This window comes from Sturnus vulgaris, chromosome 3, assembly GCF_052056855.1.
Source record: "Sturnus vulgaris isolate bStuVul1 chromosome 3, bStuVul1.hap1, whole genome shotgun sequence".
NCBI classification, from domain to species: Eukaryota; Metazoa; Chordata; class Aves; order Passeriformes; family Sturnidae; genus Sturnus; species Sturnus vulgaris.
In genome coordinates, this window is record NC_142245.1 from 99,136,191 (window position 1) to 99,414,109 (window position 277,919).

Below are 277,919 nucleotides of genomic sequence, written 5' to 3' on the forward strand. Positions count from 1 at the left end.
TAAATGAACTTCATTTAGGCCTATTGCAAGAATCCTAAAACTGTTTATCTGAGTTGAAGTTTTGCAGACAATTCTTTGACATGCTGTGATGTTATTGTAATCAACATAGAAATGTTCCTAACAAACCAAGAATTTTCACCACAGGTAATAAATACAGCATTTTGTGAAGAAAATATCCTCATCGTTCATTTCAAAGATCTGGTGACCCTGCTCTGAAGTTCTCATTTACACTCAGTAATTTAATTTTTTCTTCACATTCCTGCACATTGCTTCGACTGTGCTTTACATAAGAATAACAATGTAGTGGAAGTCAAAATCCCGCTCCTGAAAAGTCTCTAATCCAGCTTGACAATGCATGAGTTTTGAGAATGGCAGATGAGCTTCTAATAGAGACCAGAAATTAGATATGTTTAATGTATAGCTGCATTTTTTTAAGGATTAATCTACAACAAAAGAATTCCCATCCCTGGAAATCTTGGGATAGAGCTATTTTATTTTTTAATTCTCTGCTACTAAAACTGAGCAGAAGATGTTATGTCATTACAGAAAGGAGAATGTAGCATCTGAATCGTTTAATTTGTGCTGGAGTTGCACAGTTCAGAGGCTGGATTTGACACATCTTGTGTATTGTGGACTGTACCATTTTGGTGCATTGCCAGTGTGAATAAATCTTTGTGCTGGTTCAGAGGAGAAATTTGGCCAATGCACAAAAAGAAGGACAATGGGGGAAGGATTTGGCAGTGTCTGCAAATACTCCAGAATCTGTAGTGGCTGCTGCAGACAGAGCAACCTGTCAAATGAGGGTATCAGAGAGCAAGACTCTGGCTTTTGGTGTCCATGTTTTGTGTGCACTTTCCTGACAGAACGTCCCTCTTGCTGGGGCTGATTTTCTAGGATTAAGCTTTCTCTTCAATTAAGACAGTAATAGTATTTCAACAGTGCACTTTAAAAGGTTTCAACCAATCTTCTTGAATTATTGTAGAGTCAGATAAAAAGCCTGGAGTAGCTGCAACAAAAACATTGTTTTCTATAGTGCACCTCAGTCACCTCCTAAGCCAATATTCTATAAAATAAAATTTAGCTAATAGAGTTCTTGACCTTGCAGCTACAATTTCTAATTGAGTAAAGTTAGTCAGTGAGCTCTTATTTTTCTAACATATCATTTCCCGTATGGTTGATGCTCATCTCACCATCCAGCCGTGTTGGTTATTTTAAACTTGTTTTAATATACTCTGCAGCACCTAGAACAAGAAACACACACACTGTATATCCGTCATTTCCATCTCGATGAGAAGAAAACAAAGGGATAATTATAAACTGCATCTCATATTGTTACTCTTACACTCGACATGTGCATCTTTTTTTTTTTCTTTTTTTTTTTTTCTTTTTTTTTCCCCCACAATAAAGTGATTCTGCTGTGGAGATAGCACCAGGTGCATGGGGGTGACCTCACACACACACCAAATCGGGAGCTGACATCCATCACACTTTGAAATTTTGGATTTCATCATTTCCTGATCTTTCTAAAGGGATCACAGCACCTGGCCCTCACAGCTGTAGTTCATTTAGAAAGCAATTTAAAAACCGAGAAAAAAGCAAATGACATCTTGCTGCCTCAGCCTTGTCATTAAGTATAGCAGAATGGCCTTCATTTATGAGACACATGGCTAAGAATTAATATCTTTCAGTGCTTTCTCAAGTTGAGATTACAAAGGTTTGAAAGACCACTAAATAATTAGTACTATGACTGAGGCAAGCAAAAAAAAAAAAAAAAACCAAAAACCAAACAAAAAACAACAAACCCAAAAACCTCCTCTCTTATGGATATTGAGAATCACACTGACTTCAACATGTTCCAAATGCAGTGGCCTTTGAGCATTTTGTCCTCACTATACAGTAAACCTTCAGCTTCTATTTCCTCCCCTTTTCATCCTCTTTAGTACTGGAAGCTTTTTACATATATGGATACCTTCTCTGTTCAGTTAAATGCCTTTTTGCACACAAATTGTTTCTCTGCATCTGCAGGGGCTGGACTTCAGTACCGAAGCTAAAGTATTTTAAAGTTTTGCACAATACCATCCCTTTTCCTTCATTGTTGTTACATTGTGATTTGCCTCTTACTTTTTTTTTTTTTTTTATTTATCATTTTCTGGCTGACTTTAATGCTTGTGGAATGAGCGGCTAATGGCACTGGAGCCAGCCAGCATGCGGGCAGGTGCTGAGCGAGCTCTCCCCACTCAGCTCTGCCAGTGCATGGCAGAGCCGCAGCATCCTGCCACGCCGCCTGCATCCCTGCTGCTGCTCCGGCACTGCCCTGCCCTCGCCACCCTGCCAGACCGCAGGCAGCCTCTGGGAACCAGCGTCCACAAGGGTTTGTTCTTCTTCAGAACAATTCAGCCTTCGGAGTTTCAAGAAAAGTCTTGGATGTGTGCCCGTCCTGTCTGTGCAGTGCGAACCTGGGGAAATCATACCTGTTTGTGCTTCTGCCGTGAGTCTCCATGTGCAGCTCAAATCTGTACTGCCCAAAGTTTCCTCCCATTCCTTCTTTTGGGTTAAACTCACTATTTTCTGAAAGTTTTGAGAAAAATAGAGCTTGTATACTGCGTAAGTAGAGTATTTAACCCTTTCAGGTAGTGTAGCTGGAGTTACAAGTGTCAAGTGGTAAGACACCCAGTTGTTAATATTTATATCATAGAAATAATGAGGTAACAAAATTCTCATTTGTCCTGTTGATTCAAGCATCCTTGGGTAAATTTAAAAGGATTTCACATGCAAAGGCAGTTTAAATAATTAATAATGACCTTTTTTTCTATTGTATTAACTCAGTGCACTAGTAGCTGCTGTATTGACCTGGCTCCTATTTCAATTCAGGGAAGTGCAAATTGGCAATTTGGTCTTCCAAAGTTTCCTCTGAATCTCTCCCTCGAATAATGCTTTCAAGCTTTGCACTAAAGAGGATGTCAGGACCCAAAGGTTTTGGGTCCATCTCACTGGACACTCAGACACCATGTTTGCTGGCAGGGGCTGGATGCTGGGACTGTGTGTGAACATGTGTTTGAGCATGAATAGCTCAGTGCTGAATCTCAGCCTCGTAGTAATGATACCTAAATGGCTTCTTAGTTCTTTGCTGAAATCTTCTGGGATTAAATCCACTTACTCTCAATTAATATCAAACTAAACAATTATAGCTGTAGACTTTAAATAATTTTCACTGCAAGGTAAACATTTCAGACCTAGGAGAAAGCCCAATGAAATCAATTAACCCTTCTGTGGATTTAAAAAGGATTTGAACCATTCCCTTCCCACTACCACTGTTTTCTCCATTCCTCCACCTCTAAGAAAATCCTCTTCCCAAAATGTTATACTGTGTTTTAGTTAAACTACTCATTGTCTTAGGACTCTGCTGATCAGATATTCATGTTCCTCTGAGTCTTTTTGGGCTACCCTGCCTTTGCATGTGGCTTCAGACAACAACAGGACACATCTTCTCTCTTGCCAAACAGTATTTTTGTCTTCTGTACTAGCTCATTCCCCAAAATGCCACACCCAGCTCTTCCCTCTGAGAGTCATATCCAACTGACTCTGTACATGCAGAGCTTTCACTAGTAAATAATCTCAGGGAGCCAAATTATGTGTTCTGGAGGGGGTAGTGCTCTCAGAGGCTATTGGCAGTCGTTCAGATGACAACCAGCTGCAAAGAGCTTTAAGAACAGTGTTATACACATACACACACACACACACACACACACACACACACACACAAAGAAAATAGAAAAGGGGAATGGTTGACTAAAGACATATTGCCCTTGATTGAATAGTGAGGAACCTGCAGTCAAGAAAATAGAAATTTGGGAAAACTAAATTTAAAAAAAAAAAAAAATGAAACAACACCTCAAAAAAAAATTTACAACTTGGCTTGTAGGTCAGACTTCAATTCAGCCTTCAGTTGCTGAGGATAGATAATGGTGATTTCTGCTTGATTAGCCTTAGTTCACTTTTGTTTTTTCTATTACCTGTTGATTTTACTACAAGGGCATTGTTGCCTGTAGTTTTGTGAGTAGGAAGCTCTGTAGGAGCAGAGTAACTCATGAGCACTCTAATTGGCACGGCTCCCTGAAAAAGGTATTGACAGAAATAGTAGCAGAAAGCCTGCATGTTCTGTCTGCATCCACTACCTAGACCATGTCCTTCCAGCCTTCCACAGAACACACTTTGACAGAGCTGTATTGGGTGCTAATAATTTTTGTGTAAGTTGCATTACACATAACTGATTCCTGAGTCCCTAGGAGAGTAGACCCTAAAGTGTTTCTGTTTCCCATTGAAAGGGATGGAGTTGAAATATAAATACAGCTGTACAATCTCTGGGGGGAAAAGTTGGTTCCCATTATAAGGAAAAGTCAAATATTCATCAATGTTTCCAGAACACAATACACAATTATTCAATTATTTTTGCAAAGAGAAGAGTTTAAAATCTATGTAGAGAAACAGATTAAAAGAAAGAAAGGAAAAAACCCTAAACAACTAAATACTGAATGTGTGTAAATACTAAATGATGTATCTGTTTTGCCAGATACATCTCTACAATTATGAAAACACCTCTGCCATTTTCTGAGACATACCATCTTTCTTTTCCATGTTCTAATCTCCCATAATAAGAAATAGTTTGTCTCTACTGGATATTCAGCTTATTTTCCTGGGTTCTTGATGTGAACTCATTTTCTCAGCAATTATTTGTGCATCCTAAGAGCTCTGTAGGGGAGTGGCACTTAATTTGGGAATTTAAAAGGCAGACAACAGGCTTAATTTCAACATGAGGTCACATCAGACCTGTGAAAGACCAGAATAGTCTATTGGAATGCTACCTCTGTGCCCTGACTGTAGACAAAGACGGGAAAGCTCACGCAGATGACTCCAGTCACCCTCCCGACTCTGACATTCAACCAAGTTACCGCAGTCCAAGCAAACAAAAGCCAAGCTGCAGCACTTGTACAGGCTTTCAGAGTCTGCAAGTGCAGTGGAGTTGCAGTTTCTTTATCCTGCAGTCAGTGAGAGTTGCTTTAAAACATGGTGTTGCACTTGCCATGGACAGCAGATAAAGAACACAGTGGCACCTGTGACTGTTCAGCTTCATGGGTGCACAAACACAGCCCCAAGCTGATTTGTGTCCACAGGCACTGATGTGATGCAGCCACTGATGATGTCAACAGCGTGCTGCTGCACACAGGGGCACACTTGCTCTCAGTACTGTGGGCGAAGGAGGAAAAAGGTGGAAAGATCATTCATCAAAAGAATGCTGAGAATGTCAGCGGATGAAAACCCACATTTTTATGAATCTGCATATTATCAGAAGTCTGGGAAATATCAAACTGTCATTTCTAAAAAAACTATAGTCAGTTATGCTTTAGAGGCCTTTAGTAATATTATCTACACTCAGAATATTTTAAATTCATAAGTGGGTACATAGGTCAGTCTCCCAGCACAAAGAACTAACCCATTTCAGTGCCCTGAATTACAAAACTCAATCGTGAATGTCTTTTTCTGCAAACCAGAAACTTCTTAAATTCCTACCAGAGAAAAGAGTTTTTATGAAACTCATATATATATATATATATTTCTAAATGTATGTATATTTCTAAATGTATATATACACACTGAGAACACAGATTGATGTTCTTTATGACTGGTGTTTGTGCAGTCCTGCTTTTAAAACATGGCAAGGTTTTATGCTTTTATCTCTGTACGTTTTGCATTCGAGTATCCCAGATTTACTGTGTTCCGAGAGTTAAACTGTACAATAGTTAGAAGTGAATTTGCTTTCCTGCCCGCAAAAAAAACAAACAAGAGAAGAAGGAATTTAACCTCATATCCTCATTCTGAAATTAGCTCTATTGTCAAAAGATGACAGCTGTATCCTGATTTCAAGAATTTCATGTTGGAATTAAGCAGCATTTTTGAAACCATTGTGTTACTTCAAACAGATCCATAATGGTCCCTCAGCAAACCATTTTCAGAAGACTTGTGTAAGTAAGATAAAAAGACACCATTTCTGTAGAGATGCTTTTATGGGCTAGGTCAGAGTGCTCTTTCCATGTTGTTCATTCCCAGTCGAATTTCCTAATAGCCTATCTCCTCAGCTAACAGATGCCCAGCCTCATGTCGGAACCAGATCGAGCCACCACTGAGATGATATCCAGCTCCTTTCTTATTGAGCCGTTTCCCTAGCAGATGGTGCAATGCTGCAGGCACACTCCTTCCTGTTAATTACCAGCCTTTGCTACAGATGGAAATGTCAGTCAGCCTCACAGGTCCTGGTTCCTGCCATTGCCTCAGTCCATAGCCCTCTACCTAGGCAAGATGCTGCCAACACACACCATGTGTTTTGTGACTGCTGACTAGGCAGGCAACAAAAAACAACTTAGTTCATGAATATTCATGGAGGAATGTTTAGAGTTCTGTTCATCTGCAATGCTTATAGATCTGCTTAAAGGAGATTGCACTTTCCGAGGAGCCCTGTGCCCCTTGTTTTACTATGGTGTGGGCAGATGAGTTATCAAAGTGTGTTGCTATAGTAACATATAAAGGGCTATTAAATGCCTGTCGTTTGGAGGCTCCTATAGGCACATCAGATTCTGGCTGCCATTTTTTTTCCATACCTTAAGTGCCCCTTAATTATTCTTGTCCTGCAATAACAGACCAATAGTCACCAGGCTGAACTGATTATCTAATAACTGTTGCTTTTCATTAAAGCCTGATTACCTCATTATACCTAACCAATAGGAATTCCTTGATCTTTCCTGGTATCCAAGCTCTCTAAATTCAGACAAATGAAATTCTGTGTAACCTTTATAAATTCATTATACACATTTATTTTAATGGCCGTAGAAAGACTACTAGTAATCAAAAATATATTTTCAGAAAGATTTTTTATAAAGTTTGAGTTAAAAGATTAGGAAAACATCTACCATGGGTTTTTTTTTTTCCTTTTTTCTCTCTGTCCTCTTTTTATTTTCCTTTTTCTTTTTTTGTCTGAAGGTAATTCATTTTCTTGTGAGAATCTGTGCAAGTGTAATGTGTAGCTATTAAAATAGCAATATGACTCAGAATGTGCCAATAATATTCTTCAGTTTTTGACTCATGACTGTTCATGAAGTGAGAGTTTAGATGTTCCAAATTAGAAAAGCAGGCATCTAGTTTATGTTAAGAACACCCTTTTCAAGAAAAGGAGAGTTGTATTCCATTTCCAGCATCCAGAATGAGCAATATGTACAGGAGTAGGGGATGTTTAAACAACAGCATTTTGAATCCACTCTGGGTTTATTGTTGTCAGTCTGTTAATGCTTCAGCAACAGAGCAGAACACCCAAAAATACCTGAGAAAGATTCGTGCTGTTTCATTGAAAGAACTGCAAGCCCCGACCAAAAAAGGTTTTAACAAGTCCATCAAGTATACTTTTCAAGAATTGCTACTTTCCTGTACATTTATCTCCATACAAGGGGTGACAGTGACTGCTGAATTTTCTTTCTTCCTTTGTTTATATTTTTCTAATGACATGGACTGCACTCGCATAATTGTTCACTGCTGAGGGATCATGGTTTTCAAGAATCTGAGGTCCTTTCTACAACACCAGAGAGCACAAAAGCTGTCATTTTTATTGGTCCATTATATTTGGGGTGTTTTGTCACAGAAATATATTCTGATTTTATCTTCATTACGGTGAATCTGAAAAAGCAATGTAAAGTATTTCCAAGGTTTATTTCAATTTCTAGGTCCTACAACATTGTATTATTTCAAGAGTAAATAATTAAATGTAATGTTATAACCTATTAAATTTTTCAAGTATATTTAAGTTTATCCTTCCAAGATGAAACCACAAAAATCTATATTATTACCAGATTTCTGTAAGGTGCACAGGAAAGTTGAAATTGCAAAACTTCTAGCATTCAAAACAGGTACAAAAAGGCTGCAAAAGTTTGGTAATTTTCTTATGTGCTTGTAAACCTGAATCTTGACATTGGAAAGCACTATTTGAATCAATATGTAAGCTACACACACATTTGACTCTCTACAATGTAAAGCAATTATTGTTTTTCAAAAACAACCACAATGTGAGAGGACATGATGTTCCAGCTGCCAAAGCTCAGGTCTTCTGAGAAGCAGCTATATATTTATTAAAGCTTATGCACTCATTCAAAATATATAATCATTATAGATAGTCTTATATTCTACAAAAAAACTTGATAAATATTGTATAATAAGTTACAAAGAGTAGCTTACAGTTCCATGCCCAGCACCTGGCTGGTTCTTCATACAGGTGCTGTGCAGCCAAATTTATTCTCGGTGGAAAGTGATTTCATCACAAATTACTTTTCTCAGCCTTCCTCATCTTGCAGTCTAGAAGTATTTATTTCTGATTACAGTTAAATCTTTTTGTTTTCCTAAAAGTGCCAGGTATGACTTGCTGAGAGTTAAACAGCTGAAACATTGAGTTAAGTGAAGCAACTGTACCCCAAACCTGCTCTGGCTGCAGGTAGTGCAAGGCAAGTGCTCTCCAGTATGACTGTCTGGGAGCACCCCAGCTCCCTTCTAGAGCCTGTGCTCTTCTCACAGGGATCAAGGCACAGGGAGTAGGGTGGACATTTTACTAAAGTCTGCTCACGGGTAATATATTTGCAATGAGTTTTGAAGCAGTATGCTAAGATAATTGAGGTTACAGTCTCAGAGAGCTGTGAAGCCGGGGCAGCTCTGCTGCTGTTTCGTGGGTGGCATCTCCTCAGGCAAGCACAGTGACCTCCTGATCTTTCTGCCAGCACATGCACTGCTCAGCAAGGAGAAAAAGCTTTTCCCAATGGTGATAAAGCTCTGTGGAGAACAGACTCCAAGTCACCAAGAAAAGCATTGTCCCTGCCATGAGCCCTGGAAGACCTATGCCAGTTTAATTGATCACATCAGCAACTTTCACAGCAATCCAGGGAACCCATTGCTGACTGTTCGGTCAAATTAACACAAAAGAGGTCTAAAAGCCAAATTATCGCATTAATTCTAACACAATGTTGGTCTTGTTTTTATTCTTTAAATCACTGCCATAATCTGATTAATATAAACGGGCTATTGAGAGAAATGAATGTTCAGATATTGATCTACATTATACTTTGTTATTTCCTTTTTGCCGCAGAACCTGGGTTATATTGTTAATAGTGTCTTTGGACCTGTATGTTCTGTTGTTCCTTTCATCATTAAATGAAGATGACAGCTGAGGAGGATGACAAAGTTCCTCGAGGGTAAAAAAGAAAGATTAAAAAAGGTAGATGGACAAAGTTAGACATGTGTGGGTAGGAATAACATCAAAACTTTTTCTTTTTTTTTATTAACAATGACATATTTCAAATATCATCTCATTTTTTAAGCCTTAAATAATTTACATTGTAACCACTGTTCAGTCACCTGCAACAGTGATATGCACTTTAACTAAGGGGGAACACACATGGAAGTACTTAGGGACTGTATGAATTAACCTCTCTCTCTTAACATGACCTAAAGAAAAATAAATCTTAATTATTTAATTTCTGATTATGTGAAAGAACACACAAGTGATGTGTTGCAACACACATATAGCCATTTCCATTCCATGAGTACGTCACTTACCCATCCTATATATATATCACATTAAACTTATAACATACTGAAGAAGATACTGCAGTGTCCTTAGAAAAGAATGGAAGATGAAACAACTAATTATAACAACTCATACAGATAAATGATTATACTTCCTTACAGAATCTTCCTTACCAACCACACTTTGGATCCTTCACTGGTCATATGTCAAATAGCTGGGCTATATCAAATTGTCACAAACATTTTCTTAAATTCTTTACACTTTTTACAGCCCTCGGTGATTCTACTGTCACACAACCCATTTGGCAGTCTTTGTGCTGCATGGTTTGTTTGGCTGCATGTATTCATTGCAAGCCTGTAGACCTTTTTATTTTTTGTTTAAATGTGCTACATTTCATCGTTTAAACAAAGTTGCTTGAGAGCAAATACATGCAACAGGAAGTGCAGAATTAAAAATGGAAACTATGAATATTCTGTGTGCTGCCAGGATTTTGCCTGCAAGGACTCTGCTCTTTTCATCAAAGCAGAGACCTGGAAGAATTTTGTGATGAACTCGCAGGGAAACCAAAGGGAAAAATATTAAGTCTCTAAACTTTCATTGTATATAATACTTCTTACTCCAGGATGCCCACTCTGTAGGAATTGAGTGAGCTTATATTGCTCAAGGAGGATCACAGAGGAAACACAGCTTTTATTACATTCCAAGTAATACTTGGAGAATTGGTATGTGAACTGAAACAGAGCGTCCTCTGTGGACTGGACAAATGACATCTTGTCAAATGCTCGTGATCTCCTAAGTTACCAACCCATCACCACAGATCCCATGCTGACACTTGGGTTTAAAATACTTTCATAGCCAGGGCTCCTAAGCATCAGGGCTTAGGTGTAGGGCTTAACCCCCTCCACCTAACTGCAGATAAACAGAATCCCACTTCTTTATAACTTGTTGTTTTTGGCTGCCTTTGCCACCTTTTTTACTTATCCTATTCTCAGTGTAACTGCTGCCATGGCAGCATATCATCTTGCTTGTTCCCAGCTGGAATGGCTAAAATGTAGATTTTTCTGAAGTCAGAAAGGACTAGTTCATTAGGTGTCAGCTGGTGGGAGGTGGTGGGCTAAGAAAAAAGTGAACAGATTTAGCATGTACCCAAGAGTGCTTATGTCAAGATAGTTTCCTTTTATTCTTCTGCAGTGTGGGTAAGAACCCTTAAGTACTGTAATTACAGGTGTAGCATAGAGTTCATGAGGTCTTTAGCCTTTTTATTTTACTTATCTTCTTCAAGAATCATTACAGGGAAGTAAGTCAAGCAAGACATTTCATACTGAATGGAAAACACAACTTCCTTTTCCTAGTATTATAAATTTTTATGAGCATAAACATGTGTATGTACATGTCTGTAATTACAATTAAAAAACTAAAATCACACAACAAAAACAACAACATTAAAGGAAAGTTACTTTCATTGGATTGGGTTGTTAAATTAATTAAATGTTAGGAAATGCCAAATATGAGTATCTATCCCTAATTCTGTTTCTGACATGTCCTTAAAATATTGGGTAAGATCATATTTTCATGGGAACTTTCAATACATTTATAAATTGAGGCAAATTAATGTTATCTTGAGATCCCTTAATTCACAGAACTTGGACTTTGCAATGTAAACAATGTCTTTAAGAATACTTTTGCATATGTTTTGGTAGAGAAAAAGTAGAACTCAACACTGTTACATGCCAGAAAATCCTGATCAGCCACTGTGTCACTGAATAGGCTATCAATGTCTTACATCTGTCCAGGAGATCAGTTCTCTGTCCCTCAGCAACAGGGCTTCACAGAAAGTCGACCAAGGAAGAAGTGGTCATCTTGCTGCTAGATGGTGGTTGCAAGACATGAATATAAGTTTGGGTCACTCTTTGTCATGAATGATAGCCAGCCATCCCATTCAGTGCTCCTAGGACGGCACTGTTGGCTTCAGTTCCCAGGCTGCTCTGTTGGTCCTGTCCTGCATGAGGTTCCCTGGAGTGTTCTAGGATTGCAGCAATTGATAACATTCTCCTGGGAAAGCTAAGGACGTAGCCATGCTTAACATTATTCAGCTCAGCCAATCTGTGTGAAACTTCACCATGGAAAGGAAATGTACTGCTCTCACCTGCAGAGGTTTCACATGCCCAATTACAAAGCCTCAGAGTAGGGATATCAGAATTTCTCAAAGCAAATACCACAAGGAGTCCTTTACATGATCTGAAGAGTGAGATTTCCTGCCACCTCCTTTCTTAATGATTAGGGAAAACTTCCTGTCTCCTGTCATCTCAAGCAAGCACAGCATGTAAATTCTTCCAGAAGCTGAGCAAAGTATATAATAATTTTATGGCAATAGCTGTAGCTACGGTTTAGAAAATTAAAATTTTTGGATAAAGACTGTACTAATTTTGCTCAAAGATTCTTGAAAGATATCCAGACACCTAGAAAAATAATGATGGAGATATCTGGAGGGGACAGTGGGGTCAAAGGATGAAAGGTCCAACACTGGAATTGCCAGACATGCTCCAAGTAACTGTGATGGGAAAAAGACTGTGTAGCTCTTCAGTCTGTTCCGCATCTCTTTGTAGTAGTGCCTACCTGGTTCTTACTCATAAAATGGAAATATCAAACCTGCTCACTTCTCTTGGCATATGTCTGAAAGGCTGTGACTTTTTTCTTTGTTCTTGGAGTCCCTTTTTATTTTGTGAATAACATTCACAATCTCAGTTTCTTAAATGGATTTCCATAATTTCTTTTGCTGTTTTAGCACTTTTCCCCAGGGATCATTTTTTTCTCCAAACTACTGTAGAACTGGAACTGCAATATCTGTTTTTTGTGATTTTATATTTAGTTTTCCAACTCTCAATTACTGTGAAACCATTTTCTTATGTCTTCCACTTTTAGCTTAAGGGTTTTTTCCTAGTATGTCCCAGAAAGTAAATCCTTCCCACACAACATAGGTATTGAGTGAATGAAAGAACAAGAAGGTTTTGCTGTTTTAAGCTTTTCTATCAGTTCTGGAGAGTATTGGCACAGTTTTGATTAATGCAGTAGCCCACCAGGACATGTAAAGTATTTTCTAAATTGCTGCAAATGAATTGAGAAATCAGGATTTATAGGAACTCTTAAAAACACAATTGAAGCAGTTCTTCAGGATCTTAGATTGTGAAAGGGGGAAAAGGCATAATTAGGACTATAGTGTTCCTGAAGCAGGACACCAGCAGTTTGGTATTTACTTCTCAGTCCACCACAGACTTTCAGTGAAACCATATGTAGGAGATTCATTTTTCATACTTGATCTTCTCACTGCAAAATAGAAACAATATTTCCTGTTGCAAATACTTTCTCTTGTGCATGTTGAATGTAAATTATTTGGGGATAGGATTGTCAGGTTGTGATTCACACCACTTGACTTCAGTCATCTGCAGCACTGATGTGTACACCAAAGGCAAGGTTTGCCAGTGGAGAGGGAGAGAGCTTTGGGAAGTTGCTGGTTCATTACTATAGAAAACTCTGTTAGGAATGAGTCTTTCAATAAATACATATTGACTATCCTATTAACCACTTTAAATATCTCTTTTTAGGTGGAGCTAAGTCCCAAACAGGTGTCTGTGTAAAATACAAAGGAGCATATATGTGACTTAATTCCTATTCTGAGCAGATATGTGACTTATGAATCTTCTTTGAATCTTCTTCTAGCAGTAAGGTTTCCTCAAGAGGATGATTCATGGAAACATCTTGTCACAAAGGTTTTGATCTTTTCTACTTTTTTTTTTAATCTTTTTTAAACTGCAGGAGAAAATGACTGATTATGGCTGTTAAAGTGCTTTGTCTGCTTGTGGTTAATTAGCAGGTGTCATTTCCCTGAAGTAGTGTGAATTATTCTAATGTAGGGGCAAAGCTTGAAAATAATGAAGTTATTCAACTTGTTTACACACAGCAGCAGACAAACTAACTTTGCCTAATTATGATTCTACTTTTACAGATTTGGGTTGAGAGTTCAGTCCTAATGTTTACTAGATTGTTTTCTGCTTTGAAGAAAATGTGAGAATGAACACATACCTTTTTTAAACTAAAAGAAAAAATCCAAAATAGATAAACAGACAAAGATTATAATAATTAACCAAGCAGAAGAGGAAAATTATAATTCTATTAATACAACTCTACTAATAAAATTGTACATACAGAATAATTTGCCACATTCTGAATGTAGTTCTTTTAAATGAATAAAACTTTTATCTTCTAAATGTATTTGCAATTATCTTTTTGAACACTGCATAATATAAAAACATTTATCTGTACCATAATCATGCATTTCTTCTAGCTGAAATATCTTCTAAAATATATTAAAAATAGTTTTTATTTAAATTACAAGAAGGTAGTTCAGAAACTTTCCAATCTCCTTCCTCAAAGCCAGAAACTCTTAAGGTCATCTATTTATCTATCTATTTATCTATCTATCTGGTTTTCTTTTGTATTAATACAAAGAATTCAGTCACTGTCTGTTTCTCAGATCCTGCTTCTCAGGGCTGTATCTTCTTGAACTGACAATCCAAATCCCAATCCCCTCTTCCTTTTAAACATTCATTTCTTCCTTTTCCATTTCATATGCTCCTTTCTCACTGAATAAAATGATCTCCTGCAACAAATGAAGAGCTATTTAGCTCCTGGCATATTTTGCCCAGCGTATTGCTTTTTTGTACTAACGTTCACCTCAGAGGGGAACAGGCTGTAATACACGTGTTGCAGTGATCTCTATTACTCTAGAAGCTGGTCTGGTTTTAAATGGGCCATGAGGAATTAGGTATTCATTGACAAATGCAGGCAGATATGCATTTTTTCCAGAGCTTGAAGAAGGCCTGATATAAACAAAGTTTGATTCTTTTTAGCTTTTTCCTTTTTGTATATGTAAAATAAATGTTGCTTAGAGAGCACACATTCTGTGTTAGCATGTTTTCTGCTCTGTCCCCTTGCTGATTTTAGTGACAGATGGAGAGCTCTCCATGAAGCTTTTACCCCTTCTCTAACACGTCCATCGAAGATACAGCTCTTGTGCCTGTGATCACAAGTTAATGTCTGTTGATTGCTGCTTCCTTAGGGCACATTAACTCTTCGAGAATTATAAGGTCTCCTATTTCTCCTGTGAGGACTGAGCTCTGTACCAGCACACAGGACAAGATTGCCTTGTGTCACAAGAGGTCTCTGTCCAAACAGTCAGGACATTGAAAGGGTGTGACTCTGGGAGGTAACATAACAGGTTAGTGTTAGAGGAAAACAAGCACCAAAGGAATTAATCTCAGTTGACTTTAGATAAATACATCTGAACAAGTTGCCTAAAGTTCATTTTCAGTTAATAGACAGAAATAACCAGAGACTAGCTGACCTATATTAGATTTCTACTTTTATATTGCGTGCAACGGACCTGGATAAATTTTGGGGGTCTTTTCTTAACAAATGCACCTTTCCTTCCTTTTCTAAGATTTATTTTGCCAAGTACGTGATTCTTTTAAGCTTACGAATGATATATCTATGAATAATCTCTCAAAAAAGCTACCTACTGAAGTTAGAGTAGCCAAACTGATCTGGCCAATGTCTTACTGAATCTACACTGATCATTCACTTTTCCATCTCCTGCTCCATTTCTAGCAAGCAGGAATTTGAAAGCATGCTGGCCACATAAATGAAAAATGGGTTCAGCACAATTTTTGTAAACGTTTTTTAAACAACCAAATCTTTGCCTTCAAAATATCGGCAGAAATAGAAAGAGTTTTCTTTACAAGAAACTAAAAAATGCACATTTGGAATCAGCTTCTTAATAAACTAAACACCAAATTAATTTCACAAGAGGGCCTTTCTGTGTAAAGCTGCCTCTTTCGCTGTGGTGCTGGTGATAAGTATTCTTTTAACATGGAAATTACCACTGTGGAACTGCCAGTATGCGATCTCAGATCACTCTTTTGGCTTTGAAATTCAAACCTAATAGAAATCCTGCCAAGTTATTCAATGCTAGAATCCAAGAAAACTTAGCCCCATGTTAAGCAATTGCTAATCAAGAGCTATCCCTCGACACCTGAATGGGTGGATTCTACAAAGAGAAGAAAGGAGAGGTGCCTTTGCAACTTTGCTCAGTTTTCTGCCCAGCTGCAGCAATTTTGTTCTATAAGCAGTCAAAAAAGAATAAAGTGAAGAAAGCAGCTGTATGGGATTATAGACACATTTGCAAGATGCTCCATGTGTGGATTTTTCCCCCCTTTAAATGCAGTGTGAGTGCAGTGTGACTAATTATACCAGAGAGGAAAGCAGAAGCTCTCTAGTTAAAGTATTTGGGTAATCATGTTTACTGCAGGGAAAGTACGCCTGCATTAAATAAGTCAAAACACGGTGCGTAAAATGTGGAATGACTTTGTAGGCACTGCAATAGAGAGGAAGATGCAGAAATAAGTCTCATTTGTCCAACTAGAAGCACTACCAAAAAAGATAAACCATCTGCTTCAACTAACTCAGCTCCACTTGAAAAATGCTAATTGAACAAAAGGAGGTTTAAACTTATTAAAGAAAAAAAAAAAAAGGAAAAAAAAAACCAAAACACAAAACCAAGCAAACCAAAAAACTCTAAAAAACTTGTCAGCCAGCATGTTTCTAAGCGATTCAACAAAATGATGCTATCCACAATTTGGTGAAGAGGTGAAAAGGACCGATTCGTCCCCTTCCATGTCCAAATTTGGATTTCTTTGATGTATCACAAACCAAGTACTTAGTCAGGAGCCCAGACTCCTTCAGTTACTTTCTGTCCTTCAAATCCATCTTAAAATTCTCCTTTGCTGCCTGCCAGAGACTGGCAGTGGTTCAGGAGTCCGATGTGCCGAGATCACCCTCTCTCCTGGTGACCAAATGTGTTTCCTGTGCTCTGCCTCTGTCTGCTTGTCTCAGTCCACCTGCTTCTTTTTCTCAGTTAAATCGGTAGCTGTTCCAAAATGTTTTCTACTAGCTGTTAGTTAGGCAGAAAAAACAAAAGGGCAATAACCACATTTGGAGTTTGTTTGGAGCAAAGCTGGAAGCACATATAGAGCAGGTCACTGAAGAAACACTTGGCTGCAGGATTAAATCTAAGTCTGTCCATTTAGTCCTGCAATCAAGAATCCTGAAAGAGGCAGAAAAACAACTCCTAGCCCTGTTAGTTTTTGACACATCTTTGAATAGCAGAGGAATCATATGTGAAAAGGTTGGGGCAATATTTAAAAGGGCAAATGAAGTGACCTGGATAAGCATAAGCTAGCTGGCCTGAATCTAATTCTGGGCTAAATAATGAAAACATATGTGGATAGAATTGAGCAAGAATTAATTCATAGTTATGCAATATTTATTATTTTACTTCATATATTTATATTTTTACTTCATATCATTATATTTATATAATAATATTATATTATTATATTTTTATGGAAGGCAATATATGAGAACAAAAGGGATTTCATTATTTGATGGAGATTATAGTTTCATTGATACAGACAACTGGATAAATGCAATATAATTCTCAGATATATTCAATATATTTGGGATTTCTGACTTAAATTTCTGGTAAAAAAGGGTATGTGTTAGGCATATTGGAAACCAGCACATCAGGAGACACTGAGATGATTTGAAGTATGAAAGTGGTGTCATGGACAAATTAGAGGATTTATTTTACCATGGAAAACAAAATAAAGCTTATGAACAAATATTTATCTATTCCTGGGCTTCATCTTATCTATAGGAATATAAGGTAATGGTAGGAGGTTTCAGAAAAGTCTGCAGAGGATTCATTCAAGAATTTAGTCTCTTTCATTTCTCAGAAGGCATGAAAGATAATCTACTCTACTCTGGGCTGGTACAGCCTCACTGCCAGTCCAGTGTGCAGTTTGGGGCACTATAGGATAAGAAAAACATTAAGCTGTGAGAGAGCATCCAAAGGAGGGCAACAAAGATGGGGAAGGGCCCTGAGGGGAAGCCGTGTGAGGAGTGGCTGAGGACACTTGGTCTGTTCAGCCTGGAGGAGACTGAGGGGAGACCTCACTGCAGGTACAACTTCCTTGGGAGGGGAAGAGAGGGACAGACACTGATCTCTGCTCTGTGGGGACAGGGACAGGACCTGAGGGAATGGCCTGCAGTCGTGTCAGGGCAGGTTGAGGTTGGATACCAGGAAGATGTTCACCCAGAGAGTGGCTGGGCACTGGAACTCTGGATCTGGCTCTTCTCAGGGCAGTGGTCACAGCAGCAAAGCCTAACAGAGCCCAGGAAGCGTTTGGACAATGCTCTCAGGCACAGGGTGTGATCCCCATCTTAGTCCTGTGCAAGGCCAGAAGTCGGACTTTGATGATCCAACTGGGTCCTTTCCAGCTCGGAATATTCTGTGATTCTGTGACAGTCTCTATTATTTTTCATTGTTCTTTAAATATCAGGTATTCTTTAAATTTATTTAGAGAAGAAAGATGGAACAAAACCCAGTAGCTGGGATTTCCCATCAGAAAATTTCCAGATTCAAATCATATACAAATCAATAAGGGGGAAAAAAAACCCATGAAAATAAAAAAACAAAGGAAGATTTGACCATATGTCAACACCCTGAAGTCTAAACTACCTGGAAGTTATATTTTAATAATTTGTTTTTCTATGAGGATAAACAGGTGAAATTTTACAGTTTGATTAAGGCATAATGCAAGACATAATACAAATCTGAGCTTTAAACCACCAAAAATATAAATAAGTTCACTGTCACTTTCACTAAAGATGAGGATTTAGATAGTAGATTTGTATGTCCTACAACTCCACTTTTAGATATAAGTTTGCAAGAAATTTCTTTTCTTGTTTGATAGGAAGGTGTTTCAAGTCATGTATATTTTGGTAAAAATGTGCTTAAACATCTCTCATTAGTAAGGGTTAGAATGTCAAAACCAGAAAAAGAAAAAATTCAGAATAATATTTCACATTATTCATATAAGAATTAAAAAAAAAACAGAGAAAATATTAGTTTCTTGTATTAGCAGAATAAATCTTTTTTGAACATAACAATGTTCAAGCTTTTAAGGTTATTTTGACATATTTACAAAGTGATAAAAATAAAAATCTTTATTTTTCATTCATTTAGCTCCTGCACTTCTCACTCCTCACACAAATATATCAGATAGATTTTAATGGACAGCTAGGCCTTACAAAAAAGAAAATCTTGCTGTAATGGTTTTCACAGGCTGAAAATCACAACCCTGACCAGCTGTAGAGGAGACAATAAATAACCTATGTGTGATACTAGGAGAAAAAATCAGTGACTAATTTTCAGCCACGGTCATTGTTTTACATCTGGTTATGTTCCCAAGTATACCTTTCTGATTTAAAAGAAATCCTTTATCCATAATACTATCTTATTTTCTTTTTTTCTCCTACAGAAGAAAGCTTAGCTTCCAAAAATATGCATGTTAAAATACAATATTAGCATGCTAGATATATGCTAAAATTCACCAGATTGCACATTAATATCTCCTGTGGCTTATTTGGACAATGCATTTGGACAATGGACTGTTGCAAAATATTAAGAAAAATATTAGCATTTATGTCCAGACCTCAGCAAAAGCAGTTGGGCTCCAGCCCTGCTTCATGCTCACAACAAAAACCATTAAGTTTCACATATTTATAGCCTGGAATATATTCTCAAAGAACCCGTTTGTTAAACCTTTCTCATATGTTTTTGCTGACCTTACTCTTTGTGGTGTGATTATAAGGAACAGTGGCCAGTTGAGGATGGAGAGAGGTAATACAAAGTTCTTTCAAATCCGTACTGAAAAATGTCATGATGGGCTTCTGGAGCCATAATGCCCAAACTGCACTACCCCACATTCTGAGCACATTGTTATAATGGTCTATCAGTACATGAGAAAGATTCACAGCTGGAAAAAAACTCTCTGATGACATTTGGCACATGGATATGCATGGAAAGTCAAGGCAAAGAGCAATGCCAAGATTGTTAACAATACTCGCTATGTCCGAAACGAGAAAGCAGGAACATACACACATAAAAGGATTAGCTTCCTTGCAATCTAGTTCTCAGCTAGGAATACAGTTTTTCTCAGGCATTCAACCAGGAACACAATGCAAAATGACTCCTCCAGCATGGAGACAGAATTTGGAGGCTTCAGAGAGCAAAAATATACACTGTTTCATATTGAAAACACACTGTGCAGAAAAACCATGTAATTCTGTAGTGCAGAGAATTGAAATCTGAAGCCCAATAGGAATTGTGACTTGGTTCCAAGAAAGCACGGGTGGGAAGAGGAAGGCATTACTGAACTGCATATCTGCCTAAACAATGCAGTAAGAATAACATTCTTCTGATATCTCCAGTGCTGTTAACATAAATTTCTTGGGGTTTTTTTTCTATTCATTCAGTAAGATTGTGTTAGAGGTTGTGTTTAAAATGCATGTTGCTGCACTAGTAAAGCATAATCAGATTAGTTGGGTGAATTACCAAGAAGATTGGACAGAAATTTACACAAAGTTTAACTGGTACAATTTTTCTTAAAACCTATGCTATCTATATATATGGTGTTGATTAGACACTGCACTTCATGAAAAATTACTTTCTCATCTAGCTACCAATCAAGAATGTCTTCTTACTGTAAATTATTTTAACAACTGTTTCCAAGTTGCATCTGATGAAAATAGACTCAGGTCTCGTGGAAGAAATCCAAACAAGAGAAGACACACCTCTGCACTTGGCTATTCTAGATTCAGGTTTCTGCTCCAACAGACTCAAAGCAGAAATATGAGCCTAAACCTTGCATATACTGAGTCCTGTAATCACCTAATTTACTGGGTCCTTCCTTCTCCTTTGTTTCTAATTTCCCTCTTCTATTTAATCAGTTAGGAAATCTACTCCCTAAAAGACAGAAAAAAGCCTAAATTTTACCACACTTACCAGTGAGACTTACCACAAAGTAAGAAAAATTGGACCCTGGGACGTTATTTATGAGATAAGAGCCATGTGAGGAAAAAAAATGAAATACATTAAAGAGATGCCTGTATAAATAGCTTTGAATCATAAACAAAGCAATTCACCTTGTACAGTATGTAGACACGTTGCTAACAGATTATTTTTGCAACACTGAGAGGATTAAAAAGGAAAAACCCATGACTAATTTTGTCCAGATAATTTTATATTTACTTTTACAAGTTTATTTATATAGTCAAAACCCAAAGAGGATTACAGTTGCAAAAGTCAACTTCACAGCACACGGAATGGACAGGAGTCATTTGACGTACAGCTGTTAGATAAAAAATTTACACTTCTTGTGTACTTACTTCCTTACCCTTGTTATTTTTACTTCCTATTTCAATCTCTTTGTTCATCTTTTTTTTTCTGAGGGAAAAAGCAACAATTCAATTTTTTTTTCACAGAATAGTCTCAAGCAAGGTGAGCAAGGTGGCATTCACATGCCCTGAGTCTCACATGCCCTGTTACAATCACTAGAGAGAAACAAGCATCCCTAAATTAGTTTCATCCCAAAGTTAGAGATAGAGATGCACTGTGTTCATCAACCAAAGCAGGTGCCAATAATGACTAACTTATGATTAGACACTCAGATGCTCAGAGCTCTAAAGTAAGGTGAGATTAATCTAATTTATGGTGTCCACCCTTAAAGTGCTACCTTAAATTACTTCCCTAGGCCTGCAGGTCTCTGGGGTAGTGAAATAGTCCACTTACTGAGGAAAATTCCACTTTCACCCCAAGACTTTCTTTCTCTATTCCAAAGCTCTAACTCTAGCGATGGCCAGAGCAGATGACAGGCCCTCCTGTTACATCAGTTCATCTCAGGTGTCAGATCTGCTTTCAGCACCGACTGGGGCAGAGTCCTCCCAGAAAATAAGTGTGTCATCATGTAGCCACAGGTGGGAAGAAACCCAGGGAAAAGTAGCAAGGAAAGATTTCTCTCACCTGTGCTTCAGCACACACTATCAGCACATCTACTTATGTGTGTGCTTCCCTAATGCTCTCCTACAAAGCCAGCTGAAAAGACAGGAAGGCCACTGTAGGATGCTATTTTGACTTTTCTGTGAGTCAGCAGCTACTGGAGAACTTCATGTCTACTGCAGAGATTTCTTCTAAGTGAAAAAACTGTGGTAGTTAAGAATGCATCAACTTACATTTTGTGGGTCTGTTCTTGTACTCTCCCCCATGCAATTACTGCTGAGGAGAGAGGATATTGGTTTAGGTGGTCTGACCCAGCACAGTCAGCCTGATGGACTTACCATTAATAGCAGCAGATTTGTATGGCAATTGCTGGCAGCAGGGAAATGACAAGGCTCAAGATTCTCTGGCTTTCTGCAGGCTTGAAGGGAGCAAACACTGATGCACACAGAGCTGCCACTCACTGCTCCCCCTCTCAGTTGCCACCTGCTGCAGTCAGTCGCTGCTTCCACCACAAATTTTCCATCTGAGCTGCAGCACCAGCATGGTAATGCCAGTAATGAGTTCCCGGGCCCAAAATCAGTCTTCACTCTACCATTCTCATTCTCTCAGTTGCAGCTCCAGCAGCCAGAGGCCATGGCTGTTTCCTTACTGCTTTCACCAGGCTGCTCCCACACCAGCAGGAGAGCAGCATTTACACACACACACACACACACACCAAAAAAAAAAAAAAAAACACCAAAAAAAAAAAAAAAAAAAAACCAAAAAAAAAAAAAAAAAAAAAAACCAAAACAAAAAAAAAAAAAAAAAAAAAAAAAAAAAAAAAAAACAACAACCCACCAGTCCTTTGCTCTTTTCCTGATGAGCAGGAAAGTATCTTACTTTCCTGCTAAGTCCTGCCACAAATGTTTCTTATGTATGGGGCTGTGAAGATGTGTGGGTGACTGAAGCATAGACAATGCCAATGGAGTCCTACAGTCCAAGATTTCTCCAGTGAGAGCCTATGAACTTACTGTGTATAACGGGATTTGTACACCACCCTCTTTCTTTTCTTTATTCAGAAGAGCTAATTGTTAAAATGTTTGTTCAAATAAAGTCTACCATCAAAATTTAACCTTTTTAAATTTTTTAAAAAATTTAATATACTTCAGGAAAAATGACTACCCAGACCTCAAAGCTGTGATGACACTAGGGTTCCATTACAGGGATATTTTTCAAATATACAGCTATTTAAAACACAGAAATTGTCACAGATTCTTTTTTCCCAATCCTGCCTTCAGTGCACCTAGTTCGAGTTTATGTGAATTTGACTGACAAGCCTTTAGCACTACTTTTTTTTCATGGTAAAAACTATTTATTTTTATCAAGTTAGAAAAATAGGTACATACTATGATTAGAAGTTGTCAAAATTTTTTGGTCTTAAAGAGACCCTCCATATTAGAAATTTCAGCCCAAATAATTCAATCTTTGCAAATCATTAAGCAACCCAAGTCAGGGTCAGGAAATTATACGTTTCAGGCTCTCTTAACAGGCAATATTACCAGCCACTATTATAATTTTATGAAATAGGATTTGAAGCTGAGCTTTCCCTAAAACCACTGTGATGAATAATCATGTCTGAGAAGAGGAAACGGAAATCACAATGATTTCCTTGCTGGAACTGATCCATTCACAATAATTTATGCTTTACCCTTGATTTCATCCAGTGATATCAGCCCTCCATCAGTTCTATCCACCACAGCTTGAAAAACCCTGTTTCAAGTGAATCCCATTCAAACCCAAATGGCGAGGCCAGGTGCTCCCCTTAAGAGCAGTAGCTTTAGAATTCCCAACTTCTCCTTTCAGAAAGCCCTACATAAAACAGACCAATTATTATTGTTGTTATTATTATTCAAAAACCAGTTCTGAGAAATACTTTAAATAACAGAGGAAAGCAAAAATGCTAATCCTCTTACATAACACAAACCCCAGATGGCCTTGTGTGGAGGGGAAGATGCCATAATAGCAGTCACCATTATCAACTGAGCTTGGTGACAGATGTTAAAATGATGCAAGTGTTTGTGCTCACTCACAGAACTTCAGTTAGGTTTTTCTTGTCATATCTCTCACAGAAATAATCACAAATAAATAAAAAATCATGTGCAAACACTAATCCTCACTGCAAGTCTACAATTCATTCTGAATAATACCTCAAGTAAAGCTGTTACAATCTCCTCATTTACAGTTCTCCTTAGCTAAAGAGAACTGCCACAGTAACACTAGCATCCTGTAGTTCTCAATTCCTAATCTAGAAAATATTCAAATAATAGCACCAATTGCTAGTGATACCTATACTAGTTCCGTCACCTAATGCATCACAGACCATTTTTACATTGTAAAAACAGCTTTCTTTCTCTGGCCCTAAATTGTTTCAAATTTACAGCTGGTCTCTGTGACATAAAGAGTGCACAGCTGCCCATTTCCCCAAGCATTTTGTCACAGAGATAACCTTATAGTTAAGGATGACAGGGCTGCAGTAGCAGGTTGAGGAGGTATTCATCGGCCAGGAGGCAACATTTACTTTAATAAAACATCCTGAGATCCTGCACAGAAATGCTCACTTAACAAATCTACAGTGCAGGAACAGAAACATTTCTATGAAATAGTTTCATTCTCCCATTTCACTAGTCAGTGTTCAGAGTGTGTGAGGAGCCAGTTTTGTTCAGATCTTGTCAGTTCTCAGAGCAAGCACAACATGCTATATAGGATGTTACAAACAGATTCAGGGACAATCTAAGGTCAACATGAGAAGCCTCCTTATCTACCTCTCTTGGACCCTCTCCCATTCTCATAATTGTGAAACCACTGTTTCCTGTCCTTTTCCCAGGGATTCATGAGAATGACAGAAATTTAACCTGTTGCACTTCCTCAGACACAGGTGCTGCTGTAAAACAGCACTTGTTGCAGGTGTCAGTCTGTCCCAGAGCGCCAGAGCAGCTATTGCCCCACAAGGCAGTGAGGGTCAGCAGCTGCCCCAGGAAAGCAAGGAACTGTTACACAGCTATCCTGCCTCTTGGAAATATCTATTCATTGTGTTACTCCATACTCACTTCATCTCTGCCAATGCAGAGTGAAATGTGGAGTTGCTAAACCATCTGCACTAGGGACAAAAAACCCCTAATCATCAGTGGAGGCTGAACCCTCTTAATCCTTGCTCTTTCCTACAGCAACCAAGAATATCAAGAGACAGCAGCCTTCCAGTTATGGTATTGGTCTGCATCCACCCACATGCAGAGAATGATTTATTAAAATGTGTCTGAGAATCATATCTGTACCAGTGGATAAAAAATCCGAGAAAGCAGTCTCACTAATGCATCATTCTTGACTTGGAGAAATGAGCTGCTCTTTAACTCACAGTTTCTCACCTTTCCATCCTTTGTCTGCCCATTGCAATAATCATGAACTGAAAGCTCCCAAGCACCAAGGCAGAAGGATGACTCAGGGACAGAGCAACAAACTTATTCAGTTAAGCTATGCAGACTACAGCATTTTTGCAGCTCTTCTCTCATCTCCTACTCTACATCTCTTCTGTTTCTACAAATAAACTCAGTGCAGTACACCTGGTTGGGAAAGGATTCCTTCAAGGCCTCAGCAGCGTGATGGCAGCAGGCTCCTTCATGTAACCCCACTGAGGTGTTATTCAGCCAGGGGGGCAAGTTTAATAAGAAAGATTGTAATCAGAAAGGAAACAATGAGGTCATTTTTCTGAAAAGCCCAGAAAAGGCTTATATTCAGCTTTGCTTCATCTTCCCTTGCAGTGCAATAATTTATTCAAACTACAGTTTAAATGTCTCCTCGAAGAGTAAAATTATTAAAACGATCATGAAAGAAAATGCCCGTTTATACAGAAATTATAGAGAAGTCTCTTGTCTTTATCAAGTCTCAAGTGTATTTGCACTTAAAAGCTTCCCCCCACCCCCCTTTGCCAACTAGAAACAATAGTGCAGGTGCATTGCCCTTCAGTGAACAATGTATTTATCCTGGGAGGCAGGAAGTTGGTTTCACACCTGTTTCTTCTTTTTATTTGTTCTTGGCCTGGCTAATTTGCCGAATGTCATGATTGGTACAGCTGAGGCTGTCAGAAAGAATTACCACTTTGTAACATGACGGCCTAATTCTGGCAGTTCAGATTTTACAATGATTTGCCTTTTGTTCTTTCTTTCAGTAGTGGTCTGTTTTCCCTACTGCACACAAGCTGAATCTGATCGGTAGCAGCAGAAAATGTAAGAATAAAATAGGTTGCTTTATTAGATGACTCTCCCTTTTGAATATTATATTATATTATATTATATTATATTATATTATATTATATTATATTATATTATATTATATTATATTATATTATATTATATTATATTATATTATATTATATTATATTAATTATATTGACAATGAGGGTTAAATCTCTGATATGATTAAAAATGTCATGCCATGGGCTAAAATAAATATGATTTTGCAGAAATTCGTGATTTAGGCTTGGAATTTTTTTGGTCAGAATTCAAGAATAACTGAAAATTGAGAGGTACTCTCTTGTCTCATTAATATTAACGAAGTAGCAAGATGGGGCAGAAATTTTGTACCCATATATTCATTTAGGTTTTGACTTTATGATCAGTGCTTTATTTTTTTAATCTAAATCTAAGTGGGAACTTTCAGGAAGAGAATTATCCTGTTGATGATATTTGAACTGTAGCTGAGAGCTAGGTAGTTTTTTCCATGGGTAAATCAGCTCAACATAAGAAAGAACAATTTATGTAGTTAATGCATATATCTGTGTAATTAATTTTGCTTTGGTTTAAACATTTTAAGAGTGATACAACTCTCTTAACATCCTATCCCAACAAGGAAACCACTTCCCAGGCTTCTCTGTTTAACTATGTACTGTGGAGTTTTGAGAACTTCCACTGTGTCCCAACATGCACATGGTTCACAGAGCATGGGCCACCTGCAGGCACAGCACCCACTATGACACAACTCTTCCAGAATTCACCACCCTGGACTCATCCACAACACCTGCACGAATGTACCACCTGCACAAATAAGCATTCATTCTAATCCTGTGGTAGCAAAAACTGATTAGCTAAATCTTGGTAGGATGGAGATGAAAAAAGAGGGAGCAAGACTGGGTCATGGCAGGACCACCAAGACACAGCCCTTTCTCATAGGTCACAATGCTGTGACCAGAATGAATGTAAGAGACTTCCCAGCACCTATGTGGTACAGGAGCACATTTTAAACACTGCAGGATATTGGTACAAAGATCAAGCCATCTTTCTTAAACTTGTATGGGACATATGAGCACTCACACATGAAACCATGTCTTCTCATAGACAGATATGCACAGAGGGCTGCTGATTTCAGGCCAAAAAGGCTGTCTAGACAGCCCTTTGTGAGGAAAGGGTGACAGATCTAGAGAAGCAGCAGACTATTTTCTGGACCTTTCCCTCAGAGGATCATTAGCTTCACTAATGCAGCTATATTAGACATTTAAAGACATGGGGCTTTACAATTCCAAGTTAGCAAATCTTTTATTGCTTTCATTATCAAGGAGCTTCTGCAAGGCTGTTCTCCATCTGCTCAACAAGATTTATGAAAACTCAGACACCATTGCCATGTTCCATAAGAATACCATATCCAGCCACTCCAAGACTATCAAAAGAACAAACTTACCCTGCCATCTTCACTGAATCTCTCTGGGTTTCTAATATTCATACAGTGATGCTTCCTCATTGTAGGCCGGTTGTATACATTGTCTTCACCAGTCATGCTCATATTGCCAATCTATTTCAAATATTCTAATATCTGGCACTGTCCTCCTTTTGTGGCTAACAAGGATGAACATAACTTCTTATGGAGAATACCAATATCTGCATCTCAAAAAAACCCCCACAACCTAACTACCAAAACCAATTATTTTTGCTTGCTGCTTATTCCCTTTTGACCATTTCACTCCTAGACAGCATGCACCAATATTTTCAGGTCTGCCAGACATTTGTCACGGTGCATTTGGTTGTCTTAGGACCTTGTCAGTGAGAATAGTTCCTTGCTTGTGTGGAAAACATCATCCAGATGTTTGCAACACAATTGACATGAGGAAAATGGAGCCATTATAAGTTATACAGCCTCCAAAAAGACCATACAAGCCAGAGGATTCCTGCCCAATCCAGTGGCAGGTTTGTGCATAGTCTATACAAAAGGGTTTCTAGACTGCCAAGGGTGTGTATATATATACATATATAAATAGGATTCTCCACACATTCGAACCTATCCTTCAACAACATGGCTTATGAGCAAGTAGCAGATTCTGGATTACCCTTTTTCCTGTTCTGTCCACATCCTTCTTACTTTAAAAAGTTTTTGTATAGGCTTTCCCTCCATCATTTTTCCCTCTGCAAACAATAGATTCTTTTCTATCATTAATGTAAATTGACATAATTTCTGGGTTGCCCTATCATGCGGCAATTAAAATACCTAATACGAATTTGTACTTAGTGTCTCCCTGTTTCTTCACAAAGAGCAGCAAAGAAGTAGAAGTCCTGTTTCCTTTCCTTCCCCTCTCTTTCCTTCACTTTCATAGAACCCAGTACATCATACATCAACCAAAGAAACATATACCAATACTCACAAATTGAGAATGCTAGAGAAATGAGAGATAATACCTTTTTTTTTCATGTTACATTTTTCTATCCCTGGCCAAGCATTCTCCACTCACTGAGCTACAACTCTTCTCCTGGAAGAAGGCAGTGAAAAACAGGATCAGTAGTGGGTGAAAAGCTTTCCTACACAAAGGAATAGTGAGTGGTCCCCTGACAGTTATGCCTAGTGAAGAGTAAACTATTTTTTTTTACCTCACTCATTCAAGAGAGCTTCAAAGTGCCAACAAATGCAAAACTTTCTTGTCATCATCCAAAGAAAAACGTGTTAAAGTTGTCAAGTAATTACACTGTTTGCTGTTTGTGCAGTTGAGATGGCTTGGCCCCATAGAGAGACACTGCTGGGCACAGGGATATTTTAGGTCAGCAGCTTGCACTGGAGATTACCCAGCTGACAGACAAGAGGACAGACCAGTCTGTCCTACTGAAGGGAGTTCATGGGAGGAGAATTCCAGTCACAGTCTTTAGCTAACCTCTTTTACTGGGGTCTTGTTAGCCACAGTCATAATTTATTTGGGTCATTTAGAACAGATTAAGTGCACACAGAAGCTCTTTTAAGGGTTCTGAGACAGATTACTGAAAGGAAGATAGACATCTGACAAACAGGCTAGTAATAACACATCTCCATAAAAGAAAAGCAAGCAAATGAATCTCCAAATTATTGGCTGCCTTTCCATGTGCTTGATAAATATCTTCTTCATAGTCTGAAGAGACAAAAAGGAAGAGAAAAACACACAATAAAAAACCCCAAGAAACCTAGGAATCCAAGTTTGTCCCAGATTTTAAAAAAATCCCTTATTGTTTCTAACCTTTCTTAGAAAAATACCTCGAATGAAGAAAATGCTATAATTTTTCAGTCCCACCTACAAGAATAACTTTCAGAAACTATTTTACATGTCTGCTCTGGTGGAAGACCAGCTGCATATGGGTACCTACTGACAGCATTGAGGGCACTGGGTTAATACTTCTGCTCTATCTTCAGCAGGTCCAACCTACTTTGCTTTGGACATAGCACAAATCCCCTGGTGAACTGGCACCCTCGATGGCCACCAGTGAAGGAATGCCTGCCACCAAGGCAGGGGAGCTGTGGCACAAGTACAGTCATGAATACCTGGCAAAGTCTTACTCAAAGAGCTGTTCCCATCAAAGATGGGTTTTACCACTGGTGTACCTCTCTCCATACCTAATTAGAATCCTAAAACAAGACTGAGTATTCCTTATGGAATTGGTGATCATTCTTCCCAGCTTTGTCTTTCATTATTTGGATTATGTTATCCCAGGATTTCCCAATGCCAGACAGGCTTTGACAATGCAAAAATGTTTATCTGCTGTCTGATCCATTGTTGGAGCATAGCAACAATATGCTGCACCACTGCCAGAACTGAAGATATTCACTGCTGAAGTGTTTACTTTCTCTCAGAAATAATATTTTGGAAAATTGCAACGATAAAGCTTTTTTAGGTAATGATAAAAATGGAGAACCTCATAGAATTTCAGTACAAAACTTAGACCATGAAAAAAATTGAATAAACTGAACATGAAACCCCACTAATACTTTCATTATGTTCATATTATATGGAAAAATGGAAGAGAAGTGAATGGAAAAGACCATTCCAGAGATTTACAGGATGTTGAGAATTAAAGTTATAAAAAAGATGGTATTCTATGTTCTATATCTCAAATTCTTGTTTACAAAGAACTGTCATCTGAACAATCTAGCAGAAGGCTGGATAACAAAAAAGCTGATTAATAGAAAAAGGAGTACTGACCTGTTGAGGTCACTTTTACACATGGCTTGTCACAAAGAAATCTATAGAAATAAAAATACTTTAAATAATTTTATCTCAGAATTCTATTTTAAATAATAAACTGAGATAGTTGAAGCAGATTATTTTGAAAAAACAAGGTTGAGAATCTAATTGAGTGAATACAAGAAGGGAGGATTCAAATTCTTCTGAAAGAGTCATTAATACTAATCTGAACTGGTGAAATTAAATCCTGTGATTCAGTCCCAAGGAAACAATTAACTGATTGCAAATTATTAAAATAAAAAAAAAATATTAAATTCTAGGGATTAGTTTAAGATAATTCTTGTATTCCATATGTATTAATGCCATAAAAACCACAATGGGTAAACACTTGTTTATTTAATGGAAAATGGTATCTAAAATAAGCAGAAATACAGTGAATTTAGGGCCAGAGGGACAGCTTTGATCCTGCAGTTTAACTTCTATATAGCAGGACAAAAAATATAAAATTTCTGTTGTGAGAGAACTGCTCTTTGACTATACATATTTTATTTAGAGACCTATATAGTATTTAAATGTCAAACATTTTATTAATGTCAATAATCAGTTTTAATTATCTCACATTTATTTCTTAAAGAATTAATAAGTTCTGCAAGGATCTTGTTACTTTGAACTGTTAAATAGTAAAAGACACTACATCTTCTAGGGAACTGGGTTAAAACCAAAAAGGTTTGGATAAAAAGTTCATGTTTTGAAGTTTTTCATACTAGATTCAAGTTTTTTCAGGCGCAAGTTTCTGCACAGGAGCTCAGTGGGGTTTATCCATTTGCTTTTATCCTATAGGACAGGCTGTAGCACTATGCAGACTCACACTCTAAATGTGAAATTTGCTTTCCACAGTTCTCCATCCTGAAATTATGAAGAGGTTCTGTCACTTGCCATGAAGCAGTACAAAGAAACCCTTCTCTTATCTTGTGACTCTGTTATTGCCACTAATTGTAGAGCATTACCATTGTAATTTCATTGTTTCAGTTCAGTTTGCTACCTCTGATTCTGGAAACTATTGAGCCATACCAAACAGGGATGAGAGAGCTTATCCTCTGGTTTACCTTCATCTGTGTTTTTGCTCCTTTTCAGATACGATGAGTCCTAAGATCAGACTGACCATCCCTTTTAGACAGGGAGAGGTGTCTTCTCAAAGCCCTGTCTGACACCTTTTCCAGATAAAATATTTCCTTGCATTGTCTTCTTAAGTATCTTTAAAATTCTGCTGGGAATCTGTAGGAAAGATACTCTTTAGAAATAATTAAGACATCTGCAGAGGGGAGGATTTAGATAGTTTTCTGATTTGCTTGGTAAAAAAGGAGTTTTTATTCAGTGTTTTCTCTCTCTTCAGGAGAATTGAGATTGAATTGATTTACTCTAATTGTGCAGTTTCTCTCAGGTGGGTTAGAGTCTAACTGCTGCAGACTGCATCTACACCCCTTTGATGTCCATGCATGGCATTTCTCTTCTTACTAAAGATTTGCAGGTTTGATATGATTCTGGCCAAATGAAAGGCTCAGCTCTGTGGTAGATCTGTATATATCAAGGCCAGGTTGAGATGTTTTGAAGGGGAGAGGTGTAAACAGTGATGTTCATATACAGAAGAATGGAGGATCAGATAAACAGCACATGTTCCACTGCTCACATGGCTGTCATACAAAGCTGAAGATGACACATTACTTGTTTTAAATTCTCGGAGTCAGGAGCTCTCTTTCTGACTAAACCCTACCTAAGCTTCCTGTTCCTCACGCTTACTCCCTTTGTGAAATCTAGTCATAACACCTAAGAGGACAAAAGCTTTAGAGCTCAGTATTTTTTTTTCCCTTTAACAAAATGTGTAAAACCAGAATATGTTTTCTCACTTGTTGTCTGTCAAGCATTGTCATTTAAATTCATTCAGCTTACATGTAAAGAAACATTACTTCCAACTATTATGTCTACAAACTCCTGCTGGACTTGGAAGATCATTGCCATTTGTACCCTATCAACATTTGTGAGTGATTCAGAGCTCCAATGAGCCCCTTGGATACAATAAAGTTGGTTTTGATTAAGAGATGAGATTTTCCACTGCTTTCCATAGACTTCTGCAGTTATAATTGAATAGAACTTAGCAAACAGTTCAGTTAAGCTATTGTACAAGAATCCATCTCCATCTTTCTTAGGTATATTGTCTTGCCAACGTTAAGGTAATGGTACATTGTTTGAAATGTATGTCTCTTCCTATGAATTAATTCAGAAGACAAAAGCAGTTAAACTGAAGCTGATAAAAATACACTGTTCCACACTACCTGCAAATGTGGATCAGAATTTTCTCTGACTAAATACAAGTGAACAAAATAACTAATGTGTTATAACTGATGCAAAATATTATTTATTGAAGTTAAAAAGACACCTGGCTTCTTCTTCATGTTGGAGTCTTTTTTGCATGTAATGGATTTCCTTGCATTCATTATTATTCTAATTTTGTGAAAAAACAGAAACATTTTATAATTTTAAATTAAAATAAAAGTCAGATATAAGGGAGCATCACAATGGTTCAAAAAACACTTTTACAGAATTCATTTGCAGTATATGAAGCCAGAGAGGTAACTCAATCTATCATGCTGAGATAACCATCTAAATAATCCAGCGTGGTGCTGAAAGAGGTAAACAAATCTTGATAGCAGACAGGTGGTACAAAACCATAGCAACAGAAGGTCCGGACAATGTGGTACAAATGCAAACAGAACTCTCCATATGTATTGTTTTGTCCTCTGCTTAATGTAAAATTTTACTTTAGCTCCAGAGTATTTCAAATTTAAATTAATTTGTTCACACTTGCCATGTCATCTCTTCTTTGCATTCTTTGCACCTGTCTCCTTCTTGCCTTCTGGTTTTGGTCAACATTTGTTGATGAAGTGTTTTTCAGTTTTCAGCCATCACCAAAATTCAGACTGTGTATATATTTCCCTACAGGAAGTCCTATCCCTGTTTTTTCTCCCATCAGCCCTGCCTGTGTACTGCCAAGGTGGGTGGAAGGTTCCTAGATTTCTATTCACATGCCCCATATAATCAACATAGAGTGAGAAGTGCCAGCGAAGACTTCTAGAAGAAAATCTTGTCCTTCTCAGTCCATCTAGTGAATTGATGATCTGGCAGCTTTCAAAGTTATGTATTTTACACCAATTCTATCAGGACTAAGGCAGTGATGTCTAAAGGACTGTTTCATTAGAATTTTAAATTTTATATGCAAACTGTCTGTCTTAGGCTGCATTTACATTAGCATATTGGTTCAGAGCAGTTGTGCATTCTCGAAATAACTCTCTCAGTCATCCCCACTTATTGCACAAAGGTTGAATTCACAGAAAGGTTTTAGTGTTTACAAACCAAATCTCTTCTAGGGCTGTGCTGTAGTGCACAGCAAATGGGCTGCTGCCCTTCAGAGGGATATGGCAGTCTCAATCAACAATCTGTTCTTTAGTGAGCTCAGAAACATATTCATTGTAGGAGTGTTCAGTCCATAGCACCATATTAAATCTAGACTGAAGTAAGATACCCAAACTATGTACAAAACAAATATAAAGATATCATAATGATTGCTTGAATCTATGTATTCCAAATTAAATTATTTTATGCAGATATAGTCATACTTGTATGCCAATTGAACTTAAACTCAGACTTTCCTGGCCCCAGGTACCATTTCACTACTGCTTTCCTTCCATTGTTTCAACTTGGCATGCATCTCCCTTGACACTACTTCTGTAATAGCATTCTTCTGTATTTTTCCCATGCAGAACCTTTCTGTCTTAGTAATTCAATACATTGGCAATTACTCAGCATATCTTTGACTAGCAACAAGAGTGAGAGTAGCTGTCTACAACTGAGCAATTGTCGATGCTCTTCTTATAGTCAATAGAAAGAAATAGGCGCTTTTAGGGTATTATTCATCTTAATCTTAGGTAGGCATGGAATATGGGTCAGATGAATCATGTCTCTAAAGTGCCTACTCCTTATTGACAATATAGAATGCCTCATGTGACTAGATCAGATTTGGATCTCCACACTGCAGCCATCTATGATCTGTTTTCCAGGCTGTCTTCTATCTTTTCTGACTTGATTTTCATTTAATAGAGTAACACAAAGGCCTGGTGATGAAAGTAGAAACAAAGACAACGAGGTACATGTTTTTCTGGGGAGAAACAGGAGACTTGGACCCTGAGGAATGTGTTTCCAAACATGTTTTCTTCAGTAGGAGAATTGGTGGGTTAGTTTACAAGTGATATATATGCTAGATGACATCTGTGTTAACTTCAGTCTGATTCACATCAAAGGAGGAACAACTCGTGCTTGCTTTGTATCAGTCTCAGATGCAGCAACAAGCAGCAGCATATCCCATCTAGATTCAGTCCTGACACTTTCCAAGATGAGCTGACTGTTCAACTGTGTGAATAGATAGATAGAAGAAATCAGTTAAAGTAATCAGCAAACATTGCAGTAATCACTGAAAGTAAGAGTATTCACCTCTTGAGGAAAAGGAATTACTTCAGATTTACCCAAAGGTGATCCCGAGCACTATTTGGATGCAACTATGTGTCTGTCAGTGAAAATGAGAATTGGGTAGAGTATGGGGATTTGGTTTCACATGCAGATTGCATTTACAGGGCATGTTGAGTATTTAAGTATTTAATAACAAAGCAATTAGTTATTTACACAGAGGACAATAAGACTCCTTTGGAAATATCCATCTCATTGCCATTAAAAGCAAATGAAGTGATTATGAACAGTGTAACCACACAATTAACTGATTAAATCCACAATATTCTCTATACCAGACCTGCTTTTCAATATGACTTTTATGATTAAAAACATAGGCTTGTACATGGTGATGCATACCTAAGCCTTCTGAGCATAAATGAAAATTTTAATTAAAAATGTATGTTTCAAGATAAACAGCTTTCTCAAATATAGGATAATGAAAGAATATGAATGCTGACAGAGGTGTAGAGCTTACAAAAATGGTTTTAGGGAGAGGGGGAGGTAATAAGATGCCAGACAATGATTAAGTATTTGAATATTATAAAAATAATTTATTATAAAGATGCTTCCTTTCTACAGATATGATTACAATTTTGCTGCCAAATAAAAGACAGTCAACAAATTACAAATTATAGAAAGTAGAAGGGAGAAAGCTGCTATGTAGATTTTTCTTGGAGAATTCAAAATATTGTGTTATATTTGCCCAAAATTCTTCAGAATGAAATAAATTAGGAGACCTATAATCACATGATGAGTAACCTGGACTGTTGGGAATTTTTACTAAAATGGAGGCCATGTAAGGAAATATGATGACTGGATTATGTAAAGGCCTCTCCTCCAGACACTAATTATGGTTTTGGCCAAACAGTGGGGTATTTAGGTTCTCAAGTTCCCTAGTGTAGTTTCCATGTTATGCATTAAAAGTTATTTTTGTGTTCAAATGTATTTTGGTGTGAGTAACTGCAATTCATTTTCCTGAAAAAGGCATCTAAGGAGAAATATATTTTATGATTTTTGCAGAAAGGCAAGGGATTCAAATTTCAATATTTAAATACTCCCCCTCCCCCAGTTTTTCAAATATTGTATTTCCCTACAAAATAGATGTTAGCACATTAGTTATACAGAACACTGGCTGGATATTGAAGGAGTCTCATTCATGCAATGAAATATTTATTGTTTTCATATCTTATTATATATTTTAATATACTTCCCAATTTAAATAAGGACACAGGGTTTTAAAGGTACTAAAAACTAACAAGACACCAAACTTGTCAAGAAGAGGAATGAGAAACATATTCTAACTCATCTGCAGAGAAAATAAAGTTTCAAAGGTAAGATTTTTTCAATATGTATACTGTATATAATATATACATATATAAAAATAAAATAGAAAATATTTTCTCACTCAGTACAACAAAAAGGAGGGTTTTGTGATAGATTTGCATAAGAGCTTCAAGACTAAATAAATACATTTCACAGAAAAGAATCATCAAATCTATGAAAGATGCAAGATATGAGAAAAGTCTACTTTCTGACAATGCAGGATGTGTTTTGCTAGTATAATTTTCATGCATCCATCACTCTGTTTTAAATTTTACAAGCAGTGGTACTAGAGATTGCATGAAACTCACAAGTTTAAAAAAAAAAATAGCCAACAGTTCAGGCTCCCTCTGTACGGAAAGCAGGCCTGAATTCCCCAAAAAAGTGAAATACTTAAGTGGATTTTCAAAATGTGTGTCATGAGAATTGATATTGGTTGAGGAATGAGAGGTTTAGAAATATTCAGCTGAAGAGCAGTTAGTCTTGTTTTCTGATAAGCTGTCAGAAAACAGCTTTATATTTTGAGCTTGGATGGGCCTAATAGTTTAGTCACCATGTCAAGCATCAGTAAAACTTCATTCTGTCAGCAGTAGACTTGCAGTGTGCCACTACATTTTAAAATGAAGAGTTGGCGTGAACTCTGTAAACCATAACCTCAGGCTCTTCCTGGAACTGTGATACACCCACGCCATGCAGCCTTCACTGAATATCGTGTTAACACTCCTCCCCCATGCACGGCTGTTGTACTGTATGTGAACAGCAACAGTCAAATATAAGACTAGGAGCCAGCTGCACCCTATTATTCTGTTCACTTTCTGATTTGCATACTTACCAAATATTCCCTCAGTGGGATATTTGTTATTTCTAGTATTTTACTTAGCACCAGTACAGAATTTCTCACTAAAATAGTTTTTTATCAGAAAGGACATTTATTTCTTGAAAAGGCATTGGATCACAGATATATATTACTTCCAATGAATTTCCACTGAAGTACAAGGGAATTTGGCTTAGAATTTCAGAGACTGAAGTTTTAAGGCAGCTCCATCCTGTGCACTGGTTTAAGTTCAGGAATGTCAAAACTTCCAAGGAACATTCATATAAAATTGAGAACCAGAATCTTAGAAACCCCATGCTAAATTTTGGGAAAAAAAATCTTGTTTGAATATCTGTGAATTTTTTTTTTTATTTTATTTTTTTATTTAGTTAGTTTTTCCTTTTCTCCAAGTGTAGTAGGCTTGGGACCTCATTTTCTGCTTCATCTTAAGGAAACAAAATCCTCTGTTTGCAAGACTTCTGCTTCTAGACCAGGAAAAGATACATTTTCTGACTGGTAGGGCATAGACTGAAACCAAAAACGTTGCTAAAATCCCTCAGACTGTACCCTGGGAGTGATGGAGTTTTCTGGATTACATAGTTCACAACATTACAGCAGTATGATAAGTTACATTGTAAAGTCAAGGCACTTCCTGTAGCAAAACATTTTTTTATTTCTTTCATATATCAGAACAAAAAGAATCTGCACATTCCTGGGATTTATCAGTTTCAAGGCAGTGACAAGTCTTTCAGCACTGAGACCAGTGGTAGCCAGGGTTACTTTTACTTATTTCCTTTCTTTTGGGGGACTGCTAAAGATACACATACAGTGACAGACTTGGAGGTCTCCTTAGCCATCAGCCTGGACATGACACCAGCTCTTAGAGCAACCATTGCAGCTGGTAGGATTCACAACAGAACTAATCACTGACAGTTTATACCTGGCCATGGGACTTAATTTGACCACTAATATAAAGATTTTTTTTCTGAGAAAAACATTAGAAAATAAAAGAGCTGGGGATAAGTGAAATTTAAAGGAAGGCAACAAGAAAAAAGTGAATCTATGAAGAAGAAAAAGGGAGGGAAAAAGAGTAGGGGTAAGAGAAAACAGGTCCCAGGGGGAAAACAAAATAGCACTGTTGTAAGGTAAATCAGCTATCTGTGACTACCTAATTGACAGAACAGTCACATCTATCCCTACAGATTATGCTTTACTTTTAAAAGATGGAGTAGGGCTTGATTAAGTTAATTGTTCTAGGGGCTGAAATGCATGAAGGATAGAGATGACTTGAGAGAAGTAAAAATAAGGATTATTTTTTGATTGTAGTATACTACAGGATATATATAGAAGAGGGAAAGGGCAAGAGGAGACTGCAGTAGCATCTGTAAGGGATCTGTACTTCTCCAAGTACTGTTAATATGAAAGCTGCAGTCTCCCTTGACTCTCTGCTAAATCCAAACCAAACCTGGCAGGAATATGGTAAAGGTAAAAGCACCCAGCTGTGTTGCATAGTCATTAGAATCATATCATAGTAATACCATTGTATCAATACATCAGTGCTGCAAGACAGTGCTAGGAAATAGGAAGTGAAGGGACTAGTGAAATGGACTCCCCTTGTGCCACAAATACACTAAGGAAGCATTTCTCATCCTGGAGCAATGTTGAAGGGCTGCAGTTTTGGTGTAATCAGATTAATGTGAGTATGGCTCCAGATGTGTAGAACTCTTTAGACACACATGCATGCATACCACACCAACGATACACTGCTGGGAATGTCAGGGCCACTGGAGGCCAACTGCCTGCTTGGGGAGTGGGAAACAAATGTCACCCTCCTATCTGTGGGAGTGCCAGCTCACCAAACACAGCCTCCAGAGGAAGACCCGGGGAAGATGCCCAGCCTGTGTGAGCTACAGTGCCTCGGGGCCAAGAAGCTGGACCAGCCTTTCCAGAGCAAGTGCCACTTCCATGGGGTGTCTTACCTTCTGAAGCTGTCTGTCCCTCCTCACTGACTGCAGAGGGACCCCACCATCTGACATATCATTTTTGACTTATTTTTAGCAATCAGTGAAAGATTATAGAAGAGCTAATCACAGAAGAAACCTTGCACTGGGTAATGATAGGTTGACTGAGTTTTAATGAATCCAATCTACAGATCCAGTTTCCAATTCAAGAAGAAGACTGGAAAATTAAGATAATTAGTGAGTGATGCCCACTAGATTGAAGAACTCAAAGCCTCATATGTGAGGCCTGGAATTTCTTTCTTCATCAAATTTATGAACTTTCCTGTCATTCATTATTCAAACAAGGATAAATCCCTCTTACATATAATATAACTGAGAAGGGATATTAGAGGTTAGCATAGATTCTACAGGCAACTGAATAAAAGATTGAATATACATATCATGAGAGATAGATACATATAGAAGGTGAGAAATTGAAGAGGCAAAATACTGCCATAGTGTGAGTTACATAAAACAGCAACAGTTAAGACAAATAACATGTAAGCAAGAAAAGATAAAGGAAAGAAATAGAGAGAGCCTCATCACTGAGACTGGGGGATAAATTAAACAATCTAGATAAAGTCCAGGCAGCAATTGAATATTTTGTCCCAGTTTTCAATAAAATCAATGCTGAATGGGAAGAAGTGAAGAAAATAAGGCAAAGATAAATGAAAGCATTGCAATTAAAATTATATCCCAGACAGACACAGAACTCGGAATTCAACCTGAAGAAGGTGTGGGAAGGAGGGAAAAGAATCCAAAATATCCAAAAAACTGACACAAATTCTCAGTCTAATGTCTGGAATTTTTAGGGAATTGATCAAGTCAGGTAATACATGAGGAAAGACGAGCAAACAAAGCAGTAATATTTAAGAAAGAAAAATTGAATTCCATTGGTGGAGTCTCAGGAATGTGCGTTGTTTATAATGCAGTTAGAAGGAAATAATAAATTTCCACAGAAATATATTGAAAATTGCATAAATGTAGTAACAATACCAATAAATATTTTTTTAAAATCAACAGAATATTTCTTCCTTGACCTTTTATTTAAAAGAAAATTCAGTTTTAATCTATGATACAGCTGATGTAGCCCATCTACCTAAACTTTGCTAAACCATTTAATCTTCTTTTACACTGGCCATTACTTGACAGAGAAGCTGAGTTTTATCTAAAATTATACAGTAAAGAAAATAATGGAGCCATCTAGGAGACAGCAGCAGTTTGTACCAAGGGTGATACTAGTATTTTAGGGGCAATATTCTTAAAGATTCTTCAAAACCTGTGTGAGATCAAATGGTTGAAAGCTTTCACAAACAACAGCACAAGACGTAGAACTCACAAGTTCAGTTTGAGTGCTGAGATAAAACTGGGAGACACAATCATTACAGAAGAGAACTGGAGTACCACACAGTAGAAATGTTATATTGACCCTGAGGACTGAGCTAATAGAAATCCAGGAATTACCTAATTAATACAACCTATGGAAGCTCCTACAATTGCAGGTTCATAATAGGAATAATTCCTATAATTTAAGAGCTCTTAGATGTTAGTGACAGCAAAGAGGAAATACAGTATGATCATCTCAGTATCCATCAATCAGGGATTTATCTGACCTAACTAGAGATATCTACAGTATAGACATTTCCCCTCACTTCTCAACCGAGACTGCTTTTGCAGTCAGAGGAGACAAACAGGCACTTCCAGACATTATTGATCTGACCTTTTTCAGACCTTTACTTCAGAATGAGATTAATCACTTATGTCTCTCTATTGATTATGAAGAAGGTCTAGACAAGTGCATGAGTTTGAGATGCCTACACTGTGAATACACTTGTCATGAACTAGGTAAGTAAGGCCAATATGCAAAAGATAAATGCAATATTCAGTTATGTAAATCTAGATCATCCTCTGAAGCAAATATTTTTTTTCCTTTGCTAAACACTATAAAAAACTTTATCTTGAATACTTCGTAAAATCTTAGTAATTCACATTCCATAAAGATACATTAAAGCTGTTCATAAAGAAGGGATAATGGAATGATCTGGGAAAAGGGAAGATTATTTGATTAGCAAGACACAGCCTAGGATGAAATATGATTGCTCTCTCCAAAGAAATGGTGATGGTGATAACCAGCATGGGAGTTTATGCTGCTGAAGCTAAAGCCTATGGGAACCAATACAATTGGATAGCTCAGTTCACTCCTTTCTTCCTTTATGTTCATTGCCTCCTTATCTGTTTATATACTTCCAGGACCTCCTTGGGAAGAAATGAATCAGATCCCACCAAAACACAATGTGGGAACTCTAAAGCATTCCCAGCACATTTATGCCACAACCCAGAGCATGTAACATCTACTATTTCATGCTATGGATATGCCAATCTGTGGGCTGCAACACAGTCCTCACACTTTTAAATATGATGAACCAAGCCACCCCCACAGATAAAAACAGTCATGTTTTAGACATAACCATATGGGCTATGTGGTGTGGATTGGGTTCATCTGCTCCTCTGCTCTACAGAGGACTAGCCTTGAATATCAGCCACTCTGTGTAACTTGGGCCAGGGGACTGGAGAGCATTCTGTGAGGTGAGTGTGCTGAAAAGCATAGCTGGAGCTGGTGCTGTAAGTAGGTGGCTAAACCAGGAATAGCAAGGCTATGAAGAGGTTAATGAAGGAAATTATATAGTTTCTAACCATCACAAGGATAAAGCTAAGGAACAGCTTTCCTCCCATTGCTGCAAGGACAAGGAACAAAGAAGCTTCAAAAAGAAGGTGATGTGTTTTGTGATGCCTCCCACAGCAGAGGATGATTTTTAGGCTAGGCCCGAGCTGTCAGATCCTTGCTCACGGAACACCTCTACTCTAGAAGATACTACTTGTATCTTACAAGCTGGTATTTGCCAAAGGTTTCAGTGGAATTAATCAAGTACAAAATGGAGTCTGATTCACCTTTGCAATGATGTGTGGCTTTGAATCCTGTTTTCCTGTATACTATGTTCCCATTTGCTAGGAAGTTTTACAAAGAGTAGTCTTTTTTCATTTTTTTTTTTTATGTGACTAGCAGTCTGAGAGTTTCAAAGAGTCTCAAACGCCAAGAAATCAGTCCTCACCTAATTAAGAGCTCGTTTACTCCAACCAGAATTGCTACAGTGAGCTACAGACTGTTTCTGATCTGCTTGGAAAACACCTTTTCTGATGATGCCAGATGAAATACCATACACAAGACTTTTTCAAGCACATATACTTGGTCCTCTTTTAACTATAATGAAGATAAAAGCTCTGCCTGCACGCAGATTTTCTGAATATCTAACCATATGCACTTGTCTACATCTATATATACACAGAGACACACATATATATGCTGTATTAGCAGTCCATGAAGTAAATGAGTGAAAAAAACCCGTGGTTTTCTTCCATTTTTCTTTTGGTCCCCTTTTTTATTTCCTTTTCACTATTCCTTTTTTCCTGTTCTCTTAGCCATGTTTCTTGCAGCCCCAGGGTAAGGAGGTACTTAAGAACACACTTAACACTGTAGAACTATTTAGCATGTAGGGAGAGCAAATACTTGTGCCTGAATGCACGTCCCTAAACACACACAGAAATTAACATTTTCCAGTTCCTTAACAGCAGCCCTCCTTTCTTCCTCTCTTACCACCACTGCCGTGGCTCTTCACAACATATTCCCATCAAAGCTGTGTGATGGGTTTGCTGTGACATGGAAGTATGGCCTTCCCCACTCACCCTGCGGCTCATGGAGCACCCAGCTTGACAATTGCAAGAATCATCCAAGGCTTTGGGCTAAAAGTGGTGCCAGAGCATCCCAGTGCCTGGCATTTGCTGTTTGTCATGAGTACTGACTGGGATTTACCTGCAATTGTCACGGACATTCTACTACTAATGAAATCTGAGCTAGTGTTAAAAAGGAGAGGACTCCCTTATTAGTTAGTTTATCACCTCATTAGCAAAATTGATTAGCAAAAACACCTCACCATGACAATCACAAATGGATCCCCAGGCTACCTACCTGTAGATTTGGGATGAAACCATTTTTGGAAGGACTATTTTCTCCAGAATCTGAAGTTTACTCAGGTTTTAGTTGTCTATCTGCTCACAAGGATATAAAGAGGCTTTGAAAATAAATGCAAGTGCTTGATGTATTCACTGCCTGCAATACTTTGCAGAGCTTCTTCAGAATTGTGTATTTCAAACACAAGGATAACATTCAGCAGGATAAAGTCTTCAGGAATTATTAACTTCTAAATTTTGTACTCAGAAAAATATTTACAATCCTCTATATAATAAACAATAATAAACAATAGCATGATGCTAAACCCACACAGCCAGAGCAGAAATATATAGATTATGGACTCTCTGGGCACCCTTAAAAGCAAAGCATAATTGCATTAATAAAATGAAAAGGAAATTTGAAAGTAGAGTCAAGACTCACCCAGTAATACCAAACAAAAATGTGTTAATTAAATGCCAAATCAAATTGGTGCATTTTTTAACAAGATTTTAGGTCTTGCAAAGATTTGCTTATTCTGCTTAACAAAAGGAAAGGAGTTTCACAGCATGGGAGCTGAGGAGAGAAACACCCTAAAACCAACATCATCTATTTAACAAACAGAGCTGAGAAAAGAGTTTTTATTTGGCTAATAAATAGGTATTGTTTCCTTTATGTACTGGTGAAAGTGCATCGGAAAGAAAGAGAAAATATTTCAGTTTTACTATCTTATTTCCAGCCCCTTGCCATTCTGTTCTGTTCCAAAAATTTTGGCAGCTGCTAAGCAGCCAGCAAATACAAGTGAGTGACGTTCCAGAGAACGGGATGACCTTGCCACCAGTAAATCCATGTGGACAGGTTGGAAGAAAGCTCATGTCTACAGGGCAAGACAGACAGATGACAGTTTTTTCCCAGGGTAAGACAACTCACTTGGTGGACACAACAGACAATCTGGCTACTGCATCTGTAATCCAGATGGTCATTAGTATTTGAGAATGGCTCACTATTACTGAGCCCAGTCTAGTTCATTTAATGTAGATGACCTTCTTTGCTTCACCTCCAAACCAGACAGTCACTTTTTGCCTAGAGGACCCCCAGTTTTAAATATGATGAGTATTAAAGAACACTACTGCATGCAGACCCAAACATTTAATATGTGCTGGTATTTAGGCAGTTTATAAAATATACATCAGGAAAAATACACTGTATTTTCAGACATACTAACACACTCCATGGCAAGTTTCCTATGTGCATAATTTGGGTTATTATGCATAATAGCAAGGGGTTTTTGTTTTGCTTTGTTTTTTGTGAAACCTTTTGAAGTTCAGATTTTCAACAGATAAAAATGGGCAGAGTTTCTCTAAGATTATCAGCTGAAAAACTGAATCCTAAAGTTCTACTTTAAAAAGCAAGCAGAGAACAAGCTTTCAGAGGACTGCAAAAACAAATATGAAAAGACTGGATGGAAAACAGAACCCAGTCTTTTCTCGATGTTTTGATCATTATTATTGGAAATTAAAATATGTATTATGTTTTGGGCAAATAAAGCATTTTTAGAAGATTTGGGAAGGGATCAAACAAAATTTACCTCAACCTGCCTTCTTAATAATTTTCTTTGTATGTAGGTAAAGTAGGAATACAATTTGGAGACTAAAAATCTGAAATACATATTTTTTGTTTTCCACTGATCTTATAGTTCACCTGAACACTACAAGTATTTCAGCAGATTTGAGAGTGTACCCTAGAAATATTTTTCTTTATTTCTGTAAGCATTTATGCATGCTTTTCTCCATCATTGAGATGGGAAATTTTAAAAAGAAAAATAGTTGTAACTGGGTCAGTGTTTACAATTTACAGTGCAGACTTACCAGAGAGATGTTGCAGATGAAGAATCAGGTGACACTTACAGTGCCCTACAATGGATATCCAAAAATTGAAATCCTTGTGTTTGCCACTTTTTTAAAAAAGTGCTGCTTACTGAATTTAAGTGGAACACCATATTGTGGTTAGAAGTCTTGGGAAGAATATGAGTAATTTTTTTTCAGTTCTTATAGATTTCCAGGATGCTTTGGGACAGGTGTCATAAGATATTGAAAGATATTTTTGTGATTACTATTTACAGTGGATTTACATAGAATTCAAGAGACCTAAACAACTAAGATATATCTCCAAGGATGTATTTAGGCTGATTAGAAAAGTTTAACTCTGACTTTAACAACTATAAAACTTCAACCATTTATATGATATGAAAAACAGGTAAATGCCACATTATTTGCATGAGAAGGGTATAAACTCTCAGTTGCATGCCTAGCTGTGATGGCTGCTCCACTTTGATTCACTGAATGGCAGCAGTGGCACACAGGCAGCAGGAACACCAAAACAACTCTGCGAACTGATCCTACCACACCTTTGAAAATGACACAAGGCATCATATTCAGCCCAAAATCCAGCTAGTGGTAGTCTTCTCAATCTTAAACAATTGGTTTTTATCCTGAAAATTGGTCATGCTCTCTTCAGTCTACAGATTAAAAATTACTTCTCTCCCCACCCAGAATAAATCTCAGCTGATTATAGACTGGTCTTACTCTGTTCTTCCTGTTGAAAGTGGGCCACTGTCCAAAGGCATGAAAGATTCATGGTACTGGAGAGGGGAAGAAGAAACAAAAAGGGTCTGGATTTATAGCCAACCGGCAGGAAAAACCTAGAAATGGGGTGTCCTAAGTTCTAATGTTCATTTTTTCAGGGATGGCAGGGATGGTAAATGCTTCTTCATCCAAGTCTTTGGATGCTTGAATAGTGCAGTATGAAGGCTGAGTGCAGCTCCATATCTCAGTTACCCCTCTCTACAAAGCAAGAACACTTCTCCTGCCCTTTATCCATCCTGACATTATATTCATTTTTTCCGAATGGGAATTTTCAGGCAAAGACAGCTCTCTGTAAAACCCATGTGGAAAGAGTTCCCTGCAATGAGGCCTGTTCTATACTGAAGACACCTTTTTCTCAGCTGCAGACTCACATATGTCTCGATTTGATGCCCTAGAACAAAATCTCTCCATATACCTAATATCTGTTCTAGGGGAAAAAAAAAAAATATATATATATAATAAATAAATAAAGAAGAAAAGCAAACAGAGAATCCGGCTGTAGTTACCTACTGTGTTGATAGCGCAGCAGCACAGCTGCCACCTCCCCGCGTCAGCTGGGCTCATTGTCAGGCAGGAGTGCCCCGGGAGGCACAGCTGATGTTTGTGTCCTGCACAGATGGGCGCTTCCCTTCCTGCCCGGGTGTTTGCTGCAGTCCCGAGCAGGGGCTGCTGCTGAACCATCCTGTCCCCCAGCCATCCTTGTCCTCCACCATCCTTCTCCAGTGCCCTTCGCCTGGGGAACCCTGCTGCCTTTCTCCACTGGACACTGGTGCTAGGGTGACCTCTGCAGCCTTGAGTTCCTTTGCAGCAGACACCAAAACCCCTTTCGTGTTCTTACAAGGTCAGTTCAGAAACCAGCAGCAGCAAGATAAGGACATTCCCCAGCTGTCAGTTACATATGAGAGAAAAAACCCACAACGGTTATAAAAATGAGAGAACTCCAACACGATGAATTTCATCTCACTTCCCCCCACATCCCTGACTCCTGTCAGCATTTCTGGAGTTTCAAGAGGGGGAGCTAGTTAGCTAACAGAGTCCAGGCTGTTAGAGAAACTTCCCTTGGCAGCAGCCCACAGCTTTCAGATTTTAAGCAAAACAGAATGAAAACGGAGTTCACAGCTTCAGCTCATCCCCAAGAAGCACTTTGTACAGCATTGCTGCTCCTGCTTTCCCCATAAACCTAACTGATTATTGAAGATATCACATAGACACAGCATGAAAGCTGATTATGTCTTGACAAGCGAAAAAACATAAACAGAATTTTTAATCATGAGACACACAAATGAGCTTGTAAAAAGCTTACGAACGTATAATATACAGATCTAAATAATCAAGGGAATATAACCTTATATACAGAATGACCTGTGACTGAAATTTTTGCATCAAAGGCACAGTAAAGAATTTTTACATTTTACCACAGTACAGAATTTCACATAGGAAATGTCAGGGAAGGAAAGTCACTCATATCTATTCAGACAAGAACTTTTCTTCTAGCAAAATGAAAGACATCAATTTGTCCTTAAGAAACATGGAGGAGTCCTGGGCCTTTGCAGAATCTTGTACCAGTTAGCTCATTATGTGGAACAGCGAGTAACTTTTACAGCTCTTGCTGTCTCTGAGTTTTCATTAACAAAGCTCAAACATAGTCCCTTTGTGTGGTTTATCTCTCCATTTGCTGTTCTTCTGCCTTAGTTACACACTCCCCACCCACGCACACACCTGTGTGCTCCTCTGCCTTTGGAGGGGCTGCGGGTGCTGACTGCTGCTCCCTGGGCAGACTGACACAAGTGCAGCAGGGGCCAGGGGCTGCTGCAGCCCCTCTGAGAGCTGGCTGCCAAATAGCATGCCAGCTCTTGTGCAAGATCCCTCTTTTACTGTGCCTTTTTTTTTTTTTTTCCTTAGATATACTCTTTTAATTGAAAACAATGTGGCAAAATTGCCGGTTGTTACTTCGATAGCTGGAAGCCTCCAGCAGGCTGCAAGTGTTATGCCCCATCCAACTCTATCAAGCCAGGCAGTTCAAATGGCAAATGACTTCTATAAACCCTTTTTCCCACCAAGGTCTTGTTCTAAACATTTAGGCCTGGCAACAGTGGAGATGTAAAAGGCTCATGCTATGCTCTGAAAGTCACACATGACAACTCTTGTTCTAAATTCATGTTTATTTCTTGCTCTTGCTACAAAGTGATATCATGACAGGTCAGGTCCCACTACATGTAACTGTTGCCATACATTGATCCCATTCCCCTCCATTCTGTTTCTGACTCTGGCTTTTCTAAATACTGTTTCATGGCCAAAATCTTTTGCTGTGCTGAAGCACGTAGCAAATCACATTGCCGTTGTCAATATTCCTTCACAATTCTCCAAGGAAAGTATCACATAATTGATACATTAACTCTCGTCTTTTTTAATGCTATTTTCCATGAGAAGACAAATGTTTTGTTCAATGGCAAAACTGATGGTATTTATATGGGTCTCTTGGTAAGAAGGAAATGTTCAAACAAGTAGAATTATTGTCATTGACTTCTTTCAAGTCTTGACTTGGAATTATAAAACTACTAGGGATCATAAGGAAAGTCACAGAAATCTGTGATATTCTCTGGAAAAACAAACTCATTTTTCTTTTGCGTTTGCATTATTTAATTTTTCCTTTCCTGTTTCTATATTTTGAACCTTATGATATAACTTTCTGCTTTGCATGTCAACTGCTTTACATACGAACCTTCATCACTTAGACACACGTCAAAAGAGAGTAAGAGCTGACTGTTACTCAAAAAATAATGTTTTTATATGTATCCCAACAAATTCCACTTCTGAGATACAAAGGTATGAGCAAAGTAGATCAGTTCAGAACAATCTGGCCATGGCTGGCCACCACAGTCATTGAATCCTAAATACCTTTGGGGTCCTCAACTGAAAGCATGAAAGGTGAAGAAGCTTCCATTACTTTGTAGTTGATTTGCAAGTATTAATCACTAGTGAAACATTCTAATAATAGGAAATACCTGGTAGTATATGACATCTGTGAAAGCAACAGCAAAGCAAGAGTAATTTAAATAAATAACATAGTAAACTAAAATCAATATTACTCATTATTAAAGTATTTTACCTTCTGCATTTTATTCTTGGAGACATAGTACTAATTTTTGTGTTTGCTTGGGGTATTCAGTGGTCAATGTCTATTAGGGTTCATCAGTTCATCGGGTTTTTTTGCAAAACCATTGATACAATTTTATTTGGTCATAATGCTTAAGCATGAGAGTGCTTGGCTTTCCTAGTGGACTGAACACACTCCTACTCTTCTGTCTGTGAATGCAATGCACAGTTTCATAGCTGTCCACGGGCACTTGTGACGTGCTGGGGAAGAGGCAGAGCTCTGCCTTCACCAGACAGCCAAGTGGATTATATGGCAACCTTTTCAAGGGCACTGCAGAGGCAGAACCAGAGGGTCACAAGGACTAGACTGGAGCCAAAAGGGAAGCATGCATCAACTAAATCTTTGCAAATTACATTGCTAGCAGATATAATGTATTTAATCCTTTTTCTATAGCAAATTGCCTCACTATGGCTGCACACCATGGCTCACAGCTAAGAAGCAAACTCTCCTTGAGCTCTTTATAAGTTTAAAATACAAAAGCAATCTGAATTACTATTGTCTAAAATTTTTCTGAACTAGAATTTAATATTGCTCTTACAAACATCCAGTTACAGGATTGAAACCAGCATGTTATTTCCTCTGTTGTTAAGAGTTTTCTACTTTGGGAAAATAAGGCTCTCAATTTCAGCTGAATGGTTTCTTTCAAAATTTAAGGTAAGGTCTTGCTAGCTGAAGCCTATGAGCTTTGTGGGACTTGTTTATCAGGCTGGTGAATTCTGGCAAAGAGGCAGCTGTAGAGTTTCAATTAAATTAACAGATTTGCACAGAGCCCTAATATCTGACCCGAATTGCTCAATAGTAGGAAAATTACTGCATTCCTTTTTTTAATTCCTTAGTTTTCTCAGCTCTTAATAGAAGTAGGTAAGAACAACTCATGGGCTACATTCCACCATCCCACACCAATCCATTGAGCAGTTTAAAGTTGTTCTACAGAGCAGTTTACTTGATAATAGAGGAGACATCTACAAATCAAGTCTAGAAAATTTAACTGATTTGTGGTTGAACTTTCCAATATCACGGAATTAGGTATCATATGTCTAGATATCTAAACTCCTGTTCACTGGCTTCTGAAGCCAGATTCCAGCCTCTGGGAGTTGTGAATTTGTCAGGTCATCATGCCACTTAACTCTTCCACCCAGGGACTGTCTTTGCACACCAAATGCCTCCATGCAGAGCAGGGCTTCTCTCTTTAACTTCGGGATTTCTGCTACTCTGGATGAGTCATGATCCAGTACAATCTTAATTATCTCATTAACATATTTCCTTTATACTTGCCTAGCCTCTACTTATTAAAGACATGGCTGAATACCCCGAATAAGTCAAAAGACCACTGACATTTTGCAGAGTGCTTCACACTGCATAGATCCTAACAAAAGCACTTTTTAGGCTCAAATCATTGTTTGTGTTTCAAGCTGAGCAATCGTAAAGAAGATGTGGGGAATCAGACTGACAAAATTATCAAGTTTGAAAGAGACCTTCAAGATCATCCAGTCCAACCATCAACCCAGCACCACCATAATCACCCTTAGATCATATTCCCAAGTGCCACATCCAGACACCTTTTTAAAACTTTCAGAGAGGGTGATTTCACTACCTCCCTGGAAAACTTATTTTAATTCCTGACCAGTCTTTCAGTGATTTTTTTTTTTGTATCTAATATAAACATCCTCTGGTGCAATGTGAGGCCATTTCATCTCATCCTGTCACTTGAGACATGACAGACAACTACCCTCCACCTGGCTATAACCTCCTTTCAGGCAATTGTAGAGAGCAATGAGGTCTCCCCTGCACCTTCTCTTCTCCAGACAAAACACCCCCAGTTTTTTCAGCTGTAAGACATGTTTTCTAGACCATTTACCAGCTTCATTGGCCATCCTTGGACACTTCAGTACCTCAATGTCCTTTTTAATGTGACAGGGGAAAGCCAACCCTTCAGAGGACACTGCCATGGTTACTACAAGACTAATAGTCAGTCCCAAGGCACCTTCTGTGTATGGTGTATGAAAGGCAGCTGGCTGCTAGGGGAACACCTCCTGGAGGTGTTTTAGGTACAGCACCACATACCCAGCTGCCTGGGTGGCATTGTGCTCATTGCCAGCTGGCTGTTGCACTGTGCACACAAAAGGGGTCTTGTGACTGTCCGTCAGTGATGTCACAACTACGTCAATAATCTCCAGTAAATACACAAAGTTTGACTTTTATCCTTTCCCTTACAATTTCCATTACATAATACCTAAGAGACTCTCCAGGCATTGCATTTCTAAGGCGATTAGTGCATTTCTTGAGCAGCTAATGTCACTTGGCCTCTGGCTCTGTGCCTCAAAGCTCCAAAGCTGGTGCAAGTGTTAACCCTCCAAATAGCACTGCTTGTTGTGCCTGCTGCCTAGCCAAACTGCTTGATAAATTCCTTCCATGTAAATTGCTTTAGTGTCACTCTAAACACTGGAAAATACTGAGAATAATTACCAAAAGTATTTTCCCACTTATCTCCTGGTAAAGAACATGGGAAGCCTTCAAGTCAAAGTTAGCTTTGCTGAGAATTCACAATTAAAATCTTAAGTCTTCTCTGTGTGAAAAAAATACTTATTTTCTTTCTCATAGAGTGGGATTAAACTGAGCGTGTTTACTATGTCTCCTTACAGATCAGAATCTGGAGCAGTAATAGTAAAACCTCAGAATGAAATAATGTGTTCACTATCTGAAGCGCTGGATGGCTCTCTGTGGTAGCAGAAAACAAGATATTCCGATTCACTTACTGCCAAGAATATGTACATAAAAACAAAGGGACCAGCACGCTGCTTCAGCTCAGTTATAGGGAAAAGATCTGCAGTTTCCTCACCATCACAGCCACCTTTCTGCCCTGTCTTACTGCCCCAGCAAGCCTTGGGTCTGCTGTGAGTTGTCTTGTAACAGGTGATAGGGCAAGAGATGTGAGATGAGATCCATGCTGCCTGACTTCCTGGGATTCAGAGGTCTTACTGTCACTGGTAGGAGAGGTGAAGGAAAACACAATGCCTCATAACACCTCAGGTCTTTGAAAAGTGGGTTTGAATGTATTATAGTACAAGAAGGCATCTGGGGAATTTATTAACCATGATTTTATAAAATTGAAACTCTGCTTTATAAAGTGGAGAATTTTTTGTTTTTGAAGAACAAGTCAGATGTGAGTTCAGTGTTCACTGACTGTATCTCCATTTTGAGCTAACAGCACAATCCCTATTCATAAAAGAAATATTTTTCTCATTCTCCTATTGAATCTCTGCTTGCTCCTGTACCTGCAGTTTGAGCCTAGAGAATACAAAGAATTTAGATGCAGAGGAATATAAATGAGCATAAATGACCTCGAAAGATAAGATATGTTCTGAAACACTGTTGCTCTTTTTCCAATTTTTAAATTTTATTCCTTCTGTTTTTGGAGTGGCAGTCAATTTTGCATAGCATGTCTTTCACAATGAGATGTACATTTCAATATTTAAACAATATCAATATTTTAGAACTACAATCAGCCAAGCCAACTGCCATTTTGTGAGATAAGACTGTCTTCTTTTAACAAAAAAAAAGAGGAGATGAATAGTTTTACCTGAATTTACCTGAATTCTCAGTGGTAACTTCCCAGGGTTCTGTATTTCTTCAAACTCCTACAAAGCAGCACTGTGCTGTGAAGGAGGGGCAGGAGGTGCTCCACGGGCAGGAGCAGAGATTCCCCTGCAGCCCTGGTGCAGCCCATGGGGAGGCAGCTGTGCCCCTGCAGCCCAGGGAGGACCATGGGGGAGCAGAGATCCACCTGCAGCCTGTGCAGGACCCCACACCAGAGCAGGGGGGTACCCAAAGGAATCTGTGACCCTGTAGGAAGGCCACACTGGAGCAGTCTGCTCCTGACTCACCTGTGGCCCCAAGGAGAGAGGAGCCCTCTCTGGGACACATTTGCTGACAGGACCTCTGACCTCACAGGCAACCAGAGCAGCCTGCTACTGAAGGACTGTGCCCCATGGAAAGGATCCACTTTGGAGCAGTTCATCAACTGCAGCCTATGGAAGGGACTCACACTGGAGAAGTTCATGGAGAACTGACTCCTCTGGAAGGGACTTCAGGCTAGAGCAGGGAAAGTGTGTGCAATGCTGTCACTTTGGCAGAAATGTGTGATGAACTGACTGTAGACCCCATTCCCCATCCCCATGTGCCACTGGAGGGAAGAAGAGAGAAAACATGGGAGTGAAGTTGAGCCCAGGAATAAAGGTGGTGTCGGGGGAACATGTTTTAAGATTTGGGTTTATTTCTCATTACTTTTCTCTAATTTGATTGGCAAGAAATTGAACTAATTTCTCCAAGAGGATCCTGTCTTCCATGATGGTCCATGGTGAGTAATCTCTCCCTGCCCTTATCTCGACCCCTGAGCCTCTCATTATACTTTCTCTCCTCTGCCCAGCTGAGAAAGGTAGTGATAGAGAAGCTCTGGTTGCCACCTGGCATCCAAGCAAGGTCAACCAACAGCAGTTTCTTGGTCAATCATGTTAAAATAATTGTTCTTTTTAATTTTATTTCCTTAATGCACTATTTAAAAATTCTATTATGTTCCAAGATAGTTCTAAGATAAACCAATTTAAGATAATGAACCTAATTCTTCCTTTTCTTCAATGCTGCTTAATGCTCCTCTGCTAGAGATAATAACATTTTGTAGGTGACAGCTACTAACTTCAGAGGCACAGGGAAACAAAAAGAGCTTTCCCATTGCTAGCTGCTGGTATTGTTCCTCTTCTGCCCTTCCTTCAAAATTTTGCCTTGCAGATCTCCTTTGCAATGTACTTCAGGAGCACTATACTTCGCTGGCATGTTTATCAATCTCTGTTCTGTATTGGATGTTTTTTTGGTTCTGTGCAAGTATTAGATGCAGAGGCCACGCTGATGCCCTGGCAGGCATGTAATATGCCATGTTAGAGACAATTATGATATTTGGATAGCTAGAATGCACTCACTTTAAGACAGTAAAGTCTCACCTCGTCAAAAGGTTACTTCTGCCCAAGGAATGATGGAAGGTTCAGCTGGCAGAAAAATTCTGATCAAACATTTTTTCATTCTTTTAAACTTTCAACATCTCTTGGAAATAGTCACCTTCAATAAAATTCTGCTTACTCTGCATCACCTAGACACTTGTATCACTGTTACCTTCTGTGCAGACTTATTTATAAACAGAAAACCCAAACCTTCCCTGACCCAGAATATCAGGACAAACATGCAGACAAGCTGCCTGTAACACAGATTGTTGCAGGCTTCCCAAAGTTTCCCAGGCCTGTGACTCACATGAGCTTCAGAGTCCTGAAGGTCAGATAGTAAAGGTGTTCTCGGTGTCAATTATGTCAATTATACCAATTTCCTATCTGCTCACTAGGCAGACTCCCTCTTCAAGGGTTTCTAAATCTGTGTCAGTCAGCCAGGAGAACGGAAATGTTTCATTCTTTTTCTTTCTCCTTTTTTATTTGTCAGCTCTATTACAGACAAAAGGCAAGGAAGATTCATTCTTGGTGGAAAATCTGATGATCACAACGTGCTGTTAAGATAAAGAAATTAGTCTTGCTGGCCTAGTTTAGTTCATTTACTTTATGCTCTCTTCCAATTTGCTACTTTACTGCAAATTAATATATAATCTGGATATCCAAACAGCCTTCAATCTCTGTAATAGTCTGTACTGATAAACTGAGACATAAGAAGATGATTTCTGCATAACAGCTAAAATAAAGCAACCTCAAGTACATTGGTAAAAGTTATTTTCAGATCTGGTGCAACTCATTGCAGGAACTGCCAGAATAATTTGCATAGAAATAGAAAGCATTATGTGTCCCTCATAATCCCAGTAATACACACCTCAGTAGCAGGTTTTTAGGGATCCTGGAGGAGTTTTTCCTTATACATCACACTCTTATATTTACATAGACTGGTTTCCTTATCAAACAACAGGCTTGATCAATGTATGAAATCACAGTGATTACTCATGGTTTAGCTAAGGCAGTGCTAGCATATTTTATTACTTGACTTTGTTTTTTTCTCACCTGACAGGAGTACTGTATAGGATGAAAAAAGCAGGGGACAAACGTTAACTTCATGTGACATGTAACAAACAAAAAAGAAAAAAGCAAGGCAGAAGCAGGGATATAGAACGTATTTCTGCCGTGTCCATAAGAGCAGCTGGCAGCTACATATCACCAAAACATTCTACTACATTCATTTCAAGATTTTACAGCAGTTTCTAAACTATACTAAGCTGATCCTATATTTTTTTTACAGCTAAGCTTTCAGAATTCATTTTCAAAATCAGATACAGGCATGGTAATGTACTGCCTTGAAAGCATTTACATAACTGCTTCAGTAATTTAGTAGGTAACTAAAGTGATATTCACAGTGACTCAAAGCAGCTAACAAGGAATCCATTTAGAATACCATCTTTCCAGTTTCACAGGCATCTACGGAGCTATAAAAAAATCTGTACTGTAATATGCTTGTCAGGTGACTAATGACCAGAATTAATTTGTTTTCACATCCCAAGATTCCTTTTCTGTTTTATCAACATTTAATTAAAACCATTCAAACCCCTTTGTAGAGTGCAAGTAACTCCACAAATTCAACTACTATAAAGACTGTGAAAACAAGTAATAATGAATCTGGATGTACAGTGGCATTTGCCACAACAATGAGATCTGCTCTTGATCTGAGCTTCCAGCTTTAGGCTTATCTCTGAAAACAGAGACACTTTTCAGGATAGACTTGAAGCATAGGTGAATTATCTTGTTCAGGGATATGGTCAAATGAAAAATGATTGCTAGCATGTCCGGTCTTATTTTCTGTTATCAATTTCAAAAGTTCTATATTTGTTATTATTATTATTATTTCTTTGGAGGAAACTATTTCATTTTAAAAAGAATAATAAACTGGTTAGGTAGTGACGGTCTCCTGGTTCCGTTCAGTAACCATCCACACTATGAGGGATAAAGTGTGATGCAAACATTGCAGCAAAAGTTTACTGTGCAACTTTGTTTCATTGGTAGCACTTGGGAAGGTAAATTTGCCCTGCCTCCAGAAAACAGTTTAGTATAACAGTTTTCATTTTCACACTGCTATTGTACTTACACCTGTATTACCATCCATACTCCAGCAACATGCTCTGATCCCAATGAGGATCCTACTGTCTCAATAATGAAGACATGGCCTTTGTTCCACTGATTTTGTGGTGGTGATGCCTTGGGTTTTAGCTTTTATATTTTTCAGAATCTCTGCTGCTTAGTGTGTAACTCTGAAACTTCATATTAGGTGCTAGTAAGTTCTCATCACAGGATGGTTAGACAAAACAATCTCTAGCTAGACAGTCAAGGACAACCAGTAGCCAAAAAGCATAAACAATGGCTAAGGGAAGGGGGCAAGCCTGGGGGTTGAGACTTCATCACCTGGGGCTGTGGTTGGACATTTGACCCCAATATGTAGATGAACCAAAACTTATAAAAGCGTAAAAACTCGTGACTGGGATCCATCTTGGATTCTCCTTGGGTGTAGCCCCATCCAGGCTCTTGCACTGCCCAAGGTGCATCCTTTCAGTAAATACCCATTTTATTCCTTTTGCTCTGCCTAGTCTCTGTCCCTGGTCAGCCTTTCCAGGCATCAATGGAGTCATCTAAACAGAAATCATTTTCAAGAGCACCTGCATTAGAATTAAGATCCTTTTCCAGAATGTCAGCTGTAATGAATAGATTCAAATGACAACCTAATACTTAGAGAATACAGTTCAAAAGACTGTATTTGCTGGCATGCCATTAACATACAATAGCAGCTTTGTACAACAGCATTAAAATTACCAATTTGTCGGGTATTTATCCAGTCAGATATTCACTTTTTAAGTTCCTTTCTGTACTTTCAGTAATACAGGAAATGAGGGAGGTAAGCTCCAAATCACATATGCATTTCTTAGGATATTGCCTAAGGAGGACAAATTGGGTATCATCACCTTAAATTCATAAAGAGGGATTCAAGGCAAATACAGATTAAATCAGTTCTCAAAGTTCAAGCAGAATATTTACAGCACAGATGGGATTTCACCCAAATTTCTTGAGTTCTCATCCAAAATATCATCTCTCCATTTTATTTTAGTGATTTTATGTCTGGATTAAAAGCACTATTAAACAAAAAGTTTGTTTTTTTAATCACATGATAACACACTGGAACCTTCTGCTAATAGCTTTAGGAAAAAAAATCTTATAAATTGGATGCCTTTTTTTTATATAATACAGAAGTTATATGATTTTTTATGTAGCTGACAGCTCCAGCCAACGTTTTTCTCATGAGATATTTACATCGGGTTTGTCTTGCACACATTGTTATAGCTCTGTACAAATATGCTTCCTACCAGCAATGATGTAAAGTGTTAAAAGATGCCAAGTTATTGCTAAAAATGTTGCACCAATTCCCAACATTTGTTCCCTGGAGATAGGGAAAAGTCTGGCATTACATATCACTGTCTTCTAAATATGAACTTCTTGAACAAACAATCCCAGGGAAGTGCTGTGACTGTTGTCATGTCTGTAAACTATTATTTCAGCAGAGCAGCAATAGGAGCTCCAAGTCCACAGATTAGGGTTTTATCAACCCTGGAAAGGTGAATACAAAGAAACAGAACAAGCAGGGGCTTGTTTTGGAGTACTCATATCTCTGCAAGTCACTGAAAGTCAAGTAATGATGTTCCAAAACTGACTGAAAAAAAGTTCAGTAATTTACAGTTTCTTGTCAAATTGGCAATTTTGTATCTTCTCTAAGGAAGAAAGCAGTAATTTCTTCTGAATTCTAGGAAAAAAAATACTACTTAACAATGTAATACATTTTACATTGCTGAAACTAAGTATCATAAAAGTAGAAGAGTGCAATCTGATTTATAATTTTTAGCTAATTAGCTATTTTTTAGCCATCTAATGAAATGACACAGAGAAAAATTGTGGTGAAAAATCTGGCCATTTACACAAAATGTGCGATTTAATGTTGATCTGAATTTTATTTATGTTGCTTAATTTCTACTTTTGCCTGAGGAAACAAACCAAACAAACAGCACACCCCCCATCTCAAAAATAAACAAAGTCATTTAAAACAACAAGAAGAAAAAGTCTTCCTCGTCACAGGCAATTTGGCCTCGAAAGAAATTGTAACAATTAACATAAAGGGTATTGTCTTCAAATAGAATAGACATATCAGTTTTCCAAAAGGCTTGGCCTAGACAGAAAATTGTTAACAGCTAAAACTAATAATATTTTAAACAAGTAAACATTTTTTTTTTAAAAGTTCAACTACCTCACTGGACTTAATGGAAATTATCTTTTTTATTTTTTCCACTATTTCCCATTAAACTTTTAGTGCTCACTAACCTAGGAACTATTTGGTGAATTGTTTTCAAACGCCCCAGAAACATTTACCTTTAGATTTTACCAAGAGAAAATCCGTCCATTTCCAAACAAAACATATTTTTCCACCCTAAATTAAAGGATGGCTAAAACAATTTTTTTCAAATGTTGCTTTGATGCAGACCTTAAAATTGAACAAACTTTTCCTCCTCCATGACCTACAGGAAAACCTGTCACAGTTCTCTTGGCAAATATGGCATTCTCTGTGATTCAGCTATGTGACAGTGATGGCATTTCTGCATTTCCTTTGCCCTTTTTTATTCATTTATTTTGTTGCTAAGACAGACCATATAGGGACTATTTTTGACTGCTAATAAATTATTAATCATAACCTAACAAACAATTTGAAGAAAAGTTCTATGTGTCACAGTAAGATCTACTTCTTTCAACTGCAGACACTACTTAAACAGAAATATTTTCTCCCCCAAATATCACATCTAATATTCCCACAATTTCTTTCAAAAACTCATGCACTAGTCCACTCCTGAAACATAAACACAAAGCAATGGGAATGTAAAACTGATTAAGAAATGCCTTGAACTGTTCCCTGCAGAGTTCTGTAGAGCTGTGGGCATGTAGGCTCTGTCATTTTACTTCTCTGTTTGTGTCCCCAGGACTGGGCACTGTCCTCAGGTACAGTGTACAGGGCTGCTGAAAGGGGAGGTTTCCCTTGGGTGCCACACACCAGCACCTCCTGCTCCCTCCAAGCCCTCCTAATATCCATGCAATTAGTCCATACAGACCAATAGAGAACAACATCCTTATGCCAGAATAACTAGAGTTTGTTTTCACTCTAGAAGATGCTGAATTTAGCCTGTTAGGGCTTCTGGAAATTGGGATAGTCTTGATCCACGGGCTATGATATAAATACAGGAGCTTAATCATTGACCTGGACATGGAGCTGTTGTTTTAAGACAGCAGCAATGCTATTATTACAAGAATGAAAAAAGAAATGAGTAATAAAACCATGGAGACGTCATGATTTTCCCACAGTGAATTTTGTGACTTCTCATTATGGGATTATGCCGAGGAGTAAAAGATGAAATCGTAACATTTTAACATCTTGTGTTCTTAATGTTCCAACATTAAGTACAGGGACACAGATACAGCAGAAACACCATTGAGATTGGCACAGTTCACAGGTCAGTTTGTGCTTCAGTTAAGCATCAAGATATTTTTAGAATGAATAAAAATGTGCCATAAATATATTTTAATTGATTAAAGCTTCATACCTAGAAGCTTTTCTAGTTACAAAGACTTCTTCTTTTCAAAAATGAAATTTTAAACAGAAATTGTTAGCATCAATTTTACTTCACTTCTTCAATATCCCTGGGCAGAAAGTTTTTACTTCTGGGGCTACTGAGTGGCGATTTCTTTATAGGTTCATACACTTGAAAAGAACTTTTTATAGCATAGCAGAAAATATGAAAATACATGACATGGAAAGCAACCAGGAGCAATAGCAACACCTTTGACGTCTTTTTCCAGACAGGTGTTTCTTCTCTGGGATAGACTTGCAAGTTTCGATGGTGTTTAATATGAAGATCAATCAGCTTTCCCTGATCAGTTTAGAGCTAACAAGCAAGCAGCTACCAAGGGGAAACTGAGATGCTGTTTGTCTGCATGCGTGCTGCCTGGGGGCCTCTGCAGCACAAAGAGTCGTGCAGGGCATGTGGCTTTCAGAGGGTTGGACTGAGGTAGCCCCAGAGCAGCTTCCTGATGATCCTGGCTAGGGAAGGGGTGGGGTATCAAGACAAAATACCCTATTCTCAGCACAGCAATAGCTTACAGCCTCATCCCTTATTATAGAGCACTGCTGAATTGTTGAAAACTAAGCATTTTGCTTGCTCTGGCAAAAAGTCAATGAGTGAAAGTAAAACTGCACACACACCCCCTTCTATTGTTCTGTTTGGAAACCTTCCATTGCTTAAAAATCCTTTTCAATGAAAGGTAAGAAATGATGAAAATAGTATCCTTATCTGAGAATTTGATAACACTCCTTTATACCTCACTTCGAAATATCTGCTGCAAAAATCCGGGTGAAAATTTCTTTTGTGAGATCTTTAGTTCTGCAATCATTATCACAATAGCTATCAGCCCACCCACCTGGAATTCCTGAAAGAACTACCGGTATTTTAAGCTGAAAGTCCTTTTTACAGAGATCATTATAACTTACATATTAATGAACTAATTTAATAGAATTATTCTACACAGTAAGTCATACCACAGCTAACAGTCATATCAAAAGGTCTAACTTCTGTGTCTCTGATTATTTTGCAAAATCCTTAATCTGTGCCTGACAGATTCACTGTAATTTTGCTTCTCCGGGGAAACCTTTATCTCCTGTACAAGTTCAGACTCCCCATTTTCATTATCTGTACAATGTGTTGACATATGATATAACCAGCAACCGCACAGAATAGCAGCCCTGAATGGAGGGAGAACGTCTCCCTGTTTATATTACATGAAGGTTGATTTGATGGGCTGCAGCAATTGCCTCTGAGAGCAGACATAAGAGCAGCCTGACTCTTTCAAGTTGACACTTTGCAAATACCATGCAGGGCTTGCCACGGCTGCATGCTTTGTATCAGTTGCACCAGGAGATATACAGTAAATGTCACTCCCTAAAACTGCGCATTACTAAATTAGTCCTGGTGTCAATTGTTATCTGGCAGCGGTCAGTTGCCAAGCCAGCATTGTATTTTCAAGGGCTTGCTGTTTTACAGTGAAAAAGCACAGGCCTGAGCGGTGTGAGCAGCTACAGGCGCGGGCGGCTGGAGCACTGAGGGTTGCCAAGCGCCACGATTTCCTTTTGTGCTGCCTAAAAAGGCAACCCGTGTCATTGCCTGGGTGCCTGCTTACAAACAGAGAACCAAATTTGTCCCTCTGTTGTACTCTTCTGTAAGCACCACTGAGTGTAACCAGCGGCAGAGCCTGGTCCAAAGGGCACAACTGCAGAAGCAAATAGAGTGTGACACAGCCCAGACAGGAGACATTCTTTTCCCGATGAGGAGATTACTGTGAAGTGCTAACGCCCCACCTCTGTTCCCTAAAGAACAAAGTTATGACTTAGGGGGTCTCTTATACTTCTGCACTTCATCTGTTGCAGAAAATAAACTTGTCTAGGAGACATGCACAGAAGGCCAGCTTATTTTATATTTAATACATGCAATATTTTTTAAGAAGGTCATAAAAAAAAATATCACTGCCCATCTTTGAAAGTTGTTTTCATAACATTTCCTTTCTGATCCTAAAACAGACAATAGAACCAGAAAAACAAAAAAATACTGCTTCAAATTATTAGTATCACTAGAGAAATATTTTGTTAATTTAAATTAAATTAAAATTAGTTCACAGTTACATATCTTTTTTTTTTGTCTGCATGTTGAATCTTAATTTCTTCGTTACATTTTCTTTCTCCCACATTATGGTTAACTATGGCCTCAACGACCAAAGTTAGCTGATTTACAAGACAACTTCAGAAGTGTTGCCCTCCTGCCTTGTCTTCATTTACAAGAATGTAGAAATAGTCATAGACACAGATTCAGGCCCCCTGCCTTCAGCATGGTGTAAAATACCTCTTGTAGGTCAACATTGTATAATAATTTTCCTGAATTAGGTCTCAGTCTTTATACTTGCAATTAAGTCCTCAAACTATGAAGTTTAGAGACTCGTAAAGATATATTCAAACCCTGTCTTAGTGCTGGGAGTGAGGATCTGTGTTTTCTGCAAAAGCCCTAGCCTTGGCAAAGAATCTTAGAGATGTCTTAGCAGCCAAATAGGAAATCACAGATTTCACCCTCTCTGATTCAGAAGATACTGGGTCTTAGAAATTCATAGCCTCTCTTTAGCCATAGACCCTGTTCTGATTTCCTCTCCCAGTTTCCCCACTCCCATATATCCTTAACATCTGTTTCACACAGTAGAGCTGTTGTTAGCACTGTGCACAGATCCTTACATCCAGATCTGGCTTGTGAGTCTGGACCTCATATAATTGCAAAATATACCTCCACTATAATTCATATTCATTTTCCTGCCATAGCGAAGAGGCTGAACAAAGAACAAATGTTCTGGACTGGAGAGTGGACCATGAGGCTATGATACCTGACACAGGTGGGGGCAATCTCAGAGCAGCACATTCCCACTTTCCACCTGGATGTTGCAGGCAGCTGGCCCTAGAGTCCTGAAACATTTGCCTTCTGGAGGGGTTTATTGTTTGTTTGGTGTCCAACAAAGACAACAAAGACATATAAATCCTATTTCTCTCTTATCTGGTGTAACTGAGTTTCCTGATGCCAAATGAAATGTTCTGAATACACATCAGTGAAAATGCAACAATGCAATGAAGGGAAAATGTCCCACAGGTAGGTAACTTTTTTTCAAGAGTGTTAGAAGAGAACTAATTAAATATCTGACATAAATAATAATATCTTGTGAGACATTTATGAAAAATAGATAACTTTTTGCAGAATAAAACATCAGAGTGTTACAAGTTTTCAGAGACACCCACTACTTTCTTCCTGGAACTGTTCTTGCTGCTTCATCTCAGTACTAGGATTTGTGACTGATACTTGCTATGGTACCAAATCTGTTTTGGGGATACCCCTGTCAGGGAGAAGAGATGGAATTAATGGTGTTATGAGAACTTTTCCCAAGATACAAATGTCCTAAACAAAGGGAGACTTCAAGGGTATAGACAGGTTTTGTCCAACTATACTACCATTCACTTTCCCTCCAAACATGTTCTCTTATATGTATTTTCTCTTATATGTATTTGTAATTTGAAAAATTACAAAGACTTATTTTCTTTTGGAACTTTATTTAATTTTAAAAAGGTTGAAGGAAATAATTTAATTGCAAATAGGCTGAAGGACATGTCTGCCACAAGCACCTACTGACTTAATTTCCTGAAGTTGTCAGAGTTTTGTGAGTTCTTATTGTACATAAATAAGGGAGGGGGAGAAAGTCTTTTCTTATTATTATTGTACATAAGGAAGTTTTTGTAATAGCCATTAGTGAGTAATGGGACATTATTCCTTCTTACTTATTCCTAAAAGAGAATAGCATGGGCCTGGTATTATGGCACAGAGCTGGGATGGAGACACTACTCCTTCACCAAACTTCTGTACTTTTTTAGCAAGTTGCACATACATTTTTCCTCATGATCTTCCAAGCAGTACAAGGAATAAATGTGGAGGAAAAAATCCCTCTCACAGATACAGCTTTTAAGAAAGTTGCAACATATCTGTATTGAAACACAAACTGAATTTCCAGTGTAGCGTTTTGAATCTCAGCACAAAGGGACAGGGGAGAAGGAGGGTTCCCCAGTTCCCATCTGGGAAAGGTCAGTCCTGATCCAATTAATTTCACCACAAAAATGTAAAACTATATTACAAGATTTTAGGACCTCACAAAAATTCAGAGATCTGTAAAGAATATAAATTGTATTTCAGCAAGTTTGTCCAGCTCTTATCCTAAGCCTCAAGAAAACTTGATTCATAATTAATATATTAAAGGATTTAATAGCATAACTTGCAGTTATTAAAATATATGGTTTTCTATCATGCCTGTGAGGTGATGCCCATCTAATTTTGTAACGAGGAAAAAGGTGTGAACACAGGGGTTAAAATACTCATGCCAAGTCAGAAACTAGCACTTAGTGGTAGATCTTGGAATATAAACCAGACCTCTCAACAGCCAGCACTTTACTTTTGCCATATATTCACTCTTACATGTATTAGGTGGCCAAAATAGAAGGTGATGTTTCTCACTGGTTAATTCAATAGTCACTGGAGGGAGTGGCAGGGAGTAAAGCAGAACTGGCTTTAGTGGACCAGACGCCCTGTCAAGCCAGTTTAAGGCCATTTACTTGTAGAAGTTAAAAGTTATTTTTAGTTCATCCTGATGCAACTATTAGAAGAATCAGACACAGTCAGAATAAGGATATTTCAAATAAACTTTTAAATTAACTATAAACCAACTTTATACCTCATATATAGGGATTCAATGACTTTGAGGGATAGATATTTTTGGCAAAATTTCAGATACTTTGGTTTGTTTCTTCAGCTACCAACTTAAATCACACCCAGTTTGGCTTTGCAGTTCTCAGCCAATAGTGATACATTTTTTTTTTTACGTTTTCCCAATTTCCCTACTGATATCTGATATCATTAAACTAAAAAAGCCATATCCCATTTCAGCTTTGAATTATTCTTGTCTCGCCTAGTGCTATGAAAGAATAGAACATGCAAACTCAGGCTCAACATTACAAATCTACATTCTATTTAGGAATGTGCACAAAACCAGCATGCCAAAACACACATGCCATAGGAACAGGGAGCAAAACCACTCCCGAATTGCCAAAATTCACATAGGAGCATGCCGTTTGTGATTCATTCATCATTACCAATACACATATACAAACATGCAGGGCACTAGGGCTCTTCATTTTATATTATGTTTTGCTACCAAATTCTTGCACAGATCTGTGCTGCAAATCTACTGAAACAGGCATATTTCTACTGTAAGAAGCTTGTGTACATATTACGAGTGTATAACAAGAATATTTGCTTGTTTTTTTTTAATTACCTTTCAAGGTGCAGACACTGATTCAATGGTCAGTAACAGAAAGACCCAGTGACGATTGAAAACATGAAATGGACCAATTCAGACATCTCCATACACCAGGAAAAAGAGTCACCGCTCCCACCACTTATTCCCACTCACCTTTGGAAGATACAATGAAGTAAATCCTTCTTTTTTCTTCAGTACTTCTCATTTTTATTTATTTTCATGATGGATCCCAGAGTAAGTCATCTCTTACTCTGTAATCCTCTGAAGTAATTCCCCGAGATACTGGTAATCTAATCCACTATTTTCATGATTTTTCATCTATGCCAAATCAACACAGACAACTCCAATGAATATTATCTAAAGCCACAAGATAAACAAATTCAATAAATTCTATTTTAGGTCATGCTACATAAAACCTGCCATAATTTCAATTATATTCAGTCACTGGTAATGTAGAGCTTAAAATACCTTTTGGAAAGTAACAAGTGTTACTTCTATGTTTCTTCTGCAAGCCTCACAGAAGTTCATTCCTCGAAGTTGAACAATGGCTGTATCTCTGACAGGACATAAATTATATGTCTCATAAGTACACATGTGAGAAGATTTAGGTTTCTTTCCTCTATTGCAATTGCATTTAGCCTATGGGTTGTTTTGCCATATTTGGAAAAAAATCAGGAAAATGCCAGAATGCTTCTAGGAATTTCCCGTCTTCTCCATCTTTTCGCCTTCTTTTTTCACTTGAAGGGTGGCTTTCAAACTGCCAAAGTTGCAGAACCTTACTCAAAGGATGAATATTCATGAGAAAGAAGACAGAGGAATGGCAGCAGTCTCTCTGGCCTAATCCTGCTTCACTTCTGAATCTTTACTTTTATGATGTTGTCATGGTTTAGGAAAGGTGTTCCCCCATTTAGTACTCCCATTGAAACACCCCAGATCATGTTCTGCTCTTTCACTTCCCCCCCCACAGCTCCTGTGGCAGGCTGGAGAGAAGAACTGGCATAAAAAGTGAAAGATCATGGGTTGGAAATAAGAAAAATTTACTGGAAACAACAATGAGATAAGAAAATGAACAGTAGCAATAACAATACTAATTATGGAGTGCACTCCATACATGTTATGCATGAAAGTAATCTAATGTACTGGAAGCAATTTAGCAGTAATGTTAAAACCAACACTCACGGAGATTTTTTTGCAACATAGGCTTTCATGCAATATAATTTTGGAAGATAGTCCTTTTAGGAGGTTCAAAACTATGAAAAGTGTGACATTGACTTATAAGACTGATTTTATATCCAAAAGATACCATTCAAAAAGCTCTCATATGCTCCACTTTATTGTTTAAACTTGTAAAAAGGGTGGAATTGAATCTAAGGAATTATAACTGTTCTGAAAAAAGAAGTCTGTTTGGAGACTATTTCCTTTATGTACTAAACTGCTTGAGACACTTCAAAGAACTTTAAGTTGTATATCAAGAACTGCCCAAAGATAAATTAAGATTATTTAAATTTTACTTTATCTCAGGCCAGAATAGTTCCTTCAGATCCTCAAGTCATTTACAGTGATTTCTGGAGTCTGTTTCTGCCATGCAGGTAATATTTTTCCATTTTTACATGGAAGAGTTTGAAAAAAAAGAGTAATCAAGCCTCAACCACTCTTTCTCTCTGGTAATTGTCTCATTGCTTTCAGGTTTGTTTGGGGTTGGTGGATTATTTAAATTGCTGTTGTTGTTACTATTTTTTTAATCTCCTCAATTTCTGAGATTAAAGACCAATTAGTAATGCTTTTCTATAAGTTAGAGAAAAATTTTGAATATGTATCAATTAATGCTTCGCAAGTTAACAGTCTCATTTCACAGTACATCCAAGTGAAAAATTGTAGACTAAAATTAGACAAGTATTACAGATGTGCAAAGGGCACAGCACTAAAAACCACACCCAGCCTGGTGGGTTAACTTTGGCTGAGAGCGAAACTCCCCATCAGCCACTTGTCCACTTCCCACCTCACCTCTCACAACAGGACCAGGGAAAAAATTGAAAGAGGATGAAGCATCTGGGTTGAGACAAAAACAGGGACATTGCTTACTGGTTACTGTTGTGGTAAAACAGATATGACTTGAGGAAAATTAGTGGTGAACTTGGCAGAGCTGTGTTAATGGCTGGACAGGATGATCTTAGATGTCTTTTCCAAACTAAAATATTCTATGATTCGGTTTTGCCAGCCAGGGCTGGTGGGATCAGCTGCATCCTCTGGTGGGGCCATTGGAGCTGTGTGGAACCAGCTGGAACCAGCTGTCTCTGGCATGTGTCACTCCTGACCTCTCCTCATAGACACCCCTGTGGTCTCAACCACACAGGAATTCAGCCTTTTTTACGAGAAGAATCTGCTCTTCTATGATTTAAGGACTCAACATAGATGGTTCAATGACACTGCTTTTGGCTACCCATAGATCAGTCATCACCATTTTCCCTTTTTGCTGGTAGATATGTGTGTCTGCATTTTTAAAGTATTAAAGTTGGTATTGTTTGCATTTATTCCTACAGCAGTTGTTTTGATTGCACTGCTAATATTGGGACCTTATTCAGGAAAATATAACTACTTCAGAATGGCAGATAAGTATATGTGTTTAAGCACACTCAAAAATCTGACTGAAATCATAAGGTACAGCCCTGTGTTCAGAAGCTGATATGGGTCATTGGTTAAGGGAAGGTTGTCCTACTTGTCTAGTAGTCTAGCTAATAATCCTATTGCTGATTGAAACTGAAAATAAAGAGGTCTTTTGTCCAGGTGGCTTATGCATCTAAGTTTTCTTCTTTCAACAGAGTTTTAGAATGTCTCAAGAGGCAAAATCTTCCTCATTTCTCTCATAAGTGAAATTCTTCTAGCATATAAAGGTATAATAACCACACTTTTAGCTTTATGCAATGCAGAGTTAGGGCCATATAAAAAAAAAGATTGCTGTGAAGAGCTATAATTTTATTCTTATCACTATCATTAAGACATGAAAACTGTGTCTCAGTGTACTCATCAAGGGGCCATTCTAATTATTAGACCTATAACCTTTGAGAAGGAAAGAAAGAAGGTAACAAAGCAGCATTGATTTGTGAAGATCCAAACCACACAATGGCATTTAGCATGGTCATTACCACAGGCAGACCTGCAGTGCTTGAAATGATTTTCTACAAGACCAACAGTGAAGGGAAACTGTGAAGCCATCTAAGCCTGAAGGAAATTGAGAAAATCAAGGAGAAATAAGATTAGAGAGGGTGTATTATTACTCTTTGGTTACTCCTGTTGACATTCATAGGAGATGCATGAATATGTGCCTCCATGAATTAAGGTGCAAAAAAATTTTGGGCCTAATTACACAGAATCACAGAATCGTTAGGGTTGAAAGGTACCTTTGGAGAACTTTAGAGCAGACTGCACAGGATAATACCCCGATGTGTTTTGACTATCCAGAGAAAGACACTCCACAGCCCCTGTGGGCAGACTTTCACTGCTATCAGCCTCACAGTAAAGCTTTTCCTCATGTTCAGATGGATCTTCCTGTGCAGCAGTTTTTGTCCATTGCCCTTTGTTCTAAGCATCATTGAAATGAGTTTCACCTATCCTCTGGATATCCACCCTTGAATATTTGTATGCATTGATAAAATAAAATCCCCTCTCAGTCATGTCTTCTCCAGGCTAAACAGGCAGTTTCAGCCTTGCCTCATAAGACAGATGCTCCAATCTCCTCCTCGTTTTCACAGCCCTTCTCTGGACCCTCCCCAGGAGTATTTTGTCTTTCTTGAATGAGGAATCCCAGAACTGTACACAGTACTTCAAATGTGGCCTCACCAGGGTGGAGAAGAGGGGCAGGATCATCTGCTGTGACCTGCTGGCAATGCTTGTCCCTGTGCACCCAGGATACCTTTGGTCTTCTCAGCCACAAGGACACACTGCTGGCTCAGGGACAAATTGCTGTCCGGCATGACGCCCAGGAGCTTCTCTGCAATGCTGCTTCCCAGCAGTTTAGCCCCATGCTGTAGTGGAGGTTGGAATTTTTTCCTCTCCAGGTGCAGGACCTTTAATTTGCTGAACTTCACCAGGTCCTCTCTGCCCAACTCTGCATCCTGTCCAGGTCATGCTGAAAGGTGTCACAGCCTTCTTGCGTATCAGCCACTCCTCCCAGTTTTGTATCATCAGAAAATTTGCTGGGGGTGTACTCCGTCCCCCCTTCCAACTTGCTCTGACCTAGCACTGACACCTGGGGAACACTGTTAGCTACAGGCATCCAGCTATGCTCTGCACCTTGTGCCACAACCCTCTGAGCTCTGCCACTCACTTCACCTCACTGTCCATTCATATAATGTGCATTTCCTGAGCTTATCTATGAGGATGTTATGGGAGACAATGTCAAAAGCCTTGCTGTAGTCAAGGTGAACAACTTTCTTTGTGCTTTCCTCATCTAGCCAGCCAGTCATACCATCACAGAAGGCTTTCAGATTGGTTAAGCATGATTTCCCTTTCTGAATCCGTGTTCACTACTGATGAGCTTCTTTTCCTCCATGTGCTTAAAGATGACACCCACAGGCTTAGACAATGACATCCAGGGTGAAGGTGAGGCTGACTGGCCTGTAGTTTCCTGGATCGTCTTTTTTGTCCTTTTTGAAGATTGGAGTGACATTGGCTTTCCTCCACTCCTCAGGCACTGTTGTTCTTCTCCATGACCTTTTAAAGGTGATGGAGAGTGGCTTATCAATAACATCTCCCAGCCCTTTCAACATTCATAACTGCAACTCATTATGGCCCATGGGTTTGTGGGTGTCATTTTTGTCTAAATGACTTCTAAATTGGTACTCCTAGACCAGGAAAAGTCTTTTTCTCCAGACTTTCTCTCTTACCACTAAGGTCTAGGACTCCTGAGGGCTGTGCTTACCAGTAAAGCCTGAAGGAAAGAAGACATTTGGTAACATCACCTTTTCTGTATCCTTTGTCACCAGGGTATCCACCTCATTAGCACTAGGCCCACACTTTCCCTAGTCCTCCCTTTGCTTCTGATGTACTTGATGAAGCCTTTCTTTTTGTCCTTGACTCCCCCTGACCAATTTAATTCTTAATGGACCTTAGCCTTCCTTGTTGCATCATTTCATACTCTGACAGCATTCCTATATGCTTCCCAAGTGGTCTGCCCTTTCCCCACGTTCTGTATAACCTTCATTCTTCTGTCTCTGTTTTGCCAGAAACTTCTCATGCATCTGTGCAATTCATCTGTTCCCTTTCCTTGATTTCTTACTCATAAGAGGTGTGTCTTGCACTTGGAGGAAGTGATGCTTGAATACTGCCAGCTTTCTTGGGTCCTTATTCTCTCTGGGACTTACTCCCATGATCCTTTATCAAGTAGTTTCCTGAAGATGCCAAAGTCTACTCTCCTGAGGTCCAGGGCAAGTGAGCTTGCTGCATGCCCTCTTTGCTGCCATAAGGATCTCAAACTCCACCAAGGCTTCCCTCGAGCCCACCAGCCCCTTCTTGTTGGTCAGAATAGAGTCCAGCATACACCTCCTTTTCAGTTTTTCTATGACTTGGAGAAGTACATTTTCATCAACACATTCCAGAGACCTCCTGGCTTGTTTATTCCCTGCTGAGCTGCCCCTCCAACAGATATCAGGGGGGTTGAAATTCACCATAAGAACTGTTGTTTGTGAATGTGAGGCTACTTCTATCTGTCTACACAGGGCTGCCACCAATTCTTGAGAAGCTTTTTAATTCTGCATAGGTGAACATTCACCATAGGGATACAGAAGTGACCACAGGCCTCCCCTGTATATACAATAGCACAGCTCACTAGGGCACACATTCCCTGAGACTCCCCCTGCAGCTTGAGTCATCATTGCATTACCTCTTAATTGTGAAACATCCCTTTCACATTGCATTGATGTGGCAGTCTGTGAACTGAGGAGAATGGGGGATAAAAATCAGATATATCTGATCAAAGTAGTTGTAGATATTTCAAGTTTTTAGATGTATACCACTTCTTTTAAATGTATACAACTTAAATATATATCAGTTTTTCTCCCATCCTAAAGGGACAATCCAAAAAAACTTGAGAACTTGTACTGTAAAGAATTTCTCACTGTTATGATTAAAGAGGGAACAAAAAGAGACTGCCTCTGTTGTAGATCCATATGTTTTGTCAGATTAATATCAGAATTTAAAACAATCAAATATGTCTTATATGAGACTTCAGATACTTACCCTGAGCTCTAATCACTTATATTTTACTGCCACAAGAAATGTTACAGCTATGCTACTTTTATAATGGGAAACAATTATTTATTCTTCTGTCGTGTTCATACTTTAAAATAACTATAGGGTTTTAGTAACTTTCAAATCTCCAAAGAAAGTAATGATCTAGGAGAGGCCAAGCATGATAAAGAATCCCATTTAAAGATGATTATTTGGGAATATTGTATTACTCAAGACAGAAATTATTAGCTACTAGAAAAGAATTAGCTAGTGAACAGGAATGAAATTTGCTAAGCAAGAGCAGTTATATGGACAGGGAAATAGATACAAAATTAATAATATCTTAAAGACTACAAAGTAGAGAGGACAATAAAAAAAGGATAGATTAATAGCAGTCTTGTAGTACATATCTCTCCAATCATTTCTGTCTATAGTTTTTTATACATTCCCTATTTAAGCTTCAGTCCCACAGATAGATGCAAGAATAAAAGTTGACTCAACATGAGTGCATTTATGTTTATACTTCATTTCAGCTTCAAGATCTGAAGAAGTGGGAGTGACCTACTTCCAACTGTTTGTAAATAGTTGAGGTTTGTGAGTGGTAAGACTCAAAGGAAAAATATATATTTACATGGATTGGAAGAATCTAGAGCTAAGATAATGAATGCAATTATTGAAATCATAGCTAATTACTTCTTCCAAGACTTATATAATTTTTAAAATTTAATAGAAGGCCTTAATATAGCAGGTACTATATTCTGCCTGTAGTTGTCTTGTAGTGTACTTAGAAGAAATAGCTTTCAAAGACAGAAGTTCTGGTCAAATGACTCAATGCCTGATCTAGTATAATAATTTTAGTGATCTAATCACTTACAGTGCTTTTACTAATGTTTTAAAAGGTGCTAAGACCTTGCAATTTCCACTGAAGTCAGAAGATTCAGTATTTGGAGATATCACACCATTTCAAATTGAACAAATGTTAAGAAATTATACATTCAAAACCCAGGAATATACTTCATTGTGTAGGCAACAAAAGTCATGCTCAGCTGGGGAATATCTTAGTGGCTTATCTATATTCCAATATGTTGTAAACCTTCCTTGTGCTTGGGAGAGAAGTTGGCAGTATAGTGTATCTGCATAACTTGTTCCTGAACATTGCAAATCAAATGCAGAAGCTATGTCCTAAGCTGAAATCCTAACACCCCTTGTATCAGCTGCCCCATTTCCACTTTTTCTGTTTTCTCCCAGAGCTGGGAAAACAGTCCTTCCTTGTCATGTTGTCTCACCACCTCCAAGATGTTCAACTTTGCAGGCAGGTGATGTAAAGGAGAGAATGAGGGGAGTGGGAGTCCAAGCATGTGTTAACACTCTGTGTAGCTATAAATCTGACACATTCCCTCCCAGAATTTCTCCACTTACCCACACTCCTCTCTAGGTATGTTAAAATCCACACTGCTTTAACATAGGGAAGTACAGATGAGAAATACAATTATACTCCCAGCTTCACAGCCTCCAGTGAAAATACTGTCTTTTGGAAGGGTGTTTGCTAGGCAGAATCCTCCTTTGAACTCTCATGCATACACTTACTTGCTTGCAGTCAGGCTCTTTGCCTTCAGGACTGAACAAAACCATACTTTTTTAGTATAAAAGGTAAGAAATGCGCTTGGAAACAGGTAGCACAGTTTGTACTTTTGTCATCAAATTTGCTCTAGAAATCATCCCTCTTGAAGTGCTGTGTCACTACTCAGCATATTGGTGTTTTGTAGATAGGTTTAACTTTGAGACATCAGCATGCCCCTGAGATTTTACACATCACTTCCTTAATATTAATTAAATTCACTTAATATTAATTCTAAGTAATCCTGACAATGAAAATTAAGAATAGAAGATCATTCTGCTCATGTTTCAAAATAATCAGATTTACAGAGGTGATGTACAGACTTTATTTCATGGCCATATTTTTAGATTCAAAGCTAAAAAAAGTCTTTCCTAGATGGGATGTTAAGTTTTAATCCCCTTACAGAAGTCAAATTCTTCCCATGTCCTCCCACACATAGTCTTCACACCCACGTGTGTATGTGACATGTACCCACACTCACTCATCTTAGCAGTGCCACCATGTACCCTATTACCTCCTTCAATTTATACATTTTTAACATTTTTTGCACCTTCACAGAAGGACTTGACTGTTTTTCAAACACCAAAATAGCTTTAATGTAGTGGTTTAGTGTGCATTCTCATTAGGATTTGTCTGCAATGCAGGGCATTTACCCTTGACCCAGATACAAAGGAAACATTGTAAAAATAAATAAAATGGAATAATTTTTATTTATGAAGCAGAATTGTAAACTTGGCTAGATGTTATCTAATGAATATATTTCTTAATTAATGCTTATTTTTTTGTTGGCCCTTCTATCTGTATCCTTGGTACTTCTACATGGGACAGATTCATTTATATTTATCTGAAGGTCTAAATGCTGCCCTGAAGTTCAGACTGGTGTATTACATGAGATACTGTGTGACTTTTTTCCATAATTTTTTTTGTTTAGAGCAGACTCCTTACAAAACCTGATGCCCTCCATGATTCTTGACTGATAAATATTTCTACCCTAATATTTTACTTCACCAACTGCATGTTCTATCATTTATATTTTATACCAGTAGTGAGAAAGGTGCAAATGCTCAAAGGTGCATGAGGTTTTTCCTCTCACTCCGTTTAATGAATCTGGAAGTTCTTATGCATCTCACTTCACCCAGCTGAAGTGACCAAGTACAAGCCACACTGACTTCAAGGATATGGAAATTACCTCATCTGAATGTATGTCAGCTGTGCAGCCTGATCTCTGAGGAAATACTGAAGAAAATATAAATATGCCTGCAGTGTCTGATGTCAGCCATGATCTGCTCTCCCTGATTTAGACTTCTATATTTCATTTGAATTCACACTGCATTAACCATATGTGAGGAGTGCATTATGCGAGGATTTAGGGGTTGCTTATCCTTCTTTTTTTAGCAGTACAGAATTACAATATTTTATAGCACTAACTTCTCTCCTTCATTGTGATTGTTCCAAATTCATGCAGATGTGGAAAGGTGAGTAACTGGTCAGTGCCTGTATTGACGCTTGTTACTCAGAACACAGACTCAACATATTTCTTAATAAAATGGGGGCAGTAATAGGAGACACCAGGGTCTCCCCATTGAGAGAAGAAAATCAGAATGAATTAGGACATTATACAATTAGACAAGTTACAAAAAGTAATTTCAAGATTCTTTTATCAATTATTTTTCCTTCTTTGCAGGGAAAATAATTGTTTTATACAAGCTACTTTCATTGTGTTTCTTGCTAGATTGAGCGCACTTATAGATTTGCAGTAAGGCAGCCGTGGACAACAAAGTTCTGAAGAAGAGCTGGCTCTAACATTATTGGGAGAATATACTCTGTGTACATCTGGGTCTACTCAAGTACTTTTTGAAATTAACCAGTATTTTATTTTCACTAAGAAAAAGGAGTTGGCAAAAATTATTACTATTTAAACAATTCCATTTCTGTGTACCTCTATTAGGGTTTCATATTTGTCTACTTTAAATATTTCTTTTATGCTGCACAGTACATAAAGAAAAGTTAAAATAAAATAGAAGCATTTTAATGTTGCTTAAACAGAAGGCTTTTAAAGAAATAACAGCTTGTACTATTTATTTTAAAGAGAAATTCTAAATCATAAGGTTTCTCACTGATTCTACACAGAGAAAAATTTTGAAATCATTGGATATGGCATTCCTGGTACTGGAATTGTAACGAACTTCAGCTTAATTCTGCTTTTGTTGCTGCTAACAACAGAGGGCTATGTTGACCTCAATCTAATCCCCTTTAGCAAATTATTCCACTGCAATATTTCTCCCTTTAGTTTGTTAAATTCAAGTTCTTGTTCATTACTGTTCAGTTATTCTTTTGGCTGAGCATTACACAGAAATTTAGAGCACAAGAATCTTTTACTTCTTTTTTTCCCTCTTTCCAGTGACATGGCTGCCTTAAAGCAATCTGTTTTGATGAAAAACAGGGGTTCTTTCAAGATATGAGCTTTTCTTTTTTTCCACTCCCATAATTTTTGATGGCACCTGGGGTAGGGAGGCCTGTTGCCTGCACGAAGGAATGTTATATATGTGATGCCTGGGAGAGAGGCAGCACACAGGAATGGAATGTGGAAAATTGTCTTGTCTTACTTTTCCTTTTCCCCTTTACTTTTGCTTGCTTGTGTCTACAGTCCTTTTCCTTGCTCAGTTGTTTAGCGGGTCTGGGTTTTTTCTTGCTTTTTTTTCCTTCCTTATGACTTTTCAGAGGAACTTTGACAAAAGTTAGCTCAATTTATGCTAGTAATTATCCCAGAGGGGTAAGGACTAATTGCTGTAATTATTACTTGAGGTCATATGGAGAGATTTAAAGCCTGAGGCTGGCTATGAAGGACTAGGTTAAAAATTAGCTTTCTTGAACTTGAGAGGAAGTTGCTAAATCCTGGTGTTACAATGTTCTTATCTGCTAGGGGAGAATCTGATGGAGGAGATGGAGCAAATGCAGGGAAATCAGGAAATTTACCTGACTGAAAAATCAGGTAAATGGAAATTCATATTAACTTGATTTTTCAATTGGAAAATAGTTTAACAAGACATGGTTGCAATGAGATTCTACTTGTTTAGAGAAATCATTTTTAAGAGTTAGTAAGACTGCCTCATGACAACACCAGCATATAGAAGTAAGGAAAGTTACTAGCATCACAATAACAAGGTGATTTGGTTCAGTTAAACAGAACAAATTTTAAGATCAGGATCAAATCCAGAAACGGGTAATAAAAGTAATCTCAGTGTCCAAAATAGGAATCAGTAGTTACTGAAGTGACAATTCAGTCATTCGTGTAAGATATTTTCTATGTCCAGCACTTTGGTAGATTTGGAAGATTTGCTTTAGTGCAGTTTTAATACCTTTATGTTCTTAAACCTTTTGAAAGTCTTTGTAGAAGAAAAGACTTTCAAGTTGTTGGTATAATATCCAGTACAAATGAAAACCTGCTTGGACATTCTTTTGGCCATTTTATTAATACAAATGCTCATAATCAATAGCAACTTAAAATAACTCCTTTGAGGGGTCCCCATTCATCTTTCAGGAGTAAAACTTCAACTAGCTCTCAAACATTAAGAAAAAAATTTAAAAAAAAGAAAAAGAAAAAGAAAAAGAAAAAAAATAAAAAAGGAAAAGGATAAAAGGAGGGGAGAAAGATCCATGGAAATAAAGCAGGTAAGAATTGTTTTAGTTATTTCTGTTTGGACATGATTTTTCTTTCTTGTCTGGACAAGGTCTAAAGATAGGTTTACACCAGTCTTGATTAATAGGTTAAAACACATCCTGGTTTCTATGCCAGAGCTTTCCTTTGTGTTAAGTGATGGAATGCATCTTGACCTGGCAACAGGTTGTGTATGTGAAATGGGAAGGAAAATATCATCCAATTTCTAATCCCTACTGTAAATCTTGTGAGCACATGTACTCACTAAGGTGTTTTGGTTTGTTTTTTTTTTTTTTTTAATATATATTAAGAGATAAAGAAGACTTAGCTGGTACTAGCAGGTACCAGTAAATGTAGCTTAGTTTGCTGTCACCCCATTCATTAATAGCTGGCTGTAATGGTGGGCAGTGGGCATGAGATTCCAATGGGAAGGCAGATTGCCTGTCTTGTCAAGGTTTAGGAAGTGAGAACTTAGTCAAAATTGTAACAGAAAAGCTGTTATGTAGGTTATGTATAATCACCAGGCTCTGCGAGGTGTTGATGTAGATTGTACTCAAGCCTTCACCTCACATAAAATGGTGCTCACACATTTAATAAGGAGACTTGATTAAAATGCCATAAACACACACTTCTGTAAGAAAACAGAGGTTAAAGCAGCAGGAGGCATTAGAAACAGCCAATAGAAGACTATGGGGGTGTTTTCTAAAGATTAGAAGAAATCACCCCTGAGTAATTCTATCTTCCCCATACACATATAAAGGATATTTTGACATTTCAGTTGAAACAGGCAAAAAACCCAAAACAACAACCAAACAAGATAACGTCTGTCAGAAATTCAAGTGACAATTTCCTGTCAACAAAACACTCCCTGAATTTTTGTGCTTGGGGTCATGGAGACTGGTGATGTTTGAAAATAGTCTCTCTCAGCATTGGGTTGTGGATTTTCAAGGACTTATAGAAAACTAGGCAGAAAGGGACCCAGTAGAGACTCATCTTCTCAATTCTCCTCCCTCTGTCTAAAACTAAGAGTTATTGTAGCTCCATCAGCCCTGAGAGGGACTTGCAAGAGCAGCTGCCACATTGAACTTTCCCACTCTCAGTAAAACCACCTGAGCCTCACCTGCTGTGGTAGAGCACAAGCAGAGCACAGGCTCACTCCAGCCCTGGCACAAGAGGGCACAGAGCAGGAAGCATCCTGTGCCTTTGGAACGGCCCTTGGGGCAGATTTTAATGGCTGCCCACGGCTTGTAAAGACAAAATATCACCTTGATGTCTGAGTAAGAAGCTGCGCACAGGACAAGTTTATATCATCCTTTACAAAGTAATTGTTTGATTTTAATGTTTTCTACAATGTAACCACTAAATATTCCCATAAATAGTATTGTCTTGGTAATGGATAATCTAGGATGTTCTTGCTTTATAAGTATTTGTTCTCTTAAACCTCCATCCTGTGCATGCATATACTGAACACACACAAACACAAAAGTTATTATAAAAATTTCAGCTGAAATCTCCAGCAGCTGAAAAGTATTAAAGAGACCACTGGCTGTATGTGTAATCCTTACTTAAAAACCAAGATTATATAGCCCTGCTAGTCAATGGAGTTTTTATTTCTCTTTATTTTAATTTGCCTGTTTTTCTTCCTGTTTTCTTATTCTGGGATCAGAGTCCTGTTACCTGCTTATTACAGATTACATTGTGCCATTTGGACATTGGAAATTCCATTAGTGAAAACTTGGGCCTATCCAGGGAAAGCATTAACTGGGGTACTGTGCAGCTCTCTCTATAATTACTGCATAATGTGGTAAAGGGATGTCTGATACCCTGTCCTACCAATACAAATGCATTTTTGGAGTGGATAATTCCCTCCTTCTCTCGCAGATGTCTCTGGTAGTTTTTCAAGTGCCAGAACATCAGCAGTGAACAGGCTGCACTATCTTGGGGGTGGAGACTTCCCTTAAAACAGTCTGTGTGTGGAGAAGAGAGGAGCATACCTCTCCTTTGGTCACATAAAACACAGTTTTGTGTGCTCATATTCACAGGGAAGCTGATGACCTGTTAGTGAAAGGTAGAGAAATAAGACATCTGAAGTTTCATGGATCCAGTATGTTGTACTTCTCTGAAATGGCAAGGAAACACATAAGAACAACAGATTCAGACAACTCTGGGCTGTATGATGTTTCTCCAGAAAGTATTTTGCTTTGTAGTCAGTTTTTGGTAGGAGGAATCCCTAACTGAGCCAAACTCATCTTGGTGCATCTGATCTTTAATCTCATTAGCTCCAATCTTTCTCCAGCTGTGTCAAAGAAGACTGAATTCAAAACCAAAAATATTAAGCCCTCAGATCTTATTGTGCTTTATTACACAGAAGAGACTTAGATGTGCATCCTCCACCATTACACTTATACCAATGGAAATACTCCCAATAATCTGTTATAAATGTTGAAATGTTAATTGTCAAATTAAAAATCAAAATATTAAACATGAAATAAATAATCAGGTTCTAGTGCTTTTAACAGGACGACCCCTTATATTCTAACAGCATACCAAAATACAAAATATTCAGACACAGGTGGTCTCCCTTCCAGATTTTGGTTAGATTTTACTGTTAATGTAGGTAGAACAGCCTTGTGGAATGATCTGTGCAATTCTTCCTTTGAACTCCTATATGGCCTTGGAAACAATTTTACCTGTTTCCAATCTTCAGCTGGTGTTTGTTGCATTTGTATACTCAATAAGCTCTTTAAAGCACAAGAACATTTAGAGTGACTTAAAAAAGTATTGTCTGCCTTCCATAGGTATCTACTGATCCAGAAAAATGGGGGGGATGGGCGGCCAAAACCATGATTTAATGATTTAATGATTTAAGGATTCAATGATTTAATGATTTAATGTTAGATGATCTTTGCTTTTATGATTTCTTATCACATGACAGTTGGATAACAGAAAAGTGTATGACCTGCCAAACCTATTGGAGAAGTGCTCTCAGCAACAAAACTTTTCTCATATGGGTTACAGAGATACCAACAGGAATTTATAAACACATAATTCTACCCATCAGAAAAATATGTTGTGATTACCAGCATAGTGTGACCTGCCACACAAAAAATGCTGGTTGGACTGAAAAACAGGGTGCACAGTAGCCTCAAAGTTAGTAAATTTCCAGAGAAAATTAAATTGTGTAAGGTTTAGATGAAAAGCCCATAAACACAAAACAGTACTAATACATTCCAGCTGGTGCGAGAATGCAGGCTGAATGCACACAGTAACGGGATAATTTTATTTTGAGATATATTTTACCCCAGCTTTTACCACAGATTTATGTGGGCTTGGCATATATGCTCCAAACTGTACTTTTAACTTCAAAAGTGGATAATGATCAATTATAGGATCCCATACTGCTGTGAGGAGATGGGACAAAAGGTTGGGGGCAATGTACTGAGCAGCTCTGGCTTCAGCAGCCAGCACCAGTGGCAGTCACGAGCACTCTGCTCTGCCTCTGTGAGCTGAACCCATGGCATGGAAAAGAGTGGAGAAAAAGTCCACAAGCTCATGGATCTTTATTAACATGGAGCTTATGTAAATTGCACATTAAATAGGTTACAATGCTTCCACTTGGCAAGAAGAGAACCAACCATCTGGACTGATGTGATTAGCGATGTTCATTCTAATATTCTTTGACTAAAAAACACATAGTTTTCTGGAAACAGATATACATGAAAAAAAATAGAGGATTTCTTTAAGCTATATTAATAGTGGAAGTTGTGCTATGTAATTCCAATTCATTTGGGTAATGAGGTATACTAATTTTTAGACTTGGTCCAGTTTAGACACGCAGCATGCATATGCCCTGTAATAGGAGTGTTTATTAATTATATTTAATTGTTATCGTTTTTCCTAATGATAACTGTGTTCACCCCTGTTCATTTTGTTTCTGAAATGACAATTATTGAGAATGGGGAGTGTGAATGAATAGGCAGCTGAAACTAAGGAACCATGGGTGTTTGCCTTAGAAAAATTGGACTTCAACAAACCACACATCAGCAACATCCAGGGCCATCATGCTCCACTAGCTGGGAAAGGAAAGCTTGTCTAAACCCATTGCTGCTCTCCAGTGGCAAGCAGGCTGCTCTTAAGATAAGTGCCTTTCATATATGGATGTCTGTGCCATGAGCACAGGCTTAATTAGAATTGTCCAATTAGCTTATTGAACATTTTTATGGGGTTAAGTATTGGTAACCTCCACAGCACGTATAGGAGGGGCATTAGTGCTTCTAGGGCTTAGAAACGCCACTGGTAGGTGGAGAACACACAACATGAATCATGCACACGAGCACACGAACTCAATCTTGGGACATTGCTGTGATATGCAGAACTTCATTTTGTCACTAGGATACCAGTTCCCAAGTCTTTTCCAGCTACAACTTTACATGTAGTTGCAAATGGAGCTTCTGGCTTAGCTCTAGAAACAAGAACCATCATCACGACTCCTTGAAGTTGTAGCTTGTATGTTTGGAAAAGCTGCATTAGAACCACGATGGTAGCCTCCCCACATCCTAATGCCCATCTGCAGTGGTTGTATATTTAAATGCTCTGCAGCTTCTCTGACGGTGCATCATGTCTGTTCTGCTCAAGGCAGTATTTCCAGGTTCAAGAAAACAGAAAGTATTGGCAGCATTCATGATATTCCAGCAAGCACAAGGAACTTGAATTCTCTGAATGTCAGAGGAGAGCTGATTAATGCTCCACGCATCTAATACATCTCTTCCCTACACATTCACTTGCATTTTCTTTTATAATGTGATATACTGAGAAATACTTCCCAATTTAATGGAATAAAAGTGGGGTAGAGGGCAGATGCGAAGGTTCTTTGTTGCAGTCCTCTCTTTCTTAGTGCTGGACTTCAAAAATTTGATTCATATATGAATACAAACATGAACAATTTAATTGCACATCAACCTATGGGAGAAAACTTTTGTGAAATCCAGCTGGTTCTGTAGCTAACATTTTCCTGTCAGAATAACTGACACAGACCACATCAAGGCCTCTCAATTTCTGAGCCCACACAAAGTCCCTACATACTGGTTTCTTTCTTTTTTCAACCATGTGTTTCTGGGAGATTAAGCTCATTAAAAAGGAGAAGTTCTATAGACTACTTTCATTTCGTATGAGGCTGGGTATTCTTTTCCTCCATCCTGTGCCAAAATGCAGTATCTATGACTATTATGGACTTCGTATTTCTATGTTGCAACTCGTTCCTGTTTTTCTTTCTGAGTGTCTTCTATGACAGTAGAAAAGGCCCTGCATCTTATGCTGCTGAAGCTTTTTCTTTGTAGGGTCTTCCTGAGAAAAATTCTTGGGGATTCCAGGAATGTATGTATATATAAAATATGTCATATCTTAAGACTAAGAGCTAGGACATGTCAGGTAGATAGATAAATAGCTTTTAGTGAAAAGACATCTCTTGCTGCAAGGATTTCAGAAGGGTTTTTAAAGACATGCTCCCTTCTGACAAGGTGTGGCACAATACCTGTCCCTCAGCATATTGAGCCAGACCCACCAGCCAGGACAAAGGACCACTTGTGCCAAATCATATAATTCTATCTTCTTCTCTAAATCAATGCTTGCACATCTCTTGCCAACCTTAACTAGACACACAGCATTTTTCAACTGTTCCACAAACACTTCAAATCAGAAGTATGATGGGCTGGAGGGGAACAAGCAATTTCATTTTGGCAATTGAAATATATACCCATCTTTGTTCTTCAGTCAGCAGCATCCTGTTAACTGTAGTCATGATGACTTGTTTCACATTCCAGTTGGGATGTCTAGTCCTTTTGTTCCAGCCTTTTGCTGGAGTCTGAGGCGACATGCCTTATCATATGCAATTGGGAAGCTGTCACATATATCACCCAACAAAAGCGTGGTGCCCTGGGAGAGCTCCAGAAACACTGCACACCCATGCTACCAAAAGCCTGCAGCAGACTCCTAAAAGAGCAGCTCCACATTTCAGGAAGTAACACATTACAGAATGATTCTTCCATTAAGATTTATGCTTAAAATAGAGGAGCCACAACCTCATGCATCAGCAGAGTTTTCATCAGCTGATTAAGCATGACAGATGAAGCAGGCTCCTGACCTTTCTAAGGCTGAGGGGGAAAAGGGAAAAAAAAAATAAGAAAAGAGAAATGGCCTCTCTTTCACCTCCATATTCAATTGGTCATTTCCTCAAACAAATAAAAAGACACTCTTGCAGCTGAACAAGAGGCCATGCAGTTAACCATGGGCCCCTGAAGTTGTTCAATCAAGAAGGAACATGATACTTTGTGATTTGTCTGTTCATTGCTCCTGGGGTGGGCCGTTCCTCCTAAATGCAGAATAATAGCTGCCAATTACCTTCAAATCACAGTAAGGCCCTGGCATTCTTAGGCAACCTGTTATTAAATAGTTAACTTTCTGATGTCTACCTTATTACTTTAAACACACATACCAGGCTGACTTTAAATATACACACTGAAGCCAGTAATAAATCTTTCCAAGCACTAAACTTAGGATGTATGCACGGCCTTTTAATTATTTTTTTAACTTTTTTGAAGAGTTCTGCATGTGTTAAGTTTCTTCCAGTGAAGTCATACCATGCACCTTACAAAATTATTTTGTTGTGGAAATCTCGGCAGGGCTCTTTTAGAGAACAGGAACTAATATTTGGGGACAAATAGTTGTTCACCAGCTTGTTCTTAGGCAGGAACAGCTTCTCTAGTGGAAAGTACCTACCAAATTCTCCGATTACCATAGAGGAGATATAAACCTTCAGAAAGAGAGAGAAAAACAGCTCACAGAAAATTTTAACAGAAGGCAGAAACTTTGATTCAAACTTTAAAGTCCTAGGGAGCTGGCAGAGAATGAAGCAGGAAAGCAACATGTTCACGCTGGCTCATGAATTACCTTTCACTAATTCCCAAATCAATGTTTTTTCAGTCACAATGTGCTTTTCAGAGCAGGGATTTGAACAAAAATCCCTTACCTCATGCCTCATTGTTTTCCCTTCTGTTCTCCACCAAAAAACTTTATAAGCTCCCTGATCATCCCAAAGGAGAGTGAAAATACAGAAATATGTCTGCAGAGTTTTACTAGAACAGAATAGCAGCTCTATATTCAATTTTAGGCAGATGGCAATCTGGAATTGTTCATCTATGTGAAGGCTCTGAGACAGCTGGTTTAGGAGTGTGGTTACTTTGAGCTTTTCTGGAGGCACTGAATAAGTCACCAGCAGAATAGAATACTTGCAAGTGCCAATATCTGTTCCATGCTTATACTGATTGAACATAGGGAGAAGAGAATGCAATTAGGTTTGTAATTTCATTAAGGGATCCTGTGGTCCCCCTCTCAGGACAACTCAGCCCTCACTCTAGTTCACCATTTGCTCTAGAGAACCAGCATCATCTACTATTTATCTAGTGGGAAAGTAGGCACTTGGCTAACCAAACAAGCACAATACATCTATTCTTTGTCAGCCAATGTCAAGGCCTATTAAAAAATACAATAATTCAGATAAATATTTTCAAATGTTTTCTATGCATGCTGGTTCATTCTATTAACTAGAGTTTAATCAGGCTGTTTCATTTTAAAATGCAATAAATTAATCCTGAAAAGTTAAAAAGTACACAGAATTGTTGCCAGGTCTGCAACTGACAAATAGAAATGGATTTTTTCTTCTGTGAAACATTTATCTCCCTGTGATGGATGCAAATTATGAAAACTGCTCTTTAAGGGAATGGAAAATGCATAATTTTAAAAATTTAAAATGCACCACAAAAATATTACTTTACTGCCATTTTTAACTTCAGTTTGTTGAACTGAATCATCATGTTACATTTTCACTCCATTTAAGAATTGGTATTACCTGGACTACTTACTGCAGTATCCTGTATTCCTCATAATCTATTTTCTACCATGAATCTCTAGATTCCAAGATATGCAAAACAAAACTTTGAGCAGGTGACTTTGCAGGTCAATTGAACATAAACAAAAGTAAAACCTGTCCAGAATCAAATGTTGCAGTTCCAGTTCAGACTGCTTAATCCCAAAATGTTATGTTTGCTTTTTGATAGGAATCCCAAAATTTTTGCAAAGTCTGAATTTCCCCAAAATATTTTCTATCTGTGCTGTATGTAAATTTGAAGCCAGGGAGAGATCCAAGAGAGTGCAGTGACTGAGACAGCATTTTACCAACCTCTCAGTCACCTTACTCACAGAAGAAATAAAGTGGTTATTTCTAAGACTCATATTGTACAGCAATTCACCCAGGGATGCCTTCTGCTTTTTTTCCCCAGTGACCAGATTTTTGAAGTGATATAGGCTCTCACCAAAGCCTATTGTTTGCAGGGGTCTCAAGTATTGACTGATGATTTTACTGTCCAGGAAGGACAGAGGTCAGAGTCACAGTTGGAGGTTTAGCCTGTGACAATGCTTTTGTGACAGTGTGGGAGCAGCCTGACTAGCAAAAAGAGAACATTCTGTCTGTGTCTATTCTCAACTTAGAAGTTCTTTTGAGGGTGTTTCAGTTATTGGTTAAACAAGACATTGAATGATTGTATTGCAAAAAATGAGCATCATCAGACGCAAATTGGATTGAAAATACACTTCTGGTACAGAAATATTCTCCACAGTGTAGCTTTGCTCTTCCTCATTGCTGTGGCCCAAAGTAAAGATCACCTTTCTCCAATCTTTCTTCAGGGAGACACAAAAGGATAACTGCTCATGTCTAGGCTGTGTAGGCCCTCATGTTAAATGTTTTTACTTCTTACAGCAAGAAACAGTCCACCATCACTAAGCAGTCTCATAAAAACTGATGTTAAAACAGGAGCTTCCCACTCTGAAAGAAACGTGTCCTCCCGTCATAGAGAGAGCCCATCCCTTCCTTCTGGGACACCCAGTGAACTTTCCTTGCCTGATCTTCAGTGTCAGAAATGAGAGGAATAAAGAACTTCTCATAAAAGGACACAGGTGATTCCTCCTTGCTTACACCTGTTCACATCTTGCACCATCATAAAAAATCACATCCATGCACAATCTATTCTGAGCTACATTTCAATAGGAATGAAACAGCCTTTCCTTCTCCTCTTCCTCCCCTATCAAGGACCAAAAAGTGCTGAGAATATATTCTATTTTGTTCTCTGTTCAACTGCAGTCTTCCTATGTGACATTAGACAAGATATGGAGCCTTTCTTAGCTCTAGTTTACTGTCTGTGAAAGGAGATAATTTACTTGCTCCTCTCAGACAATTTAAAGTTTGTGAGGCACCCAAGTATTACAACAGTGTGCACAGCAACAGCAACCCATGCATTTAGGAGTGCCCCATTTTGGCTAGGTAGAGCAGGGAATCTGGCCGTCCATAAACACAGTCAGAACAGGAGAAAGGAAAGCTGGGTGGTGTATGTTGGGGTTCTGCAGTGGTTCTGGAAATCCCATACAGCTACTTCACATGTGCCCATTCCAAACAAAATTCAGGAACGTATTTTAATGTTAGTCAACACAAGTTTTCTGGTCAGTAAATGTTTGTATTCATTATTATTTCTGCTAGGAAGCCACAGATGTTATTCAGAATTAATCTGAAAGAAGCAGCATTTGTCCCAGCAGAATTCTCTGTTTAACATATACTCAATACCAGGGGTGAAAAAAGCAATCTTGATATTGCCTACCAGGTACAAAAGCAGGAAAGTTTGAATGCAAGCAAGAACAATTGTAAAGGCTGTAACTATTTGCTGTTCTATTTTCACTCTTCTGCCTCTTATAAAAGTTTCAGGCATATGATGAGAGAGTCAAAACGGCTCCAGAAACTTTAGCGATCTGTCACATACTGCAAGTGTGAACAGCCGAAATGATCAACGTTTGAACATGTCGTGTGATGATAATTGACAAAACAAGGAAAGCTTTTACCCATACTGAATAATTAAGAATAATCAATATATTGGCAAGACTGATTCACTGCTGATCCACAAACAAGGAAAAAGCCATATTCCTCCAATCATTTATTTACCATGACTGGTTCTGTCATATCAAACTGCAGTGCTGCAATAGCACTTTATAAATGAGCGTTGATTTCCATCAAGCATTTAGTGAAAATTTACAGCACAGTTAGGCTATTGACATGTGCTACTTCAGAAACAAAGCCAAATGCCTATTTTTCAGACTGGAGTCACAAATCCCATCTTCCAGCTGGATCAATGGAAGTAGGTATAAAAGCAACATGCCAAAGAGCAGCAATTCTTAAGGCCTTAGGAGAGACTGGTGTGACCAGACAGCCTGCATGGCTACAAAGTTTGATTTTCTTGATGTATCACAAGTTCAGAGAAGATGAATAGCACATTTCACTAAATTGCGTGTTAAAATATGTAGTTGCCCATACATAATATAGCTATTTGACAGAATATATTAATTATAAAACACAAGCCTGTCTATGGCTTCCTTACTTTCAGGTGTTCTGTTTTTCCTTCCTCCTGACCATTTTAACACTTCTCTTAACTTTCTCCAGATTAAACATCACATGAAATCTCACAAGCAGTGTTTGGTGTCATCTAGGTAAACTCTTTTTGAATGTTTTTCATGGATAACTCACTGATTAAAAAAATTGTTTTAAAAGTAGTCCCTTTCCCCTCTTCCTTAGCACTGATGTATTCAGCACAATCCGTTTCCTAATCACTGTTGTCATTTATCTCTTCGTTTTACCTTGTCACCTACTTAATTCCACTGGAGGCATTTCTAACATCTCTGTCTAATAATCTCTGCTAACAATGCAGAACACTATTAGCATAATAAGCATTTCCCATCTGCACAAATGAGACTCCTTCTCATCAGTCTGAAAACTAACTACTGTACATAAAAATAGCCAGGAATCATTAGAATTAAAGAGAAAACACATTCCCTTGCGAACAAGCTTCTTCTCTTTCTACTCCTGGTCGTACTCCACTTCAACTGTCTGTAATAGTGAAGTTTGCAAGTCCAGGATTGAGCACAAGGTCCCTGGTGCCTGTCCTGTTTAATGTTAATATGATCCCTAACACTGTCCTGAGCAACGAAAAACTGGCAACAATGCACAAAAGCATTTTAGGGGTTTAGCATAAACCGTGGGCTCATCTCAGTGAGCAGTGTGAAGATCCACACTGTTCCACTGGTGAGGAGAGTTTTCCTGTCTAGAGCATTGTCATGGTTTAGGAATTCAGTCCCTAATTCAGTGCCCCCACTGCTCCCCATGTCCCCTCCAACTGCAGGCACAAAATATCAGGCAAATATCATGGGTTGAGATAAGAATAGTTTACTTGGAACAGCAATGAGATACAAAAATAAACAGCAACAATATTAATAATAAAAGGTGTAAGAAAATAAATTGTCACATGGACAAACACCCCTGATAATGGAAAATACTGGATGCTTCCCTCCACCATGTTTTCTCATCTAGAAGGAGCTCCTTCTCCCTGGAGGAGAGTTCCTGCCTCCAGTCCAGCAATGGTATAGAACAACCTTGGGTCCTGTCCATGCCCCCTCCCAGCTGCTGCAAAAAATTAACCCTGTCCTGGCTGGAACCAGGACAACAATATCTATCTCTACTCCACACCCGTGAGCATGACCCAAACCTTAAGGAGTTGACAGGAGACTTGCCAAGGAATGTAGCTGGACTGTGGACCTCGCCTCCCTTCTGCCTGGATATCTGCAAAGATGCCTGAATGTACATTGTAAAGGAGGTGACATATTTATGTTCTTATTGTCTTTGGAAGCATTTCCATCGAAAGCAGAGGCATAGGTGCTGCCAGACCCTTTCATCTGTGTCCTATAAGGCAAATTAATTACTTTCTCAAAGCAACAGAGTCAGGTGGCACCCAATCTTGTTCCATATTTACCTGGAATTCTAGTGTGACGATGTCCTTGATCTCTATGGAAATCTCAGGAAAAAAATCATTTTAAAAAGGCTTTGCTTATACTGGTAAATTAGATCAGAATAATGTAGATAAACCCTGATGTGTTCAGCATATCTGAATGTGTGGCTGAGGCATATTCCTGGTGCTTCTGGTGCCCAGGGTGCAGGAAACAGAGACAAACTTTGCTCTGCCAGCCCTTTGGCCTGCTCTTCCCCCAGAGCATGATGTCATTCTGCTCTGGAGGCATTGGAATTCATCTCATCATGAAAAGTGTCACTACACAATATTTTCAGATTATTAAGGCACTAGGAAGCATGATTGTTGATAAACTAAGCTTTGTGTCATATGCCACATATTTTCAGACCAAAAGAACGAATTTTAACTAGAGAGACTCTTCAAACAGTAGGTGGAAAACACAAGGATTTAAATCAGGAATTGGATAATGCTAAGCAGCTTTCATCTACTTTAATTAAAGGTAATGTTTTTTCTTAATAATAAAATTATATTTATGGAAATCAATTTAAAATTGTGATTTTTTTTAACAATTAGAGAACAAATATTTTATTTTATTTTATTTTATTTTATTTTATTTTATTTTATTTTATTTTATTTTATTCTATTCTATTCTATTCTATTCTATTCTATTCTATTCTATTTTATATATTGAGAACATTTCCAGGCTATAAGAGCTAAAAGAAAGTTTCATCATTACTATGTTCTGACCCACATCTCAGGCTGGAAATACCTGAATAATCTTGTTCCTAACAAGAAAAGCCCAAACCCATAATTTAACAAGGATCCATCTACTAGTTGTTAGTATCAGTAATTGCCAGTTCATAGGTCTTTTGTTACCAAATTTAAATATAGGGACAAAAACCTGAAATTTTTCCACACCTATCTTCAATATATGATGGAAAATATTATTTCATTAAAATATAAAATAAAGACTACCAGACAGGTTGTTGAAATTGTACTTCAAATCCCATCAGTTTTCTTAACGAGCTTCTTAATTTAAATAGACATGATTTCTAAGACACTCATGAAAATGATTTGATTTCTACAGGAACAGCATGTAGAAATATTTCCAGCTTTTAGACACATTGTCCTTACAGTGTGTCTGTTGTGCTGCACTCATACACAAACACACTAATAATATATCTGTTAATCTTATATGTGGCACTAGTGAGAATACCTGCTGTGATAAATAAGTGTATTGTGTGTTTGTGTTTATGCATATTTGTGCTGAATTCAGACATTATTTTCTTTTTTGCTTATTTTGCTTTTCAAGTGATGAGTTATTTGGAAGCTGGGTCAAAGCCCTTCTTGACTGGTTTCGAGAGACAACTGCTTGGGTAAATGAAGTCAACATGATATTTTCAAATACTTAAAAGTATTTATAAAAAAACATTCAAAATGTTTTTCTTTAGTGTGAACCCTGATAGAGATATATGATTAAATTGAAAAAATATTCTAAGAACTCAATGATATAATTCTTCTAGAGTTATTCCTGCTAAGTAGCTACCAATACTGAACACTGTTCCCACCTTTCCTCCTTTTCATTTTCTTACATACATGTACCTGTATATTACCACTATACACAATATTTGCATTTATGTATGGATGTATAATTTTCGTCCATCTATTACCACATCATATGACATGGATTTAACTTTTCATGGGATTTTACTTTGGAAAATAACCAATCCCAGGATTCTTAATAGCTGGATACACACAACAAATAGATGTCTAAGGACTTCTGAAAAAGATCTTAAACTAGGTGATGTGACAAATTATCTGGATAAATGCAGGATTTAGCATGTTGAATAGTGTTATATATTGCAACATTATCTTCTTCTGTTAATGTTTGTTTATATGTCAGAGATTTATTTTTTTTTTAGTTACATGTGCCTTAAAGAGGAGAATACTTTTATGGCTTTGCACAGGAGACCTCCACCCCCTCATTTACAATCTGAGATGGAATGTGGAGATAGTGACTTCAGTGATATTTGGATCAAGCTCTCAGACTGTAATTGGACACGCTGAAATCTCTGCTAGAAAAGTTCCTTTAGGCTAATGATGCACTTCAGGGGACACAACCTAAATATGGCTTTATAGGGCTTTTAGGAAGGCAGAAGCTTGGATAAGAGAGCTTCTAAGACACATGCCTTTCTTGTTGCTGAACAATGTGAACATTTAATTTTTCCTACACATCTCCTCCTCTTCTACTGCCTGTCAGATAAAAAAAGGCTCACAGATGGTTTTGTGGGGGAGATAAAAGACCCTCTTTTAACCTCTACCCCACCCCCCAAATAACTGCATATCCAATGTGAATTTATCAGAAGCCTTATGTGAGTTTCAAAACTTTTGCCAAGTCCACATTTTCTGTTTTACCAAAAATCTAATTTGATATTTCATTCTTTTAATTAACAGATCACAGATACTACTTTAATTAATTATGCTCTAAAAAAATTAAATCAGCTAGATGTGGGTGCTTCCTTTTCTGCTGAGCTCATTTGGAATTACAACATCAGCACAAATGTTCACTGATGGAGAAGACCTGTCCACTCTTATGATCAATGGGGTCATTCTTAGAGCACTGTGTTGGGTTTAGTCGACCATATCTCTTCTAGGCTTACACAAGGGCAAGAAAATTTCCCGATGGAGTTCCACAGCACAGTTCCTAATCCAGCTCTACTAAATTAAAACAATTTTAAATTCTAAATTTTATCACTCATTTCAACCAAAAGTTGAAACTGATTTCAGGGTGACCCACAGGCACATTTCCCATCTAACGTGTGTATATTTTCCTTCAAGCAAACAGTACAGATGTAAAGTTCAAAATTCTGAAGGTGTTTGCCCAAATTTCAGCAATGTACAATGTTACAGTGTTGTACTACAAAAGGTACAGAGAAGTCATTCTACCTTCAGGATTTTCATCCATGCATTTTCCTTGTATTACAACAGAACCAGGCTCATGTGTTTCATTTAATATGTGGCGAGTCATAAGTTCCTCTTCTCATGACCTGATGAAAACTCTAACATTTAGTCTTGGTCTGTGCTCATTTATCTCACTCCCAACTGTGTGTCTTAGAGTAAGGCTAAAAAATCAGAGACAAAGGGTATCCCAAACTAAGGAAAGATATCAATAGCTGAAATAATTCTTGGCCCACAGCAAATTAATGGAAAATTATGTGAGCACTTCAATTCACACAGAAATTCTGGAGCTGAATTTTAATAAAATAATGATAAAAGAATTTTATCATTATAAAAGCAATTTAGGTTGGAAGAGATCCTGAGGTCATTTAGTTCAGCTATGGCTCACAACAGGGCCAGCCATACAAACCAGGGTCTTGTCTAGTACAGTTTTGAAACTCCAAGAAAAGAAATCTGAAAGCCTTTCCATGGAAAGTGGGCTCTCTAGCACCATATGAATATTCACTACAGTGAAGAATCAGTGAACTACCATGGAAGAATCTAGGGCACTGGTAATATCCTTGATCTCACCTTCTCCTTCTCACGTGGCCCATTGCAGTCTTTTATGTCATTTGATATTTAACCTAGAGGTTACCAGTTCTGCAGCATGCTGAGTGCACCAAGAGGCGTTTTATGAAGTCATTTGGGCTCTGTATGTAATGACTGCACTTATGACAAATGGACTTGATGACTTAGATGGTCTCCTGCAGGTGTCTCTTCCTAGCTGAATCTCCAGTATTAACTGCACAAGTAAACTACTGCTGGTGTGAATGACAGCTTGTTTTTCATAATCTATAACAGCATATTTTTGCATGTGAAATTACCTGCTTGTGACAGCATAGGCATGTTTTGCATACATATCTTATGAGAGTTCCCTTTGAAAGATGGTCTTTGGATAACCTTTACAGTCCTCCTGGAAATTCATATAAATGACTTCTGTTCCAAGGGTAAATATATGCAAATGAAATAAAGAGGTCCCACCTCAGCTTCACACACGTCAATCCAAAAATGCACTTTGTAAATCTGCTTTTTAGAGAAACCACACCAAAAAAATGAAAGCAAAGGTACACACCTCCTGTTCCTGACAGCCCATTCTCTATGCAGGCATGCAAGAGACAGACCTTCACCAGCTATTAAGAGCTATTGAGAGGATTAGGCCTAATTTGAAGATTTGTTTCCATCCGCAGTTCCATTTTCTACTATAAATTATTTAGACTGCCAAGGAATTGAGAAACAGTGTAAAAGAGGAATGTGCAAGAATTCAGGGAAGATAAATTAAGGGGATGTTACAGGGTGAGCAGAGCATTTACCAAGGCCTGGGCTGCTTTATCTGGTCTCCGGGCCCCCATTTCAACATGACATTGCAAGCATAGCTGAAAGTTTTGATTTAGTGTGGATAACGTAGATAGCAAATAGGAATGTATGGGAAACACTACCAGGTGATGGAGCAACTCAGTAGGAAGAGGAAAGCAGTAAAAGAAAATATATTCTTATGTTCCTCTGCCCCACACTGAGTTACTTCATGGTTTCTGAATTTTGTTTAAAATATTAAGTCAGGTTTTTCAAATAAATCTTTCAGAACCTATCTGCCAAGTGAATCAGGGAAATATGGCATGGCCATGAATATCCATAAAGGCTACTGCATTGCAGCCATTCTCTGTCTGACAAGGGGCATAGCCCTGCAGCAATACACAAAAATGTGGATTTGAGTCCTTCCTGAACAAGTAGGTGGCCAGGAACAAGTCACCCAGGCCCTCCACTCCCCAGTTCTGCACCTGCAGCATATTAATGCCTCACTGAGAGCTGTAAAGAAAAAAAAGGAAAGGTTGATTACAATGAAAGTTCTCTTTTACTTTTTCGGCAGGGAAAAAATCAAGGTATGCTAGACAATGTCCTTGACCCCAGGTAAAAGTTGAAAGAGCAGGAAAAACTCTTTTTAATGAAAGACTAAAACTGTGAGTAACATTTCTCCATATCTCTTACCATCGCACTGAACATACTTTTCATACTCTTAACAACTTTGTGGTGACAGGCAGGCCTTACCTTTGTCTGTCCAGTGAATTCTCAGCATCATTTCCTCAGTGGCCTCCACAGTAGGCCCTGTTATTTGTCACCCCTTTCAGTAGAAGAGAAAGAGAAAATGAAATGCAAGGGTAAGATTTCAATAAACCTTTGCTTTGATGTGCAAAGAAATTCCCTAGCATGTCTCAGCTGCAGGAAAGAGATTTCTACAACCTGGGATACAAGACAGGAAAGAAAGAGGAGGTACTCTCTGTGCACATATAGCAACCTGCATTTGAACAAGGAGATGAAATGTGTGTAGTCCCCCTGACTCTAGGACACAGTGCAGATGACTGAGTTTTCCAGAAACCTCCTAATCTTTTTCCATGGTGTAGGATCCAACAATATTATGCAGACTGAACTGTTTATGAGCATCCTGCTAACAGTTGTGATCTAGAAGTTTTGACTACCTCCTTCATGGCCCAATCCAACACTCACTAAAGTAAATGAAATAAATCTCTTTGGACAGGAATGCTAACAGCACTGGAGGTACCAAGGATACAGAGTGAAACTGACTCCCACCACTCTATAACACTTCCATTTCTATATTAAACTGAGCATGCTATGCCTTGTCGATAATTCCAAGTACTAAGGGTAGTTCCATTCCTATAATTCAAGCTATGATCATGATATACCTCCCCAGGAAAAATGATATCAGACTTAAGTTCATATTCCACATAGGAAATATTTCATATAGCACATAAATGTTCAAGACATGATTGTACTCTGCCTCAACTCCTTTCACTGCAGTTTTAATTTCAGATGAATGCACAGCAAAGCAACAGGGTAATCCTGCACTAATATTTTGATTCAGAAGATTTATAAGGAAAGCTATGGGGGAAAACTGAATCTGGAAGGAAAGTGCTTCTTAATAGGAAAATATATCAGCAGAATCAAGACCTATATATCTGCAACAGTTTTCCTAACTATATGAATGTTCAGAAAGATATTTAACTTTCCCTTCTTGTTATTACAGGTTGGGCTAGTCTTTTGATTCATTATCTCCAAAATATCTGTTCCTTCTTGCTTTCTGATCCCCAGTATTAATAAAGTATAAAATTAAGGTGAATTATGAAGATATCTAGAGACATAAAGTTAATCAGTATTCTTTAATGAGGGCTGAAATATTTTTCTTCAATTGTTTTTAAAATTAACAAGAAGCCTCTAAAGCTATTTGATCTCTATCTTTAAAAAGTAAGAAAAAGAAGGGATGTAAAAAAAGGGCTTTATTAACTCCATGCAGTATATTTTATTGATACATCTGCAGCCTTAAACTATTATCTGCTGTTTAAAAGATCCAGGATTTATTGTGTAACAACAAGATATTGTCTGAGTAATTATGTAATGTGAATTGTCTTATTCTGAACCCCCAGTGAAATGAAGACATGGCACATGCAAATCCAGTGGCGTGAAATGATGAAGGGACTGGATCATCTGACTGAGTTTGTTCAGCTGGAGAAGAAAAGACTCATGGGAGACTTATCAACATGTATAAATGCTTTATGTGTGGGGATTAAAGAAGAAAGAGACAAAGAATTCTCATTGGTAGAGACTGAAAAGTCAAAAGGGAATCAGCACACTTTCAAAAGCAATAAATTCCATTCAAACTTAAGAAAAAAAAAATCTCTATCTACAGTGATGCTTTCCAAACACTGGAACAAGTTGACAGTGGGACTGTGTTGTCTCCATCCTCAGAGATGCTCAAAACTCAGCTGAGCACAGCCCAAAGCAACCTGCCCTAGCTGACCTCACACTGAGCAGAGGCATTATACTCATTCTTCAGAGATCACTTCCAAACTCCAGTGATTTTGTGAAAACCTAGAGACCAGGGATTGAAGGGTCCAAAGATATTTCAGTCACATTAATTCTTTATATCAATAAGTTGATGAGACAGAAATATGACTGCTATGAAAATCACAAAACAGTTGAAGTTGACATGGACCTCTGGAGATATCTGATCTGCTCAAGCAGGGACATCTAGAGCTGGCTGACCAGCAGTTTACCTAGTCAGCTTCTGAAATCTCTAGGGAAGGAGACTCCATAACCACTCTAGCCAGCCATCATTAGGATCGGTCACCCTCACATCCTCACAGTGATAAAGTGTTTACTGATCTTCAGATGGCCCATCCTGTGTTTCAGTTTGTGCCCTCTGCCTCTGGTCCTGTCACTGGGTAACACTGACGAGCCTGGCTCCTTCCTCTTTGCACCTTCATTCAAATATCCCAAACAATAATGAGAACCCCCAAGCCTTCTCTTTTCCAGGAAGACCAGTCTCATCTATCTCAGCTTTTCCCTGTAGAAGAGATGAACCTGTCTCTTCATTGTCTTTGTCACCCTTAATCAGGCTCTCTCCAGATCTTACACATTTCCTCCCTTGCAGTGCAGAGCCCAGACCCCAGCACAGTCCGGCCTCCCCATCATTGAATAATGGGGAAGAACCACTCACATCCTCAGCCTGCTGACAGCACTTCTAACTCTGGCAGGAAATGGCAAAAAGCACTTCTATCTTGTGTTCAGCTTGGCATCCATCTGCACCCACAGATCCTTTTCTGCTGTGCTTTTTTGATCCTTTTCAAGACAGTTGACCCAACACCAGTACTTCACACTTGTTGAATTTCATGAGGTTCCTGTCAGCCAGATGTTTTCAGCAGGAGATATCCCCAAAAAGTATGCATGATTGTGATTCTTCACTACTATTATTATTATTATTATTATTATTATTATTAATAATAATAATAATAATATTAATATTAATATTAATATTAATATTAATATTAATATTAATATTAATATTAATATTAATATTAATATTAATATTAATATTAATATTAACATTTAGATAGAAATGTTTTATGTTTGGGAAATATATGCTCTCCGATAAAAAAATGTATACGAAAGCAGTTAAATAGAGGAAATAAAATATTTTTTTCTTTTTCAGACATAGCCAGAGTTAAGAAACATTTACTGAATCTAAAATGCATTGGCTCCTTAATTATATTCCAGATGTCATTACATGAACCTACATTCATACAAAGCAGATATTGTAAATAAATATTAAAAGACACATCAGATAAGAACTCACATCCAGCCTCCAACCAAGCCATAGACAAGATAGCCCCAAAAGCACATGTCCACAGTTTATGAAGTCTGACTTCTAGTGTTCTTTTCCTATGTACATTATCTAGTTGTATTAGATAAGAATTTTTAATTAATCTTTCTTTTCCTCTTTCAAATTGCCTAGTTTCATGAACCTTGCAAGAATATAATGTCCTTGAAACCTCTGTTTCTCAGTCAAATATGATTTAAAAGTAGCAATAAGTTCAAATGTTAATATATGCTACATAGTCAGAACACATTAATAAGTAGAGGGTAATGAACCAAAGGCACCCTGAATGCCATCTTCTTAAATCTACCCTCCAGAGCAATGGAGTGTATTAGATTTTCCCAGAAATTACTACAAAGGCAAAAAAACACTCTTGCTTGCTAATTCAAGCTGACACAACAAAAGAGTTGTCTCTGTAACCTATAACAGCAATTGTGTAAAACAAGCAACAATAAACATGCTTAAGCTGTAAGTAGTTGTGTTTCATGGCACTACAGATAACTTGAGGAAATCCTCCACACTGATTTAATCTTGCTAATAAAGAATCTGGGCAATGTTGACATAAATATAAGCCTTGTTCCAGGCTACGGTTTACTTAGAGTCATTGAAGACAGAGATTTCCCTGATTACTGATTTTTAGGAAAAGCAAAAATATCTGTGTCAATGACTAATATTCATTCCTCTTCTCCTCAGTAATAATACAAATTACCTGACCTACAAGGCAGGAAAGATATGCATGCTGATTCAGACTTATGCCTGTAAAGGTATTTGATGAAAGATATTAAAACAATCACAGGATGCAGATCTTCCAACTTACTCTATTAGTACTCTGTTAGTGGCAATTAATACTGGGGTCATCTGCTTCCTGACAGTCTCTGACAGCTTGTTAGGAATTTTTGGTATTAAAACATATTCTAAAGGTTGAAAAATATGTGATAGATGAACATTTGATAGATGCGTGGATAAAGGTTTAGAAGAGGGAGTGAAAAATCCTAACAAAGTGAGAGCACACAAAAAATACAGGACAAAGAAAATGGCACATTTTGCTGCATTCTTTATTTTTTCCCTCTTCATTCATTTCTACTTGTTTTTGGTTTGTTTCATTCATGACCTTGCCAGAAAGAGATCGTGTCATAATCTGTGTGCTTATAAAGACTTAGAAAACATAGATTTTGGCTCTGGAGAGACAAATCACAGGCAACTATTCAGAAGGAACTATTACATAGGTATAAATATATGTCTGAAACATAACCAGCTAGTACATATAGGTGTCATATTTAATTAAAAAAGCATTTCTGTTCTTAAATATCATACACAATTTATGTAGATTAGTTGATTATTCTTCTTACATTGCATTTTTATCTGTTTCTTTAAACCTGGACAGCAATGGAAAACAGATTTTTCCCTTTACGTTCATATGCTTTATTGATAAGCCTTTGGTAGGGAAAAAATCAGACTAAGTACAAAGAAGTAAGACAGCAAACTGGCCTAAGATTTCTCTTCATGCCTGTGTGATTGAGGGAACTCACAAGGCAGGTAAGACTGCTTCAGTTTTATAGCTATGGGATTTGAAAGTTGCAAGGCTGCTTAATAGAGAAAGCTAAAAGCACCCCTGTAAGGATTTAAATGGAAGTCTCATCTGTTCTACAGAAACACACCTTTCTTACTACTGTGATTTTGATCACCTGCTGTTCTCCAATTAAACTATGAACAAGTAAAAAAGGAATGCAATATATTTGCATGTGAAATGCAGCATAGTAGCAATCAGAGGTTTTTTAAGAGAAGATCAATTTGGGAAGAACAATGTGTGTCTGTAATGTGCAAAGATTTCTTTATTCTTCTGAACTGAGAAAACAAGATGCTGGGAGCTTTATTTTCTTAATGAAAGAATTTTAGGATGATTTGCCACCCACCTGGGACTCTGTGTGGCAGAGCAAGTGGAAGGTAGAGAAATATGGCATGTATTAGAAGCAGCTTAAAGAACTGTTGATGAAAAGGACTAGTCCAGAAGTTAGAAAATACAGGTTATATTCTTGGCTTTATTGTCTATTTAGTGTGGAATGAGAAATGGTATTTTGCATCTGTGACTCAATTCTATCTCTATTATAAGGGGGTTCTTTGTTTTGCAAGATACTTCGGTCTAAATGTGTAAGGTCATAGTTACTATCTATTTCAGTGTTTTATAGAGAAGCTGCACTGTTCTCAATACACACTTGCTTTATTTCACAAGTTTAACATATTACATCCACAGAACTCAGAAAGGCAGAAAGAGGGGCATGGAAATAATATCCTTCTTGTTACAGGAGATGGGACTAAGCTGCAAGGAAGTGAGGTGAGTGCCAGCAGCCATCTCACATGGCAGCAGGGTGGTCAAAAATGGCAGCTGGATCTGCTGGTATCCAGTGAAGACCTCACTACATAGAGCTAGATCATATCTCTGTCGTGTAATAATAGCACAGCTCTAACACAAGCTGCTGCACAAGAAGGACTCCTCTCATATTGGGCCATATTTTCTTTTGGATAACATGATTATCTGAGCTTTCAGGGCAGCAGTTCACAAAAAATAAACCTTCAAAAACAGGGATATTTGCAAAAGGAGTTTATAGCAGCACAGGAAATAAACATATCATTTAAGGTTCCCTTAATCTGTTCATCACCCAGCCTGGATTGACCCAAGTGCAACACCTTGTACTTGGTCATTATTCCCATGGGCCCAATTCTTGAGCTTGTCCAGGTCCCTCTGGATGGCATCCCATCCTTCAGGTGTGTCACTGCACCACTCAGCTTGGCATCATCCCTTTCTCTCTGTCATTAATGAAGATTCTAAGTAATATTTGTTATTCAATGATATTACAGTGATAAATGCCTATTCTGAGAAATACAATTCTGAAAGTAAAATTGGCATCTTTTACAGGAAAATTCAATTTTTACTTCCAAATTACTTTTTAAAAGTGATCCAGCCAACCATGAATTACATATCCATCATTTCATTTACAGAGAATTCTGAGAGATTTATTTTTTTCTTTGTCTTCGTTTTCAGAGAAAAAAATACTACGGAGCCAAAGAACTTTGTAGCCTTATATAAGAAAGACTTTTTTTAGCCACTCCAAACCACACCACCTTCTGCTTCTGTTGACATAGTACCTATGCAGTATTTTTTCTTGGTTCTTATTTACTACCTTCATAACATTGCTGGATTCCCAGGGCAGCCAAGATAGTGACATTTTACAGAGAAACACAATTTAATCTGCATACCATAGTTGCAAAAATGACACCCACTATAAAATACTACAAGCCATCCTTGTCTGAATCTGCATTTCTGGTTTTGTTCTGTCGAAAACCACATGGTGTCTGCAGCACTTACTGGAAAACTGCATTTATTTTGCTCAGGTAAAGTTGGTTGTATTTCAAGATTCTAAACCTAGTTAAATATTTTTCTATGCATTATTATATTTGGAAAATTCAATCTTCAGTTAGTTAATAGGATCATATTGCAGAGAAACATAAAATAAAAAGGATTTATTTTGTTATGTTTTCAGGCAGAGAGGTGTTTCTTCTTTTTCAAGGTTAAAATTAATTGTTTAAGAAAAACATTTATGTCTTCCTTGAAAGACAAAAAAAGTAGTTCATAGAACATTGTCATAGGAAACATGCAGGACAGTTACTATTGCTTCTCTGTAAATATACAGAGCATATAGATGAGAAAGTAAGTGGTGAATGAAGATACTTACAAGAATTGTAGATATCCTTTTCAAAGCTTTAAGAAAATTGAGTTAATAAATAAGTAAATATTCAATATTAGCCTAAATCCTAACTTCCTGTAGGAGATCTGCCACATATAAAACTTTCTGTTGCCCTTGCAGGGTCCAGCTATTACATTCCTTATCCTGCAGTCTGTCTTAAAATAAGATGATTATTTTGGGGGGTTTTGTCCTTGTCATCACTCTGCTTGCTACTGACCTGGTTCTTGCAGTGCCAAAAGACTGTTCTAGTACCAGACTAAGGGCCACTCTGTGCAGGAAGTATTTTCATCTCTCCTCTGCATTGTTCTCACTCCTGATCCACAGTCCCAGAGATGTAGTGTTTCAAGCCCTTTCAGCCTGAGCTGTGGGTTTCAATTCCCAGAGGCTAAACCAGTCTTAGACCTGTGCTCTCCCACCTGTGCTTATGATGAAAATGGGGCAGTACCCCAACACATTGCTGAGTGAAGTGGTTTGTGCAATGCAGGGGATTGTTTCCCCAAGCCCTTCTTTGTCTATATACTTTGATAGTTTTGTTAACTTTAAGCTTTCCTTAGCATAGAAACTGTTTTGTTTTTTAAAAACAAATGGAGAGAGTACAGTTTTAAATACAAGACTGTTTGGATGAGATGCATTTCAGTCTTCCTTAGAAATAAATAGAGAGACAACAGCATAATAGCTCATCTGTTAAAACAGTTCTTTGGCTGGAGTTTTTGGGAAGTCTATCTGTAGATGTCCACATCAAGAAAACTTCAAACAGCAGCATTTTCTCTTTGCTCTTTATTCAGCAATCCATCCACACTCTATAACCTATCTCTTTCCATACATACAAGCATTTGGCATAATTAATACTTTTACTAAAATGAATTAACCATGTTCTACCTGACACTTGCACATTGACAAGACTTTGGGGTTTTTTTAACTTTTTCTTTAAATTCTGGGGGAAGATGAGGGTATGTTTTCCAGGTATCTTTTGTACTAAAATAAAATCATTTAGTGAAGATTTTAAGGAAGAATAATTTTAGGTTTCAATCTGTTAATTGTTGCCCATAACATCATTATTACTTACTGCTTCAACTACAGAAAGTAATACCAAATACAAAGATACAGTAATGCAAGACCATACAAATGGCCATGTCAGTTCAGACTGCTGGCCCATCAGGAATAATGTTGTCACCATCAGCAGCCAATAAAGCTTGAGAAAGAACTGAAGAGAGTAAGTGTGGGCTCATGCTTAATTTTACACCTTGCAGTACCAAGATGTTCAAAGACTGAAGGTAGGAGTTGCTGTCCTTGTGTTTAATTGTTCTGATGAATTTATCTAATCATTATTTTAACCCAGGCACTTCACTTCCATTTATTATATATTATATGTTAGAAAAGTGTTCAGAGTAACAGAATCAGAGTAACTTCTTAGGAAGTCTAGGAACTTTTAAGCAAATACACACTAAAATCTTAAGCACATGCACACTGAAAGAAGAGAGCTTGTCAGAATTCAGTTCCTTGCTCTGGATCACATGCCTACATTGTGGCTTAACTCCTGTTTCTGCATCCTTCCTTAACCACAACACTGTTTTGTAGGCAGTCATAAAGAAACAGGTCTCCCAAATTCCAGTCAAGCTCCCTCCTCCCCATCCCTGACTTTACCATGCCTACTTCGATAGCTTCTTGTAATGTCCTGCTGGATTAGATCCTTGTGAAATATGAGCTAAGTTTGGATAGAAGTTTTTCAGCACCAAAACACGTATGGCTTTTGCCACTGGATGAAATACAACAGTGAAAAATCAAGGCAGCAGAAGCAATATGCATACACATAGGCATGTGTCTGCATTCCCCATGGAGAGTATTAATAGATGGGCTCAGTGCTTGGATGTGCCAGACTGGAAAAATTAACTACAGGTCACCTAAGCAGTGTTTATATTGACTTTCATGATTAGAGTTTGCCTTTGTCAGAAAAAAATAGCTTTCCTCTGAGCATCACAAGCAAGCAAACATGCTGCATTCTCCCGATTTTCTTTTCCTTGAAAGTCAAAACTTTCAAACTCTGAAATATTTTGACTATAAAGGAAGATCCCATGTTGGTATTAACACTTATAAAATGTTTGTCTCCTTTTTCTAGCTAAAAAAGCTTTATTTGTATTTTTTTGTCATTTTAATGACTTTTTGCTTACTACTGACACAACCCTGTCAGACCTTCCAGAAAATTATGCAGCTGAAGAGCATACACAGGCAGCCATTGCATTTATTCATGGCTGGTGGGGAGGGCTTAAGGACATGGAAGACAGGAGAAAATTGCAATTTACAAAATATATTACAAAGAAAAAAAAATCTTAAATTTTTATTGAAAATTTGATGTGTTTTTTAGAACAACTAATAATTTTACATCACTTGGCCCTATGAGCAATGACCCCACCAGTTCTATTGGCTGTTGTCATGGCATAATACAGTGCTTTTAAGGAAGATAATGGACACAGGATAATTACCAACACAATTACACTCACAGCAAGGCCAATGTTCTCCCTCTTCTTTAACAAGCAGCTCCTCATCCTCCTTTCAAAGGTACAACTCTTTACTGTAGGCTTTTAGACATGAGGGGCCACACATAAAGGATTCATCAGGAAGGTTGCCAAAGTATTGTAATGGGAGGTAGAAGCTTAATTGCCTCACAGGTGAATGCCTCCAGTATGGATCTAAGCTGCAATGTCTTTAAAAGAACTCAATCAGTTGTTTTAATGCCATTATGTTTCAAATTTTAAGTGCAGACACTTTAGGAAAAGAATTCCCCAGTTCAGGTCTATCTAGTAGCTCTTTATATTTGAATGAGTGACACCTGTTAACATAATTAGGTAATTAGTTTACTTTGAATTATTAAGGGAAAGATCTGAAATGATAAAAGCTGTAACAGAGCTGGAGGGCTTTATTATTTTTTCTCTTTCTTTTCTGGTTTAGCTGAAAACATAAAGAGCGAATACACAGAAACATATGGTTCTAACCTTCTTGAAGATAGGCCTGTGGGGGATTTTTCCAGGTTTGTGAAGTTAGCTCCAGGGTGATGTTATCCATTTTCAAACATTTTCTTTCCCTGTTTAGCATTTTGAGTTTTCACAGGCTTCTTACTCTCCCTGGTTTTGATAAGAATCAGTCATTGATTTATTGAACTATTTTAAGAAGAGATCATTCTACTGGTATTTTCACTTTGACCAAAACTGGGACAATACTGCAGTTCTCATAAGGAGAAGACCTATTCTCATGAGATTTCCTCCCTGATTTTCATAACAAAGAAGTTACTGAAAAACTTTTTTTTTTGTGTTGCCTGAACCAAGCCTTTTGAGGTTCATTCCCTAGTAGAAGCATTTTGCTTTTAACGATTTCCCACTGATATGTATAGTGAAGACAGTCTCTGTGCATTAAGAGCAGCTAGCAATACAATGGGGTTTGAGAGCCAGTAGCTTCCCAAGCTTTGAAGCACCTGGCATAATAATGGATGTGCTGATGGATGACCTGATGTGTCACACAGACAGAATATAGCCTATCAGCATTATACTGATGGATTCTTTCCAGTACCTAAAGGAGAAGATTTTGAAAGAAAGACCTATTTCAGCTTCAAAGGAAAAACAATAGGGTTGCAAAACTGTGGGAGAATGATGTATTGCTATTCTATAGTTTCTGCTTCTAGGTACAGCTGTCAGAGTTTGAATGTTTCCTCTTCTCAAGTAAGCATTTTTAAAGATTAATGAGATGGAAGACAAGAGGACATGAGCTTACAATGTGGACTTCCAAACCAGAAAGCCAGAAACATTCTGGTCTGCATCAAAGGTCAGGCAAGGTAGATGTGTCCCTCTACTCTGTTCTCCTCTGACCACACCTGGAGTGGTGATTCCAGCTCTGGCAACCCCAGCATAGAAAGGACATTGACCTGTTGGAGTGAGTCCAGAGGAGGTCACTAATTTGGTCATAGGGATGGAGCATGGGGAAAGGCTGAAGGAACTGGGTTTGTTCAGCCCTGGGGTGACCTAATTGCTGTGACCCAACTGCAGCTCCTGGTGGGAACTTATAGGAAAGATGAGTCAAGAATATTTACAAGAGCATCTAGTGACAGGATAAAAAGAATAGGTTTAGATTAGATACTTGGAAGATATTCTTTACTGTGATGATGATGAGGCTCAGGAACAGGTTTCCCAGGGAAGCTGTGGATGCCCCCATCCCAGAGGTTTTTAAAGCCATGTTGGATAGGGCTCTGAGCAACCCAGTCTAGTGGAAAATGTCCCTGCCCATGGCAGGATGGTTGGAACTAGATGATCTTCAAGGTCCCTTTCTACCCAAGCCATTCTATGATTCTTTGATTGTGTGATTCTGAGACTGATATTATACTAGGTAGTCTTAGAAGCATGATTATATTGTGCAGAAAAATAACATGTAACAGTTGCTCTCTTGCAACTTATCACTGTTAAATAAGGATGAAGCCAACCCCTTATAGGAGATATATCAACATCACTTTCAATTTGGAGATTTAAGATTACAAACCACAGAATCCCTTGTGAAACATGACCAGCCCTAGCATAGCAGAAATGGAAGAGCATTGATGTTATTTCAGTTGTGTTTCTCAGTAAGCTATATATATGATGTAAATTGCAGAACTTCAGACAACATTTCCAGGGACCTTGATACAAATTTCTACTGAGTACCTTGAGAAAAAGCAAGAAGAGGAACCCTTGCAGGAGGAGCATATGGTAACTACTAGCTGCACTTTAGACTCCAGGTGTCACAGGGCACTTTTCTCTACTGGCAGGTTCAGACAAGCTCACTCTGACTACAGTCCAGCTGATCTTATATTTCTAATCTGATAATTACAAAAAAATCTTATGCCCAGGTGGTAAACATTGTTAAAGACAAATTATGCAAGTGTGGACATTAACTACACTTAGAAATCATAGGCAAGGCTGAAAGTGACACCAGAGTGTGTCTATCTGCCTCCATCAATATGAACACATAAGCCTCCCTACATCACATTCTTTAACAATTTTCTAAGTTAACTGAACTGTAAAGTACCATTATTTCTCTAACTGTAAAAAGGGAAATAATTGTAATTCTCTATCTCACAGACATGCTAAGAATCTTGATCAATGGAAATTCCATGTAAGAGGAAATTCAAAAGGTGCAATGTGTTTTTTGTTCTCAAAATAACACAGCACTGAAACTGCTCCATATCAGCTTTTACATAAAGCTTAAAAGATCATGAAAATTCTGATTCTGTAAATACTAGTGAGGGAGAAGACATAAAGACAAGATAAGCTCTTGTGGAAGGGAGGAAGGAAGGTTTGGGAGATCTCTAGCCACAGGAGTTCTCAGAGGATCATGCAGTAGGGAGAGAATTGCATTCCTGGGAAGCCCCTCACTCCTCTTTCTTAAGAATGTCACTGTTCTAATTAGAACTAACCACAGGGCAGTTATAACAAAGGGGAGCCTATATGACTTATGACAGTTATTTAACTTGTCTTGGAATCAGATTCTCGATTTAGGTGACTTAAACAAGTTAACCATGATTAGAGACAGCTATGTAAGAAGTGTTGCAAGGGAAAGATACTGCATTGCTATTGTCACAGACACAGATGACACCAAGTGTATCAAGTCTTAAAAATTCAACGTCAGTTATATACACATCCCTCTAGTTTGCACTTCGGAGAATTATCAAGGACAAAAGAAGCTCTGAGCATGACTCATTGTATAAACAGTTATACTTTTGTGTGGCAAGTCTGAAGGAGAAAGATGATCTTTCCTACTTAGGCTCAAAATAGTGACCAAATACTTAACCTAGAAAACTAATAAAACAAAAGGAAGAGTGATCCACCTCAATAAAGACCAATATAGAGAGCACTTAATTTGCCAGTCTTGTTCTATAGAGATTCATGGGATCATATACAAGCAGCTTTCAGAGTGGTGTTTTCCTACTGCACAGATTACTGGGATTGCAGGTAGCCTGCCTGCCCCTCTGCCCTTTTACATGACAGAGACTCTCTGGTACTGTGTGAGTGAAGGTCAGTGGCCAGTAAAGAAGTACACATAGTGTTAAAGCCTGGTGTACTAACAAAGGTACAGGCTTGCTCTCTTTTATGCCAGATGCATAATGGCAAGAGAAATGAAAATGCACCCAGAGGCTGACATGACAGAAGGACAACATGAACTGGACATACCAGCCATAACCTTGGAGGCAAGAGGTAGCACACAGCCATTATTCTGGCTCTAGAATTTCTCACAAGGGATGCTCCATTAGATAGTATACTGACTTGAAACTCAGATTGCATTGCCAGTGTTCAATACTACACTGACAGCTGATGAGCCTGAAACCTTTGTTGAGGGAGAAAAACTATGGAAAAGATTTACCACATAAAATGGGATGATGGGATGTTTTTGCACAGCAAGTTTGAGGTCTGTATTAATAATTTGCACCACCATGTTTCAAACAGAGAGTGTGAGAGCATGGCACACAGTCTTGTTCAAGAGATAAATGTTTATCAGTCACGGTTAACTGCAACATGTGAATCAGCACAAGGCTTTGTTTTTCATGCTCAGAGTACATTAGCTCTCCCATAGCTTCACTGAAAAGGAGAATTTTTTACAGTTATCACCCAGGATGGGTGAGCAAATCAGAATCTAGATTTTAATTGTCTAAATACAAAGATTTTATGTTCTTTAGCCAATCATAAGATTTCTAAATTGGTTTCCTGCCCCATGCGCTCTCAGTGAAAAATTTCCCCAACTATTTTTTTTCTCTTTTATTTGGTAGCTTCTAAAACTGCAGCTGTCAAACCAGTTCATCAGGACTAGGCATGAAACAATGAAAAACAGCCTAGGGAACTTGGTCACAAATAGTGCTTTGGTGAAAGAATTCCTCTTTTTCACAGTCTTCATAGTCAGAAAGACTTTTGACCTCTGAAGCACTCTTAAAAGGAACATTCATCCAGTGAATGAATGCTGGGGAAAGTTGCTCCGAGCCAGTCAGCAAGTGATCCATCACCTGGGATCATTTCTCTCACACTTGCCTGGAATTCACAGTGGAGTTTCAGGAGGACATTTCAGTAGAAACCTTATGCCCCATTGATCAGAATCAATCATGTCATTAATGAACATTTGGATTTTAAGGGATGGTTTTGTTTTACCTGCACCCAAGTATTTAATCCTTTTGCTTTAAGCTTCCTTTTAGAAAATTAAAGGATAGTCCTGAAGAGCTGATCAACACTGGTAAAATCAGGACCTACTGGTAAAATCTCTACTTACATTCAAACATCAAAGCACTTTCCAGAAAATCTCCAGCACAGTTGTGAGTTGTTTGCTGCCTGTTCTTGTTGGATATATCTGTACTGGCCCCACAGAATAAATGTGAGCCAAGAACTGTTATCCTTAGGCCAAAGGGCATGCACAGGTGTCATCTACATCACATCACACTTAGTCCAAAGACCTTGGCTATTCAGGAGGTTTTAAGACATGGTTATGGTGTGCTGTACATTTCTCAGTTCAAGGGCCTGAAAAAAAGCAAGGACCATGTCACAGGACATCAAAGTGAGATATTTTTTATGGCACAAAACAAAGAAATATTACATGCCAAGAAGACATGGAGTTTGAGTACACACACAAACATCTGCAGACACACACAGCCTTCATAGATATTGATGGAGGGGTGTAGAGAGGGAAAAAAACAGTACTATTCATTGTAGCTTTGGCACATATTCTACAGTATATGTTATCTACCAAACTGTGCCCAGACAATGTCTAGATCACTAAACTGTTGTTCTGCATGTAAACATGACAGGAAACACCCAGTATGGACAAGCAGTTGTTTAGTGCTTAAGTTTATGCTCTGCTCCTGCTTTATTTGGCAGCAGAGAAATGTCTCTCATATGATGCTTGTTGCATGTGGTACAGTGTTTTCAATCTTCATGCTTCCAATCACAGTAGTGCAGTTTGTGCTATTTCCACAAGAATTCCAGCTATGTTGTTCACACCATGAGGTGTCCATGTTATTTGAACAGCCTTGGAGTTTTCAGCTGTGAGGAATACCTGGGCAATTTTAGGTCTCTTACAGACTTGAAATATCATTTAAAGGACTATGACATGAAGGGAATTGACCAATACTTACACAGCAGCTTGGGATCCCCATCTCTTATCTTGCATTATATACATAGAGAAGAATAAATACTAGTTTTTGCTGTCAGAATAGTCCTGCCTTTTAGCTATTCATCTTAATGAATTCAAATAGCACAAACTTAATATTTAGTTATTAGGAATATACATGTATACCTGTGGACCAAAAAAGAAATATATGTATAGAAATAGAAATTACAGATTACATTTCTAATGCCTGTGAAACCAGTTTTATGAACAAAGCTAGTATATGTTTTATTGATACTAAAGGTTAAATTTTTTTTAGCCAGCTATTATTACTTAAAATATTCGCTTGGAAAGTTCATTTTCTGGGTTTTTTTAGCCAAGAGAATATCAAGCCCCATTGGAGAAACATATTACCTGACACTAATAGGGTTTTAAAAAGAAGCAGACAGTGTTACTAATAGCCCTATTCTGGTTCCATAGATAAGGAACCTTTTAATGCTTTACTTTGTAGGAAGTGAAATTTCTCATCCTTATTTAAGATAAAATGTCAGTGGTTACTGAAAGTACATGTGAGGTTTCAGTTTAACAATTTATTAATGGAGTGGGGTGCACTACAGAGTTTCTAGGATCCAATTTATTTTTAGTAAATTTTAGCCAACAGCTATGATTCCTATTGTATTTCTTGCTGCCTTTATAGTCTCTATACCAAATATGTTGCTTCAACGCATAGCTGGAAACAGGTACTGAAGTACTACAGAACTTATTTCTTTCTAACATCAGTAGCTGCTTCAGCTAATTAAAGACATCGTTCTCAGATCTGCAAGGCTGAATCTAACTTGATGAGTACATTCAGTGTGCCACACGGCGACGTGGTCCTGTGTGATGTATCTGACATACCAGCTTTTGTCTGAAATAGCAGAGAAGAAAGAGCATGTAGCACATTGGAGATCTGAGAGATCTAACAAACTTTCTTCTGTGGTTAAATACCAGTACTGATCACCAGAGGCTTTTTTGACATTATTCTATCCTCCAGACTTCCATTAATGTATTGATGAATTATACTCATTTCCTTTGTAAATCAAGAGTAGCCTCAACAGGACTGCCATTGAGAAGTCTCTATCTGTGTGGCATGGATTTTTGAACAAGCTAAGACAATATTGAACAAGTCCCAGTTTTTCTAATACTTTAATTGTCAAAGATTATTCCCCAGAAGACACCCTAAATTCTCTTTAGGGCCTTTATTCTATGCACTTACTATAACCCTGAAATGATTACAAGCTACAATAAACAGCCCCTTCCTGGACTCTATACAATATTCTTAAACTGTTCTTCTCAAACATGGTCATGTTAGACAACACCCAGAACAGCATTCAACTAGTTTGACTGTCACTGCTGGCAAAGCTGGAGTGAGTCTTCTGAAGAAAAGAAACCTAAAAACTTACAGAGCCAGGACCAGATAACTGAAAAATCTGAAAGCTAGTCAAAGAAACTCCTACTTGTCCAGTAAAGACATCGGACTAGATAAGAAGCTGTGTCAAATATTCCTCATTGCAAAAAGGTCTCATCCATTGGAGAATTCTTTCCTATCATCCAACATTCCTATCTTGGAAAAGAGAGAACAGATTAATGCCTTTTTGATTGCAACGAAAGGGCTTTTTTGTCAACAAACATAGAAAAAAATTTTTTACAGATGATTCAGATGTAATTCTGAGATAATCCCATGTGCACTGTCACCCTAGGAGCCTGCAGTACTGAATCTATGACCATGGTCAACAAATAATATTCCAATATCTCATCCTTACATTAGTTTTTGCTTTACCTCTTCAAAAGTTCTTGGAATATTTTTCACTCCATGGCTGCAGATGATTAAATGTAAATTTTGAGCAGTCTTCAAATATTAACAGGCATAAAGAAATGCATTCATTCACCAAAGGACGGAGGTTTATTACTTCAGGTTATTTTTTGGAGGAAAAGTGCTGAAAAGTCATGGTTTCAGTTTAAACACTGAAAATAATTTAGTTTCAATCACTGAAACTGCTTTTTGCTTATTGTTTAGGCACTTTAAAAAAAAAATAAAAAAAAATGAAAACAACCTGAAATTCAACAGGATTTTTAAGCACTGAACATTTTATTATGTTCCATATCACTTCTGTAATACATATTTCTTCCTTTACTTTCTATCAGATTTTAGGAAGATCTCTTCTCCAGCCTAGTCAATATATGAAAACTCTTCACTAAAGAAATATTTCTTCGTACATACAAATCTCTACTTAGATAGGGGTGATATATCAACAAGATGCAATACAACTTTGTATTGAAAGACATGAATTTTGCTACAGTCACATGTGCAGTCTCTTCTATACCTGCACAAGAATTTGCTGCTTGTAAATGCCATGTATATTATAATGGCATAAAAATAACAAAGTCTGAGAAAAATGACATGATAATCAAAATAGTAGAAAAAGATTTTTTTTTTAATTGTGCAGTATTTTACTGGTTAACATTTCCCACAATTAATCTGACACTAAGTTTATATTGTGTTTCAAATCTAGCTATTCCTAAATATATATATCAATCCATATTGCTGACACTTTGCTTCTTTTGTCCTGCCAGAAGATTACATCCTCACCATGGTTTCACCACTGGCAAGAAGCCTAGGAGAGAAGTTTGCAGATGGAAAGGGATGGAGAAATTCCCAAATAATCTGTTCCATTCTGGCCATGCCCACCAACCACTGCATTAGGGACCTTGCTTGAGCTGATACACAGTGGCCCTGCTTGCAGAGCACAAAGTTTTGAGTCTGAAAAATGATGGATGAACATTAGGTTTTGGTTCAGTTACAGGTCTGGGAAAAATTAAGAGCAGTTCTCATTTTATCAGAATGAATTCACCCATCCCTAATATAGAGCTGGCAAGGTATTTTTTGCAACTTTAGAATACTGTTGCATAAGCATAGTGACTAAATGATAAATGTCTCTAATGGGGATGGAGTAATGGGCTTGAACTACTGTAGACAACTCTGCTGGAGCTGCTGTTCATCTCTCACAGTACTGCTCAGCTTTGTAGGGTACCAGAAAAACAGATATTCTTCTCCCACCCCCACCATGCTCCTGAAATGCTGTTACAGGGAGTGTTGTCATTACAACAGGAAGTACACAGACTGGAGATATATATTAAAGTGCTGCATTTGAATTTACCCCATCACCCTGAAATACTCATGCTAACCTGAACATTTTTTGTCCACAGTTTATTGATGTTCTATGCTAAAATTACTTGTTAAAAAAAAAGCCTTGATTATTGATGATGCAAATATATTTCTTCATTATTAAGTGAATTACAATTAGCTTGGATTTTAACATCTATTCAAAATGATAGCAGAGGGCAACTTGCAGCAGAAAAAGGGTTGTAAGCTTTCCACTTACCAATTAATTCTATTATCAAATGCTAAGAAAAAATGTGCCTGCCAGCTGTGGCTTTATTGTGTTTTCCCAGAACTAATAATGGGAAAGCTGTGAAAAATTTTCTTTTATTACTTTTTTTGTGTCTGTGTGTATGTGTTAGCCAACAATAACAACAAAAAACACACTCTTTTATTCCCCACAGAAATACTATTTTTCAGAAGGTGATCTGAACAGAACACTAGGGTTAGAAAAACTGAAATTAGGAACTTCAATTTTAAGATGAAATCTCGTTCCTGCTAAGCATTTCTGAGATATCCTGAGCAGTAATTTCCCAGTCATGTAGATGCAAAGATAATGTGAACTGGTTTGGATGAGTTACAGTGCAGTCCAAAGCAAACTCATTCAGCCATCTAGAGCTGGTGTTTTCCTACCTTTGCATCAAGGATTACATCAGTGAGTCTCACTGTAATCCTGCTACTTTTTTTTAATTGACCACAGACAATTTTATGTGGAAGAAAAGCTTCTGCTTGCTTCTTTAATGCCCTCTGTGGTCTTCTTTATGATTTTCCAGCTGTGTACTGTAAGAAGCATGTCAATTACAACAATTTGTTTCTAATTGAGAAGGCAACATCAAAATCATTTATTTGAAATACTTCAAATACTAATCAAACTTTATAAAGCTCTAATAGTTTTTCCCTTCTTGTGTCACTATTAAATGGATCAAAATTCTGGAGTCTCAGTTAGTGCTCTTATTTTAGCATCTTACCACTGAACACAGGATTAATTTTATTTCTGCCTCCTAATCTGTGGATTTTATTTCACCAAACCCCTTAATTTAATTTCGCTGGGCTCCTGGTTCAGAAAACTGGTAAGAACTAGTTGCTTCTCTAGGTAAGGCCTTAGGCAAAGAAATAATGAAAATACTTTTTCAGCTCCTTTCCCACTTGGTGAAATTTCTTCACTGAAAGCATAATTAGACTGTGGAGCTCACAGAGGTGGGATGCCAGCTAGGCAAATTTAACTAAGGTTTTATAGAATAACAATGTCCAACATTGACTACTGCTAAGAGAAAAAAGAAGTGTAACAACCAGATAACTTAATGCTTTATAGCTTGAGGTGACTTTACCTGAGAGGATTAGAATGTTAGAATTAGAACCCAAACTTCCTCAAGAAAATTATTAGCATTTCATGGGATTTCTAGCATATTGTTCTGAATTACCTGGTATTGGCTATCTCAGCACAAGGATAATGAAACAGAATTTTTTTAACCAGCAAAAGGAAATCTGACCCAATATAGCAATTCTATGGAAGCAAGATTTATGAAATGCTGTAGATATTTTAGTGACTTATAGTAATAGTGCAGGTTGGCAGTGGTATTCCATAGCCCACAATATTTTAATTTATTTTATTATATTTAAGTGTTGATTTTAATATCAAAGTATATATTTTATAATAATATATAAAGATATATTATTAAAGTTTTATTATTCAAAGCTGTTAAGGTTTTATTTTTGATCAATATAGAAGAATATTGAGATTGCCTTCCTTAGGCACATCTTTGGCTTCCTTGTTAGTATCCCCTGATACTTGAGAGACCCTTGAAGATTACATATTGATTACCTGCACCCTGCTTTTGTCCTGTAAATAAAGGTCATTTCAATTGATTTTTTTCCTGGTATTCCTTGAGAACTCATTAGGCACAGATCTAACGGGTCTGAGTATACTAAACACAAGAGTCAAAGTCTGATCTTCATTTCACAAAATATACATTTGTTTTACAGCCCAGTATTGAATAATGTGGGGCTCTCCCTAGAGAAACTAGTCACAAAATCCAGCTTGAGTCTGTCTTCTCTAAATTTAAATTGTAATGTACATATACTGTAAAAATATATTCTTAGGTCAAAAGATAGTATTTCTTCTATAACTTTGGACATCAAGAAGAAGCACCTTGGAGGAATAATGTCTAATTATTCTAAACCACGTGTATTGAGTTTGCATGGCCAGATTTGGTAGCAGGGGGGCCGCAGGGGTTGCTTCTGTGATAACCTGCCAGAAGCTTCTCCCATGTCTGACAGAACCAATGCCAGATGGTTTCAAGTCTGACCCACCAGGGGCCAAGGCCAAGTCCATCACAAGTGGTAATAACACCTCTGTGATACCATATTTAAAAAGGAAAAAAGTTTTATTGTGCAGTTGTAATTGAGCTCAAAGAAGAGGCCAGTGTGAATATGTAAAAGAAGCAGCCCTGCAGATCCCAGATAGTGCAGAAGGAGGGGCAGGAGGTGCTCCAGGCACCCGAGCTGAGATTCCCCTGCAACCCAGGTGAGACCATGGTGAGGCAGCTGTGCCCTGCAGCCTGTGGAGGACCATGGGGGATGCAGAGATCCACCCACAGCCCATGGAGGTCCCCACAATGGAGAAGGGTGACACCCAAAAGAGAGTTGTGACCCCATGGGAAGCCCAAGATAGAGCAGGCTCCTGGCAGGGCTTGTGACGCTCTGGGGACCCAGGCTGGAGCAGGCTGTTCTTGAAGGACTGCACCCCATGGAAGAGTGACCCACATTGCAGCAGTTCCTTAAGAACTGTAAGCCATGAGAAGGACTCACACTGGGGAAATTGGTGCAGGACTGTCTCCCACGGGAGGGACCCCATGCTGGAGCAGGGAAAGGACTCCTCTCCCTGAGCAGCAGCAGAAACCCTGTCAGATGAACTGACCATAAGCCCCATTCTCCATCTCCCAGTGCAACTGAGGGAGGAGATAGAGCCCAGGAAGGAGGGAGGGGTAGGGAGAAAGTGGTCCTAAGATTTGGTTGACTTCTCATTATTTTGCTCTGATTTTGATTGGTAATAAATTCAGTTAATTTCCTGAAGTCTTGATCTTTTGAAGTCAGTGATTTTTCCTGTCCTTATCTCAACAATAAGCCTTCCATCATAGTTTTATTTTCCTCTATTCAGTTGCAGGGGTGAGTGATAGTGGGGCTTTGGTGAGTCCCTGGGACCAGCCAGGGTCAAACCCCCAGACAATGTAATAATTACCTTGGTTCCATGACAATACAATTTCTTCGGCTGCTTCCTTGAAACTCTGTTACATAGCTTGCAGATAAAGTGTTTCTGGCCTGGTCTGATGAGGTAAGCTCTAGGACTCATGAGGCTTTATGTTCATTTGGAATAATTTTGCTTTACAACGGGGATTTTTTTTTTACCATTGTTTTCCAAACATATCTGTCCCAGAAAGGGGACAAGACTTTTGAAATAGAAACTTCTGTAAATCCAGGCAATAACACACACTCACACCTTATACACCCAAAGGATTAAATTTTTATAAAGCTCTTATTTCACAATATCTGATATAGAAAACACCACGGTATCACCGCTGCAGGGATGTAGCGATGTTTTCAAAAGAAAATGTGCTCCTTATTCCCACCCTGTGATAGCCTTGCAGCCAGGGAGCTGGCACAGCTCTCGAGCCCACAGGGCTGGAGGCAGGTCTGCAGCTGGGACAGGCTGCATTGCCAAATCACCTGCCCAGCAGAAAGGATCTCATGGGGGCTCCCAGCAATGTCTGCCTTTCCCCTTGAGGCAGCTCTGTGAGTAACACACGACATTCTCTGTCCAAACCTGTAATAAGACTTGAGCTAGAGTTAAGCTCTTAGGAAGTCGCAGAGAAAATTCCTGTCAGATATATAGAACTGCTCATTTCAGTCAGGCTCTACTGGTTTTTTCACATGTTCATTATAGATATAATGTAGGAGAATAATTTAAATTGTAAACAAAGCTATTATTCCTTCATATAGCCAATAGCAAATTGCTATTAACATATTTTGATTATTCAGTTGGTTGGATGTTTATAAAACATATTCTAGCATCTAAGTGGAAAAAAACTTGCAGATTTTTCTGTAGCAGATTTTCTTTCCTGTCCAGACAAGAGGAAATGGAGGGATATTTGTAAAGAGAACCTTCAACAGACATTGTTCCTCAAAAAAGTCTTTAACAAAGTTTTACAGAGTTTTGCATGTTCTAGGCTTTTGATTTCTCAGAGAGCAATCAGTGGGGAATAAGAAGTAATAAGAGCAAAAACACAATGAAAGGAAAAATTTAAGGAAAAAATATTAGAGACTCTGGATTGATTAACTGCAACCACAGAGAAATGAAGGGTGTGAATGCAGTGATTTGATAGTAATACTTACTTCCCCAAAGTTTAAGAGTGCCTAGTGTTTCCTTTCTGGCCAAAAATCTTCCAAATTAGTATTTTACTTAGATTTTAAATAGAAGCAAGATCTAATAGTGTAACTAATTAATTGAGCATATTCGTTTCCCAGTTCCTCTACTGCATAGCCTTCTGCAAGGACAACCCACTAAATGGTATTGCTGTAAAGCCATGAAATTCCTTAAAACAAGACTATGAAGATAATAAACAGTTGAACACTCAAAAAATAATGTATTCAAATTTATTCACATATTCTTAGTCATTAAAATTTTGTTAGAACTGAACATTTTGAAAAAAAATTCTCTTAAGCAGCACATTTTCACATATCTGATAACACAGTTGCTGTCTATCTATATCTGCAGTTTGTGCATGAATTGTTGAAGGAAAGCAGAAATGGATCTCCTTATCTTTTAATGTGGACTGCCTTTTGTCCATCCTAGATTGCTCTGCTGATTTAAGGGTGTGATTTCCATGTGCTTTGCTCTCAAAGTACTTGTCTGCAACTCAGCAGAACATGTGCTTTCTACAGACTAGATTCCAGTGACCACAGAAATTGTATGGTCCATTTCAGACAGGGAACGACCCTGCTCCAGCAATCACCTGCATCATATTTCTTGATCAGTATTCCATGAAAGACTTGCTGCAAAGAGAGGAAAAAGAGAAATTGTGCTTCATTAATTAAAAAAAAAAATTATCCCATCTTTAACCTGAAATAGGCAGAGGTTGCAGAAGTAGGAAAAATGCATTTTTTTGCTTTAGATAAATTTGTTTTCCCCTCCCAGCCAGACACTTACCAAAAAAAAAAAAAAAAAAAAAAAAAAGCGCTCTTTCTTTCACGAACAGGATTAAGCTTGGAATAGTTTTTGTTTATTTACAGACCAGATGTTCTTTCACACCATCCCTGTAGCACCTCTGGAGCATGCTTATCTGTGTTAAATTGGCATGTCCTCAAAATTAGTGTTCTAGTGTCATCACACCTCACAGTACTATTTTAAATAGATAATATCACTTCTGGAAGCTGATGAACACTGAAATAAAACAGTCCTGTATCTTATCACCTTTTGTCATTGTCTAGAAACTTTGCCATGGTATCACAGATAAAGTGAATGCATTAAAGAACACACTAGAGGTTCAATAAAAATTAAGGACATAAATATAAATAAAAATTCCTTTATTGAACTTACTATTTATTTTTAAACTGAATGAAAAAGGTTATCTGCCATCAACCCATGACTACTCTAGGTGGTTTGTACAAGGTTTGATATTTTTCACCTATTTTGTTCCTAGTTATTCCTCCAGCTTCACTGTAAATTGCTAAAGAACCTGCAAATGCTCCCATGCCTTTCTCCTGTGAGGTCTTCCTTTGTAACAATAAAGGAACCAAAGCTTTATGTAGCCACACTAATATCTTTTACTAAACGTTAACTTTAGCACTTAATCAATTCTACATCATGAGAGCTTATCTCTAAAAGTAATTTTCTCTTCTGACAGTCACCAAGGTACTGAAAAATGTCTTCATCATTGGTTTTGGGTTTGGTTCTTTAATGGGCAGGTCTTTTGGTTGAAGCTCTTGCATCTACCAGAGCAGCAAAGGGAGGAAAGTTATGGCTTGTCATGTGGGAAGGCTGATGACAAAAGTATGAAAATTTGTTCATACACTGGTCTTAAATTCTAAAAACCAAGCATCTGTCATGGACCAGCACTGGAGACCAGACCTTGGGTCCAACCCAGGTGAACTGACCCAGTTTAAAGTGGTCAAACTTATAATGTAATTTTTGGTATAGATAAGGAAGCATTATCATACACTAGTCAATCTACATCTAATTTATTTTAGCCTAAAGGAAATCTAGAGGAAGAACACCTATATTTATATAAAGACAGCACTTTTCCTCTAGTCTTCAATGCAGCAAATGTTAGAATTTATTAATATGCTGAGAAATGTATTTGCATTATAGTCCATAAAATGATCATAATCTCTGCTAGGGTGAAAGTAATTTAAAAGCTACTGTTTTATAACATAGTTTTACAGACTTATTAAAGTAACTAGGTATCTCTATAAGATAGAATTGCTCTTGCATTGCAGTCTGAAGCACTTTATTGCTGTATTCTTTAACCAGACTAGTGCTTTAAATCAATTATATCCTGTTATAATGGTCTTTTTACTAAAATACATTATTTGCAACATTTCTGTGGGGTAATTAATTGTATAATTTTAACATAGACTCCATATATTCCACATGCTGTATATGTGTGTGTGTGAAACAAACCACACCTTTATGAAGCATTTTTAAATCATTTAATTTCTGCCATAAATCATTTAAATGGCTCTTAGTCTGAGTAATTACTGTTGATTGGTTCAGTGTGCTGTTTTACTTAATAGATTGTGTTTTTCTAATTGGCCAAGATTTTAATAACAAATTACAAAAGGATATGGGGGAGCATGGGTAGTACAACTAGCAGGTTTAATATATCTGGTGTCCTGAACTCAGTTAATTAATCCAAACAGTAGCATTTGAAATGACATCTGGTTGATACAATGGAAAGTGCTTTTATAATCCTAAAATGCTCTTTAACTAATCTGCTCGTGCTTCTAAGACATGTATTTTTAATTACTGTTATTATTTTAAATAAAACACAGTTGGTTAAAAAAAAATCCATGATGACTTGTATTTTTGGGATATAGTGCCCTTACAAGGTTTTTATCATTTAATTTGAAATTCTTGCTCATTAAATTATTTTGGGACATACTGTGATTCAACTTTCTTGAATCTTGTCTTGAGGGGAAAAGCACTGTAGCTTGTGGCTAGTGGTCTTGGAGTTGATCAATGCCAAATCTCGTCCTTTTTCAGATATTCTGTTCTCAGATAATAATTTCTTCCATAAAAATTACTCTTTCAAGAAAGCAACGTGTCAACTGGTATGTGCAGAAAATAAAACAACTGAGATTGTGATCCTGGAAATTGATATACTTAAACCATCGGGTTTAGCTGTTCTAGGTGGACACTCTCATGGAATAACTTCCATTCACTTTGTGGAAAATGGATTTATCTCAGCATGAAAGATGGTACTTCCAGAATGGGGGAAGCTGACTAGGCAATAACATTTCCACTCAGGATCCTGAGCTGAGGCCACTCTGCAAGAAAGGGATATAAATTCCATTAATTTTGGCTCATTGTTCACATTAAGCCCTTGCACAATGGAGAACTGAGAATAGGTCTTTGACCTCCGCATAAGAACAGCTGATAGGTAACCCAGGAGTTTATGTTCCCTGTAAGTTTCATTTGCATCTCTTTTAGATATGGTCAGATTTGTTTCCCCTGGCAAGAGGAAAACAATAATTTTTTAATATTCCTCCCAGATATCAAATGTCACTGCCTCATGGAGCAGGCTTTCTTACCACTTCTAGAGACTGTATTTGCTTCAGCAATTAGGATGGTAGAAAAATCCTGACTTTTATTTCCTCCTAAGTATTGAACAGGAGCATCTGAAGTAGTATACTGCATGGCTCTAAAACTTATTTTTTTATTCTAAGTTGTGTTAAGCATATGTAAAACAGTGTCTGTAATTGAAACAAACTCAAGAAAGTTTTAAGTTACATGTCTCAGGTCCTGATGGCTGTTGAGATGGAGTAGGACCAGTCTAAACTCATTGACAAAGCTATCCCTAATCAAGGTCATATTCAGGATACAAGCAGCAGCTCCAGCACATCTATGTCATGTAGCAACACAAAATTGCTGGAAAATTTATTTATATACTTTGTTTCCTAAATCCGTATACTTATTTTTAAGAAGGAATTAAAATTAAGAACAATGTTCAAACTGTAGAAAATTAATGGAAAATAAAATTTAAGGGGTGAAATTTAAATTTGAACCTTGCAGAATTCTTCCCTGCTACAAGTTTTAAAAGGAGTGTATACTGCTATTTCTGTTTCAAATTAATTTATCAAAAAATTAGCAAAACTCTATAGAGTATATCTATCCCTCAATACAGCAAAAATCTCTCATTTCAAGAAAAATAATGTCCTTTTTCAACAGGGAGAAGTGCTGGCCAAAAATCAAGGCATCAGTCTTTGTGTTACACCTTTAACCTTGTTTTCTGTTTGCTCTTTTCTTCCCAAGACCAGAATTTAGATAAATCACTTAGGACTTTCGTGATCTATTGGATGCTGAGTGGGACCTCAAAAAGCAGGGAAGTATGAATAGGTAGGGACTAAAATAGTTATAAAATTAGTCCTATGTTCCCACTGTCTTCAATTATACTTCAGAATATTGTGCTAAGAGTAGATGAGATCAAATTGTCATATGCTGATCCTCCAGCCAGTGGGTATCATCCATCACCTTAAATGTCATATGGTAGTGGGTACCACAAACAGCACATCTGCTGTGGGACCTTGTTCCTAGGCAGGTTTCTTCACTTGTGGGATTTCAGGGTGCCCTTTAAAGAGAGAAGAAAGGGCTGTCTTTTCAAATGTAGCACTGCTGCCCCTACCTCTGCGTCGCCCTAAGGCAAAGAGGAGCTTCCCTGAGCAGCCCTGGGTGGAGCTGTGACCTTTCAGTCCCTGCCACGGTGGGTGTTTTAGATACTAACGCCAGAGAGTTTCAGACCAAGGACATCTCACTCCATCCGCCAGTCTCCCAGAGCCTGCTCATTTGTAAGGTTCTCAGAAAAGTCTGATCTCATATAACAGGACTATCCAGAACAGGGACTTCTGTCCAAATGGGAATTTTGGCTCAGGGTTTCTGATTACTTCTTAGCATGCAGTTAACTGCTTAGTGTTACACAACAAAGTTGGTGTGTGAGTTGTTCAACTCTTGTTCCTATTTTATTGCTTTGTACTGTATTGTAGTTTTTAGAAATAATTACATGCTAATATTGTAATTATAGCCTTTTCAATTTTAATTTATTTTCATGGCAACAGCTCTGGTGAGGTTTTCTTTTTTAAAAAACAGATACAAATTATAATGAAAATAATATGCAATTTAGAGGAATCTGTGCAAATGGATCAGTAAAACAAGTTAATAGCACAAATAAAAAAAAACCAACCCAGTATTGAATAAACCCACCACACTCAAAAACAGGTAAAAAAAAAGAAAATTCCCACCAAAGGTTTCAGCATTTGTACATAAGTGGATCTTTGCAAACAAGCAACTCAGCACAGTCAGTTTTCACAAAACTAAAATATTCGGCAGCATCAGGTGGTATCAGGCCCACAATCCCTTTTTCTCATTCTTCCAGGATCCCTTTCTTTGAGGAATTGCATCTCAGTGATGACAATGGAATACCAAACAAACAAAACTGCTTCCCTGAACAAAAGATAGCTAGCATGGGAAATCCCCCAAAAGCTTAACAGCTCCTGCACATATATTGCAACCTCCATTCAGAAAAGATGTTCGTGCTTGGGTTTGCCTCCTTTGTCACAAGACTGTTCTCAGAGACCCACATTGCATTTGCAGTAATCTGTCTGACACCTTCTGCTTCCACTGAGTGTACAGGGAGCCAAAACTGACCAGTCCTGAGCAGTGGCACAAACCACACACACCTGAACTGGACTGGACTGGACTGGATAGGATGAGAGTCACTGCATGAGCCAGCCACACGTGCAACTCCTCCATGTGCCAGCCACCAGCCTTTGGGACTGTGTCATCTCAAGATGGATCACTGAGCACATTTAACATGTAACAGTGAGTGACTTCTGCCCATGAAAGGCCATACCAGAACAACTGCCCCTCCAAATCCTGTGAAATGTGTTTGTGCATGTACTTGAAGGTATACACTTTATTCAATAGTCTACTTTGGGTTTATCTCTAGTATCTTAAAAGGCTGGAACCTTTAAGTTTGGTTAATGCTAATTCTTTTGTTCTCTGGGGGTTCTTGTTCCATTACCACTCCTGAAATTTTCCTTTAAGATTGTAAGTGATGGGACTAACATCTTCTGCATTTGCTGGGCTCATGCCCTTTCTCTAGAATGGTTTTCTGCAAATAGGTCGTCCAAAGGACACTATGTCAGTACCATTCTCTCCACACCTATTTTTCATGTTCTGTCTCTTCATGCTCATAAAAAAATGAATAGACAAATGGTTTCTAAGCTGAACATGTCTTCCAGTATTCTGTGGGTGTTGATATTCAATGCACACTACAACATTTGATTTTAAATGTATCAACTAAAATAATGTATAAGGTACCTTCAAACTATCCGTCTGAAAAGGTATTTTCTTAGTGGAAATAATTGTGTGAAACTGATCATTGCAAGACATGAAAGACTTAGATTACATTCTAAAAATGATTTTACATTAAGTGATAAGACCTTTAGTTCTTTGTAGACTTAACAAATTATTTATATTATATAAAAATTTCAATTTTACCTCAAAAATGCAAGCAAATCTAGGGTGCCAGAGGAAATTGTCTCCCAACACATGATAATACTATATACAGTTTTAGGGAAGAAATTAAAAATAACATTGAATTGAAACAGTCAAGGGAATTTAGGTAGGAAGAACATAATTACCCAAGCTGGAATTTGTCCAAGACACTGGGGCTAACACTTTTTCCCTTTTGAAAAGTGCCAGGAGATCTTTAATGAGAACAAGTACCCAGGGATCTCTAATGAGAACAAGGTCGGGACCTTTATTTGATATCTCAGCTGAAACACAGCAATCTCAGCAGCACTATACTACCTAACACAAGGCTGGGGCATAAGTTCAAATCTGACTCAGAAGAAGAGTGACACCAACAGCATCACTACCACTTTGTTCTTTTGTGCTTTTCTCTCCATAGTTTACTCCCACTCTACAGCTTAGCAAAGTGCTGTTTGTTAGGTAGTACAGAACATAGGAAAATTGTTATTTCTTTTTAAATATATTTGGCTCAGCTGTTATTGTTCCCATTTGGTATTTTCTGCTGGGTAAATCTGTCAATGGGTACTGGCTGACTATGAATGGTGAACTAACCAAGGACAGTAAAGAGGAGTCTACTCTTGACATGAGAGAACATAATTATGACCAGAAACACAAAAGCAGAAAGTATATCATTCTAGTAATTTTAATCATTCTCATTTGTTAGTAGAGACCTTAAAATAGTTTTGCAATTACAGTTTTAGATAGTCAAAAGAGTCTTTTCTATTTAGTGCAACATTTAAACATCTGTTTTGTCAGTCTAAATGCTATCTTTCTGACCTCTCCAGCTCTTTGGGGTATAAAAGTGAGAATTTGGCTATTACTCATACCCTTTCTATCGTTCAGGTATATTATGGTCTGTTTGCATATTGTAATGTAACAATTTCCAAAACAGTTCCAAAAACACCAAAAGAAATAAAAAAGTGAGCATAATTTTCAAATGCTACTGAACGAGAACCCCACACATTAATAAATAGTCCAGTTTTCAGAGACACTGAGCACACTCAGATTCTGTTTATTTTGGTTTATTCCCACTGATGGCACATGATCACATGCTAAAAATGTGCTTGGCAGGATTAGGCCTCAAGCCGAAACAACCTAATTTAAAGATACTTCAACAGTGTTCACAAGGGCAGCAAATATAAGCATAGGCACTTGCACTCTTATTGGCCTTACATTTATTCTAGGTCAACAACAAGCACAGCTGTTTCCAAATGATCCATGGCTTTCACAGCCAGAGAACACAGTCCTAGTTTGACTGATCAAGAAACAAAAAATCCAATGTTGCAGGTAGCAAAGTGTGTTCTTGAGCTCCAAATACTACATGTACCACACTAAGAAAGGCGTAACTGAGCTTATTAAAATATAATTTTTTATATCCTTTTCTGTTCACCAGCTACAAGACTGCGAGTTGATCCTCAAAATTGCACCAAAGAGTATCCCTGATTTTTCTGCACCAACCAAAAAGACAGATTTCCCCAGCTGGACAAGCCACACTTTCATACACTCTGTGGAGATCACAATTGAATCAGTATGTTGATGGACTTAATTCACTGTAGTATAAGAGCATAATGGCTTGCTTCATCTTTGACATCTCTCCATGCCTGGCAGATCCTGAGGATCCTATCTCTGCATTATTTAAATTGCACACTCTCTTCCTTCAGATTAGATTCTTTGACTGCAGGATCTTCCCTTGAGAAAAAAACTGCACAGGAATGACAAGTCAGAAAATTCAAGTCAGCCACAGCTTTCTTGGCTACCAGAAAGCCATACCATATGATTCCAAGTAATGCTCATCAGGAACACAAAATAATTTGTGCAGCATGTGTGATACTCTTGCTAAACTCTTGGTTTGACATAGGAACCTGAGAGAGAGAATAATTTGTCTAAGAGGTCTCATTTGCTATGATATTTTCAATTATTGTCTTTCATTTGATATCTTGATAAAAATTACGTATCTTACCCTACCTGGTTAAGAGCAATTGCAAATTATTTTGAAATCTCAGCATTTCAAAGGCTTTAAAATCAAAGGATTCAAGTGAGATTCACAAGACAGAAAAAGTGCTTTGTTTGGCAAGGAGATGGCACTTGACTTGGGGAAGATTGGACATGGGAAAAGACCACACAGCCACACTGCTACCTTCTCTTCACCTGACTACAAAAGATGTCAACCACATGGATAGGTGGTGTGGGATGGAGTCCAACTTCCCTCAACCACCTTCTCCCCTTCATCAACATCTGCCCCTGCACAAACAAGGTCCTTTGTCCAAAGTCCAGGAGGCAGTTCACTGAACTCAGACAACTGCCTGAAATCTATGTGACTTCATTTGTCTTGTGAATTTTGAGCCATTAAAGTTTTGTATTTGCTCTTTTTATCCATACTATATACACGAGTGCATATCTCCAGTTTAACTGGATTATGTAAATGACAGTCTAAGTATCTAGACGTCTCAGTGTCTTTATGTTAATATTATTCAACCATTTTTCAGGCTGCATTGTATACTTGGATAGACACAATGTGCATTATAATCAGCTCATAAAAGCATGATGCTCTTGGCTGGAATAGCATCCAAATTTAACTGAGAAAGAACCCGTCCAATGACTGGACAAGTATTTGCACACCTGAACTATTATGGCTGACTTCATTAACAATGTCAGACATTCTCACTTGCAAGATGACATCTCCCAGATAAACATTTATATTCTCCTGAATATATTGTCCCTGAGTAGGTTTAGATAGATAATAGATTATACACATACACATACACATACACATACACATACACATACACATAAGTGTATACTTGTATTTTCTAAACACATGTGAAAGTTAAACCCGAAAATGTGAAGTGTCCTAATTTGAATAAGAAATGAAAAGCCCAAGGGAGTTCAGGGTAATTAAGGAGCCAAAAGGTCCATTCAAGTAAGGAGATGAAGAAATCTTAAGATTTTCCTATCTATATGTAAAAACATGAAGAAAAATTATAATGTTACGTGCACAAGACCAGCCCTTTGCCCAGGCTGAATTAGAGCAGTTACAGATAACTGCCAAGTCAAGGGCGTTCAGAACACAGGAGGGTCCTGCCAGACCCATGTCCCACTCAGCAGGACAACATTTCATCACTGCTGCTCTTTCAGCAGGGTGATGGGGGTGAGTCCTGCCTTGCAGCTCACCAACCTGTTCTGGTACAGTGTTTTCTGTGATTCCTTGGCTTGTGCCTGACATCTTTCTCAGGTAGGTTTTGGATAGGTCCAAGACAACTTGGTTTCCAAGAGGCAGTAACCCAGCATTGCAAATATCTCAGAAGATACCAAAGATGTTTGAAATATCCAGCAATCACTTACCTAGTACTAAAAAAATTTAACTTCAATCTCACTTGCTTCTCCTGGACACTAACCAGAAAAGCAACAGGGAAATTTTAATCTGTGGCAAACCAGGAGTCTATACAGACAGCAGTACATAGTGTATCCAGCCCTGTCTTGATTCAGAGAATGGATTTACTCAAGTTCACATTCACCATATTATCAACTTCACCCCTTGGCAAGGTCTTTTACAACTTTTATACAAGTTGTCTGACCAGAGACAAGAACAAAACATGCATGGTTTTACCTGCCCTTTAAAACACAAGATCAGTGACCAACAAACCCCAGAAGAGCTGAGTCCCAACATATCAGCATGAACATCCAAAGTTTCCTAAGAATTTCTTCCTATAATTTCTTGGATTTGCAATATCAGGCTAGAAGTCCTGTAAGAATAATGTGCAACAGCCTATTGCAGAGAAGAGATGAGAACATTTCAGAGGCTTAAAAAATATTTAGTTATTGCAATTTACAAGGGTTAAAGAAAAAGAGAGATTGTATTTTATGGGCATTGTCTCACCCATTCTTTGTTAAGATACTGACTAACCCTCAATATGATAGAAAAGAAATTGAAGAGGTCTTTGCTTGGCAGTGGGTCGAGAACAGCTGTGAAAATAAATGATGACTAGAGAGAGAGAAAATATATGAGGTACCAGTATGCCTTACTGTACTTTTAAATTTATGCTGCAGATGGTGGAGTGTTTTTGAATCTCAGCACTTGAAAATAACTAACCTGGCAGGTGCACACCTGGTGAACTTCTAAGGGGAGAGATCCAGCCATTATTATCATAGATGATCTAGTAGTTGAAGCTGAAGATATGCATGGCCATGCAATTTTTTGTTGGAGTTTTTTTTTTTTCTTACTTGGATGCCAAAATGACATATCAAGCCACAGGCAGAGAATAAAGTCTTGTGTGAAGATTCTTACACACATATACACATACTTGTCCATTTTCATGCACATTTCATGTGAGTATTTGGAGTTAATGGGAGAGTAGAACAGTTCAAATATTTTAAATTTTTAAAAAACTTTTAATTCATTAATTTTGGCATCTCATTATCAGAAGTAGTGATAACAGGAAGGAGACTCTACCTCCAGTTACAAAAAAAATTTAAAATATCCCTCAACTGCTGATTCTTTTCAACATCTGCCTCTTTTCTTTCCTTTCATAGAAAGCATGCATGAATAATCAGACCATAGTGCTGCTGTTAATTGAAAAAATCATTAGTAAACTTCCAGGTGCTGTTTACTATATAACTATTGTAATTTTCTATCCTAAAACCAGCATCTCACCAACATCATTGTCTGCCCTGGGGCACAGGGATTGTGCAGCTTTTACATTGTCAAAGGCAGTTGCAACCCCATTTGCTAGCAATGAAAGAAATGGATCCACACCTGCAGCGTTTGAGGCAATAATTCCTAATATTAGCTAGACCTCATGAGGAGAGGGCTTTTTTGCCAATCCTTTATGATTCAACACTTTACAATCCATTTGAAATCATTTAAATATTCTTTTATTGTGTTGCTCCTACCCCATGTTTATTCTTCCTTTCATTTCTCCCTTCTCCTGAAGCAGACCTACAAATAAAAGACAAGCATAGATCATACCATACCTATGCAGCTAAAGAAATAGAAGAATTAAAAACCACCTCTTATTTTAAAGTATTAAGTATTAGACCTATCCAAGAAAAGGGCAGAGAGATATTCTAAAAAACAGTATGACTAAGTACAGATGAAATCCAAAGCTCTTTTGGAAATAACACCTGGTTTCTACTCCAAAAAAAAAAAAGTTATTTAAAAGTCAGAATTGAATCTCTGGGCCAGAACAAATTGTGTCTCCTTAGCCAAAGTGCAGACAGTAAGATCTCAGCTGGTTCAAATCAGAATATTTTTCCTGACTTCAAGAAGGTTGCACCTGTTTGTGCCTGCCTGGGCTGTGCCCTTCCATACTTTCAGCTATAACATACCAGCCTTCCACAGATCTCCGGCCCTCTCAAAAACTAGTTTGGAATTCACAGATTTATCCATGTCTAAGGTGTCCCAAAAATTGTGAACTTCAACTGTCTCCCCAAGAGACTTTGCTCAGAAGAATTCATTTAAAGATAATTAAAGCCATCTCAACCATAATGTGTTGAGAAACTTTAAATAATGCTGCCAATATGGAATTTGCTAGAGATTTGAAAGAGTGAATTCAATCTTCACTATCATATTTATGGTATTACTATTCATGGTATTACTATGCTAAAATTAATACTAAAACAATTGTCACAATTACTTTTTACCTAATATATTCCTGGGAGGTTCAGCTCTGAGTAGCTTCTCCTAAACTCAAATTTACAACCTGCAGCATAGATGAAAGCACTTGTATACACTTAATTAGATATAGCATAAAAACAACGTGTGATTTAGTTACTCGTGTGAACTGGCTCATGAGCCAGTGAAAATTCTGGGAAGGAATAAAGGCCACAGCACTGTAGCCCAAGGAAGACAGAGGAGGTCCTGACTCTTTTAGTGCAGAGTCCCTCAAAACCTTTTGGGGTCTCTGAGAACTGGTGAATACAGCCAATCTATAAAGAGGAGAGACTGAGAAAAGAAAATCAGAGGATTTTTTCATCAAGAGGGAAGAAGACCAATAAGAAAATGATGTATTCTTGGGGCTTCTTTCAGTGTAATGTGCTTTAAAAACAGCTCTGTTCAGCTGAGCGTTTAAGCATTTATTTAATGGCTAATGATTAAGATCAAGTAACTGGCACATAAACCCTGCCAAACTTAAAGGTTGATACACCCTGAAGTGCTTTGTTGAACTGGGGCCCAAGCAATACTGACTCAATTAGAAAGCTATTTTAAAAACTCTGAAATATATCTGTCTGTAACAGATTGTATTGTCTTTCATAATAAAGAAGTTTTTGCATTCTCATCAAAGGAACAATCAATAGTCTGGTAACATTTTCATCAGGAACAGACATTTTCTATGCTTGGTCTTGCCTTTCGAGAATTCATCCATATAAACTTTCTTCTGATAACAAGAAAGTTGATCATATAAATATGTTCTTTGAAAGGACATTTTAATTTCTTAATTTTCCTTATATACTATCTTAAAGATATGACTAAAATGCACAAAAGCTAGTGCTGGGGAGCAGTTATTCAGTCACGGAGGACAGTATTTCCACACTTAGAGCTAATTTATTTCTACTTAAGGAATTTTATTTGTGACCCCAAAGCCTTCACAAGACATATTAAAAAAAAAAAAAAAAAAAAAAAAAAAAGTCAGAGTTGATTTGGTGTTTTTAAACAGATTTACATCCTGAATCATCTTAAGGCAAACATAAAGTATTTTCAAGTATTTGTTTTTACTTTTACCTTTTATTCGATGGCAAAACACCTTTCAATATAGGCTGAACTCATCTGGGAAGCCATAGACTCCTGTACATCTGTGAAGGCTTTAATCTGACTTCTTAAGATGTTAGTCAGATTCCAAGCACTTTGAAGTAAATGGAAAAAACTTTTACAGACATCAATATCTTTGATTCAGACGCTTTGGGTCTTCAGAGATCATTTTTTGGAAGACTGTCTATTGTGCTCTTTACCTGTAACGCTGTCTTTTGCATCACTAAAAATTTATTTAAAATCTGCTCCATAAATAATCTGCTATTTACAATTAATAATACAAAGTATCATTTTCCTCCTTGGCCTCCACATAGCATTGTTCCAGATACTCAACTGGAAGTTTTTAGTGGGTTTAATTTTCATAACTCTGTGAAGTTTGTTCCAAGATTTCCAGGTGTGTCGGATCACTGAGTTATTTGTCTTTAAATCTTTCAGGGTGAATTTTTGGTAGGTGCCAACCTTGCATGTGTCTGTTAATTGATGCTCTGCTTTCACCCGTGGCAATTGCACTTCATCAGCCTGCCAGACTCTGAAAGCATGAGCCAAATTAAAAGCCCAATGCTAAAGCTTTCATTTGGTGATTTTAAACTTCCATATTTAAGGCTGGCAAAATGTTTTGCGCTTCCCATCTTCAGCCTATCCTTTGGAGGAAGAAAATAGATATGGTCTTAGTCACTGGCATATAAACTGTGCAAAAAACAATCTTAGAAATGCACAATTAATTTGTGATGCTGAGATAATTCAAAAAGTGGATTTGAACAGATCCTGGTGTCAGATATCTTATTTTATATTTTGAGTTATGTTTAAAGTCTTATGACTTAAAGAGTTTCCTTCTCAAAGTATTTTCCTATCTTCCATGCATTAAAAGGAGTTGAAGGGATCACATACTACACTTGAAAGACTTTTTATTTCAGATACTTTATGTGGTAGCTTGATACCTGAGTGAAATCAAATACCACTTTCAGATAGCCCAAATGTATGCAAGTATTTGGCCACATCTGCACAATGCACCAAAGCTAGGTGCTTTCATGATATTCTCTTTTGATTTAGACTTCCTTTGCTATATCATAGTCCGTGGATTTCCGTATATTTGTGAAGTCACCATATCTAAAGGCAATAATCAATATATTAAAAAAGTCCTTGACCCAAGCCTACATAAATTTTATTCTTGTGTGAATAAAGTCTTGGGGAAAATGCATATATTTGGTTGTCTTCTACCCTTCATCGTTAAGATATCGCTTCTCCTACTACGCTTGGGAAAGGTTGTTGTCTGTTAGTCTGTGTAGGTGGTACAGGGATATAAATATTACTGCTAATAATAAATTTATGGCACTTCTTTATCTCACATAAATTAAGCAATCATCCAATATATAACTGTCAGGGCCCTGAGGGCACAAACAGCCGTGTCCCATCCCAGCCTCTCTGGGACCTCACTCCACCCTGCTCAGGACCTCATTGCAGCTTCCCAGGGCCTCCAGTCCCATCCAAGTGATGGTGCAGCAGTACTGATCTCCAGCCCCATCTCTGCTTCCATCTCCTTTTAGTCCTGGCTGGAGTCCCATCCTGTGCTCTGGCCCTGATTCATCACTTGCTGTGTTGGAGTGTGCCAGTGGACCCTGTCACCAGCACCTTGGGACTGTGCCCTGTGGGTGAGGGCACAGCCAGTGCTGGGTCATCCTCAGGTCTGGTTCCACAGCTCCAGCCCATGCTGCTCCCTCACATAACTATAAAATATACAATGGGGATTTAATTTATGCATTTTCTGAACTGATCCTAAGTATAAGAAAACAAAAAACTTACCAACCCACTCCACTAGGAATTACACCCTCTATAGAGATGAGCTTTATGGGAAATTAGGCATTTATTTCCACTATAATTTTTTTTAATTTATTTTTTATTCACTGAAAAACTGGTAATGACATACCCTGCAGGATGAATATGTTTGCAAAAGCTTTCTTGTCAGTTTTATGACTAAATTGTGTAAGGGATAGAAGAATGTTCTCTTTTGCACCTTAGGAAAACAACATTGACCCGATTCAGTCCGTCTCATGAGACCTGAAGAATATAGTTAAGAATGTGGCAGCATTAGACTCCCCTACAGTCATTTAAAAAAGCTCCAAAAAGAGTTCTTAAGGCGACTCAACTAATTTTCCAAAGGGATGGTGTTTTGCAGGAGGAAGCCATGTCCATCTGTACCACGGCCACTGCTGTAACTGCAGTTTGCTGCAGAAAGCAGGACGGTGGCTCTCAGAGGGCTCTGTTTGCTGGTGATCCTTCCACACTTCAATAACTTTCTCAGAGCACTGCTTGCATGAACTTTCATGAGAGGCACATAGAGAGGAGGTAGGTGCCAATTTTGACTATCCCTTCTGAGACATGAACCTGAGGCTGTCAAATAAGGTGGGAGGAGAGCAACTCAGGAAAAACAGCAGCCAGCAGTGTGTGCCTGACCTGTTCAACTCCCCTGGGCATGAAATCGTTCTGTTGCAGGCTGTGGATTGCAGCCGTGTACTGTTAGAGGTAACCAAATGCAGCTTTGGCCCTCATGGGGATGCCCCAGGGTCACTCCTGTCCCCATGGATGCAAGGCTGCCACAGAAGTGAGTCTCCAGGTCCAGCCAGTGGCAAGGCAGCTGGGTACATATTCCCAGAAGGCATACAAGCACACAGACATATGGCTGGCCCCACGGATCAGCACAGAAAACAGTGCCTTTAACAACACCCACACAAGCACAGACTCCACTCAACACACCTGAACAGCACAGAGACTCAGTCCTGTTCATCTTCTCCAGCTGTCTGGATTGAAATCTACTGGTGGAGTATGTAACCCCAATTCCAGGTTTCCCCAGCAGCTGCTCTGGAATGGAGACCAGTGAGACTCTTAGGTTGACAGCCTCTCATTCCAGTGCTTGGCATTGAGACCTCTCCTACCCATAGCCAGTACAACCTCAAGTAAGTTTTAAACAATCCAAAAATTCCCTTCCCTCTGCAACCCATAATAACACTATGTTCCTTTGGGCAATGGCACTCTAGTTTGCACAGCATTGCAGGGGTGTCTTGAAATGACTCCACTCAGCATTTGCTGATGAGTTTGTTGTTGGTCTCACCACTCTCCTTGGATGGTCTCAGGAATAGCTAATGCTTACATACACTCAAAGAAGGAATGGGAAGACTGATGAAGAATAAATTCATTGGAGATTAGCGTATATATTCTTTCCATGTCAGGAAGCCCACTAGCTGTAAGTGTTTGAAGGCTAGGAGAATACTAAAAGTGTCATATATACTTGCTTCATTCTTAAACTCTTCTCTTGATAGTTGCTTTTTTTCTGCTGTCTTAAACAGGGCATAGGGGAGATGAATCTTCATTTTTCTCCAGGATGACTGTTTTTGGAAGGCAACACAGATCTGTCCCCTTCTAATACAAATGTAATGAGCATTCATCTCTGTCATGTCTTTCTCCACTTCAGTCCTGTTTCATGAGAAGATATTTCAAATGTCTACTACAAATGAAATTATAGAATGGCAGGAAAGAGGATGGTCACATTTATCACATAAAGATACTGGCAGAAGCAAAGAGGATCAGTGAGTCAAAGGGCAGGTTAGAAGCATAAACTGATTTGGGAAACATTTCCCATGTTGCAGATTTAAGACCAGACATTAAAGCTGTCATTTTTATGAGCTAAAATTGGTCCTCCAGCACATTATTTGCCATATTTTTTACAAATCTTATTTTAGCCTTCTTTTACCTGAGGATAGACCAAGACAATATACAAACCAAGGTAAAGCAGAACAGAGAAGGTGAGTTATTATGCAGCCTCTAGATCTTTTATCACAAGCTGCTTCTTCGTTTAACATCTCCTCTGTGCTTTTCTCCATAAAGTATTATGTTTTTGCTCTAAATTAAAACTGAAGTATTTGCTGTTTCATGTGTGAGGTTTTTCTACAGATTATTTAAGGCACAATTTCTGTTTATAGTCCCAGGGTATACTCTAATCACCTTTGTTTACCTCATATTCCTTTCCTAATTAACTGACAACCTATTAGCATACATTTTTTTATCCCAAGAGTATTAATTATACGTAATTTATATCATAAGCATTTATTCCTTATCAGTCAGCTGAATAAAACATTTACCTGTTTATAGCTATTTGAGGTTAACGCTTTTATACAAAAAACTCACCTGAGACTTCCAATCAAATTATCAGATTTTTAATTTTCTGTTACATAATGATACTGTATTAGTCATTGTAGTATTTTATTCCACTCTAGGCTAAACAATCATTTAGTGGAGCAGAGTGTTGGCAGCATTAATTAACCAATGATACATGCTCAGTTGAACAATAAGCTGCAAATAATAAAAATGCAAGATGAGATAATGTATAGACCTTCTGTGTTAATTGTATGCTGGAAAACAGTACTAAACCCTACCCTCAGCTGTACACGTGTAGCTCAGTGACAGCTGAGCATCTTAGGGCAGGCTCTAGCTGACATGGCAGGACAAAACATTGTCACTCTCAGGCTGCAAAATTCATCACCTACTAACACTCAGTCATTTCTGAATATGAACTGCAGAACAACCAGGTGGAAAAAGGGGATATTCTATTGCCTTAGGAAAATAAGCTGATAAAGATACTGTTGCAAGAAGTTTTGAATTAAAAAAAAAACAAACCAGAACAAAACAAAACAAAAAAACACCTAGAACATTGTGTTCTTAAGGGACTGGATTCAATTAGTTTATCGCAAGGCATATCACGCCTTTTTTATCCTGTTTTTTTGACTCCTGACCCTCTTACTTTCATTTTCTCCTGAGTACTTAAGGATTTTTTTAATCCTTCTGGGGATTTCTGTACTACTCTCATGTTATTCACTTTTCATAATTATTTTCTTGTAGTATCCTTTTTCACATTTTATTTTTATTTTCCATTTCACTTCCAGTCCTGTGACACCAGACTCTTAACCCCCAATCTCCAATGCTTCTCACTGTATCTTCTGGTTCTTTCTCCCCTGCTCTTTGTTTCTGGCCTTCTCTCATATCACTGCCCCTGCACCCCTCTCTACCTCAGCATAGTTCTCTATTTACTTAGCTCTTACTTCATTCACTATTCATTATTCCCCTGTTCTTTGTACAACCATTGTGCCTTAGAGCTCTGGCCATGGAACAGGCTCCATTGTACCAGGCACTATAGAAACACAATGCAAATCATGTGCCTCTGACCCATGCAGCCAGATACAAGAGAAGAAACTAGAGGAGGCGACTGCTGGATCAAAAGAAAACCTTCTCCTTTCACCCCTGCATATAGATCATTCAATTTACTTTAGAAGGGGGAGAATAAAGACAGTGTTGTTAAACAAAAGTAGTCAAGGGTGGAAGCACGTGAGCATTTTGGGGGGGAGAAAGTATGAGAACAACACAGAAGAAAAGATGAAAAATGTGAGCCAGAAATGCTCCTGATTTTTAAGGGCAAGAAATACATAAAAGGACATTAAAAAGACCATACAACATGCACGATACACATTTCAAATGACAAATACATCTACTCATAATAGCAAGTTCTGTCTTGGAGTCAGGATTCATCTGACCAACTTAAACATCTAAAATCTGAGTTAGCTTCTTGTCTAAGAAGCTAGATTAAGGGAGATCCTGGGCTGCAATTCATCACTAAAATAAATGTCTAAAATAGCCAAGGTCGGCTGCATCCTACCTTTCCTTTTTGACCGAAAATGATCCTGACTACTTCAAATATGGACTCTCTGAAAGCTTAAAGCTAGGCAATAGGGACTCTACAGGCATGTCCTTCCTTGATGATAAACTGGCCTGAGCCCTAACTTTGTCCCTTCTCCTTCTGCAAGCCCAGCAGCTGAAAGCCAAGGCCACCCAGGTGCTGGAGGCCCGTGGGAGCCCCCAGCAATGCACACACTCAGGTGTGAGAGCATCTAGGGGCTCTTCCGCCTCCATCAGGAAGGACTGTGACACTGTACTCTCAGAAAAAAGGACAGGTCAAGGCCCATTAATCTTCTTTACCCTGACTCAAATCTTATTTCTTTTTCACAACATTCATTTCCAAATTTGGGGTTCTCTACCCTACTGTGCCTGGCCTCTTGATTAGGAATATTATTTTTAATTTGATTGAGATTTTACACAATGCTCCAGACACAACCTCCATAAACCTCTAGGTTTTCAGGAGCAGAGCTGTCCTGGTATTACAAGACACTGTCTTGTATTTGTTAACACCATTAGTATATGATATTTCTGTGTGATTCCCATAGCTGTTAGGAGAAGGTGAATACCTTGTAAAGTCCTTCTCCTGACCACTTCTTTGCTTCTTTTTTGCCAATATAATTTTCGCTTCTTAACACTAGTTTGCTTTTTCTATCAGTTTTCTAAACTTAAAATCAAGCAGATAAGTTACTCCTGGTCACTAGTGACTTCAGTGTTTGAAAAGAGTTTATTTGCTTTCACAGATTGGTTGAAGAATGGTCTTCACAATGACAGATCTCTGGAACTGACTGAAGTGCAAACACCTTTGTGGAGGTGTTTGGCTGGTTGTAGCAGAAGTAGGCACCAAAAAAAATCTCTTTCAACTTCCACTTCCTCGTAGAATAGAAAGTAATTACTTTGGATATAGATACTGCCCCTCCTTTGGGATGGTCTTCCTGTTTCCCTTGATGTCTTTCCTCTTTTTTTGACGCTTGAAAAGGAGCCTTACATTTTACAGAGATTCAAATATTTTTATGAATCAAATTCTCCCATATTCAGCACCAAGATAACAAGAAAACTTGTGAATGAGATGAGAGGAGAGGGAAATGTGATTAACAAAGGGATGCAAACAATATTGTAGTTACCTGCTTTGTGACTTGCTGTATGCTGCTGTGTGCTGCTGAAGTGGACTGCTGAGGCCACCAGAAGATGAGAAAAGCATCTCTCACCTCTCAAAGCCTGTTAGAACAACAACCTGGATACAAATGCCTGCTCCACACACTCCTTGGGACATTGGGTTCCACAGCTGCCAAGCTGTGCTCTGTGTACCATCAGCAGGCCATGAGGTCGTGTTAATGATCAGCAGAAGTCTAGTGAAGTGTAATAATCAGTCATTATGTCGCCTTTGTGTTCAGTAAAAACATGGACCAATAGGATATGTGGTGGCCAACAGGAATGTTCAATGGTTGACCAAAATACTTCTTGATTCACCAGAAATGTTGAAGGTTGAATAGTAGCTTTATGGTTCAAAAAGTGAAAAATTCTGTTTCAAGCTGTACAACTGTTTTATATTGTACTAGATATGATGTCAAATCCCAAATGACTTATCAAGTTTTCTGCCTGCATCTTTTTAGAACCCTCTCTGCTTAGTTTCTTGGCAAAATTAAGGTTTCCAGGGTTTTCACTCCTCTAAGTCCTTCTGATCCAGCAAAAGTTTTATTTCTTCTGCTGCAGCAACAATGTCTTGGCCCTGCCCCAGGAAACCTACCAAAAACACTGAGGCTGTAGCAATACCACTGATGACACAATGTGGCTTCTGAATACCTTTGATCGAGCTGAAGAAGACGCCAGTGTCCTTGATCCCATAGACACTTCATAGTACTATAGTTATAAACATATATTCTACTTGTGAACCTAGTATATTTAATGATGATAAATATTTCAATACCATCAGTATTCAATATTGGTAATTTATGACTATATGTTTAGTGATTATTGCAGTCACTCTTACGAAAGCTTTTGAATCATACCCTTACAAGTCTGGCACAACTGTCTCTCAGGACCAGTGAATGAAAACAGTGCTGAAACACACAGAGCTGAACAACAACCCCCTTTCACAGAATCACAGAATCACAGAATGAGTTGGAAGGGACCCACAAGGATCATCAAGCCCAAGTCCTGGCCCTGCACAGCACAGGACAGCCCCAAGAGTCACACCATATGCCCAAGAGCATTGCCCAAATCTTTCTTCAGCTCTGTCAGGCTGATGCTGTGACCACTTCCCTGAGGAGCTGTTCCAGTGCCCAAACACCCTCTGGCTGAAGAGCCTTTTTCTAAAATCCAACATAATCCCCCAACCCATGACTCAGTTTCAGGCCATTCCCTCAGGTCCTGTCCCTGTCCCCACAGAGCAGAGATCAGTGTCTGTCCCTCTCTTCCCCTCCCAAGGAAGTTGTACCTGCAGTGAGGTCTCCCCTCAGTCTCCTCCAGGCTGAACAGACCAAGTGTCCTCAGCCACTCCTCACACGGCTTCCCCTCAGGGCCCTTCCCCATCTTTGTTGCCCTCCCTTGGACACTCTGCAATCGTTTAAAGCCTTTCTTACATTGTGGCACCTAAAACTGCCCCAGCACTGGAGGTGAGGCTGCCCCAGAGCAGAGCAGAGCAGGACAATCCCTCCCTTGCCTGGCTGGTGATGCTGTGCCTGATGTCCCCTGGACAGGGTTGGCACACTAGAGGAAGGCACAAGGTCAACTTTTCCAATTTCAGTTGCTTAAATTTAAGCATCTTGCTCTATAGCAAGGCCTTTAGGTGACTTGATTTTCACTGCGGTGAATCACATAAAGCAGCCAAGATTAAAACAAAAAAATAATCCTGTCTCAGGTCCTGAGGATTGAAAATGTCTTGAGCAAGTTTACGTGGAATGTTTAGTGTCCAGCTAAACATCAGCTGTCAATGCTGACTCAGTTCTCTGTCCTACAGGGAACACCTAGCCCAGCTGAAAACAGAGATGATTTGTGTAGGATCTCCACTTTACCATCAGCAGTCCAAATTCTCCCTCAAATATCTAAGTATATCTTGATACCCATAGTGAGTGACTGTCCTTCCTCATAAATACCTCTTAAAAAAAAAACCCTAAAATAACACAAAACTTACACTTTCAACCTTTGGAGCCCTGAAATAGAGGACCCTCAAACTGTTGGACATTTTTATCCTTGCAACAAGTTCTACATCTGTTACAGTATTTCTATTGGTCTCTGAGCTTAAATATCACATTGTGTCTTTTGCTATAAGAGCCAAAAGTTCAAATTATTTCAGAAAAATCAAAGGTCATATAAGGATATGGAAGTGTTACATTAACAGCTGGACACAATGATTTTAGAAGTCTTTTCCAACTTAAATAATTCTGATTGTATAAGGATCACCTGAACGAAGAATATTCACATATTAAACGATAGGGCTTGGCTTGGCTTGCTCCTTGAGCAGGTAATGCTTCTTACCCAGTACAGTATATCAGAAATCTCTGTTGGAGCAAATTGACTTAATCCCAGTCAGTGAACACAGTCATAAAATGAAGCAATGAATTCTTCCCATTTGACTATTGTTTTGTGAAATAAACCAAATATATATGCTCCAGAATCAAAGACCAATTTCCAAAAAAATCCTGTAAATTAAATAGACTTCCAAAATTAAGGCACAATATTAATTATCTCAAGCTATATCTAATGTTGAGATGTGCCTTTATATGGAGTATGAGATGTTGAGATGTCTTATGACATTCTGTATGCTTTGATTGTATTTTATGATGAAAGTAACTTCATTGGTTTTGATATTAATATCAGCTTCACTTAAGTTGTCTGAAAAAATAATTTCAGTCCTTTTGCTTTAAGAAAATAAGCTGCCAAATCAGTATTTAGGTTACAAAGTTTAGAGGGAAATCTCTCCAAGAAATAAAAACTGCAGTTGTCACAGCAAATGATCAGTTAATAAGGGGCTGTCCACAAAATATATGCAGCAATTTGAGTTGTCTTTAAAAGTCAAGGGAATGCTGTGCAAATCATTAATTTAGTATGAATGCTGAAATATTTGTAATTTCTCTTGAAAAAGCAATTCCTGAAGTGACACTACTTAAGTGGAAATCTCAATGTCTCATAAAAAAGGAGCAGCTTCCTAGCCCTCACATTTGTGGCAAAAGTTGAATCACACCACAAAAATGCAAATCAGAAAATAATTTCCAAAAAATCTCAAAGTTTTTAAGTTTCATGATTACCGAGTGCTTGAGGTTGATAATATTTCATGATCCCAGACTCTGATAAACATTTTTTACCTGGAATACTTTGGAAGTCTATTATGAAAATGTAGCAAAATGCACCATTTCATTATAAATAGTCTGTTGGTCAAGTTTATGAAAGAAGGATCACAATACCCAATAGGCACCACAAAGAGGAAGGTGATGCTGGCCCATAGCCCCCTGGATTTTCGGAAGAAAACTTCCACTATGCTATATAAGCAACAGAGAAGATGAAAGCACTTAAATACTTTGCCTCCATCTCTCAGTTTATTATTTAGCTATTCAGTGGATTATGAAGCCTGTGTGTTTCAGGAGTAACTGGAAAAGGTAATGCATGCAAGGTAAAACATCCAGTTCTGGCAAAATGTTTTCAATGGAAAGTAGTAGCAGGAAATATGGAAACTTCCTTTATATCTGCCTTAGGACCTGGAGATCCTGATCACCCACTTTTTATGACTCATCTGTTTATTTTTTAGTTCATTCTTCCTTCCTTGTTCAGATTTTGTCCTCTTCTTCCTCATTTATCTTTGTTTTCCATTCTTTTTTTTCTTAGGGAGCGATTCTCAAGTCTTTTGGTGAATTGTTTTAACATCTCCCACCCCAACAGCAGCTCTTCTCTTCCTGCTAGCTGCCTCCAGGAGCTGGCAGAAGAGCAATCTAGATGAAACAATTGCTTTCAGATTTGCCCTTTTGGAGTCTTTGATGCAGGAAGGGAATTCCAATAGCCACTGTGGAGATTCCTTGGACCTTTCCAATTCCCAGTGAAGAGACTTCTAAGCCTAATCCACCAGAAATCCTTAGCAGCTGCTGGACCACAAATGTCTGGCTGCTCTACAGACCACATATGGTAGTGGATGTTTTAATAATGAGTGAGAGATCTCTTGTCCACATCAACTGCACAAAATTATTATTATTTCACCTTGCCTCTTTCCCAGAAATAGGTCAGCTACATGGAAGATAAAATCATATCCCTGGAAGAAGGATGATGGAAAAGTATTTGGTCATTGCATACACTACTGGAAGCAAGGATAAAAAATTCAGTTTCTAATCAACTTTTTTTTTTCTAATATCTCCCTTTCCATTTAATAATGATAGGCAAAGGTGTATCTTTCTATCACTGTGTTTTTTTGTGCAGCATTCTCTGGTAATACACATCTTTATGTTGTTCAAACAGAAAACACATTTTGCTGTTTCTTGAAAAGTCACACAATTTACACTGGGAATTTCTGCCTATCCTGCTTTCTGTTCCAGAATCACTCAAATTGAGAGAGCTGAGTACTTTCCTTTGTATGAATGTATATGAAGCTAAACTGGGGTATTGTGAAAAACAGTTCACAAAGCCAGTAGAAAGCTATATATAAAATGATATTCTCATTTCAGATGAAGCCTGAGACAAAAAGGATATAGGTAAACACAGCTGCAACATTTTTAGGCATATAATCAAAGGCACAAAAAAATATTGGAAAACTATGTAATTATTGTAATTAAAATGTGAACAGTATTGATGGAAAATATCTTTAAAGCATATAAAATCAAAACAAATCTTTTAACACATGGGAATTTATTCTACAGGAAAGATATGTCAGAACAAAAGTACCAGTTACCTACTTGCTTCTTACTGCTAGTAAAAGTTGAAACTTAAGAGAGAGGCAAGAAATAGAAGAAATGTTCCTCAGTTCTGGTTCACTGAATCCTCTACTTTATGAAGAAATGGGAAACTAGCATCAAAACATGAACAGAAAGGTATTTTTTTAATGTTCTGTGTTAAGACATTTGCCTCTCCATCTTCATCTCCAATGTCATGCCCTTCTTATGTCATGTTTCTGTATCATTTTCTTCCCTTCATTCTTTTTAAGTCTTTTGATTCTGATCCTTTCCTTATTCCCTGTAGATATTTTCCTTTTGTCTTTCTGTGAATGTCACAGCAAGTGAGTACATGCTCAGCTTTCAGCTGGAGTTGCTTCCACTGGGTTTAAGCACAAGGGTAAAACAAAATTGATCTGTGGAAGACCCTTAAGCTCCCTATGCAGTCTGGGGAGACTGGCAAGCTCTCAGCAGATGGAGTCACATTCCAAGTAGAAGCCAGGCTAGACAGTTTGGCATTCCAAAAGATGCCATGACTGTGCAGGCAGCCTGAGACAGCCAGGCACCTGAAGGGTGGCTCTATCAAGGCTTTATCATTCCATGGAAGACAATCAAGGCCCCACAGAACTTCCCACTGCTTTGTCCTTCTTAGGTTCATGCTGACTTTTTTAATAGATGTCACCAACAGTTTGCTCTCCAGGGCTCTTATATTCAGCAGGACCCCAACAACAGTCAGAAGATTGATTCAACAGTCAAATCAAGAGATGAGGAATAGTGTCTAAATCTAAAGTATTATGTGGCATATACCCACCCAAAGACTAGGATAGTCTAAGGACTAAAATGACTATATACTACTCTACTGTCTACCCCTTGCCATTCATACTGGAATAAATCCAGCTACACACCTCTGAAATCCCATTTCAAAGTGGGAAATGCAGTGGCCTTAACACCACTATTGTCAGTGGCCTGCAAGTAGAGCTGGATGCAGTCCATGTTCTGCACTTCAGCACAGCCCTGGTCCTGCTCTTCACGCTCAGAGGGAATCTTGGTCCCTCTTGTGGACCACCCTCCAGTCTGTACAGGCTGTGAGGCATCAGTGGTCCTGAGTGTGACTTGTGGGAGGGGTGGAGTTACCTGCTCTAGAAAGTCAATGAAGTCCTAAAGCAGGATATGAAGAGGTACTAACAGCTCCATAAATCAAAATAGCTACCCAGTAATTGTTTGGAGAGATGGGCTTTTTCTCGTTTTACATTCAGAAACTATTTTTCTCAATTTATCATTTGGAGGGAGAGCTGACATCTTCCTTCCACAGAGAAACATTTAATTTTAAGATAATTTGCACATAATACTTTGCTTTTGCATTGCTTCAAACAGAATGATTTCCCATTAAGATAAAGCAAGGATGAGCAGACTGTGGCCACTGAACAGAGTGTTCTGGCAGAGCAGAGCAGCAGTATAATGACATTAAGAGTTTGATTTTTAAAACATTCAAAAAATAAATTAAATTACAAAATGAAATTTAAAAAAAGTGTTCAAAATTGTTTGAGCAATACAGAGTCACTTGGAGGTCCTTCATAAATGAAGAATAATTGGCTTTACCCACAGGCCTTAACTGCTCCAGCTGGACATTACCTGACCACTAAAGCCCTTTGGATGAGTCAGTAATGTTTAAATAATCCACATCCAGACATTGTCTTACACCTTCCTTGGTGGACTGCACTGCATATGCCTGGTACAATTAATTAACATTGGGACCAAAACCAGAGTCTCCAGCTTCCAAAACAAATGCTCAGTCATGTAGCCAAAAGCACAGCTCCAATGGCATAAGCCAATTTACTCCCTGTTTTATTAAACTTCCACAGCGTTTAGAATCACTAAGTCACAGTAGGTCTGGCACTTCATGTTATGAACCTTGGTGAGCATTTCCTTACCCACCCAAACAGAAATGTAGCATCTATTGCTAATTCTGCTGTCTGAGGCGTTTCTGTTTAACTGCAAATCATATGCAATGATGTGAAATTTGGCAATGTATGTAACATACATGCCTGAGCCCAATTAAGACATGAATCTGCCTGTATGTGTGAATGTGTCTGCTTCCATTCTAAATGTTTTAGCATTATTTTGTGGTCTGTGTGTTTGTCATGTCACTGCCTGTGACCACTCTTAATAAACAGGTGGCTACAGCAAACTTTCCCTTGTAGCCACAATTCACCCTCATTTACTTGCAGTCATCTGAAAGTTAAGTTTCAACTATGAGTGGATTTTCTGGTTTTCCTGTATATTCAGCAGACTGATGTAGACACCTCTAGGAGGCAATGTGTCCTGCCAAAACTTAATTGTCAAGGATGGCCATATGCCCTGAGGTGGCTCATCTCTCTCTGCTGAACATTGATGTAATCTAAGTATTACCTTACAAATAAAAAGACTTTGCAGATGGCATCATAGAAGGTATCCCATCTCTGCATGCTATTGGCTTGCAAATAATAGCTCAGCTTTGTAATTTCAGATTAGTTTTCCTTCTATAAATAGCAAGAGATTGAAGAAACTATGAAAAGTACATTCCATGATGTAATTTCAAAAATATTCAGACACTGTATACAATTTGAGGAGAACAACTATCCTGGTTTGGGGCAAATTTGGGAGGGAACTTCAAAGAGGTATCTCTAGAAAGCAGATTCAAGTGGCCTCTCCCAAATGATGTGGGAAAATATTTCTTTGGAGAAAAGTGGGAAAAAACTGTTTATTTAACAAGCAATATATTCACAAGCATTAAAAATTAATCATATTAAACAATAAAACCTTTCACTGTTCTGAAGAGATGGCAAATTCAGAAAGTCCTTCTCGTGGGCTGTAGCTCAGCTCACTCAGTCTCTTACCAGTCCTTCCTGTGCTGGAAAATGCCGTCTCCTGGGCCCCGGTTGGCCACAGGCGTGAGCTCCTGGTGTTTTCTGAGTTTCCATTCCAGAGCAGGGCTGAACAGTTCCAAGGAAAAAAAAAGCCTAACTATGGGTAAATGCTGGAGATCTGCAAAAATTTACTGTTTTTTACTTTTCTGTCGATGTTCTTTACAGAAATAACTTTTATTGAAATACCTGTTGGACTCCACACAGCCAGAGGTAAGACCTGCTTGTTGGCCTCTCTTAGCTCTACTCATTCCCTCAGTGGGAAGAATTAATTATTCCCTAGTCTCCACTGAGACTTTTGTCTTTATTCCTCTACCTTCACGCAAGATGCAAGGGTATTGAGCATTTTTTAATGAATGTACAAGTATAAATTCCTTATAACTTTAAGGATCTTACAAATATAAATTGATCAAACTTGGAACCTTAGAACCTGCTCCCCAGGGAAGTAGTGGAGTCACTATCCTTGGAAGGGTTCAAAAAATGAGTAGATATGGTACTTCATTATATGGTTTAGTGGCCACGATGGTCAAAGTTAGGAATTTATTATCTGGAGGCCTTTTCCAACCTTAATGATTCCATGATTCCATGAGAAGGGTGTATGTAGCAAGACAAGAACTGAACATTAGACTGGCATTAATTAGATTTCAACGCCAAGTGACCTAAGTTCCCTTTGCATCCCCTTAGTAGAGAAAAATGGGTGCTTTCATAATGTAATTAATCTGATATCCTTTAGACTGAGACGAAACCTTGGCCTTTGAAGTGGCCGGTTTTTCTCTTTTGATGACAAGGAAGATTATGGTAGCTAAATCAGCTGTAGAGATCTTAAACAGAGATAGAAACATTTCATCCAATCATCTGGTGGTCATGGGAAAAAATCAACATGTTTCTTATTTAATCCTTCCTAAACAGATTAAGGCAAATGAAAATCATAGCCATTTGAGAAAAAGGATTTTCTCAAATAGTGTGATTTAAGTTGCTACTATTCCTAACCAGATACTCATCTCACCAGACCAAACTATCTACTTTAGGGTGAGCTGAATGGTATATTGCACTTCATTGACTAAATTGCTATTTAGGCTGCATAGCCCATTGACCAAATTCAACCTGTTATCCGGGATTGCCTAACATAATTTTATGCCAGTTTATTTGTATCAAGAACATTGCAAGATGCAGCTTTCTGTTTTTAAAACAAGATTAACATAAGAGCAATTTTTTTTCACCAAAAATGAGCTGGTTCTCTGAATGTTTTAAGTTATTAAAAAATCATTCCACCCTGCTAAGGCACTAGCCCTTTAAAGAATTCTTTCTAGACTTGCAGACTAAAAATATGAATCTAAGTTCCATATATTTGGAATTTTACAGGTTATTGAAACAGCATAAGCTGTAAATAATTGCGGTCAGCTGGTTTGGTGCAATAATTTAATTTTAGTTCATTTCTAGCCTGTACTTGTTTTTAAAGCATCTTGTTGTTTTAACATCTGTCGCTTTTGAGATATAATTATCACTTCAGATTTCTTTTTTGTTTCAAAATAATCTTGAGCAGCAGAGGTTATTTGTTTGTCCTCCTCCTCCATTCATAGATGTAGGTGATTTACAGTAAACCAAATTCTTCTTCATTATCTATCCTCACATAAACCAGATCCTCTGGTTGCCCCATTCTGACAGAACAGCAAGGTCTGAATCTTTGTTTCTGCTGTATAACTTGCCAGCTGCACTGTCCTGGCTTATTCATAAGACTTGGCTTTCTCCTTTAAGTATCTCTACCACACTGTCTTTGACAGCATATGGTATTGAATGTTTCTTTATACTGGTAACACTCATTAAAAAAAAAAAATCCTACTAAAATCTTCCCAGTAGAAGACATCTTTACTAATAGAAGCTGCCTGTTGTTCTACTGACAAACCTGTTTTATAACAATAAAATCACTTTCTAAGAGGGTATGTTTCAAAGATTTCACTGGAGCTTCCAACACATATTTAATGTAAATTCTCCCATCATTAAAACTGCTTTGATGGTATTCCTGAAAGTTGAGTACCTGCAGAAAGTAAGGGAGAGAGTAGGAGAAGAGGAGAGAGTTGTGGGGATTTCTAGCTAGCATCTACTGTAGAATCCTAAAAACATCCACCAGTGTCCAGATTTCTTGAAAACATGAGACAGTCTTGTAGCGAGCAGAGGCGGTTTGGCTCATCATGCCTCATTCCCTTTTCCATCTACACCATGATGTCTTCTAATTGATTCTTTAATGACCTCCGTGTTTTTGCCTTAACTATCTTGCCTAGTAAGCCATTCCACACATTTATGATTCGCTGCTTGAAAAAAATGCTTCCTGACATCTGTTCTGAATTTGTTTTTCTTTAATTTTCATTTATGCCCTCTCGTTCTATCATCTGTGTTGGGCTGAAAATAGGAACCCATGTTGACATTTTCTGAACCATTTAAATTTTATGTTCTTTAATTAAAAAACTCCTTCTCAACTAGACAGAAGTATAACCTGATGGTGGAGAATATAGTACTGTATTTAAAATAAAATAATACTTTCCTAAATATAAAAATTCATTGATACGTATATTTAGTATTCCATAGTTCAACTCATCAATGTCTCCTAAAGAGAAAATTCCAGCATTTGCTAAGGCTCACAAATATAAAGAGAGAATAGAATGTACTGAAAACACTAAAAGGGGTCAGGACTTAAGGAGATTTTTTCTGGTTTTGTCTAAGACATCCTCTATTTTAGGGTTTTATTCTTCTTTAGATATCCTAATCATATACACATCAATGAACCTGAAGATTTCTCTTAGTCAGATATTAACATTAGGTAACAAATTTTCAAAAATACTAAACATTTTACCTTTTTTAAATTAGATTTTTTTCAAAGATATCTAAAATTGGACTGCCACAGATTGGAATATCCCCCAGTTCCTCTTAAAAGATGGAAATAACTGAAAGCTGAGAGTAACTTTAATCACCACGGCTTTGCAGTGCTCATTCTCCAATCCAAGCTCAAATTTTGACACTATATGCTTCTCCAATTGGTCGATGTTGTGAATTTATTTAAAAATCATGCTTTTCAGTGTGTTTTTACTTCCTTCTGTTAGTCCCTTCTCTAATTTTTCATTCATTATTTTTCTCTTCTCCTTTTGCAAAACAATGACTAGAGTGTCAAGATGACCCTAATGCTCTAAAGTTTAATTTACCATAGTCATAAACAGTAGTAGCACTAAAAGTGATTTCAGTTTCAACCATTTTATGTGACTAATGAACAAATTTCTTTTTAGTCCTGCTTGGCATGCTCAGGCAAACCTTTCCTGCCTGAGGTTCTGAGGACCATTGCCTATTCTAGCCTGGTATGCAAGCAGCCTCCTTGGGAAGAACCAAAAAAATAACTCAAAATACAGCTATGAAAAATATATAGATGGTCATAGTCCTTCCCTGGGACCGAGTGGAATTTTGATGCCACAGAATGCTTTTAAGAGGCAATACACTACTAGGTAAATCTTATAGCAATAATCTCACTTGCTAAAAACATGGCTATTCTTATTAGCATATTGAATACAGAAAGAGAGGAAAAATAAGTGAAGATTGTAAAGTTTCAAAAAACTTGTACGAGAATTTTTACCATTCTGAGTAATTTTAAATGCAGTTTTAGATCCATGCCAATTTTAGATAGCATGCATTTAAGTAATAATTCTGAGAATGTAACTGATTACAAGATCAAGTCCTGTCACTTCCCTGAGCCTGTATGTAGTATGCAAAAAAGGCCCCTTGTCTTTCTATGCACATCAGAAGTAGCCCGAAAGGCAAAAGACAAAGCATGTGCCATTTGCCTTAATCTGAGGGCTGCAGGGAAGAAAAAGGGCAAGCACTAACCCCTCCCAATCAACTTAAGCAATAACTTTGCTTCACTTTTAGCACCTTTAGGCTTAGATCTTAACTTCCTTCTATCAAATTCTTATTGCCCTTCTTTTTTATCTTCTTAGAAATATTCTCTGATTTTTTCTGCTGGAGCTCTCAACATGTGGTCATATATTACTATCCAAGCATATAGTAGGACCAGGAGCTTTCAGTATGCCATGTTTGAGTGCCATATATCCTCCAGAACTTTGCAGTTTGCACTGCTTTTTGGGCCAAGCACCTCAGCTGAGCTTGTATCAATGGAATTTCAGAAACATACACAGAAACAAAGGAATGCAGAATCGGCTTAACAGAATAAGATAGACATCTCAACAATTTTCCAGGGTAATTTGGCTTGATGCTTATGCCTAAAATTCATTTTGTTAGAGTGACTGATCTTCAGGAGAACTGTGTAATGAATGGACAGCTAGGTTAATGTCAACGTGCTGTTACAGGCAGAAGCCAAAAATTCTCTTTAATGTTGTCTCATTAGGAAGCCCCTGTGTAAGCATCTTTCCCAGAATACTGTGAGAATCTCTGCGCCAGAGCTGGTGGGAGGGATCCTCCACCAGCTGCCAAACATGACATTTCTGGACAGGCTGCTGAACCCTCAGCAGGTGACATCTGTGAAGCAGCCTTTCATCTTCCTGTCTCTCAATGGCTGGGTACCTGCATGGGGCAGGGATCCCAGAGAGGCTCTATGAATGCAGCCTGTCTCTTTCTCCCAGCTGGGCTTCCACAGCCACAGGCTGAGGATCCCTGAATTTGAGCTTCCAGTGTCAACATCTGCTCTCAGAGCCTCTTTTGTCCATTTCTCTCTTTATGTGCTGACAGCTAAAGCCCAGTCCAGCCAATATAAACTGTCTGTAATCATCAGAACACAATCTACTGACTGTTTACAGCTTACAAGCAATAGGTATATCTTTTCGCTTCTGTGGTGTATTTAACTGAGTAGGAGAGTGATTAACCAGAAGAAAGGGTTGAGCAGTTAGAAATTTTTCAATTGCTGTAAAAAAGGGAAGATTAAAAGCATGATCTGAGTGAAAATCTACTTAGAGATCATATTAGTATCAGAAGCATTTAAAATTCTGAAACACTGGTATACAGCTTGTAGTTTTCTTGAAGATATTGCAAAAAGCCAATTTTCTGAGAAGAGAAAAATAAAACAAAACGGAAAAATAAAAAGCCCTTTTCACAAAGTCCCCAAAAGGCAAATGTCCTTTTCACAAAATACCAAGTGCTGCTAAATGTAATTTATTCATAACAATTAATGTTATCGCAATGAATACCAAATTACTTGCTAATCATTGGCCAGTCTGTTTTAAAGTGTTACCTATCCATCTGTCTGTTTTGCTAAAGGTACTTTTCACAACATATGTTTCTTTTGGCTCTTTGAGTGCCACTAGCAAAGACATAGTCACCTATAAGAAGGACATTCAATTACTTAATAAACAGGAAGTTGTTCAGAACATTTCCATGTCTTGCATAGATATTTCTGGTTTACTTTTCTCTATGAAGAAAGAAAGGTTTTACCTCTGTGCTGGATAAATGTAGGTGAGAGGATTATGTCTTGTGGCCAAATGATAAGCATGTAATGATAGGAAATGGTAGAATGGTCTTAAGCTGAAGGAGAGTAAGCAAAAATTCTTGAGGTGCTGAGGCACTGGAACAGTTTGTCCAGAGAGGCTGTGGAATCTTCCTCCATGGAGGTGTTTATGACTAGACTGGATGCAGCTCTGAGTAACCTGGTCTGGTGGAATGTTCCCTGCCCATGGCACGGGGTTGGAACTAGATGATCTTTAACGTCCCTTCCAACCCAAACCATTCTGTGGTTCTATGGATTGGAAACATAAGGTCTGGATACCTCTCTTACTTCTGCCACAGGCAACCTGGCCTTCATGATCTTGAGCCTTTCAGAATAGAACAAGAACCTAAGCAGATGTTTACTAATTGAATCGTCATTCAATTTCAAATTGAATTTGGGTCCTAAATCATGTATAAATAAATCAACCACTACCTCTGAGTATTTCTTGTTTGCTTTTTGTTAAATGAGCATCCTAGCAAGCCTGTAATTGTGATAACTGACTTATAGATATTCATAATGAATATTGGGAGCCTTACACTAAAGGAGAGCAGAAACTCTGTGGTGTTACCACCTTCATGATGTTCATCTTCTGACACTGGTGAAACAGTACAATCACATTTTTGCTACCACTTCTTTTCATTTGACCAGTGCCCAAATTTGATAGAACACGTATAATAGTTTGTATGGACATGGCAGTGTTTGATAGGGAGCATTGCCCTATGCACCAAATGTGAGATGTGCATGGCTGAACACCTGGTCTGGCTCTTCAGCAGGGGCACTACACTTAAATCTTTGTACCTACAGCCCATCTCAACAGCCACTGAGAGCAATACAAATCTGACTTGCAGCCTAAGGGGAGATAGAAGCCTTAAATGTATGCCTTAGAAGCCAGCTGTGAGCAGGCAGTACCAGGAGATATCTTCACTACAGGAAAAGAGTGAGTTTCTACCACAATATAGTTCAGAAAACAAGACTAAACCACTGGATGATGTATTCAATATGAAGAGGTGGTGACACGTGACAAGGCTTGTAATCCTAATAAATAATTTAGATTTATGTCCTTATATATATGTGTGTGTGTTTTTGTGTGTGTTTATATAAGTATTTAAAAATTAATTAAAATTTGAAGGAGCTCTGAGTACCTGGTTGTGGATGAAGATCATGAGCACTTCTGAGTCTCTACCCACTGAGACTTTCTCTGTGGATACAAGGAATGGGTGAATGTTGGAAAGTGTGTTGTGAATACTACAGCATACAAACACAAATACTAACAAATAGCTCTAGACTTAGCTACTTAGCTGTAATTCCAGACCATTATAATTATGAAGGAATCTGCCAACTAGAATTTTAATGGAAGGTCAATATTACTAGATCCTGAGAATATTTCCAAAGAGCAATGAACGAAGAGCCAAAATAGACCTGATTGTCATCACTCTAAAAATAATAATTATTGTTCACAGTAAAGCAAGGTCTCTTAACTCAGAAGGAAACACAAGCACTCTCTGGGTCATCATCCTGCACTTTGCCAGGAGTGTTTGCAAAAAAGACCAAAACAGCAAAACACAAAAAGCAGTGCTATCTCTAATTCCAATACTGTGGAGAGCACAAACATTAAAGAATAAAGGTATAATTCTGTCCTCTTTAGCAATTATGTCATGTAGGTAGCCAAGAAAAGTGTCATAAACCTTTCTAAATTATATTGGGGAATCAGTTATTCAATGCTAATAAATTAATATGATCCTCCAAAAATGTGTACAACTCAGTCCTCTTTTGTATCTGTATTTACATTCAACCACATATATTTAATCTCAGATCTCTCTTAAATCTCCAGTTCACAAAATCAATATCCTAGTTCAGCACCTTCTCAGTGAACAGATTCTCTGGAGAGCACTGACAGTATTTTGCATAGTGTTCACCAGCAGGAAGGCAGGGGAACCACCTGCTTGTGTTTGAAACTTTGCTTTTCAAAAACTGTCATTTTAAAACTATATCATCTCAAATTCTTAGAGATTCTTGGAATGAAAATACCCTAATTTGCTGCAGATTAATTTTCCTAATGCCAGTTACGCAATGATTTTGTCATTTCAAAGTGCAGAAAATCAATGCAGTACTTTAAAAAAACCAACCAAACAAAACAAACAAAAAAACAAACAAAAAACAAACAACGACAACAAAAAACCTGAAAAAAACCAAACAAAAAAAACCAAAACAAAACAAAGCAAAAAAACCAAACAAAAATAAATTAAAAAAAAAAAAAAAAAAAAAAAAAAAAAAAAAAAAAAAAAAAAAAAAAAAAAAGAAAAAACCTCCAGGCAGCTAACCAACCTGGAAAGGAGGAAAAACACCTGAAGAACAAAATTATCAGTTGTGCACGATAATAAAAATACTGCTTGTTAAAAGTGTTGGTTAGTAAAGAACATCCTCTGGCCAAGTACAGGAATACAAATTGAGACACATGAGCCTTGAACAAAATTTCTCTATGAATTTATTGGCCAAATGTATACACATTTTTTAAAAGGTTTGGGTTTAGGTTGTTTGGGCTTTTTTCTAAGTTATTGTAAAGAATTTGTTTGCATTATAATCTTTATAATTATAATGAAAATAATGATACCTTCCATCTGATTCTAATTTACTGTCAGAAAAATGTCAAGGAAGGAAGGGCAGAATCTTTTAATGTTTATTTCTTCTGTTTGAAAACACTCTGAAAAAGGCACTGTGACTGGTGGGGGCTCTTTGATGGAAGTTTTTATGAAGTTAATGTTGCAGAGAGATGGTCGGAAGCCCCCAACAAGAGGACTGCGGCGTGTCGAATGGTCAAACGATTCCATCTGTAGTTAAATCTGCTACTGGAAGCATTTATCAACCTCCCAGTTGTTTAATTTGGGATCCTGCTGCTCCCACACTCTATCTGGATTTTGTCATTTACTAGAGCTGCACTCTTGTTAGGTTTGGAAAGAAAAGCAAAACCATACAAATGTTTCAGCTGCTTCAGATACTCTGTTCAGAAACCAGAAATATTGAAAAACCCAACACTCTTAAAACTTTCCTCACATAATCTATTTTTTAGATAAGTAAGCAGGTTTTGAGTGAGGGATTCTTTGAAAAATTTACTTACAGCATTAACTAAACTTCACTAACTTCAGTCTAAGCCCAACTTTTTTTACTAAAGAGACCTCAAAGGTGAACGGCAAATGTGAGCCTTCATCTCTTGAACTTGTAAAAATATAAATCTTGGTTTTATAGCTTCATCCTTCTTCTTCAAACAGCTCAATCTAGCAGATTGAGCCTATTTATTGAGCGTAAATATGCCTATTTAACACCTCATCTTTCTGTCCCTCACCTTCATCGGCACCATTCTTTCAGTTCCACTGCTGGCCTGTGATAGTCTCAATACAAGGACTACTTAGAGCTTGTAGTCTCAGACCATTTCCTCCCTGCCTGTCACCTTATTATAAGACTACAGCTGAAGTGCAAAACTTGTTGGCCTGAATTATTCTTATTCATAAGGGAGTCTGGAGCTCCAAAGAGCACTCTAGGATCTCTGCATTGCAATATTCTCTCTCCTTTAAGATATTGTGAACCTTAAGTAGCTTAGCTGGAAAATATCTCTTTGTTATGATCTACCAGTGCAGCCATGCTGCAGGATGCCTTCCAAGAGGAGAAAGAGTTTCATTACAATTTGCATTTCATTCTTTTTCAAGCAGAAAGGGGGCATCACACAGAGCTCTAAACTGTGAGGAGGGTCAGAACACATCAGGGGGATCTAGAGGTGGAAGGATCCAAATCCTGCAAGTAGTCATGTTAGCCAAAAACTCTAGTTAAGCATTACTGCTACTAGAACCAGTACTCCTTCTAGTGATGTTGGATTGGCAATGTTTTAGCAGAGCTGCAGGGACCAGAAAGAAAAGAAGGATCAGTCAATGGACACTTAATAAAATTGAACATGTCACCCCAAAATCAGCAAATGAAAGAGAATGATGGAAACACAAGGAGATAGGATGTGGGAAAAGGAATAAAATACAAACCCAGGAACATGACCATACCAAGTATGGTTTAAAACTATTACATTTTTCGTTTTAGTGCTGGCATTATAGTTAGAATATCCCTTTGAACAATGTGCTCTGGATGCCAATATCATACTGTTAGAAGCATCTACAATAGGAGCAGTTTCATACTATTTTTTTATTGTGGAACCGATAGTAGCAAGAATTAATTGCAAGAACAATAACCTGCCTTAGTGTCAACTATGTTTGATGCACTTCTCTCATTCAAACTGTTATAAAGGGAAAGAAAATAAGACCAAAGAGTAAAAGCTGAAAAGGAAAAAAGAAATGGAGTGAAGAGAGGAAGGAAGGGGAGAGAAAAATTACAATAAAATGCTATGGTGAATCCACCTCAACTACCACTCAAGGCCAGGCACTTGCTCAACCCCCCTTTCTCTCCCCTACAGCTGGATGAGGAGAAGAGAGAGGAACAAGATGGAGAGATTCCATGGGTCAAGGTGAAGGCGGGAAAATCACTTGCTAAGTATTCTCACGGGCAAAACAAACTCAACTTGAGGTATTTTATTTATTGCAAATTGCTTAACTATGTAATTACTGATTAGAGCATTGCAACATAAAATGAGACAAGTATTAAGCTCTTAGGGAAAAATCATCTTTTCTTCCACTGTCCCAGGAAAGGAGAACTCCAGTCCTTCCTCCTTCCTTGCTTCCACTTCACTCATTCACTTCAGACTACTCTCCACACTCATTATTGACACAGGTTACACTCAGTCCCTGTGACAAGGTAACAAGCAGCGCCAGAGCTGGAGGTCAATTACACAGTAGTTTCTCTGTTTATCACCCTTTACCTACACTTCACTGTGGGTTTTCCTCAGGCCACAGTTCCCTCAGTCATATACCTGAGGGACTTTGTTGTTCCCTCTTATTTCTCATTCTGGTTTTGCCTCTGGTGTTATCTACCCTTTCTTATATTGGTGCCACCAATTTAGCTGCTAGGATCAGCTGCACCCTGTGGTAGGTCTGCTTTGGAGATGCTAGTTGTATCTGACAAAGGTCAGTCAGTCCCATATTTCTTCTCCCAAAGACCACCCTCATAGCCCTCTCCACTGCCAAAACTTCGCCATTCATACCAAATATATTTATGAGACATTTTTATCTATGCTTTCACTGATACTTTTGATGGGAGTGTCAGTCAGTGTCACAAGTGAGAGAAGACCCAAGCTAGTCTATCTATGTGTGAAAGGATGCAAAAAAGGTGCAGGACCTCCCAGAAATCTCAAAGGATAATTCTCTTTGCTCCAAATTAGTCTCTACCCCTAAAGTGCAAGAATTACTTTAGATTAATACAAGACATGATGGCAATTAGAGCTATTTGCAGTCCATAAAATCACTGAATATGCTAAGAAAGAATCCACAAGGATCATCAAAGTTCAAGTCCTGCCTCTGCACAGGAGGGCTCCAAGAGTCACACCATGTACTTGAGTGCATTGTCCAAATGCTTCTTGAGCTCTGTCAGGCTTGGAGCTATAACCACTTCCCTGGGGAGCCTGTCCCAGTGTCCAAACACTTTCTGGGTGAAGAGCCTTTTTTCAACACCCAATCTAAGTCTCCCCTGACTCAGCTTTAGGACATTCCCTCAGGTCCTGTCACTGGTTATCATGCAGAAGAGATCAGTGCCTCCCCTTGCTTCCCCTTTTAAGGAATCTGTAGTTGCCCTCAGTCTCCTCCAGGCTGAACAGACCAAGCTACCCCTCATACAGCTTCACCTCAAGGCCTTTCACCATCCTCTTTCTTGCATTGTGGTACCCAAAACTGCCCCCAGCACTCGAGGTGAGGCTGCTCCAGAGCAGAGCAGAGCAGAGCAGAGCTGGACAATCTCTCCCTTTTCCAGCTGCCTGATGTCTCCAGGACAGGGTTGGCCCTCCTGGCTGCCGGGGCACTGACATCAGCCAGGACCTCCAGCTCTCTTTCCTAAGCATCTCTCTCCAGCATCTCATTCCACAATCTGTAGGTACATCCAGGATTGCCCCATCAAGAGAGCAGAATCCAGCACTTGCTCAGATCTGACCATGTGTAAAAAAAACTGCCTGCCTTTTACAGAATCTGGTATTTCAGTCTCGTAAGTCCAGTGATGCTACACATGAAATAAAATTGTCATCAGTGCTAGAAAAATATTTGTATTTACTTCAGCTTCCTGTTGTTTTCCCAAATCAACTTCCATGAAGAAAACCCTATATTAGAAATGGTTCTCTCCTTCCCCTTTTTCTTCCATATCTCTACTATCTCTTTTAACTGCTAGTCCAGATATCTCATGTGTGATCTATTGGAACTGATTTGACTCCCTATGAATTCAGCAGGTCTGCCAATCTCAATCTATTTCAGAGTAGGCTGTGAATTTGCTTGCTTAATTTTCAAATATGAGCATGGCTAGGAGGTCAGTTACCAATGAAAACTGAAGCAATTTGAATTTTCTATTATATTCATAATACCCTTTCTAGCTAATGCACAGCCTAATACTATGAGCCTGGTTTACAGTGCAATATCAGCCTTAGTTCAAACTCTGGCTAAGTAAAGGAGTGAAAATGAAGACCCATTCCCAGCTCCTTTTCAAAATTAAAGCATTAACACTGTTGCAAACAGAGCTTATAGCTGCTTTGTAGCTGTGGAAACAGCAATATAGAGTAAAAGCCAGAGAGCCCATATATTAGGTGCCCCAAGACAGAACCAATAACTGGTATAAATGCATTCTATATGGCCTTTTGTAATTAGTAATGAAATGCCTGAAATAAATCCAAAGCCTTGCAAGAAGTCAGCTTTCCTTAGAAAACCTGTTTTCAAATGGCATCATACTTCAGCATTCTTCAACTTTGTGAGTTCACAGCATCTGCTGCTTAAATATAACAGCACATATGGCAGCATCATTTTAGAAAGCAATGTAAAAAAAGACTGAAGAAACTATTATGAGGACTGCTGTCATGCTCTTGGGGCACAATTGCAATCTTGTGTTCCCATACGGCACCACTGGAGAAAGAATGAAGAAGTTTTAATAGAGTAGATAGGGTCAAATACTGTATAATAAACTGACTCAAACGTTCCCTTTTTGTACTTACATTTTTATTAACTCCAAATTAAATACACAATATAATTTCGGTTCTGACTTCTTTTTTCTTGGACTAAAGGATGTGCTTGAAGTTTAGCCTGAGACTAAGTGCTGTTTTGAAGCCTAAATCAGCATTCATGCAAAGCCTAGCAAATGTTGACACTCTATCTCTGGCAATCCAAGTGTGTAATTAATTTGTAGATCATCATATACCACTTTTGTGAACTGATATCAACATCTAACTATTCTTCCACTGGGAAAACATGTGACTTTTATCAAAGACTTTTTTCTGTCTGACTCATAGCAGAGAGGACTTGTGTCTCTCAGGGACTAACATATGCATCTGAAATTCCACTGATGTTTCATTATTATCAGACTTTTATAACATGAAAACAACCAGGGTGCAATTATGTCAATTAGGACACAGACTCAACCCAAAAGGAGAAGTATGCCCAATAGGTTTATGAAGATATAATTCTTTCATTAATTCCTGGAAATACTATTTCCATTTAATGATATTAAGGAGCGGCATTATCCCCATTTGAGGGAGTTGAGTATCTTTGGGAGAAGGTGAAGGAAGCTGATCCATGTCTTCTGTAAATAAAAATACGAATGGTCACTATACAGAGATGATGCTTCCTTTCTGTCACTAACCACATAAAGTAAATTTCAAGGGTGTGGGGAAGTTTTGAAAGAGAACAATTGGAAGTTCAAGGTCCTAAATGAGATGAGCACTGGGAATCTTCACTAGCACCAAGCAGAAACAAACTATCCCTTCTCTTGGTCCATGGAATCCCATTTGATTTGTGCTGTGATGGCTGATATCACTTGTGTTCTCCCACAGCAAATGAGTCCATAAAAAATATAATTACTAGCAAGTAAATATCACAAGGAAAGTCACTAGGAGATTGATATAGTCATGTACCTTCTCTTATGTTACTCACTTCTTGGATGTAAATTCAGTAGTGGCCAGAGGAACTTCTTGTCAAAAAGCATTAGTGAGCTGAGCAAGAATTTCAAAAAGAAAAATGAAATTTAGAGGCAACTACATCTCTTTGTTTCTTTTTCTCTCATAAGCAACTTAAAACTGTATTTTTTCACTCATTATTAGGTTATTTTTAGGTTATTCTCAAGTAATTTTATAATAGAAAATAAAATCCCAGAGCAGCAGAACAGCACTTCATGTAATTATTGGCATGTTCCTCTTCAAACAATACTTATATTTCCTTGTCTTTCTGTGACAGAATTACATTAGAAAAATTGATCTCCCTGCAGCTGTCTAAAAAAAACCCCAATTTTTACCGCTACAAATGCCATGCTAGAAGTATGATTTCTTTAAGAACCATTTCTCATTTACTGGCCCTCCTCAGAAGTGTCAAACTGACAGTTTTAGCTCAATGTATCACATGTAGGTTCATTTAGAAAGCAAGGGTTTATCCCATAGTCTGCTAAGTTCAAGAAACATTTGGACAATGTTTCCAGAAACACGGTGTGGTTCCTGGGCCAGAAGTTGGACTTGATGGTTCCTATGACGCCCAGCTCAGCAAATTCTAGGAGTCTATAGTGTGATCTTGAACCTGGTAGTCATCATTAACTTGTAAACTAAATTCATTCCAACAGTCCACTCTGGAGATTCAGCTTGCAATGTAATTGGTCCACAATTTGGTCTGTAATGCCAAAGGAGATTAAAGGAGATTATCAGTTTGTTTAACAGGAGTGTGTAGCTAATGATTTCTTACCTAAGGCGTGTACATGAGACACTGTACACCTCAAGGATTTATTCTCAGGATAATATTATGATTCCAAAAAAGGATTTGTTTGCATACCATCATCCCTGCAATTCTTGACCACATATGGGTAGAGAAGGAGATATCCAGTGTCTGTGTCCTGCTTTTCTATATAAATTGGTACTCACCGGAGCATTTCTCAAGACCACAGAGCCTAGTGCCATATTTTGATAGAAAAAATACTGGAAAACTGAAAATGTTTCATTATTGTCCAGAAGAGAAATTTAGAGTATATATTAGCAGAGAAAGCAACATTTTTGTTTCAATAATGGTCCGAGGAAATCATAAAATGTCTTAAAAGAACTCAGTATGTTTTTGAGAACTATCAAAAGCTGAGAATATTTTAGACTGCTTTTCTCCTTTTCTTTTTTACTACTTCACACCTCCTTCCTTTGATATATAGAGTTTGTTTTTTATGAATACAAAAACAGGAATTTCATGCTGTGACCCAGATTTCTATCCCTTCACATACGTTCCCCTGTGCATCAAGTTTAAAAGCTAAAAAGACCCAGAGTTTTGCATGAAATTTGCAACTTTGATTTTTTCTTTTAAACTTTCAGATTTTTTTGAAAATGAGTCATTTTATAGCAAAGGAAAAAGTCACATTTTACAAATAAGGGCTCTATGGAAAAATGTTAGGAGAAAATCTGCTTTATAGGCAAGGAAAAACAGCTACCTACATACCTAATGTGAGAGAGATCATTCCTTTAGTGTCAAGATCCTTAGTTTCTCTATGTTTAATTATGATGAACTTAAAAACCTATTACACTCTAGTTACATTGTTCCAGAATAGACAGAGACTTTGAGATTGGGTTCAGCAAGGCAAAAGGATTTAAAGAAAATTCAAGCTACAATAGCAGATGAGGCAATAACAGCACAAAAAAGCAATATTTATAAAGTGATTGTACAGAATGCCTTTTTAAACAGTCCTAGACCTATGATTTTCCACTAGCAATCATTTCTCTAGGCTTCTGTTGTGATTTCTTTCCTTCGACTTCACGTGTGACTGTACTTGTCATCTACCTTCTGAAAGATGTCTTCCAGAAGATGCTCACCCACCTTGTTGGCAATCAGTTCTTCATGACAGTTAAACAACTTTCACCCTAAAGGATGAGCTCTGATTCTTAACAGATTTTTCAGAAACAGGTAAATCAATCTTAACCTCATACATGAAGTTCCATGTGGTCTTTACTTAAAAGGCACCAAACGCCTAAACATGGAGTCAAAGTTTACTTGAGGAGTCTCACAGCAGCAGTCTTATGTCTGTCTCCATGTTTGTCTCAGAATGGGAATGGTGATTATTGAATTAAAAGTCCCAGGCATTCCTTCAAGAATTAGAGCCGGTATCTTCAACCAAGAAACAGAACAAATGAGATTTTGTTTTGATCAAACCATAACAACACATTATCTCCTTGTTTATAAGAATGGGGATTCTACCATGTTTAAACAAAAATAGTTTCCTTCTCTCAACACTTCACTTGTGTGAAGTGTTTGTTTTCTTTTAGAAAACAAAATCTTGTAGCTTTCTTTACAAAGTACATTTATAGAGAATAAATGGTTAGAGTCTCATTATATGCCAGTTCTTCTAATTTCCCTTGGACTATTTATTATTTTTTGAATTTACAGAAAAGAAATCAGGGTTTGAATTCGAGTCAAATGAGTCACATTGCCTCCAAGACAACTAATAAAAATGCTCTGCTGTTTATGAAGAACATTAGAATTGATATAAAAACTGGTCCTGATCTATAACTTTCTAATTACCAGATTTTAGGTCACTGTACAAATCAGATTCTCACAGTCATACTATTCTGGCTTCAAGCTTAATCTCTGTTTGCCACAAATGTCCAGTGTCAATAACCTTGTTTTTTGTACTACACCCATATACTAAAGTGATGAGCACATTGTAAGAATTTATACAAATAAATTTGCTTCTAAACTAGTTAAAATACTTTTTTTTCCCTTGGACAAAAGAATAAGTATAAAATAATTGTTTTTCAGAACTGGAAACCATACATTGCCAGAGTCCTGAATGTTGCAGAGCCATTAGTGGGAGAATGCCATAGCATCATTCTGCTAGGAAAGAAATCCACATCCTGCTTGTTTGGGTAATAGTTCTTCCATTAGAGGCAATATTAGAATTTCAGCTTCTGATCTCTCCTTGTGGACCCCTTAAAATCCAAGCTGTGAAACAGCAGCTGATGCTTTACATACTATCACAACAGCCAGCAATATATGAAACCTGGAAACGGCATGCAAGGGAAATTAATGATGGGCTGTTAAGGGATATACAGTAACTCACGTTTGCATTACACGACATACAGCAAATTAAAGCTGCCTTTCCTTTGTTGTGCTGGTGATAGAACAAATAAACATCAAGCAGCAATGCAGAATGGCAATATCTGAGATTACCTTTCATTTCAAGAGAGCCCAGAAAAAAAGGATATTTTTATCAGCAGTGCAGAACAAGCTCAGAAAGTTACACTGATCAGTAGACAGAAAATGAGCTCTGTCACCATCACTGACCTGAATAATAGCATATCCATAGCAGCAAAAGCCAGAGATAGATCCTGAAACACTTATTTGTCAAATTAACAATTGCTACAAGCACAACAATAAACATAAGTGCAGTTTGTGTGTGTACAGGGTTTTTTTATATTTTTTACATATGATTACAAATAAGAAGCAATAAATTACTTTTTTTAACTTCACAAGGACTACCTTGCCTGTATTTTTGTCTCAATGCAAAGACATCCATGTTGCTAAAGAACCAGGACATTGTAAGTACAATGCAAAATGGGTAAATTTGAGGGCTGAGTATTTTCTTAATATACCCTGGATTACACAGTGTTTGTGATAAGGGTGGTATTTCAAGTTGTCTTTGAGAGTAAACATGTAGTGATTTATGCTTAATATTTTGTTCTTATGTGCTTTCAGGCTAAAAAAAGGAAGGAAAATTTCTATGGATTCTTTAAAAAATGTCAGCACATTTAAATAGTGTACTGTCAATTTCTAGTGCATGATCATATCTTTAATTAAATCAAGTTTGACTTAATCATAAGTTTAATTAACAAAAATTAAAAACAAAAAAATCAGATACGTCTTTACCTAAATCCTGAATACAATTTGTAGCTCTTCTTCAAAGTAAATTAGTGTTTCCTGTTGAAGCCTTTCAAAGTCTTCCACACTGACTTCCCTTAGCTAGCATTCCCCTTAATGGATGCATAGTTAAACACAGGTGAATGTTCTCCCAAAGCAAACTCAGCCTCATTGAGGGAGTGATATAAATCAAGGAGCCTCAAACAGAAGGGCTGGTTATTAGTGCTCTTCTTAACACTACTATCACTACTATTTTTACAAGTGTTCAGTAAAAAGCGATGACAAGCTATAACTCTTTATAAAGGTTGTGCTGCAGCAGCCATGAGACAGAAAATGCTATTTTTTTTTTCTGAACAATGGCACAGCATGACCATGAATGAAAAGTGCTCAAAATCTGCCAAATGAGGTTTAGAAAATGTTACTATAACTCACCAGGACTTCTCTAAATCATTTTGAAGCCTAAATTGATAGTAGGAAGAAGAGGATGGTGTGAGAGACTGAAATGTTAATGATTAATGGCTCAGCCAATCAGCCATTTGCAAAAGCAGTGGTGTTTGCTGATGATGTGAATGGTAACAGCACAGGCACAGGGGATGACCACAACAAACCAACATTTATTTAGCAAGAACCTGGGTTTTGGGCCAGGTAAGGGAAGAGGCCGATAAGAAGCAGGTCCTGAGAGATGGAATACACAGTGCTTTTTATCATGACATAGTGCTTTTTATCATGTCAATGTCCTCTGGTGCACAACTGGCTCAGGTGTGAAAACTCTGCTCCAGGGGAGGTATTGAGACATTCAAACACAGGCCTGAAGGTGTTCAACCCTTCTGATGGGGCAAGACTGGCTCAGCTATGCTGACAGGAGAAGCAGTTGTCATACCTTGGAAGGGCTCATAAACCACCACAGACCCCTGAAGAGCCCTCGGCTCACTTCTGAAGGCTTCCACTAAAGGACTGCACCTGATCCACAGTATTACATCATATAATGGAACACTCTCCTCACCAGGGTAGGTACATGGGCCTTCCTACATAAACCTAAGCATATATTAAACCATTGAACTGTGTGTTTCATGGGCTTCCCCTCATCCCCAAGGAATCAAGACTACGACCATCACTTTAATCACTGGACACTGAAATTGCAGCAATCAAGTCTTGTTTCTGGATTAGCAGGTGGTAATACTACAGAATCAGAGAATATGCTGAATTAGAAGGGACCCACAAGGATCATCATGTCCAGCTCCTGGCCCTGCACAGGACCATCCCCAAGTGTCACACCATGCACCCAAGAGCATTGTCCAAATGCTTATTGGGCTCTGTCAGGCTGGTGCTGTGACCACTGCCCTGGGGAGCTGTTCCAGTGCCCAACCACCCTCAGGGTGAAGAACCTTTTTTAATGTCCAACCTAAACCTCCCCCAACACAAATATCTTTCTACCCTTATTCTTGCTTTCTCTTCCTTTGTCTCTTTCTTTTCCCAATTTCTCAACATATATTGTAACCCAGACTAAAGAATTCCAGTCAATGCCTTACAAAGTGCCTTGTTTTGTCTGGATAAGTTAAAGTTGGCCAAGTTTAAGTTTGAAGTACCTTACTTTGCTTGGATGTTGTTTTAAAATTTGCCAAGTACTTTATTCCACCTTCATGTTCTAAAGTTTGCAAGTAAATGTTTGTTACAGAACCTCCTGAGAATTTTGTTTTTTCTCCCATGCACCACCTAGAGTGAATCAACCTTCCCCTGAAGCTGCCAAGTGGACAGGGACATAACAGATGGGACACAGTCTTATATCCATGTCCATAAGCAGAAGTCGTCTCCTGTCTGAATTCCTATCTCATCACTTCACCTGGCTGGATAACACTGTTGATGATAACACCTCACCCTCCAGCCATGTAAGCAGGTCATTAAGGTTTGTCCCACCATGAAAGAATGCTACATACCAGCCGGTCCATAGCTGGCACTCTAAGGTGCAGAGCATTCGGAGAGGAGCCTGACTAGCCACGTGCTGTCCCCTGCACTCACCTCCTAATTCCTCTAGTTTGTGTCTCACCTGCTTGCTGGACACTAAGAGCATCCATATACCTCTTCCTGGTGGAGCTCCAAGGCAGTTGTAACTAAGCCAGAAAACTAAGCTGTAACTAAGCTGAAAATAACCCAGAACAGAAACAACAAGGTCAGGTGAGGTGCCCTACTTAAAGTTGATGACCCTGTTTAAGAGGTGGCTTTTATTATCTCGGATTGTCACATTAATAAAATTACACTACTTTCAAGTTCAAGAACATACTTCACTGTCTATCTCCTGTCCCATTTGTCCACAGACACATGTCCAGGTTAGGGTTATTTAGAGCAGTAAGAACTGACAAAGTTTTATTCTCTCTGCAGCAGAAATTAATGCACTGAAGAAATTTTACTGACGGAAACACTATGTCTCAAAAGATGGGCAATAGCTGCAACAGAGGGAAGACGAAAGGCAGGGTCTGAGAATGTGAGATTTGCCTTCTATGACAAAATTGGCAAATAGATACCATATTTCTGTGGATATATTCCTTCATATGTGATCTGCCCTGTCCTTTTTCATAACCTCAGTCATAACTGTGCTGGAAAGACCACCCTGAGAAACTTTGGTTATCATTTATTTTATGTTGCATTTATAATCTACCTATCATAGGGTATTTTCATAACTTAAATTTCATAGAAAGATCGAATATATATTTCAACTGTGTCTAAAGCTGTATGTTTAACATGCAAGCATCAATTCAATAAATCTGTCAGAATCCACACTTGACACCCCTGCTGTATCAAAAAAATAAAGCTATCCTACTCTAAATGATATTCAAACAGACTAAATGATCCTTTTCCTGTTTCAAAGCAGGAATTCAAACCTTATTTGTTCAGGATGTCAAATTGCTGGCAAAGAGTACTTGGCTTGGCACAGTGTAAATCCTGTACTTAAATTGAATGTGATACCTTTTGACTGAAAACATTCTGCCAATTTTTAAGGCATACACAACTAGGATTAAGAGACGCTAATGGTGCATTACTTAAAGGTGTTGCTAGTCAAAAAAGAAAAGCTAAATTTGACAAACCATTTTAAAGCACTACAGATTGGTCTGAGACATTAAGACATTGCAACTGGTTTGTAGCTGAGGATCCCAGAGCATGACCACTGTGCCTTATCTAGACATTTATCATGTAATATAAATGGCTCCAAGCCATACCTTCATCTCTCTCTTCATGCAGTTTAGTCTTGTTCAATGCAGTCTTCTCCAGGAGCAGCACTAAACTCCCTACTCTTGCATTTAGACATTAATAGAAGCAAGAAATATCCAAACACCCTGTGCATGTGCACATACACATATACATATATTGCTGCACCAAGAGCATGTACAGCTGCTCAAAAGGTGTCAGATAAGATTATTCTCAAGCAAAAGTGAAAAAATTCTTAACTTTGGACTTCTACACTGCCAATAGTCTACATAAAAATGAATCCTCTTAAAATCCATCAATTTGAGTTTCCTGCATAGCCAATGAAAATAAGAAGGCATTTTCATGGTGCAGTTTATCCAATCTGTTCTAAATATCTCTGTGAGGATGAGATGAACTGCATTTCATAAGTATCTAATAATTTTCACTGCTTACTAAAGAACTAGCACACGTGTAGATGGTGGATAAGGTGCATCTCACTTTAAATTTCCTGGGGTTTAGATATTTATAACTAATACAATGAATCCCACTTCTAATATCTTAGTCCTACATGCAAAACTTCCATGTGATGCTCCTACCTCCATCTCTAAAAATGCCTCCTACTCCACAAATGCTTGTCCTAAGATTGGATTCCTATCTTTAATTATACTAAATGTTATAAAACTGATATACTTCCATCCCCAGTTCCCCCCCTGCTTCAAGGGCCTCCTCCATCCTCTTTCACGAGAGATTTTAGTTCTGTACCCTGCTGTGTTGAACTTTGCCTCTAAATCCTTGATAATAGGCAGTTTTAGAAAGAATTTCTTTTTTTTTGCTTTTGAACATTAAACTATCTCAGCTACAATAACTTCTGCAGCTTCTTTTAATGTAGCATGAAGTAAATTTAAGCAAAGAGAGACACAGCCAGGTCTATGCATCACTTCAGATGCTGAATAGGCCTTGTGCTGGCTCTGAGAAGTGAAGTTCACCCTTTGGGAGGAATTTCTCTCAAGTCAGAAGAGAACAGAAGGAAACTCTGTTCTCTCTCTCCATATAACTATATTCCCCTTATAAACAAACTTTGAATGTGAGACGCTCTGTAATGCCAAGACTTCCAATTTTATCACAAGCCCAAACACAGTGGATTTCCCCCACACACCCCCATTAAATCCCAGCTCCTGGAGTCATGTGAATACCCAAAGAATTTTAGTTGTCTTATAAAAAGGTTGCATTTCTGGCCCACACAGAGGCAGAGGAAACCCTGCAAATGTGACCCCATTGTACCCTAAACACTCAAAACCAGAAGGCAAATAAAAGAAGCCAAGTACATTTAGTTGTATGATTTTCAGGCCAATCTCATGATTATTTCAAGCCTGATTCAAGATTTTTGGATGGTTTGGGTTGGCAGCACCGAAGACTTCATTATAGTTTCAAAGACTATAAAAAGAAAAAAGTTTCCAAGCTGTATAATTATCAAAATGATGGAGAGTCTGAAATACAGCAGGAATGACAGGCACACTTGGGCCAGCATTTTCAAATGGGGCCTGATAGAGCATGCTTCAGCTATTTCATTGCCACATCCAGACACAGTGGACCTGATTAGCCTAAATATAGCTCTCACTGGAAATCAATTGGCTTAGGCAGGAGTTCAGTGACACAGGTCGTTTTCTTGACAATTGCCAAGGGTGAATTTCACCCTGAGAAAGTCACACAAGAGGAGGGAAGAATTGCTGACCTTACTCAGGCTGTGTCTTGAGAAAGCAATTTGTACAATGCAGGACAGAGGTTTATTCAAAAACATGTGGAAGTGATTTATGGATTCTGCTGAAGCTTTCTGGTATTAAAGCATTGAAATAAGTGCTACTCCCATATTTTGGTTGTAATAAGGGATATATTATGATATTTCATCTTTAAACAGGATAGGCTTTAAATTAGCTTCCTAAATTTCATTGTCCTTTTATTCTCCTTTTCTGTTCTGTTGTCTTGATTTTTTTTTTTCCTTGATCGTCTAAGCTTTGGCTATAAGGCAGGCTTCAGAGAGTAAGGAAGTACATGCTCTGTATGTTCTAATTTGGCAAAAACTTTCTGTCCCTCTTCATGTTGAGTTTATTGCTCCCCAAGGAGTCCAGCTGACATTAACAGGTATCTCCTAATGCCAAGTGTGGCTATAATATGGAAGAAGAAAAGGAGGGTGAAACAGGCAAAGAGAGCCAGGAGGTAATTTAAAGGATGTAATGAGACAAACAAAAGCTTGTAATCTTTCCATGGCTTTTTCCATGGTGACTTATTCCTGCTTCCATTTAAGTCAGTGGGAAAATTCCTACTGATTTCAGCAGCAATAGACAATGTTTCTTTCAGCCTATAACCATTATTATGATATTGCATTGCCATATTGAAATTTCCTATGTATAACAGAAATTTTTGCCTTTAAATTTAACCCTTAATTCAGTAGGAAAAATTCCACACTAATGGCTAAATTCACCATGGTGTTCATACCTCAACTTTAGTCACACAAGCCGGTCCACCGATTTATTTTAAGGAAACTCACCCTGGTTATCACCAAACTCTTTTAGTTTATTCTAAATAAATATATGTGCAGAAACTATTCCCTCATCCCTACCTGCTGCCCAACAACACCAGAAAGCACAACCCACAGCAAAATCATTCTTGGTGGCAACATCAAGTGAGCAGTTTGCATATCACCAGTGAGAGAAAAAAATGGAAAGATGCAGGAGCTCACGACTTTCCAGGGCCAGAGATTTAACAAGAGTTACTTAATACCATGTACAGAGGAAAGTCTCTTCACTTATTTATTTATTTTGGGGGAAGGAGGAGAGGGCGAAGGGCTCCTTCAGAAAACCTGCAGGCAGGAGGCCCCACATGGTGGGGGGAGAGGGGGTGATTTCACTTACAGGCGTCCTGGTAGCTATTCTACCTTCTTGAAACATTTTCCTGACAATCTTCAAAAGCCAAGTCCCAATTTGCATTTTTAATACTGTAATGTAATACGCTGTTACCGGGAGACACCCCTGAGTGTTATTACTTATCACTGGGCCATTATAAACAATCATGAAAGATTACAGTTGATCTGCCTGGCCAGATGCATTCTTGAAAACCCAGAAAGAGGGTTAAATGAGAAACAACATATGTAAAAGATTCACAATGCTATATTTCAAATAAGAAACATGTCGGGAGTGGAAAAAAAAAAGAAGCCAAAGAGCATAGTGGTTAAAGAAAAACTGAAAGAAAAACACATAATTGCTTTTAGTCTGTCATTTCCCCCCACAGAGTAGTAAATAAGCGCTTTGATACATAAAAGCCGTTATCAAACAGTAACAAATTAGTTCTTCACCATCTGTGATCCACGCAAGGGGGGTGACAGTTATAGGCAAGATTTTAAAATATGAAATCAACTATTTATGAACTGGTTTCAGAGTCTTGCTGTCTACTTTGCCTCTTAAAACTTGGCCACAAGAAAGAGATGGGTTTTCGAAGCTAACAAAAAACAGCCGTTGTGGTTCCACTCTTTAAATGATGCTAATTGCTGGCTGACATTTGTAAACAAGATGTTTCCTTTCCTACCATTGCCCACTACAGCTCAGCGTCACTTTCAAGAACAATATCTCACACGAGAAAAAAATAATTATTTCTCTGACTTTACCAAACCCTATTACTTTGAGCTTCTTTATGTTACACATGATCAGCCCCTTATTTTGTGCTAGATCTACTGCTTCAGAAATATTGCAGCTTAGATCTAATTTCTTCCTTGGTTCTTTGCCTTTCTGCTTTCCTTATTGCCCTCCTTCTCACTTTCACACAGGCACAGTTTCTCACTTTCTTGCTTTCTGCCTGGCTTCTTTTCTCTCTTTCTCTCTCTCTCTCCTCTCTTCTCTCTCCGTTTTTCTTTTTTCTGCTTCTTTTTCTATCTTTTCTTTTTTTTTCCCTGCAGAAACAGCTTCCTTTGGAGCTGTATAGATGAACAGATATTTCAGCTTCTAATTTTAATAAGGGAAGTGCCAAATTTTTCATTATGTGCAAATTACTATATATTAATGGACAAATAGCCCTAACTTAATTTAAAAGAAGAAAAAAATATTAAACCCACTCATTCTTTACTGGTGCATCTAGCATTTCTCATTTTCTTCATTCCTCTGTGCAGACGGGGTGTTTTTCTGGAGCGAAAGCAATTAAATTTCAGAGAGATGGTGGTAATTTGTTTCTGCTTGGGAAGTGAGTGCTTTTGAAAAATGAGTTTGAATTGATCTAGGGTTTTTTCCATCTATTCAATGGAAGAAACAAAACAGAATTAAAAGCCTGAAATGTAAGGAGACTCCATTACTTAGAAACTGCTGAGAATGGTTAGTATCATTTTTTTGAAAACAATGGTTTTTTCTTGCCGTTTGGGGCAATATAAAAAGGGGAAAAAATGTGTTAACATGCTGTGGATTGCTGTATTTCATGGGACAATCCAATGCATTTACAGTGTGTCATTTTTACTTTCAGTGAAATACAATGGACATTTCAGCAGGCATACAAAAGTGAAAAAGGATTGACCTTATTCCCACAATCCCATGTCCATTGACTCCAGTGCCAAGAGCTCTTTCATTTAGATTAGGAGGCTTTGACTGACAACAATATATTTCTCTGCTGTCATCATTTTCTTCAAATACAATAAAATATGTACATGTGGTAAATAGAAAAGACTATACAAAGAGACAAATGTAGATGCATCTGCTTAGGTCCTTGAACAGAGGAAGAAATACTCATTGCTTTGGGTGCCCTAGAGTAACTGATAATTGAATTATGTGAATTATATGAAATAAGTTGAATTTCTCACTAAGATTTTGGCATCTGTAGTGGCACCTATCTCACTAAATGAAAGTATTTATAATTTACAGTAAGCACAAGAGCCACCTGTCTAAACCAAGTGGAAGCAGATTTATCACATGGTAACCCATCAATATCACTGAATCTGGGACTGAGATAAGCAAACAAGCAACAAGTTAGTAGGAAAAAATATGCTTCTACTAGTATTCAACCCAAATAAAAATAGGTACTAAACACATCAAATAAACTGTCATATGTTTTTCTTTCATTAGGAGAGGAGTGTGGGGTCAGTCCTCAAATGCAAGTGTGGATGTCCAGCATTCAGTGAAATGAATTCTCTCCCTGCAGTATTAAAGTGGTGTTAGGCAGAGTCTGACTGACCTCAATCTATAGCAGTAGTGGCCAACAATTTTCAATTCCAGCATTTTTAAAAGTAAAAATGGAAGAATTCCTTTCATTAAATGCACAATCACTTTGCTGGGTTATGAAAAGTTCTCAGTCTAAATTGCTATGATCAAAGTCTTGGTAGCACCAGTAATATGGTAACAACAGCATTAAAATATAACCCTTTCAATTCCATTCTGATAACTTAAATGATTTTAGATTTTAGGAACATTTTGCTATTATGACATAATTCATCTAAGGGATCAATATATTTCTGAGATGACAACATTTTGCCACCAAGGTGCAATTTAAATTCACTGCATACCTTGTTAGCATAGTCACGACTCAGAAATGAAAGAGCTGGTAGGCTGCAATCTCAGCTGGAAGCAATTTGTACTAGTAATTTCAGTGCTGTTGGCATTTATAATGATGCTTCTGAAAAGGATATAGCATGCTTTATACTTGCACAATTAAAAAAAAAAAAATCACATTTTCAACTTTTTCTCCATTTTCAAGAGTTATCTGAGATTTCTCCAGTAATTCAAGTATATCTCACTGATTCCTCCAGTACTATTCATTCTCCATTTCTGCAATACGTGAGTGTGACTCTACTGAGGCTGTAATGATTTTTGCTGGCTTCCAGCTGTTCCTGTTTGGTCTCAGGTGGCCTGGCTACCAGCCTGGACAGCAGTTTCTATGTCTGTCATAACATTTCTGTTTCTTTTGCTTTTCAGCTGGATTTGTAAAATTTGGTATTTGCTCAAGTTTAACTCTTGTGAAAAGAACAGCCAATTAACATCTGTTCAGGAGTAGGCACTCTTAGTTTTTTTCTTATATTTAGCAAAGTAAAGGACAATTTTTCATCTCTGCTTTCAGTTTCTTTGAATTATAACTGAATATCTGTGTTCAGTAGGATAAAGTCAGTAAAACACTTTAATAAGTGCCTAATTTCAGCACGAGAATACCTACAGTAGCTTCAACACTTTCAGGTATTTTCCTGCTTTAAGCACCCTTTGTTTTTTAAAAAAGCTAATATCTGTGGTATCCTATGCAGAGCAGTTTTCATTGTTTCATTTTGCTAATAACTACAGCTTCCTTACAGAAAGGTATAGCCATAGTTAGGTACTTTTCTCAATATTACTGTTCTTAATGCCTCAATAGCTTTGAAAGAATTTGAGGAATAAAACCAGATCAGAGTTACTCTATTAGGTAATGTAGTCCATTTTCTACACATTGATCTTAAGCCACAGACTGTTTCTTTGGGCAGATAATGTATAGCCAATATATAGGAGCAGTTCTAGAAGCCCTTCCACTTGCACAGGCTGTCCCATACAGAGTGACAGAACAGAAAACCACTTTTCAGGAGGAAAAATGGATGCTTCATCAAGTGCTTTAAGATTTAATCAGGGTGCCAAGCTGAAGCAGGATCACCACTGATGAAAACATATTGAAACTTCTTAATTAATCTGCTTTCTGAACCACATGCAGATTGTTATCTGTGAATACGTGATCTGATCCAATAACTAAATGTATCTTCAGGGAAGCAAGTGATGTCCTAAAAGTTTTGAAGTAAGCAATCACAATAAGTAATAAATAATGACAATGTATTTATGTCAGCGCTAGAGATGGATCACCAAATTATTGCTGATATACACCAGGCTGGACTTAGGTTTTGCCATTGCAGGATTATAGAATTGAACTGGTTTAATCTGGATCCACAGGGATTCTCAGGTACTGTTTTTGTAGTGCTGATGAACAGTCTCCAGTTTGTACTGGTGCACAGCACTGGGCTTTTTCCCAAGTGCAGGACTTAATGCTTGTTTCTGCTGAACTTCATGAGGCTCCTGTTCTTGGAGGTCTGAGGTCTGTCTCAGTGCTGCTCTCCAGTCATGTCTCAGTCCCCTGGCCTGGTGTCTGTATGAAGACTTTACCAGCCCTTCTATCAAACACAAAGTGACATTGGCCTTTAGGTTCCCTCAATACATTCATAGGTGTCCTGCCAGGTCCTGTCAGCTTGTATATGTGTGTGATCAGCTCACCTGAGTATCCCTAAGGTGACCCTCTCCCAGGCTTCAATGTGTTTCTATCCTCCACAAATTTTACTTGGCATGTACATTCAAGGGGCCTGAGGGAAGACCTTTTCTGTGAAGGCTCTGAGCACCTCATCCATTTCCCTGCCCTCATGAGATTGCCTGCACTGTTCTCTAGCAGCTGCCCAGGTATTTCCTTCACTAATAGGAAGCCCTGCAGAGGCCACTCATATTGACCCCTGCATCCTTCAACAGTTTCCACTTTGCCGAGGTCTGACTTTCCTAACTCTCCCAAAGTATTTGAGTATATTCCTTCTTGGTTACTCTTCTCCACTTTCCACCTCTTCAGGTCTGCTTTTGAATTCAGTTTAAGTTCCCCATTCAGTCAAACTGGTTTATTTTACAGCAGGGCTGACTGTTCTTGTGTTTCAAGGAAATTATATATAGGTCATCAAGCTTTTAATGGTTCCTTTGCACTTCAAGGCATCCTCATAGGATCTCACTCATCTTCAAAGATCAGTTATTTCATTTTATAACTTAATCTCTTCAAAATGTGAGGTTTAGCAGTTCAGTAGCCAAAATTTCTTGAGCTGGTTAACTTACAGCCTATTCTGAGATATCTGGCATGTTTTCAGGGTAAATAAATGAGCTGCCTAGACATCCCAGTGGGGACCTGTCTTTTTCCTCAGTCTTCTCCATCATCTAGAGTAACTTCTTAGTGTCTCATAATTGCTTTAAAATTCTGACAATTTTGAAGCTCTGCTAAGTGAATTTTGTATTTTACATTCTCACACCAAAAAAGCAGAAGATTGTGTTCTACACTGCTAATAGAATCTACATGTGTTTATTAATTCCTTTCCATTTACCATTTCATGTGGCAGTTGCAGATTTTCTGCTTCAGCATTAGAAGTTGAATTCCACATGAAGATAAAGGCAAAATACTATAAACAAACTTCAGCTGCCTTATGATCTGTTTGGACACAAGAATTTTTCTTCTTCCATACGTATAGATAGAAACGAATCACTTACAAATATCAAAATATTCTTTCCAGCCTTTCTTAACAGGCTTTCCAGGTAGTTAAGTGCTGTTCTTGTCTAAATGTCTCTAAAATCTCTTCTAAAGTTTTGACCCAGTGAGTTGGTGAATTCTGGATTCAGGCCACATTATACAATCACCAATTACTCCCTTTCTCCTCCAGAAACGCTTTTTTTGTCAAGGGAACTATCTTGGTTCAAAAAACAATATTATTGTATGTGTTTTCCAAAACACCTGTTTAGCCCAGATATGCCTTATTTCAGGTACTCCCTGAAACACAAACTCTAACTATTTAAAATCAAAATACTAAAACTACAGTAAGAGTTTAATTGATTTGATTTGAGTGGCGCCTAAAAATGCATAGAAAATGCTAAGACATGCAGGTCATATTCAGATAAGTATTTAAACAAGGTACTTATGTTTATTTCATTGTACTTCTTGCAATACTTGCCATTCTTTGCTTAGGAAATGATGCAAATGCCAGAAGGAAAACAAATACCATAGTGTGATAAACAGACAATGTTTATGATAGTTTTCTTTCTTTGAAAAAGGTATTTGTTTTTTTCTTAGAAAAAAAATGCAGTAATGATCCAAAACAGTGTAATCTTCTTCTCCCACAAATGTTGAATGCTGAAGTAGGTTTTAAGGGCCCAATATAATCATAGATGTTTCTGTGTACATATGACAAGTTTTTTTCCAATATTCTCAAAAATATATTTCTTAAATTGCTTCAGTATGCAGTCTGTATTTTCTGTAAGCAAATATAAAGTGTGCTACACACAAGCAGTGCTTAAAAATTATGCAATCCAGCAATCCATTACATGATACCAAAACAGAATTGTCCCATAAACAGAGCTCCTTACTGGCTGTAAGGGGGTAAATTCTAAAGTTTTCATATCCAATCAGTTCAGATGAGCACCACTCAACTTGAGTGCATATCTGAATACTGTTGTATTTGAAAATTTAACTGGAAATCTAAAAAGAATCTAAATACTTTCTGCTCTAAATCAAGCCTGAAATATCTTGAGCACTGTCTTTGTTGTGGTACATGGGTACTTGCTTTTCTAGTCTCAGACAGAAACCAGAAGTGCAAAAGCTTGTAAAAACTAGAATGGGAAAATTTGTTAACACTTAAAAGTGTATGACTGCTTGGAGGTCTGAGGTACATAGTTTAGGATATTTGCCATTTATCTATAAAAGAAATATTCGATATTCTATTTCAGAGACTTATGATCCTCTGTGAAGTGTATTACATAATATATTTTAATGTAAATATATTTGTATATAGTTATTTGTGAGAGCAGGGGTCCACTACACCTGCATTATACTTATTTTTATTATATTTTCAGTTGTAAAACTATGTGAGTCAAAAAAAGATTACTTCACTGATAACAATGACAATTACTTTTAGAAAGGAGGAAGATAGAAGAAGGTTTTTAGCACTCAGATTTGAACTTGTTGAACTATGGCAAGTTGCTGCACATCTTGAAGGGTAATCCTAGTCTGTATGTGGTGGACAAGTCTGAGTGCCTGGCTCTTCCAGATTATCCAACCAGCACTTGTCATGGATGGGAGAAAGTGTTAACCACATAGCTGAAGGAAAAGGCAAGTGTAAGACTTACTGAAGCACTGCTGTTTGTTCATAATGAGTTTACAGGGAAGCTTACCCAGAAGCACACACACTGAAAAATGCCATGGCTCCAGACAAAATATTTCCCTGGTTTCCCAATACCATATACCCATACGTAGATAAACAGATGCTTAAGACATTAACCTTTCTATTATTAGTGGGGGGAGAAAAAGGCCAAATCAAAATTTTCGAAGTGAAAAGTTATACTAATGAACAGCTTTTCCTGAAGAATATAAGAAGAAAGAAATAAACTGTAGTTAAAATGTGTATTAACCAACACAGCAAGCTCAGTGTTTGTGTCCTGTGATGTTTCATAAAGATTAAGACTGCTCTTTCTACAGAGTCATGTTGTCATTTACTACTTTATCATTGGGAAACAGGACTTTTGACATATTAGTGGATCAAATAATTTCTTTTAAGACTACTGGCTTAATTAACAGAAATATTCATAATATTTATATTGTAATGAAATAAATGATGAAAAATTATTATTCATACTGTCAAATGACCCTGGCTAGAAGTTCAATGATAAAAGTCCTAAATTATCAATTTTTAGAGCTATCCAATTCTCATTTTAAGAAATATTTATATGTCTAATAGTCATCAGCTATTTGTAAATTCAATACTTAAGTCCTTGCAAAGACTTTCGGAGTCTTTGCCACATCAAGACCCTCTTGAATAATTTTTTTTTAAATATTTAATCATTATTTTGTCTTTCAAATCGGTGATCCAAATGCTCAATTCTTCATCTATGCTGTCTGTACTGTGGTCTATCACAGGCCCACTGCTACCCTCTGCTTGTGAACAAATCCCATTCCTGGACCCCAACTGGAGAAGTATTTATGGAGGGTTAGTAGGAGCTAAAAAATCCCATGGATTTTTAACGTGTCTGTAGGGGGGACATCAAGAAGAACAGTGATGTATTTTAACAATTCAAAACTAAATTTTGGAAGCAAAGGAAGGGATGTGATCCTATAGATAACATAGAGAAATGAGGAATGGGATGAGAAAGAGAGAGAGAAAAAGAGAAAGAGAGAAAGTGAGAAAGCAAGAAAAGCAAGAAAACAAGTAAGAAAGAATAGAATGAACATTTTTCCTAGGAAATTCTTTTTTCTGAAAAGCTACTGACCAGTCAGTAATATAGATTCTCACTGTTGCAAGAATACTTTCCAAACCAGGAAATTTTCTCAGTATTCAGCATTTCCACCTCTTTCTCTTCTATATTTTAAAGGCCTTCTGTGAGGTATGACATTTCCCTGGTTTTAAAGATGAAACAAAAGATTTCATCCCTTGCTCATTTTGAGTTCCTCTCCTTCCTGTAAATCTGCTGTTTTTTAAAAGTGACACAGAAATTTTAAGTGTCAGTATTATCTTTTTCTGTGAGAGTCTAACAGATATTAATAGTTAATTCATTTCTGGACAAATTCTAGAAACCATGAGGAGCTCATTGTGTTCCATAAGTAAAAATTTAATAGATGTGGTAAAATTTCAAATTTAAAATTCCACTAAAGGTTCAGCTGTCAATATTGGTGTTATATGTCCTGTACAATTTGCTTGTGTTTTACATCTGTTGCAGGGTTTAGATATCTGCTATTACAATTTTGTACAAACATAGCAAAACCTGTGGATTATGTAAATTGAAATGCTTTGTATTTAGTTACTGAGGAAAGTTAAAATTGAACTGGGTAATTATGTCTAGATCTTTCTTTCTTTATTTTCATGATCATTCTTCCTGCAGCATATTTACTACCTTTTTCAACTCAGAGCCTTGAGTGAACATATGTTAGACAGTAAATAATTTCTAAAGCATTTATAACTTTGTAATAATTGACATGTTATTTCAACAAAGAATTTCTAGCACATATATTTTTCTGCTGTCAGAATATACACAGTTAAAGGACTCACATATTAATAAAGAAATGCAAGGTAAATGTCTCTCTTATCAGTTAAACTAAAAATGCTGTGGGTTCATTTTGGCCTTCAAGTTACAAAAGTACATTTTCAGTCTCTACAGCAGCATCAACATGCATGTAAATATTAAAATAAAGCCTCCCTCATGATTTGAAACATCATTGAATTTAATGGTTTTTTTTTTAAATTGTTGTGGTAGAAACACTTTATCACCTTTTAATTAATAATAAACTAATATTTTTCTCATCCAAATTAAACAACAGTAGGTGATTATTTAGTTAGTGAGCAAGAGGTCTGGACCAGGATCCTTTGCCATGTAAAGGAAAGAAAATCCTAAGGGAAAACTGTACACAGTAAAGTGCTGGCCTGGTTGAAAAATACTGAATTTTAAGTGTTTTTGATGGATGGTAAGACTTCTCAGTCGATTTGATGACCAAAAAAAATCCTTTTTACACAGAACTATCAGCTGGTCTGCAGGCTAGAGCTAATCCAGCAGTATGTGCATCATATTGTAGATACTAAATCTTGGCGGCAGAAATCTTTGTGATAGGATTTATTGTTCTTGAGCAATACATCCCATGATACTCTTTGACACTGGAGTTTATTTAATAGGATCAGTCCCAGATTCTTTCTTCCAGACTCTCCTATTTCATTGCTCACAGTGGGTTCTTAGAAGTTCATTTTCTTACATGTGACTTCTTCATAAATATGAGACAGAAAGGTCTTATTTTATTTGCCATCTGTTTATACTCCTTCAATGTTCTTTTTCTACATTAACTGCCACATCTGGTTCCACACTTTCCATAGCAGGCCAAAATTATGGCCACATCCACTATCTTCACAACCCCCTCTCAAATTCATGAATTTATCCCCAGTAAAATCGCCAGAGTAATAGTGTAATTTGAAGTCTTTGGGGAAGTTCATTCCTTTTGGGTGCTTTGACTTCAAGCTTCTTTCCATTTTTGCCAGACTGAAGAAAAATTGGGAATATATGATTACTTCTAGGAGTTATCATACCAATATTGTCCTTGTATCCCACTTGGAGTGTGGAGTGTGTGCCAAGCGCCATGTGCTGTCAGCTGTGAGAGTATGTTTAAATGCAGAGGAATTTGCCCACAGAAATGTTACTGAGATCTGTAACTCACTTCATGTAATTTCTGAGAATAAACAGTTTTTACATGGCTGTGATTTCTCACCCTCGTTAGCTGAGCCAGATTTGCAACGGTGGCCTAGAAATAAGCACGCCTACTGTGCCGAGACCATCAAGGTACAAAGTCACTGTTTCCTTCTCCCACCATTCATTGCAATTGTTTTGGATTCTTCTGACTTTGATCAAACGAGACCATGAAAAGTTTTGCAATTTGATTGCTCATGGCCATTCATGTCAAAGCTCTCAGTTTTGTCAAATTTTTACTCTAATCCTCTTTTCCTGAAAGCTAAACAATGACAGGTCCCTCCCACTGACCTCTGCCCTTGTGTGCCTCACCCCGATGCTGTTCATACACCCTGCTCATCTGAAAAAAATACACAGAGATTTGAAGTGGAGGTTAGGATGTCAGGAAAAAGTGTTTGATGGAATAACTTGACTGAAGGTGGTCAGCTGCATCAGCAAAACACCTGGGACTCTGAGCATATTCTTTGTCCACTCACTTTGTGTCCACTCCCTTGAATGCTTTCCAAGCATTTCTGAGCTGCAGATATCTTACCTGAGCTCACTTTTCAAAGACACACCACAGAGGTTCCAATGCTGTAACTGAGCAGTTCCACCATGAAGGGGTTATCCTGAGGAAATGTTACTATTTTCTGGTTTAGGCTTTTAGTTTTAGTAGTTTCATACCATCTTTATTTCTTTAGGATAATTTTAACTCCATAGCCAGCCTTTTTCTGGAAAGTAGCAAGGCAATCAAGGTAACTTTTCATTGCTACTCAAAATAAACAGTCTATACTTTCTAGCAGTTTCTCAGTGTTTCTTTCAGTCCTTAGTGATTTCCAAACTTCTCAGTTTTCTTTTTAATGCCAAAACAGATTGCCAGACTCTAGGGCATTAATTGCACCCTAGGTGCCAATCATTTTTAAAAAACCTGCCCACAGATGTTGCAATGAGTATTGCAAAGTTCCACGAGCACTTCAGAAATGTTGGCCTTTTTTCAGAATCAAGGAAAAAAATCTGACCATGGGATCTTTCAAAAAATTTACCTTCACACATTGCAAAGTATATTTTCACCTCCTTAGGAAGACTTTGAGATATGCTGCAAATATATGTATATGTGTGTATATATATATATATATGATCTTCTAACGCCTCCATTCAATGTGTGTTCAAAAAGTACAGCATGTTTCTTACTTCCCTGAGTTTATCAAGGGGGAGGAAAATAAAAAGTCAAAATTTGATGCATTCAAGAAAAAAGAATATTTACGACATTGTGGAAACAGGAAGGAAGTTTTCCTTCATTCACTCAAAGGTAAAAGAGCTGTTTTGGATCCTGATAGCTTCCAATATTTAGAATCATAGAATCATAATTTCTATGCTAGATGAGGAATTAATTCTGTGATTCCATTATAAAATTATTTAGATTGAGAAAGACCCTTCAGGACACCAAGTCCAATTGTTCACCACAAACAGTGTACCCAAAAGCAGAGTGGAAAGGTCCCCCCTGAGCCTCCTTTTCTTCAGGCTAAACAACCCCAGCTTGTTCAGCTTCTTCTCATAGCTCTTCTCATTACCACTAGCAAAACAACAGACAGAAAAAGACAATGAGAATGAGCAGATTGATAGCTCTACATCCACAGAGCCCTCATAGCCAAGCCCCAGTTAATCTCGTTACCTGTGAGGTTATTAACACCATCTGCAGTGACCAGATGAATGCAAATGACTGAGTGAAAACATCAATTTTATATACATCCCACTTTTTTTCTGTAGACAGCCAATTATTTTCGACCCTGGTCTGGTAGTGTTTCCAGTAATAATAAAACTATCTTAGGGAATGAGTGTTTCTCTGCATTTCACAATAATTTGAAATCTTTATCACAATTAAGCTTTGCGAACTGAATCATATTCCTTCAGCTAGCTCTACATGATATCATGTCAGTTACCGTAATATAGGTATAAATCTTTTAAAAATACTTTTTAACTATTTTTCTTTTACTTTCTGTAAAGTTTGAGTGCTTCCTTAACACACACTAGTGGAATTATCATAGAAATCCATGGAAAAATTGTGGTGATATGATGCTTGGTAAAAACATGCGCAAGTAATTTCTGGGTATTATATTTTCACAAACTAATCTCTTGTATCATAAAGGGAGCAATTTTCACCTTTTTATACAGGAAAATATTACATCCAAGATCTGTGATATAAGATGTCAATTAGGTTTTCTCTTTTATGGAGGATCCAACTAGCTTTGTTTTGTTAGTTTCTCCAAACCAATGTGTTTGAAAGGAAAATTCAAACCTAATATACCATTTTTTTGTAGACTTGAGAATGTTTGGCCTTCAGCTTTGAAAACAACACTATTTTGTTGGGAAAAAATATGTTTTCAGAAGTGATACTTTTAAAGTGATGTTGAGACATAATCAAAAATACTTGGCATTAGGTAAGTTCTGCTCCAATTAAAGTCAAAAGACGTATTAACACCGCCTCCAACATGCACCAAATAGAGCCAGCAAGTCTCACTTTTCAAAATTTTATTCAGAGTTTATGGGATAAAAAAGTACTTTTATAAAAAGAAAAACAAATTTTGCCTGGTCTGCCAACCACTCTGAAGACTGAGTCAAGTAGGATTATTTCTGACTTTTGCCACATCACCAATACCAAAATACTTTGTAAGCACTTTTTCTGCTCATTAACTTTATGCAACCCTATTACGCTGAAGATTGTACAGCTCTTAGTGACGATGACAGAATCTCTCCCAGCAACTAAAGCAAAGCTTTAACATTGTTATGTTGATGCAAAGACAGTGATCTCACACATCTCTTTACCAAAACTCTGCATGGTCCCTTTCAAGCAGGTTACCTCCAAACATTCAGAGAAGAGATGATGTTTGCTGATAAAAATGTGATTGTAGAAATTTGTCTGTTCATTCTCTCTGTGAATAGAATTCCTTTTAACAATAGAAACCTGCTTACACATTACAGAATGAAACACATCATCTTGTACTTATAAATATTTGCTTATTGTTTTCAGAGGAACAGTGCTGTACTTAAGAGTGTGTTATAAGGGTCATATTGTGCCAATCAATATTTAAAGTGTTACCTTCCTCTCACCAGCAGTCTGAGCACTTAGCTCAAGCTGTGCATGCCTCCTTGTGACAAAGTCTCAAAGATGTGCTGTGCAACTTCTCTACCAGACTCTAGAAGTGTGCATCACATTAATATGTGATTGTCTTTGTATGGGTTGTGTCTTTTTCATAAATGATTCTCTGAAGAGAGCCAATACTCACTAGCTCTGATACAGATCCACCAAGGCCAAACTCATCAGTGATGATGGTAGCACCTCTGGGATAATGTAGTTAACAACAGCCAGAGAGAGGAGTGAGAATATGTGAGATAAACAGCTCTGTAGACATCAAGGTTGGTGAAGGAGGAGGAGGAGCAGTTGCTCCAGGCACCAGAGCAGAGATTCTCCTGCAGCTCTTGGTGAGGGAGCTGTGCCCCTCATGTCCTCATAGAGGTTCATAGAGGAGCAGACATCCACTTGCAGCCTGTGGAGGACCCCACACCGGAGCAGGGATGGTCAAAAGAGGCTGTGACCATGTGGGAAGCCCACACTAGAGCAGGGTCCTGGCAGGACCTGTGTCTCTTTGGATAGAGAAGCCCACACTGCAGAAAGTTTTCTGTCAGGAACCCATGGGAGATCCACACTGGAGCAGCTAGTCCTAAAGGACTACATCCAATGGAAAGGACTCATACTGGAGCAGTTCATGAAGAACTGTAGCCCGTGGGAAGGACTCATGTTGGAGAAGTTTGTAGAGAGCTGTTTCCTGTGGGAGAGACCCCACGCTGGAGCAGGAGGAGAGTGTGAGTAGTCCTCACCCTGAGGAGGAAGGAGTGTCAGAGAAAAGTGTGACAAAGGGACCACAGTCCCCATTCCCCTTCCTCCCGTGCCACTGAGATGGAGGAGGCAGAGAAAATCATGAGTTAAGCCTGGGAAGAAAGGAGGGGCATGAAGCATTCATATTTGTCTTCCAGAGCAGGAAGCTCTACTTCTCAGGAAGTAGAAGTGAACATAGAAGTAGAGAAGAAATCTTTAGTTTTCCTTAGCTTCCATGCTTGCCATTTACTTTTGGTTTATTAAACTGCCTTTATCTTGATCCGCAAGTTTTGTTCATCTTAATTTCTCACTCCACCCTCATGCTGCTGAGGAGAGAAGCGATAGAGCAGCTTGGTGTACACCTGGCATCCAGCCAAGGTCAACCAACCACAGAATACTAATATTTTGATGAGATAGTTCCTACTCTTTGAGACTGACTCATTTTTCAATGAGTGATGAAAAGAAAATTCTATAATATAATTTTAAAGAAACATTAATGAAGTATTGCATAACTCTTATCCTCTTATCCTCAAACACACACAAGCTACATCACACATTACAGAAATTTAAGTATCTTGGTGTTATGAGACACAATTCTTGCCATAGCAATCTCTTTCTACTATATTTTTTACCATTACACATTTTCTAAGCTTATATTAGTCCCTGTCTTCTGGTAAAGAGTAGTGCTCAGTAAATATTACAACACTTTCTAGTTTTGAAGTCTAAGGGGTTGAAGAACACACTTTTGATTAGGAGAAGAGGAGAAAAAAAATCAAACCAAAAGAGCTTTTAAAGACTTCAAGACATACTTCCTCATGTACCAAGAGATTATTCTGTCCCTTGCATATTTGATGCAGCCTCCTGCCATATCAGACAAAGGTAGTGCTCTCAGCCGAATCCTGTAGAGCTGGAGTGTAGCTTAGAAATACAGACAATGCTGGATTTTATAAGATCCAGGGATTTTCTTCCCCCTCTTCTCCCGTGGTGTGTGCCAGTGGTCCCCTGCTTCCTGTCTCCAGCTGATAGTAGTGGGATGGTGGAGGGTCAGGGAGAAGGGAGGGGGCGGCTGGGGCAGGGGGCTGGCAGTGTCTGACAACTGAAACAGATGATGCTGCACACCACCTATGTAAACAGAAATAGGCGCTGGGGCTGATGGAGCACAGAGATATGACCCTGCCCATAGAGCCGCTGAGTCTAGACTCCAGATGTGTTCTCACTGTTACCACGCCAATTCAGATCCAACTGGTAAATATTTTTACCAGATGACAGTGGGCTCAGTTACAGAAATGAGGACAAAGGACAAAAATAGGCAGAAAATGAGTACTGGGCATTATTGCTGCTTAGAAAAATATTCTGCATAGTTTTGGAGATGTTAAGAGGCAATTATTTAAATAGATCATATACATTCTTTTATTTTCTTACCATGTTCAGCTGAAAAAGTTCCAAGTCAAACTGAAGGCTATTTAGGCAAATTAGTCACTTAAAATGAACTGAAACAGAGGTCTGTAAAGGATAAAATAAAATTTATACTAGGACTTTACCATATGGACATAAAGAAATGAGGAAAAACCATAATGTTGATAACCTCAGGCTGGTAAATACCAGTTTATTGGGAAGTGAGTGCTATGTGATTTATTTACAGAAATGAGTGATTATGGAACAAGGACACTCTACAGAAACAAAATTCAGGACAGAAACCCCTGTCTTCTGGTGCTTCATCACCCCACATGTAAGATTGTGACTCGTGGCCCATGTGGTGTTCACAATGTTGTAAGTTGTGTTAATTAAGTGGCAACCAGGCACCACTGATGAAATCAAGGCTCTGACAGGATTTAATATGTTACTGCTTTGCATCTGTCTCAGAAAACTAGAGAGAAAAACAGAGCTCTGCTGTGATCTGGCTCTTTTCTTCTGCCTCTTCTTCATCTATGGTATCATGCCACATAACCACAGGCTAAAGATTTGTCTTTGCAGAGAGTTGCAGTTCTAGACAGTATATGCTAAGGGACTGTAAGCATGGGAGAATATTGTCTATATCCTTTATGAAGACATTTGCAATTTGCACAAATATTATAAGGTCCTCTGTTTGAGTCCCATGGTTGCAAGCTGACTCCCAATATGTGATTCAGCAGGAGATGTGGCAGAAGAAGACACATGGCTTTAAATGGTCTCTTTCACTTATTGACAAAAATAAGAGTCCTCCTTTTCTTTGGTTCACACTGTGGTTCAGCCTTCCTGAGACTGTCTGGCATATGAGTAGGACAAAGATCACAGTACATCAATGGAGGTAAGATATAGAGTTTCAAATATAAAAGGAAATTAATAAGCAGAATTAATTTTAACATTTTCTTTCACATAATCAGAAGTTTCTATGAATGTTTTTATATCGTTTTGTAAACCATTTAATAGACTAAAGATATCTCTTAGCATGTCTCATACTAAACATGTTGGTGAGAAATATATAACCTCAGCCTTGCAAAAGTATTTTTGGGGTCTTTTCTCCTCACCCCAGTAATTGGTAGCCAAATACTTTTATGACACATATATATGGGCATGCAAAAAGTATCCAGATCAGCAGAGATTGGAGCCATGATATCTATAAAAGCAAAGTTAGAAACGGCTTAGCTATTAAAATGATCACATTAAACAAGGAGTACCTCGGGTCCTCACTTTGGACTCATAAGAGCAGCAGAAGCTTTGAACTGAAGAAGAAAGGCTCCCTAATCTAAATGTTCCTTGAGAAGACCTTTTAAATAGTTAACCTTCTAGTTATGTTATAACTGCAACTTTTTCTGTGCACACCTGTGAAGCGATTATCTTGTGTTCAAGAGACAGAGTGGATTTACTTACTAATTGGCTCTCCTTGCACTGTGTTCCTTTGCTTTTTCTCTTCCCTCTCATCTTCCCTTTGTGTTTGAGGAGCTCTAGCCAAATGTTAAACATTCCTGAGGAGAACTTTGCAAGCAGTGGTACAAAATGGTTTGGCTGAATACTCAAAGAATATCAGTATATACTCTCTGGTGAGCAGTAGTGTACTGTGAAATTGCTACATTTAATTGGGTTACAGCTGCTGATCATTTTGTGCAGCTATACTGGGGATTTACTAACAGATTATCTCACTTAACACAGTTTCTTTTCTCACACTTTTCACCCATATACAAAGGAAACGAAGGTACAAGACTGAGAATATGTGAATCTAGATATGCGAGACACAGAAACTCTATATTTGTACAAAAACAGTGCTTCATCCTACCAGAGGGACCACACTCTTAGCATTTATACACCTAATGGATTGACACCAAGCTTCACAGTTCCAAAAATAAACAATTTAAAAAATAAATTAGATATATAAGGCATGAAGACAGAGAAGACATAATACAAAGTTCCGATTTTGGCAGAGAATAAAGAACATTGAGAAGACCCTACAAGAGAAAAAAAAAAAAGCCTTTTGGTTTCTTTCACCAGAGGATGCCTTCTCTTCCACCACTGTCTGTTCTCAACAGGAGTGACATCTAAAAATTGACCCTGTTCTCCATTCCTTTCTCTCCTGAGAAGAGCTTTTTAAACAGTGGGAACTCTTTGATCTGCTGGCTTCCTGTAGCTATTCACACCATGGTTATCCAGCAGCTCCACCTCTCTGACCAGGTTAATGAACATGCTTGAAGCCATACCACCCAGTACTGCCTGCAGAATATTCAAATCTAGTAAGTGTTCACCTTCTACAACCTATCTCTCAGAAAATCTGCTGACTACTCAGCCTTCCTCCCCATGAATTAATCATCTATTTTTGGCTGACTGGGAGTAGGTGAGGACCTCCATGTCCCTAGAGTATCAAACTCTAAAAATGGAATGACACATCCCATGTTTTATTTATTAAGGGAAATGCTAAATGTTTTTAGCATCAAGATTAATTATCCCAAAGTTGTACACAAACATTTTTAATCTAGAACAAAATGCCTAGAAATTAAAGGATGAGAGAAATAGAGATAGACACCTGTGAGATAATATAAAGCTGAGAATGGGAAACAACTGACATTTTCATGTACCATTAATATCTTGCCAAAATATCCAAATTGCCACAAAGGTTTCAAATATAGTTACATCAAAAAGTGGTTATAACATAAGAAGATAAACATCTATTTCAAGACAATTTTAGCCTAACATCTGAAGAAAGTAGATTTAGTTGGAAGATACTATGGATAACTGTGATGAAACAGATTTTTGAAAAACTGCCTGAAATAAACTAATCCATTTTTTCAGTTCTGCACATAAATATTTGTTTGCCAATACAAATGCATTTTTATATACACACATACTGTCTAAAGATACTATCTAGATCATATAAAGAACTATAGTATATTATGATCTCTCCCATCCTTTTCTTTTTTTTTTCCTTTTCTTTTTTTTTCTTTTCTTTTTCCTTTTCCTTTTCCTTTTCCTTTTCTTTTTCTTTTCCTTTTCCTTTTCCTTTCACTTTCCCTTTGCTCTCTTTTCCCCTTCCCTTTCCTTTTTCCTATTATATTTATTTTTGATAAGTCTCAGAGGTCTTTATTTGTACTTGTAGACACAAAATCTCTCTAGACATCCAGTTGTGTGCTCATGTACAATATTTAGCTCAATGTTCCTAGCATGTGTATTTCTTCATTTTTTGTTTAAAAGTTTCCTCCCAGCCCTTGGTGACTATTGTCACAGGATATTAGAAGGAAATTCACAAAGTAGTAGTACATTTAAGTTTGGGGAGGTGAGAAATACATGCATATATGATTTTATCCAGACAAAAAATAAAGTAAAAAAAAGAATAGACATTTATTTTAGTTTAACTTATTTTTATTTGCAAATAAGACCTGTCACAGTGGTACTGCATAAGATAATGCACTTTTTTTTTTTAATGGCTTAGACATCTTTTGATTCTTTTTAGAACAGTTGCATTTTCCATGGATTAAAAAAGGTTGAGAATTGCTGCTCCAGAAAATCCCCATTAGAATGATGGGTAGGTACAATGTAAAGTAATTAATGGCCATTTTCATTAGATGGTTAGTATGCAAAGGAGAAAGCCTAAACCAGAAAGTCAGTTAACTTGCAAGGGAAAATAAGACTTCAGAAAGTGCAGAATTTCCAGAGGCAAAACAAAGAGACCAAGGCACCAGCAGGAATATTTAGAATGGCCCCACACAGAAAGTTTCTGAGCAGAAGAGAGGAAGAGATGGGAATTCAGTCATTCCTAGTAGAAGTCAGGAGAGATTTGGGTTGAGGAACCAGCCAAATTGACAATGAGTTATCCTGGTTCAGAGATAAATCTCTTTGATTCTGGAAAAAGCTCAAGCAGGAAAAGGATCCTGATCTTCAAAAAGCCTCCAGGAAGACTTGATCAGAAACCTGAAGAATGATCCAGACTGTGAAACTGTTGGCTTGTAGCAGGGAAATGAGGATAGGGACTGCATCTTTTGCTTCTATTTTCTGAGCTTCTTTTACTAAAGAATTACAGTTTTAGCCTTATTTTTTAATTAATACAGAATGTTTAAAAAAAAGAACATAGGTCTGAATGGATGGCTCTACACTTACAGATTATGTAGCATTTTCCAAAGTCTGGCACTGGTAACTCATACTGCTAAATAGCTGAAATGATCCCAGTACATTACTAGTCCCATCCAAGAGAATTCCTGGGTATGGTGTAGGAGAATGGGCCAAGCACTCCAGTACCTTATGGGGGCCATCCTGTTTGGAAGGGAGGACAGTTGAACAGTGTGAACACCAATCAATTCATTCCAGTTTGCCTCAGTGCCAGTGAATCTCATGACTGATTTGCTTGCATAGATATAGACTCTGTATACATGCACTGTCTTTATCATGGAGTCCCAAAAAGGCAAATCATAAACTAGAAATATCAGTCCATTTAGCAGGATTACTGAGTTCTAGATGAGAACTGCAAGAAGTGTGGTATTTCTTTTTCAGGGCTAAAATATCAGTATCACAACAAGAAAGAGATTCTTGACTGTTGGAATTCTCATTTAGATCAATTTTACAGAATTAGAGAGTAGATGAGGTCAGAAGGCCTCTTTGGATATTGACTAGTCTAATTTAGGAGAATCAAGGAGAGTAGGCTGCCCAGGACCATGTCCAGTCAATTTTGAATAACTCCAAGGAGAGATACTGTGCAAATTCTTTGGGTCACCTGTTTCATTGCTCAGAAATCATTATAGTAGAAGAATTTTTCTAATGTTTAAATTGAATTTCCTTTGTTTTGATTTTTGCCTACAGCTTCTCATCCTTTAACTAGATACCACTGAGAAGGGCCTGGCTCCAGCCATCTTAGTCTCTCTTCACACATCAGATACTCCAACTGCTTCACCCTGTTCATGTCCTTTACTGGACTCACTTCAGTATTTCCATGTCTTTTCTGGGGAGCCCAGCAATGGACCCAGCACTTCAGCTATGTTTTACCAGGGCTAAGGAGAGGGAAAGTATCACCTCCCTCAAACTTCTGGAAAAACATCAAAAGAGGAAAAAAGAATATTTCAGAAGAATTATCTAGTGATTTCTAGGTCCTTCCACAGAATTATATCAAAGTAGCAAAAAGTATTAACTCAGTTAACAACGTGCTTCCAAATCAACTTTATGGCCTCTTGTGATTTTTTAAGTGTGATTTTTTTTCTGCTATTGCACCTGAAATAGATATCCTCATTAGATATCCTACATTCTCATTATAAGAAAAAATATATAGATATAAAATCATACATAATAATGAAGAAATTTGTAATATTGATAAAATTATGCTAATAAAGAAGGAGGATGGATATTGATGAAGAGCTTTTCCAAGGGAGAACTCATGTGAACTCACATTCCTGCTTTTCTAGCACAATAGTCTATGGAAACAAATTATTAATATTTACCACTACACTGCCTGTAACAGCCTCAACCTATGTTAACCTTGATTAGGACTTGCACACTTAAAACATGGTTTAGATTGAATTAAGTGGTATTTTAGCATGATTTTGGTTCATCTTTTCAGTTACTGTTGACAAAGACACAGCAGGATGATCAGTATTTTTGAAGTATAAGTGTTTTTAAGCAAGTACATGGGTTGCCTCTAGCAGCATTTGGAGTCATTTAGAAAAAAATCTAAGGGCTAAAAATCTGGTGCACTGACAACACCCATTTCCTCTCAAGATTCAATTTGATACATTTTATTAATAATATCAGATTAATGCACTGTCACTAGCACAGTATAACTGGAAGAAAATTATCCCTGAATGCCATGCTTGTAAGTCTCAGTCATTACTACAGGGATCCCATGGTGTTTCCTGCAGCCCTCATAACCACATAGACCAGATTAAACCACCTGCATAGAAGTCACCATGACTGTTTTCATTCAGATTTCATCTTTCCTACACTCCAAGTATGGATATCAGGGGAATGTGGTGTGCTCACAGGTCTCACCTGGCAGGAAATCACAATGCAAAGGGAACATGACTCCAGCCATCAGAGCTGAGAACTGCAAATATGACATATGCAACACAAGCAACAGTAGACCATTAAACTCTTGTGTTCATTTGTCTAAATATTCTTATTTGGCTCTGCTGGAATACCCAGGGTTTCACTGCCAGAGATATAACTCCTTCCTAAATCTCCAATCAGTACTTTTCCATCATAAGCAGATTTCCTGAAGGGAGGACAGGGAAAAAGATAAGTTGTATAGGACTGCAAACACCACGGTGTGTCTCTCCCACATAGCATTGGAGTGCACTCAGACCAGGGCAGTGCTTCAGACACTTAGCTACATCTCCAGCAGTAAATGAAACACAGCCAAAGACATCATGCATCATTTTAAGTGCTGGCACATCCCTGGAATGCGCTTGATCCATGCCTAGCTGGCAACTCCTTTAGGAAACCCCCAGCCATGGCTTAGTGCCAGAGATCATTGTCAGGAGACAGTCCAGCCAAGACGAGAGAGTTCAGCAATAGGAACACCAGCACTGGTCATGCTTTGTGTTCTAGTATAGACACAGAAATCCTAGCAACATCCAGTCTTGTTCCAGAATATCAGACACTTATATAAAAAAAGTTTATACAAAATAGCCCCTCTCACAAGCCACTGTTGATAAAACAGAAAATTGTGGGAAAGGATTGCCAGATACTTGCTATTAACTTTTTTTCTTAGTCCACTGTTTCTGTGGTTCTACGCAGTATTTAGCCCAAGCTCAACATGGCCCTAATTTGGGGATTTTGGAGGCTCTAGTAAAAATCACACACAGAGATCAAGCCACACTCTTTATTTTGTCCTCTAATTTAATTGCAATGTACTTCAGGTGGCTAAGACTTTGCAACTTTGAAGACCTTTTTTACTTCTGGAAGCCAAACTGAAGTTGGAAAAAGGCACTATAGTAGATTATTGATTTTTCCTAAGACACTCTCCTAACTTCTCATGCAAATTAAGACAAAAATTGAGCAACCTGGTCTACTAGAATGTGTCCTTGCCCATGGCAGAGGTATTGTAGTTAGATGATTTTTAATCCTTTGAATCCAAACCATGTTATTGTTTTACGAAAAATGAAGCTTTATTGTGTGCTACATTGTGATTAACTGATATCTCCTAGAGCAAAATAAGAAACGTCTACAGTTTCCATCTCTAAAGTTTTGAAGAACATAAAAGCTATAGGTTTATCTGCTCAGCAGAGGTTTAGGGTTATGCCTAGGGTTAGGGTTATGCCTAGGGTTAGGGTTATGCCTAGTGTGGGGGTGCAGAAAACCACAAAGCCTAGAGCTTTAGGGACACTGCAGCTACAATTGGCATGCCATGGTGAGCACAGGACTGGTACAACAATGGCTCCTTCCTCAGGTTTCTGCTTGGCTCCAGCCAAGCACGTTTTACAGTTAGGCCTAGGGTTACTGTTACGCCTAGGGTTAGGGTTACGCCTAGGACTTGAGTTGAGAAAACCACAAAGCCCAGCAGTTCAGGGGGTCTGCAGCTTCAAAATGAATGCCATGGGGACCACAGGACTGCCACAACATGGCATCCTCCCTCCACACTTTTCTGCTTGGCTCCAGCCTCACCCCCATTCAGCTTTAACTGCAGCAGATAGGGTTAGGGTTATGGCTAGGGTTAAGCCTAGGATTAGGGCTCCAATAAACACAAAGCCCAGAGTTCTAGGGACATTGCAGCTATAAATAGCATACCAAGGAGAATGCAGGACTGCCAAAACATGGTTCCCACCACACACTTCTACTTCCCTCATGTCTCCACCCTATATAGGTTTGGGTGCTCAGCCTAGGGTTTGAGGTACTGCTAAGGTTAGAGTTATGCCTTGGGTTAGGGTTCAAAAAGCCTAGAGTTCCAGGGGCTCTGCAGCTTCAAAAGGCATGCTGAGGGGAACACAGCATTGTTACAGCATGGCTTCTTCCACACCTTTCTGCTTGGCTCCAGCCTCACTCCCAGACAGCTTTAACTGCTCCAGCTAGGCTTAGGCTTACGGCTAGGGTTAGGGTTAAACCTAGTGCTAGGATTCCAATAAACGCAAAGCCCAGACTTCTGCCCAGGGACACTGCAGCAACAAAAGGTGTGCCAAGGAGAACACAGGGCTGCCTCCCACACTGCTCCCTCCACACTTTTCACCTTGGCTCCAGCCTCACCCCAATACAGGTTTAACTGGTCAGCCTAGGGTTAGGGCTATGCCTAGGGTTAGGGTTACACTTAGGATTAGGGTTGCTCCTAGGGTAAGAGTGCAGAAAACCACAAAGCCCACAGCTTCAGGGTGTCAGCAGCTTCAAAAGGCATGTCATGGGGAGCACAGGACTGCCACAATATTGCCTCCTCCACACCTTTCTGTTTGGCTCCAGCCTCACCCCAGTACAGGTTTAACTGCTCTGACTAGGGTTAGGGTTATGGCTAGGGTTAGGCTTATGAGTAGGGTTAGGGTTAAGCCTAGGTTAGAGTTCCAAAAAACTCAAAGCCCAGACTTCTACAGACACAGCAGCTACAAATGACATGCTAAGGAGAACACAGGACTGCCAAAACATGGTTCTCTCAACACACTTCTGCTACTCTCAGGTCTCAACCCCATACAGGTTTAGGTGCTCATCCTAGGGTTTGGGTTACGGCTAGGGTTAGGGTTCAAAAAACCACAAAACCTAGAGCTCCAGGGAATCTACAGCTTCAAATGACATTCCAAAGGGAAAACTGGACTGCTAAAACATGGCTCCATCAACACCTATATTCTTGCTCCAGTCTCACCCCTATAAAGGCTTAAATATTTAGCCTAGGGTTAGAACTTGAGATATTGTTAGGGTTAAGGCTAGGGTTAGAGTACAGAAAACTGCAAATCACACAGATTTTCAGACTCTGCAACTACAAAAGTCATGACAAGGAGAACCCAGGACAGCCATAACATGACTCCATCCACACATTTCTTCTTTCCTCAGGCCACAGAAAGCCAGTTGTAGATGCCATGTCCCTGGAGCTTTAGGCTTTGTGGTTTTCTGACCTGAACCCTAGACATAACACCAATCCTAGATGTAACCCTAATCCTAGGCATAACCCTAACCCTATCTGGAGCAGTTAAACCTGCATTGGAGTGAGGCTGGAGCCAAAGAAAAAGGTGTGGAGGAAGCCATGTTGTGACAGTCCTGTGTTCCCCTCAGCATGAATTTTTAAGCTGCAGAGTCCCTGGAGTTCTAAGCTTTGTAGTTTTCTAAACTCTAAACCTAGGCATAGTCCTAGCCCCAGCTGTAACTCAAACCCTAGGATGAGCACCTAAATCTGTATGGGGTTGAGACCTGAGGGAAGTAGAAGTGTGTGGTGGGAACCATGTCTTGGCAGTCCTGTGTTCTCCTTGGTATGCTATTTGTAGCTGCAATGTCCCTAGAACTCTGGGCTTTGTGTTTATTGGAGCCCTAACTCTAGGCTTAATCCTAATCCTAGCCATAACCCTAACTCTTGCCAGAGTAGTTAAAGCTGTAATTCAGTTTTAAGTCATACTGATAGGTTTGTGTCTTTCAAGAGAATATTTTTTCATAAGACTGTTCTACAAAATAGTTAAATCCTTCCAGGTAATACCCTCCTCTCTCTCACTTCCCCATCAACTTTCCTTTTGTTTTGCTCAAAAGTCTTTATGTCATCTCTCCTCAGCAAAATCTTTATTACGTAGCAATTGAAATTCCACTTTATAACTCATCTTTATAAAGAGAAAACTTTAATTCATTTGCACAAGGAATATCATGGAATTTTGCTTAAAGATTAGCAGAGAAAATTACATGGAAATTGCAAGCCTGTCCATTTAACAACTGACTAGCCTGACCAGTCCTGACACCCAAAGGTGATCTGGTTGCAATCTATGAATATATTATGCATTGCACAATGGTCCTTCTGCCTTTGGTAATTATTTCTATATTGTGATCAAGAAACTCCAATAGAAGCTGGGCACCCTTGTGCTAGACCTGTGTGCAAACATCCAGACTCCTGAACTGCTACATAGATGCAGAAAAGAGAACAAAATATTAGATCAACATAAGTGTTCGTTTCAAAAGGATGTATTCCGAGGTGTGATCATTTGTCAAGCTGAGGAGTGCTCTCCAGCTTGCCATCTTCTACAGCAGTGCTACATCCAGGGTAGAGACTGCCTTCTGAATGCAATTTGAAAGTGCTTTAAACAGATTTCAATGAGGCGAGGATGACTAGCTCAATGTATTGTCACTTCTATTGCAGTAGTATCTGGAGAATTCATTCATATACACAGGCACAGTAAAAAACACCTATCACTTCCTATTCCACAAGTTTATAGTTAATATAGTTTATAGCAGCGAATAACTGATACAAATTAGTAAGCATTCATAATCATAGCTAGAAGAAGTGGAACTTCCTAGTTGGGAAAAAAAATAAATCCACCATGTGTTCAACGCTGTTTCACAAAAAATGGACTAATTTCCAGTCAAGCGTGATTAAAAGTCCTAAAATGTTGCATCTATTTTATAAAGACAAGTTTCTTCAGTCACATAAAGTTTCTCATAATAAATGTAAGTTCTGTTTCAGACTAGTATAAAATTGAACTGGCAAAATAATTCTCTGTATAAGGAGAGCTTCCTCGTCACTCTTTTTCCATTTAACCATTTAGAATAGAGATCAGATAAAGTGTAGTCTTATGGAAGACACTTTATTCTCTTTTACTGAAAATAATACTGAAGCACTGAAGCACTATCTTCCATATGATATGCATTCATTGGAATCATTTGATACAGATTCATTGATTAAAAACACATGTAAACCCATTTTACATCCAGTATGCTGTTGCATACAACTCATGAACAGACTTAACATCTGTTTTTGCAACCTGCATTTTGGTCTAGTTTTGTGCATCATTAACAAATCTAGGATATCAGTTTCCTGATCTGTGTTAAACACTTCAGAAGAGCTTTTGCTTTGAAATTTACAATTGCAAAAACTATCATTTCCAGAAGCCCATAAGCAAAAACTCTGTTCCTCTGTGGCTTTACAGACTGAACATTTCCTGTTACATTCAAGAAACACTGAGTCCAGTAGGGTGTGGTACAGTTAGGCACACTGTTTTATTAAAATAATTGTCCATCAAATAAAGCATAAAACTAAAATCATGTATTGAGACCTAATGGAACCAGTGGCTTTTATAACAGTAAATAACAGTAAATACATTTACCAAAAAAAAAAAAACTCAGAAACTGATTTTCTGGGGTTTTTGTCTTTGTTGGATTTTTTTGTTGTTGTTTTATTTTGGTGGAGTTTTGGGTTTGGGGGGTTTTTGTTACTGTTGTTGATTTGGCTTGAGGTTTCTTCTGACAATCCTTCCTATCCCAATCTATTTAGAGAATGGAAACACTGATTACTACATAAAAGAATCTGCTAAAAAGCTGAGTTCTCAAAAATATAGGCAATCTCTAAATCCTTAAGGTCTATCTCATGCTTCCTTCAATAATTTCCTGCTCTTTTTTCATTTAACTGAGACTTGGAGCAGAACTTCTTTGTGGAGTGGAGAACAAGTCAATTAATGTAAACCTGTGGAGGACCTCCTATTTTTCTGTGCAGAGCACTAGCTTAGAGTAAAATCCATGTGCATTACTTTTTCCTCTGTAAGTGGAGTTTTCGTAGTCATGCAGCTGCAGTACATCAACTCAAATTTCTGCATAGTCATCAAGAAAAACTGGAGTTGCACCACTCAGAGAACCTGTATAACTCACACACTCACCTCTCCCATTATGCAAATATCCAAATTATTGAATGAGGTATAAATTTTGAAGTCACAGGGATCAAAGAAAGACAAAATATCAAAGGCATCTAGAAGACAAAAAAGTTAGCATCATGGTCTTCAGCTTTGTCTCCAAAAAGGTCAGTAACATACCAGTTTTGCCAAGTTGTCTGTGTGGTGGGCATGTATATGGTTAATATATATTTCTCCTTTTATGGACTAATGGGAATACTTAGGCAATTGCTAAGGGGACACTGTCAAAGTTTTAGGTGCAGATTACGTGCATTGGTCCAGCCTGGAGCTGTTTCCTCCTTATTATTGTTCCATTAACCCTTGTATTTTAATTTTAATGGCATTTCATTGCAGTATTTCATGAATGCATTTTCCTAAACTTTTCACTGTAATCGTATGAAATAATAATATTTTGTAACAACATGAAAAGAAAGAGAACCAAGATGTAATGCCAGTGCAAATCAACAAAAAAATTCCACTGCACCATCAAAGGATCTGATGTCTCCTTATTCCAAGGCATGCTTTCAGTGGACTAGGAAGATTGAAAGTTGAAAATAAATGGATGAAGGTAGATCATCAAAGGAAAAGGAAATAATTAGAAGTAACTAAAAAAAGGAAGACGGAAGTCACCCTCTGTACAAAGCTAATGGAGAAAAACAGAAGGAAAAAGAAAGAATCACAAGAGGGATGAAATTTTTATCCAGACAAATTTTTTATTCTCTGTAGACAACTATATAAGTGTTTACAGGATATATGTCTAAATACTCTTGTTCCCTTTGCTTAATATTCTTTATTCAAATGAAAGTTTTTAGAACCCTTTGAAACAAAGATCACCATACTTCTACTAACCTTTTCCTCCTTGGCATCTTCACGTGAGGAACATTTTAAAATTATTCTCTGTATAGATGATGTCCCTGCAAGGCACCTCTGGACTTCTCCATGCAGGGAAGATGCGATTCTTCAGCATTTTTTCAGCAGTCTGCATCTCCCAAATGTGCCTGGAGCAGAGGAGGGAGAAACAGTATTTGATTAAACACCACTCAAAGAGGGAAAGCTAAAGGTCAAAATGGAAAGATGAAATTATTTATCTTGGGGACGCACCCATTTTTTCTTTGAGGAACTAATTCCCATATTACTACTATTTGCAATCCTGACCATGCTGCTACAGGTACTACTGAGAAAAATCATTATGAAAGGTTTCCAGTCCTAATATATCTTATATTTTAACATTAGCTGTGCAAGTCACTCCATGACTAGTTTTTATCCCAGGTGCACTTCTGTCTGTAGCAAGAAAGCTGCAATTCAGCTTGCAATAAATATAACCCACAATAATAGGTTGATTTTGAAATTTTCACTTTAGATATAATTTATAAGGATTAGATGCTTTACATCATGGTTCATAGAAACAATATAGAAAAGGCAATTATTGGAACTAATTAAAAATTCACACATCTGGGACTATGGAAAAACACTTCAAAATAACTATTTATCTACCCAAATTGATATCAGACACAGTGAGAATACAAGAAAGACAGATGGATGCTACGTTTCTGGGAACATATACACTGCTAGTGGGTAAAATTATTTTGCTCATATCTCTGTTTATAGCTGGAAAAAAACAGCTCTCAGGTTCCAATAGAGAATGACACAAAATGCAACTTGTGCAAATGTAACGTGTTGGTGCAATTGAGAAGACCTCACATATGTTGAATTGACTACAACACGGCATAAGCCACTCAGGGCATTTGGTTAACACACTTAATTTAGCACAGTAATTGCTGTAGGAGAGCAAACAATTGCTAAGCTATTTCTTATACTGTGCTTAAGACTAGTTATTTTCTTTTCTTTTACCATGTCCTATTTGCTTTTTTTTTTTTTTTCTCTCTTATCTCATCTCTATTTTAAGGGAGTTTTCTGTGACTAGTAAAAAAAGTAGGCTCTGTGCTGCACTCTGACACAGGAAAGTGCTCTTTTCTGACTATGGTTTCTCAGGTTCATGAAATTGGCTGTATTGTAGTTTAAGTAATCCAGCAGCTTTCCCGCACCATTTTTTTCTGACATAACTTGTTTCTTTATTAGAATTAAATCAGCAGATACAATCTTCTACCACATTAGTCAAGCCAAAAGAAATGCTCTGAAGTAACAACATTTTGTTTCATTAATATTTATCCTATGAAAACATTTGTCTAACAGCAGAAAGTACTGAGTAGTTCCACAAGTGCTTCATAAGAAGGATGAATATGTCAAGTCACCTATTTGAGCTCTCTGGCTGCTTTGTATATTGTCACTGTGAAAAACTATGAAAATGAGATATTATGGATTTAACCATGATGGAAAAATAGAAAGTTCCTTCTCTAGAGTTGACAACCAGGGATAAATAATACTAATACCTGAACTGAAATAACAGAAAATAGGGGGATAAATAGAATTAGCACAGTAAGTTAGTCCTATGTATACTTCATGGGTTTCTTATATCTGTGATGTCTGCACAGGAACCATCTGCTTACTTCTCTTTACCATCAGTGTAGAGAGATGCATGTGAACTTTAGGATGAGATAAATCCATGATTTCCATCTGACTTGACTACTAAGTGTGTTGGGACTAGCTCAGACATAGCTTCTATGTGAGAAACACTAACATTTGAGCAGGTGTATCCCACTCAGGCTGCCAAATTATTCCTAAGGTTTTTGTAGGTTCCTCGGCAGAGGAAGGTGGTTTCTTTTTAGAGAGAAGTTTTGGAGGAGGACAAGGAAATTGTATGGATGAGGCTTATGGCTTTTTCCTCCATGTACAAAGAAGTCTTTACGGAAAAAAACGCACAAAAAAATTCAGACAAGGACAATACAAAGATTGACATCAACTGCTAAGGCCATAAATCAACTTCTCACCAGCAAATATGAATTAAACAGTGAGAACCTGGGAAGGGCTTGAAAGATCAATAAAGTGATTTAAAAGAAAAAGGGAAACCACTGAATTGATATGATTTCCTTGGCACAGTTAAATTGAAATCAAGGATCTATGTACCTTTACAATAGAAGAGAGAGGATAGAAACAAAAGGGCAAAACTGTATCTCTGAAGTAAAGATATTATTAATTGAGATTAAAGATGTTGTAATTAATTAGGAATGAGGATGTAAGGAAAAAGTCCTTGTAAAAGGTTTTCACAGTGAGGAACATTCAGAGAGAATATAGCTTACACACCTTCCAGATGTTCCAGGAAAGCATCCACAAGACCTAGCGATGCCCCGGACAGCAGAATATGGAGAGAGGGCCGAGTGAAAAACAACACGGGATTATATCGGAGATAAGCAGGATGATGTCACAGTGATAAAGAAAAGAAGTATTGTAGACAGTTAAGGTGTTAGAACTAATTTTTATACTTAGACTGACCTTTAAAAACATATAGTGTAATAGTTGAGTATTTTCTGTTTGTAGAACAGGAGAGAAATCTGAAGGAGAGCTCTGTCTGTGAGTCATCTGCAAAGAAACACTAGTTAATTTTGCATGTCTTATTCAGAGATACAATATAGAAGAAAGCAGAATAAGAAAAAAGGGTCTTATTAATAGATAATCAGTAACAAGAAACTATAGAAGAAAATACTTGAGGAATTATCAGAAATGGAAGAGGAAAAATCAATGTATGTTGACACCTCAAAATCCAGTGGATGATGGAATTTTAAGAAGAGCATACTTGATGATATCAATGACATCTGATGAAAATTGATAGCACAGGGTATTGAGCATGAGATTTGGCTAACAAGAAGGCATTTGAAATTTTGCTAGAATAATTTCAGCTGAATGAGATTGGTCTGTGCTGGGCTTGGGGAACAAAAATGGAGTAACAGGACACAGAATACACAGGAGTGAAATACAAAGTGGTGCAGTAACTGGAAAAGGAAATGGGGACATAAGTGAATTTTTTTATTAGGAGATATTAGCACAAGGTTCACAAGCAGAACAAGAGAGGAGCCATCCCTACCTTTATTTCATCAAGAGAAGAGAGAAATTTCTGTCCCTCTATTCCTTTCTGGTCATTTGCTGCCCAATTTCTTTAGTAAAAATCCCCATATTGTTAGCCACGCTACTTTATTACACTAACATAGCAAAGGGACATCCCAGTACTTTGCTGTCGATTTTCAGCCCCTTCCTTCCAGAGGAAATGCAGAGCAGTAAGGCGCTTTTGCACACAGATTGCCCACTAGCACTTGCTTATAGTTAAATATGTCCCTCTTTGAGTGGTTATATGAATATTACCTGTCCCTGTCCTCCTTTGAGCCAGCAGTGTCTATCCTGGTCAGCAAGCTTCTGGCTCTCTAGCCACAGATGGTCTCTCTGGTAGCATAGCTACTGACTCTGATTTTTATTGATCAGCAGCAAACAAACCTCGCTGTGCACACAAGCTCAACAGCTGCTATTTCTTGAGCAGTTCATAATTCATGCTTTCTAACTTACTTTACCTATAGCAAGCTAGCAGATCTGCACTTAGCTTTTGTTGAAAACAGAAGAGAGGGCAACAATACTGATGGCACTGGCAATTATGACAGGCAGACTTACATTATGTGAGTGGAAAGGTGGCAGAGTCATGCTGAGGTAAGACCAGGAGAAGGTCAAAGTCAATGAATGTTGAAATAGCCCCTTTTACAGGATCAGAGGCCAAAAAGGAAACAACTCTTGAAGACTGAGTTATGGAAACAGTCCTTTGACATGTGGTAGAGTTATACCAAAGCTGGGGGTTGAATGAAGAGCTGAAAGGAGCAATAAATATTTGAGGCCTTAGGTGGGTCATGAGTATGAAAGTTAATGCCAGCAATGGTGCAGAGAAAAAGACTATGAAGGAAGAAAGAACAAAATTAAGTTGGCATGTAAATGGGTAGAATGAGGTAGAAAACAAAAGGCATCAGCATGTTACAGGAGTGGAAACCAGAGTAAAACACAGAGAAGAGTATAAAGAAGGGAACTTGGTGATACAAACAATAATGCATATTCTTCAGCACTATGTTTGAGCTCTAGGGTTTGTACAATACCATATTGAAACATAGTTTTATGTACGATGGTACTTCATGCTATTTGCGTGATCTCAATTCCCTTCTGGGATATCAAGAAATAACATACTTTATTGTTTTCTGCCCTTCCACCATACACCAGCATGACTGCAAGTTCACTCCCTCTTTTTTGTTTGGCTCTTTGTGGGTCAAGCTTCTCTTTTTCTTTTTTCTTTTACATTTTTTTTAATTTTAAATAAAGGTTATAGATTTGTTATGTTTTTCTGTCCCTGTATTTGTTTGCATGTTACCTCTCTGATGTCATTCTCTGCCCAGTGTTAATCCTCAGTTCTCTTAAGTGTGTCTGTTCTATTAAATTAAGTCTGAATCTGTCCCAGTTCAAGAGTGGTTGAAAATTATTATCATTCTGATGGCTGCACAGTGTCCTTTTTGAAATAAACTGTGATCATGGTCCAACTCCTGGTGGATGGTCCACATCTCCCAAGCACTGTTACAGCTGGCACTAATTGGCACCCTTGTTCTCAGTCTTAGTAGGCAGGTTAAGCACCAGATTGTGCAATGAATTATTTTCTCACTCCTGGGTGTAATCTACCTGTGTCCAAGTTGAAGCAGAATACAGAAGCAGAAAGGAAAACCCAAGTAATTACTGCTTTTGTTGTGCCATCACTGTGACTAGGTCGACAAGGCTTTTCACATTTTGTAATCTTGGAGTCAAATGTGAGACAAAGTCACTTATAAGATGCCCTTGAAAAACTATGTCTATTTTTTAAATCTTCAGTGGATGATAGCAATCTGAATGTTAACAAAATAACAGGTTGGCAGAAATATTTTATTACCTTGATTGTGGATGAGATGTGATTCTCCAAAAAAGAAAGGGGGAACTTGTCATCCCACGCTTCAGTGGGATTCTCAGACATATTCTGTTAGAAGCCGAGTGCTATGAATGTCAGATGGTGGGTCCCCCAGGCTCCCTGGCAACCTGCATGCGACTAAGAAAGAGGCAACAGCTTGCTTCAAGTATCCTTCCTAGAGATGACATAGTTAGATAAACCCAACAGGGAGTATAGCACGTGGAGGGAGCAGTCTGGTAAGAGGAAACCATTCCCTGTGGGACTGGCTCCATATTGCCACATGAAATGTTCAAAACATTGCTAGCCAGGAAAGTTGAATTTATTGCTTAATGAGCAGAGGACCCGGAAAAGATCATTGACAACTGCAGTGTAAACACAGCCACTTAATAGGGTGTTACTGAATGCCAAGAGGAAATTAAAAAAATCTGTCCTACAAGCAGCACTTTCTACCATATAGAATATGATTGGAATAAATAGAGAACACAGAAAGCAGCTGCAGAGAACAGATGAGATATTGGATATGGTGGAAAGAAGAGAAGAACTTGTATCCAGGGGGCACTTTTTAGACTGCATTGAGTATAACAGTTGTGTAAAAGAAAAGATGAAGGAAGGCAAGTTAGCATAACAGCAGCAGAGTGACAGAAGTAACGCAAAATGACACTGTGACATTATTAAGAAGCTCAGCAACACACTCAACCTCCATCACAATGTCATCAGGACAGATGGCAACAATTGGCAAAGACAAGGCACAGCATGTCTGGAAAGCAATAAGAGCCTATAGAAGAAAAGAAATAATATGAGCAGCTATGGAAAACACAAGAGAATACTACAGATTTTTGTAGAGGTAAAACAACAATTTACCATCCACCCTATGAGTATTTGTCACAACTGCCTAGTACATATGACATAATTTCCCAATTTGTCAAAGATTTGCAAAGAATCAAGGCTTTCACAGAGCTCATCACTATAATTTATTATTCTTTTCAGTACCTGTAAAACCTATTATGAAGGACTGCATCATGCTAGGTACTTATCTAAATATGAATTTAAAAATGATCTCTGCAAAATGAGTTTACAATCAAAACACAGCACGAAACAAAGTATTTGGGTGCAGATGCAAGGAGGTGCAGATGCAATGAGGTATAATGAAAAAGGCTAGTCTTCTAGGAGTGTCAGCAAAGGTCAGAGAGAAATGACCTTCCTATAAAAGAAGAAAGTAAACCTACAGAGAACGTGCAAGTATTGGGTCATAAAGATCTCACTTTTAAAATTAATTTAAAAAAAACCAGGACAGCAACAACACACATGAAGGACATAAATGTAAGAAATAATAAACCTCAGATAGGAATTAGAAACTGTAGGGAAAAAATGACAAAAGTACAATTGTATCTGTGTTATCTAATAGTGCAGTATCTGAGACCAGGAAAGTACTAAATAAACAAATTTTTGAGAAACAGTTCAGCCAGAGTGGTGTATGCCCAAGCAAGACACATGAAGCTTGTTCTTCCTGCACCAGGGTCTTCTCTCATGAAGTCCCCTCAATATCGCTGGGCAGTATCACAAAAAATTGAGCCTCCATATGCTGAGCTCCCACTGGAGGAGGAAGTTAAACTCCTCTGGCTAATTGAGCTCCTGGAAAAAAGGTTCCAAAAAATCTTCACACGGTAGGGCAGTGGATGCATGAGGGTTGAAGTAAAAAATATTTTAGCCAATAGTTAGAATTACATGGCCTTTGGATGGATAACTTTTATCTGAGAAGGGCTATCCACATATCTTTTCTTAGTAGAATTTCATATGATTTATTTTTTCCTCTTTATTTTTGCACAAAGACACATTTTTAACATGAGTTAAGAGAAATTTACAGAAAGGTAGAGAGCAGCAATACATAAAAAAGGAATGTGAGAAGCCGTATGTGGCACCAGGCCCTGCTGTTCAATTCCATGTGTGTTGGGTATTTGTTTGACCCTTCCCAGCTGTTGTGTACTTCCTGATCCCCCGGATAATATGAGCCCCTTGCCTGATCAGCTTCCAGATGCTATACTGTTCCCAGTTCCTCCTGATCATAAGTCTCAACACCAACTCAGTTCCAGCTGCCATAACTCTCATCCTTCCTCACCGAAGAGCTCCCTACCCAACAGTTCCCCCAAATGTCATAACCTGCCTGACCCTCCCCAGCTGTTGCAATCCTCCCGATCCCACACTGTAAAACCTCTTTGATTTGTCCCCTTCCCAGCTGCTCTCCCCATTACCACTGAAGGCTGTGGTCCAGATCCTATCTCCTTGAAGTGTCCTATAAGTGCAAAAATTTACTGTTATAGCTCACAGATTCTTTACAGGATATAACTTTTCAGTCAGATTTCAGAAAAAAATTCCTGCTGCAGTAGATTTACAGTGGTAAAAACCCTGACTTAATGTAGATTTATCAGCATCTGGAATATTATAAAATTACATGCTATAATACATACTATTTTGAATAAGACAATATCAATATTAAATTAATTGTATGTTATATAGCTAATATAAAATGTTGTTATTAGAAGATTATATAAGCTACACACATAAATAAATGAAATTTAATAATGAGCATAGTATAATGCAATCAAGATCCTTGAAATTTACTTTTATGCATAGTAACTGAAATGAAACTGCACAGAAAACTGAAGCTCTCTTTACTTAAGATCTGACTACCAAACCTACGCCTCAGACATCTCTATCCCACTCTAACAGCATAGTCAAAATCTTCTTAACTTGTTTCAACTTTACATTGTAAAATTGATGCAAAGAAACAATGGTATAATTGGAATTCAGAGATCCTCATAACTTAATATTGGGATACAGAATTTTTTTTTGTATACAGATTGTTACAAGTCAAGAAAAAGCTCACTGATTTTTCAAACTATTTTTAAAACTATTAAATACATTAGGGGAATAAGCTCATAGTTTACATGATTTTGGTATCTCTTGTATATACATTAAAAGGATCACAAGTCACAGTTTGATACTATTTCACTTGAATAGTTTTCTCCATAATTGCTAAAGAATTCTCTATATACCAATTGTCATGGTCTTCTTCTGAAGGATTCAAGTATTTATTTAGAAGGACAAGGGGAAAAATAAAACAAGACAAAATGCGTAACTCATGTCACCACACCTCTAACTCAAATAATCTATATTGAGTATATGGAGACAGGATCTGTACTTCAATATCTAAGTCAGGGGTACCCAAGGTCAATAGCAGCCAATATAATAACCTCTTCAGCTTTTCAGTAGTGGGGCTATTCCACCTTTACCCACAATTTCCCTGTTGTCCCATATACACTGTTAAAGATGCTTTGTTAGTTCTATTAGCTGTCCTACCACGTTTCCTCTTATTCCACATCCACTTTATGACCCCTAACCACACGTTGATTAAGTAAACACTAGCATGAGATATGGTATTCCCAACTGGGGATGTGATGATTCACTGCAATGTATGAGCCACAATAGTACCTACAGGTATCAGGAGCACCAGTTTAGATAAAGGAACAATGGATCAGTGCACAGTCTCACAAGCAGGTCTATTCTATCCTCTAGACTTTTTAGAGATTATGGATTTGGCTACGTGGAGTCAACTGAGAAACTGATGCCTGAAGTAATAATCACTTTAGGTAGTTCCAGATATGAGGAACTTATAGATCTGAAAAACTTATTTTCTATGATACAAAGGAAATGCAGCAATGTAACCTTTCAACATTTTGAAGAAATTCTTGGGTTTTTGTTTTGTTTTTTTTTTAATTTTTAAAAACACAGATTTGTTAATGATGCTGCACAACAGTCCCCATAAGTGGTAAAAAAACACTTTTGTGGATTTTGTCTTCTTTTAAATAAGACAGCATAATCCAAAACCCATTCCTTCATGCCTCTCTGTACATACTTGGAAGAAGTAATAAATTTATCTCAGAATCACTAAGAGTAATTCTATCTTCTAATTCCACGCATTTGCAAAACTGGGCTGTTAATCTCTTGACAGACATTTCTGAAATGCTTCCATTTCTGTACTGTCATCAGTATGACAAAAGCAAAAAAGCAAAACAGGAAACTGAAAAAATTAAAAAGACAGCAAAATATTTTAAGTCAGACACACAGGTTTTCTTCAAAATGGACCAATTAATTTGCTGCCCTATAATTCTGAATTTGTAGCAAAGTACAAAATAACTTTAGAAAGGTTTTCTGTTTCTACATTTTTTTTCACTAACCAGCTATTCTAAAACAAGTTATATTAATGATATAACAGAGTGAACAAGCTAATAAAGACAGAATGCCTCAGTGCCAATTTAGAGAAGCAACTATAGGTAAATGTGAAAAACATGTAACATTTATTTTTAGGGAAAGAGACTTTCAGATACCTTTCCTCTATGTCAAATTCAAATTGAATGCTTTCTACCTTATTCCCTAATAAGGACAAGGGTTAGTCATTAAATGCTTTCTTTTAGTTAGTCGCCAGAGTATCTTTTTTCATCTTCATTTTATAAGGACACAATTTCCAGTAGAAGTTCTCAGAAGAAAATGTCTTGACAAGGACAATGAAGAGCAGGCAAAAGGTGAGGGTGGAGAAGCAAAGAAGATGCACACTCACAGCTGGAAGGTTAAATGTCTGCCTCAGACTTGACAGTTGCTATTAGCAGCAGTCCTGTGAATGGCATTTATATATTTATGGGAGTCTGAGGGCAAGCGCAATTCACAAATTTGGAACAAATGAAGAAAAATTAATATTTGCACGGGATTCAATAAACCACCCTTTCTCATTTGTGTGTGTAAGAGAGAAAAGGAGAAATCTGTAGTAAATCATATCTCTGTGCCTCAGTTTCCCATTCATAAAAGAAACAATTGGGTAATTTTCTTCCTATCACAGCATATATAATTCCTGATGCACAGATATATTGTTCTGCATAAAAATGAAAATAATTATTCATTTCATTAATAAAATGTGTTTTGTAGCATCAGGTACTCCATTAATTTTAATCTCAATTCCTACATTTGAGTTACTGCTGAATACTTCTTTTCTAGATAAGTGCAACACCTTTCATTTCTGTCTTTTTCTATCCCATATGTGAAGACTAGTTACAGTGAATCCCTTGGGGTCAGGAGAGACCAGAAAGCCAGGCTGATTTGTTAGGCCCCAAGGTCTGGCCTCAGGCACAAGTATGTACAGCCTGAGAGGTTCATTCTCATTCTCAGCACATATGTGGTCTTTTTTATTGTTAATGGAAATGATGCACTTACACGAAAAGACCTGATATTTTGTTGTTTCTCCATTAAGAATATCAGAAATAGAGAGCAGAATTACCCAACCAGGCAAGGAAATCTCTCCCCAGGGTGTGTTTTGCAGAGGAGTGACCTGGGATCCAGTTTTTGAAATGGGAATGGCGATGTGTTCTTAAAGTGAAATATGCTTGATGTACGTTATTAGTGAAAGCTTCTCCCAAAACCTGGAGCAATGCCAATGTGCCATTCAAAGAGAACCACACCAGCCAGGTCCTGGCACAGGAGGTGTAGTTGACTTTGACACAGTAAAGTTGCTCACAAATGAGAGCAGGAAGTATAGATATTACATCTCAAGAGGAGCTGCTCTGAACTGGATTCTGCTCTGTTATGCTTAAGGATATATTCCCTGCAAAGGACAAATACTCTCCAATTCTGTTCATCCAGGTGAGGCTATCTTAAGTTTGCTGCCCAAGCAAGGGAGTAAAAGGAATTACTACAGGCTACCCAAAGTTATATTCAGAACTTGATACACAACCCTTTAAAATCACCACATTCCTTCTCAATCAGATCCCTGATGTCTCATGGTACAAACACTCATATTCCACTTCTGTGAACTTTAGCCAGAGGCCTTTATGTTTGAAAAATATCCACAACAGAGATATCAGGAGTGCTACTGGCTCAGTTCAAATCATCCTTAAATGTTTTCTGCTTCACACTCGCCTCTCCTATTTTAAGGCAGCCCAGTTCCATACTTCATTGCTCAGTCATGCATTCTGAGACGAGGAAGAGGAAGATGGGCAGAGCAGCAGTGCTAACCAGTGACTCCCATGTGCATGCTGTGAGCAGAACAAGACCCTCCTGGGCTGGAAGGTGCTGTTCCACAGCATAACTTAGTTTGTGGCAGTTCACCCTGGGCTAAACTGGCTGTTTCCAGCTCACAAGCCTGCCAGATGGCTGTAGCTGTCTGGGCACCCTTATCATAAGATGACTGGGACAGCGACGGCTCTGCTGGTGAGTCACTAAAGATGGGACAAATGGGAGCTGATCATGATGGCAACTCCACTGAAGTGAGGACTGCAGGCTTGGATCAACAGCTCTCAGCCAGCTGTCATAGCACAAATGTTTATTGTTAGTGAAGGAAGGGAAGGAGGGGGAAGGAAGATTTTGGTTTGACTGAAAGGTGAGGTTTTCTAAAGATTTCCATGGGAAACAGGATTCAGTAGTTTCATAAGTCCTTGGATGTAAAAATGATAATTTTAAAAAATTGTCTCGTTATTTCAGTGACAGGATTTAAACAATTTAAGAGCACATGCAGAAACAACAAGTGATATATTTGCATACAAATGACCCTAAACTTTGTGGCTACAAGAGAATTTCATTAATCTAACAAAGTATTGTAGAATAAAAGTCCAGCATTTTCTGGCAACTAGTCCACAGAGAATAAATTACATAAGTTATTTCTTTGTTCCTTCAGGATTCAGGAACAAAGATGTTTACCAAGGGACAGGATAGTTGTACCTAGGTTTGGAAATATTATTCATATTATTGTTAGCAGTGTTGGTGTTATTGCTGTTGTCATTATTATTATTATTATTATTCAGATTTTTCCCTCAAAGTGAACCCCCCCTCACATTTGGATGATTAAACCGCATTTGGCCAACACTCCACCAGCTAGAAGAGCCTTCCTCCTTTGTATATTCAGAACAAGTTTCATGAGAAGTATCTCAGAAACATCTGCCTTCATTATAATTATATTTCTATTTCAGCTGCACCAAGCTATTTACAGATGAGCCTGTTCATAAAGAGCTTTATAATTAAGCAAACAGAAATATCTTTTTATAGGATGCAGATCTAGGGGTGATAATCACACACAAAATACACAGCAACAGTTGCAAATAGAGTGTTTAATGCTAGTTATATAGTTAGTGATGTGCTCAATAAAGCCTGACATGTCTTTGTTCCTAAATGTAAGAAAATATGGTCTTTACTACACAACTGTGTAAACTGCCTTTTTCATATACAAAAGGCCATACATTTCAGGGGGTATGGTTTGAAAACCCTCATGAAAACAAGCCCCCATGTCTCCAGCGCAATATGATTATCAAGCTCTGGGTGGAAAAAGGAGCTGACAGCATATATATGAATTTTAGATATGTGACATCTTCCTTATGCATGAACTGTGACCTGACATTTCCACTGATGGACACCAAAAGACATAGAAGTAAAATGAGAAAGTATTGGCAGAAGGAAAAAAAGACAATCTATTATTTACCAAAATTACTGTCTAAGGTCTTTTCACAGTGTATGTGCTCCAGAAATTCAACTTTATCTCTTCTGAAGAACATATTTGTCACTTACTTCTCTCAAGATTGCAAACTTGCTCTTTTGCAGCATTTTCTTGGAATTTTTATAACCATTTGTAGAGCAACAAGTGGGTTTGTAAACTGAACTGCTGTGATACACCATATGAATCCCAAGTGTGAGCAACATGCCAAAGAAAACCACACAAAGATTAAATTAAACTATACATGACACCTCATTTTTCAAAAGAGGTTTTATTTGTAGGAATTTTTATAGTGGGTTTTTTTCCATCCTCACATTTAAATCAGCCAAAATAGATGTCTGAAAGAAGACAGCAGAAAACAGGCCCCTAGATACAACCTAAAAAATAGCTATGAACAGAAGTGATGACTACAATAACATACTTGCTAAGATCTTTGCTAAATCATGTGGAATCACTTTAATATATATATTCCAGGTAAACTAAATAGTTTAATTTGGTTTAGAAATTGGCTTTATTTTTAAATCCTTGAATATAATATAAATATTCTAGTGAGATATTCCTAGAAGGATTTGAAAGAGAAATGTGTGGAAAAATTCACTATTTATCTATATACTTTAGTATGAGTTCTTACAAAGGTAATTCATGCTTTCTACTTCAAGTTGGTTTTACACATTCAACAGGGGTACCTTGCCTCCCTGGAGCACCTCTCCTTTGTTGACTACATAGAGTGAGGCACAGAGATACAAGTGTGCAATGAAATACTCTCTTACATTCAACTGCACCATGTCTAAATTGGTTTCTTCATTGCTATACGATGGATTTCAGAAAGCATTAAGTGGTTCTTGTAATCATGTTAGACAAACAATCTGAATCTTAATGATGGAATTATGAAAGTGTTCTGATGCCTGATTCATACTTCTGTTCAACTTCTGTTTAAAGGATCTCCCAGTAAGTATCCAAAAATTACTTCATTAAATTCCTTGAAACCAAAATATAAACAGTAGTTAAGCACTGGGTAAGTTGTACATTCCCTTCTTTATCCAATCAGCATGTTATTCTCATTTCTTCAGGCTTCTCAATCAAGCTCTGAGAGAAATCTTAGTGTTCTCTCCATGCAATGAAGCACAATGGAGTCAAGAACTGTCACTCTTAGGTGCCACAACAATACAAATAACAAACAGTTCCATATTTCTTCATCTCAGAACTGCACAGAGCAAAGGACTCAAACGGAGAAAGCTATTATGTAAACAAGAATACTCTTTCTCTATTATGTTTTCATGCACTAAAAGCAAGCTTGTTTTTTTCATTATCAAAGGGTTTCTGGTTTAAATTACGGAGGGAGAAAGAAATATATCCAAGTGAGGTTACAAGAAGTTTCTTGCCTACAATGTCGACAGCAAAATCTCAGAGAAAATAGTGTCCCAAGGGATTGATGCTATTAAAAATATGACAGAACCCATATCTCAGATAAAACTGGGCAAGAACCAGGCAGTCTCCTGATCATCAACATGGTCAACCCCTAAAGCCTGGCTCAATGTGCGACTGTTAAGCTATGGGAATGTGTGAAATTTGGCAGCCCCAAAATCTCGTCACACACACAGAAATCTGAAAGCATCATTGCTGCCTGTTTCAAGTTTGTTCCAGTTGTCGCTTCATAGCATCATTGTCCCTGTCAAACAGATTCCAAATGAACTGATACTTCTAAAATTAGAGCTACATTTCATTAACTTTTTAGTCTGCAGCTTGTGAGGCTAAGAACACAGTCCTAGATTTTGTTTGAAATTCCCAACTGGATAAAGTGAGGAAAGAGAAATGTTAAAGAAATCAAAATTGATCTTATTGATGGTTTCCATCATCTCTCTCCATCCTCCAATATGAAGTTGGAAGCAATGCAAATGCAAAACATCTGATTCTTGAAGTCTTTGCTCCCAGAGGTGCTGGTTCTGGGTTAAGCATTCACTTTCTGGCTCACTCCCAGCTTGCTATCAACTCACATTACTGCACTGCTCCAGACCAAAATCCAACTCCACATAAGAATGTTAAATGATAGAAATGGAGGAATTATAATGAAGTAGCTTTCTATCAATTACTTTTGATTTTGTCTGACAGCTGAATTTAAATAACTGCTGGCAAGTATCAGTTACTGGTGTCTACTGGATAGCCTTTCTAGCTGAACAAGTAAAACAGCTAACTGTGTACATCAGGTGGGCTAAAGATTTCCTGATAACCTCAAAGCTGCAAATGAAGCCCTGTCACTATGAAGCCTGAAATGCTGGTAGAGTCTGTGGGAGATGTGTCAGTACTGTAAGTGCTGTCTCGGGGCCAGCAACACGGCAGGAGGTTTTAGGTGTTGTCAGGTTCTCACGTGTCAAATCATCTGCTCCATGTTGTCCTTATGATGTGGTCAGAACTTATAATAGAACTCTTTGATGCAATTCAGTACAGGTTGGATGAAAGAATAACTTGTAGTAGACAAATACAAAGCCTCTTAACTAGGGTTGTGATGTGTTCTGTGTGGGTTATGTTTCATCAGCATATTCATAGCATGCGCCTCTGACAGATCTGAGTTTGAGTCTCAAGGTGTGAAAGTGTCAAGCTATCATCAAGTCCCATTTTCCCATGCATCAAGTTTCTCATGTTTATCAGGAGAGGAGAGCCCTAAAGCTCCCCAGAGTGGGTATCTTCTACTGTGACTGAAAAAAAGAATGAGAGTTGTAGCTGCCTTTATCAGTCTTCTCAGCCAAACAAGAGGTTTTCGCTTAGTTCCTCCACAAGAACCTGGCAATAGAGCTCCCAAGTTCTTGTCAGTATCAAAAAGAAAGGGAACTAGTCTTCCCATGTCTTTTAAAATAACAGAAAATCCTTATGACAGAAAAGAAGGCATGAAAGGAATTAGCTTGGACAATGCATGTTGTAAAGTAACAGTCCATCATCCACATTGTTAACATGTTGCATGTGATCTCCAGTATCTGAACTGTGGGAATAACAGCAGTATGGGAAAAAATAATAATTTTTATAATATCTAATTCATTTAATTTCATTTAGATAGATTTAAACTATCCTTGCAAGAAAAAAAAGTTAATTAAGGCTTCAGCTGAAGACTTGGAGACCATGAATAGGGAGAGTCAGACTGAGAATGAAAGACAGCCAAGTCAAAATAACTCTTAAAATCAAACTTGGCTTATAAGCTGTCAAAATTAGGTTTCCATTAGCTAAGAAAAAAAAAAAGTTGAGTTATCAAAGTACATTGTTCTCTATCTAAGGGCGTTTACTTTTACAAGCAAGAGAGGAGGAGAAAGAAAAGGGCGGGCAGACTGTCATCTTGAAAGAAAAGGATGAATTCAAAAGGGAAGCCCATCAGTCTTCTATACTACCTTTAAACCTAGATCCTGAAAAAGCCTGGCATTCAGATCACAAGGTGAATACTTGTCTGTTGAGGCATATCTTAAGATGAGGGGGATTAAACAAATAAGAACATGTCTTATTATGTATGTATTCTACAAAAAAAAGTGTTGTTTTATTTACCTTTTCTAAATGTCTCTACAGGTTTTTTTTAAATGCTTAACCCATTGCTAGGCTAATTGTGCTTGTTTAATAGGCAAGTCCACATATAAAACTGAAAAATAGGATACAGAATAATAAATGATCCCTACATGCAATAAATATTCAGTTAAGCTGAGATGGCCATAGAATAGTTGAGTACAGTGGTAGGCAAGGGAGTGATGCCTTACTGTTTAAAATGTCACTTTTTCTCTGACATTTGGAGCTCCAGGTTTTTGGGAGCAACAGATCCAACTGCAGGAAGGCAATACATCTGCTCCTGTTCCTTCTTCCACCACCCCAGCTCCCTTTTCTGGCACTACCGTGGCATGACAACAGTCAGGCCCCCACAATGCTTGCTCTGCACCATGGTCAGAAACTGGAAGAGACTCTGAGGTTCCTTTTCCCCAAGGTCAGACAGACTCAGCCCCTTGTGAACCCTAAACATGAGCAACTGATGAATCAGGAACAGAGGAAAAGTGAGTTCATCAGGACAGAGGAAGATGTAAGCTTAGTGAACAAGAAAGAAGTTGTGGCCAGCTGGTCAAAAGAACTTTCCTGGACTGCATTAGCCAAAATCCTTTGTGAAAGAAATTATTTATAACAGATGCATCTGTACAAGAGAAAATAAAATCTATTTTATCTATATATATTTGTTTTAAAAGACCAGAAGGGTATTCAAAGCTGAATCAATGCGGTACCACTGGAACTCATTTGGAATGGACAATGTTTGGCCTATTGTGTTAAATTCCTGAGGGTTTGCCTATTTTTGTATCAGATTACAGCTTTATTAGGTACAACTGTTTTTACATTGCATTTTTGTGATTAATGATGCTAAAAGGATTTTGGCATTTCAAATGTTGTACACAAACCTAATGGGCAAAATCTTCTGTAAACTTCTTCTAAGCTCTTGGCAAACTTTCCTCGGGAGCAAATATTAACTCCAGATAGTGTTTATTAGCTTTTATAAAATGATCACTGTAATAGTGGCATGTAATTGCTGGAGGTAAGGGAACATCCAGGCCAAGAATTAATCAAGTTTGGGCTCCTTAACAGGAAAAGGTCAGGAACAATTTATGTCTTGCTCAGTTTGTATTTAAAATAATGTAATTTTCCTCTGATTTTTGTTTCATATACAAAGAGCGATTTCATACACAACATTCCCTGAATAAATTGTGTTCTTTACTAGAGATATGTCTGAACAGCAGAGTTCAGGACCCATTTCATACTCTGACAAAGTATACAGGCATTTGTACTTTAGATTTTAATTTGCACCTTATATAGGGTAGAACAAACAAACCATTCAAATCTGATTCCAGCTCCATTGCCTTTTCTACCCTCTGCCCAAATTTTGCATTTCTGTTGGCAGGATTTTATTCAAGGGTGTCTTGACAGCATCAGACAAATGAGAACTTGTTCTCCAAATGGATCAAAGTGAGTATGCCAGGTAATTGAGATTTTACTTGTAATAAATTATATGGTACAGTTGATTAAAAAAAAATCACATCAGGAGGAATACTACCATGACTTCTTGTATATGGTGTCTTTCATGTAACAGGCATACAAGTCTCTTGCAATTCCACTCTAGAAAGTAAGTGATGCCTTCCTATTGAACCAGTGTGTGCCAGTAACTCCTTGATCAGAAACAGTGCAGAAAGTCTTTTGACAAGAGACATGAGGAAGGGTTAAAACATGAATATAGACATATCTAAGATGGTACCAGGAGTAAAAAAAAAGCCTGGAATTGCCTCCAAAAAAAGGACTTCTGAGTTTAGTCCAGTGTAAACCACTATATAGCCTCACAATTTGAGATACTAAGTAAGGTAGATTTGTCATTTAGGGTTGATGCTACTTCAGACACCACTAGTTCCCACTCTATGTGCAGTGAAGCTGTTAGTCATGCTTTTCTTTGAAGTTAAAGCCATAGCATAAGTTGCATATCAGGAGATGTGATCTCTCAGGGGTATCAAGCTGCATTAAGATATCCAAGTTCAGCTTCAACACAGGAGACAAGTTCTTCTTTTTAGCTCAGCTGACATCTCTGCAAAATCAAACATGCTTGGAACCTTTGAGCTCTGAGGATGACAGACTTGGAATGGTCTGTGTCTGTATTTGGCTCTCTTACTCTCCAAAGCAAAGTGGTTGCATCTAAAATGCTTTCTGGTTAAAACCAACTCTGTATACCTATCTGGAAATTATCTGAGAGAATTCCAGTTTGCTCAGGCAAAATCCATGCCTGTGATCAGCCCAACAATTTAACAGCATGGAAAACTGAGTCCTGGTAACCGGTTTTGTATGCTGAAGCTGGTAATTCACTAGGAAACAGAAGCTTCATGTATAATTATTCATAGGAGATTGTTTTGTCAGTTTGTTCTGGGAAACAAAGACATCCTTAGTCACAGGCTAGATCTGGAATCTGCCATTTTTCTGTTTGAAAAATCAGAGAAAGGCTTGCCATGGAAGTTTTAAGGCAAGGGTCTTACCCACAGCATGAAGTGCTCTGCCTGGATAAGCAGGAATCAAAAGCACTATGCTAGCAGTGTGGAAATCCATCCATTCTCTAGTGCTAAATTTCATATTTCTCTTTAAAAAAACTCACGGAAACTAGTCCATTCTCCTTCTATAATCTGTTGAACATCAGCCATCAATCATATTTAATGTATATAAACACCTCTGCACAAAATCATAGGGGATTCTAATTCAAATAAAACTATTAACTATAAGCTTTGAAACTCCTTTTTTATAATCATAAGATTTGCCTTTAGATTTGTCCTGATCAAATCAAAGTTATTTCAATGTTATTATTTTCCTAACCCTAGCTTTCTAGCATATACAGTGAAATCACAATACTGTACAGAGAAACATTGTAAATGGATAATGACTTGCAGTTGTTATGCATTACATCATGGAAAGCAGCGTTTCCCACTTCTTGATTCTGGAGCTTCACTTAGAAAACTTGCTATTTCAGTGCCTCACGGGGCTCCCCAACTCCACAGGTGTCAGAGCCTTCTATTTATCTAAATCACTTCTGCTATCAGCTGTGGAAAAGGTAGTATTAAATCTAAATATGTAAGCCTTTCCAGACCTGGACCTCATCCAACTCCATGCAGAGCCACACAGGTGTCTCCGAACACTGATCTCCAGGGCTCCAAGGGAATTCAGATCAGAAAAACCCATGCTGACCCTCTCTAAAACCAGCACAGGCTAAAGATTGGTTGATTTACATGGGCTGTATATCTAATTATTGCCCTGCAAGGAACACCTGACTGGATAAAATACAGTGATAATTTTTATAAATTTTCATATTGGATGGTCTTTTTGGAGAACTAAATGTGGGCATGTAATTATTATCCAAAAGTATAATCACTTACATACTCACACAGAAAGAGGGAGAGAGTGGAGTACTTCACAGGAGTACTGTAAAGTAACATTTACAAAAGTACAGAATAACACAATTGTTTTCAGCTTTCCTCCGAAAAATCTTTAACAAGCCTTGAAGAAACAAAAGGAGTGTTCTTGCTTCTCTTCACAAATTGGCTAACCACCATAACAGCCTCAGTAAAGAATTTTCCTTCAGGTAAGAATCTGTGCAAGAAAAATGAAAAATGCAGCTGGCCAGAGAGTGAGCTGGCATTTCCAGCATCAGGACCACAGCAAATGGCAGCATGCAACAGACAGCCTGAGTTCACACTCCACCACACATACCAGCATTCAAAAAAGTTCATATTCATACCAAATTATGGCCCTAGTGAGAACAAATGCCACAGAATTTTTATCATAATGCAATTTTATATTTCACATATAAGAATACAGTGCTCTCTGTATAGTTGAGTAAAGCTAAAATTCATCCCTAGAAAATCTGTGCAATCTTGTGTTTGACAGTACAGGACAAATATAATTCACGAATAGAAAAAGACAGAAGAAACACAGAGAAAGGGCAAAGGAGAAAATGATAACATGAGATATTCATCAAAAATTATAGGTTTCATCCATTTCTGGTCACTTAATATAGCTTCGTGAAAGAAATAGCTTTTAAAACAGAAATGCACGTCTCAGAAGTAAACACGATTTTCTGACAGGAACAGGTTACACAGAAGAAGCACAGAGACATAACCAGAAATACATGTAGGACAAAACAAAGTTTGCTTCAGTGTAGACATGATCTATGGGGAAGGACAAGGCCTCCTTTATCTAACCATCCCCGGGAACATTTTTGTGGGATCCTAGAAAAGACTGGCACATGCACCTCTGCATCTTCACCACTCACAGTGAATTATGAGAAGGAAAAACAAAAAACTGACTCGATTTCCAGTCGCTCAGGAGTCTGCTCAGATTCAGTAAGTCTCAAGTGTGATGTCTCAAGTGTGATCATGGGCAGCAGGCTTGCACACTGAGGCACACACACACACAGATACACAGCAAAGCCACACTTCTGGGGTTGTGCCTGCTCACTTTCACCAGTCAGGCAGCGCTTTCATGTGTTGCCTTTACAGTGATGGTGTCAGATACGTGTGTTTCACACATAAAGTGAACCATAGGATGAAACTCTAACTGTAATTTTACAATCAATCATCCGGAAGCATACTGGTATGTCAGTGTGACACTCCAGCAAGCAAATAGTGTTTACAGAATCTTTTTCTAAATGTGTATTATCTACAGGGCACTGAACACTTTACTAATGATTAAAAACCGAAGTCCTTGTGTTAAAGGTGCATAATCTAAATGAAAAGCATATGCTCAAAACAGATTATGTGATGTAAGAAACAAGCTAGTAGACAAAAAATTCTAAACATAGCTCTTTGGATTTGGTACTTTTTAGAGAAAAATAAAAATCAAGATTTCCTAAAAAAATAGAGAACAATCTTACCCATTAAAGCCAAAACAAGAAAGCATTTTGGAATGTTCTTTTGGGGTCTATTTTCATCCACTTTTTTGCATAGCTTTCAGCCTGTGACTGAGCTGAAACCAGCTAATCTTTCTTTCTGGTTCATGTATATTAGCTCGGTGCTGTTAGGTTTGTTTCTCCAGAACAGCAGGGTGCTGGGATTTTTTAAAGGTTTCCACAGAAATTAAGAGGAGAGGCATATAATACCTTCAACTCAAATTTATTTCTTTTAATTCATTTTATATGCACTTGGGGCCTAAATAACTCAAGAGTAATTACTGAAAAGTAGCCTATTGTGTGACTTGCACCCCTTTGTGAGCAGCTATTGCCTTAACTCCAGATGCAGAGTGTTTTGTAACATGACTACGCTCCATATTCCCTTTGTGGAGCATACAGACAAGCAGTGGATCCATTTTTCATTTGCATGCCAGAATAGCTAAGCATCTGTGTACAGTTACCCATTTATATAAAGGCCAGCAATCAATTACTGCTACTAGAAAGAGCACAGAAGCAACACCTCACAATGGTCTCTCTAAATAGTAGTACCTCCCAAGACCACCCCAATAACAGATTAAAGTTGCTCCTGATAACACAATCTAGTCCTTAACATTTGGGTAATAAATGCCAACCTCTGGAAATGTGCTCTTGCATAACAAGAGCAATAATAGGCAAGAAATTTTAAGCATTCGTTCAAGTTGCTGATCTCTGTCCAAATGATTACCACTAATAGTGTGGCTTGAAAACTTTAAAACATACATTTGTTTGAACAGAGTTCAGTTTGTGCAGGACAAAAAAGGTATCTCACACAAAAAAAAAATCGGGCAGCTGCACAATGTACATATCATTATTACAGGTCTACAAGGGCTGTGTGAAATACAAATCAATATGTGCAAGGGTTATCAGAGTGAAAGGGCAGAAATGAGAAGAATCTGGAACCAGCTAGACATATTTCTCTGAGCTAGATAACTACATCTTTCCTCTCTTCATTTTTCCTCGCCAGTACAAGAATCAGAAAAAAAATATTAATAAAGTGTGTTGGGAGGGGAGTCATGTCTGAAACCTTTTTCCTCTGCTCCAATAAGCTGGAAATCTCAGGATTTCTAACAGCTGAGATTTTTTCCTCCTCCGTGTAAAGAAAGAAGGATGGGTCTTTCCTTCTTTCGCACAACGATTTTTAATTTTTTTTTTAATATAGCGACTGACACCTGTTTTCTTTTAGAAGCATTCTTTGATCAGAAAATATTTGTTAGGAAATTAGAATTCATTAAAAAAAATTAAGCCACTACTGTTCTTGGGATGTTTTTTGTTTAGATTTTCTATGTAATTTTGAATCTACATTGCATTATGTAATATAGATGGACACACATCTGCCTGAACACACACATGCTAGGCTCAGAATTAAATTTCTTTAATGTACATATTCAAATATATATAAAAGACACAACGACACAACCTACAACTCAAAAAATAGGAAATGGCAGAATTAGCATTGTTCATGAAAACTTAATTCGTCCTCCCTTTGGTAATACATATCATGAGAAAGTACAAGATTTTACAACTGCACCACGTTCTATTTTTGCATGGGACCTTGACTCTTTCTTGCCTTCTTCACTCAGTATGTGATGGCAGGAAGTCATGTGGTGGGTATAGGATTATTAACTTCTTTCTCAGCATTATGGCCATCCTGTCAGCAGAGTAACTGAATTATTCTCAAACATGAGTGAATATATCTTCTGACACTACAAGAGTATTAAAAAAAAAAAAAAAAAAAAAAAAAAGAACAGTAACAATACTACTATAAAGCTTGGGAATTAATGAGATATTAAAGCTAAAATGTTCTATTTAGAAGAGTTTGTCAGCTGAAGAACCTAGTTTACTACTCTCAATCAGTCAAACCATTCAGCCTGAGTAATTTTTGCAATCTTCTTGTCTGTGGTTCCTGTAACTGCACATCCAGTGCCTGAACTGGAACCAGGGCTCCAGCTCTCTCCCCAGCACCTCTTCTGGGAATAGGAAAGGCATCTGGACATGCCTGCCATGTTCTGTGTGCTGAATTTGATATTCATTTAGAGAAAAGACATATATGCCTTGTTAATGTGTGTTGTCCATGTTCACTTGGAGTGCGTATGTTTTACAATAGAGTATTCAGTTTAAGAAGGGCCACCAGTGTCTCACTGAGATACTGATGTTTCCCTTTTCTGAGCCATAGTGTCCTAGGGCTTTATAGGTCAGCTTCCTAGTGAATAAGAAGTAAAAAATCAGGGACAATCTGGGAATATCAGAGCTTACATATTTACTTCCGTACATGCACAAACACTGAATAAGTAGTGGCTGAATTTGATATAGGTACTGTACATGTGTACTTCAGAGCTTTGTTGTATGGCAGCAAAGCATGGTTGGCTGAAAGCAACTTTGTCTGAAAACTTAAGGATATTGCAGAAGTGTAAAGCAAATAGCTCTTTCACCCTTTATCCCCTCCAGTGAGGTATACTGGGTTTTGTATTTCTACCCAAGACTGAACATTTGCTCAAACACAGAAAAAATAACTTGGCAGCCGTGTACAACAGCACCACCTGGTGATTCCCTGCAAGAACCACCTGTTACGCCAGCACTGGTGTTGTAAAACTAGAATTATCTGAGAAGCACTTCAAGTACTTAAACACTGATGTTAATCTGTATAAACTATTCTACATCTTAAATTGTTTTCATACTGTTTTGAAATTAATTATTCTTTTAATAATGTGCTCTTTCAATAACTCATGAAGTAAGCTCAAGGGAGAAACAAATTTTTATAACATAATTGAATGTATTGAAAAGAAGGCGTTTGCATTATTGAGATTCACCAACGTTTTTAAAATGAAGATATTTTTTATCACTTAGTTGAAAAAGTATAATTATTGTTTAAATTAGCCTCTTGCAGCAAAAAGATTCTGATTTCATTGAAAAAAAATGTTTTAAGATAAATTTGGCCTGATTCTGAGCAAAGAAGCCTTTGTAATGACATGTATTCCATGAATGTAAAAAAAATAGTAGGATTGTGCATAGCACAAAGTTCCCAGGTTGGCAAAAATTGCCAGGAATGAACTTCCCACAAAAATAAAAAATACACTTTTTTTTTAATATTTCACACCACAAGCAGTGAAATATCTTAGCTATTCCTTGAGGGGGTTTTTTGTTTGTTTTGGGGGTTTTTTGTTTGTTTTTGGTTGGTTGGTTGGTTTTTTTGTCTGAACAGGGGTATTTTACACAATACATGTCTAAATTTGAATGCGGCCTTAGGGATATAAATACTTCAGATATGCCAAAACTTGGGCATATATAGAACACACAGAATTTCACTTTTAAAAGGAAGGTTAACATCAATGAACACAAAGATTAGATAGGTTCTAAGTCTTTAATTTCCCTTGCTGAAGACAATGGAAAACCTCCATTAACCAAACTAAGGCCAAAAAATGCACTTATATAAACATGTCTCTGTGTGTCTACATATCCCTATGCATATGAACATTTATTTCCATGGGTATGTGTATATAAGTCTAGAGTGACCTTAGAAGAAATCAGGCTTTCTAAAAATAAGATGATGATGGATGATGGTTGTACCATGGACTCCTTTGCTTCTCCAAAATTTTTGCATGCCACAATGTGCTAAAATGCATAAAAATAATTAAGATTAACCTTTTAAAAAATGGAAATATCTAAGCCCTACTTCTTGACAGCAGTCCTAACCCTCATCAGAGACAGATCAATCTGCAGCAGCAGCAGGCAGCTCTTTAATGCCAGCGGATGGGGCCAGAGCCATGGGAAGTGCAGGGCTGCAGCTCTCACATCCACAGCTGCTGCATTCCTGTGCTCAGGACTGAGCCACACACAGTACATCTTGTGAGCAAGGCTATCATCAGCTTGACTTTTTGTTTCTTTATCTTTGTTTGGCATCTTCATTTACATAGATCCCAATTATCTCCTCTGCATTTGTGCATTATTTTAAATGTCTGGGGTTTGTTTTGCTTTAACTTAAACTTTTGATTCCAAAGACGCATTTGAAATGCCTTGAGATAAGGGGTAAGAACAAGAACCTGAGCAGGATAAATGGTGTTCTAAATCTCGTGTGATGGTTTTTCTCTCCTGAGTGGACAACCCCTCTTTAGTAAAACCTAAGACATGGTTACATCATGACATCCAGCCAGAACAAAGTGGCCTGAACTAATACTGCTCTAAGATGAAATTCTTTCAGTGCAGCACAGCACTATGAAGTGATCCATGTTCCATCTGGGAGAAGCAAAACAGAATTAGCACCATGTAATTGGCACACCTGCTAATCCCAGACCCACACTGCACTGATTGCTGCACTACATGAGACTGTAAACTATCCTGAGTCCTGCAGCTGCAACCTGACCTGCACCATGGTTGGGCATGTGAGCTTATAGAACTACATCATCATCTCATCTCCACTCAGATATACCCCAATTGCTTTATTTTCTTTGAGAAATTCCAATTCTTTCTGTGACATTTATAGGAGCAGATTCAACGTGGTTGCCAGACAGAGATGTCTGTATGATATTCATGTTGCTCTTCACCCTACAGCTGAGCTCCAAAAGAACAGGAGGTGGTCTCAGGGCAGTGACTGCTCATGCTGTGGTACCCACAGTGGGCTACAAGACCTATATAGAATTAGGGAAATAAAAAAATCTAAAAGATTTCATTTTCCTCTGTGGCTATTGGACTCAGCACTTAGACACTGGAGAAAAAATGTCAGCTGTAGGGAAAATGTGGGGTCTCCTGCCCATATATGTGGACATATAGCTTTTTGATTGTTCTTCTTCAGGTAACTCATCTCCCCTTGCTATATTTGGAAATATTAAAATCCCTTAATCTAGGATATAGGCTGAACCAACTCCGTTTTAATAGTCTAAAGTAAACAGAAATCTTAAATGTGGATCTGCATTTTTCTAATATTTTTTGTGTCACCTCATTCACATTCTGTTGTCATCTATGTTTTCTATGCTCTGTTTTCACAACTCATTTTCACCTTCCCACATGCAGGATATCTCTGGCAAGGGGCATTTCTACTGTAAGTAACCTGAAAGTTTGAGTTTGTCTTATTGCACTAAAACTGTCAGAAGTCTTATAGCAATGGGGAAATGCACGGCCCTCCATGGCCTTGAAAACACAATGTAATGTACATGGCATGTACAGTTTGTTAAACCCCCCCAAGTACATAATTCTGCCATTCTTTACATTCATGTCTGGCTATAAAATTTAAACTTTTATTTTGTTCTACAGAATAAACTTGAACTGCAAATGGAGGCCTACAAGAGACCAGAGGTCTGTTTGCACATGATTCAATGGTGACTTCAAGGAAGAGAAATGTCTTCCTTTAAGATAGGAAAGAAAAAGTGGCACTGAGACTACCTGATTTGATCAGGGAACCAGCTTTAGTACTAAAGTGGCACTACTTTGCATGTTTCCCTTTAAATAAAGATAAATAATTAAATAAATAAATAAAATACAAATAGGTAAACACAAAAGAGACTTGGGTTTGGCAGTAAGAAGGGCTTCTGGGGAAATCCAAAAGTTTACAGTGTATGCTTAATAAAAATGCTTCTTCTTAAGAAGGAGTTGGTGTACTCTGGTTGGGCACTTCCCCTGAGGATCTTGGAAGAAACCCTGGCAGATGAAGTGTGAACTCACATGGGAGCCTCAGTAGATGGCACTCCTCCCCCTGAGTCAACACAGGGGCTCAGATATGGATTAGAAGCTGTTCTTCTAAGGGAAGGGGTCAAACTGTCTTCTACAAGACTTGGGATTTAATATACACATATACACAAAAATTTTTATATTCAAGCTGTGAATATGTATAAAACTTAAACAGTCTAGGACCCAACTTGCCTGGAGATACCTTCCTCCATATGTCTCAGCGTGACCCATTTCCTTCCAACTCCAGCTGTGGTGGCTGGAGTAACAGATGCTGTGGGGCCTGGAATGGACCAGAGGAGCAGACCACAGGCTATTGCAATGCAAAATTGCTTTTGAATATGAGGGGAACCTGTTCAATCTTCCTGGTTGCACAGGACATGACAAATGCATTTCTTTAGTTGCCCTATTTGAATAACTTCTGTTTGAAAATATAAAATCACCCTCTTCTTCACAGGAGATGATTGCAAGGTTTAGATAGGTATTTTTTGTAGTCGTACAGAATTTTTTAATTATTTTAATATGTTTAGAACCAAAAGTCCACAATAAGTAGTTATTGTTAATATATACAGGGGAAATAATACATTTAAATCTAACTAAGTCAGTTCTCATGTCAGAAATAGTAATTTACACTTAAATTCCTTCAGGATGGATTGTCAATATTTTTTACTCAGCTGAACAACATTTTCTTAATACTTGCTGAAGGATTTACCAATCCATAAATGTAGTTCACATACCTCTACACTATCTTTCAAATCAGAGTTTGGAAAAAAAATTGTAAAGTCTAATGACAAACAATCTCAAGAGAGAAAAGTAAGAAGATCTAGAAAATAAAGAATTTTTGGAACAGATATTAGAATTTTCCATTGCAAATTATCACCACGAACCGGCTGTCTGGGAAGCACTCCAACCTGATGTTGGGTTCTCTTTGATAACGTGGTGTTTCCAAGCAACATTTCTAGTCAGTCCGTATGTATAAGTGGTCAGCCACCACTTGGAAACTTCAAAACATGAATTTCTTTTGTTAGATGCAGATCCAATTTGCTGTTTGGTTTTCATATGGAAAATGCAGCCAGCTTTTTAAGATACAGTTTTTAAAAAGGGGGAAAAAGGAAGCAGTGCTAAATATTGTAACACATTTCAACACATATAGCAGCATATTTAATTTATTCAATACTACATTAATGAACCCCTTTTTAGTTCTTAAGCTAAGCAGATGGGTATTCAGGTAGCATGTGTTAAAGTTGTCAAGAATTTATGTTCTAATTCCTTTCACATAGCAGCCGAAGGCACTTCTTACATAAGAATGACAGCGATAACAATTAGCTGGTCTCTTCAGTCAATATGTTTCCACTACAATCCTAGATTAAATATTTTTCAGAATTTGGACCTGCTGAACTAGAATTTCTGAAGTTCATTTCTTTCAAACCTTGTATGTGAAAAATATGTGAATTCCAATCCTACAGAGTCCACAGACTGTCTGTCCAGCTTGCATCTATGCTTTGCACACATTCGAGTGCAAGTGCACATATAATGATTGGGTAATTCATAATTTAATTTGGAAACTGTTCCTATCTCAGCCAAAAATAATTAGTTTGATATGTAGGGTTCATATCACTGATAAATAAAGAACAGGCATGTTCCTGTGAAGCAAGCCATAATCAGTTCTGCAAGACAGGCTCTCTCATTCTGACAGTAGAAGGGACCCAGACCAGTTCCTGACTCACGGACCTAGACAGAGACCTGTAGACTGCTGGCAAGGATGGGAACACAGTGGAGCCACAGGAGATCAGAGTGTTTCATGATGTTAGGCACCATTTCCTGTGGCTGTGCCTGCATCCCAAAGAGACTGACTGCAGATCCCTGGCAAGGACAGTTGCATTCCACACTCATTGCACTCCACATTCAGGCAGAAAATATTTTAGATTTCTATAAAATCGTCCTATCAAAATGAATATATTTTATCAACTCAGATCTGGAATACATGCATCCTACTAGCGATAATTATAACAAGACATATGGTGAAACAGCATTTTAGATTGAGACAGTTTGGGGAATTTCTCTACTATGATTTCTTCTTGACACTGGAATCTTATGGACATCTGTCAGGATGTAAGTTCCAGCAGGAATGTGGCACACTCCGCTCCTTCTGATCCTTTTCTTCTATATTGACATAAAACCCACAGTAGGTGACAGGAAAGTTGCCTGCACCTGGTTCATGGCTAAAAATACTGAACCATTAAACTTTGATGATCCACCATTTAAATGGAGCACACTTGGAAAAAGATGGCAGCTATCCAGAGCAAATGGTTATTTCAAGTCTGATTCCCAGGAAAGATAGTAATTGAACTACAGATTAGTTACCAAGAAGCAGATCATCTGATACACCTTATCTAAAGATACCTGAGGTATAGCAAGAGACTTAAAAGAAGTTGTTTCCTCTGAGATTACTTCAGAAGAAAGGACAGAGAAAAACTCTGTAGTTCAGACCTGAAACTGGAGAAATGTCATGGACAACCCAGAAAATTCTGACCAAAGGACAGAACTATCCAAGGTGAAAAGGAAACTTAAGCAGAAGGCTGACTGTGGAAATGTTTTGTCCACAGATGTGTGCTTCTAGTGCTAGATGACAGAAAATGGCAAAATCTTTATCACACATTTGTTCACCTCGGCTATTTCATGTCTTTGAGAAAATAAACTATGGGTTTATGTCGACCATCATGTGGAGTTCTTGGAGAACTAGGGGAGGAGGCAATGGGCTCTAGGAGTCGTCCTTTTCTGAAACAATAGTAGATAAAGAACATATCAAAGAAGTCTGCCAGAAAGAGAGGCTAAATCACACTGAGTCTAAATCATAAGAAAGCTTAAAACATTTAGATATCTTGTAATATTACCCAAACACAGTAGCTTGGAATGTACAAAGAGAACTGAGCTTTATCAAGGCTATGACACACACAGTCCTAGTAAAATTAATTCATGTAGCCTGCAGCAATGTGTTCCTTTCTTAGCACACTGGCTCCCCTTGTTATAAGTCACAAGAGTATTTCTGTCACAGGCTCTCCCTTTCACAACAGCCAGTCTTCACACAGGCCTGAATTTTGACTGCTTTTGTGAATCATGCCAAGGTGCAATAGATATATAGAGGGGCATTTTTGACCTTCTCTAAAGCATCCATCAGAGACCTAAGTGGTCCATGGACTTCCTGACTGCAGAAGGAAAATTACCAAGTGCAACTTTTTGCATTTCATGGCCATGTGAAAACATGACCAGATGGATCCCAGGTGCAGGCACTTTCCCTCCCTTGGTCTGGCTGCAGGCACTGGGGACACCTGTTGCTATAGCACCAGTGGAATGGCATTTTATGCCTTTCTCCATTCATGCTGGGTGAGGCATGCTTTTCTCAATGTGCCTGGAGTGCCCTGTATCTTCATGGAGAAAGACACAGTTCTCTTCTGGAAACTTACTGAAACTATGGAAGATCTGTATCATGCAGTCAACATGTCATAACAATCAGCATGAGCAGAACTTAGCTGGCATAGAATTTAAAATCCTGAAGTAAAAAAATAATAACAGTATGTTGATTTAAGGCTACAAACATTTAAGACCACAACCCCTGGAAAATAAAGGTGAAGCTTCACCAACAAAAGTCACAAAAGAAATTAATCTGTAGAAAATTCATCACAAGGACACTGAATGAATTCTCAAATAAAGGAAGCATTCCCAGCCATTAATTCATCTATGTAAATTATTCTTTAAATGTTTTTTAATCTGGTGCTGAGCTCCATGAGCTGTGGGCGATTGCCCACAAATATGTTTGTCAAGAAATGCTGTTGAAGAGATCTGTGTGACAGGACAGACCTTGAGAGCAGCACAGAAATCAAACCCAAGGTCCATCTAGGAGTTACATTAAAGAGCAGAGAAAAGTAGATGGTTAAAGAAAGTACAAGTGCTAGGAAAACAATATGATATTTTGTCTATTACATCATTCCAGCTTCTAGTGCCGTGTAGATAAGTGACTTCATAAGCCAGATGTTCTAACTTTGTGGTTAACACTGCTTGATTGATTGATTTTCTGCTCAGGATTTTAACTGGTCACTACATCTGTGGTTCAGACCATGGGCTCATTTCATTTCTTCCTCTCATGAACGTTTCCATGCATTCTGCCATGCAGGCCACTACACTTGAAGTAACTTTTGCCTATTACTTCATTTGAGTCTTCCCATCTTAAAACTCAGCATTGCTCTAGAAAACCTCTGGGAAAGTAGCAATGAAAAGATTAATGAATGTAACTTGCAAATTGTGCATATGCTCAAAAGCTTGATCCAAAATCCCTTTGCTGACTAAGCAAAAACCAACATAGATTTGAGTCAGATATACACTACCTCCAATGTTATTTTGATGTGAGACATGCCAGAAAATCTCACAGCACTTGAAAACTCAAAAGTGATATAAATTAGGTTTGAACTTGAGATCCTATATTACCAGGGTCTGTTCACTGATTTAATTAAAGCAATAATGTTTTCATTGCAAATACACACAGTTGTTAATTTGACAATGACATTTGGAATTATATTTACACAATGTGCATCAAAATATTTTTGCCAGTTAACATGCTTTGTGAATATTCACAAAAATCCAGTATATAGCCAGAACAGAGTTTATTATTATGTTACCAATAAACATTACAGTCCCTTTTGATAACCTTCATCAATCTCACCAGTCCATGATTATGCCATCCAATACTGTGAAAAGAATAGCAGAATCATCAAGAGTTCACAAAGTCATTCAAACATCTATGGGTGTTTGATAGATTTGTCTCTTGCTGTTGAGTCTGTAAATATGAAATCAAGATATCAGCTTTCTATATTATAAACAACACCCAAACTTTAAGTTCACAAGATGGATAAGAGTCTTAAAAGACTCACATCTTTGAAAATAGGGTCAAAATTATCTATGTCACAACTGATCAGTCCAACAGGACTGCCATTTGTCATTCCCTTTCTTTATTTCCTCCAAAATTTCTTGATCAGATAGCATAGCATGAAGCCATTCTTACCGGGAGCTTTTCATTTCCTTTACCTGACAGATGTTGCAGTCTCAGAATAAAGCCATTTTCTTGGTCTGCACCCTTATATGCCCCAGCATGTACTCAACACAGTATCCCAAGTATTAGCTCGTTCTTCTTGGTCCCTCTAGCTCCATTTAAGCTCTTATTTTAAGACAGTCTGATGACCTCGATTATCTTTCCTTGCTCACCTCAGTATTCACCATGACGTTTTCCTTCCTCTCTCCAAGATCCATAATATCTAAGCCCTTCAGTGACTCTTCATAGCCTGCAATGGGAAGCTTCTTGAGGATGCCAACATGGCAGCTAGCCTGCCTTCTGGTTTATCCAATTATTCTTCCAGGGAGAAGCCTGTATACACACCATCCACTTACTCTCCCGCTTCAAGCCATTTCCTGCATTTAACTGTCCTGATCTTTGTTCTCTCTTGTCAGCTTTAAAAGGTTCATTCCTCCTCCTATCTTTCCTATCACACTCTCTCACCTCCCAGATTTTGCCAAAATATCTTCTGATGTCCCCAGAGTCTCCTCACCAGCAACTGACTTTTTCAAAAACTTTCTGCAAACCTATGACCATCCTGCCCCTCTTTTTCCAGTTATTAGATTCAATATTCTTAATCAGTTCCAGTTGAGGTGCAAATGTTCAACCACAGGAAATTACACTTTGGTTTATTTGGCATCCCTCTGACAAACACTCCTCTACTTCACAGGATTCTACAGGGTGAGTCCTTCCAGGATCAGAACACTTTCCAAAGTCTTGGTTTGATTACCCAAAATATTTCAGGGTGCAGAATCAAATTTTACTCTTAAAATTCCTAATCTTTTAAAAGTCAGGACATACTTTACTTGAACCTTTCACCTCAGTGACCAAGAGTTGTCACAAGAGAGGCAAGAGTTGTCTCTCACGTTGTGAGGGATCCTTGGAGCTCCTTACTTGCATGGAGTCAATTAGAGCTTGGGCAAGTGGGGCTCAGCAACTTCAGGCTCCCTTTGCTGTGGTGAGGTGATACATGTCCTGACATACCTTTGCAAACTGCATTGCTTTCATTGCATGGCTTTCTTTTTAAAAAAGTAATTCCATTGCAGGCTTGGCCCTTCAATGTGCTTAAGGTTAAGCATGTAAATATTTTAACTGATGTGAAAGAAATCACCTACATGCCTGCACATGTGATTAAATGCTTTGGTGGATCAGGCCAGAGTGCCGAACACATTGATGAATCAAGCAATGAGTATGTATATAAACAAGATCTTTACAAACTGACAGAAGCATAACATTTGCATTTCTTTAAGAATCTCATAATTGAGTTCAGCCCTGGCCTAAATGCATTGGTTTTAGTAGGAAAACACTAGCAATTAATTTAGCCTTACTTCTTTTTTGTGTGATGTGAAGGCGAAATCCTTAAGTGAAAGTCTGTGGTGTTAATTTTATTAGTTACAGACATATTTTCATCAGTTGCTATACAACGGTATATGATGATTTACAGTATTGACAATATGCAAAAACTTTTAAAATATTTGGATTTCTATTTTTACCAAGCTTCAGTTTCTGTCATGAAGGATGGTGTTTGTGTTACTGGCCACTGGAGCTCAGCTAAGAACATCAGAACATTATCCTGCCCTGCCCCTGCAAGTAATGAACTCTTTTCCAGTCTGTAAAATGTTGGTGTTTTGTGGTTTCCTGAAAGGGAGATAGCAGCTAGCTGTTCCTGCTGCCCCTGAACATGGTGTCAGGGTTGTCAGCTTGTACCAGAAATTGCAGACCCCTGAAAGCATCAGTGCAGAATTAGGGGAGGAGCATATCTTTATTTTACTTTACCATCATGACTACAACACTGCAAGTAATCTCCAACCTGATAGCTCCACAAATAGTCAGCCTGTTAGCCACAACTTCGTGCTTCAGGACAAGTAGCAGTGATGCTTTTACAACATCAAAGTAAACAGGGATTTACACATACTATTTTTATCTTGATTCTGTTTCTTTTAGTAGTGAATTTACTTTTAGTATTTGCTATGAATTTTCTTAAAACTTATAGCACTTCTTTCTTTGCTCCTACTTCTATACTGAAACATATCACAAACAAATTTACATGGCATTAAACTTGTCCCTCCAAAAGACTCCCAATAGAATCCCTACTTTATTCAGTCATTTATTCTGCACTTCCAGAAGACAGAGCTTCCATTGATTGCTACACATTCATATAACTGGGATTATTTGTGAGGGGTAAGAAAATTGATAAAAAAATTAGAAGTGACTATTTTTGTAAATGGATGTGGAAATATTCCTCACCAGTGCTGACCTCCTGTATACAAGAGGAGGTTCCATGCACCTCAAATGTGCTAGTGATAATGAGAATGATCTCTGCAAATGTGCTGCATGTAGCTGGGAGAGGAAAAGACTCCACTGCTATTGCTTGTTAACATTCTTCTTTGTTTCTGCTCTCTCCAACTCAAATGTTTTCTAGATATTTTTCTGGCAGCTTTAGCAGCATTAATGAATTCCAAACTAGAAAAGTTTCTACTTCAATATCTTACAACTAACTCAATATGTACTGACCTCAAACCCAGGATAGTAGTAATTTGATATTGCAGCTCATTATTGTTACTCCCAGCAAGTTTCCCCTTGGAAGTGCCTGATGCTTCCCCTCTCCCTCACACACCCTTCCACCCTCCATTCAGAATTTGTTTTTAATTGTTCAGGAGAAAAAAAATCAGACTGTGAGCCAACTATATATTTCCAGGGGGTACAAGATATTAATAGAGCTACATCGTGGCCCCATATATTGTAATAAACTGTGCTGTAATTTGTTTACCCACCGTAGACAGTAACTAACATTCAGATAAATGGAGTTGGCGCCTGCGAGATTTATGATATACTTCTGTGCTTAGCAATGTTTAATCAGGGAGTTAAAATATTACAGTGTAAAATCCTTTACAAGCATGCACAAACAGAGAACTACCATTAGAGGCTTGGCAGACATACTCGGTGTCAAATAGTACCTCCAGACACTCTCAAAACACAAAGAGGAATATTCAAAGCAGCTACTAACTGACTAGCATTATTTGAGAACCACGTCAGAGCTCATTTTTTTAGGGGGGCTTGCTTTTGAAGTGACAGAATGATAGGCAGGGACAAGTGGGCTTGTCTGCAGAGCCCATCAGGCTGAAAGAAGTTGGGGTGGGTGGAAAGCATTGAGATGGGGGTGGGGAAGGGAGGTGAATTTTGGTCAAAAAGGTGGTAGATGCCTGTCACAGAGCTTAGACTGTTTGGATAAGACAGGCTAGCATGTGGGGGGATCAGCATGAAGCATCACACCTGGAGGAAAAGACAACTAGCTCCAGCCTCAGTGCCATAAGCCTGGCTCCACAAAGTCTAGCCAACATCTGGAATGGATATCAAGAGACACAGTGCAGCCCTGACTGGCGCTCTACTCTACCTTTGTACTTTTCACTGCAAATTGAAAAGCAAAACAGACATCAAGGATATATTTATATAACTGTCTTCAAGCTGCATTTTCTACTCCCATCTGCTGCACATGATAAGTTTCAAGTGTTTTCTAATAAAAAAAAAAGGAATTTTTTTTTTTTTACTCCTTGTTCAGTATACAGACTGACCTTTTTTTATTCACAGTTTTAAAGGAACAGTAAATATTTTACAGCCAGAGGAAGTGTCAGCACTGTAAGACTTTCTGCTATTGACATTATTTAACCAGGCTGGCTATCGAGCCAAATGTGACAGGGTGTGAGCCTGTCCGTGTGCAGATGCCTGCATTTGCCTCAGTGTGCAAACGAGCTCGTTTGTGTGCATTTGTATGAGCACGTGTGCTTTGAAGAGCAACGTTCCTGAGAGTTTTTCACTTTATTTTCACATCGTGCTGCTGTTATGTCACTCAAGGGGGGAGGTGAGTCCTGTATGTTCAAACAAGAGACCCTGTGGTAAACTGTCCTTCAGGAGGGACATGCTGAAGGAATGCAGCCTCCATATCAAAAAGGCTCTGGTTTTGCTCTCTGCTTCCCAGCTATGTAGCAGATGAGATCAGATCAGCCTTCTGGTCAGGTTGATTAATTATGAGGGAAATAACCAGGATGAGAAAGGGTTACATTTGACTGAAAATTTGCCTTCTGACCATAAGACACAAAGCCAGGCCTGGCTATAAATGGGTTTTGGCAGAGATGAAGACATCATGGATTGATGCCCTCCTTAGTAAAAGCAGAAAGACTCAAATATTTCAAAACATATTCTGGATCACATGGACAGTGATATGTAGCCATGAGAAAGTACAATTATCTGAAGCAGTCAAGTTCAACCTATGAGAGACAGTAGGAACCAGAGATGGACATCCAGCCCTAAGAAATATCTCCTCTTTAGCACAGAGCCTGATTCCTATCTATCCCATTTATTGGTATAAATTAGAGACAGCTGCATTAGTTGACTTATATTCCATGTAAAATGTTCAGAAAGAAAAAGCTTTTTGAGTCCAAAGGTGAGAAGTTTCACCAAATACTAGTAACAGAAAACACAATCCTAGAGAAATTGGCTGGAACATCAAAACTATTATTTTCTATTACTTGTTGCTCTCATTAGAAAGGAGAATCATACTGGGAAAAGCTCCAGTTTCTCTCCATATTGAAAAATTCCAATTTTCAGCTGTTTTAGTACTGTGAACAGGAGATAGTGATGTAAAGCATGCTGCTCTGCTTTGACTGCACAATTCACCTTATAAGCCTATAAGCCTATATCTATATCCACTCCTTTGTAAAATACATATTATTCACACATTACAGGCAGGATGTGAGGCTTAAACAGTGGTCCTAATTAAAACAATCCTGAATTTTGTGTTGGAAATGTACTGTTCTGTTATAGGCATCTATTGAAGGAGAAATACTTTTTCTTTTCTTCCATGGGAAGCAGTACTCTTTTTTCCATAAAATAGCATTCAAGGAAAAACATGTTGTCATTAAAAGAAGTTTCATTTTTTAATAAAGTATTTTAAGTGGAAAATATTGTTTTCATCAACATTTCTTATATGAAAAGCCCCATAATTTCTAATTCACTTCAGGCTTTTCAGTTAAAAATTGCTGTATAAAATAATATATTAATAGCATGGTAAGAAGTGAGACCCCATGAATTTCAAAAGAGATAGGAGATGTTTTTAGAAAAACTTGTCTAAAGTAATATCTCAATCAATTTGAAAAGTGGATCATTTTATAAATCATTTCTGTGTTAGCTAATGAAACACTTGCTCTCTTCCATATTATGGAAGCAAATACAAATATCTGATTTTCATTTGCGGCTGTGTTATCAGCAGCAATTATTTTGTTAGACAACTAAGAGATTTTTGTATTTGGGATTTTTTTATACCATTTAAAAGCCTATAACTTCACTCCATTTGAAAAATGGGGTAACATAGGATCTGTGAAGTGAAACTCACAAGAAAAAGTAAAGCTGGTGAGAAATCACAAAAAGGAGAAGCTTATTCTTTAACTGAAACCAGTCACTCTGAATGAATCAGGCAAATTTCTCAGATTAAAAAAAAAAAGGTAATAATTGCTTGCTCTCCTAATTTTTAAAATATGTTTTTCCTTTGAAATCCCACTGGCAAAATTCAAGCATCTTCCCAATGTAATTTTAGAGTTTACTACTTCTGAAGCTATGGTCCCAAGTGAATTGATCATGACAAAAGTGGAATATGACGAAAGAATTGCATGTGTTTTTAGTATAGAAACTCTGTGGAAAGAAACTCCAGGCCAGTGTTTGGACATAAAGAAGGAAGTGCTCTTTCACAGCAGTATTTGAGATGTGTTTTGTCATGCACATCCATTCAAAATAAAAGCTCCATGAGTTTACTTTCGGATAGCAGGGCATTCCATTTCCCTTTTAACAGAAAGGATCACAGATCAAAGGAAAGCAGCCAGGTGGGTCAGAGGGAAACATCAGCATTTCCTGACACCATGACTTGTTTACAGATAAACACCAGACAGCTGTAAAAGTGACAATATGTTTTCACAAGAGCAAGAAGGAAATAAAATTGAATAAATCTAAAGAAACAGAAGTATATGTGTAAATTTGAAAGTCTTGAGTTTGTTTAATAACGTTTCTATAGTAATTTAGAATATGTTCAATATTATGTCTCTGTCATTTATTTGCATTGTCTCATTTATTAAATTCAAATGAAAGAAGTTTTACTCTACAGAAGGTCTAAAGAAACCTTTAGGAAGCATCTCTATGTAGTTTGTAGTGACTTTGCAGTGAGGGTCTGCAACAGACCATACTACCAGGTCACCTCATACAACATGGAGAGTGATGACATTTGCACACTGTAGAGTTAGACAACCCACCCTGAAAGGCCCTGACTGCAAATTCAACATCAAGATTACATTGAAACTCCTAAAATATGCTGAGTGAGGTTCAGTTTCTGAGTTTGTTCCTCCCTCATATTTCGTGTGGTATATTTCTCAAACAGGGAACCTGCTCATTCTCTCTGTTTACCAGCATCTGCCCGATAAAATAGAACTGAAAATACTGTGTTGTGCTGGAACGTGAAGAAGTTCAGAGTTCAAAACAATTGCTTGTTACAAAAATAAAGGAAGGCCTCTCCTATGAAATCTATGAACTCGAAACAGGGATACAGAACTAGTCGTTGCCAATAACTTTAACTTCATTTATCTATATTTGGCAAAAATTGTGCTGCAGCTGGAGATGAAATGCTGAGCTAAATAACTGCAGCAATGTGAGCTCCAAAACAGCAATTACTAAGCTGTGCTGCCTTGTGTAAGATTTTACTTTTATTTATTGTATTTAAAGAAACTCTGTATCTATGTACAGTACAACAAGAACTGCCTGATCAAATAATGCCTAATTGCAAGGCATCTCAGCTCCACTGTCAATATAACTCAGTGTTTAGCAAGGAAAACATGTTTTTCATGAAGCCAGACTACAAGGCTGTGCATGGCAGTTTTATAGTTCTACATACCTTTATATCGTCTCTAACTGCAAGGAGTAACTCATATTTAGCCTAAATTTGGCTTATCACAAACGATGGACGTATTTTTTTCTTATTATTAGAAGAGCTAGTAGTTTTAAAAGGATGGAAGAAAGGTGCACACAATCCTTTTCTTCATGGCAACAAGAACAAAAAAAAAAACATATTAATAACGTTGGAGGAACTGCTCACCAACACTATTTCTATCATCTTTTTTAAAAACAGGACAAGAAAGTCGGGGACATGCTCCGGTTGTCTCTTCTTTCCAGGCAGATGTTTTTGTTCTCAAAAGAGAAGCCCAAGTAGCTGTAATGATGGGTGTCCTGTTGTACTAAGTCCACATATGTGTCTACTCTCACAGGGCAGCCTTACAGTGGCCTCAGTCTAAAGCACTTCATCTAGGGACATGTTGCCATTTCAGAGAAAGAAAATGAAAAAATGAAGTGACATATGAGTATTCCTCTAGTTGTCCAAGAAAATGGATGCTGACACCATAAATCTAGCTCCTTCCCAAACAGTAATGTGACTGAAATAATATCACAATGCCAGAAAAGCTGACTAATTGTCTGAATTCCAAAACTGACATAATTTTTCCGAGATGACATAGTATTATTAGTAGTATCCAGTCCCTTAAACAGTGAGTTTTGTTCTCCTTGACCATATTTCCTACTCTCTCTTTACTCCCACAGACAGAAATTCTGATACAGAGTCCTCTCTTCTTTCAATTTCTTGGTCATTCATGAGAATTTTAACCCTAACAAAGACAAACTCCTTCACTATCTCAGTAATTTTCTAGATGCAGTCAGCAGTATTTCTTTGGGACAAAATGCCTTTCAGAAGATGGCTCCCAAACATTTAGGGCCAGTGGATCATTGCTGTCCTTCAAATTAATCAAAATTACCCTGCACTCTTATAATCTACTAGAAGGTAATAGAAAAATTCTCAATATACTTCCAGACTTCATTTGCAGATCATCTCCCATGACTCCATTGACTGACCATGAGTCACTGGTGAATGCAAATCTACTCATCTATTGTATGCAGAACTGGTGACATTTTTTCTTCATCATTTGCATCCTGGAAGCACCTATGTCAGAGAAAGTAGCCATGTGGATTATAGTAGGTCATATTGTTTAATTTCTCACTACAATATTAGATCTTTCTGTGCTTAGGGTGAACCAAGCTGGATGTTTATATGTCCTGGAATGCTTCTATATTTATTTCAACATCCTGGTAAAGGCAAGAGATGGAACTTTGCCTCTTGTCACCTCCTCTCAAATTTTGAACCCACTTTATTTCATTGAATAAACCTTAGTCCAGCACTATACATAGAGATACATCTTTTGCTCTGATTTTGTTACTCCAGTAGATCTGGTGATTCCATCCTCTGTTAAATTGTGTCATTTCTGAATAAAAAGGAAATCAAAGCAAGGCAAAACAAGCCAAGGAAAGGAATAAGAATCCAGTACAGATCTTCCAAATTTTTGACGGAATTTATTCACCTTTCATTAGCAGATATAGTCTGTCAAAGCCTGGCTTCTCTCTTCATTTATCCATGCTACAGGTTACTCTTGCAGTTCCATAGACATAATGTAGAAATATTTCAGTGTTAATCTACAATTATATCACCACTAAAGTAATCTACAAGCTATAGTTTTTCTCATAGTCCTTGTTAGTATAGGAGACCTTTCAGAATGGAAATGAGGCACTGCTAAGCACATGTGTCTAGCAGCACATGCATCCCTAGATCAGCTCTGTTGAACTGACTGGGAAGCTAATTCCAAAGTCCCTCTAACATGATACTCCAGCCTGAGCAGGTCAGTGATTAGCCAGCCAGGTCTTTGTACCTTGAAGGACATGAAAACCACATCATAGTTTACTCTTCCTTTGCAGAGGCACTAAGAGATGGCAGAGTTAAACATTTCAACAGCCATCGTTTTAAACTCAGTAAAGCAAATGAGCCAAAGCATTCCGACATCAGTGCTAATGCTTTTAAAATACAGTTTGTTTTTTGTTTTTACATCAGAAAGCTCATACTTACATGGACATCCTGCTAAAAGGGAGAGACTGCAGACATATTTCCAGGGTAATCTAACTTGTAGTAGAGGCTGCTAGGGATTAAGTGACTGGATGTTAAGGATGTTGACACTCTGATATATGGCTCTCTGCTTCTACTTTAACATCTTACAGCCATCGCACATGTTCAGTGTTGTTTGGGCTGTGGTGTTTCAACATAACATGAAGCAGGAATTACAGCAACATATAATTTACAATGGAGAGTCTACACTTTACTTTCACATATAGAACACATAGAGAATTCTTCCTTTTAAAGTAAATTCTCCTTGTTCATTCATCACACACCACTAATCACTACCACTCAGGCGTCTTAAAAAAAATGATGTACCATGTATCTGAAAAACTGACAGGGCAAACGACTGAAATTGCACACATCTGTACAAATTGTGAAGAAACTGCAGGACTCTTAAACAAACAATAATAATGGCAGTCACATTTCTTTTCTAAAAATGGAATCATTCCCCTGCCATTTACAACAGTTTAGTATTTATGCACCTTCACAATTCTTTGAACCACTCTTCTTGAGTTGTTCAAGGCCTAGACTGTGGTTCTGTCTCTTTGGATAGATCAACAACTAGACAAGAACATAACGAAATAACATCCTAGCTAACTCTTTGTGCTCGGCAGGATAATAGCACTAAGGAATCTTCCCTTTGCTAACAAGGTTACATTCTGCTTCAGAAAGATTTTCATGCATATGGATGTCTGATTGCACTTATTCTGCACTGAGCTTACTCTCCATTATCTAATTAAATAATATCTAATGCCCTGAAGTGAATTAGACAATTATTTTCCATTCTTAGCTATTAAATAGGAAATACTATGGTGTTGAAACTTGTGTTAATGTTTATGATTACCTTGGTAATGGAATTATTTGGTATCTTCTTCAAGTTGCTGATATGCATTGGCTGTTCTTTGTCCATTATAGAGTTTTCCTCCTCTGGGCTACAGTGTCAACTCTCATGTTCCCAGTTTCTCTGCAGCAGACTGGACATAAAGTCTATGTAAACTCCACTACCATTCAGATGAAAACACAAGAAAACAGTCAGTCTTCTAAAACAAAGAACTTCTTCCAGAGCAGAAAGCCTTTCAGCTGAAATTCATGTGGTAAGATATAGGCAGCTCATAGTTTTTCCCACTCCTGCCTCAAGTAGGCATTGTGCTTTGCCCTTGTAGAGACATGCATCTTCATTCACGTGGGGTGCTGACATCCTATTTTCATAAGATAGCTGCAGTGCAGGTAAATTACTGTCACAGCAGTAAGGCAATTCCCTTTTCCACGCTCTTCTAATCTTCCTCTGCCTCACTTCAGCTCCTTATGCTGATTTGAAACAGTAATTCTTTCATTTTTATGCCAGCTGAGGGCCAGACTCACCAGTCTCTTAGCTTATGGTGTATCACTTCTGTGAAGCTCATGGGTTTTTTTTGTTTATACCACAAAATTCACTTTCACCTGTTAAAAGAATAACTTAGCTCCATACATGGGAACAGCCTGCATATTTCTACCAAGCACAGCATTGCTGTCATTCTGGCCTGACTATTGCCAGTGGCTGTTCAAACACAAGGCAGTGATAAACCTCATATTGAAGTTAAAGTATCTTTTACAAGGAAGTGCACTATTGATAGCTTGTAACCTGCAATCACTTAAAAGGACCAGCAAAATCATATTGCACATCATGAATTGTGGTTTCAGCCAGGAAATAACAGAGTAGTTCATATTATATAATAACAAACATTTTCTGAAGAGAAACTATTGTCCTAACTTTTCTAAATAAGAAAAAATAAAATACATGAAAAACAATTTATGAGGCTTGCTAGACTCAAGGCCCTCAAGCTTTATTTAGTTGGTTGGCCTGTTGGGATTTTTCGCTTGCTATGGAGATATTTTCTTTCCTTATAGAGAGGCCAATATTGTTAATAACAAAGGATATAATGTTGATAGTAGATCTGACCTGAATATCATTCAACTAACTTTCGCTATAAGGTCAGAAATAACAGTTACCCTGTTATTAAATCCATATTCTAGCATAAACACTTTGCTAGCACTTTTCTTCATATGGCAGACAGGAGCTGGGGAGAGGCAATAGTGAGGAACAATAAAAGTGGAGTCTCATTATCCTAAAACATTGCATAAAACTTAGTTTGTTATTTTCATCTGCCATGCTGAACTATTTCCCCTAAATTCCCAAGAGCAACCAGGTGAATCAGGAAAGTATAAGAGTGAAGATTAAACAGATTTCTTTTCCTACACTTGCACTCAGATGAGGGGGAAGGGCTCCAAAAAAACAGTTATTTTAACTGCATTTTTTTAGGAAAAAACAAAAAATTGAGATGGTGCCTTTTAATTTGCTAATTAACAAGTTTTACTGTGGAGAAGACTGCCAAAATGGCTGAGATTATTTGATAAAGATTCATTAGAGAAGAAGAAAAATAGAAATTAAAGGAATGAAGATCTTAGATAATTTAGAATGTTCCACTGAAGCCAACAGAGCCAAGGATGCAATTTAGGGTATATAGTTTCCAAATTTTTGTTTCCTGTATTTTCACATATTGCCTACTAAAGCAGCCATTACAAGCAACTCGATAGGTGCTGTGGGCTGATTATATGACAAATCAAGATCAGGTGAAATAACACAGAGCATTTGCCAAGAAGTATAATTTCGGGAATTCTGAAATTATTTCTGGATTTACACTGAACAAGCGCAATTAGGGTTTGAGAGCTAGATGCTGATAATGTTGCTAACTCTCACTCTGGTTACTTACTCTATTCCAGTTATTACAGCTCTACCCACACAGATGAGACTGGTTCCATTCTGTCCTTCACTAAACACAATTTTAATCCAAACCACTTTTCTCCAAAGAGAATACCCAAAGACCTTGAATTAGGCATTTAGACTATTCAGACACTCTCTACTGTTATTTTAATATTCCTTGAATTGACAACAAAATAGCTCAGTAGCCTAATGGCTACTGAGCCTATAGAGTACCTTAGCCTCAGGCATTGTTCCGAACCAGTCATAACGACCTGAATATTATGTTAAAATCTTTCATTTTTTTCAAGTAAATGTCTTAACAAGAGACTGCCAATCAATCTAAATGCTAACCTCCTCAATCTGTTTCTGGTGATGTCTCGCATTAATTGGTTATTTATCCATCCAGTGAGTAAATCACAGTTTAGCTCAGTGGTCAGGGTATTGTATAAGAAACATGAAAGTGGCTTCTCATCCTCTTTCACTGATAAAGTCGTTAATGCAACTGAAACAGCAATGACTTAAGAGCACTTTTACTAGGACATCTTAACCAGATGGCTCACGTTTTCTGCTATGAGTAAGACACCAGGATTCAGTCTTCACTAGGAGAAAAGAGGGAATATCTCCCACACTGAATCAATAAATGATCAATACTTAAAACAGACTAAGCATGGAGAAAGAAGTAGGATAAAAATGAGATAAAAATGGAAAATGACCCTGTCTCAGGTCAAATAGACAGTAGGTTAAAAGTGGAATTAAAATTCAACCTTCTGTCAACCAAACACAGGCTAAGTGACTACAAAGCCTTGCCTGCCCTCACTTCTTTTGCTGCTGGTTTTCCTACCTTGTCAGACACATTCATCAAGCCACTTCATGTCACCTGGCTTTAGAGCCCAAACATGCATTGACAAATTGTCCCTAAGCCCCATTTCTGGAGATATTTCTTCCTCTTAATCTGGGATAGGTTTTGAGATATCTGAGGCGAAACATCCCGAAACATCCCAAAATTGCAGTTTGGCTAAAAGAGTGGCCTATAGTGGTGAAGCTGAACTTGGATGGCTTTATTTCAGATGCCTGAACTACACAAGAGGAACCTCTATAATCCAGCTGCCCTGTCCACGTACAACACCTGTTTACCCTGCAGAGATATCATAATAGTCACTGCATGTTGCAAAATCTTCAGAAAAGGTATCAAATACGCACTATTTTCACCACTTTGCAATCAGATTCAAATTAATTTATAAGCTGCTATAATTCTTCAATTCTTAAGAAATCCATCCTAAAATTTTAGAGAAGTTTCAGTTAACAAGGACTAAGTTCCAGCAACACAACAACCATCTTCAACAGCTGGCTTTTTAATGGCATCCAAGACAAAGAATAGAAAATGTTTCAGCAATGCTGACCAAAGAGATGTGCCATCTCTTCATGAATAAGAGAAGGGGAAAAGCACTCCACAACTGAGCATACTCACCAGCTGGAAGAGATGGAGAGGCAGCAGGCAGGTGCAAAAAAAAAGCCATTTTGGGGCTCTAGCTGGTTTTCTCTGTATTCCAAAGGACAAACATCCGAAGAGCTTTCTGTGAAAAGAAACGAATCTAGACTTAGTCCAGAAGTGACTAGTCAATTAAAAAGGACAGTATCCAAACTCACATTTTTAAGGATTAGGCCCATCACACATACACACTGTTTTTCAATATTGTTCTCTGCAATAAAAACTGAGATTGTTTTCTGAACAGGATGCCAGCTGCTTCCTGTTCATGCTACTAATACATAACACTGCTATTGTATCACATCAAGGGATCCTCACTCTGATCATCAGCCAGCAGAACAAATGCCCTATATTAAGTAAATCCTCCTAAAAATCTACAGAATCGATTGGTGTAATTCAGCCTAGTCACACTGACTTCAGCAACATTTTATTCCTGCTAAAGTTCTAACCTGTTTTGTAATTTATCTTTCACATGATTAATTAATTGCTGTGCACTCATACATAGGAAATTCAATTCTACAGGTTATGCAGGGATCACATAGTTAGTAACACTTACGTATTATGAACTCTCAGGTACACTTGCAATGAAAAGGTACAAAAACAGCAGAAACCTTCCTGTGGCATGAGCTGTCTTGCTCTCCTTTGCCATAAAGAAGCAGTCTCTGACCTTCTGCAGCTCTTACTGTGAACATTCCCTTCCTTCCCAAGACACGATCTTCCCCAAGAAGCCACAGCCTCATTCCAAGTAACTCAAAACTGCTGTTACCATGGTTAATATTTCTGACTTGATTGGCACCACTAGTAATTGAACTGCAGCCTCTCGAGCACAGCAAGCTCTATTCATTAGCCCCTATTGTGTTAGGACACTGCATCAACCCACATTATTTTTCTGTGTAAAGGGGGAAAAATCAGCCATGAATACAAAGTTATGTTGCCACACAAAATTATGCAGTTTTGCTGTTGGATTAATTTTATGAAATTAAATAAAATATTGCAAATAATTTTTATTTATGTCAATAACAGTGCAATATGAGAAAAAGCACCTTCGTTTTGACTGCATAATATTATGTACATCTAAAATCCAAAATAGTTTAGTATCAGCTTTATTAGAAGACTTTTGGTTTCATCACATCTTAACAAAATCTTTGCAGTCTTCTGTCTTCTTTTCTCCCACTTTATATAGAGTTACACTTCATATGAATTTGCTGATTTGAGTCTATATGAGACAGAATGCTCTATAAGTAATGAAAAGAACAATATACCAGAAGCTTTCCTTCTATTAAGGAAACAGAACAGATAAGCTTTAAAAAGCAGCTTTCAACTGCCTATTCAGACCAAGACTTTATGTATTCTATGTATTTTAGTAGATTTTATAGATGACACTATGGTGTATATATAAAGAAATTAGACCAATTATTTCATAAGTCCTGACAATTTTTAGCTGACAGTTTAATAGAAGTAGACACAATATGAGAAATATTTTGTATTCTGATCTCATAAAAATTTCCATAAATTAATAACCTCCAACATCAAGTCCATACCTGCAAGTTGCTCCAGAGTTATCCTTCTGTTCATCCTGCTGCATTTTTACTGTAATAAAGACCCTCTTCGTTTTGTCTTTGTAAAAGTTTTCAAGTTTTGTCTGTTTTATTCCTTGTTCCTTTCTCCCTTAGACAGGACCATGAGAGATGTCCGAGAAATATTCACCACATAGATTCTTTCCCATGGGGAAAAAGGAAAAAAAAACAGAACAGAGTAAGAAAAATATTAGTGGTAGAGGAAATAGTTTTGTTTTACTCCATCTGCCTGCCTTGGCATTGTGAGATGGATCTTGGAAGACTGAAGAGTTTGAAGGGCTTTAGAAATGTGAGTTAGAGAAAGGTGGATGCAAGAAAGCGCAAGAGACAATGTCAGATACTGACACTGGACAAACTGCTGCTCATCATAGCTTGTTATTAAGTGGAGTAAGATATTCTTCACACTCTCAATGCCAAAATTCTCACCTTTCCACAATTTACACTCTCTGTTGAAAAAGCAGTAATTGATTCCCAATTTTTTCAGTTTCCAGCCTCACCTGAGTCCACTGTATTATGTAGAGACAAATAAGTTTACAAGTACAAGTCACACAAAACCACACATGTTCTAGCAGAGATGCAGTCATACAACACAAGAGTGCAAAAGATCAGCACTGAGAGATTTGCCTCTCCAAGGTCACGGGATGGATGGCCCTGTCAGTGGTTCTGACTTGTTTCAGCTCTCTCTGAATGTTCAATGCTTGGAACATCAGAAAAATCTAGTTGTGTCCCATTTTACACAAATGACTAGAGAAGCACACAAAATTGGTGGCACTGTATATTTAGATCTTTTTCCATACCATATAGATAATAACACTTATCTTTCCCTTTATCATTGTAAAGCTTACTTTGTATTGCAAGGTACTTAGTTGATAAGACCAGCAGTTGCCAAAAGAAAATTCATGGCACTGTGAAAATTCCTTATCTGGTGCATGCCTGCTGCTGGAACTGCATATGAAGAGCACTAAGAGTGACAAATAGACTGGGAAATGCAGTATTAACTGAACCTGCTTCATTCTGAGTGAGTGATTCTCTGATGCCTAGTTGAGTCAAGCTAGCAAGGTTCTGAGGACACACACTATTTCCCCCTTCCCCACATCAAGTTTAGATTAGATGGTCCAATAGATTTAAAGTCATTAGAGAGAGGACTGGCAGCAGAAAATAACAAAATAGTCATTTCTCAAGAAAAAATGGTTAAAACTAATTATTGATCATCTGTCTCATCCAGCAGTCTCTGTCCATGCCATTCAATAACCAAAGTAGGCATCCTTTGGAAAACCATTATATGTAACAGCTTTCATAGCACACATGCCAATGGATATGTCTGCAGGAATCAGATCAAGGCCTGTGCCTCTCACAATACTAATGCATTCACACTTTTGATTGCCTCATTTCCCAAATATAAGTTGTTTTAAGTGTAGTCTTCCATTAATTTATCTTGGAGTGTGCCTAGTCTATATAGCTACATGCCTTCTTATATTTAGTCTGCATTTTTAGGTTAAACTGGTAACTTGATGCACCAGCCCACACTCAATACCAACAGTCATGTGCTCCCAGAGCACAGGCATACGTGTTCCTGCAGCTTTCTGAGTGCTTTCTTCACTTCTCCAGGGCTCTATTAGGAAGAGCATTGCCAGCAGGTAGAAGGAGATGATCCTGCCCCTCAACTCAGCCCTGGTGAGGCCACACCAGGAGTGCTTTGTCCAGTTCTGGGCTCCTCAGTGCAAGTGAGACATGGAGCCCCTGTATCAGATCCAGTGGAGGCTACAAAGATGATTACTTGACAGGAGTATATCTTATGAGGAAAGGCTGAGGGACCTGGGTATGTAGACTCAAGAAGATGTGACTGAGAGTGGATCATACCAGTGTCTATAAGTATATGAAGGGAGGAAGGCAGAAGGATGAAGTCAGGCTCTGCTCAGTGGTGCTGGGAAGAGGACAAGAGGCAATGGGCAGAAACTGATGCACAGGAGGTTCCACCTCAGTATGAGGAAGAACTCTATTGTGTAAGGAACCATGCACTAGAACAGGTTGCCCGGAGGGGTTGTGAAGTCTTCCTCAGTGGACATATTTAAGAACTATCTGGACGCAATCCTGTGCAATGTGCTCCAGGATAACCCTGTTAAGCAGGGAGGTTGGACCAGATGCCCTGCTGTTGTCCCTTACAACCTTACCTAGTCTGCAATTTCTGCTCTTCTTCACAGCCTCATCACCACGATGAGGGATTTGTAGTATTAAGTAGCCTCACAAATGGTCATTTTTGGCGTGCATTAACTATACACCCTTCTGTTTCACAATTTACAGTCCTCTTCAAGATCCTGCTGGACCACTGCAAGAAAATCTCATGTATGAGCAGACTGGTTATTTTCATGCCCGTCAGCTTTTGTTCTTTTTGTTGGCCAACATGCCTGCTACATAAATAATCATGGTTTAAGAATAGAGCTAAGTTCTATTTCTCTGTTTGACATGCTGAACTAACTGCAAATATTCTCAGCTGAGCTTTTTAGAGCAGTTTGTAAACAGCACAAAAACCAGATGTGACTCAAAGGACACTCTCATGTAAATATAAAAAGTCATAATTCAAAGTAAAATGTTTAGTCTCAGTAATTCATACCAATTTGAACTTTCCAATTCAATGACAACAACCCTGACCTGAAAAATACTACTGTGTAAATTTGCATAAAATTGAGTACATTACATTTGTATAAAACTGAGTCTCAAAATCATAGTCACATTATAACAATAGCAGTGGACTTTTCCCTGGAGCCCAGTACATACACACAGATTGTCTAGAGTTCCTGAAGAATGTAGATGCATAGGCACTACTGAAAGTCGGTGGGATTTCTATGGCTAAATCCCTAAGACATGTTAGAATCAGTCCCTTGAAATTACTAATTCAGGTACTATATACAGCTATTCACTTCTATATTTTGATATAGATAAAACAATAGGCTTCATTTGGACTGGTCCTGAATCACACCTGCTTACATACCTTTACAGTGAGGTAACACATGTTGGTAAAGTCAGCTCTAACGGGAGAGAGAGCATCTGAGTCTGGCTGTGGCTGTTTATTATCTTTGCTTCTATTCTCTTGGTTTTCTCTTTACCTCCAGCATTTCCCATTCTGGAGATAATTTTTTCATGTGTGTTTTTATATGCACAGCGTTCTTCTTGGCCACACAGTTTTCTCTCTGCATCACCAGGCTGAATTCAGAAGGAACTAGTGACTTAGCTGCTTCCTTCTCCAAGTTGCTTTTATGATCATAACAGCATTTGTGTTAACTCCTTCTTGTTTTCTGATAGAGCTGAAGAGAAATTAAATGGTTTTTTAGCCAGACACTAAGGAAGTTTTTGGAGTTAGAAGTATGTCTGTGGTACCAGAATACTGTCAGGGACAAAAGAGACAGTCTCACACAACTCCTATAACCCTCCACCCATACCAACCCAGATTTACTCTCCCTCACTTTCCCAAATGTGTGTAAGTGGGATTCTATCCCGGACAGTCTTGCAGAGCCCACTAATCAGCAGCATTCATTACATTAGAACACTTCTATCCATTACAGCACAAATTCCATCAGTGAAGGAGCAAATCATTCGTGTAACACGAGGCAATATTGTGCCTGCATCATGGAAAGGGAGTGTTCCTTGAGCAAACATCAAGTGCTGGGGAGAAACCCCCAGCAGGAGACTGCACATGAGGTCTTGTCCCTGTGAGCCCCTGAGAGATGACAGACGTGGATACAGAACAGTGCTGCAGATGGGCTACATAAAGAGATGTGCACTGGACAGAAGCTGCTTGGACACACTGCTCACTGCTACATATTGGATTCCAGTGAATAAAATGGTCACTGTTTTACTCCACAAATGTGAGGAGCAAGTGCAGCAGAGTCCAGGTGTATGAATGCTGTTCACTGCACTGACATTGAACCAAAGCATTTGAAACTGTTTTGTTTGAGTAGTCAAACAAACAATAAAAATAAAAGTCATTTTAGTAAAATATTATCTTAATGTTTGACCTAGAGTCCCAAAGACATAAGCCATGTGAGGATCAAATCCTCAGTGCTCAGCTCCTTCACGACTGGAAAGCAGTAAGATTTAATTATTTTATGGCTGGAAGATAAATAACAGTCCCTGTATGAAACTACAAGCAGTATTGCAAAAGATTAGCCTTATTTGGTTTTGTTTTCTTTTACACAGGGTAATACAGTTGCTGAATCATTATTAAAAATTGTTTATGTCACAGTAATGCCTTAAGCAACCCTCCAGGACAAATACTTAAAAGGATAAACCTTAAGCAATAGCTCCAGCAGAGAAAGGGAGGTTTTATTTTCCCTGAACCTGGAGCTTCTTGCACCTCAGTTGAGCTGCTCCCCAAACTGCCAGTGCCACCCATGTGGGTGACACATGAGGTGCTACTGAGCAAGTGGTACTACTTTCCTTTCTTCTGCTGTGGAAACTCAATCACCCCTCAGATCCTTAAGTCCTCAAGAGATCTGTCAAGGAAAATAAAACAAGCCTGGCATGCACCCAGCTATGATAGTCAATCTGAATAATTCCCTAGCTTTGGTATCAGGCACCATGCAGCTCCCACTCACCTCAGTAGGAGGGAACTGGCCCTGTGCATTGCCCAATTTATCAACATGATACATGAAGTCTGTCTGGAAGATAAACAAGGGGACATATTGCAGTGACATAAGAAGTCTTCTCAAGTTGTGCCTCCTAGGAGATAGATTACATGATGAACATGTGCAGTATGCCTTTTCCAGCTAGTGCTTCTGAACTGAATTGTGATGTCCTTCCTGAAGAAAAACTGCATTTTATCTCACAGGTAAAGCTGGCTATCCTTTCAGGAGAAGCCTCTCAGAATTCAGTTCTCTGGTACTCGAGTGCCTAATGAGAAGAGATTCATAACCCTTTGCCTGATGAGATGTTGTGTTGTCTTTCCCTTTGTGGAGAGGTGAAGTAGTACATTTCCATTCAGAGGAAGACAAAGGAAAAGGAGCAAGCCTTATGATGTAAAATCATCGCAGTGCCTGCCAGCCTCCTACCAAAGCTGTTTGCAAAGGCAAATCCACCTCAATTCCGTGCTCCCCCTCTAATTCACCATCCTTGAGAGAGAAGAAAGAGCAGACAACACACAGTAATTTTTAAAAGGCATTAGGAGTAATATTGTGACAAATAAGTCAGCAGCATTTCAACACCTCCAAACACAGAATGGCAGAAGTGTGCCTGTCAAAGCACAGCTACAGAACAATTTCTGGACTTTCCATCCCCAGTGTAGGTGGGAAATCTCCAGGAACCTGAAAGAAACGCAAAGACAGCTTCCCTTCTCTCAGCCAAATTGATCTGGGGACCTTTTCACTTCTTATGCCTTTGAAAATTTATCCTCCAAATGTAGTGGATGTTAGAGTTATTATGAAATCTGCTACACCTGGACTGCACTATTGCTGAAAACAGATTATCTGAAGATAGTAATCTTTTAATAACATCTTTTCAAATTATCTGTTCTCCTCTTGCCATTAATATGTTGTCATATGCTCAAAATTCTTTATAAGGATTCATGCTAAGCTTGTGTCACCTGGCTGGAGAAAACAGGTTAAGCATGGGAGTTTTTAAGAAATCAATCACAAAAAAAAAATCCTCTTAAAAATAAATATATTAATATACGGGGAATATACAATCCAGATAGCTGGACTAACAAAGAGGTCGGCACTGGATATATGCTTTGACTGTGTTAAGTATAATTTTGAATGCTAGGTTCCTTGATCCAGCTTTTTACATTCACACCAGTTATTCCAAGGCTACATGAATTTGTATCTTACCTGGTCAGTCCCAGGAACAGGCAAAAGTCAGTGTTCTGAGACTCTCAACTCACATCCATTCTTTCATCAGATTGCCTACTGCTCCCTTGCAATCTTGCTCCCCTACTGCTGGGGCCTCTCTAGGCAGCACATTTGGGCTGGTGGCTGGGAGTTGCTCAGACACTGGACCAGCTGGGTGCTATCATCAGGTACAGAGCATCCAGACCTGTGCACGTGGAGTATCCTATTGCCCTAAGGCATACAATTCAACCCTTGAGTTCTTAGGTCCTCAATGGTAGCCACTGGGTTACCCCAGGGGTAACAGGCCGTACGTAACAGGGCTCCAAGGAAAAAGCAAAATGTATTGGTAATGACCTATCTCTGCTCCAGCTGCATGTGTGTTATGCTACAGCTATGCAAATATGAGAAAACTAGAGACTTTTTTCTCACTAGACATCTTTCCTTGAGCAGGACCCAGCCCTCATTCAAACATAGTCAAGACCTGAACAGGATGGCGATATCCTAACTGCTTTTTTAGGGATAATTCTTGTCACATGTTCTGTCCCCATCCATCTCCAGCTATGTTCTGGTTAAATTCATTACAGGGGCCTTACTTGGCAGTTTATGTGTGGACAATCACATATCAGTGATTGAGCATACACTGTTAACTCAGGTTAGATGTAGCTTCTGTGTCCTCAGCTGCCAAGGGAGAGATGAACACAAGATACCCACTCTTGTCCTGGGCTGTCAGCACAGTCTCACTGGGACTTGCTCCACTCAATATTAAAAAAAATTAGGTCTACTTTTTGCCCTAAATACACTCACACATGGCGCTCAGGAAAGTCTGGGTGGCATTTAACATCGTGGTTGGTAAACCAAGGCTTGGAAAGTGGTTAGAACTAGGACTGGCTAAGTTGTTGTATTTTAAAGTGTGTACCAAGACACTCCAAGAGAAGCAAAAGTAATAGGGTCTTCACATAATGGCAATAGATGTCAGAGCAGCCTAAAGGATTAATGAAACAGAAGGCAGTTTTGTCACTTTGATACTCAGCTTCCATGCAGCCTTCTAAATCAGCTTCCTCAAAATCCAAAAACACTCCCCTCTGCACAGAACCACAACATATACAAAAAGGAATATGCAATGCAATTTGGAGAGACAATATTAGGTTGGAAAATGTTGGACTCTTTCTCTCACAGACACAATCAGTACCAGTTTTGTGTGTCTGTCTACCTGCACGAAGGAAATAATTGCCAGATTACAGCATTCTGCAGTAATGATCATTAACTGCAGTAGCAATATTGCAGACTCTAGGGCCTTATTGTAATCCTCCTCATTTCAGTGTTAAACTACTCTAACTTCATTAGCTTCGCTGGAGATACTCCACTTTACACCTACATAATTGAGAGCAGAATCAAGCCTCCACTGCTGCGGAAAATACTGGGTAGTGCAGCACTTTTCAAATAAAATGTAATTAACATGAAATTCTAGATCCATATTGCAATTTGCAGAATGATCACTGTGGGTGCAACATGACTTCCAACTCCCTCTCTCATCTTAATTTAGTTAGAAATAGGGCTGCTTGTGTAATATATTCTGCATAGCAGGAAACAGAGGCATATTTCTTTTTCTTTTCCTATTGTTATGTTTTTCTCTTTATAAATCTTTGTCAACAAAGGATTACTAGCTCACCTGAGAGAGGCAGTTAAAGTCAGATACTTGCCCATAATTAGGGAAACTTGGAATCCTTGACAGTGAACACCTGGCTTCTCATTACTACCTGAATTTTATACTTCCAAGTGTTAATCTCTCCTCAGGGCTTGCCTTGGAGTTACATTCTGGTATTCAATGAAACCATCAGGTTTTCCAGGCACTGACACCTTAGAAATGTTTTCCACATGGGAACCAATATGAAACATGTGTGATTATAACTGATTTCACTGTGTTGATTTCTATTATGGTAGCACCCTGGAAAAATAGTACAGACAGCAGTAATAAAATCTTTCATTGAATAACTTTATACAGCAGGAAGAGTTGTGCTTAAAGGAGCTGGTTTGATGGGGGGGAGGGGTGGGTATTGCTATGATGAATGGTGTTATCATGTTTATAACCTGGTTTAAAGGTTTCTAAGAACTTGCACATTTTTTAGCCTTGAGAATCAAGTTCTACCAGCACTTCTTTCCTCTTAAAAGCCATCACTGCTGCCATTGCTCATAGCTCTAGATGAAATACGTGGGCTAGCTGGAACCTGGAATGCTGATTGTGAACTCCCAGCTAACACTGCAGGGCTGCAGTTCAGGCAGATTACTGTAATTTCCTTTACTTTACTGAGTGCAGTTTTCTTCCCAACCTTTACCAGCCTTATGGGCAGGAAAATTTTCTCATTCCCACAAGACCAAATGTACTGGTACCTTTGTAGTTTTTACTCCAGACATTGGAAAACCCAGGCAAAAGGATATCTCTGGGGCTTTTCTTCTGTTAATCAGAAGGATTTACTATCCTATACCTGAGTAAGAGTTGTTTAAATCACTGCAGGCCCAAAGCTCTTATTGACTACTGCAAGGCAATAGAGGTAATAGGAAGTCAAAATCCTCTGAAAGAAAAATACCAAAGTAAGAGTTTCCATGGAGCTGAAACTCACTCAGAAACATGGAAACAAGTGACTTTTAAACAGCAGTGCATTTGGTTTTTGAAAGCACGAGATGCCAATGAGAAGAAAGACACACAGGTTACCTTTCCTTGATCATGTCCAAGCCCTGATGCACTCGATAATTTTTAAAGTTTGCGGTGAAGTCAGGAAGAGCAGACTTACTGCAGGAGTAAGTAGCATGCTCAGTGAAAGAAAATATATAAAACTTGTTTGGGATCTGAAGTGAAGAAAAAAAAAAGGAAGCAAAGCAGTAGAAGATTTTGTGACTGATCTAAGCCTGAGCATCTGAATTAGTAGTATTTAACTGATAAAAGAGCAGTTGTCATGAAATTCCAGAAGAAAAATACTGAAGAAAACTGAGAAACCCCAAGTTAACCTATGGTGAGCTTTATATGTGAAATGAAGTAAGAACACAAAATGTAATTGAAACATCAAACACTCAAAAGTGCTGATCAAAGTAGTCTTTGTCTTGAAGTTCAGCAACAAAAAATGGAAAACTGCTTTCAACTACAAAGTTCAACTCAGATTCCAGTGGCTAATGTGTCAAAGATGCTAAAGATGAGCATCAGTAAGTCCAGTAGAACAAGACAGTTTGTTCTTCACAGAAGACACAGGAAATTTCATGTCCCTATTTCACAGAACTCAGTTTCATTTAAAAGCAACAAGAGTCCAGTTCTTACCACTGATAAAGGAAACCTGAATTTTTTTCCCATTTTCTTTCTTTAGTTGCACAATTATGATTGGAGTTGTGGATACAGGCCTGGGAGACACTGCTGCATATACTTTGAAGGAGACTACATAACCTTGTTATCAGAATGCAAGTACATTTCCCCAGACCTTTTGTGAGGTCCTAGGTGCATGGCATATCCCAAATTCCTTGAGGATATTCAATAATCTTACCAGTCTCCTGGTTGCTTATGGAGCAGCTACAGAGCTGCTCCTACTCATCTGAGCTCAGGTTAAAAAAATAAATATATCTTCATAAATATATGCTTCAGATTATTCAGAAAATAAAAATAAAATAAACCAAAAACAAACAAACAAGCAAACAAACAAACAAGCAAACAAACAAAGCCACAGACCTGTATCATAGGAACAGTGTACATTATATACTTATATTGGTATGTCATGCAAGGGAAAATTTAACTTAGATGCTTCTTTCCTCAACACTTTTTCAATCTCCATTGACTGTTTCATTTCTTGCATTAACCCCCTTCTCCTCAACTCCCTACAGTCTGCTTCCACTCTCTGTTGTAATACCCTTCCTGTCTCTGCCTTTGATTTTATGCAAATTTGGGTTGTCTGGGGTGATGATCATACAACTGAAAATAGAATAATACAATAGTCCTGTGCTAGAGTTTTAAACTCAAACAAAGCACAGAGGATCACTACCTGCTCTGTTGGAAGCATTTCTGAGCACTCAGTGCACCTTATGCAATTCTTAGATCTTACTATTTGTCTTAGTTATGTGTGTCAGGAATTAATTGCCTCACAAGGCTACAGGGCAGATTTGTGCAACAGTCCAGGTCTCTGGGACTGCTGTCTTGCATCACAGACATGTGCCCTGTCACAGGACTGACACAATGCCAGCTTTCTCACACTCAGTCTTCATATACCTAATTGTATCTGCATATAGATAGTGATATATGTCATTTGATACTTCTGCAAGTCCCACTTCTTCGACATTGGCTTCTCTCACTATAGAGACTACAGTTCTCAATTTTTTGTTAAAAAATCTCCATAGATGAGATCATGAAATATGTTGTGGTGGTGCCTCCTGTAAAGAGTTGGTGACTGCCCCAGTAAAACTGACAAACTCAATTCACTGATGAAGTTACAAGGCAAATTGCTGGGCTCTGAAATGTTTCATGAATACAACTCATGAGTTCTCACAAGATGAGGAACTCTGAGGAAATGCTAATCTTAACAGCCATGATTTTACCAATTTTGGCTGAAGAGACTGACTGATGAACCAGCTTTTACTGCCTGTCAAGAGAAATGAGGAATAAAAAAAATCCCAGAATGATTTTAGAGATACACAAAAGCAATTAAGGAGAAGGGTCAAAGAACTCATAGGACAAAGAAACAAGTACATTCATGTGATGGGGAGGATCTGACATAGCTAATGGATCAGCTCAAGATGTCTTGCACAGAAAAGAGCAAGAGAAATATCTAAAGAGAAGCAAGAGTGCCTGCTTCCAGCACAAATGATGTACCAGGGGAATAAGGAAAAGGCAAAAAATTGTATATAGTATTTATCACTTTTATCTTATGCTAGTAAGGAATAAAAGAAAACCTGAACAGAGACCTCTGAGATAATCTTAATAAATATACCCCTGCCACTCTGTATACTTAAAATTGTGTGCTCACATACTTGCCACAAGTGATTTCTAGGAAAACATGTTTAAATGTGTGAAGTCTAAAGAGTTGGTGTTTTTTTAGTGGAGCAAACAAAAAAACTGTTGTTTTGGATGAGAACAAATGTTTCATTTTCTGTTTTCCAATTCAGTCAACAACAAAATATACTTCATAGCTAGCATCACTTGTGAGTCAGGCATATACACAAGAAAACAAAAAAAGCCATAGATTTACATTGTCTGTTGCACTGGAGAAACCCAAGGGGAAATCCTGTTTGACAGGCAAAGAAAGAAAACAGAGAGGAAAGAATTCTTATTTCAAAATCTCTAACTGGATTAAAGTGACAAGGAACAAATGACTACAAGCCTCAGAAGCTGAGGACTTCCATCTCTAGGTGTGCTGGTGTTTCTATTATGAGCCTCCACTTCAAATATAACTACAGAGATGAAATTGATTTTCTGGTTTTATGACCTTTTTAAAGGCACATTAATGTTCTACATAACTGAGTATTTGCACAGTACTTTATTATGTGAAATACCATTAATTTCAATGGGAGTTTGTGTAGTATGGTAACGATGTCATTAAACAGTGCTGTTAAACTCATTGGGCTATTTACCATCCTGAATTACACCTGGACACCCCCTCCCCCTGGGCAGCACAGCCTCTCCCACACCTCTGTACCTGAGGCATACAATGTGCCCCTGCTTCCCTTGGCTAGCAGGGGACAAAGACCAAACTCGGCAGCTGCAGGTAATGACTAACAGGAGGTTTTGAGACCCATGTTATATCCATCTGCACAAGAGCAAGATTTGTCCAAAGACCTTTACTGTGTGGCTATGCCACGAGCTGGAATGGCTTTATTTATCGCTCCATCCTAAAATGTCCCTAAAGGTTTATTCTCACAACACCTTTGTGAAGAAGAAAAAGAGCAGCTTAATTCTCTGGGGTTAAACTGATGCACGCACAGAAGATATGATCTGCACGCAGCAAATTCCTCCAGCAGCCTGAGCCCTGAGCAGCACCTGGCTAGAAACTTCTTTACAGCCCCATTACTGCTGCAACCAGAGGGAACATCAGTATATGACATCTTTTGTAGGTGATTATTTCCATTTTAATCCATGGATAATAAGTTGCATGTTCAAGAATTTGCAAGACTTTGTCCCTTAAATGTTGAGGCATTACACTGCATCTTCAGGAAATGCTGGAATAGGGCAGTTGAGTAAACTACACCATCTTTGATGAAGCTCAAGGAAGTATTGTGCTCAGCATCACTGCTCTAAAGTATCATCAAACCTCTTTACTCTTTGTGCCAAGCTGAGAGAAGAAGACCTGTATTCCTTACTATCCTATCCATGCTGGTTGCCATGAAGAGAGGACAGAAAGTGATGCACAGATTAGGGAATGAGAGGCTGGAGTGCAGTCCTGTAGGAGGAGATCTGAGGCTTTTGATTGATGGTAAACTCAATTTGAGTCAACAATGTGCAGTCAAAAGGACCAACCATACACTTGGAGTGTGTTGAGTACAACGTAGCTAACTGATCTAAAGTGATTGTCCCATTATACTTAGCGTTGGTGAGGCCTCACCTCAAGTACTGTGTGTGGTTTGGGGCTTCACAATATCAGAAGGATATAAAAACTTTAGAAAGCACCCAAAGGAGGGCAACAGAAATGAAGAAAGGATAGTTGGACACGACTTACGAGGCTTGGCTGAGGATCCCAGGTTTGTTCAGATTAGAAAAGAGGAGACTGAGCAGTGACCACATTGCTCTCTGTAACCTCTCAAGGTACAGAGCAGAGAGGGAGATGCTGATCTCTTTTGTCCTGGCCTTAAGCTTCATCAGATGAAGTTTGGACTGAATACAAGGAAAAAGTTCTCCCTTGAATGGGAGACTGAGCACTGAAAGAAACTCCCCAGGGAATAGGTCATCACCCCAGACCCTTTGAATATTCAAGCAGAATTTGAGCAATACACTTAGACACCTGATTTAAGTTTCAGGTTTCCCTGTGTGGAATAAAGAGTTGGACCCGATGCTTGTGAGCTTCTTCCAACTCTGCATCTTTCATAAATTTTTGAAAATACAGACAGCCCCATCCTAAGCTTTCCATTTGATCTAGAATCAGCATGCCAGAACAGGCCAGAAACCAACAAGGGCCAGGTATGAAGGAAGCTCACTTTCCATCTTCACATCACAGCTTGTAGCCCAAATAATCCCTTTGACTTTAGCCTCTGTCATTTTCTCTCTTTCTCAGTAGTGGTTTTTGCTTTATAATGGTTTCTTCCTGTCCCACTGAAGCCAATGAGAAATAAGATCAAGCTCTTTATTTTTATTTTGGGATTTGTTGGGGGTTTTTTTGGTATCTAATTTGAATTGCAGTTGTACTGATTGACAGCTCTACTACAACTGCATTGAATTGCTGCCCAACTCAGTAATCTACGTTGGTGTCTTAATTAACTAGAATCAAATTTGAATTCAATTACTTTTCTTGGAGATCTTTTAGGGTGGTTGTCAATCCAAAGGTAAAGGCTTTTATAAAATAGCTGCTGCTTTTTATTTTGTACAATTGCTTTAGATAAAGATATTTTTCTTCATCTCTTACCTCTCAGTACTTGCATTTTCTTATTTCATATTTCCTTCCATTTCCTTTTTCCATTTTTAATGTATTCTTTTCTCTTTCTTATTTTTTTAATTAGCTTTCTATTTGAGTTTAATTATTTTTTTTCTCTTTCAGTTAACTTCTGTCTTCCACAGAGCACTATCTCACCACCTCCTTCAATAAAGCTCTGTCTCTCAGCTTCACCTGCCTCTTTGAATTCTCAACTCTTTAATTTATTTTTTCCTTTTCTAGTTCCCCTCCCCCCAATAATTCCTTTTTAACTCATGAGTTTCTGTTCCAGACACAGAGCCTAGGTTTCTCCCCTTTCGCTTCCCTTACATCAATGCAATTCTGTGGGTCCCAAATGAGCAATACCAGATCTGTACCCTTCTGGTGTAGAGAAGAGTCAGTCCCACAAAGCAAACCCAGTTAAGAAACCTGAGATGTTTCCTTTTGAACACACTGGGAAGCAACTGTTCAAAATATGACAGATAATAGGAAAAATTTTCAAATTTCTGATCCCGTGAAGGGGGAAGAGCATTGCAGTAAGCAGATAATAAATATTCCTTGTCTTTATCCATTCCCTACCAACATTTCTCTTTCCACACATCTTTTTTCTGCAAAGTTCACATATTATGTGTCTTATGGGCACGGATTCTGATCTTGTTTTACTGCTTTTATATTGCCTCCACTGTTAATTTCTGTTCATTTCTCTTGAGTTATTCAAGCATTAGCAAGAGCAAACTCAGGCTCTCTGTTGGGCTGGGATTTTCTCTTTTTTTTTTTCTTTTACTTTTTAAATTTGATGTCCCAGCTGATCTTAAACAGATGGCTTTTTTCATTTCAGGAGTAGCTTAAGTCTGCACTCTCCAACATACAGCAGTTATCAGTTAATGAGATGACTTGTACCCTTGTCCACACTTGCATCACTACTGCTGCTTAAATGAGCTGATGTGCTGCAACTGAGGATTAAACCATCTCTTTCAATCCTGCATGCACTGCAGCACAAGCTACTCACTCCAGCAACCACAGAAGCGATTGCAGTCCTGGGAAACTAAGATGAGCAGAAGCTCTTGTGCATTAAAGGTAAAGCAACTTTGGCAGTACAAAAATGAAAATAGGAACATATCCTCTCCCTGCTGTTCAGATGCTGCTGAAATCCCCTACCATTTTATTTTCAATTATGTACTGTCTTGTGTATTTTCACATTCTTTTTTAATCCACCCACCCATGCTTCATTTTTCTAAGGTGGACCGTGAACCTGCTAGAGTTTAAAAGGGTACCCCAAAATTCATGTCTGTAGACTACACCATTTTAAAACCATGCACATAGAGTATAGGAAATATGCTCTAGAAAAAGAAGAAAATTCCTAATGTTGGAATACAATCTTTGGGACTTCATACTTCCAGGGTGAGGTAACAACTCTGGTACCATGAGGCTCAAAGCAGAGTCACTTTTATAATAATGCTACATTTACATACAAGGAACTCAGAAATTTTGGCAAAATTATTACAGAGGTTTTAATCCAAGTGCTGGATCCACCCTGATATTCAGCTATAAATTACTACCTGGCCATTTAAATTGGGGAGCTGAAGATAATTACATACATCTTTTGGTTGTTATTGATTACAGAAACACCACAACCTAACTATTTTCACCTTAGGGTTAACAAGGTTCAGATGTACCCTCTCCTTTCTATGCAGATCACAGAAAACAATGATGCTTTAAGGAAGGCTTGGAAACTGGTGTCCATTTATTTGAGCAAAAGTATAATTTGTTCAGAGAACCTAAACTAATTGTTCCATTTCCCTACTAGAGAGATAAAATTAATAACGTTTCTTCATATGTGAAGGTAGCATTTGCACTTGGTGGTTATAGTTGCCAAAACAAGAAAAATCCTCAGTGGACGAATATTTTTTCTGTCATGTGCTATTACTCAACCCTCTGAAAAAATTCTGGATTAGACTTCTTTGACTTATTGAAGTAGAGAGCTAAGGCACAATTCTTATAAGCAGCTTTAGGTAGTACAAAGACTCGGCAAGATCCCAACACAGCTCTAAGCACTATACAGACATCTACAGAAAGACAAATCCATATACCCACTTGACCCTGAAAGATATTTATACTAGTGCAAAATGAATGTATAACACTGTCACTCTGGTTTGATGGTAACTGAGGTCCATGAGTTAATTAATCGTGTGCAGCACCAAAATAGTGCTGAAAGGACACAACAGTCCCTGCCCTGGCGGCTTCACAACTACTTTCCCATCCTTTTCTTGTTACACTTGTGTGAGTGCTACACACAGGCACCAAGTCTTCAGACTCAGAAAGGATTCAAAATAAAACACGCCAAAACAAAACCCCCATTGTGTACTTTCTGATTAATTTTTGAGTGCACCTGAAGCAATTACAAGAGTAATACTGGTATTCTTCATAGAGTCTGTCCCTTAATGTGCACCATAATTAGAGGAAACTTGGATCCAACAGACATGGTCTCTAAACACGAGAGATTGGCAAGGGAGAGGAGGGGAGCAGGGGGACAAGGAAGGTCATTAAACACAGGCAAGGCACCTCCACTTGCCCCTCTCAGCACAAACAATGCAAATATGTGATCTGAAAATTAACACAGTTAGGAAGGAAACATCCCACAGGGAGAATCAATACCCAACAAAGGATAATGGGAACCCTGTGCAAGCAGCTGTGATCTGCCCTCTGAACATTAGCACCTGTCAAGGAGACCAATCAATGCTGGTCAATGGGCAGCTCTCCTTACAGCTCAATTCACAGTGATCCTTAGCTGGAACCAACGCAGTGGCACCCCATGCTGCCAAATAGTGTCCCTTTCTTGCTAAACGCAGATAAACAATGACTTCCCCAAATAATTGGCACTGATCTTTTTAATCTTCTGATTTGCCTTTTTGCAGTATACAAGGAGGATCTATAGAATCCACAACTAGAAATTAAGTTATTCAGCCTAATTTCAGAATGCGTTGAGGCATGACAGGCACTTAAATTCTGCCAAAGCAGGGAATTTGGGTTTAACCATTTCCATCAGTGCCATGTTTGTCTTGTACTTTATTATTATTATTAATGAAACCTATTTATTACCTTTTCAAGAACAGTAGAAGAGCTGAACTGCAGATGCTCCAAGCAGATTGGAATTTTAGTTATTCTCCATAGGACAGAGAAGTTTTGCAGGCAGTGACCTTTACATCTCAATTGCATCACTGAAGACTGCCTTGTCACATATCTCCATACAATCATACTGGAACACAGCAAAAAGGGGGGAAATGGATAAAAGCAAAGAATCATCTCTTTCATGTCCATTCCATTGGACAGATTGAGGAATTAGCCTGATGTAGTCAGCAACAGGTCCTGAGAACATTCATTCAGAAGGACCTTCTCACCTTTGATACAAGTAATAACAAACAATATCAAAGTCTGCAGATTTTTTAGAAATTTTAAGCATGTCTGTATGAATCCTCCTAATAGTCTCCAAATACTGTTGTACTTCAGTATCCTGAAATAGTGTGAAATACATGCAGTAAACTGAACTCCAAGGAAATCAAAGCTTCATTCCTCTAATTGCTATGTGACTACTCACGTGCTCAAAACTAGAAGTGTGCTTCATTAGGAGTCTGTGAATCTTCTCTAAATACTAAAGCCAGAAGAATGTCTCCAGAAGTCTGCAGGAAATCATAATACCCACTAAAAATTACTCCAGATCTCGTGGTTCCCAGTCCCTCACTCTCAACATAATAATATCCTGTTTCCCACTAGAGAATCCAGTAGCATTAACAAACACAGAAATGCAGATTGAGCTTACTGAGATGCCAGCAAGGGCGCTGAAAGGTAGACAGCTGAGCAGTGTACTGGAAAATGACCAGATATATTTAAACTGGCACGATCCAGTTAACCGCATTCTGAACTGAAGCCAAAAGTTCAGGGGCATTGTGAGCACATCTTACATAAGGGACACACGTTTCTGCCATCTACTCCTGCTACTGAGCACAGCTGAGTGGAGAGCAGGGAGCAGAGGGCAGAGGATATCCTAGATTGTTCTTTCAAACTTGACACAGATTTCCATTTTGTCACGTTCTTAGCATGTGTGTTTATTTTCCTTGAATATTCAAGCATTTGGTGCTTTACAGTTGCCAGAGCTTATGAAAAGTGCATATTTAGCTCAAAGAGTTCCCAGATGTGAATTTCAAAATGACACTGTGTTGATTAGCTATAGAAGGCAGCCAGTCAAAGAGCAGGAGCAACAACATGTGACTTGGCATTCCCCAGCTAGCCAGAAAATAGTCACCCACTTAATTTTTCATGAATTTTCCAAAATCTGGGAATACAGCAAAAGTTAAAGGCAGGAACAAATGTTTCTGTTTTCTAATCTGTACTTCATATCTTATCATCACTACTATTTTGTCTCCTCCTTATGGGAAGGGGTCATGAGAAGACCTATGGGGTCACTGGAAACCAGTTTCCAGGACTTAAATGTTCCTCCTTAACTAAAGTCATCGCACTATGAAGACACCTGGGGCTCTGCCGCACCTCTGGGGAAAAAAATGAAATTACAGTGAAATGCCTTTATTTTCTCTAAATGTTATGCATTGTTTGCAGCTGATCGTTCATCATCACAGCTCCCCCCATGAATGATTCATGAGGGGACAGCTGTTCCCAGGGCCTCTGCTCCTGAGCTGCACATACCACAGGAGGCTTCTCCAGGCTGGTTATGCCATAGGATGAGCACCTGAGAAGTGCTTATGCTTCTTCAGCTCAAAGACCTTCATTTTTTCAAATGAAGGCAAGGCTACAATGCACCCTAAAAGTTCAGTTAAGGGGTATGGAATGGGTAAATGGGTTATATAGAGAAATAAAAAATGTTTCAAAGTGTACAATAAGCCAGGCCACTGGAAATACTGGGACTAAATATCCTATAGAGGATTCTTCTAGTTTCTGCAAAATGTATGCATAAAACACAAAACTGTATTAAAGTGTTGACATGTTCTGCAGATTCTATTTGGTTTGTGTCTTATTTTTCAAGAAAAGGACAGAATTTAAACTGTAGGCAGTACAAAGCACAGAGTAAAGGCAATTTTCATATCCATTTCTGATTTTCTTCTGAGTCTTGTCTCTGTATAACAAGATGTATGTCTCACTTTCATGAACAGCATATATGGTGCTTTCTACTGCAGGCAGAACTAAACTTCTAATGAGGCTTTCCTGCTTTACACTAATTGTAATTTAAAAACAATAACTTCCCTATCTCTTTACTATTACCTCAACTGAAGAAGGAAGGCTTAAGGTAGATTTTTTTAAAATCTACTCAAAAACCACAGTTGGTAATATTACAGTAATTGTTATTATAAATCAGCAAATTTTTTTAACAAAATTACAATTTTGTCCTAAGAAAATAGGAAACTGGAAGTAGAACTGAAGTAACAAACAATTTCTGCACTGCGTCTAATGTTGCACAGATAGGGAACATATCTGATATCTTCTCCTTTGTCCTTGCCCTTTTTAAAAAAAGCAAGGATAAATTACTTCCAGGATTATATTCTAATAGCAATTTTAGGAAATCCGTAGACTCCAACAACTGCACTGAAAAAAGAGTGGTGCAACTCTTTCAAGCTCTACAAAAAAAAAAAAAAGAAAAAAAGAAAAGAAAAATATTGGATTGCCAAAATCTGATGCCATTTCTAATAAACAGCACAGATGTTTAAAATACAGAGAAAATGCTACTTAGAATTTGAGGTTTGAACTCATTGAAACCGCTTTGATTGAAAAAAGCATCATGCACTGATATTTCAAAATAACAGTTCCTAACTGGAAAGCTTCAAAATCTGCAGCCCAAGTTTGGAATTCACGTCACTTCCTTCTTTAAGGAACAGTAGTTGACAACAACGCAGAATGGGATTAACTAATTATTTTTTACCATGCAGCTTTTGTCTAGGTGTTCATTATTCTTTTTGGCTAGTGTTTTCTCTCAGCCTCATTCTGACCTTTCACTCATACCACCACACTCAGACTACAAAGTACTGAATGTTATTTATACCACAATCATTTTTTATACAGAAGTGGGCAATGGAAGCCCAGTTGTTTGCATATGCAGGAGGGCAATTTAAAATAGAATTTATTTCAGATGCAGTGCTGGGATTCTTTACCCTGTCTTTATAAGAGATGTACAAACCACTTACTCTGCAGCGAACAAGGTTACAAGTCACACATCATACATACACTGGAATTACATGGTTTGTGGTAGACCTCTCTGACAGAGCCAAACTCTGTTCTCAATCTCCGGAGACAATAGGCTTGTGTTGATATAAAGTTGCAGAATTTGACTTTAAATCAGTAAGCAGAAACACCAGACAAAAAACAACAGGCCTCTGCACACATATGTCATTGATCAGATATTACTTGCACATGGAAATTTTTCAGTTACAGAAGAAAGCCTTTTGTTGTCTCCAGAAAGACCAATACTGTGTCTAGGCTGTCAAATGTTAAGTATGTCCCTGAAAGCAGCAGTGGTCACCTTTGTTGTAAGGGAAGAGAACCATGGGAGGATTTCCCCAGGGAAGAGGCAATGTGTCCAGCCACATTTTTTCCCATTAACAACAACTAGTGCAGTTCAAATCCTGCATCACAGAGAAATATGGCACAACACCATCATACCTGCTTGCAGCTGGCCACCAGCTGGTTTTGACTCCATTCACCACCTTTCATTGAGTCCAGCTGTCCAGTCAGATTTTACCCAGTAGATAGTGCACCCATCTGAGCCTTGAGCAGCCAGTTTCTCCAGGAGAATGCTCTGGGAAATGGTGTCAAAGGCTTGACTAAAGTCCCATACACCCATACCCACATACACAAACAACACCCACAGCCTCTTCCTCATCCATTGATCACCTTGCTGTAGAAGGAGATCAGGCTGGTCAAGAGCTGCCTTTCATAAGGCAGCCTGATCACCTCATTGTCCTGCATGTGCCACAGGAAGGCACTCAGGATGATCTACTCCATGACATTCCTCAGTACCTAGGTCAGGCTAACAGGCCTGTAGTTCCCCATATCCTCCTTCCCTCACTTCTTGTAGATGGGCATCACATTTGCTAAGCTCCAGCCAACTGCAACCTCCCCAGCTGACCAGGACTGCTTATAAATAATTGAGGGTGAGCACTTCCAGCAGCTCCCTCTGTACACTTGAGTGGATCCCACTGGGCTCTGTGTGTGTCTAAGTGGTGTAGCAGGTTGTTAATTATTTCCATTTTTATTTTCCACTGGATTATGGGGCTTCATTCTGCTCTCCATCGATGTCTTCCAGCTCAGGAGCCTGATTAACCCTGAGAACAAGTGGTCTTATATTAAAAACTGAGGCAAAGAAGGCATTATTACCACAGTCTTTTCCTTATTCTTTGTCACTAAATTTTCCCTACATCCAAAATCCGTAGAGATTGTCCTTAGTCCTTCATCTGTTGCTCATGTATTTATAGAAACATTTTTGATTGTTTGTTATGTCATTAACCATATCAGGTTAGCTTTGGCCCTCCTAATTTCCTATGTAAACTCATGACCTCCTTGTAGTCATCCTGAGTTGCCTGCCCCTTCTTCCAATGGTCATAAACTCTCATTTTTTACCTGAGTTTCAGCTAAAGCTCTCTGTTCAGGCAGGCCAATCTTCTTTCCCACTGACTTACCTTTTGGTACATGGGGATGGACTACTCCTGACCTGTGGGATTTTCTTGAAGAATGTCTTTCTTGAAGAAAGTCTTCTCCTGGACTTCTTTACTCTTCAGGATTGCTTTCCAAGGGGGTCTGTCAACCAGGCTCCTAAACAGGTCACAGTCTGCCAAGGTGGCAGTTCTGCTGATCCCCCTCCTTACTTCTCCAAGAATCAAAAATTCTATCATTTTGTGATTGCTGTGCCCCAGATAACCTCTAACCATCACCTCACCCACTAGTCCTTCTCTGTTCATAAACATAAGGTCCATCATGGCACCCTTCCTCGTTGGGTCACCCATGAGCTCTCAGGAAACTAAAGCAACCAGCCCAGTTGTAGACCTCTATACCCATGATTGAACTGTTCTTGGGTGATCTAAGAGAGATCCTACAGGGGTTTCCTCAACTGAAAACCGATGAAGAAGAAAAAAATGCTGTACATGTAATGGGCAAGAGTGGAAATTCTTTGAACCAGTTAGCACAGCAGCATGATCATAGTGACTTATGAAATATCTGTGGACTTTAAGCATTGCTCTGTGATGCCTAATAAACTATATATATATATATATGACAAAATAAAAAATTGGAAGGTTGTTTTTTCTTACAGTAACATTCTCTACATTTTTTCTTTGCAAAGCTTAGATTTCAGTTCCCACAAAGAGTACTTTTGCATCCTTACTTGAACACAGTACATATTTGAGAAAACACTGAAATAATTCATTCAGACACATGCATATGTCAGAAAAAGATCCAGCTGCATGAGAGTCAGTTAGAAAGGGAATGATTTTGTAGGTGCTGTTGTTCACTACCTAAAACATCACTTATCTTTCTGAAGAACTTGCCCTAGAATAATGTCAGACACTTTTTCCATAATACCAGTAGGCTTCTATGCATATATTTATATCCAGAATGCCATCTCTATGTTCAGTCATTTGCAGAGATGTTTGTGTGCTGTGGCTCTTTTAAAGGCTACTAATTCCTGCAGAACAACTAACCCACTGCCCACTAACCTACTGCCAAGCATCACTATGGGAGACAAAACGTCACCACTCACAGCTGAAACTATTTCAGATCCACTCTGCCTTTGTGAACGTACTTTCTGTATAGGAAGTGGAAAAGAAAACTGTAAAGCAGAGATTGGACCACCTGACTTCTGAAAGTCATTCCTCTAAATCTATCACAGAATCACAGAATGGGTCAAGTTGGAAGGGATCACAGTGGCCATATGGTGCAACATCCCTGCTTTATCAGAGTCACATTGCACAGGACTGTGTCCAGACAGTTCTTTGAAATCTCCAGTGAGGGAGACTCCACAGCCTCTCTGGGCAATCTTGTGCTTAGTCAAATGCACAATAAAGTTCTTCCTCAAAATGAAGTGGACTCTCCTGTGTATCAGTTTCTTCCCTTTGCCTCTTGTTCTATTGCGTGGCAGCACCAAGAGGACTCTGGCTCCATACTAATATATTCATCTTCAAAATTAATATACTTGTAAATTATAAATAATGCAATTCATTATATAGCCCACACAACAAAATCTATTGAAGACAGTGTGAGCTAAAATAAACCCCAAGAAACTCTTTGACAATTTAGCAATGTCTGTGCACTGTACTACACCTCTTAAGCAGAAACCCACACATGAAAATAGAACATGAAGCACCTTTCCTGGGGCTTTACAGCAACAAGGGTTTTACTGCTAGGAACAGCACAGTTCTCAGCCATGTTCAACAGTTGCACAACAGTGATTTGGAGCAATATTAGAATGGGATCCCCACTTTGTGACAAAAATAGGGCTGGCAAAATTGTGGAAGGTGACAAAACAGATACAGCATGTAGTGAAAGGGAATGGGGCTTGGAGCATAACGTAGCACTCACAGCATTGCTGTTTGCAGGAATAGAGATGATATTGCTGCCTCCCCCCCAACACAGACACACTCACACATCCTAATGAATCACAGATAACCACTACGTTATTCCAGCAGGTTCAAAGGGCTGTTGAAGAGTAGAAGGCTGTGGGGGTGGTTGTCCTGCTGCTAACAGTGCCAAAGAGTTGCCTCATTTCACTTGAGAGAAGGCATTCCAACATTACACTAACAGAAGGGCTTAAAAAGCCTCTTTTCCCATGTATGCTGTGCTTGCTATCATGAATGCAGGTCTCAGATATTAACCATTCCAGGTTATTTCAATTAACAGTCCACTATCTAGTGTGTATGGCCAGGCACTCAAAATCCACAGAATGATTCGAAGTATGCACACTTCAATGGAGAGACAGGCCCTGACTTCCATCCTGGCTCACATGGGCTGAGGGTCAGGCTCTAAGAGTCTGCACATGGCTGGTAATTTTTAAATGATTACAATGAAAGGAAAGACTGTCTTTTTAATGTCCAAGCACAACAGCTGCAATGTCACTGAGGTTGCGTTCTGAGATGCTCCTAGACTGCAGCCCAAATAAGCATCTTAATGATACTTTGAAAATATGTAAAGCACTTATTTTATATGCAACGACAATTCTGTCTGGGCACATTGTCTGTTTGTCCAGCCAGAACAGAATTAGAATTCATGAAACAGATTCTACTCTGATTCACACAATGTGCAGCTACAGTAAAAAAAAAAAAAAAAAAGGTTACACTGTGTGTAAATAAGGGGAGGCTTGGACTACTTTATTTGTGACAGTGAGCTTACAATTAAATAACACTTTTCAACCCCGTGGAATTTCCAGGTTCTCTGAAAAGTAATGTGCTACATAAGGCTCTGCTTTATTTACATGCACCTACTGTTGAACAGTTCTTAACCAGCAGCTTCAGAAATTTCATACAATAATAAAACCTTTCATTAAAGTGACAGAAATATTAGGGAAGCAGACTACAACTATACAGGAATTTGGGCAGTATGCAAGCACTTCACCTCTACTCCTGTAAGAAATACCTTTGGAGCCTTTAATGATCACACATAATGATGGTCTTGTTACCATGTGGACAAGATAACTTATCTGGCACAGTGTCCCAAAGGTGAGAACACAGAAGTGAAAGCAAATAGTGGACCTAAAGGTGAATAGCTGACTCAAAGAATTATCATTCCTTAGTTACAGTAATTCTTATGTATAGCAATTGTATGCATGGTAATTACTAATTATGTTATATATTGAAATTTCAATATATTAGCATTTATATAATATAAAAAATATGTGGTGCTAAACCAGTAACAAAATGTAGACTAGCTTTTTGTCTTTAAAAAAATATGAATAAAATAAGTTCATTAGGGTGCACAGCATTCTCTACTGAAGAGAACAGCCAAGGTCATGCAAGTTAGTACTATTGACATCTCAGAGCAAGCAAGTGATGACCTAAATGCAACATAGAAGCAAATAATGGTTGGCAAAACAGTAATAGCTGACTGTGGGACGTGAACTAGGAACAGAGAAATGAAGCAATATTACTTCCAGCAAATCTCTCATATTCCAGCAACCCTTACGTTAGACCAGTGTAAATACAGCAGCATCTCAGGAAATGTCTGATGTATCTCAAAGTTATAATTGCTGTCACTGGTAGACATTTGGCTTTTGTGGATTCTTCTAGAGCATGTGAAGTGCTATGCAGGAAGATATGAGCTTGTCAAAAGCTCTTCCAGTCTGAAAGACAGTCCACCACTAATTTATAAACTCATAAAGGAAAAAAAGGAGCAGTTTAATTCCAAAACTCCTGTCTTTTTGTAAGTAATGTCTTGCTATATAAAGTAAGACAACCTAATGAATGATATCTCCCTGTCAGCACTCTGCACTCTGCACATTTCCTCATACTAATAGATTCATTAAAATCTGGAGATCAGAGAAGTTTGTAGCTCTTCCTCATCCTGGACTTTCACTTGGTTTTACCTAGAAAAGGCAATTGCCCACTTTCTTCTTTCTTTCAATGACAGTTCCTATATTTAAAATAAGACCTGAGGAACTGGGTTCAGGGGAGACGGGAAGGATGCTAATATAAAAGTACTGAGAGACTTTAAGAGGCCTCAGCTGCTCATTAGGTGACATCTACACAACCACCAGTGTGCAGGTGAATAAGGGAAGTATATCTTAGGGACAAACAACAAATCAAGAGTGAGACTCCAGCGATCAGATGGAGAAGAGGCCCCTGGGAACTGGCAGCATGGTCCTTGATAGTAAAGTGACTTCAGTGAAAACGTATGGATGCCAGCATATGGTTATGCCATCTGACTCCTTATAATATTTTAAAGGACAGGTCTGGTAATATCATGAGGTTATAATGCTACAGCAGTCCACAGCTTATGCACTTCTCCCCCAGTAATACTTTTGTCTCCTTCACACACCTATCAGGCTGTGTCTGTCTGATTGACTACAGCAAGTGACTTTAACAGGGCAGCACACAGCCCTGAGGAGGAAGGGCTATAACATATTAATATCAGAATGTAGTTGATTACAATATAAGCCGCTGAAAGTGAGCTGACTATAGCACACGACTTGAAGAATGTGGCTGTCTGCAGGGTCCCGCCGGGAGAATGCATCTATCTATACCTACAGGGTGAGGCTGACCCCAGGCAGCTGTCATGCAATTGGAGTGCTCTGATGGAGTTGTCACCTATCAAACCATTGCACTGCCATTATTGTGGGTTTAAATACACCTCCTGTTGGCAGCTAACTAAGGTTTCTCTCCTGCAAGGGAGGAGGAGGAAGGAGTCTCACTGAGTTTGTTAAGTTTGTGAATCTCCACCTTGACAGAAAGTTTCATCCTTCAACTGGCAAATTCCATTCAGCTCTTGTACCCAAGGGAGTGATTCCATTATTAAGAATCTGATTTATTTTTAATAACCCTTCTGCTGTTTATATAGGAACACCCTGAACATTATAATCTAAAAAAATCCCTGAGGGTAATTTGTTTTGGAATAAATATACTGTCTGGGGTTTTTGAATAGTGAACTGTAATCAAATGAGGTGCATTTTCTATATCTGACGTCTTATAAGACAGCACTGAAATATATGGAGTTTTTGTTTTCTGCTTCGGAAATACACAAGCAGCATTTAAACAATAAAGCATTACAAAATATAGATCTAAATAAATTCTTAATAAAGAACAACCAGTCCTGCAACCAGACCTATCAGGCCTATCCTTTCTGAAAGCCAAAGAGTCCACCTGCTCTGGGCTGACTGCTATATTTATAGATGTATCAGACTGGGATTTGCCAGTTACTCCCTGCCAGTTGACAGAGCTCAGCCCTGCATGGTCTCAGAGAGGATGCTTAGGATAACTCTGCATGGGGCTGTGGCCACGCTCTCCAGCTGGTGCAGCATGCCTTCCCTTGCCCAGCTCCCCTTTGGAGCAATGGGCCCTTTCAGGCACTTATCTTCTCCTTAGTGGAGCAGCCCACTGACTTTCAGCTTTCACCTTCCCTGTACAGATCTCCTGTCACAAAGGTTTCACAGGGAAGCATTAGCTGACCTTACCTCTTTTTCTTCAGCATAAAGATAAGTACATGGGAGTCCATTTAAACTTCCCCAGTTGGAGCTTTGGATATCACCCTCCATACACATGGATCAAGAAGTCTGAGCATTTGCTTTTTCCTCTTCAGCTGTATGAGCTATTAGTATGTGAATGTTTTGTCCCTTTCTTCCCCTAAAAAAGAAAGCTTTAAATGTTATTTGCTTTGGATTCTGAGAAGTACAAACTCTACCACATGGCAGACACATGTGAATCCATATGCTAGCATGTCTGTAAAGCTGAGAGAGATTAAAGCCTGAAGTTTCTATTAAATGCTCTCCCTTTTCTCTTGCATGCAACATTTTTAGATCAAGCTCTAAATGTTCACCGTCTCATGAATATTTTCGAGCCAGCTCTGTTCACTGTGATAAATCATACTGCTTGTACGTTGGTTTAGTGACAGATAGTTACCTGAAAATTTTTAATGTAAAATGGTTTATGGCCATCTGAGAGGAAAAAAAAATCTGTGATCTTTGCCTGACTGCTGGAACAGTATGACAGAGGAAACATACTGTATTCAAGCTCCACAGTGTGCCAACTTTCTTTCTTTCTTCTAGAAATGGACAGAACTGAAAGGAAAATGACTGCTGGCATATTGTGAAAGTACTTCCAAGCTTCAGTGATAGATGCAAACACAGACAAAACCCTTCATAGGCAATGAAAAGTTTTGCAAAGAAAGCTGAAAAACATCCTATGAAAGAAACAGAACTATGATGGTTAGTCCTTCCAACAAAAAGAAACAGACGGTCTCTAGGCTTATGTTCCAGAGTCAGATTTATTGTAGTTGCTAAGCCAAATATAGATATTAAAGGATGCTATTCACAGTGTAAAAGCCGTATATTATATTTGAAGCAATGTTAAAAAAAAAAATAACTTTCTTCTTATATAGACCTTTTACAAAGATGGCATTGTCTTCAGTCACCTTGAATCATCTCACGTGACCATGGTGCATGACCATAAAAACCAGCAGTTTTCTGACAAGGTGTTCCCTGCATGAACTGCCCTGTGATAGCAGCTTGGATGTAGATATCACACCTCTGTAAACGTGGGACTGTCTCATTTAGCTGATCACTAGTGGCCATCAAATTAAACCCTTAAGTTAGAGGTCCCTCTGGGATAAGGAAACAGTTGTCTTCTCTTCAAGAGAAGAATGAGAAGGAAACTATCCATAGACACCAAAGAGTTGATATTCTTCCTCATTATGTTGACTGAGCAGCAGCAACTTTTACTGGAGTCACCATCAGATGTCTCACACGCACCACACCTGTGATAATGAAAACAGAGCTCTTGCAGCTCTTCCTCTGCCAATCCTTTTTCCCTAAATCAGTCCTAAATGCCAAGTTCTTTGTAGAATAAGGCATCTCCCAATTCTGGAGAAATATGAAATTTCATTCCTTTGGGATAGTAATTTAAGAGTAATGGAAAAGATCTTTTCCCACTGCTGGGTGGAACTACATTAGCATAATACACGATTTTGCACTTAGCCTAAAAAAAATTGTTTCTTTTCTTGATTTGGAGTAAATCACATTATACCCCTACAGGAGGGGTTTGGAACTAGATGATCTACAGAGTCCCTTTCAACCCAAATCATTCTAGCAGAACTAGAACTAGATGATCTATAGGGTTCCTTTCAACCCAAATCATTCTGTGATTCTAAGATATAGTATCATCATTAATACAGCCTCACTCGGAATATTTCATTTCTGAGTTCTGACCTGATAAAGATTTTTTTCAGGGTGAAAAGAAATTTCACTATTTTAATGATGGAAGTCTGAAAACAAAGACTCTTTTATCTAAAGATATAAAATTGAAGGGCATAAACTATCAATACTGATTTTCAGTGAGATCTGCACATTAACTCCCAGTAGAAGCCTTTGAAAATATTAGTCTGAAGAGCTCAGCCAAGAGTGTAATTTTGTTCAGTAAATCCAGAGAACACCACTAACATCAGTTGCAGTTGCACTGAGTGGGAAGGATGAAGGGTAATTACAGTCCCAGCTGCCAATTCACCTCAGTTGCAAGTAATCATGATTTGCACTGGAATTAGGAGATGGGGAGACACAAACACTCTGAAAATCAAGCCACTTTTATTAAATGCTAAAATATGGACATAAGCACTTCATCTGTGTTTAAAAATCTTCACCTCAATGACTAGGGAAGGTCATTAAATTTGCACAGGGATGTGAATGACACTAAGATTATTGTGATCCCCAACAGGCTGACTATGCCTCCTCTTTTATTAAAAATATCATAAAGTACTTTGGTCCCTACCCAGATTAATACTTTTGCATCTTTTATAATTAGATAATGCTAACAATGAGCTTTGCATAACTACATTTTTTTTTACATTAAAAATATGTATTTGTAGTAAAAGTGCTGTTGTTTATGACACAATGATTACACTATTATGCCACTGTTCTTTACTAAACTATCCAGTTGTTGTTCTTTTATATAAATCTGATAAACTAGTGTATTATTAAAGCAGCCTCTCTCATAGTAAGTGTTATTTACAGCATAAGAGCAGATCAGATCAGTAATCTACTACCACCTGTAGCTGTTAGGGAACCTCTGCAGGGATAAAAGAATGCACATGTCTCTGCAAGTGCACCACTTCATTCCTGCCTCCCAGTCCTCTGTAATGTCCAGTGTTTTCCACAGAGATGCCCTCCCAAAGCCCTGCTGCTCAGCACTCCAGGCAGGTTCTCAGGCCAGCCCTACAACAGCCGCTGCATTCAATTGCTGTTCTAATTTAGAGGAAACTCCATCCTGGAGTGTAAATAAATTATAGTAAATAAGGAGAGAAGACACTTAAGGCAAAAAATAGAGCTCTACCATGTCACCTACCATTCTTAGCAGCAAAAGCCATTTTCATACTATACCACTAAACATGACCATCAAAACAGAAATGGCAAGTGGAATCAAAGAAATTTCCTAGGGGGAAAAATCAGTTTTAATGTTTTGCAAAGCTTTTGGCTCAGTGGCTTATTGATAACATGCAACACTTCTCTCACACCATTCTGCACATTTATCAGAGTATTTTCAATAGAAAACACTCTATTGCCTTCAGTGGCCTGAGGCCAGCTTTGAAGCAGGCATGTTGGCCTTACTAAGCATCCAGTATCTTACAGATAATCACTCAGAAAGCTTCAGTCCAGAGCAACTTATTGTTTTTATAATTGTCATATCTCATCACCTTTAAGAGCAGATTATTTGGAAGCAGTAGGTAAAGATTAATAAATTAATGCTTTAAGTAAACACACCTGCATTTTCTCCACAGCAAACACTGCTGATCACTGATCTGTATCTAATCTCTTCCTGTCAGTGAAGCATAAATTCAGCAGTGATTTGGATCTCAATCCAGATTTGAAAGTTAGATATTTAATAGGCCAAACTAAGTCCAAGATATGCAGACATTTGGAATTCAAGAAAGAATACGACTGAGAACAATGCTATCTCTTTTTTAACCTTAGCCCCCCTCTCTGTAATTTTTTCAGCTTGACAGTTTCAACCTGCCTCAAAACCAGTGACCACAGAAGCAGCACATTTACCTGTCACTGACAGTCTTTGCTTTGTATTCTTGAGAGGAGGAAAGAAAGGAAAGGAAAGGAAAGGAAAGGAAAGGAAAGGAAAGGAAAGGAAAGGAAAGGAAAGGAAAGGAAAGGAAAGGAAAGGAAAGGAAAGGAAAGGAAAGGAAAGGAAAGGAAAGGAAAGGAAAGGAAAGGAAAGGAAAGGAAAGGAAAGGAAAGGAAAGGAAAGGAAAGGAAAGGAAAGGAAAGGAAAGGAAAGGAAAGGAAAGGAAAGGAAAGGAAAGGAAAGGAAAGGAAAGGAAAGGAAAGGAAAGGAAAGGAAAGGAAAGGAAAGGAAAGGAAAGGAAAGGAAAGGAAAGGAAAGGAAAATTGTTTTCCCCTGAATCATATAATTAAATTATCTCCCTACAGTAGCTGAGCTTTTAACCTATGATTCTGTACTGTCATTTTACCTTTGCTGACTCTTTTCTAAGCATGTTTCCTATTAGTTTCCCAGAAAAAACATTCCACCACTTAGAGTGATGTAGTCCTTCCTTGAAGGAGAGGTAAAGTACCCTTGTGCTTCTCCAGAGTGAGCTTTAAGGATCTGAAATGCAAAGTTTAAGAGCACTATCCCTTATTCTTAGTGGAAACTATCCTACAGTGGAAACTATCAGGTGAATAATTATGAAGAGTGGCTAGAAAACTCCACTTTTGGACTTTCTGAGAAACATCTCATTACAGCCACCTCTTAGGCTTCCCTGGAAACAGGCATTTATCTAATATTCCAACATAGCCATAAGTCATAGATTTGAAGCAGGGACTAATTCAGGTAAATTTAGAAGCAAGGTCAGGAGAAAATATACCAAATGTCAAATTGGATTGTCATGATGGCCGATCAGAGGCTTAAAATACACAAAGTAGACCTGTTGTCCTGCAGAAATTTTTATATAATGTTGTCACACACCTCCTAGCTAAAGAGATCACCAGTATAAAGCATCACTCAAGTACTCCAACAGAAAAAAAAAGAAAGCACCTTTTTTATTAGCCAGTCTGCAAAACTCTCCTCAACTAACTCAAGGGAGAGTGGCCTTAAGCTGAAGGAGCTTAAGATTAAATTAGATATTGTGTAAAATGTATTTACTGTGAAGGTGATGAGGCATTGGAACAGGTTTCCCAGAAAGGTTGTGAACTTCACATCCTTGGAAGTTTTCTAGATGAGGATGGATGGAGCTCTGAGCAAACTGGTCTAGTGAAAGGTTCCCTATCCATGGCAGGAGTTTGGAAGTAGATGTTGTTTAAAGACCCCCAGAACCCAAACCATTCTATGATTCTATGTGCAATATCGAGCATGCTGTGACAGGAAACAGCCTTCAGACAGGTTTACACAATTCCACACACAGTCATTGTGAAATCAATACGTGTGATATAGGGATACCTTACTGTTCCCCTTTAGGTTCATATTAGAGGCTTGGTCTCTATATGTGCTCAATCAGCACATCAGCACAAATTTGTCTATGCTTCCACTGCACATTTTCCTGGCTTTCTGTATACAGAGAAAATACACATCCAGTTTAGGTCTAAAGTCTTCAGATTATTATTTTCAGACTAAATGTTGTTGTCTGGATTATGTGCAAAATGGGGAAGACAATCCATGTTATTTCTATATTATAACTCAATATGGATGAGTCAGATGATGACTGTTTTCTAATAACTACATGCTTGTTGTCTCTCCAGATTTATATAGCACAATGTTGATTTTAGGATCATAGTGAATTGCCAAGGACCATTTTTATTATCAGAATTTAAAGATCAGGCCCAGTAACTGGATCTCAAGAGCAATCTTAGGCATGCAGACAAATTTAGTGAGTAATAGATTAATAGATAAAGAAATCTAAGGTTAAGAAGATGGCAATTGCAATCCATCTTTCCAGTTTTAAAAAAATTATTATGCTTACTTGGAAGCAACCTTTTAATAAAATCTACTTAAATCCCCAAAGAAATTAAAGGTTATATTTGCACCTCCCCCTATTATGAATATCCCAGGATATTGGCCAAAAAACAGCAATATAAAATTCCCATTTTTCAGCTGGGGTAAATTTTGAGCACTATCTTGCAGGATAGGAAAAGTTTGGAGCATTACTGCAGTTTCATAGGTCTTTAGTAGCCTGCATGGGGAAATCAATTAGTTTAACTTGGACATGTCTAGCTAAGTGTTCAGAATAGTTTTCTTTCTACTAGTGTAGTGTGCAGCTGTGTCTCGCCCTGTTCTGATGTGACTAGCTGAGCACAAATGCCTCCCATAAAATTCATCCGTGGCTGTAGCGACTGTAAATCCAATTACCCCAAAATGGCTGTTGTACTTATGAAGTTCAAGCAAACAATGCCAGGGGAGTGCTTCATGAAGTCTTTTCCCCCACATCAGGACAGTCTTTCATGAAGTACAAAGAACAGGTGTGCATGTGAGCTAAGTTGTCTCTATTGTTTTATAACAAGCCCTCTCATTTTTTTGTACTTCAGCCCTGTGTCCATTAAATGCAATTCAGTGGGATCATCAGAGCTTGAAAGGGCAGATCAAACAACACTGAGAATCCCAGCTGTGCAGGCCCCAGTTCAGAATGAACATTAACTTAGGCATTCAGCACTAATTTATTCTACTTGATACAGAAGATGGTCTATTTCTGTGTTGTATGTTGGCCCCATTATTTTTTTTTTTACTTCTGAAAAAAAGTCATACAGATAGGTAGAGAAAGAGAGAGAAAGAGAGATTTATCTATTTGTGTGTGACAACCTAAGGCAATATTTATATGAGTATATGTACACACAAATACATGTGGAAAGGAGAATTATACATCTATCTCCCAGCTAATTTTGGATATTCACAGGACTGGACTAGAATTTCAGAAGCCCCTTCAGAGAAGCGGGCTAATTCTGTTGTTATTATTATTATTATTATTATTATTGCTGTTATTATCGGTAAACACAATGATTCTACAAGCTTGTATTCATGTCTGTGTGGTACCATGGCTGCAACCTGATGGTTGAGGCTGAGGATTGTGGTGAAAACACATTTTTGAGGCAGAAGATGCTGATCAGTGATTGTACTTTAAAGGTAAACTGTGAAACAGTGTTGACTTGGGCTTTTTCTTTCCTTTTTAGTCCACTGTTAGCTAAAGTTCCAACAGGGCTTCTACTAGTACCTGAAGACAAGATATGTGCACAGAGTAATTTGTCAGAGGCTGCACCTAATGTGATAAAACTGTATGCATATCTCTCCATTTTGCAGTGTATTTTTTTTTAACTATGAGTGATGTACAGTGGTACAAACCTCAAAAGCTAGTCAAGAACCAAAACCTGCAATTATCCCCCAGGTAAAGGAGGGCAACAGTACAGGGATTTATGTCCATGACAATCATTGCACAAATTGTTAAATTATGGACTTTCTCTCTTCCTGTTCTTTGCTCTGTACCAGATTGTGCTACATGACACATATTGCTTGTTTTGATTTTTCCTGAGTACTGAAGTTTATTTTGGATCAGTGAGGTGAAAAACCTGTGAAAGCCTCATGAGACTCCCTAAGCCCAAGAGTCCAGCATTTGCACCTGTCAGGATCAGGGTTTCCTTCAAAAGATTGCTAACTTGGAAATTTAGCAGACACATTTCTGCATTTATTTCCTTCCCTGCCTTAACTTGAAAAGAAGCAGTATTGTATAAGTAACATGTAATCAAAGGTTTCACTTGTCAGATTAAGCGGATTGTGATTTTTTTCAGAAGTGAAAGAAAGCTGCAGCAAACTCTGTCTGCATTGCACAATCCCTCAGGTACACAGAAACAGTAGTTAGTTGTCTTAGGGAATGTTAGAAGGATTAAAAGACTACATAAAATAGAGAGGGGGGGAGGGGAGTTACTCTTATGAAGGAAAGCAGTGGTTACCTGTGTGTTTGTTTAAATCTTCACAGTCACATTAAAAGCCTAATTACTTTTCAGTTAAGGATTCAGGTTCTACTGAGGACAAGGACTATGAAGACACAAAACTAATTAATGCAAAATATTCAAAGTCATGGAGCACAAAAAACTCTTCAATATACATTTCCCTTAGACACAATTACATTAGTGAAAGGTACATGCAATAATATGACACAAATTTCTTCCACTGAAGTATTGCAACACTACTTCTTTTCTCCATTCTTCTTTAACTTCAGGAATAGATCTAGTATTTAATTTTTATTCAATACATGTATTTACAAAACTGAAGGTGAACAGATCCTGGGATCTGGACGTTTACAGACAGCATGTATCTGTCTGTAGCTACAGAAAGATACAAATATTTTTCATTTCAGTTTGGAAGTCAACAGTTTCAGAACCTCCTAAGCTCGTTAGCAGTCTAAGTTGCACAGATAAGCCCTGCTTTGAAAAGCAAGAAAATAAGAGCTTAATCTTCACCCAAAAGGGAGAATCAGGCTCCTAGGTCACTTCCAGAAATCAGGTATAACTTTATTTGTATTTTTCAGAAATGTGTGCCTGCAGCCATGAACACTATTGGAAAGTAATACTGGGTATTACTGGAAAGTAACTTGAGCCTTCAGAAACTTACCTGCTTTTTAGAACACGGAGCTATGGCCTCAAAGCATCTTAACCTCACCTACTGGCTGTCTACATCTGAGCCTTGCTTGACTTGGTGCTGCTGTGTGAAAGGGCCATTTGCTTTCCCTTGAGCAGAAATGCTCAAAAGCTACTCCAGTTACTGCTTGGCCATAACACACTATAAACCAAAATCACAACCAATAGTCAACATGAACAAGTGTGAATGAAACACTACATTGCCTTCCCCATTGCCTTCTCCCCTTCTCCCCTTTGATTTTATCTCAACCACACTAAGGAAGAGAATTGTAGGTGCCCCACAGCAGCTCATCATCTCAGAATTACATTTATGCTGAGCCAGATCCTCCAGCTTTCGTGTGAGTTTATGCTGACAGTGCAGAGAAAAGCAGCTGCACAATAATGGAGACTCCTGCCCTACATTTCTATTTCTATCTAGCCCACAGGAACCATAAGGGGATGACCACATCAATCATAAACAGTCCAAATATATTTTGATGCATACTATGAAGTTGGATGAATGTCGCATTAAAAAAGGTTGTGCCTATTTGTTAAAATAGAAACCATGGATGCAATTACTTTCTACTTCTGAATATTCAGTAGTTATGTTGTGCTGCTAATATGTTCAAAGGATGCACATGTGCATTGAAACATTTACAAGCATATTTGTGCTAATATTGATGGAGTTAACAATCTTACTGCCCTCTTGACATCTCTTCATCAAAATTCATTCCCCCAAATCGGGGGACATCAGAGACAATGGTGTGTGTGTGTTTCTTAATCTCTCTAATACAACATATAAAGCCTGAGGTAAAATGATCATGAAAGCTAAAGAGATTACATAGATTGGTAAACACAGGAAAGCAATAAGGCAATTATTAAATATCCAATAAAATATAAAGGAAATTCATAGGTAAAGCATGAAAAAATATTCCCAAGAGTTAGTTGGTACCTTACCATTCCAAGTTCATCATAGTCATATCACAAAGACCTTGGAAACTTAACTTCACTTTTTATATTTACAATGGGTAGCTAAAGCAGCAACCTACAATGAGGGACAGTCTCAGTCCCAAGCAGCTTTTTTGTCCAAAATGAGCAAGTGAGGTGAGTAATAGGATGAAGCCAATGTAGATGCATTCTGTAGATGCTCACACTGAATCATGTTTCAGAGGCATGTCCCCAGGCATCCCAGTGGAGATGCCTGTTACAAGACAGCTCTCTCCAGCTTTGCTCAGCATGGAAAATGGTGGCAGGCTGGGATACAGGCCAGGAAGCAGAAAAGCACCTGCTAGAGTATGCTATGGGTAATTGACAACTGGGCGAGGAGGGAACGCCCCTCCAACCTCTTTTCCCCTGGTAAATAAATGCCTAGGTAAGCCACAGAGAAGTGAAGTTATTTGTCCTGGTAGTCCTGCTACCAATTTAGGAAACCCCTGGCTTCCCAGCTCCCAACACACTGTGCTTTCAATTTTCAATTAAAGCATATTTTTCCCAAGTACTCATTTAAATTAATGCCACACTGGAAAACCAGCTCACAGCGTGTCATCTATTAACAGGCCATACATCCATCCCATCCATCTTTCCACCCCTAAAAAATTTTTTTTTTTAAAAACTATATTCCTCTGTGCTTTTGAATACGTAATCTATAAGAGCTGTGAAGGGAAGCTCAGATTGAAGGCTACAGATCTCAGTAACAGGCTTGCATCAAGTGTGAGCCATGCATTCATCACTGTTGGCCTCTGTTTCATCACTGATTTATGCAGAGGTGAACACAAGCTACACTCACTCCTGAGAAAGCTGTTCAATTGTCACTGGAGTCAGAAGGATTAGGCATGGATAAGTCTTCTGAGAAAGGTGGTTTTTTGCTAAAGAAAGAAAATTAACGTGGAAAACTGGCATCCAAGTACAATATGAACCATGTAACATTTTATTTCCTAAGCTGCACATGTCTTGCT

At 38.2% G+C, this 277,919-nt stretch overlaps 1 long non-coding RNA gene across 4 annotated transcripts; it reads right to left on the reverse strand.

The window, feature by feature from the left end:
- Nucleotides 1–115,820: 115,820 nt before the first annotated feature.
- Nucleotides 115,821–241,425, reverse strand: LOC106857558 (uncharacterized). Of its 4 annotated transcripts, XR_015802909.1 has the most exons (6): nt 240,244–240,460; nt 239,670–239,775; nt 197,222–197,308; nt 194,681–194,829; nt 193,820–193,908; nt 115,821–116,153 (listed from the first exon to the last, which is right to left on the reverse strand). It is a non-coding gene; the product is annotated as an uncharacterized LOC106857558 (long non-coding RNA). The 4 variants fall into 4 exon arrangements; XR_015802911.1 differs by lacking the exon at nt 197,222–197,308; XR_001403671.2 differs by lacking the exons at nt 115,821–116,153; nt 193,820–193,908; nt 240,244–240,460 and adding an exon at nt 241,229–241,425 and having other exon boundaries at nt 194,525–194,829.
- Nucleotides 241,426–277,919: the final 36,494 nt, after the last annotated feature.